Source organism: Hyperolius riggenbachi, chromosome 11, assembly GCF_040937935.1.
Source record: "Hyperolius riggenbachi isolate aHypRig1 chromosome 11, aHypRig1.pri, whole genome shotgun sequence".
NCBI classification, from domain to species: domain Eukaryota; kingdom Metazoa; phylum Chordata; class Amphibia; order Anura; family Hyperoliidae; genus Hyperolius; species Hyperolius riggenbachi.
Genome location: NC_090656.1, coordinates 75,366,263 through 75,654,620, shown reverse-complemented (window position 1 = coordinate 75,654,620; position 288,358 = coordinate 75,366,263). Strand labels below are relative to the sequence as shown.

The 288,358-nt window shown below is 44.4% G+C and overlaps 2 protein-coding genes and 2 long non-coding RNA genes across 10 annotated transcripts in view; all 4 read right to left on the bottom strand.

Annotated features, from left to right (window-relative positions):
* LOC137538327 (uncharacterized) overlaps window positions 1–9,712 on the bottom strand; it is a 78,665-nt gene extending 68,953 nt beyond the window's left edge. The window contains exons 1-2 of one of the 2 annotated variants that reach the window (XR_011024751.1): window positions 9,396–9,712; window positions 6,936–7,068 (exon numbers count right to left, since the gene is read on the bottom strand). This is a non-coding gene — a long non-coding RNA (uncharacterized lncRNA). The remainder of the gene's footprint in view (window positions 1–6,935; window positions 7,069–9,395) is intronic. The other variant, XR_011024752.1, reaches the window with a different exon arrangement.
* A 68,460-nt stretch (window positions 9,713–78,172) lies between these two features.
* On the bottom strand, window positions 78,173–79,268 carry LOC137537823 (oocyte zinc finger protein XlCOF6-like). Its single transcript, XM_068259780.1, has 3 exons — window positions 79,052–79,268; window positions 78,348–78,676; window positions 78,173–78,271 (listed from the first exon to the last, which is right to left on the bottom strand). Exons 1-3 carry the CDS (start codon window positions 79,266–79,268, stop codon window positions 78,173–78,175), a joined length of 645 nt encoding a protein of 214 aa, XP_068115881.1.
* Window positions 79,269–79,872: 604 nt separating this feature from the next.
* On the bottom strand, window positions 79,873–80,640 carry LOC137537822 (gastrula zinc finger protein XlCGF71.1-like). The gene is made up of 3 exons (XM_068259779.1): window positions 80,637–80,640; window positions 80,352–80,553; window positions 79,873–80,152 (listed from the first exon to the last, which is right to left on the bottom strand). Exons 1-3 carry the CDS (start codon window positions 80,638–80,640, stop codon window positions 79,873–79,875), a joined length of 486 nt encoding a protein of 161 aa, XP_068115880.1.
* Window positions 80,641–146,211: 65,571 nt separating this feature from the next.
* Window positions 146,212–264,032, bottom strand: LOC137538251 (uncharacterized). Of its 6 annotated transcripts, none has more exons than XR_011024721.1 (13): window positions 263,980–264,032; window positions 259,577–259,881; window positions 211,264–211,327; window positions 190,685–190,800; window positions 188,948–189,064; window positions 188,701–188,790; window positions 185,521–185,653; window positions 185,117–185,427; window positions 180,282–180,838; window positions 178,991–179,114; window positions 178,770–178,903; window positions 178,426–178,662; window positions 146,212–146,628 (listed from the first exon to the last, which is right to left on the bottom strand). It is a non-coding gene; the product is annotated as an uncharacterized lncRNA (long non-coding RNA). The 6 variants fall into 6 exon arrangements; XR_011024719.1 differs by having other exon boundaries at window positions 259,730–259,881; XR_011024720.1 differs by lacking the exon at window positions 180,282–180,838 and having other exon boundaries at window positions 259,730–259,881.
* Between the last annotated feature and the right edge of the window lie 24,326 nt (window positions 264,033–288,358).

Sequence of the window (288,358 nt, the reverse complement as noted above, 5' to 3'; positions counted from 1 at the left end):
TTGCCATGAGCAGGTGGTTGCATATTTGGATGAGGGCAGTTTCAGTGCTGTGGTGTTTCCTGAAGCCAGACTGGAATTCATAACTGTTGTTTTGTAGGACTTTGGCTTCTAGCTGGAGGTAAACAGCTTTTTCAATTAGCTTGCTCAGAAAGGGGAGGTTAGAGACAGGTCTGTAGCTGGTCATTGCATCTGGGTCCAGGGAGGGTTTTTTGAGGAGGCTTGATGATTGCTTCCTTCAGTAAAGCAGGAAATATCCCTAGATTGTAAAGGAACAGTTAACAATTTTGAGGAATACCGGTACGAACAGGTCGGGGCAGTTCAACATGAACTGTGTTGGGCCAGGATCCAGGTCACAGGTAGTTAGGCGGAGGTGAAGGAGGATGCTTGATGTGACTTCTTCATCAATTTCTTTGAAGTTTGACCAAGGTGTTACGTTGTCTCTGCTAATGGTCTTCGGCGCTATATTAGGCTCAGATGCTGTAAGTTGGATGGCGGACCTTATAGTGGAGACTTTGTTTGAAGAAATGGGCAAATTGGTCACAGAGGTCTTTTGAAGACTCGATATTAAGTTTTTGACATGCCGGATTGCAGAGTTTTTCCACTGTGCGGAACAGTTGGGATGGTTTGTTAACTGCATTTGCAATCTCTTGTGATAGAAAGAATAATTTTTTTCCCGTGATTATCTTTTGGTAGTTCTTCAAGTGCAGGATTAAGGCATGTTTGTCTTCTGAGGACTGAGATTTGCGCCACAGTCTCTCAAGTTTTCAAAGGGGAAAGAAATCCCCTTTGTTTACATCAGTACAGTGCTGTGGTCTCCGGCAGTGCTGTACAAGATCGGTGATCCCCGGCCTCTGATTGGCCGGGGATCGCCATCCTCTGATAGGCTGATTCCTATAAGAGGCGGAGAACAGGACGGATCGCCGTCCTGTTAAAATAGGTGGAGGGGAGGGAGGAAGGAGAGGGAGGGGGACAGAGCGAGAGAAAGCCTCTATGAGGCAGGAAAAATAAAAAAATGACAGCAGCGATCGGACACCTCCGGCAGCATGTCCCCTTAGGGACAAAAATAGGAGGCGAGTCCGATCGCCATGTTTCTTAGCCAAGCTGTGCAGGAGGCTGAAAAGTCTGCACAGCCCAGTGCTGCAAAAATGAGCCTGGTCTTTAAGGGGGTTTAACACTGTGGTCGTCAAGTAGTTAAGAATAAAGAAAACCCTGAGAACCCCCCATGAGAAGATTGGCTAGTCCAAAATCTGTCAGTAATGTAAGATTTGTACTACTAACTAAGTGACAGCAACATAGGAGAAAAGTAATTTATGGCTCATTTTACTCTGGAACAAACGTACTTCTTATTTGCATAGGTTTACATGTATTTAAAATTTTAAGATTTTCGCGACATAGGTCTTTTAAATATCAGTATTGCACGGATATTTAAAACGAAACACCTGCGGTAAATACACTGTCCCGTAGTCACCTGCGGTAAATACACTGTCCCGTAGTCACCTGCGGTAAATACACTGTCCCGTAGTCACCTGCGGTAAATACACTGTCCCGTAGTCACCTGCGGTAAATACACTGTCCCGTAGTCACCTGCGGTAAATACACTGTCCCGTAGTCACCTGCGGTAAATACACTGTCCCGTAGTCACCTGCGGTACATACACTGTCCCGTAGTCACCTGCGGTACATACACTGTCCCGTAGTCACCTGCGGTAAATACACTGTCCCGTAGTCACCTGCGGTAAATACACTGTCCCGTAGTCACCTGCGGTAAATACACTGTCCCGTAGTCACCTGCGGTAAATACACTGTCCCGTAGTCACCTGCGGTAAATACACTGTCCCGTAGTCACCTGCGGTAAATACACTGTCCCGTAGCCACCTGCGGTACATACACTGTCCCGTAGCCACCTGCGGTACATACACTGTCCCGTAGCCACCTGCGGTACATACACTGTCCCGTAGCCACCTGCGGTACATACACTGTCCCGTCGTCACCTGCGGTACATACACTGTCCCGTCGTCACCTGAGGTAAATACACTGTCCCGTAGTCACCTGCGGTAAATACACTGTCCCGTAGTCACCTGCGGTAAATACACTGTCCCGTAGTCACCTGCGTTAAATACACTGTCCCGTAGTCACCTGCTGTACATACACTGTCCCGTAGTCACCTGCTGTACATACACTGTCCCGTAGTCACCTGCGGTACATACACTGTCCCGTAGTCACCTGCGGTACATACCCTGTCCCGTAGTCACCTGCGGTACACTGTCCCGTAGTCACCTGCGGTACATACCCTGTCCCGTAGTCACCTGCGGTACACTGTCCCGTAGTCACCTGCGGTACATACACTGTCCCGTAGTCACCTGCGGTACATACACTGTCCCGTAGTCACCTGCGGTACATACACTGTCCCGTAGTCACCTGCGGTACATACACTGTCCCGTAGTCACCTGCGGTAAATACACTGTCCCGTAGTCACCTGCGGTAAATACACTGTCCCGTAGTCACCTGAGGTAAATACACTGTCCCGTAGTCACCTGAGGTAAATACACTGTCCCGTAGTCACCTGAGGTAAATACACTGTCCCGTAGTCACCTGAGGTAAATACACTGTCCAGTAGTCACCTGCGGTACATACACTGTCCCGTAGTCACCTGCGGTAAATACACTGTCCCGTATTCACTTGCGGTAAATACACTGTCCCGTATTCACTTGCGGTAAATACACTGTCCCGTAGTCACCTGAGGTAAATACACTGTCCAGTAGTCACCTGCGGTACATACACTGTCCCGTAGTCACCTGCGGTAAATACACTGTCCCGTATTCACTTGCGGTAAATACACTGTCCCGTATTCACTTGCGGTAAATACACTGTCCCGTAGTCACTTGCGATAAATACACTGTCCCGCATTCACTTGCGATAAATACACTGTCCTGTATTCACTTGTGGTAAATTGTAACACAACAAATCAGCATGCGCCCGATGTTATCTAGTTATTTACCATTTTATACACTGTGCTCACAATAAAAGACCTTATTTTTCAATGGATATTACCAGTCTATAATTATCTAAATACAATGTTAATTAATAATGCACACAGGTATAAGTCATTGAAAAATAAGTGCTACTAATCAGCGATGTGGAGACGGTACAAAGATCCTTCGACTCCTCAAGTTAGGATTTCATCGGCTTCTCGACTCAGACTCCTCCTGTGTAGATCCTTAAATAGTTTGAAGGCATTTGGTCTTATTGTGGGAGCAAAATTCAACCTTCGTCTCAGGAGTGACAAGTCCCCTTCTGAGAGGTCATAGGTGGAAATGTTAAAGATTTTTATTGTGGTTGTTACTTCCCGGGACTTCTCAATCTTCTTCCTTTTTTGCTGTTGGCCCCTTCTGCCCCCTCTGACTCCTCTCCTCCTTCTCTTTCTAGAGGTTTCCTCACTGCCACTGGATTCGGGCATGCCCCTCCTTCTGGTGGGAATCCCCCATGAGCCTTTCCCTAACGACTGTGACAGTTTGTGCTCGATGTCCAGTCCGCACTCAACATCTCACCCTCCCTTACATTTAAGGGATCAGCGGCTAGATTTCTCACTATCACTGCCCGTTCCTTGGGCACACACACTCCCAATGTCCTGCAGCGCCCAACACGTAACTTTGCAGCATTTAATGTCCATTTGTCAGTAGTGCAATCTAGTATTGGCTTTAAACATGCAATTTATCATTGGCATAACTTTGTATTCCAACGGGTGCACACTTGCCATTAGCATCCCTAAAGCCTAACTGAAATAGCTCACCTGCACTTGTCTACAAGTATAGAGACACACACTATCAATTTTAATAACAGTTTCTTTAATGTAAAATGTATTTGTTGTTATATTGTCTATTAAAATATACATGTATCAAATAGCGAGCCCCGAGAGGCGGCTCCATTTACGCATTGGAAACTCCCTTAGTTTCCTCCTCCTCCTCTCCCATACGAGGGTAGATAAAAGACTGCCGTCCCCGCCACCTGACGAAGGCGTGGTTAACGCTGAAACGCGTCGTGATGTCAGACGGCATCCCCGTGACCTGGCTCCGCCCACCGCTTCCAGCTCCCCACCAGTGACATCGGTCCCCGCCGCTCTGGCCAAGCGCGGGTGAGAGAAGAGTACTGTCGGCAGGCCTGACAGGCGCATGTACCAACTTACACACTGTGAGTGTAACTTTTAAAGCGTGTCATTTTTAGTAAAACGTTTTTATTGCACTAAGGGTGCGCTCCTGTTTCTTTTGTAGCTTCATGATACACTATCGCATCCGCTCCATATTATCTAGTTATATGCCGTTTTAAGTTGTCTCCTAGCTCATAGACTGCGCTCACATTAATAGCCCTTACTTTGATGGATTATTACCAGTCTATCATTATTTAAAGGGAACCTAAACTGAAAAGGATATGGATTTTTCCTTTTTTTAAATAATACCAGTTACCTGACTCTCCTGCTGACCCTGTGTCTCTAATACTTTCAGCCACAGCCCCTCAACAAGCATGCAGATCAGGTGCTCTGACTGAAGTCAAACTGGATTAGCTGCATGCTTGTTTCAGGTGTGTGATCAGCCACTACTGCAGCCACAGAGGTCAGCAGGACTGCCAGGCAACTGGTATTGTTTAACAGGAAACATCCATATCCCTCTCAGTTTAGGTTCCCTTTAATGTTGTATATATACAGTAAATGCAACACTAAATAATGACACAGGTGTTAGTCGTTGGGAAATAAGTGCTACTAATGAGAGCAAAGTCTATCAGCTATGAGACAACATAAAGTGATAAACCAGCAGGAGCATGCTGAATTGTAATTGGTAGGTATATTCAAAAAAGCCATTTGCTCGTAAAATATCAGTCTTTAATACAGATTTTTTTTAAAAATTTACAAATACTCTTATACAGAACCCCGTGCCCAATCATATAAGCTATGCCTGATCCCTGCTATGAGCACACACTACGTTATCAATGTCCTCGATGTGTCGCTCACCATACTTCCTTTCCCATGCCTATCTTAATTCTTAAAAAAATAATAATAATAATAATAATAAATATAATATAAATATAAATAAATATATATATATATATATATATATATATATATATATATATATAGCCGTGCCTGAATTAGCCACTTGACGACTGCAGTGTTAAACCCCCCCCCCCCTAAAGACCAGGCACATTTTTTTACTACTGGGTTGTGCAGGCTTTTCAGCCTCCTGCACAGCCCAGGTAAGGAATGTGGCGATCAGACTCACCTCCTATTTTTGTTCCTAAGGGGACATGCTGCTGGAGGGGTCCGATTGCCACTGTCACTGTTTTTTCTTCAGCCTCAAAGAGGCTATCATGGCCGCTATCCCCCTCCCTCTCTCTCTCCTCCCCTCTTCCTGTACAATTGAGCAGGACGGCAATCTGTCCTGCTCTCCGCCTCTCATAGGCAACAGCCTATGAGAGGACGGCGATCCCCGGTCGGGGATCGCCGATCTTATACAGCGCTGAGGCCACCGGCAGCGCTGTACGAATGTAAACAAAGCCCCCTTTGTTTACATTCGTACAGCGCTGCCGGTGGCCTCCCATTTAGTTTACAAGCAGCCTGCTAGCCGCGATCGGCGGCTAGCAGGGTAATCACTGGCAGGGAACAATCGCGCATGCGCGCGGTCGTACCCTGGGAAACTGCAGCCCCAGGACTTGATGCCAATTGGCGTTAGGTGGCCCTGGGGCTGCCGCCACGGTCACACCCATTGGCGTGAGGCGGTCGTAAAGTAGTTAACTTACGCTGCAATTAGCGTGAGCGCTTCCCGGAGTCGGTGTGCCCTTTATGTCTCCGCTAGCATTGTATATGTGCTATGGAATTATTGTAATATGCGGGTGAAGCTACACAGGAGGGCGCAGCAGGATCTTGCATGACCCAATCGGTGGAGTATCTGCCAGCTTCAAGCCTCAAGTCTCTGTACGTGTGACATGTGGCGTAACATAGGAGGTGTAGTTAACAAAATGCTAGAAGACTAGCGCTGCTTAGTTATGCCCTTTAAAATGTAGTGGTTTCAGAGTTGGATTGCCTCCTTCATATCAAACATGTACCACTAAAAGGATAGCACTACACAAAATACAGAAAGAAGCTAGTGTTCGCAAAAGACATAATGATGTCCACGTGGATCGTGTATCAATACATTTCCAAACATGTTTAAATGATCCTCATGATGCTGGCTGCTTGTACATCATGGATTTTTAATACTTAAAGTGAATGTTTACCTGTTTTAAAAACAAAAAGTCAGATACTCACCTAAGGAGAGGGAAGGCTCGGTCCTAATGAGCCTTCCCTCTCCTCTCCCGGTGCCCGGTCCCGCGCAGGTTCCCCCGTGGCAGTATTCAACCAGTTCGGTCAAATACTGCCACTTCCGCATGCCGAAGGGAGCTTTCGGAATGCTTCGGGAGCACTCGGGCTCCCGATGACGCGGCCGCTCCTTACTACGCATGCGCGAGCGCCCTCTATGACGCGCTCGCGCGTATGGAGCGGCCCGTCTTCGGAAGCCCGAGTGCTCCCGAAGACCTCCGAAGTCCCTGCGGCGGCGGACGCGAACGGGGGAGCCAGCGCAGCACCGAGGGCACCGGGAGAGGAGAGGGAAGGCTCATTAGGACCGAGCCTTCCCTCTCCTTAGGTGAGTATCTAACTTTTTGTTTTTAAAACCGGTACCCATTGGCTTTAATAAATGAGCTTATTTTTTACTGAAGACTGTGCTGACTCATTGGAACTTATATATTGGAACAGACCTGAAGTGCACAGGTGACTGGAGTCGAGAGCACGTCTGGATCATTTTCCTAGTCCTCCACTGATGCTTGCCTCACACTGCTTTGGCTGAATGATCCTCAGGCCACAATATTCATCCATAAACCCACCACCACACCCGATGTGATCAGACTCACCGGATGGGAAGACCCACAAAGCAGGTCTAATCGCACACTGGGAGGATGCTTATGGTCGTCCCCCACCACACTGGCCGAGATGTCGATCAGATCATATGCGATAGTCTCTTCAATTCATTTATCATTAAGAAACCTCGAGAAAGAATGAAAAGAAACCTTGAGAAAGAGTACCTTAGTGTAAAACTATTAAAATAACATAATATTGCACTCACAAGTTTCCCGCAGAATCAGCACAGCACGCTTTTTGTTTTATTTTGCGCATACAGGCTCTCCCCCATTTGCTGGGCACTGGCTGGTTCCAAGTCCACCCTTGATTGGCACGCTTACAAATCACGTGTGCGGGGATATCAACACTGCCTCAAGTGTCTCACACAGCTCTCATTTCCACACTAGAGTGGAGTGTGGATGCGGAATAGAAAGCTGTGTGACACACCGAGGCAGTGTTGGTATTCCCGCAAATGTGAATCGTAGGCGTGCCGATCAAGTGTGGAGCGGTGGAGACTGAGCCAGCCGGTGCGCAACAAGCCGCTTTCAGACCGGCAGCTGACAGACTGTGAATTCACCACCTGTCAGCAGCTCTCCTGCAACAGCCAGGTGCTAGTTAGTGCTCAGTACCAGCGTTAGACGAGTGCCCCCCCCCCCCCCCCCATCTGCTCGATGCCAGGGCCTGCAGTTCAGCGAGCTGGCAAGGGACAAGGATTCTATTGATTTAACTTTAACAGACACCTAAACTGATGAAGAAAAAAAAAACAAGATTGACTTACCTGGGCCTTCTACCGGCCCCCTGCAGTTGTCATGTGCCCGCCCCGATACTTAACGGTCCCCTGTCACGGCTGTGTTTGGATTTTGCCAGTCAATGAGTACTCTTCCTTGTATGCGTTCTTGTTGCCGGGAGCGTCCTGAGCAGGCGCAATAGAGATTTCCTCGTACTGTGCCTGCACAGAATGCTGACGGGAGTGGCGAGGATGTGCATTGGCCAGGGCTGCACAGGTGCAGTGGCCATCGAATGGCTCAGTTGGCAGAGTCAAAATAGAACCACGGAGGAGGACCAGAGAATCCTTGAGTACCGGCGAGGACACAGGGTGACTGCAATGTAGAAGCGCCAGGTAAGTTTAACTTTTTTTTTCCTGCATCAGCAACACTTTAAAGAGAATCTGTATTGTTAAAATCGCACAAAAGTAAACATACCAGTGCGTTAGGGGACATCTCCTATTACCCTCTGTCACAATTTCGCCGCTCCTCGCCGCATTAAAAGTGGTTAAAAACAGTTTTTAAAAGTTTGTTTATAAACAAACAAAATGGCCACCAAAACAGGAAGTAGGTTGATGTACAAGATGTCCACACATAGAAAATACATTCATACACAAGCAGGCTGTATACACCCTTCCTTTTGAATCTCAAGAGATAATTTGTGTGTTTCTTTCCCCCTGCCACTATCTTCCACTGAAGTGTCAGGCTGTTTCTCCCTGCAGAGTACAGACAGCTCTGCCTGTATGTAATTCCTCAGTATGTGAAAGCCCAGCCAGCTCAGAGGAGTATTTATCCAGCTTGTAAAAGATATGAGAGAAGAGAGAAGCTGCCCTAATTTAAATAATACACAGGCAGTGTGCAGAGAGGGGCCAGGAGGGGGGAGATGCATCACAGAACCACAACACTGAAGAACTTGGCAGCCTTCCAGACACAGGCTGACAAGAGAGAGATAAGTTGATTTATTACAGAGATGGTGATAGTAGAATGTGCTGCAGTAAGCCAGAACACATTAGAATAGCTTTTGGAACTTGTAGGATGATAAAAAACAGGATGCAATTTTTGTTACGGAGTCTCTTTAAAGGAATCATCAGCCAAATTTTTAAAAATGAGGTTCACCTGGGCCTTTCTCCAGCCCCTTGCAGCCGACTGTCCCACGCCGACCGCTCCCCGCCGACGCCCTGGGCTCCACACATGGTGCAAGAGCCGACCACGGGGTCGGCCTTACTGCACCTGCGTAAACCGCCGCTTTCAATCAAGCCCACGTGGTCCGCGGTACACTGCGCATAACTACTGCACCTGCCCCGTGCGCTGCGGACCATGTGGCCATGATTGACAGCGACGCTTCGCGCAGAAAGGCAGACCGCGGGCCTCTGCACCGTGCGGGGAGCCCGGGACGGCAGCAAAGAGCAGAACGGTCAAGGTGGGACAGTCGGCTGCAAGGGGCTGGAGAAAGCCCCAGGTAAATAAACCTAATTTTTTACATTTTGGCTGGCAGCTCCTTTGTGTGCTATTTTCACAATTTATGGTGAAATGTTGGAGCACAGACACAGCATACACAGCTCACACATCGCAGCATACACAGCAATGCAACATACACTCCCTCATATTTCCCAGTTGCACGTCACCTCCATCCTCCAGGTAGCAATAATAATTAAGGCAGAGAGTCTAGTGGTGGTGACAGGCTGGGGGACTAGGGCTTCATTTCCCTACCAGCATGGCAGAGCAGTAGCAGAGGTCACGTGGCACTGCAGGTGCCATCCTCAGCGGTACACGAGAGGTCCGCGTGCGTCACAATAGCTGCCATGACGTCATCCTCAGACAGAGCAGCGGCAGCGACGGAGACAGACGTGTGGCCTGTCTCTGCATCTCCGATAGCCAGGAAGGAACTCTCAGGCCCGGCATACATACACCAGCAAGAAGCAGAGTACAGAGAACGGCTGTCCTGATAGTAAAGTCCCGGAGCTCCCCCTAGCGGCCGGTAGTAGAAATGACACCATATAAGGTAAAATGCTCGTCCTTGGCTGATACATAATGTAGTAGACTGTAAAAAAAAAAAAAACAGAATTGCCCAATCAGTGTCTTTTCTAGGGCAGATCTTTGCCCTGAATTGCTGCTTAGGGCACTTTAATGTTACCCTCGAAAAGGGTGCACGGGATACCGCAAAAAGCCCCGCCCCTACGCGCGCTAAGCCCCGCCTCTATTCGTCAAGCTCCGCCCCCAGTCATATGCTTGTGCGCAGCGGGCTGGGAGACTGGCGAGGAGAATGAAGTGAACCCTTTTGCTGTAATGGAGTCTGACGTAGGCAAGACCACCAGAGGCCACAGCCTCAGCATACACAGCACACGCTCCGTCACATTTCCCAGTTGCACCTCATATCCCTCCAGGTAGCTGTGTCTGCAGCAATAATAAAGGCAGTGCAGAGAGTCTAGTGGTGGTGACAGGCTGGGACTAGGGCTTCATTTCCCTACCAGCATGGCACAGCAATAGCAGAGGTCACGTGGCACTGCAGGTGCCATCAGCAGCGGTACGAGTGGCCCGCGTGCGTCACAATAGCTGCCATGACGTCATACTGGCATACATCGTCCTCCCAGACAGAGCAGCGCGGAGACAGACGTGTGACCTCTCCCCGTATCCCCGATAGCCAGGAGCTCTCAGACCCGACATACCCCGGCAAGAAGCTCCAGGAACAAGCAGTACAGACTACAGAGAGCGGCTGTCCTGATAGTAGAGACCCGGAGCTCCCCCTAGCGGCCGGTAGTAGAAGTGACACTGTAAGGGAAAATACATGCGATGTATATAGATTTATGAGAGTCGGAATTCGTAGAGTTCTGAATGATGTTTATCCTTGGCTGATAAATGATGTACTGCCGTGAAGGTCATTTAATAGCAATTATACATTAACCAATCCGCGTCTTTTCTAAGGCAGATCTTTGCCCTGAATTGAGGCTTAGGGCAGTATAATGTTCCCTTCCAAAAGGATGCACGGGATACCGCTAAGCCCCGCCTCAAACATTTGTTAAGCTCCGCCCCACAGTCATAAGATTGTGCCCGCGCAGCGGGCTGGGAGCCTGGAGAGGACAATGAACCCTTTCTCTGTAATGGAGTGTGATATGAGCAATGCCAGAGCCCACAGCTCAGCAGTACACCGCACATCAGCGTACACAGCGCAGCTCACACGGCGCACGCTCCCTCACATTTCCCAGTTGCAGGTCACCTCCATCCTCCAGGTAGCTGTGTCTCCAGCACAGGGGCCTAGCTTGGGGGTCGGGGTAGGACAAGTGCCCCCGGGCGCTGGGTCCCCAAGGGCGCCTAGCTGCAGTGTCTTTTTTTTTTCTTTAAACGGAATTTTCTCACCGCCAGAGGCGCTGGTGTGAATGTAGTATAGATGCCATAGAATTAGATTTCTGAGACCAGTAGCAAAAAAGTTTCTGTACCGTGTTAGCCAAACAAGTTATATAGGTAGAAAAAAACAACGTTTAGTAAAAAATAATACCTTTTAATGGCTAACTAATAAAGTTTTAGTAAGGTTTTACATTCCAAATGGGTGCGGTACAACTTTATTTAATTCTATTAGTTAGCCATTAACCACTTTCCCCACCACTACAGTATATCTACGTCAGCTGTGGCACCCTCCAAGCCACAGTGACGTAAATATACTGACCTGGCTGCAGCCCTGCTGTGCACGGTCGGGTGCTCTTTAGAGCGCACCCTCCGGCACTGTCAGCTGCAATACTAATTGGTGGAAGGGAACATGTTCCCTTTTGGCTAATGAGTCCACCCCCCTCCCATGAATGATCGCTGCAATAGTGAACTGCAGCGATCCTTCATCTGTCCCCCTCGGCGCACAAATACTAAAAAAAATCATCCAGCAAGCGGCCTCACTCACCTACCTCGTTCCTGCGACGATCCTGAAGCCTGATGCTCCGATCACCGCTCTCCATTCAGACGCATATTGCCGGAAACCTGGGTCCCGGCTTGATGACGTCATCAAGCCGGGACCCGGGTTACCGGCAATATGCGGCTGACTGCAGAGCGGAGAACAGAGGATCGGGCTTCAGGACAGTCGCAGGAACGAGGTAGGTGAGTGAGGCTGTTTGCTGTTGGATTTTTTTTAGGATTTCTGCACGGAGGGGGCTGCCTTATGGGGGGGGGGGGGCATCTGGCTATCGATCCTGGGGGGTGGGGGTAGGATAAATAAAGGGGGGGTTACATTTTGTTGGGGGGCATCTAATTGACTAAGGGGAGGGGGGGTTTACTAATTTGGTGCATCTGGGCAACTGCGGGGGCAGTAATCATATACTGGGGGCACATTTGGCTATAATGGGGGGCAGCACTAATCCTGGGAGTACATCTGGCCATAATGGGGTTAATCCTGATCCGGGGACACATATGGCTATAAAGAGGGGCACTATTCCTGGGGGTGCGTCTATCAATCTATTCTGGGGCTGTCAAACGCAGGGGACACATGTGGCTATGCTAGGGGGGCTGATATTGGGGACACATCTGACTATACTGGGGGAGGCGGTGATACTGGGGACACATCTGGATATCTATACTGGGGCGACTTTTTTTTTTTTTTTCCTTATTTATTTTCTTTCCTTTTATTATTATTAATTCTTGTAGTTAAAACAACAATAAGGGAAATGAAGTCAAACCATATATCTACAAATAGTTAATTTATATACTCTACATACAGATTATAAATTGTGCATTCTGCCCCCAACCCAAATTTTTCTCCCCTTGGCCCCTGTGCAATACCCTTCCTTGCCCGAGTTCTCCCCAAACTTCTCAACGAATCCGCTTGTACCTCAACCCAACTCTAGATTTCAATCTTCGCCCCACCTAACAACCCCACCCCCACCTAACAACCTTTCTACAATGGAATACCCAAGTGATGTCCCAAATTGGAGGTCAGGGTTCTTCTCATAAAGAGGGCCTCGGGCGAAAAAGTGAATCAGCGCACGAACCCTTATGTTCTTCTAAAATCATGCAATTAAATGCGCAGATACCCATGTATCTCTCTCATGCGATACCGTCCCATGGGACGCCACCTCCCTCATGCGATACCGTCCCATGGGACGTCACCCCCCCCCCCCCTCTATACTGGGGCGACTTTAACAGGCGGCACAGTTTTTATGTCAATCGCACTTTTTATTTCCAAACAGGAATTGGTCAAAATTGAGAAACGATGCATTTTTTAAAAATTTTCCCAATTTTCCCATTAAAATGCATAGAGAGGAACATTTTACTTCGTACCAAATACCCCCAATGAAAGCTTAGTTTGTCTTGAAAAAAAGCAATATATAGATAATTTAAGTGGCACGAGTACAGATAAAGTTATTCCTGATTAAAAAGGGACACCGCTAAAGTGTCAAAACTGCTCTGGTCAATAAGGGGAAAACAAGGTCTGGATGCGAAGTGGTTAAAAGGTATTATTTTTTACTAAACATTGTTTTTTTCCACCTATATAATTTCTGAGACCAGAAATTAGTTTATGGAATTTTGACGCTCATCCTGGGCTGATATTACTTAAACAAAAATGATGTAAATTCCTTTTGGTAGCAATAATACGTGATCAGAGACTTTTCCAGGGCCAGACATTGGCCAAAATGTTCCCTTCCTGCTGCTGCAAAGCCCCGCCTCCAAATCGATAAAAGCATTCCCGCCCCCCATTTGGCCACAATAAACCCTGCCCTGTCTGTGTTAAGCCCCGCCTTCACAGTCCTTTGCATATGTGCAGCAGGCTGCGTACCTGGAGAAGTGAGTTAAAGGGAACCTTAAAGGGGAACTGAAGTAAGAAGAATATGGATGCTGTCATATTTATTTCCTTTTAAACAATGCACATTGCCTGGCAGCCCTGCTGATCTATTTGGCTGCTGAAGTGTCTGAATCACACCAGAAACAAGCATGCAGCTAATCATGTCAGATCTGACAATACTGTCAGACACACTAGATCTGCTGCATGCTTTTTCAGGGTCTATGGCTAAAAGTATTAGAGGCAGAGGATCAGCGAGAAGCCTGGCAACGTGCATTGTTAAATAGGAAATAAATATGTCAGCCTCCATATCCCTCTTGCATTAGTTGTCCTTTAACTCAAATGAAGGAGAAAAAAAAAGAAGAAGGATTTTCAGTGACCTGGGACTATTACCAGCCCATTGCAGTCACCTGAGCCACTGCGCCTGCACGACCCTAGACACGCATTCTTGCTCACGTCGCCGGCTCTGATTTCTCTTATTGCGCATGCGCAGGACAGCGATGTGAGCGAGAGCGTAGATGCGCGCAGCCAGGGCTGTGTAGGTGCAGTAGCTTGGCGACTTTCCAGTCGCCGAAAACTAAACTTAGCTGCAGCGGGGGACTGGAGCATTGCTCCAGCATGTTGAGGGCACAGGGCCGCTGCAAGGAGCTGGTAGAAGCGCGTACATTTGAAATCGGCGCCGGTAGACTTGGGCGCAGGATACAGCGGTATATGGCTGATCCTGCTTCTGCACAAGTCCGGGCTTTTGCTGGAGGCCGAATTATATTGTTTTTAAGCAACTTCGGCTCTGTCTTCTGACGGAGCCGACGTTACTCACTGAGCGCTTCAATAGGAATGATTCCTATTGAAGTCTATGGAGGAGCCGGCTGCGCCCAAATCTAGCAGCGCTGAAAAGCACTGCTCCGGGTAGAAGCCCCAGGTAAGTGAAACTATTTTGAGATACGGTTCCCTTCAAAGTGGAACTGAAAGCTGAAAAAAAAAAGTTTCACTTTAATAGCTTGGGCGCTTTTGGGATATTTTAAGCGCTGGTGATTTTCAAAATCGCCCTAAAAGCTTTTGTGCAATGATTCCCTATGAGAGTGCTCACATGAGCGGTTCCATTCCAATTAGCTCACCAAAGCGATGCCTGTACCATTTTTGGGGCGATTTGCCTCAATGGAAGGTATAGGAAAATCGCAAAGCGCTTGAAAATATGCTTTGTATAGTAATTTCCCGAGCGCTTTTAAGAATAAATACATTGTATTTATTATTTTCCAGATCAAAGAGGTCATTTCCTGACTTGCGTCAGAAAGTGAAAATACAAATCGGTCTGCAAAAACGCTTAGAAAAGCACTGTGAAAAAAAATAATAAATAACGCGCAGGTAAGAGCTAAAATACAAATCACTCACAAAATCACAAAACGCTGGCGACAGCATTCTGCATGTGCAGTACATAGTTTTTCATATTGCAAAGTACATAGTTTTTCATATTGCCCATATGCAGAGCGCTCTCGTCCAGCTAATGCAGCTGTCAGATCTGACAATTATGTCAGAAACACCTGATCTACTGCATGCTTGTTCAGGGTCTATGGCTAAATGAATTAGAGGCAGAGGATCAGCAGGATAACCAGGCAATTATTATTGCTTATAAGGAAATAAATATGCAGCCTCCATATACCTCTCACCAGGCATGGAGCTCACAAGTCCCTAAGGAGTCTAATTTGTGATTTAAATGAGGCTTAATTGCCTCAGCTGTGCGGCTGGGAGAGAGGGGGCTAGTTACCCATAAGTCCGTCTGCTTTCCTGCGTTCCAAACGTCTTGCACGCGTCCTATTGGACGCAATGCAAGACTCACTACCGCACACTTCCTCCTTCTGGCTTGAAGCCTAGAAACTGCCCTGACCCTTTCTCCCTATCTACCCCCTATTACACTCTCCCTTGAGCCCTGTTCACACTGTGGATAGCAAAACGCTGGCATTTTTTGCGATTATCGTATATTTAATACTGTACTTTTTCTCAATTGTGATTCACGTTTTAAATACATTGCAATCATGATAGCTCTAAAATCGCAAAAAGATGCATGTGTCGCGTTTGCGTTTACCGCAAATCTTCGGCAATTGCCACAGTGAGTTCTCTACCATATAGTTTGCATTACACTAGCGATTTAAAAAGCAAATTGGGCCCTTACAGGCTGTTAATAAGCACCTCTCTCTCACCATCCAACCTCAGTAGCCTTACCCTTTTTTCTTCAGATCACACAGATCACATTGTAGGAATGTCATGTTTAGTCAATGACGGACAAAGTCAACAGTGGCCCCTGTGCAGAATAAATGTAGGGGGCCCCATGTGAGTGGGCGTGGTCATAACAGATCATGGGTCGATTCAAATAGTGTCAATAACATAAAAGTATGTGGAACCTAAGTTACAATCCGTAAGCACTGTATTAAAGGGTCACTTAACCCTCCTGGCGGCCAATTAAAACCACCAGGGGGCATCGCAGCACTATTTTTAAAAAATGTGTTTTTTTTTAATCATGTAGATAGCCTAGCGCTAGCTACAGGACAGCCGCTGAGCTGTGGCTTTCCCCTACCCCCTCCCGATCGCCTCCGGCGATCAGGCCCGTCAGGAAATCGCGTTCTAAATGGGACTTCCATTAGGGCTTCCCCGTCGCCATGGCAGCAGGGCGGGATGATGTCACCGACGTCGTGACGTAAAAGGGAGTCTCGATCCACCCCTCAGCGCAGGCAGCACTGATTGGCCAGGCAGTGCACGAGGTCTGGGGAGGCGGCATTGCGCGGCGGGTAGCGGCGAATCGAAGCGGTGCGGCGACGATTGGGCACTGCACGCAGCTAGCAAAGTGCTAGCTGCGTGTAATAAAAAAAAAATTGTGCAAATCGGCCCAGCAGGGCCTGAAAAATCCTCCTGCGCGGCATTACCGCCAGGAAGGTTCAGTCACACACAAAAAAAAATGAGTTTTACTCACCTGGGGCTTCCTTTAGCCCCCTGCAGCTGTCTGGTGCCCTCGCAGCCTCGCTCCGATCCTCCTGTCCCCGCCGGCGGCTACTTCCGGTTTCAGTGACCGGCACCGACAGGCTGGGAATGCGAGTGATTCTTTGCATTCTGTTAAGCTTGGGGGTGTAATCTCCACAGTCAGCATACAACACATAAGCTGACGTGAAGGAGGTACACACACCAGCACAAGGAATCAGGATATCCCCAGTTTAGTGGAGGAGAGGACTGACTCCAATAGGAGATTGTGGTGCACAGAGCCGGTGCAGATCTGAACAGCCACAAACACTTTCGTAATAACGTCTCAGCGCAAAGTAGCGCTGAGCGCATAAACCAGGACTGAGGAGATCAGGACAGGTAGACAGAATGAACGCTTGCTAGCTAGCGATTACTTAGCGACAGCAAGCGTCCAAAACCAGACAGACTGGAATGAGGCAGCCAATGCGTTGCGGCGATGGCGTGCCTCACAAAGACAGGACAGGAGAGACAGGAAATAGCAGGATCGAGATAGATGAACGTAACACAGATAAATATACAATAAGTATGTTTTCCTAGCGTATTACAATTACAGCTATCAATGAAACTATTCGTAACGTCTGACTAACATATGTATATATTGGCAATGAACCGATATATGACATAAGCAGGAACTCTGACTAAGACTGAAGTAATACAGGGAACAGGACTCAGAAGGATTCGCTATCTCTTCGCAGAGATGAACGCAATCCACAAACAGGACCAGGAACAGGATTCAGAAGGATTCGTTATCTCTTCGCAGAGATGAACGCAATCCACAAACAGGACCAGGAACAGGATAACTAGCTCAGCACGGGTGTTCACGATACGCGCAAACTACCAAAACGTGCTGGAAAACTGACTAACTGAACATAGGAAATAAACAGTTCGTGTACGTATATATCAGCGACACTGATATATTAACGTAACACGAATACAAGGAAAATAACAAAATGCGCAAGTATGCGTATATATTGGCGATGAACCAATATATGACACAAGACAAGCAAGTAGCAATTTCTAGAACAAGAGCAGAACTAGGAGGACTCGCTGACCCCTTCGCAGGAGTCAGCGCAGTCCACACGGACCAGGAACGAGGTGGGGCACGAGCAGAGTAACAGATAGTCTGAAACTATGATAGCCCATGAGGCATTGCAGGAAGCAGTTCTTTATACTGAGGTCATCCAATGGGAGCAGACCTGCAGATTCCCACACAAGTGAATGGTAATTAATCACAGGCTGATAGCAGGAAAAGGCAGACAATGATATGCAGCCTGCAGGAAAGGGACCGCCCCTCCACTGCAGCAGACAATGTTTGTTTACACAAAAGCATATTAAACTGTCATTAACTTCAGAGCGACTGCAGATGGAATCAGCAACTAGTTTAAGTGCAAACCAAACTATGCAAGCAAATGCATGTAATGACATTAGAACTGCTTGGTTTGCAATACCACTGCAGTCAGCAGAAAACGCTGCAGAAGCGATCATAACAGTACCCCCTCCCTTAAACGCGGCCTCTGGACGCCTATGAAAACTGACATATTTCTCCTGAACCACCCAAACCAAAAAATCAGAAGTGGGAAATCCAGCAAACTGATCTGACTGAAAATTCATGAAGGTCGGATCCGTCCGACAAAACCAAATTCCCGAATCAGTCTCACCAAAACTAGACCAATTGGAACCAGAACCTACCGAACCATGCCCGTCAGTACTACAAGCCTCAGTGTGATACCCATCAGAACCACGACTTCCAGAGAAAAGCCCCCAGAAACTCTCTGAGCGATACCCACCGCCTTCTCGGGACTGTCCAAAAACGCCAAAGCCTTTACAATGCCCACCGGAACTGTCCCCACCAACACAAAACCCACCGTTGAACCAGTCCAAGGTACCAGGACAAGTTTCCTCAGAGATCTCCCAGAACACTTGGAAGCTCCAAAGAGATCCCCACAGGTCAGAACGCCCCTTAGGTTCACATGGAGAACCATCAAGAACCCCTATGGAACCCAGGGCAACTCTAGAGTCAGGGTCACAAGGACAAACATCAAGATCAGGGTTTTTAGGGACCAGAACCATCTCCGGGCATGCAGGCCAACCGGCAACATCAGAACATGTCTCCACTAGGGAAGCGTGTGAGCACGCCAACACAGACACACTTGGGCATTCTGGCATACGAAGCACATCTGGGCACACTGGCACAAGAGAGACTTCTGGGCATGTCAAGGAACTGCAAACCTCAAAGTCAGTCAAGGTAGGACCGAAACCAGGACTGGGCAAAAAAAAATCATCATGACTAGACTTCACAGTTACTGGATTGTCACTAAAAAATGCAGGATTAGACTTAGATGTCTCTGATTCCAGCAAAGTTATTAACAAATCATGTTCAGGGGCATTTACAAGACAGGACAAATCTTCTGATGTATGCACCGAACTAGACAGGGTTCCCATAACTTCTTCTGGACTAGACAGAGACTCATCAAATACACTGGATTGGAGCTCATGAAGGGCTGCAAAACAAGTCAGTAGTGCAGCAATCCCCACTGAACTAGGCAAAACTGAGTAACTCACTGGACAGGAAGGGGACTCAGGAACTTCTGCCACACCGGCCAGAGAACCAGAATTTTCCAGGATACAGGGCTGGGTTTCAGAAACACTCATTAACCCGGACTGAAATTCTGAGATTTCTATTATTTTTTCCAGCGAGTCAGAATTATCCATGTTACAGGGCAAGACTTTTGAAACATTCAGAGGACAGGGCTGGAGTTCCTCGGCTGTTACAACACTGGAGAGGGACTCAACAACATTGGTTAAATCAGACTGTGTACAGGGCAAGGTATCTGACACACTTGCTGACGAGGACAATATTTCAATGGCTTCTGCTTCGCTGGGCAGAAATTCATCAAGTTTTATTAGAGCAGACTGTAATTCCAAAACAGCTGCTAGACAAGTGAATATTACTGTAACACCAACTGAGGTAAGCAGTGCCTCAGACTGTTCTGCTAGAGGGTTTGAAGTATCCCAAGTACTGGGTGAAGCATAAGACTCTGTGACCACAGCTTCACTGGACAGGATCACCGAACAGTCCACACTGCAGGGCAAAACCATGGAAGCACCTGCTGGACAGCATAATGATTCTGTGACCTGAGTTTCATTGGAGAGATCTACTGCACAATTCATGGTACAGGGCAAGTTCACTGGAACATTTTCTGAACACGGTAATAATTCTGCGATTTCGGACTCACATAGCAGACGCTGTGAGTTATTCATGAGACTAGAGTGAGGTGTAGAAACAGGAAGATCAAAACACAATGTTTGCGCATCTAAATCACCATTCAATTGTGAAATTGGAAAATTCAGATGTTGGGGTTCTGAGATTTCTGGACAGGATTGCTGGGACTCAGAAACTGATGTAGTGCATCTATTGGCATCTGCTGGATCAGACAGGAGTTGAACTTTATTAACACAGGTAATTTCTGCAGAAGTATTTGCAGAGACAGGCAAGATTTTTCTGGTGTCTGTTTCACTGAACAAAGACTCATGAGTACTGGCTAAGCTGGACTCAGAAGTCAGCAGGACCTCTGGGTCCTCTGCTGAGAAATTTGTGCATGGCAAGATTAAGGAAGTATTAGTAATTTCTGTCTTACTGGGAAGTAACACTGAGTTATCCATGGTACAGGGTGGAATTACAGGAACTTCAATTTCAAACAAAAGGAGCTCTGAATCACTCGCTGAATCAGCCAAAGGTGCTGAAGCAGGCGAGTCCTCAGGAACTGAGGAAGTGGAACAATCTCCACTAGACAGTGTGTCTTCCCTGGTATCAACTGATTGAATCGCATAAAAATCGTCCAGAATCATTCTCCACACATCGATCAATGGAGCCACAAAGTCATACCCACACACACCGGTTTTTATTAGGTTATAGGCAGACTGAATGCATGCATTCAATACTAATTCACTCTTTGCACTGTAAAACTGACAAAATGAACTTGCATCTTTCTTCCATTCATAGACCAGGGCTTCCATCTCTCCTTTCTCAAATGGAGGATCCCATGCATATTTAACAGCTGAGCATTCCGGCTGATCATAGTTTGCAAATGTGTTAGTGGCAGAAACATACATTGGGTTATTTAGCAGGTGATTGGCCGATTTCTTATTCCTAAGGATCTCCAATACCTGTAGCAAGTATTGAACTGTAGTGTATGCAAATTTCCCTTGCTGCACGAATAAATTGATCTGTTCAATACTCTGTAATATATCTTCATAATCATATTCAGATAATTCATTTAAACAAGAACTTTTATTTTCCCTGGCTAGCAATGAAAGTTCATTAGTAGTTTCATAGGTCCATTTGACTCCCCTGAATGGTGACTGAATTTCATTATCTACTACTGGCGGAGTCTCATTACAGATCTGATGCGCAGTCGCCAAGGGCAACGACTCCGCTGATTGTAACGCTTTTCTTTTGGAGCGTTTACGTTTGGCTTTAGACCCTGCTGCCTTAGCAGAAGAAAAGTTATCAGAACAATTATCTGCTTGCTGATTATTTTTGTAGGCAGTAGAAGGAGCAGCTGATTGACAAGCTGCCAGGAGCTTATCAAAAGGGCTAGGCAAATCGGTTTTGCGCAGCCAGTTATGGATCACAAACGCTAGAAATTCCAGTGGTCTTTCTTTTAAATTGGTATGATCCAAGACATCGTAGGCCCACTGAAACAATCTTCCCTTAAATAAAACATAAACTAGCTGGGGGGCCCACGTTGAAACAGGAGTAGCCTGGAGCTCAGGATTGGCCAGGAACCTGGCACATTCAGAAAAAAAATCATTTTCTGTTTCAGAATTGAGCTTCTCAAATTTCTTAAAGGTACAGGAACCATAACAAACAGTGTCATTTTTGCTGGGAACCCCCCCCACAATGGGGATTGGTAATGGGGCTATCATAATGTTAAGCTTGGGGGTGTAATCTCCACAGTCAGCATACAACACATAAGCTGACGTGAAGGAGGTACACACACCAGCACAAGGAATCAGGATATCCCCAGTTTAGTGGAGGAGAGGACTGACTCCAATAGGAGATTGTGGTGCACAGAGCCGGTGCAGATCTGAACAGCCACAAACACTTTCGTAATAACGTCTCAGCGCAAAGTAGCGCTGAGCGCATAAACCAGGACTGAGGAGATCAGGACAGGTAGACAGAATGAACGCTTGCTAGCTAGCGATTACTTAGCGACAGCAAGCGTCCAAAACCAGACAGACTGGAATGAGGCAGCCAATGCGTTGCGGCGATGGCGTGCCTCACAAAGACAGGACAGGAGAGACAGGAAATAGCAGGATCGAGATAGATGAACGTAACACAGATAAATATACAATAAGTATGTTTTCCTAGCGTATTACAATTACAGCTATCAATGAAACTATTCGTAACGTCTGACTAACATATGTATATATTGGCAATGAACCGATATATGACATAAGCAGGAACTCTGACTAAGACTGAAGTAATACAGGGAACAGGACTCAGAAGGATTCGCTATCTCTTCGCAGAGATGAACGCAATCCACAAACAGGACCAGGAACAGGATTCAGAAGGATTCGTTATCTCTTCGCAGAGATGAACGCAATCCACAAACAGGACCAGGAACAGGATAACTAGCTCAGCACGGGTGTTCACGATACGCGCAAACTACCAAAACGTGCTGGAAAACTGACTAACTGAACATAGGAAATAAACAGTTCGTGTACGTATATATCAGCGACACTGATATATTAACGTAACACGAATACAAGGAAAATAACAAAATGCGCAAGTATGCGTATATATTGGCGATGAACCAATATATGACACAAGACAAGCAAGTAGCAATTTCTAGAACAAGAGCAGAACTAGGAGGACTCGCTGACCCCTTCGCAGGAGTCAGCGCAGTCCACACGGACCAGGAACGAGGTGGGGCACGAGCAGAGTAACAGATAGTCTGAAACTATGATAGCCCATGAGGCATTGCAGGAAGCAGTTCTTTATACTGAGGTCATCCAATGGGAGCAGACCTGCAGATTCCCACACAAGTGAATGGTAATTAATCACAGGCTGATAGCAGGAAAAGGCAGACAATGATATGCAGCCTGCAGGAAAGGGACCGCCCCTCCACTGCAGCAGACAATGTTTGTTTACACAAAAGCATATTAAACTGTCATTAACTTCAGAGCGACTGCAGATGGAATCAGCAACTAGTTTAAGTGCAAACCAAACTATGCAAGCAAATGCATGTAATGACATTAGAACTGCTTGGTTTGCAATACCACTGCAGTCAGCAGAAAACGCTGCAGAAGCGATCATAACACATTCCTGGCCACAATAGCACCCTCTATACTTCTATTGCGGCAAGGAAGGCCGCAATAGCAGTATAGAGGGTGCTATTGTGGCCAGGAACGTTTAGAATCACTCGCGTTCCCAGCCTGTCATCGCTTGTCGCCGAAACCGGAAGTACCCGGAAGGACAGAAGGATCGGAGCGAGGCTACGAGGGCACCGGACATCTGCAGGAAGCTGGTGGAAGCCCCAGGTGAGTAAAACTCATTTTTTTTTGCTTGACTTAAGTGTCCCTTTAATGTCGCACATATTTTCCACCTATTCATTATATCTTGTACTTGACTAGGCCACAAGCAATTATCACTGCTCCCCATGCAGCAGTTCCATAGATCAAAACTTGTAAAAATATAAATGGGCAAAAACCTTTTATTGTTATTATTTAGCACTGTTATCTTCCACAGTCCTTTTACAAAGTAGTCTAATGTCCTACCATATTATTATTATTATGTATTTAAATAACACTGACATCTTCTGCAGCACATTACAGAGTGCATAGTCATCATGTCACTGACTGTCTTCAAAGGATCTCAAGCTCTAACTAGAGATGGACCGAACGGTTCACCGGCGAACGGTTCCAGGCAAACTTTGGGTGGTTCGCCTTCACCGGCAAAGGCGAACTTTCCCGGAAGTTCGGTTCACCCCCATAATGGTCAACTTTGACCCTCTACATCACAGTCAGCAGGCACATTGTCACCAATCAGACTACACTCACTCCTGCAGCCCCACCCCCCCTTATAAAAGGCAAGGTTCTCCAGCCGTTTTACTCACTCGTCTGCCTACAGTAATTAGTTAAGGGACAGCTGCTGACAGACTCTGCTAGGGAGAGCTTAGTTAGGCTCTTGTAGGCTTGTTAGCTTGCTCCTGGCTGATTGTTATTCCTTATATTGCACCCCACAACAGTTCCCTCCTTCCTCCTCCTTAGGAGGAGGGTCTTGTCTTCCAGGGAATTGTAGGATTTCAAAAGCCAGCTCACATTAATTGGCTGGAAATCGAACCCAGGTCTAGTGCTTGGTAGGCAGCTCTCCTCACCGCTATACCACCACCAACACTACATGCTGAAGTACGCCTAGCATGTACCATTGTGATATATCCAAGAGAAAAATGAGCTTGCTTAGGGATTTGTAGGATGTCAAAAGTCAACTCATATACATTGGCCAGGAATTGAACCCAGGCCTACCACTTGGTAGGCTGCTATGCTAACCATTATACCACCAACACAACACACTACAATGCTACATGCTGAAGCCAGCCTAGCATTTACCATTGTGATATATCGAAGAGAAAAATTAGCCTGCTTAGGGATTTGTAGGATGTCAAAAGTCAACTCACATACATTGGCCAGGAATCGAACCCAGGCCTACCACTTGGTAGGCTGCTATGCTAACCATTATACCACCAACACAACACACTACAATGCTACATGCTGAAGCCAGCCTAGCATGTACCATTGTGATATATCCAAGAGAAAAATGAGCTTGCTTAGGGATTTGTAGGATGTCAAAAGCCAACTCACATACATTGGCCAGGAATTGAACCCAGGACTACCACTTGGTAGGCTGCTATCCTAACCATTATACCACCAACACAACACACTACAATGCTACATGCTGAAGCCAGCCTAGCATGTACCATTGTGATATATCCAAGAGAAAAATGAGCTTGCTTAGGGATTTGTAGAATGTCAAAAGCCAACTCACATACATTGGCCAGGAATCGAACCCAGGCCTACCACTTGGTAGGCTGCTATGCTAACCATTATACCACCAACAAAACACACTACAATGCTACATGCTAAAGCCAGCCTAGCATGTACCATTGTGATATATCCAAGAGAAAAATAAGCCTGCTTAGGGATTTGTAGGATGTCAAAAGCCAACTCACATACATTGGCCAGGAATCAAACCCAGGTCAACTGCTTGGAGAACAGCTATGCTCACCACTATTCCACCAACACTACAAGCTGAAGTCAGCCTAGCTGGCCTGGGAAGGATTAAAAGCTAGGTGGCCATGCAACCATTCCTGCTAACCTTAAGCTTACTTGTGTCTTTTACAACACATTGGCTTAAGACTTTACCAAATCCAATGCTCCAATATGGGGAAGCTTCTCTGTTTGCTGTTTTTGTTTGTTTTTGTTGTTTTATGGCCACCATAGCCCCTTAAGAGAAAGTGTCATTAGGGCTTTGCTGTAACATAGATTGTAGGGTAACTATTTCAACTAATGTACCCTTCTTAAATTTGAAGATTGTATACAACTGTAAGCAGACTGCAGAGTGGTGCAGCGGAAGTGTGCTGGGCTCATAACCGAAAGGTTGATGGATCAAAACCAACCTCTGCTAGGCATGATTTCATTTTTGCACCTCGCTTTATCGCATGGGCAAAATGGTTTCCATAGCCCTGTAAGAGAAAGTGTAATAAGGGCCCTGCCTTAACATAGATATTACGGTAGCTAAGACTACTCCTGGGCCTTTCTTGTAGTTGAAGAGATGAGTGAACTGTGACACCACACTTAAAAAACAAAACAAAAAAAAAACAGCAAACAGAGAAGCTTCCCCATATTGGAGCATTGGATTTGGTAAAGTCTTAAGCCAATGTGTTGCACAAGACACAAGTAAGCTTTAGGTTAGCAGGAATGGTTGCATGGCCACCTAGCGTTTCATCCTTCCCAGGCCAGCTAGGCTGACTTCAGCCTGTAGTGTTGGTGGAATAGTGGTGAGCATAGCTGCCCTCCAAGCAGTTGACCTAGTTTTGATTCCTGGCCAATGTATGTGAGTTGGCTTTTGACATCCTACAAATCCCTAAGCAAGCTCATTTTTCTCTTGGATATATCATAATGGTACATGCTAGGCTGGCTTCAGCATGTAGTGTTGGTGGTGGTATAGCGGTGAGGAGAGCTGCCTACAAAGTACTAGACCTGGGTTCGATTCCCGGCCAATGTATGTGAGCTGGCTTTTGAAATCCCACAATTCCCTGAAAGACAAGACCCTCCTCCGGAGGAGGAGGAAGAGGGAGGAGGGAGGATTACACTTCCTGATGTAGTAAAGCAGTATAGGCCTGCAATTGAACATTCAACGAGATTTAGTGGTTTGTATTAAATCTAGGTTTTTTTTATAGATACTTTTGACATGTATCCCACTCAACCATATCTCTGTCCAGGTTTTAGAACGTTTGAAATATCTTTTCCATCATTTTTCTGGCCACCATAATTTATTCTAAATTTCCATGTTCGCCTCTCCATTAAACTCTATTGCGGTTCGCGAAAGTTCTCGCGAACCAAACGTTGGCGGTAGGTTTGCGAACTGGGTTCGCGAACCTAAAATCGGAGGTTCGGGCCATCTCTAGCTCTAACCTCTACCATACTCAAGGTCCAATGTCCTTCCATACTATAATTATGTATATATATATAGCACTGACATCTTCTGCAGCACATTACAGAGTGCATAGTTATGTCTTTCACTGTCCTCAGAGAAGCACGCAATCTGCCGACATGCACAAACCTAGAGGATGATCTGGGCCTGACTGATGGAGCTAAATGGGCCCCACATGACATGGAGCCCCTGTGAGGATGCACAGACAGCACAGGCCTACGTCCGCCACTGGATGTAGTATTTTATATCTGTCATTATTTATGTATACATATAAGATGGATTGTCCATTTCTGTGTTGTCTCTTTTCTATTCTCTTTCAGATGGGTTCAACAAGTATTTTTTATGTTAAAGAAGAGTTGGGCATATGAACAGTTAAAACATTTATTTGTTCTTCCTCCTTTCAACTTTCTTTCACTCTTTGGGCTTGATTCAGAAAAGAGTGCTAACTTAGTTAGCACGCCTAAAAGCCCCTTAGCAGGCCTAAAGCCCTTTAGGGCGCACAAAGTTTCCCGCACTAAGTTAGCGCGCAAAGTTTAGTGCTGCCCATAGTGCACAAAACGTGGCACCGGATGCGCCTAAAATGTCGCACTGGGTTCACACGAAACGTTGCAACATTTCAAGCCACCCGGTGCGACGTTTTCGGTGCAGTACAGGTAGCGCTAAACTTTGCACGCAATCAATAAAATCTTTAGGCGTGCTAACTGCTTAACACCCTAGTTAGCATGCCCAGAAGTTTTAGTCTTGCTAACTGAGTTATCACCTTTTTGTGAATCGAGCCCTTTGTCTCCCTTTCATTCTTTTTTTCTAGTATGGTATATATGCTATATGAACCATATTTATTTACAGATAACATTGTATGCATGCACTGTGTAATATTTTATCAGTGTCATTATATGTGTTTATACATGTAAGATGGATTGTTCTCTGCTATGTTGTTTCTCTTCTGTTCTCTTAGGACTCATGGTAAAATTGCAATTGCAGTAAAATTGCATAATTTTACCGCAAACACGATTTTACCGAGATTTTACCGCAATTTTAATGTAAGTCAATATGAACGTTTTTTAAAAAAGCTCTCAGAAAACTATGGAGGCCAAAAAGCGCTCAGAAAAGCGCTCAAGTTCTGACCTCATTCCCGGCAGTCTTGAGCACGCAAGACCGCCGGAGACAAAGTCAGAGCTGGAGGAGGACTCAGAGCTGCGCAGCCGCTTGTGGCTATGAGAACAGTGCAGGTGTGGCAGGACCTAGCGGCCATATTAATTGGGGAAGCTGAGGACGACCCAGGGGATCAGGTCGGGACCCCACGGGAGACTGGGAGTTACACGTAAGACACAGCAGAATGAAAAGGGTGTGTGAGTGGCGTCCCCTAAGGATGATAAATGGCAAGAGATATTTTACCTTTTTTTTTAAGTTTTTCACCTCGTAAATCCTTTAAGCATGTGAGTTGTTAACCTCCTTGGCGGTTATCCCGAGCTAGGGTCGGGGCGGAAAACCGCAGCTAAGAGCGGTAATCCCGACCTCTGCTCGGGGTAGCCGCTAGAGGCTGTATGCTGAGCAATGCGCCGGCAATTTCACTTTAGAGTTGCAGCGCCACTTGGAGGATGGAGGTATAACTGCAGCGCTGGAGCCACGGAGGTGAGTGATTACTGTAACTGCTGCAGATCTCCCTGGCTGCATGATTTTTTCCAGGTTTTAGGGTCTGAAAGGGTGCAAAAAAATTGCACCGCTTTTAGATCCTAAAATCCAGAAAGAATCATAACGGGGGTTAAAACATGTAATTGTTCCTTCTCCATTCAACTGTCTTGCACATTTTGTCTAACTTTTACTCTCTTTTTCAGTGTAATATATATGCAAATAGGAACCATCTTTTTTTTCACAGATAACATTGTACACATGCAATGTGTAATATTTTACGTGTCAATATATATTTTTATACTCTCTGTGGACTCATTTAAATGGCAAGTGCTGTCTTGAAGTGTGCATTTGTTTCCTGTATTTGACATATGGTTTCTGTGGCAGCTGTTCTCTCCTGTCTATGGCAGCCCGGTTCAGCTCTAGCTGGATTTGGTACTGCAGATACAGGGGCACGTATTTGCATCTTTTTAACGGCTGACTAGCTGTCTGTAGACCCATTTTAAAGGCGAGTGCTGTCTTGGACAGTGCATTTGTTTCCTGTGTTTGGCATATGCTTGTCTACATGTAAGAGGGATTATTCATCTCTGTGTTGTCTCTCTACTGTTCTCTTACAGATAGTGTTCAACAAGTATTTTTCATGTTGTAAAAGAGTTGGGCATGTGAATTGTTAAAACATGTATTTTTTCTTTTCCTTTAAACTTTCTCCCATTCTTTGTCCCTCCTTCATTCCCTTTTCCAGTATAATATAAACATGCAATGTGAACCATCTTTTTTTTTTTTACAGGTGACATTGTGTGCATTTCATGAGTAGTATTTTATATCTGTCATTGTTTGTGATAATGCCTATAAGTTGTTTTCTCTTTTTCTATGTCGTCTCTCTCGAGAAGTATTTTTATTTTGAATTAGGTTGCTTTCACAGTGGGATGTTAAAGCCCCACGTTACGGCAGCCTGTAACACAGCCCAACTCACAGCATTGAAAAATCAATGTGCTGTTCACATTGCACACGTTGCATAGGAGTATAACGCTGCACGTTAAATGAAAGTGCAGCATGCTATTTAGCTGCTTTAGAATGCACATACTCAGTAATGTTTCTTTTAAATGTGTCGCATGCGCCGTTTTCGTTCAATCAGTATGCGTCAAAAAGTATGCATCAAGTACGCATCAAGAGACGCATAACGCAGTTCAATGTAACGCCCAACTTCAAACCTAACATGCGTTGCGTTAGGGGCACGTTATGCGACCTTAACGTCGCATCAAGCGCAACATCTTAGTGTGAAAGAGCCCTAAGAGAGGGGAATGGGATTTGTTATAACATGTATTTTTTCTTTCTACTTGAAACTTTCTTACACTTTTATTTTTTTGGTCTTTTATTCTCTTTTCCAGTGTAATACAGTAGTTTGCAAAAGTATTTGGGCCCCTTGAAGTTTTCCACATTTTGTCATATTTCTGCCACAAACATGAATCAATTTTATTGGAATTCCACGTGAAAGACCAATACAAAGTGGTGTACAAGTGAAAAGTGGAACGAAAGTCATACATGATTCCAAAACCTTTTTTTAAAAATAAATAAATGCAAAGTGGTGTGTGTGCATAATTATTCAGCCCCCTTAGTCAATACTTTGTAGAACCACCTTTTGCTGCAATTACAGCTGTGTAACGATTGGTGTAACACAGAGAGGATCTGATTATCGATGATCTGCAGTATCACCGAAAATACAGATATATAGCCGATTATTGATGATCTGCAGTATCACCGATAATCAGATATATTTCTAACCTCTGGACACCTGAGTAATATGAGTGTTTGGTGCAACAGTAATACTTTGAGGAGAGCACCCGTATAGAGGGTGCTAGGCAGTACGAGATACTGCTCAGAGAACAGGTTCCTTCCACTGGTCTGATGCTCCCCAAGGGGCGGAGCCAGGCTGAGAGTGGGAAGGACCAGAGAGTGAGTGACACCAATGGTGAAGTGTCACTGACAGGTCTGTGAACTATCTCCAAACAGGGAAGATAGTTCTCGAGGTCGGACAGGCCAGGTCGGTAACAGACAGACAGATCGGATACAGAGACAAGAGACAGAAACGGAATCTTAAGACAAGCAGGGTTCAGCAACAGAGTATCAGATATAACGAAGTACCAAATCAGAGATCAAAAGAGTGGTCAGGAAAGCAGAAAGTCATAACAGATAATAACAATGCCTAGTCTTAGGTGTGAGCTCCGTGATCATCAACACCCTGGAACTAGTCTGATATATAACAGAATGATAATACAGTTCCCTAGTCTTGGGTGTGAGTTCCTTGATCATCAACACCCTGGAACTAGTCTGAAGTAATAACAGAATGGTAATACAGTTCCCTAGTCTTGGGTGTGAGTTCCTTGATCATCAACACCCTGGAACTAGTCTGAAGTAATAACACAGAAAATATCACAGATACTGACAAGGTCTGAATGCTACTACATAGTGATCGCAACGCCAGACACCAGAGAAATGACCAGCACCCAGTATATATACTCCTGCGCCTCCCCTAAGTGCTGGACCAATGAAACCTGGTAGAATTGTCAGCTGACCGGCTGGATCAGCTGACACCCTTCTGACTGCCATAAAAGCTCTGCCTCTCAGCGCGCACGCGCGTCCTTTTGAACCTGTGTGGACTATCAGTCCCAGCCACACCAGACATGTGTTGTAATGTATCTGCTGGTTTGAACGCGGGGCCAGCCGCACCGCTGTCAGAGCATGAGGCGGTTTCTCCGCGTTCAACCATACTGCTAGTGGTAGGCCCATGCATGCAAACCGCCGCGTTGGACGCGGAATTAGCCGCCTTACTCTGAGTACTCGCGGCGGCTATTCCGCGTTTTCTCACAAGCTGCCAGTCTTTCAGGGTATGTCTCTACCAGCTTTGCACATCTAGAGACTGAAATCCTTGCCCATTCTTCCTTGCAAAACAGCTCCAGCTCAGTCAGATTAGATGGACAGCGTTTGTGAACAGCAGTTTTCAGATCTTGCCACAGATTCTTGATTGGATTTAGATCTGGACTTTGACTGGGCCATTCTAACACACGGATATGTTTTGTTTTAAACCATTCCATTGTTGCCCTGGCTTTATGTTTAGGGTTGTTGTCCTGCTGGAAGGTGAACCTCCGCCCCAGTTTCAAGTATTTTGCAGACTCCAAGAGGTTATCTTCCAAGATTGCCCTGTATTTGGCTCCATCCATCTTCCCATCAACTCTGACCAGCTTCCCTGTTCCTGCTAAAGAGAAGCACCTCCAGAGCATGATGCTGCCACCACCATATTTGACAGTGGGGATGGTGTGTTCTGAGTGATGTGCAGTGTTAGTTTTCCGCCACACATAGCATTTTGCATTTTGACCAAAAAATTCAATTTTGGTCTCATCTGACCAGAGCACCTTCTTCCACATGTTTGCTGTGGGCTCTTACAGATTGAGTTTGACGAGTATTTTTCATGGTAAAGAAGAGTTGGGCATGGGATTTTTTACTACATAACATGTATTTGTTCTGTCTCCTTTCAACTTTCTTACACTTTTTGTCTATTTTTTATTCTCTTTTCCAGTATAATAAGTATGCATATATGAACATATTTTTTTTACAGGTCACTGTGTGCATTTCATCTGTACTATTTAATATCTGTTATTGTATGTGTTAATACATGTAAGTTGGTATCTCTTTTTTGTGTTGTCTCTCTTCTGTTTTCTTACACATGGCGGTTGACAAGTATTTTTCATGTTGAAGAAGAGTTTTGCATTAGATTTCTTATCATATAACATGTATTTGCTCTGTCTCCTTGCAACTTTTTTGCACTTTTTGTCTTTTTATTCTCTTTTCCAGTATAATATATATGAACTTTTTACAGGTCACTGTGCGCAATTCATGTTTAGTATTTATATTTGTCATTGTATGTGTTAATGCATGTAAGTTGGTGTCTCTTTTTCTGTGTTGTCTGTCTTCTGTTTTCTTACAGATGGGGTTCGAAAAGTATTTTTCATAGTCAAGAAGAGTTGGGCATGGGATATGTTATTACATTACATGTATCTGTTCTGTCTCCTTGCAACTTTCTTACACTTTTCATCTGTTTTTAATGCACCTTTCCAGTATAATAAGTATGCATATATTCACTTTTTTTTTACAGGTCACTGTACGCATTTCATGTGTAGTATTATATATCTGTTATTGTATGTGTTAACGCATGTAAGTTGGTATCTCTTTTTTTGTGATGTCTCTTTTCTGTTTTCTTACATATGGCGTTCGACAAGTATTTTTCATGTTGAAGAAGAGTTTGGCATAAGATTTGTTATAACACGTATTTATTTTTTCACCTTGCAACTTTCTTACTCTTTTTGTCTGACTTTTCTCTCTTTTCCATTATAATATGTATGCATATATAAACAATCTTTTTTTACAGGTCACTTAGTGTGCATTTCATGTGTGGTATTTTATATCTGTTATTGTATGTGTTAATGCATGTAAGTTGGTATCTCTTTTTTGTGTTGTGTCACTTCTGTTTTCTTACAGATGGCAATGGACTAGTATTTTACATGGTGAAGAAGAGTTGTACATGTGAATTGTTATGGCAGTGGCAGTTGGGCGTTTTTGTGTCTTTTTGTGTAACCCTGGAGTATCCTGTAGTTTTGCAATGTGTAATATTTTATATCTTCAATTGTATGTGTAAATGCATGTATGTTGTTTTCTTTTTTCTGTGTTGTCTCTCTTCTTTTGTCTTCCAGATGGAGCTCCAGAAGTATTTTTTATGTTGATGAAGAGTTAGGCATGGGATTTGTTATAACATGTATTTGTTCCTTCTTTTTGCAACTTTCTTACACTTTGTGACTGTTTTTATTCTCTTTTCATGTATAATATATAAGCCTATATAATCCTTCTTTTTTGACTGGTCACTTTGTGCGTATTTCATGTGTAGATTTTATTTTTGTCATTGTATGTGTTAATGCATGTTAGATGGTATCTCTTTTTCTGTGTTGTCTGTCTTCTGTTTTTTACAGATGGGGTTTGCCGAGTATTTTTCATGGTGAAGAAGAGGTTGGCATGGGGCTTGTTATCACATAACATGTGTTTGCTCTGTCTCCTTGCAACTTTCTTGCACTTTTTTTTTTTTTATTCTCTTTTCCAGTATAATAAGTTTGCATATATAAACTTTTTTTTTTTTTTTACAGGTCACTGTGTGCATTTCATGGGTAGTATTTTAGATGTTATTGTATGTGTTAATGCATGTAAGTTGGCATCTCTTTTTTTGTATTGTCTCTCTACTATTTTCATACAGATGGCAGTCGACAAGTATTTTTCATGTTGAAGAAAAGTTTGGAATCGGATTTGTTATAACATCTATTTGTTCTTTCTCCTTGCAACTTTCTTACTCTTTTTGTCTGACTCTTTTTCTCTTGTTCAGTATGATATCTGTGCATATATAAACAATCTTTTTTTTACAGGTCACTTTGTGTGCATTTCATGGGTAGTATTCTATATCTGTCATTGTATGTGTTAATGCATGTAAGTTGATATCTCTTTTTTTGTGTTGTCTCTCTTCTGTTTTCTTACAGATGGCGGTGGTGAAGCATTTTTCATGTTAAAGAATAGTGTTGCATGGGATTTGTTATAACATGTATTTGTTCTTTCTCCTTGCATTTTCCTAACTTTTTTCAGTTTTTTTTTCTATTTTCCAGTATATTATGTATGCATATAGTAACAGTCTTTTTTTTACAGGTCACTTTGTGCGCATTTCATGTGCAGATTTTATACTTGTCATTTTATGTGTTAATGCATGTTAGATGGTATCTCTTTTTCTGTGTTGTCTCTCCTCTGTTTTCTTACAGATGGCAGTCGACAAATGTTTTTCATGGTGAAGAAGAGTTGTGCATGTGAAGTGTTATGGCGGTGGCAGTTGGGCGTATTTGTGTCTTCACATTCACTGTGCAGATTTTGCACGCTAACTGTTTAAGAAAATACATCTGGAGAGGAATAGGGTGGCTATTGGGGAGGAGGAGGCCACAGTACAGGGTGGGCCATTTATAAGGATACACCTTAATTTGATTGTTTATATCGGTACATTATTTTATGTGAATGGTGAAATTAACAAACAAAACCACCACTATTGGTCTGACACTGACCCACATTGAATAGATCCATCCAAGACTGTTGGAACAAAAAAAATTGATGGTATGATGTTGTATATGGGGTGTATACATAGATCAGGTGTATCAATATAAATGGCCCACCCTGTAGTATCCTTTAGTTTTGCAATGTGTCATATTTTATATCTTCCATTGTATGTGTAAATGCATGTATGTTGTTTTCTCTTTTTCTGTGTTGTCTCTCTTCTTTTGTCTTCCAGATGGAGCTCCAGAAGTATTTTTTATGTTGATGAAGAGTTAGACATCGGGTTTGTTATAACATGTATTTGTTCCTTCTTTTTGCAACTTTCTTACACTTTGTGACTGTTTTTATTCTCTTTTCCAGTATAATATATAAGCATATATAATCCTTCTTTTTTTGACTGGGCACTTTGTGCGTATTTCATGTGTAGATTTTATATTTGTCATTGTATGTGTTAATGCATGTTAGATGGTATCTCTTTTTCTGTGTTGTCTGTCTTCTGTTTTTTACAGCTGGGGTTTGCCGAGTATTTTTCATGGTGAAGAAGAGTTTGGCATGGGGTTTGTTATCACATAACATGTGTTTGCTCTGTCTCCTTGCAACTTTCTTGCACTTTTTGTTTGTTTTTTATTCTCTTTTCTAGTATAATAAGTATGCATATATAAACAATCTTTTTTACAGGTCACTTTGTGTGCATTTCATGGGTAGTATTCTATATCTGTCATTGTAACGTGTTAATGCTTGTAAGTTGATATCTCTTTTTTTGTATTGTCTCTCTTCTGTTTTCTTACAGATGGCGGTGGAGAAGCATTTTTCATGTTAAAGAAGAGTGTTGCATGGGATTAGCAATAACATGTATTTGTTCTTTCTCCTTGCATTTTCCTTACTTTTTTCTGTTTTTTTTCTCTTTTCCAGTATATTATGTATGCATATAGTAACAGTCTTTTTTTACAGGTCACTTTGTGCGCATTTCATTTGTAGATTTTATATTTGTCATTTTATGTGTTAATGCATGTTAGATGGTATCTCTTTTTCTGTGTTGTCTCTCTTCTGTTTTCTTACAGATGGCGGTCGACAAGTGTTTTTCATGGTGAAGAAGAGTTGTGCATGTGAAGTGCTATGGCGGTGGCAGTTGGGCGTATTTGTGTCTTCACATTCACTGTGCAGATTTTGCACGCTAACTGTTTAAGAAAATAAATCTGGAGAGGAATAGGGTGGCTATTGGGGAGGAGGAGGCCACAGTACAGGGTGGGCCATTTATATGGATACACCTTAATTTGGCTGTTTATATGGGTACATCATTTTATGTGAATGGTGAAATTAACAAACAAAACCACCACTATTGGTCTGACACTAACCCACATTGGATAGATCCCTCCAAGACTGTTGGAACAAAAAAATTGATGGTATGATGTTGCATATGGAGTGTATACATAGATCAGGTGTATCCATATAAATGGCCCACCCTGTAGTATCCTTTAGTTTTGCAATGTGTAATATTTTATATCTTCCATTGTATGTGTAAATGCATGTATGTTGTTTTCTCTTTTTCTGTGTTGTCTCTCTTCTTTTGTCTTCCAGATGGAGCTCCAGAAGTATTTTTTATGTTGATGAAGAGTTAGGCATGAGATTTGTTATAACGTGTATTTGTTCCTTTTTTTTTGCAACTTTCTTACACTTTGTGACTGTTTTTATTCTCTTTTCCAGTATAATATATAAGCATATATAATCCTTCTTTTTTGACTGGTCACTTTGTGCATATTTCATGTGTAGATTTTATATTTGTCATTGTATGTGTTAATGCATGTTAGATGGTATCTCTTTTTCTGTGTTGTCTGTCTTCTGTTTTTTACAGATGGGGTTTGCCGAGTATTTTTCATGGTGAAGAAGAGTTTGGCATGGGGTTTGTTATCACATAACATGTGTTTGCTCTGTCTCCTTGCAACTTTCTTGCACTTTTTGTTTGTTTTTTATTCTCTTTTCTAGTATAATAAGTATGCATATATAAACTTTTTTTTTTACAGGTCACTGTGTGCATTTCATGGGTAGTATTTTAGATATTATTGTATGTGTTAATGCATGTAAGTTGGTATCTCTTTTTTTGTGTTGTCTCTCTTCTGTTTTCTTACAGATGGCAGTCGACAAGTATTTTTCATGTTGAAGAGGAGTTTGGCATCAGATTTGTTATAACATCTATTTGTTCTTTTTCCCTGCAACTTTCTTACTCTTTTTGTCTGACTCTTTTTCTCTTTTTCAGTATGACATCTGTGCATATATAAACAATCTTTTTTTACAGGTCACTTTGTGTGCATTTCATGGGTAGTATTTTATATCTGTCATTGTATGTGTTAATGCATGTAAGTTGATATCTCTTTTTTTGTGTTGTCTCTCTTCCGTTTTCTTACAGATGGTGGTGGAGAAGAATTTTTTATGTTAAAGAAGAGTGTTCCATGGGATTTGTTATAACATGTATTTGTTCTTTCTCCTTGCATTTTCCTTACTTTTTTTCTGTTTTTTTTCTCTTTTCCAGTATATTATGTATGCATATAGTAACAGTCTTTTTTTTACAGGTCACTTTGTGCGCATTTCATGTGCAGATTTTATACTTGTCATTTTATGTGTTAATGCATGTTAGATGGTATCTCTATTTCTGTGTTGTCTCTCTTCTGTTTTCTTACAGATGGCGGTCGACAAGTGTTTTTCATGGTGAAGAAGAGTTGTGCATGTGAAGTGTTATGGCGGTGGCAGTTGGGCGTATTTGTTTCTTCACATTCACTGTGCAGCTTTTGCACGCTAACTGTTTAAGAAAATAAATCTGAAGAGGAATAGGGTGGCTATTGGGGAGGAGGAGGCCACAGTACAGGGTGGGCCATTTATATGGATACACCTTAATTTGGTTGTTTATATGGGTACATCATTTTATGTGAATGGTGAAATTAACAAACAAAACCACCACTATTGGTCTGACACTAACCCACATTCAATAGATCCCTCCAAGACTGTTGGAACAAAAAAAATTGATGGTATGATGTTGCATATGGGGTGTATACATAGATCAGGTGTATCCATATAAATGGCCCACCCTGTAGTATCCTTTAGTTTTGCAATGTGTAATATTTTTTTATCTTCCATTGTATGTGTAAATGCATGCATGTTGTTTTCTCTTTTTCTGTGTTGTCTCTCTTCTTTTGTCTTCCAGATGGAGCTCCAGAAGTATTTTTTATGTTGATGAAGAGTTAGGCATGGGATTTGTTATAACATGTATTTGTTCCTTCTTTTTGCAACTTTCTTACACTTTGTGACTGTTTTTATTCTCTTTTCCTGTATAATATATAAGCATATATAATCCTCCTTTTTTGACTGGTCAATTTGTGCGTATTTCATGTGTAGATTTTATATTTGTCATTGTATGTGTTAATGCATGTTAGATGGTATCTCTTTTTCTGTGTTGTCTGTCTTCTGTTTTTTACAGATGGGGTTTGCCGAGTATTTTTCATGGTGAAGAAGAGTTTGGCATGGGGTTTGTTATCACATAACATGTGTTTGCTCTGTCTCCTTGCAACTTTCTTGCACTTTTTGTTTGTTTTTTATTCTCTTTTCTAGTATAATAAGTATGCATATATAAACTTTTTTTTTTTTAACAGGTCATTGTGCGCGTTTCATGGGTAGTATTTTAGATGTTATTGTATGTGTTAGTGCATGTAAGTTGGTATCTCTTTTTTTGTATTGTCTATCTTCTGTTTTCTTACAGATAGCAGTCGACAAGTATTTTTCATGTTGAAGAGGAGTTTGGCATCGGATTTGTTATAACATCTATTTGTTCTTTCTCCTTGCAACTTTCTTACTCTTTTTGTCTGACTTTTTTTCTCTTTTTCAGTATGATATCTGTGCATATATAAACAATCTTTTTTTACAGGTCATTTTGTGTGCATTTCATGAGTAGTATTTTATATCTGTCATTGTATGTGTTAATGCATGTAAGTTGATATCTCTTTTTTTGTGTTGTCTCTCTTCTGTTTTCTTTTCAGATGGTGGTGGAGAAGAATTTTTCATGTTAAAGAAGAGTGTTCCATGGGATTTGTTATAACATGTATTTGTTCTTTCTCCTTGCATTTTCCTTACTTTTTTTCTGTTTTTTTTTCTCTTTTCCAGTATATTATGTATGCATATAGTAACAGTCTTTTTTTACAGGTCACTTTGTGCGCATTTCATGTGCAGATTTTATACTTGTCATTTTATGTGTTAATGCATGTTAGATGGTATCTCTTTTTCTGTGTTGTCTCTCTTCTGTTTTCTTACAGATGGTGGTCGACAAGTGTTTTTCATGGTGAAGAAGAGTTGTGCATGTGAAGTGTTATGGCGGAGGCAGTTGGGCGTATTTGTGTCTTCACATTTACTGTGCAGCTTTTGCACGCTAACTGTTTAAGAAAATAAATCTGGAGAGGAATAGGGTGGCTATTGGGGAGGAGGAGGCCACAGTACAGGGTGGGCCATTTATATGGATACACCTCAATTTGGCTGTTTATATGGGTACATCATTTTATGTGAATGGTGAAATTAACAAACAAAACCACCACTATTGGTCTGACACTAACCCACATTGAATAGATCCCTCCAAGACTGTTGGAACGAAAAAATTGATGGTATGATGTTGTATATGGGGGTGTATACATAGATCAGGTGTATCCATATAAATGGCCCACCCTGTAGTATCCTTTAGTTTTGCAATGTGTAATATTTTATATCTTCCATTGTATGTGTAAATGCATATATGTTGTTTTCTCTTTTTCTGTGTTGTCTCTCTTCTTTTGTCTTCCAGATGGAGCTCCAGAAGTATTTTTTATGTTGATGAAGAGTTAGGCATGGGATTTGTTATAACATGTATTTGTCCCTTCTTTTTGCAACTTTCTTACACTTTGTGACTGTTTTTATTCTTTTTTTCCAGTATAATATATAAGCATATATAATCCTTCTTTTTTGACTGGTCCCTTTGTGGGTATTTCATGTGTAGATTTTATATTTGTCATTGTATATGTTAATGCATGTTAGATGGTATCTCTTTTTCTGTGTTGTCTGTCTTCTGTCTTTTACAGATGGGGTTTGCCCCAAACTTTTTGTTTGTTTTTTATTCTCTTTTCTAGTATAATAAGTATGCATATATAAACTTTTGTTTTTACAGGTCACTGTGCGCATTTCATGGGTAGTATTTTAGATGTTATTGTATGTGTTAGTGCATGTAAGTTGGTACCTCTTTTTTTGTATTGTCTCTCTTCTGTTTTCTTACAGATAGCAGTCGACAAGTATTTTTCATGTTGAAGAGGAGTTTGGCATCGGATTTGTTATAACATTTATTTGTTCTTTCTCCTTGCAACTTTCTTACTCTTTTTGTCTAACTTTTTTTTCTCTTTTTCAGTTTGATATCTGAGCATATATAAACAATCTTTTTTTACAGGTCACTTGGTGTGCCTTTCATTGGTAGTATTTTATATCTGTCATTGTATGTGTTAATGCATGTAAGTTGATATCTCTTTTTTTGTGTTGTCTCTCTTCTGTTTTCTTACAGATGGCAATGGTGAAGCATTTTTCATGTTAAAGAAGAGTGTTGCATGGGATTTGTTATAACATGTATTCGTTCTTTCTCCTTGCATTTTCCTAACTTTTTTTAAGTTTTTTTTCTATTTTCCAGTATATTATGTATGCATATAGTAACAGTCTTTTTTTTACAGGTCACTTTGTGTGCATTTCATGAGTAGTATTTTATATCTGTCATTGTATGTGTTAATGCATGTAAGTTGATATCTCTTTTTTTGTGTTGTCTCTCTTCTGTTTTCTTACAGATGGCAATGGTGACGCATTTTTCATGTTAAAGAAGAGTGTTGCATGGGATTTGTTATAACATGTATTTGTTCTTTCTCCTTGCATTTTCCTTACTTTTTTCAGTTTTTTTTTCTATTTTCCAGTATATTATGTATGCATATAGTAACAGTCTTTTTTTTACAGGTCACTTTGTGCGCATTTCATGTGTAGATTTTATACTTGTCATTTTATGTGTTAATTTATGTTAGATGGTATCTCTTTTTCTGTGTTGTCTCTCTTATGTTTTCTTACAGATGGCTGTCGACAAATGTTTTTCATGGTGAAGAAGAGTTGTGCATGTGAAGTGCTATGGCGGTGGCAGTTGGGCGTATTTGTGTCTTCGCATTCACTGTGCAGATTTTGCACGCTAACTGTTTAAGAAAATACATCTGGAGAGGAATAGGGTGGCTATTGGGGAGGAGGAGGCCACAGTACAGGGTGGGCCATTTATAAGGATACACCTTAATTTGGCTGTTTATATGGGTACATTATTTTATGTGAATGGTGAAATTAACAAACAAAACCACCACTATTGGTCTGACACTGACCCACATTGAATAGCTCCATCCAAGACTGTTGGAACAAAAAAATTGATGGTATGATGTTGTATATGGGGTGTATACATAGATCAGGTGTATCAATATAAATGGCCCACCCTGTAGCATCCTTTAGTTTTGCAATGTGTCATATTTTATATCTTCCATTGTATGTGTAAATGCATGTATGTTGTTTTCTCTTTTTCTGTGTTGTCTCTCTTCTTTTGTCTTCCAGATGGAGCTCCAGAAGTATTTTTTATGTTGATGAAGAGTTAGGCATGGGATTTGTTATAACATGTATTTGTTCCTTCTTTTTGCAACTTTCTTACACTTTGTGACTGTTTTTATTCTCTTTTCCAGTATAATATATAAGCATATATAATCCTTATTTTTTGACTGGGCACTTTGTGCGTATTTCATGTGTAGATTTTATATTTGTCATTGTATGTGTTAATGCATGTTAAATGGTATCTCTTTTTCTGTGTTGTCTGTCTTCTGTTTTTAACAGATAGGGTTTGCCGAGTATTTTTCATGGTGAAGAAGAGTTTGGCATGGGGTTTGTTATCACATAACATGTGTTTGCTCTGTCTCCTTGCAACTTTCTTGCACTTTTTGTTTGTTTTTTATTCTCTTTTCTAGTATAATAAGTATGCATATATAAACAATCTTTTTTACAGGTCACTTTGTGTGCATTTCATGGGTAGTATTTTATATCTGTCATTGTATGTGTCAATGCTTGTAAGTTGATATCTCTTTTTTTGTATTGTCTCTCTTCTGTTTTCTTACAGATGGCGGTGGAGAAGCATTTTTCATGTTAAAGAAGAGTGTTGCATGGGATTTGTAATAACATGTATTTGTTCTTTCTCCTTGCATTTTCCTTACTTTTTTCTGTTTTTTTTTCTCTTTTCCAGTATATTATGTATGCATATAGTAACAGTCTTTTTTTACAGGTCACTTTGTGCGCATTTCATGTGTAGATTTTATATTTGTCATTTTATGTGTTAATGCATGTTAGATGGTATCTCTTTTTCTGTGTTGTTTCTCTTCTGTTTTCTTATAGATGGCGGTCGACAAGTGTTTTTCATGGTGAAGAAGAGTTGTGCATGTGAAGTGTTATGGCGGTGGCAGTTGGGCGTATTTGTGTCTTCACATTCACTGTGCAGATTTTGCACGCTAACTGTTTAAGAAAATAAATCTGGAGAGGAATAGGGTGGCTATTGGGGAGGAGGAGGCCACAGTACAGGGTGGGCCATTTATATGGATACACCTTAATTTGGCTGTTTATATGGGTACATCATTTTATGTGAATGGTGAAATTAACAAACAAAACCACCACTATTGGTCTGACACTAACCCACATTGGATAGATCCCTCCAAGACTGTTGGAACAAAAAAATTGATGGTATGATGTTGCATATGGGGTGTATACATATATCAGGTGTATCCATATTAATGGCCCACCCTGTAGTATCCTTTAGTTTTGCAATGTGTCATATTTTATATCTTCCATTGTATGTGTAAATGCATGTATGTTGTTTTCTCTTTTTCTGTGTTGTCTCTCTTCTTTTGTCTTCCAGATGGAGCTCCAGAAGTATTTTTTATGTTGATGAAGAGTTAGGCATGGGATTTGTTATAACATGTATTTGTTCCTTCTTTTTGCAACTTTCTTACACTTTGTGACTGTTTTTATTCTCTTTTCCAGTATATTATATAAGCATATATAATCCTTCTTTTTTGACTGGGCACTTTGTGCGTATTTCATGTGTAGATTTTATATTTGTCATTGTATGTGTTAATGCATGTTAGATGGTATCTCTTTTTCTGTGTTGTCTGTCTTCTGTTTTTACAGATGGGGTTTGCCGAGTATTTTTCATGGTGAAGAAGAGTTTGGCATGGGGTTTGTTATCACAAAAACATGTGTTTGCTCTGTCTCCTTGCAACTTTCTTGCACTTTTTGTTTGTTTTTTATTCTCCTTTCTAGTATAATAAGTATAAACAATCTTTTTTAACAGGTCACTTTGTGTGCATGTCATGGGTAGTATTTTATATCTGTCATTGTATGTGTTAATGCATGTAAGTTAATATCTCTTTTTTTTGTATTGTCTCTCTTCTGTTTTCTTACAGATGGCGGTGGAGAAGCATTTTTCATGTTAAAGAAGAGTGTTGCATGGGATTTGTAATAACATGTATTTGTTCTTTCTCCTTGCATTTTCCTTACTTTTTTCAGTTTTTTTTTCTCTTTTCCAATATATTATGCATGCATATAGTAACAGTCTTTTTTTACAGGTCACTTTGTGCGCATTTCATGTGTAGATTTTATATTTGTCATTTTATGTGTTAATGCATGTTAGATGGTATCTCTTTTTCTGTGTTGTCTCTCTTCTGTTTTCTTACAGTCAGCGGTCAACACGTGTTTTTCATGGTGAAGAAGAGTTGTGCATGTGAAGTGTTATGGCCGTGGCAGTTGGGCGTATTTGTGTCTTCACATCCACTGTCCAGATTTTGCATGCTAACTGTTTAAGAAAATAAATCTGGAGAGGAATAGGGTGGCTATTGGGGAGGAGGAGGCCACAGTACAGGGTGGGCCATTTATATGGATACTCCTTAATTTGGCTGTTTATATGGGTACATCATTTTATGTGAATGGTGAAATTAACAAACAAAACCACCACTATTGGTCTGACACTAACCCACATTGGATAGATCCCTCCAAGACTGTTGGAACAAAAAAATTGATGGTATGATGTTGCATATGGAGTGTATACATAGATCAGGTGTATCCATATAAATGGCCCACCCTGTAGTATCCTTTAGTTTTGCAATGTGTAATATTTTATATCTTCCATTGTATGTGTAAATGCATGTATGTTGTTTTCTCTTTTTCTGTGTTGTCTCTCTTCTTTTGTCTTCCAGATGGAGCTCCAGAAGTATTTTTTATGTTGATGAAGAGTTAGGCATGGGATTTGTTATAACATGTATTTGTTCCTTTTTTTTGCAACTTTCTTACACTTTGTGACTGTTTTTATTCTCTTTTCCAGTATAATATATAAGCATATATAATCCTTCTTTTTTGACTGGTCACTTTGTGCATATTTCATGTGTAGATTTTATATTTGTCATTGTATGTGTTAATGCATGTTAGATGGTATCTCTTTTTCTGTGTTGTCTGTCTTCTGTTTTTTACAGATGGGGTTTGCCGAGTATTTTTCATGGGGAAGAAGAGTTTGGCATGGGGTTTGTTATCACATAACATGTGTTTGCTCTGTCTCCTTGCAACTTTCTTGCACTTTTTGTTTGTTTTTTATTCTCTTTTCTAGTATAATAAGTATGCATATATAAACTTTTTTTTTTTTACAGGTCACTGTGTGCATTTCATGGGTAGTATTTTAGATGTTATTGTATGTGTTAATGCATGTAAGTTGGTATCTCTTTTTTTGTGTTGTCTCTCTTCTGTTTTCTTACAGATGGCAGTCGACAAGTATTTTTCATGTTGAAGAGGAGTTTGGCATCGGATTTGTTATAACATCTATTTGTTCTTTCTCCTTGCAACTTTCTTACTCTTTTTGTCTGACTCTTTTTCTCTTTTTCAGTGTGATATCTGTGCATATATAAACAATCTTTTTTTACAGGTCACTTTGTGTGCATTTCATGGGTAGTATTTTATATCTGTCAGTGTATGTGTTAATGCATGTAAGTTGATATCTCTTTTTTTGTGTTGTCTCTCTTCCGTTTTCTTACAGATGGTGGTGGAGAAGAATTTTTCATGTTAAAGAAGAGTGTTCCATGGGATTTGTTATAACATGTATTTGTTCTTTCTCCTTGCATTTTCCTTACTTTTTTTCTGTTTTTTTTTCTCTTTTCCAGTATATTATGTATGCATATAGTAACAGTCTTTTCTTTACAGGTCACTTTGTGCGCATTTCATGTGCAGATTTTATACTTGTCATTTTATGTGTTAATGCATGTTAGATGGTATCTCTATTTCTGTGTTGTCTCTCTTCTGTTTTCTTACAGATGGCGGTCGACAAGTGTTTTTCATGGTGAAGAAGAGTTGTGCATGTGAAGTGTTATGGCGGTGGCAGTTGGGCGTATTTGTTTCTTCACATTCACTGTGCAGCTTTTGCACGCTAACTGTTTAAGAAAATAAATCTGGAGAGGAATAGGGTGGCTATTGGGGAGGAGGAGGCCACAGTACAGGGTGGGCCATTTATATGGATACACCTTAATTTGGCTGTTTATATGGGTACATCATTTTATGTGAATGGTGAAATTAACAAACAAAACCACCACTATTGGTCTGACACTAACCCACATTGGATAGATCCCTCCAAGACTGTTGGAACAAAAAAATTGATGGTATGATGTTGCATATGGAGTGTATACATAGATCAGGTGTATCCATATAAATGGCCCACCCTGTAGTATCCTTTAGTTTTGCAATGTGTAATATTTTATTTCTTCCATTGTATGTGTAAATGCATGTATGTTGTTTTCTCTTTTTCTGTGTTGTCTCTCTTCTTTTGTCTTCCAGATGGAGCTCCAGAAGTATTTGTTATGTTGATGAAGAGTTAGGCATGGGATTTGTTATAACATGTATTTGTTCCTTCTTTTTGCAACTTTCTTACACTTTGTGACTGTTTTTATTCTCTTTTCCAGTATAATATATAAGCATATATAATCCTTCTTTTTTGACTGGTCACTTTGTGCATATTTCATGTGTAGATTTTATATTTGTCATTGTATGTGTTAATGCATGTTAGATGGTATCTCTTTTTCTGTGTTGTCTGTCTTCTGTTTTTTACAGATGGGGTTTGACGAGTATTTTTCATGGTGAAGAAGAGTTTTGCATGGGGTTTGTTATCACATGACATGTGTTTGCTCTGTCTCCTTGCAACTTTCTTGCACTTTTTGTTTGTTTTTGATTCTCTTTTCTAGTATAAGTATGCATATATGAACTTTTTTTTTTTATACAGGTCACTGTGCGCATTTCATGGATAGTATTTCATATCTGTTACTGTATGTGTTAATGCATGTAAGTTGGTATCTCTTTTTTTGTGTTGTCTCTCTTCTGTTTTCTTACAGATGGCAGGCGACAAGTATTTTTCATGTTGAAAAAGAGTTTGGCACCAGGTTTGTTATAACATGTATTTTTTCTTTCTCCTTGCAACTTTCTTACTATTTTTGTCTGACTTTATTTCTCGTTTCCAGTATAATATGTATGCATATATTAACATTATTTTTGTACAGGTCACTTTGTGTGCATTTCATGGGTAGTATTTTATATCTGTTATTGTATGTGGTAATGCATGATAATTGGTATCTCTTTTTTTGTGTTGTCTCTCTTCTGTTTTCTTACAGATGGTGGTCGACAAGTATTTTTCATGTTGAAGAAGAGTTTGGCATAGGATTTGTTATAACACGTTTTTATTTTTTCACCTTGCAACTTTCTTACTCTTTTTGTCTGACTTTTTTCTCTTTTCCAGTATAATATGTATGCATATATAAACAATCTTTTTTTACAGATCACTTAGTGTGCATTTCATGTGTGGTATTTTATATCTGTTATTGTATGTGTTAATGCATGTAAGTTGGTATCTCTTTTTTGTGTTGTGTAACTTCTGTTTTCTTACAGATGGCAATGGACTAGTATTTTACATGGTGAAGAAGAGTTGTACATGTGAATTGTTATAGCAGTGGCAGTTGGACGTTTTTGTGTCTTCACATTCACTGTGCAGATTTTGCACGCTAACTGTTTAAGAAAATAAATCTGGAGAGGAATAGGGTGGCTATTGGGGAGGAGGAGGCCACAGTACAGGGTGGGCCATTTATTTGGATACACCTTAATTTGGCTGTTTATATGAGTACATCATTTTATGTGAATGGTGAAATAAACAAAACCACCACTATTGGTCTGACACTAACGCACATTGAATAGATCCTTCCAAGACTGTTGGAACAAAAAAATTTATGGTATGATGTTGTATATGGGGTGTATACATAGATCAGGTGTATCCATATAAATGGCCCACCCTGTAGTATCCTTTAGTTTTGCAATCTGCAATATTTTATATCTTCCATTGTATGTGTAAATACATGTATGTTGTTTTCTCTTTTTCTGTGTTGTCTCTCTTCTTTTGTCTTCCAGATGGAGCTCCAGAAGTATTTTTTATGTTGATGAAGAGTTAGGCATGGGATTTGTTATAACATGTATTTGTTCCTTCTTTTTGCAACTTTCTTACACTTTGTGACTGTTTTTATTCTCTTTTTCAGTATAATATATAAGCATATATAATCCTTTTTTGACTGGTTATTTCATGTGTAGATTTTATATTTATCATTGTATGTGTTAATGCATGTTAGATGGTATCTCTTTTTCTGTGTTGTCTGTCTTCTGTTTTTACAGATGGGGTTTGCCGAGTATTTTTCATGGTGAAGAAGAGTTTGGCATGGGGTTTGTTATCACATAACATGTGTTTGCTCTGTCTCCTTGCAACTTTCTTGCACTTTTTGTTTGTTTTTTATTCTCTTTTCTAGTATAATAAGTATGCATATATAAACTTTTTTTTTTTTACAGGTCATTGTGCGCGTTTCATGGGTAGTATTTTAGATGTTATTGTATGTGTTAGTGCATGTAAGTTGGTATCTCTTTTTTTGTATTGTCTATCTTCTGTTTTCTTACAGATAGCAGTCGACAAGTATTTTTCATGTTGAAGAGGAGTTTGGCATCGGATTTGTTATAACATCTATTTGTTCTTTCTCCTTGCAACTTTCTTACTCTTTTTGTCTGACTTTTTTCTCTTTTCCAGTATAATATGTATGCATATATAAACAATCTTTTTTTACAGATCACTTAGTGTGCATTTCATGTGTGGTATTTTATATCTGTTATTGTATGTGTTAATGCATGTAAGTTGGTATCTCTTTTTTGTGTTGTGTAACTTCTGTTTTCTTACAGATGGCAATGGACTAGTATTTTACATGGTGAAGGAGAGTTGTACATGTGAATTGTTATAGCAGTGGCAGTTGGGCGTTTTTGTGTCTTCACATTCACTGTGCAGATTTTGCACGCTAACTGTTTAAGAAAATAAATCTGGAGAGGAATAGGGTGGCTATTGGGGAGGAGGAGGCCACAGTACAGGGTGGGCCATTTATTTGGATACACCTTAATTTGGCTGTTTATATGAGTACATCATTTTATGTGAATGGTGAAATAAACAAAACCACCACTATTGGTCTGACACTAACGCACATTGAATAGATCCTTCCAAGACTGTTGGAACAAAAAAATTTATGGTATGATGTTGTATATGGGGTGTATACATAGATCAGGTGTATCCATATAAATGGCCCACCCTGTAGTATCCTTTAGTTTTGCAATGTGTAATATTTTATATCTTCCATTGTATGTGTAAATACATGTATGTTGTTTTCTCTTTTTCTGTGTTGTCTCTCTTCTTTTGTCTTCCAGATGGAGCTCCAGAAGTATTTTTTATGTTGATGAAGAGTTAGGCATGGGATTTGTTATAACATGTATTTGTTCTTTCTCCTTGCATTTTCCTTACTTTTTTCAGTTTTTTTTCTCTTTTCCAGTATATTATGTATGCATATAGTAAAAGCCTTTTTATTACAGGTCACTTTGTGCGCATTTCATGTGTAGATTTTATATTTGTCATTTTATGTGTTAATGCATGTTAGATGGTATATCTTTTTCTGTGTTGTCTCTCTTCTGTTTTCTTACAGATGTCGGTCAACACGTGTTTTTCATGGTGAAGAAGAGTTGTGCATGTGAAGTGTTATGGCCGTGGCAGTTGGGCGTATTTGTGTCTTCACATCCACTGTGCAGCTTTTGCATGCTAACTGTTTAAGAAAATAAATCTGGAGAGGAATAGGGTGGCTATTGGGGAGGAGGAGGCCACAGTACAGGGTGGGCCATTTATATGGATACACCTTAATTTGGCTTTTTATATGGGTACATCATTTTATGTGAATGGTGAAATTAACAAACAAAACCACCACTATTGGTCTGACACTAACCCACATTGGATAGATCCCTCCAAGACTGTTGGAACAAAAAAAATTGATGGTATGATGTTGCATATGGGGTGTATACATAGATCAGGTGTATCCATATAAATGGCCCACCCTGTAGTATCCTTTAGTTTTGCAATGTGTAATATTTTTTATCTTCCATTGTATGTGTAAATGCATGCATGTTGTTTTCTCTTTTTCTGTGTTGTCTCTCTTCTTTTGTCTTCCAGATGGAGCTCCAGAAGTATTTTTTATGTTGATGAAGAGTTAGGCATGGGATTTGTTATAACATGTATTTGTTCCTTCTTTTTGCAACTTTCTTACACTTTGTGACTGTTTTTATTCTCTTTTCCTGTATAATATATAAGCATATATAATCCTCCTTTTTTGACTGGTCAATTTGTGCGTATTTCATGTGTAGATTTTATATTTGTCATTGTATGTGTTAATGCATGTTAGATGGTATCTCTTTTTCTGTGTTATCTGTCTTCTGTTTTTTACAGATGGGGTTTGCCGAGTATTTTTCATGGTGAAGAAGAGTTTGGCATGGGGTTTGTTATCACATAACATGTGTTTGCTCTGTCTCCTTGCAACTTTCTTGCACTTTTTGTTTGTTTTTTATTCTCTTTTCTAGTATAATAAGTATGCATATATAAACTTTTTTTTTTTAACAGGTCATTGTGCGCGTTTCATGGGTAGTATTTTAGATGTTATTGTATGTGTTAGTGCATGTAAGTTGGTATCTCTTTTTTTGTATTGTCTATCTTCTGTTTTCTTACAGATAGCAGTCGACAAGTATTTTTCATGTTGAAGAGGAGTTTGGCATCGGATTTGTTATAACATCTATTTGTTCTTTCTCCTTGCAACTTTCTTACTCTTTTTGTCTGACTTTTTTTCTCTTTTTCAGTATGATATCTGTGCATATATAAACAATCTTTTTTTACAGGTCACTTTGTGTGCATTTCATGGGTAGTATTTTATATCTGTCATTGTATGTGTTAATGCATGTAAGTTGATATCTCTTTTTTTGTGTTGTCTCTCTTCTGTTTTCTTTTCAGATGGTGGTGGAGAAGAATTTTTCATGTTAAAGAAGAGTGTTCCATGGGATTTGTTATAACATGTATTTGTTCTTTCTCCTTGCATTTTCCTTACTTTTTTTCTGTTTTTTTTTCTCTTTTCCAGTATATTATGTATGCATATAGTAACAGTCTTTTTTTACAGGTCACTTTGTGCGCATTTCATGTGCAGATTTTATACTTGTCATTTTATGTGTTAATGCATGTTAGATGGTATCTCTTTTTCTGTGTTGTCTCTCTTCTGTCTTTTACAGATGGGGTTTGCCGAGTATTTTTCATAGTGAAGAAGAGTTTGGCATGGGGTTTGTTATCACATAACATGTGTTTGCTCTGTCTCCTTGCAACTTATTTGCACTTTTTGTTTGTTTTTTATTCTCTTTTCTAGTATAATAAGTATGCATATATAAACAATCTTTTTTTACAGGTCACTTTGTGTGCCTTTCATGGGTAGTATTTTATATCTGTCATTGTATGTGTTAATGCATGTAAGTTAATATCTCTTTTTTTGGGTTGTCTCTCTTCTGTTTTCTTACAGATGGCGGTGGAGAAGTATTTTTCCTGTTAAAGAAGAGTGTTGCATGGGATTTGTTATAACATGTATTTGTTCTTTCTCCTTGCATTTTCCTTACTTTTTTTCTGTTTTTTTTTCTCTTTTCCAGTATATTATGTATTTATATAGTAACAGTCTTTTTTTTACAGGTCACTTTGTGCGCATTTCATGTGTAGATTTTATACTTGTCATTTTATGTGTTAATGCATGTTAGATGGTTTCTCTTTTTCTGTGTTGTCTCTCTTCTGTTTTCTTACAGATGGCGGTCAACACGTGTTTTTCATGGTGAAGAAGAGTTGTGCATGTGAAGTGTTATGGCCGTGGCAGTTGGGCGTATTTGTGTCTTCACATTCACTGTGCAGATTTGGCACGCTAACTGTTTAAGAAAATAAATCTGGAGAGGAATAGGGTGGCTATTGGGGAGGAGGAGGCCACAGTACAGGGTGGGCCGTTTTTATGGATACACCTTAATTTGGCTGTTTATATGAGTACATCATTTTACGTGAATGGTGAAATTAACAAACAAAACCACCACTATTGGTCTGACACTAACCAACATTGAATAGATCCCTCCAAGACTGTTGGAACAAAAAAATTGATGGTATGATGTTGTATATGGGGTGTATACATAGATCACGTGTATCCATATAAATGGCCCACCCTGTAGTATCCTTTAGTTTTGCAATGTGTAATATTTTATATCTTCCATTGTATGTGTAAATGCATGTATGTTGTTTTCTCTTTTTCTGTGTTGTCACTCTTCTTTTGTCTTCCAGATGGAGCTCCAGAAGTATTTTTTATGTTGATGAAGAGTTAGGCATGGGATTTGTTATAACATGTATTTGTTCCTTCTTTTTGCAACTTTCTTACACTTTGTGACTGTTTTTATTCTCTTTTCTAGTATAATATATAAGCATATATAATCCTTCTTTTTTGACTGGTCACTTTGTGCGTATTTCATGTGTAGATTTTATACTTGTCATTTTATGTGTTAATGCATGTTAGATGGTATCTCTTTTTCTGTGTTGTCTGTCTTCTGTTCTTTACAGATGGGGTTTGACGAGTATTTTTCATGGTGAAGAAGAGGTTGGCATGGGGTTTGTTATCACATAACATCTGTTTGCTCTGTCTCCTTGCAACTTTCTTGCACTTTTTGTTTGTTTTTTATTCTCTTTTCTAGTATAATAAGTATGCATATATAAACTTTTTTTTTACAGGTCACTGTGCGCATTTCATGGGTAGTATTTTAGATGTTATTGTATGTGTTAATGCATGTAAGTTGGTATCTCTTTTTTTTGTATTGTCTCTCTTCTGTTTTCTTACAGATGGCAGTCGACAAGTAATTTTCATGTTGAAGAGGAGTTTGGCATCAGATTTGTTATAACATCTATTTGTTCTTTCTCCTTGCAACTTTCTTAAGATGGCCACACACCATACAATTTTTTACATATCTGTTCAATTTAGGAATTGCAAACAATTTTTCTGACTGATTGTAACATTTCAAAAATATGACTAATGCACCACATATGCTAAATTTTTTTCCCCAAATATGATAAAAATGATTGGATACTTTGACAAAATTGCTAGGGTGTGTATAATAATAAATTGGCAATCTAACACACACCATACAATCTTTAGAAAGATTGAAGAAAAATATCTGGCATTCCGGATCGATAAAAATCGAAGAAAACGGGAAATCCGATCAGATTCTTCAGTCGATTGAAAAAAAAGCTTTCGATTTTTTCAGGAGATACGATCATTTTTATCGAATTACCGTGAAATCGGATCATTTTATTGTATCGTGTGTCCACCTTTACTGTTTTTGTCTGACTTTTTTTTTCTCTTTTTTAGTATGATATCTGTGCATATATAAACAATCTTTTTTTACAGGTCACTTTGTGTGCATTTCATGGGTAGTATTTTATATCTGTCATTGTATGTGTTAATGCATGTAAGTTGATATCTCTTTTTTTGTGTTGTCTCTCTTCTGTTTTCTTACAGATGGCGGTGGAGAAGCATTTTTCATGTTAAAGAAGAGCGTTGCATGGGATTTGTTATAACATGTATTTTTTCTTTCTCCTTACATTTTCCTTACTTTTTTCTGTTTTTTTTCTCTTTTCCAGTATATTATGTATGCATATAGTAACAGTCTTTTTTTTACAGGTCACTTTGTGCGCATTTTATGTGCAGATTTTATACTTGTCATTTTATGTGTTAATCCATGTTAGATGGTATCTCTTTTCTATGTTGTCTCTCTTCTGTTTTCTTATAGATGGCGGTCTACAAGTGTTTTTCTTGGTGAAGAAAAGTTGTGCATGTGAATTGTTATAGCAGTGGCAGTTGGGCGTATTTGTGTCTTCACATTCACTGTGCAGATTTTGCACGCTAACTGTTTAAGAAAATAAATCTGGAGAGGAATAGGGTGGCTATTGGGGAGGAGGAGGCCACAGTACAGGGTGGGCCATTTATATGGATACACCTTAATTTGGCTGTTTATATGGGTACATCATTTGATGTGAATGTGTAATGAACAGCGGAGATGCCGCCACGTGGTCTAGTGACAGGGCGGCTATCTTTGCGTTCAGACCGGCGGTTTCCATGCAGCGACATGCGTCTGGCTTGGCTGGACCTTCTAGTGCACACAGATGGAGAGCTATGCGTGCACGCACCAGGCGGCAGGCCATTTATACCAGCAGAAGGGGAATCAGCTGATCCCAGCTGCATTCTGGATTGGCTGAGTGGCTCAGGCGGAGCTGCACAGCACTGCAAGTATATATAGATCTTGCTTGTCTGTTGCTGTTTGTCTGCCGTTGCGAATACTTACGTGTGAGCACTCTGGCCTCAGTCAGATCTTACAGTGTGTTAGAACCAGGTGGACCTGGGAATTCACACATAGCTAGATTACGCTAGTGTCATTACTGTGTTATACTTTAGACCAGTTCCAGGGTGTTGTGACCAAGGGCCTCACACCCCAGACTAGGATTGTGATATATATCTGTTATTACCATTTGCTCGGGTGTTGTCGACCTGGCCTGCCAAACCCTTCTGGCTGTCACTCATCCCTCGAGTGTTCAGTCTGTCTGTACTACCCGCGACACTATTCCACCAAGTGTCAGTTAGCTGCAAGGACCTCTTGCTCAGCAAAGACTCCTTCCTGCAGTGCAGCCAGTGGCCTCTATCCCATTGGAGTCCCCTGGCTGCAGTACAGTCTGATTTCCGGTTTACCAGGGAATCACTGGCTGCTAGATTATCTCTATCTCCTCTGTCAAGGAGATATTCCCTGCACAGCCCAGAGCCACCTGCCCCTCAGGTGGTTCCTGGCCGAGCTGCCCGTATCTCCCGCCTCACGGGAGATAGCCTACGGTTTCACTTAACACTTATACTTCATTAGGTGTCCAGAGGTTAGCCATACTTATAGTATTGGTGATTCTGCAGATCATCCATAATCAAGTATACATTTGTATTATTGATGATTCTGCAGATCATCAATCAGATTCTCTCTGTGTGCTGACACCAATCATTACAGAATGGTGAAATTAACAAACAAAACCACCACTATTGGTCTGACACTAACCCACATTGGATATATCCCTCCAAGACTGTTGGAACAAAAAAATTGATGGTATGATGTTGTATATAGGGGTATACATAGATCAGGTGTATCCATATAAATGGCCCACCCTGTAGTATTCTTTAGTTTTGCAATGTGTAATATTTTATATCTTCCATTGTATGTGTAAATGCATGTATGCTGTTTTCTCTTTTTCTGTGTTGTCTCTCTTCTTTTGTCTTCCAGATGGAGCTCCAGATGTATTTTTATGTTGATGAAGAGTTGGGCATGGGATTTGTTATAACATGTATTTGTTCCTTCTTTTTGCAATTTTCTTACACTTTGTGACTGTTTTTATTCTCATTTCCAGTATAATATATAAGCATATATAATCCTTTTTTGACTGGTCACTTTGTGCGTATTTCATGTGTAGATTTTATATTTGCCATTGTATGTGTTAATGCATGTTAGATGGTATCTTTTTCTGTGTTGTCTGTCTTCTGTTTTTTTTTACAGACAACAGCATAACTGCCAGGTAGACCACGCAACACCGACAGCCAGGCCACAGCATCACCGCCAGGTAGACCACAGCATCACCGCCAGGTAGACCACAGCATCACCGGCAGGCAGGCCACAGCATCACCGGCCGTTAGACCGCACCACCATTTCCAGCCTTGCCTCAGCATCACCCCCAGCCAGGCCACGGCAGCCCCGCCAGCCAGGCCACGGCATCCCCGCCAGGCAGGCCACGGCATCCCCGCCAGGCAGGCCACGGCATCCCCGTCAGGCAGGCCACGGCATCACAGCATTGTCAGATCAGTTCAGCCCCACCCATCACCATGCCTACATGTAATCAGATAAATGGCCACACCCATTTCTTGCATCGGGGCGCTGTTGCGCCGCAAATTCACCATGCCCTAGTGCCCAGGGGTTCCTCAGATCTCCCAGGATCCTAGCAACGCTCCTGCTCAAATGTATTTTATATTTTCAGAAATAAATACTGTGGGTGGGATTTACCTCATATACTTTTGGCAGGGTTGCCACCTCCTCCCTATATATGCCGACACATCTAAGTTATACAGGTTTTTGGGCTACTCACATATAATCAGTGCTTAAACTGTATCTAACTAGCCACAAGGCATGTATAATTCACGTGTGCTGGTATTTAATCGGATGAGGTGGCAACCCTGAATGTGGATTGAAAAGCTGACATTTTTTTGAAGCACACCTGAAGTGAGAGAGTTATGGAGGCTGCCATATTTATTTCCTTTAACACAGTACCAGTTGCCTGGCTGTCCTGCTCATCTCTTTGGTGGCAGTAGTATCTGAATCATTCACCTGAAACAATCATGCGGATAACCAGTCATGCTTCAATCTGAAACATCAGATCTTCATACTTATTCAGGGTCTGTGGCTAAAAGTATTAGGCCACATTCACAGTGGGACATTGCATTGTGTTCCCTGTATGACAGGAACGTAACGGAACATGATGTGCCACATGCAGTGAAACATACAGGCCATGAAAAGTATGCTTCACTGTACCTGTTAAGGCTCGCATTTAGCAGTAATGTACTGCAATTAGTTTCACTGCAACACTACCACCGTACTGTGAATGTTGCATAGGTGGTGCATTGCAGTGCGGTAAGTCACTTTGAGCGACCGTTATGCCACACCACAATGCACCACTGTGAACATGGTCTTAGAGAAAGAAGTTCAAAAGTAGAGCCAGGTAATTTGCATTGTTTTAAAGGAAATATATTTGGCAGTCCACATATCCCTCTCACTTTAGGTGAAGTGGTTAATAATTTAAGGGAACCTGAGCAGTAACCCCCCCCCCCCCGAATTCTAGATTTACCTGGGGCTTCTTCCATTGTGCTGGAGGAAGGACAGAAGGAAGTCAGACTGTACTCACCACCCATGGGCAATTGTGCAGGAGGAAGGGCAGAAGGAAGTCAGTCTGTACTCACCACCCATGGGCGATTGTGTTGGTAGAAGGGCAGAAGGAAGTCAGTCTGTACTCACCACCCATGGGCGATTGTGTTGGTAGAAGGGCAGAAGGAAGTCAGTCTGTACTCACCACTCATGGGCGATTGTGCAGGAGGAAGGGCAGAAGGAAGTCAGTCTGTACTCACCACCCATGGGCGATTGTGCTGGAGGAAGGACAGAAGGAAGTCAGTCTGTACTAACCACCAATAGGCGATTGTGCAGGAGGAAGGGCAGAAGGAAGTCAGTGTGTACTCACCACCCATGGGCGATTGTGTTGGTAGAAGGGCAGAAGGAAGTCAATCTGTACTCACCACCCATGGGCGATTGTGCAGGAGGAAGGGCAGAAGGAAGTCAGTCTGTACTTACCACCCATGGGCGATTGTGTTGGTAGAAGGACAGAAGGAAGTCAGTCTGTACTCACCACCCATGGGCGATTGTGCAGGAGGAAGGGCAGAAGGAAGTCAGTGTGTACGCACCACCCATGGGCGATTGTGTTGGTAGAAGGCCAGAAGGAAGTCAGTGTGTATGCACTATCCATTACCGATTGTGCAGGAGGAAGGACAGAAGGAAGTCAGTGTGTAATCACCACCCATGGGCAATTGTTCCTGGAGGAAGGCCTTCATATCTCTACCAGACATAAGCTCCAGCAAGATGAAGAGTGGAAGGGTCTGCAGACTGACTCCGATACAACATACTATATTCTGGTGACTGTTTTCCCTGTACACAGTAAGTTCAGAGGGAAAATGTAAGTTTTGTTCTAATAATAAAAAAATACTAATTAAGAATATTACATGTGCATGCATTTTATTTACATCAAGAGTATGGCTGTTAATTTATCAACTCTATGAATCAATGTTAAATGGCTCTACAGAGATCATTTAAAGAGCTCAGCAGTGCAGGGGTTTGTGTCATCTGATGTACTATCAAAGTTAACAAGTTTTTCTCTTAAGCCTGGTAAATGTCTTCAATTATAATTGTAAAATGATTGGCCAGTTTTACCACTTCCATGTTCTGTGAGGGCCAACATATTTTTTTTATATTGTGAACAGATTATGTAGGTAAACTCTCATACTACATGGAGGTGGTAAAATTGGTCAATGATTGGCTGATGAATATTGAATGTGTGTAGGCTTTAGGACTCTTTTCCACAGGCAGCTGGAGGCGGTGAATTCCTTGGTGCAGTATCTGGTGTTACTGTAGTCATCTGTCTTGAGTCAAATGGACTAGAAACAGATGCTGCCAGTGGTAAGTGTGGCTTATCCCAGGGTGCAAAGTCTCTTGTTCACACACAACACGCAACTGTGGCCACAAAACCAGGGACAGGTGTGTGTGTGTGTGAGTGCGATAAGACCTGCAGATGCCCAGTAGGACCAGCAGGACAGTAACAAGCACATACACAAATACAGTGTCTACTTCATCCAAACCATAAATGCCTGGTAGTTAGCAAGAAGGCAGACAGCAAGTGTCTGCCCTCTGTTCTCACTAACCCAACAAGGCGGTTTTATGTAAAATGGGTCCCTGGGGAAAAAATGATTTGACCAGAACATCCCCGACTTGGGAGGCCCTAAGAAGTTAGAGACCATGGACAGCCGCCCAGTTTGGCCTTATAAAAGCATTGGCACTGTTCACATGACTACATTTTAAAAACAGAAATTTTAGCTTTGGATTATAAAGATAACATTTAGATGCTCTGTTTGCCACAGTATTAAGGTTCATACACACCTACCAACTATCTGCCAAACTTGTCTGTTAGGCCCCATTCATATGCTCAACAGTGGTCTTTTATGCAGCACAATTATCAAACAGCTTTTGTTGTGAAACAAGTTGAAACAACTAAAAAAAGTATTTTGCTATTGTTCAAAAAGCTGATAAGACTGATAAGAAGTCAATCCAACAGTTGGATTGACTTATCAGTCTTATCAGCTGTTTGAACAATAACAAAATACTTTTTTTAGTTGTTTTAACTTGTTTCACAACGAAAGTTGTATGGGGTTTAACAGACAAGTTTGGTAGATAGTTGGGCAGATAGTTGGTAGGTGTGTATGAACCTTAAGACAGTTTTCCAATAAGGTTCTCACTTCTTCAGGCCATAAAACATACAAAAAAATGAGGGTACTTTTAGCTGCACCTCGTTATTAGTTCTAAAAGATGTTTCATTACAGATGCATATAGAATGCCCGGGAATCTCTTCCATTGCTTAGAACTGAGGACACTGCCCTGCAGGAGTGATGAAGCTTCTAGAACTGAAAACGGTATTCAGTTAGAGAGACTTAAAGGACAACCGAGGTGACATTTGACATGGTGAGATAGACAGGGCAGTTCCTAGGCCAAAATGCACCCAGGGCGAGGGTGTAAAAATTGCAACCCCCCCCCCCCACAGCGGAATTAGGTATACGTACCCGCAGTATAGGTTAGCCAGGTCTAGTTGCACTCAGTATAGGTAGCCAGCTATAGGTCCCCCCAGTATAGGTAGCCAGGCATAGGTGCCCCAGTATAGGTTAGCCAGGTAGGTGCCTCCAGTATAGGTAGCCGGTATAGTTGCCCCCAGCACAGGTTAGCTAGGTGGGTGCCTCTAATATAGGGAGTCAGAATAGTTGCTCCCAGCATAGATTAGATAGGTAGGTGCCCCCAGTATAGGTTAGGTATGTGCCTCCAATATAGGTAGCCAATATAGTTGCCACCAGTATAGGCTAGGTAGGTAGGTGCCCCTAATACAGGTTAGATAAGTAGGTGCCCCAGTATAGGTTAGATAGATAGCTGCCCCCCAGTTTAGGTTACATTAGGTAGGATCCCTATCTAACCTATACTGGGGGCACCTACATAATCTAACCTATACTGGGGGCAGCTGCCTATCTAACCTATGTTAAATAGGTAGCTGCCCCCAGTATAGGTTAGATTAGGTAGGTGGTCCCCAGTATAGGTTAGATTAGGTAGCTGTCCCCCAGTAAAGGTTAGATTAGGTAGGTGCCCCCCAGTATAGGCTAGATTAGGTAGCTGCCCCCCAGTATAGGCTAGATTAGGTAGCTGCCCCCCAGTATAGGTTAAATTAGGTAGGTGACCCCCAGTATAGGTTAGATTAGGTAGCTGTCCCCCAGTATAGGTTAGATTAGGTAGCTGTCCCCCAGTATAGGTTAGATTAAGTAGGTTCCCTCAGTATAGGTTAGATTAGGTAGCTGCCCCCCAGTATAGGTTAGATAGGTAGCTGCCCCCCAGTATAGGTTAGATTAGGCAGCCACCCTCTACCTAATCTAACCTTCCTGCTAAACAGTAAGCAGCGTGTGTATCAGTGGCTGGGCAGAGGAGGAGACCAGCGGCGAGCGAGCGGTGATTGGAACACAGGCAGGTGAGTTGCCCTCAGCAGAGTGAGCGCAGGGAAGCACTGTGTACAGTCAGACTCTGAGGGGGAATGGCGGACATCGGAGAGGAAGGGAGGGAGAGGTCAGGCTGCCCTCCCCGTGGCTGACTCCCCCCCTCCATTACAGTGCCCCTACTCCTTCAGCACTCAGGGCGGCCGCACGGTTCGCACGGCCCTAGAAACGGGCATGGAGACATGTGTATGTACAGTGCCTAGCACACAAATAACTAGGCTGTGTTCCTTTTTTCGTTCTCTGCCAGAAAGAGTTAAAAATCAGGTATGCAAGTGACAGTTTCTGTCCAGGTCGGGACCGAGTCAGACTGGGTCAGATTATAGCATAACCCTCACTGATTAGTAATTACAGCTATAAAATACTTTCCTGTCAGTAAATGGCTTCTGAGAGCAGGAAAGAGATAAAAAGGGTCAATTATTCATAGATTTGAGCTCTAGCATACTTTAATGAAGGTGTTTCATAGCAGAAACAATGAAACAGTAAAAACTTAAAAACTAGATTTAAATATAAAACTGTGGGATATAAAAAAGTCACTGAAGTGAAAGGGATATGGAGGCTGCCATATTTATTTCCTCTTAAACAATACCAGTTGCCTGGCAGCCCTGCTGATCTATTTGGCTGCAGTAGTGTCTGAATAACACCGGAAACAAGCATGCAGCCAATCTTGGCAGATCTGACAGTAATGTCAGAAACACACAAATGCTTGTTCAGGTCCTATGGCTAAAAGTATTAGAGGTAGAGGATCAGCAGGACAGCCAGGCAACTGGTATTGCTTAAAAGGAAATAAATAAGGGAGTCTCCATATCTCTCTCATTACAGTTATCCTATAATATCATTGGGTATATTTAATATAATTGTATCTTAAGGGTTTACAAGGAATCGAGCTGCTTCTCTTCCCCTCCATTCTGTCCTTTTCTCATGTTTTAACGCAAACTTGTCAGAAACCTGGGCAGTAGAAAAGGAGGAAAAATAATATTACGAAGACAAAATACATAGCTGGGACAATCCTCTGCGAAACCTCCATATGAAAGCAGCCTTACAAAGTGTTTCATGGGGGTTCTCCTGCTCTTCCTCAGAATAAATCATGCACTTCCAGCCCAAAGGGTTGTATCTTAGAGGAATCCCATGCTATGTGCCTTAAGTCTCCAGTCACAAGTTGACATCTCCAGCACAAGTTTGAAGTTGAAGGAAAGATTTTATGTAATTTAGCCAGAGTACAGTACCAGGAAGTAAGAAATGTGTCATTCTGTTCTTGCGCGTAAACATTGAGGGATGTCTTATGTGCCCTAAGAAATATTTGGTCCCACTGCGCATCAGAGCTGCCTCCCCAGGGCCCCTGCCCTTAGTTTGAAAGGGTAGAAGCACCTGGCTATCGATTGGATTGAGCAGATTATAAAGCCATGAGGTTGTGTGCCTATCATGGTCTTGGGATCTACATTTCTGATCAAATGGCATGTATGTGTGCCTAAGGTACTAGGCCATCTTCCCAGTAGAGGAGAAATGGGCAATTTGGGGGTATTTCCAATGAGAGATTGGATTAGGAGAAGTCATTGATTTGCAAGTTTCGTATGGGGCTTTGACAAGGTGTGGTTGACTTGCACTGTGGCCATGCGTGGACTGGCCCGGGGGGAAATTGCCCCCCATCCCCCCGGGCCAGTCCACGCATGGCCACAGTCTTGGCCCCTGCATTGTGGGCCGCGGGTACGCGGCTGTCATATCAAGAAAACTGGCCCACTGGCCCGCGCTCCTAGGATTACATGCGTCACAGCCTTCCAAAGTAATTGATAGCAGCGGCTGCTATGGGGTTTACGGACGCAGTATCCACAGACTTCATGTGTCCCAGTCACCATGGTAACCCTACAGCGCGCTCGGATGGTGCAGGCTGGATGCAGGTGGAGTGTGGAGCCTCTGCCTTTTCTGCAGATTGAAAGCTCCACCCACCTGGATTTCAATGTCAGCTGCGCGCGGACCAAATTCATACGCAGGTGGTGGAGGATTTTCAGGCCCAGACCTCCTCTCACTGCTCCAGGCGGTGCTGCAACGGCTTCCTGTACAGCGGACTGGGCAGCAGCAACTCATGGAAGCATGCACACTGCTGATGGCCTCGGTACGCTGGAGGAAGAAGGCACAATCCTGGACTGTTGCTGCTGCTTTGCATCTGCAGCAACCAGCAAGGTAAAATGCAGCTTAAAATTGTAAACTTTTTTTTGCACCTCCCCCCACTTGCTTCACTATATCCACAACCCCCCCCCCCCCCCCCATGCCAGCACCTAGATGCTAACTGCCCGCCCAGCCAGCCCTTATATGTTCCCTTTCAACCCCAGCTACCACCCAGCACCTAGATGTTCCCGGCCCCCCCCCCCCCAGCCAGCCCCTATATGTTCCCTCCCAGCACCTACCTAGATGCTAACTACCCCCCCTCCCCAGCCAGCACCTATGTTGCCTCCCACCCCAGCTACCATCCAGCACCTAGATGCTAACTGCCCCTCCCTTCCCAGCCAGCCCCTATATATTATGTTCCTTCCCAGTACCTAGATTCTAACTGCCCCCCCCCCCTCAGAGCCGGATTAAGACCATGCAGGGCCCCAAGCAGAGCAATAAATTTAGCCCCCCCCCCCCCCACACACACACACTGTTGAAAGGATGTCTCCCCAGCATACAGCATCTCACAGTAGTGAGTGCACCGCTCACTTTTTTGTAAATATTCTTTTTCATCTTTTTATGGAACAGACAGCACTGAAGATATGACGCTGTGATACTCTGTAGAGCAGTCAGTGTACAGCGAGGCAAATTTAAGATCAACAACTTCATGATTGTTTACACCGAAAATGTGATGACCGCTTGTACTTCTTTATTGTTGCCTAAGCCTGCCACATGGCAAATGTGACTGTAGTGTCTTGTACGCACCATGCTATTTCTCAATAGATAGATGAGTTAAATCAATTATCTGAAAAGTCCGAATGGATTTACAATCATTTTTCTGATCATTTTCTAAACACTTCTATACAAAATTGATCAGAAAAACGATCGGAAATCAGAATCGGATCACGATCGGATCTGTCAGAAATAATCTATTTGACCTGTCTATCTGATGGGAAATTGCATGGTGTGTACCGGGCATTCGGGTTGTGAGGATCTCGTAAAGCAAGATTGGAGTTTATTCACTGCAAGACCAAATTTGTCAGTTTTGCTCCCTCATTCTCACTAGTCATACACAGGTCAATAATGCCCCAATATGTCTAGCCAATTGATCATTATTCCATTCAATTGGTTAGTGATCAACCTCTGTAACAGCAAGTTTAATTCTGATAGGCTTCAGCAGAACTCTATCAAGCTTCAAGTGCTGTACTGCTCCATGCAGAGCAAAGTTATGGACCATCGATCCCCAACCACTACTGTCCTGCCCCCATACCACAGAGATTGATAAACAGCACAATATCGCTTGAAAGCCAATCGATTGGATATACAGTATATGAGAAATAGATTACTGGAAGATTCAATCAGTGTTCAAAATCGATGTGTGCATAGCCAGCTTTAGATATTTTTTGGCCAATTAGGGTGATAAAATTAAGGTCAAGTTCAGCAATGGCAGGAACCAACTGTGCACATCACAAGCTGAACTCTTATCTCTGTAGTAGAGCATTGCTGCAGAGATCTAAAGACAAAGAGTTGAACAGAGACAATAAACAGAACAGAGACAGACAATAAATCTTTATGTGCCTCTTATGTGGGAGATAAAATTAGGCTAATAAGTTCAGCAAAGACCGGAACTAAATGTAAACATTACGCACAGAAGTCATAGGCTTTTGAACAAATGATGATGCTACTATGAAAAAAAGTTTAACTACAGATGTTTTTGCCACATCCAATTTCTCTAGCTGTGATCTCTTCATACAGCGGCTCCTGTATGAAGAGATCACATTCCAGCACCCAGCCCGTGTCTGACAGCTCTGATTTAAGGGGAGGGGGTTAACTCTGTGTGTGCCTGCTTGTATAACTTCTTATCTCTGTAGTAGAGAATTACTGCAGAGATCTTGTTTTTAAAGACTGAAAGAGTTACTAAAGGACTACATGAACAGAGGCAATAAATCTTTATGGGGCCCTTTTGACCTACTACGGGCCCATAAGCAGTTGATTAGTCTGCCTGGTTGAAGATCCGGCTCTGCTCCCCCCCCCCCCCCCAGCTCAGCCAGCACCTATATATGTTTCCTCCCACCGCAGCTACCACCCAGCACCTAGATGCTAACTGCCCCTAACTTCCCCTCCCAGCCAGCCCCTATATGTTCCCTCCCAGCACCTAGATGCTAACTGCCCCCCCTCCCCCCAAGCCAGCACCTATATGTTCCCTCCCACCGCAGCTACCATCCAGCACCTAGATGCTAACTGCCCCTAACTTACCCCCCCCCCAGTCAGCCCCTATATGTCCCCTCCCAGTACCTAGATGCTAACTGCCCCCCCTCCCCCCAGCCAGCACCTATATGTTCCCAACCACCCCAGCTACCATCCAGCACCTAGATGCTAACTGACCCTCCCCATCCCCAGCCCAGCCAGCCCCTATAAGTTGCCTCCCAGCACCTAGATGCTAACTGCCCTCCCCCCTCCCCACCAGCCCAGCCAAGCCAGCACCTATATGTTCCCTTCCACACCAGCTACCATCCAGCACCTAGATGGTAACTGCCCCCCCCCAACCCAGCCAGCACCTACTGTATATGTTCCCATCTCAAGATGCTACCTCCCACCCCAGCTAGCATCTGCATGCTCCCTCCCACCCCAGCTAGCACACATCACCTAGATGCTAACTCCCCCCACCCCAGCCAGCACCTAGATGCTCCGCTCACACCCACCCCAGCCAGCACCTAGATGCTCCCTCACACCCACCCCAGCCAGCACCTAGATGCTCCCTCACACCCATCTTACCCATCACCTAGATGCTCCCTCACACCCACCCCAGCCATCACCTAGATGCTCCCGCACACCCACCCCAGCCAGCACCTAGGATGCTCCCTCACACCCACCCCAGCCAGCACCTAGGATGCTCCCTCACACCCACCCCAGCCAGCACCTAGATGCTCCCACACACCCACCCCAGCCAGCACCTAGATGCTCCCACACACCCACCCCAGCCAGCACCTATATGCTGCCTCACACCCACCCCAGCCAGCACCTAGATGCTCCCTCACACCCACCCCAGCCAGCACCTAGGATGCTCCCTCACACCCATCTTAGCCAGAATCTAGATGCTCCCTCACACCCATCCCAGTCAGCAGATGTACTGGGGGAGGACATAAACACTGTCTTGGACCCTGACAAAGTTGAAAAACCAATCTACGCCTCTGCTCATCCCTCTACACCCTACTCACTATATGAAGGGGAGCACATAGGAAGGAGGACCACTACCAGGGGATAAAATTGATAGTGGGGGGCACCATGGAGGCCATAAATGGGGAACACTAGACCTAGTGAGAGCCATATAAGGATGAGGGGCATGCATTTGGGCTGGGGCTGCTGTAGGGCATCAGCTATGCATTTGGGCTGGGGCTGCCGTGAAAGGGCCTCTGGGTTGCGTTTTCCCCCCAGGCCAAAAGGTCCCAGTCCTCCCCTGCTTCCAAAGTAATTGATAGCAGCGGCTGCTATCGGGTTTACGGACGCAGTATCCACAGACTTCATGCGTCCCAGTCACCATGGTAACCCTACAGCGCGATCGGATGGTGCAGGCTGGACGCAGGTGGAGTGTGGAGCCTCTGCCTTTTCTGCAGATTGACAGCTCCACCCACCTGGATTTCAATGTCAGCGGCGCGCGGACCAAATTCATACGCAGGTGGTGGAGGATTTTCAGCCCCATACCTCCTCTCACTGCTCCAGGCGGTGCTGCAACGGCTTCCTGTACAGCGGACTGGGCAGCAGCAACTCATGGAAGCATGCACACTGCTGATGGCCTCGGTACGCTGGAGGAAGAAGGCACAATCCTGGACTGTTGCTGCTGCTTTGCATCTGCAGCAACCAGCAAGGTAAAATGCAGCTTAAAATTGTTAACTTATTTTTTCTCCCCCCCCCCCCCCCACTTGCTTCACTAGATCCTCAACCCCCCCCCCCCTTGCTTCACTAGATCCTCAACCCCTCCCCCCCCACACCAGCACCTAGATGCTAACTGCCCGCCCAGCCAGCCCTTATATGTTCCCTTCCAACCCCAGCTACCACCCAGCACCTAGATGCTACCTTCCCCCCCTCCAGCCAGCCCCTATGTGTTGCCTCCCACCGCAGCTACCACCCAGCACCTAGATGCTAACTGCCCCCCCTCGCCCCCAGCCAACACCTATATGTTCCCAACCACCCCAGCTACCACCCAGCACCTAGATGCTAACTGACCCTCCCCACCCCCAGCCAGCCCCTATATGTTGCCTCCCAGCATCTAGATGCTAACTGTCCCCCCCCCCCCTTCCCCACCAGCCCAGCCAATCCACCACCTATATGTTCCCTTCCACACCAGCTACCATCCAGCACCTAGATGGTAACTGCCCCCCCCCAACCCAGCCAGCACCTATATGTTTCCATCTCAAGATGCTACTTCCCACCCCAGCTAGCGTCTGCATGCTCCCTCCCACCCCAGCTAGCACACAGCACCTAGATGCTAACTCCCCCCACCCCTGCCAGCACCTAGATGCTCCCTGACACCCACCCCAGCCAGCACCTAGATGCTCCTTCACACCCACCCCAGCCAGCACCTAGATGCTCGGTTATCGGTTTCTGTAGAAACATACCATGCACAGAATGCTGAGAGATCCAGGAGTGCACACCAATTACCTTGGTGGTATTGTCACGTGCCTCCCACCAAATCACAAACCCCACTTGGTCTTTATTTACTTTGCCAGCAACTACCTCCTGCAGGTGCATGGCCAATATTCTTGCTAATATTTTCACATCTAGTTTCAGCAAGGATATTAGCTAGTAGCTCTGGCAAAGACTCGGGTCCTTGCCACTTTTAGGTAGCACTGTGATGTGAGCCTCAAGCAACTGTTAAGAGGGAGTGATGCCAGGAGGGATCCCATTAAATGCCTTAAAGGGAACCTTAACTCTGAGATGAAAAAAAAAGTTTCACTTACCTGGGGCTTTCCCAAGGCCCCTGCAGCTGTCCTGTGCCCTCGCAGCTCCTCAATTGTCCTCCGTTCCTCCGCTGTGGCTTAGTTTCGTTTTTGGCCGACTGCCAGTCGGCTCCCAGCAACGAGTCCATTTCTTCGCCTTCCCCGCTGTGAACTGCATCATGCAGGCGTACTTCACATGACGCGCTTCACAGCGGGGAAGGCGAAGAAATGGACGCATTGCTGGGAGCCGACTGGTAGTCGGCCGAAAACGAAACTAAGCCACAGTGGAGGAACGGAGGACAATTGAGGAGCTGCGAGGGCACAGGATGGCTGCACGGGGCTTGGGAAAGCCCCATGTAAGTGAAACTTTTTTTTCATCTCAGAGTTAAGGTTCCCTTTAAGGAAGGCTGGAGCCAGAGCAGTAGCATAGAGCCTATAGTACTGCAAGGTTAGGCCATCTGGGCCTGGACTTTTAGGGTGAAGAAACCAAATTCGGCCAAGAAATTGGATAGGTTAGCCCTTCTACTCTCAGGGCTGAGAGCAGTTAAAATTATAGAACTGAGATCAATACTTTTGGTAGGCGCTGGCTATATCTTTGAAAGTGTGACACAGTTTCCCTTCTGAATTTTTGCAAATGAAAATGTATGGTTTGTAGCATAAATTTTCATTTGCATTCACTTTGTAGGCGGTATAAGAGTTCCTCTCTCAGAGAGTGCAGTTCCTGTAATGTGGCCTGTACTAGAGTAGAGACATCTTATGCTGCTGCTCCTATTTTTGAATCTTAGATATAAGAAACTCATACCTAGCCAGTCTGTCTTTTTTTGCAGAGCTCCCAATTTGAGAAGTACACCCCTAATGACCACCTTATGGGCTTCCCACACCGTTAGAACATTGCAGAAGAGCATAGAAACTCCAGGAGCACACGTCAATAAAACTCCATCTCTTTAATTTCCTTAAAACTAGATGCACCGTTAGACCAGAAGCCTCATCAGTATTGTTTTCTCTAAATAATTGTGCAAAGCCTCAGAGATCTCCCTCCAAGCTGAGTCATCTGTGAGCAACTGAGCGTTCAATCTCCAATGGTTCTGTTTGTGCCAAGTAACCGGGACGGCCAACTGGAGAAAAACAGGAGCATGATCTGAGATATCCCACATTCTGAACATGACGGAGGCCTCTTACCTGTGTGTCTTATCAAGTGCTTTACAAAAGTCTGAACATGAATACGGTCTGTCACCCTTGAGAGTTTTCTGGTCTCTATGAAAGTTTCCTCTATCATAGAAATCTTTCCCGCACTCTGAACTTCAAAAAGGCCGCTCCCCCCAAGTGCTGTCCCCACGACAATGAACAGGGCGGATGGCGGTATATTATTGCTTTCAGCCCTCTTCATTGCAATGAGGTTTTTATCCTCGAATTCCTGTTTTATTCCTTACTTACAATATGACAGGCCATGTTGGCCTAGGTTTCTGTTAAGTTATAAATGTTTATTGCAAGACGGTATGAATATACTTACATGGATTTCCCTTTGGAGGAAGGATACACAGTGTCGCCCAGTGACTGATCAATACACCCAACAGCCCACACCCCTACCCTACTATGACGCAGCTTAATATAATTTCACACAATACTAAAGGCCTCAACTCACCTTTCAAACGCCGAAAAGCCTTTTTAGATTACCAGAAATGTTCCCCCGGACATATGTTTACAGGAGACACATTTCACTAAAACCTCCTACCCTAAATACTTCCACACACAGTACCAGCGACACTTTGCCTCCTCCACTAACTCTAAACATAGGGGTGTTCTCACGCTCCTAAGAAACTCATTTCCTTTTGTTTTAGAAAGAACTATAGCTGATGAAGAAGGTAGATTTATAATTTTAGCTGGCTCAATCCAGTCCCAGAACACTTGCATAGTAAATCTATACGCTCCCCCCGAAGCCCCAATGGCTCCCATTAAGCTAATCCTTAACCACTTCCCGACCGCCGTATATACAATTGGCGGCCGGGAAGTGGACGCCGCAAGGACCGCCGTATTGACAATTGGCGGCGGTCCTTGTATGGGCATGGGCGGAGCGATCGCGTCATCCGTGACACGATCCTCCGCCTCCGCCTGGCGCCGCTCACCCGCCGCAACATCCCGCCGGCCATACGGAAGCGCCGGTGGGATGTTAACCCGACGATCGCCGCATAGAAAGTGTATAATACACTTTGTAATGTTTACAAAGTGTATTATACAGGCTGCCTCCTGCCCTGGTGGTCCCAATGTCCGAGGGACCACCAGGGCAGGCTGCAGCCACCCTAGTCTGCACCAAGCACACTGATTTTTCCCCCCCCCCCTGCCCCAGATCACCCACAGCACCCATCAGACCCCCCCTGCCCACCCCCCAGACCCCTGTTTGCACCCAATCACCCCCCTAATCACCCATCAATCACTCCCTGTCACTATCTGTCAACGCTATTTTTTTTTTATCCCCCCCCTGCCCCCCGCTCCCTCCTGATCACCCCCCCACCCCTCAGATTCTCCCCAGACCCCCCCCCCCCATGTACTGTATGCATCTATCCCCCCTGATCACCTGTCCATCACCCGTCAATCATACCCTGTCACTGCCACCCATCAATCAGCCCCTAACCTGCCCCTTGCGGGCAATCTGATCACCCCCCCACACCAATAGATCGCCCGCAGATCCGACATCAGATCACCTCCAAAATCCATTGTTTACATCTATTCTCTCCTCTAAACACCCACTAATTACCCATCAATCACCCATCAATCACCCCCTATCACCACCTGTCACTTTTACCTATCAGATCAGACCCTAATCTGCCCCTTGCGGGCACCCAATCACCCGCCCACACGCTCAGATTGCCCTCTGACCCCCCCTTATCAATTCACCAGTGCATTAATTACATCTGTTCTTCCCTGTAATAACCCACTGATCACCTGTCAATCACCTGCCAATCACCTATCACCCATCAATCACCCCCTGTCACTGCCACCCATCAATCAGCCCCTAACCTGCCCCTTGCGGGCAATCTGATCACCCACCCACACCATTAGATCGCCCGCAAACTCGCCGTCAGATTACCTCCCAAATGTATTGTTTACATCTGTTATCTTCTCTAAACACCCACTAATTACCCATCAATCACCCCCTATCACCAACCGTCACTGTTACCTATCAGATCAGACCCTAATCTGCCCCTTGCGGGCACCCAATCACCCGCCCACACGCTCAGATTGCCCTCAGACCCCCCCCCCCCCTTATAAATTCGCCAGTGCATTAATTACATCTGGCCTTCCCTGTAATAACCCACTGATCACCTGTCAATCACCTGCCAATCACCTATCACCCATCAATCACCCCCTGTCACTGCCACCCAACAATCAGCCCCTAACCTGCCCCTTGCGGGCAAACTGATCACCCACCCACACCAATAGATCGCCCGCAGATCCGACATCAGATCACCACCCAAGCGCAGTGTTTCCATCTATTCTCTCCTCTAAACACCCACTAATTACCCATCAATCACCCATCAATCACCCCCTATCACCACCTGTCACTGTTACCCATCAGATCAGACCCTAATCTGCCCCTTGCGGGCACCCAATCGCCCGCCTACACGCTCAGATTGCCCTCAGACCCCCCCTTATCAATTCGCCAGTGCAATATTTACATCTGTTCTCCCCTGTAATAACCCACTGATTACCTGTCAATCACCTATCAATCACCCATCAATCACCCCCTGTCACTGCCACCCATCAATCACCCCCTGTCACTGCCGCCCATCAATCACCCGCTGTCACTGCCACCCATCAATAAGCCCCTAACCTGCCCCTTGCGGGCAATCTGATCACCCACCCACACCAATAGATCGCCCGCAGATCCGATGTACGATCACCTCCCAAGTGCAGTGTTTACATCTGTTCTCTACCCTAAACACCCACTAATTACCCATCAATCACCCCCTGTCACTGCTACCTATCAGATTAGACCCCTATCTGCCCCTAGGGCACTCAATCACCCGCCCACACCCTCAGAATGCCCTCAGACCCCAGCCCTGATCACCTCGCCAGTGCATTGCTTGCATCTATTCCCCCCTCTAATCACACCTTGAGACACCCATCAATCACCTCCTGTCACCCCCCTAGCACACCTACCCATCAGATCAGGCCCCAATTTGCCCCGTGTGGGCTCCTGATCACTCGGCCAAACCCTCAGATCCCCCTCAGACCCCCTTCCGATCACCTCCCCAGTGCATTGATTGCATCTATTTTCCCCTCTAACCACCCCCTGAGACACCCATCAATCACCTCCTGTCACCCCCCTAGCACTCCTATCCATCAGATCAGGCCCAATACAACCTGTCATCTAAAAGGCCACCCTGCTTATGACCGGTTCCACAAAATTCGCCCCCTCATAGACCACCTGTCATCAAAATTTGCAGATGCTTATACCCCTGAACAGTCATTTTGAGACATTTGGTTTCCAGACTACTCACGGTTTTGGGCCTGTAAACAAGGGCGTAGGGCCCGTGGTCGCAGCGGTCGCCTTGGCGACCGGGCCCGGCTCCTGAGGAGGCGGGGGAGGGGCCCGGGGGGCCCATCTCCGTTTGGAGGGCCATGTGCCCGTTCGCGCTGGTAGGGGGGAGCCGCAGCCGCGGGGAGGGCAGCCCGACCTCTCCCTCCCTTCCTCTCCCCGGGCCCCCCCCCCCTCAGATGCAGAGTAAGCGGCTAACGGAAGCGCTATAGGCAGAACTCACCTCCCTGCGTTCCACTCGCCGCTGATCTCCTCTCTGGCTGGCTCTGCATAGATGTTGTTACACACGCAGCTTCCGGCTAAACAGGAAGCTGCGTGTGTAAGCATCTATGCAGAGCCAGCCAGAGAGGAGATCAGCGGCGATTGGAACCAGGGACGGAGGTGAGTTCTGCCTACAGCGCTTCCGTGAGCCGCTCACTCTGCATCTGAGGGGGGGGGGCCCGGGGAGAGGAAGGGAGGGAGAGGTCGGGCTGCCCTCCCCGCGGCTGCGGCCCCCCCCCCTCCATTATGGGGACGGGCAGCTACCTAATCTATCCTGGGGGGCAGCTACCTAATCTATCCTGGGGGGCAGCTACCTAATCTAACCTAATCCTGGGGGGCAGCTACCTAATCTATCCTGGGGGGCAGCTACCTAATCTATCCTGGGGGGCACCTACCTAATCTAACCTATACTGGGGGGCAGCTACCTAATCTATCCTGGGGGCAGCTACCTAATCTATCCTGGGGGCAGCTACCTAATCTATCCTGGGGGGCACCTACCTAATCTAACCTATACTGGGGGGCACCTACCTAATCTATCCTGGGGGCAGCTACCTAATCTATCCTGGGGGCACCTACCTAATCTAACCTAATCCTGGGGGGCAGCTACCTAATCTAACCTATACTGGGGGGCACCTACCTAATCTATCCTGGGGGGCAGCTACCTAATCTATTCTGGGGGGCAGCTACCTAATCTAACCTATACTGGGAGGCACCTACCTAATCTATCCTGGGGGCAGCTACCTAATCTATCCTGGGGGGCAGCTACCTAATCTAACCTAATCCTGGGGGGCAGCTACCTAATCTATCCTGGGGGGCAGCTACCTAATCTAACCTAATCCTGGGGGGCAGCTACCTAATCTATCCTGGGGGGCACCTACCTATTCTAACCTAATCCTGGGGGGCAGCTATCTAATCTATCCTGGGGGGCAGCTACCTAATCTATCCTGGGGGGCAGCTACCTAATCTATCCTGGGGGGAAGCTACCTAATCTATCCTGGGGGGCAGCTACCTCATCTAACCTATACTGGGGGGCACCTACCTAATCTATCCTGGGGGCAGCTACCTAATCTATCCTGGGGGCAGCTACCTAATCTATCCTGGGGGGCAGCTACCTAATCTAACCTATACTAGGGGGCACCGACCTAATCTAATTTATACTGGGGGCACCTACCTATCTAACCTATACGGGGGGCACTTACTTATCTAACCTGTATTGGGGGCACCTAGCTAGCCTATACAGGTGGCAACTAAACTGGCTACCTATATTGGAGGCACCTACCTAACTAACCTATACTGGGGGCACCTACCTATCTAACCTACGCTGGGGGCAACTATTCTGGCTACCTATATTAGAGGCACCCACCTAGCTAACCTGTACTGGGGGCACCTATCGATCTAACTTATACCGGCGGCGCCTGCCTATCTCACCTATACCGGGGGCAACTATACTGGCTTACCTATGCCTGACTACCTATACTGGGGGTACCTATAGCTGGCTATAGGGATTTTGATATGTGTGTGCATCCGTCGGGTGTTGTCGGGGGAGTGGGGGCTGTTGTTGCCGGGGGGGGCCACATCCAGATTCCGCATCGGGGCCCAGAGGTTTGTAGCTACGCCACTGCCTGTAAAATGCCAGGGCGGTATAGGAACCCCACAAGTGACCCCATTTTAGAAAATTGATTTTTATTGGTTTTTTTCACAAAGTGTCATTTTTCACTAACTTGTGACAAAAAATAAAATCTATAAACTCGCCATACACCTAACGGAATACCTTGGGGTGTCTTCTTTCTAAAATGGGGTCACTTGTGGGGTTCCTATACTGCCCTTGCATTTTAGGGGCCCTAAACCGCGAGGAGTAGTCTAGAAAACAAATGCCTCAAAATGACCTGTGAATAGAACGTTGGGCCCCTTAGCGCATGGGTCCCCAACCTGGGGGCCGTGGCCCCCTGGTGGTCCTTGGGCAGATTTCTGGGGTGCCGCAGCTTCTCCCTCTCCCCCCGCGGCTGCCGCTCCTATTACCTTATGAGCGGGCGGCCGCTTCCTTCCTTATATTCCTTCAGCCGCGGCTCTCCTCTTCGCAGCATGTCGTATTACAGCAGCGCTTCCTGCACGGCTGCTGTAAGGAGCCAAGGGAGCCGGGACAGCGGTTCCCATAGTAACAGTGATGCGTATCGCCGCTACAGGAAGCCGCTACCCCACCTCCTTCCCTCCTTACAGCACCCGCGCAGGAAGCGCTGCTGTAATACGACATGCTGCGAAGAGGAGAGCTGAGGCTGGAGGAATATAAGGAAGGAAGCGGACGCCCGCTCATAAGGTAACATGAGTGGCGGCCGCGGGGGGGGGGGGGGGGGGGAGAGGGCACCTCTGCTAGCTACACTGGGGCAGCTATACTGGGGTAACTACTGGGCTAACTGTACTGGCTACACTGGGCTAACTGTACTAGGTATACTGGGCTAACTGTACTTGCTATACTGGGCTAACTATACTTGCTATACTGGGCTAACTGTACTTGCTATACTGGGCTAACTGTACTTGCTATACTGGGCTAACTGTACTAGCTATACTGTGCTAACTGTACTAGCTATACTGTGGTAACTGTACTAGCTATACTGGGGTAACTGTACTTGCTATACTGTGGTAACTGTACTAGCTATAGTGTGGTAACTGTACTAGCTATACTGGGGTAACTGTACTAACTATACTGGGGTAACTATACTAACTATATTGGGGTAACTATACTACCTAACTAACTATACTGAGGCAACTATAGTCCTTATACAGGGGCAACTGTTAGCTACCTATACTGGGGGCAACTATACCTAGATACCTACTTACCTAGATACCTACTTACCTATATACTACACTCAAAATCAGGGAAAAGAGGGGGGGGGGCTGCCGCCGCCACTAACCATGCCCCCCCTCCCCCGGGGGGCCCCAGAGAAAAGTTTGGTCGGGATAGTGGGCCCCGGGCTTAAAAAGGTTGGGGACCCCTGCCTTAGCGCACCTAGGCTGCAAAAAAGTGTCACACATGTGGTACCGCCGTACTCAGGAAAAGTAGTATAATGTGTTTTGGGGTGTATTTTTACACATACCCATGCTGGGTGGGAGAAATTTCTATGTAAATGGACAATTGTGTGTAAAAAAAAAAAGCAAACAATTGTCATTTACAGAGATATTTCTCCCACTTAGCATGGGTATGTGTAAAAATACACCCCAAAACGCATTATACTACTTCTCCTGAGTACGGCGGTACCACATGTGTGGCACTTTTTTTTTTACACCCTAAGTACGCTAAGGGGCCCAAAGTCCAATGAGTACCTTTAGGATTTCGCAGGTCATTTTGCGACATTTGGTTTCAAGACTACTCCTCACGGTTTAGGGCCCCTAAAATTCCAGGGCAGTATAGGAACCCCACAAATGACCCCATTCTAGAAAGAAGACACCCAAAGGTATTCCATACGGAGTATGGTGAGTTCATAGAAGATTTTATTTTTTGTCACAAGTTAGCGGAAAATGACACTTTGTGAAAAAAACAATTAAAATCAATTTCCGCTAACTTGTGACTAAAAAATAAAAACTTCTATGAACTCACCATACTCCTAACGGAATACCTTGGGGTGTCTTCTTTCTAAAATGGGGTCATTAGTGGGGTTCCTATACTGCCCTGGCATTTTAGGGGCCTTAAACCGTGAGGAGATGTCTTGAAACAAATATGACCTGTGAAATCCTAAAGGTACTCATTGGACTTTGGGCCCCTTAGTGCAGTTAGGGTGCAAAAAAGTGCCACACATGTGGTATCGCCGTACTCGGGAGAAGTAGTATAATGTGTTTTGGGGTGTATTTTTACACATACCCATGCTGGGTGGGAGAAATACTTCTGTAAATGACAATCTTTTGATTTTTTTACACACAATTGTCCATTTACAGAGGTATTTCTCCCCCCCAGCATGGGTATGTGTAAAAATACACCCCAAAACACATTGTACTACTTCTCCCGAGTATGGCGATACCACATGTGTGGCACTTTTTTGCACCCTAACTGCGCTAAAGGGCCCAAAGTCCAATGAGTACCTTTAGGATTTCACAGGTCATTTTGAGAAATTTCGTTTCAAGACTACTCCTCACGGTTTAGGGCCCCTAAAATGCCAGGGCAGTATAGGAATCCCACAAATGACCCCATTTTAGAAAGAAGACACCCCAAGGTATTCCGTTAGTAGTATGGCGAGTTCATAGAAGATTTTATTTTTTGTCACAAGTTAGCGGAAATTGATTTTAATTGTGTTTTTTCACAAAGTGTCATTTTCTGCTAACTTTTGACAAAAAATAAAATCTATGAACTCACCATACTCCTAACGGAATACCTTGGGGTGTCTTCTTTCTAAAATGGGGTCATTTGTGGGGTTCCTATACTGCCCTGGCATTTTAGGGGCCCTAAACCATGAGGAGTAGTCTTGAAACGAAATTTCTCAAAATGACCTGTGAAATCCTAAAGGTACTCATTGGACTTTAGGCCCTTTAGCGCAGTTAGGGTGCAAAAAAGTGCCACACATGTGGTATTGCCATACTCAGGAGAAGTAGTATAATGTGTTTTGTGGTGTATTTTTACACATACCCATGCTGAGTGGGAGAAAGATCTCTGTAAATGGACAATTGTGTGTAAAAAAAATTAACAAATTGTCATTTACAGAGATATTTCTCCCACCCAGCATGGGTATGTGTAAAAATACACCCCAAAACACATTATACTACTTCTCCTGAGTACGGCAATACCACATGTGTGGCACTTTTTTGCAGCCTAACTGCGCTAAGGGGTCCAAAGTCCAATGAGCACCTTTAGGCTTTACAGGGGTGCTTACAATTTAGCACCCCCCAAAATGTCAGGACAGTAAACACACCCCACAAATGACCCCATTTTGGAAAGTAGACCCTTCAAGGTATTCAGAGAGGGGCATGGTGAGTCCGTGGCAGATTTCATTTTTTTTTGTCGCAAGTTAGAAGAAATGGAAACTTTTTTTTTTTTCTCACAAAGTGTCATTTTCCGCTTACTTGTGACAAAAAATAATATCTTCTATGAACTCACTATGCCTCTCAGTGAATACTTTGGGATGTCTTCTTTCCAAAATGGGGTAATTTGGGGGGTATTTATACTATCCTGGAATTCTAGCCCCTCATGAAACATGACAGGGGGTCAGAAAAGTCATAGATGCTTGAAAATGAGAAAATTCACTTTTTGCACCATAGTTTGTAAACGCTATAACTTTTACCCAAACCAATAAATATACACTGAATGGGTTTTTTTTTTAATCAAAACATGTTTGTCCACATTTTTCGCGCTGCATGTATACAGAAATTTTACTTTATTTGAAAAATGTCAGCACAGAAAGTTAAAAAAATCATTTTTTTGCCAAAATTCATGTCTTTTTTGATGAATATAATAAAAAGTAAAAATCGCAGGAGCAATCAAATAGCACCAAAAGAAAGCTTTATTAGTGACAAGAAAAGGAGCCAAAATTCATTTAGGTGGTAGGTTGTAAGAGCGAGCAATAAACCGTGAAAGCTGCAGTGGTCTGAATGGAAAAAAAAGTGGCCGGTCCTTAAGGGGTAGAAAGCCCTAGGTCCTCAAGTGGTTAAACACCTAGAAAACTTCCCTACCTATGCAATCATATGGGCAGGCGACTTTAATATCGCCCCGAATTCAGCTCTAGACAGATCACAACAACCTCCATCATATAGACAACGCCAACTTTCCAACACCCATATGAAAGCCTTAAATGAAGCCCAATTAGGAGATTCCTGGAGGGAACATAACCCCCTATCCCGTAACTACACCTTCTTCAACTGCTCACCATACATATTCTAGGATTGATGCAAGCTTTTTATCCTCCCCACTTATTCCAAATTTGATCTTCGCTAGGCATATTATCAGTGCATGGTCTGACCATGATATTGTTTGGACAGGTTGCTTCAGTTATAGGTACTGCCCTAGCAATCTCCATTTCCCCTGACCCCTTCCATTTCTGTGGTTTATTACCTAAGAGAAGCTGGTAGTACCCACAGCATAGATTGGCTCAACACATTGCAAAAGCTGCACGCCTACACATTGCTAGGCAATGGCTAAAACCTACCCTTTCACTAGAACTTACCGACCTTATAACAGATATTTTGATCTCTGAAAGATTGGTGGCCATACTTAATGACTCCACTCTGTCATTTACTAGAACATGGCAACCTTGGCTATCTGCCTCGACTTCGCTGGGTCTGCGCTCCTGTGCCCTCTCCTTCTAGAGACAATGATCATTTTATACTAATACTTTACCATATGACTAAAAGATGTCTTGCATATTTTTCTGTGTTAATGTTTGTTACGATTTCAACTGATTGATACGCCCTATGTTATGGGCTTATGTAAATGCTGTTATACTTTTTCAAAAAACTTAATAAACGTTTTGAAACTAAAAAAGGCCGCTCCCCAGTGTGTATTCTCATATGTCCATGAAGCTTTCCTTTCTGAGTAAATCATTTCCCCACACTCAGAAAGAGCCTTCAAAGACCCCCCAAAAAAACCTACAGGTGAGAAGCCTTATTCATGTTCAATCATGAAAAGTTTTCCCACATTCTGAACAACAGAGGCCTCTTACCTGTGTCTCATGTGCTTTTACAAAAGTCTGAACATGAATATTGTCTGTCACCTGTGTGAGTCTCTTGGTGTTTATAAAAGTTTTCTCTGTCATAAAAATATTTCCCGCACTCTGAACATGAAAAATGCCGCTCCGCAGTGTGTATTCTCATGTGTCTATTAAGATTTCCATTTTGAGTAAACCATTTCCCACCCTGTGAACATGAATAAGGCCTCTTACTTGTGTGAGTTTTTAGGTTTCTCTGAAGGCTCTTTCTACCATGAAAAGTTTTCCCACATTCTGAACATGACAAGAGGCCTGTTACCCATGTGTCTTATGTGCTTTTCAAAAGTCTGAACATAAATACGGTCTGTCACTTGTGTGTATTTTTCTTGTCTATGAAAGTTTCCTCTTTCACAGAAAACTTTCCCGCATTCTGAATAGGAAAAAGCTGCTCCCCAGTGTGTATTCTCATGTGTCTATTTAGGTTTCCATTCTGAGTAATACATTTCCCACACTCTGAACATGAATAATGTTTCTCATCTGTGAGTTTTAGGTGTCTCTGAAGGCCCTTTCTACCATGAAAAGTTTTCTCACATTCTGAACATGACGGAGGCCTCTTACCTGTGTGTCTTATGTGCTTTCCAAAAGTCTGAACATAAATACGGTCTGTCACCTGTGTGTGTTTTTTTGGTGTCTACGAAAGTTTCCTTTATCATTGAAATCTTTCCCGCACTCTTCAAACTTCAAAAAGGCCGCTCCCCAGTGTGTATTCTCAAATGTCCATGAAGCTTTCCTTTCTGAGTAAATCATTTCCCACACTCTGAACATGAATAAGGCTTCTCACCTGTGTGAGATTTATAGGCATCTCTGAAGGCTCTTTGTATCATGTAAAGTTTTCCAACATTCTGAACATGACAGAGCCCTCTTACCGGTGTGTCTTATGTGCTTTAAAAAAGTTTGAGCATAAATACGGTCTGTCACCTGTGTGAGTTTTTTCTCGTCTATGAAAGTTTCTTCTGTCATAGAAAACTTTCCCGCATTCTGAACATGAAAAAGGTATTTTTTCATGTGTCTATTAAGGTTTCCACTATGAGCAAACCATTTCCCACACTCTGAACATGAATACGGCTTCTCCCCTGTGCGAGTTTTTTGGTGTCTCTGAAGGCTCTTTCTATCATGAAAAGTTTTCCCACATTCTGAACATGACAGAGGCCTCTTACCTGTGTGTCTCATCATGTGCTTTACAAAAGTCTGAACATGAATACAGTCTGTCACCTGTGTGAGTTTCTTGAAGTCTATGAAAGTTTTATCTGTTGTAAAAATCTTTCCCACATTCTGAACTTAGAATACACACTGGGGAGCAGCCTTTTTTTAAGACACCTAGAAGACAACACCAATAGACACCAAAAAACTCACACAGGTGACAGACCATATTTATGTTCAGACTTTTGTAAAGCACATTATAAGACAAACAGGTAAGAGGCCTCTGTCATTTTCAGAATGTGGAAAACTTTACATGATACAAAGACCCTCCAGAGATACCTAAAATTGCACCCAGGTGAGAAGCCTTATTCATGTTCAGAGCATGAATAAGGCTTCTCACCTGGGTGCATTTTAGGTATCTTTGAAGGCTCTTTGTAGCATGTAAAGTTTTCCACATTCTGAAAATGACAGAGGCCTCTTACCTGTTTTTCTTATAATGTGCTTTACAAAAGTTTGATCATGAATACGGTCTGTCACTTGTGTGTGTTTTTCTTGTCTACGAAAGATTCCTCTTTCACAGAAAACTTTCCTGCATTCTGAACATGAAAAATGCCGCTCCCCAGTGTGCATTCTCATGTGTTTATTAAGGTTTCCATTCTGAGTAAAACATTTCCCACCCTCTGAACATGAATAAGGCATTTCACCTGTGTGAGGTTTTCTCATCTATGAAAGTCTCCTCTGTCATAGAAAACTTTCCCACATTCTGAACATGAAAAATGCCATGCCCCAATGTGTACTATCATGTGTCTATTAAGGTTTTCATTCTGAGTAAAACATTGATAAGACAAACAGGTAAGAGGCCTCAGTCATGTTCAGAATGTGGGAACACTTTACATGATAGAAAGAGCCTTCAGAGATACCTAAACACTCACATAGGTGAGAAACCGTATTCATGTTCAGAGTGTGGGAAATGTTTTACTCAGAATGAAAACCTTAATAGACACATGATAGTACACACTGGGGCATGGCATTTTTCATGTTCAGAATGTGGGAAAGTTTTCTATGACAGAGGAGTAGAAAAGGATAAAATATGCTAAAATGTGTAAAATATTCGGGTGGCGGCGGTGGACCGGCCACTCAGAAATAGACTCGATGCTGTCGCTTAAGATAAAGACAATTTATTCACATACTCCATGAACAGAACCGTAACGCGTTTCACGGGTATATGCCCGCTTCATCAGACAACAGATAGGAGTACACAGTACAGTCTCAAGGTCACGAATAGCGCCTAGAAACCAAAAGACTAACAGACAGATTGTCTTATGTGCTTTATAGAACTTTGATCATGAATACGATCTGTCACCTCTGTTGTCTTTTGGTGTCTGTTAGTCTTTTGGTTTCTATGAAAGTTTCCTCTGTCATAGAAAACTTTCCTGCACTCTGAACATGAACAATGCCATGCCCCAATGTGTACTATCATGTGTCTATTAAGGTTTTCATTCTGAGTAAAACATTTCCCACCCTCTGAACATGAATACGGCTTCTCACCTGTGTGAGTGTTTAGGTATCTCTGAAGGCTCTTTCTATGATGAAAAGTTTTCCCACATTCTGAACACCACAGAGCCCTCTTACCGGTGTGTCTTATGTGCTTTACAAAAGTCTGAACATGAATACGGTCTGTCACCTGTGTGAGTCTCTTGGTGTCTATGAAAGTTTCATCTGTCATAGAAATCTTTCCCACACTCTGAACATGACAAAGGCCGATCCCCAGTGTGTATTTACCTGTGTTTATGAAGGTTTCCATTCTGAGTAAAACATTTCCCACATTTTGAATATGCATACAGTCTGTCACCTGTGTAGAAATCTTTTTCACATTCTGAACATGAAAACGTTTCCTCCCCAGATTGTATTTTCATTTGTCTGATAAGGTTTCCATTCTGTATTAAACATTTCCCACACTCTGAACATGAATACGGCTTCTGCCCTGTGTGAGTTTTTGGTGTCTCTTAAAGCTCTTTCTATCATGAAAGGTTTTCCCACATCCTGAACATGACAGAGGCCTCTTACCCATGGGTCTTATGTGCTTTACAAAAGTCTGAACATGAATATGGTCTGTCACCTGTGTGAGTTTTTTAGTGTTTATGGACGTTTTCTCTGTCATAAAAATCTTTTCTGGTCTCTGAACATGAAAGAGTCTCATCCCCAGAGTGTATTTTCATGTGTCTGATAAGGTTTCCATTCTGAGGAAAACATTTCCCACACACAGAACATGAATACGGTTTCTCACCTGTGTGAGGTTTTTTTAGGTGTCTCTGAAGGCTCTTTCTCTCATGAAAAGTTTTCCCACATTCTGAACACGACAGAGGCCTCTTACCTGTATGTCTCATGTGCCTTACAAAAGTCTGAACATGAATATGGTCTTTCACCTGTGTGCGTTTTTTGGTGTCTATAATGTTTCCTCTGTCATAGAAAACTTATCCACACTCTGAACATGAAAAGGCCACTCCCCAGTGTATATGTGTGAGTTTTTTCTTGTCTATCAAAGTTTCTTCTGTCATAGAAAACTTTCCCGCATTCTGAACACGGAAAAGGCCACTCCCAGTGTATATTTTCATGTGTCTATTAAGGTTTCCATTCTGAGTAAAACATTTCCCACACTCTGAACATGAATACGGCTTTTCCCATGTGTGAGTTTTTGGGTGTCTCTGAAGGCTCTTTCTATCACGAGAAGTTTTCCCACATTCTGAACATGACAGAGGCCTCTTACCTGTGTGTCTATGTGCTTTACAAAAAAGTCTGAACATGAATATTATCTCTCACCTATGTGCGTTTCTTGATGTCTATAAAAGTTTTATCGGTTGTAAAAATCTTTCCCACATTCTGAACTTAAAAAAGGCCGCTCCCCAGTGTGTATTCTAAGTTCAGAATGTGGGAACGTTTTTTTACAACAGATAAAACTTTCATAGACACCAAGAAACTCACACAGGTGACAGACTGTATTCTTGTTCAGACTTTTGGAAAGCACATGATAAGACACACGGGTAAGAGGCCTCTGTCATTTTCAGAATGTGGAAAAATTTACATGATACAAAGAGCCTTTAGAGACACCTAAAATTGCACCCAGGTGAGAAGCCTTATTCATGTTCAGAGTGTGGGAAATGATTTACTCAGAATGGAAACCTTCAAGGACATGTGAAAAAAGGCCGCTACCCAGTGTGTATTCTCACATGTCCTTGAAGGTTTCCATTCTGAGTAAATAATTTCCCACCCTCTGAACATGAATAAGGCTTCTCACCTGGGTGCAGAGGGTGGGAAATTATTTACTCAGAATGGAAACCTTCAAGGACATGTGAGAATACACACTGGGTAGCGGCCTTTTTTCACATGTCCTTGAAGGTTTCCATTCTGAGTAAATCATTTCCCACACTCTGAACATGAATAAGGCTTCTCACCTGGGTGCATAGACAGCTTTTGTAATTCATACTGTGTGTGTGCCACTGCCCGGCCCAGCACATTCATTGACTACCTGTGTGTGTGTGATAGGTAGCTACACATTGTAATACCCATCACTGCATATACCTAGCTGTTGTGTCAAGTGAACCCACCTCATCACTGCATATACTTACCTACCTTTTGTGTTAAGTGAACCCACCTCATCACTGCATATACCTAGCTGTTTTGTTGAGTGAACCCACCTCATCACTGCATATACCTAGCTGTTTTGTTGAGTGAACCCACCTCATCACTGCATATACTTACCTACCTTTTGTGTTAAGTGAACTCACCTCATCACTGCATATACCTAGCTGTTTTGTTGAGTGAACCCACCTCATCACTGCATATACTTACCTACCTTTTGTGTTAAGTGAACTCACCTCATCACTGCATATACCTAGCTGTTTTGTTGAGTGAACCCACCTACCTACGTGAGTGTACGCAATGTGATATACCACTCCGTGCATACCTGTTAACTGCTGCACCTGTGTGACTGCACTTTGTATTAGTCAAATCAGTGCATACCTTTCACTTCATCCCCCCTGAGATGAACAAAATGGACAAAACAGGTAGCGGAAGAGGTAGAGGCAGACCCAGAGGAAGGACACCAGTCACCGGCAGGTCTGTGCGATGTCATGTTGATGTGATTTTGAGTGGCCCTGGCCCAAAGTACAGTGCTCAGAAGAAGGCACGTCCCATCACCTCCGAAGATAGTCAGGACGTGGTTGACTATTTAACACAGAACACCTCATCTTCCGCAGCCACCAGCGCTACTACAAGCACCACATCCGCTGCATTTGAAACTTTGCTGGAGTTATTTGGTGGTGAAATCACAGATTCACAGCCACTACTGCTACAACAAGATGAAGGCACTAAGCAAGTTACACCACCTTATATGTCTGAGTTAGGTGGCAACACTATGGACGTAACGTGTGAGGAGGAGGAGGATGATGAAGTACCTGCTGTTGGTGCAGTTTTGGAGTTGTCTGAGGCAAGCAAGCTAGGCAGGAGGATTATGATGATATGGATCCCACATGGCTTCCTAAGAGACAAGATGACCAAGGGGACAGTTCAGAGGGGGCATCAGAGAGGAGTAGGAGGAGACGAGTTCCTGAAAGAAGCAGGGGAGGCTCGTCCTCAGAAACCGCTGGTGGCAGTGTCCAGCGCCATGTATCGCCACCTATGGACAGCCAGCCAACATGCCCTTCAATGTCAGCTGCTGAGGCCACCATAGTGCCATCACCCCAGGGGGGCTCAGCGGTTTTGAAATTTTTTTAGTGTGTCTGCCTCAGATTGGAGCAATGTCATCTGTTCTCTCTGCCTCAAAAAATTGAGCCGTGGAAAGGCCAACACTCACATAGGGACAAGTGCCTTACGAAGGCACATGGAGAAAAGGCACAAACTGCAATGGGAAGAGCACCTGCGCAAAAGCAGCACACAAAAGAAAAAAGCCACCCTCCTTCTCCTCTTCCTCCTCCAGGTGCAGCATCTTCAGCCGCTTTGTCCCTTGCACCTTCACAACCACACTCCTCCACTCCGCCTCTGCCCTTGAACGGTTCTTGCTCCTCTGCCTACAGCAGCCAGTTGTCTTTGAAGGAAATCTTTGAGCGGAAGAAGCCAATTTCTGCCAGTCACCCCCTTGCACGGCGTCTGACAGCTGGCGTGGTGGAACTGTTCGCTCGCCAGCTGTTACCATACCAGCTGGTGGACTCTGAGGCCTTCCGTAAATTTTTGGCCATTGGGAAACCGCAGTGGAAGATACTAGGCCGCAATTATTTCTCTAAAAAGGCGATACCCAAACTGTACCATGAAGTTGAGAGGCAAGTGGTGTCATCTCTGGCACACAGCGTTGGGTCAAGGGTCCACCTGACCACGTATGCTTGGTCTACCAAGCACGGTCAGGGCCGCTACATTACTTACACAGCCCATTGGGTCAACCTGGTGAACGATGGCAAGCAGGGAGTATGTGGTTGTGCAGTGGACCAACGGGTGTTGTGACACCTCCGCGGCTTGCAGGCAGGCCTCCTGCCACCTCCTCTCCTTCTCCTCCTACTCTTCCTGGCAGGCCTCCTGCCACCTCCTCTCCTTCTCCTCCTACTCTTCCTGCTACATCCTCTTCACTGTTGTCCTCCTCCTTGGCTGAGTGGCAGTTCAGCTCTACTGATGCTGTCATCTCCTCTCCAGCTACACAGCCCCATCTCCCCAGAGCCTATGCTGCATGCCAGGTACGACGGTGTCACGCCATAGTAAACATGTCTTGCCTCAAAGCGGAGTCACACTGGAGCAGCTCTCCTGGCTGCTCTTAACAAACAGGTGGATCAGTGGCTGACCCCGCACCAGCTGGAGATCGGCAATGTGGTGTGTGACAGCAGCAATCTCCTTTGCGCTTTGAATTTGGGAAAGCTGACACATGTACCCTGCATGGCACATGTGCTGAATGTAGTCATTCAAATATTTGTGTCCCAGTACCCAGGCTTAGAGGACATCCTGAAGCAGGCCAGGAAGTTGTGTGGGCATTTCAGGCAGTCTTACACGGCCATGGCACGCTTTGCGGACATTCAGTGGAGAAAGAACTTGCCGGTAAGACACCTGATATGTGATAGCTCGACTCGCTGGAATTCCACCCTGCTCATGTTCTCTCGCCTGCTAGACCAGGAGAAAGCAGTCACCCAGTACCTGTACAATTACAGTAGAAGGACACAATCTGGAGAGATGGGGATGGTGTGGCCCAATAGCTGGACACTGATACGAAATGCATGCAGGATCATGCAGCCCTTTGAGGAGGTGACCAACCTGGTGAGTTGCAGTGAAGGCACCAGGCATGCTCCAATGTACCCAAATTTGATTGGAGTACATTCGAATTCGGGTCTGGGTCAAATTCGGATTCGCCCGATTCAAATGGACTCGAATTCGATACAGGTGCATTCATTCGGATCCAGGTCAGGATTAAATACAGCCGTTAATTCGGGATTCAAAACCCACCGAATTTAAGGGTTGTTTGCAGCCCCCTTAAATGCCAGAATCACCAAATTTGCAGGTTATGTTAAGAAGAAAAGTGGGAGCAAGGGGAAATTTAAACAAAAAAAAACAAAAAACGACCTTATACTTTGAGAAAATCGATTTTAAATGTTCAAAGAAAAGACCGATACATTTAAATGCCGGTCAATAACAGATCGTGGGAAAGATTTCCCAGTAGTTAATAGCAAAGGCCCCTTACATCCTAGCCACACCAAATTTGTAGGTTATGTTAAAAAGATAGTGGGAAACAATAATTTAAAAAAAAAAATGTTTATTTTTGGGGTTGTTCTGAGTGTGGGAAATCTGGAAAAAAAAATGACGTGGGCCCCCCCCCCCTCCCGAGCCCCTGTAACCCCTTGTCCTTCATGCGGCTGACTGGGGCTTTGCACCCTGAGCTATACGAGCCCGCATGGTCCATTGTATGGTGGAGCTCTGGGGGGTAGTGGCGGCCCTCCCCCCCAGAGCCCTTGTCCATTCCGGTGCCCAGGAGGAGGTGGGGGCGACAACTCTCAGTCCCTGGGGGGTGAGGGGGTTTAATTGTGGCATCTGGGTGTCCCCTTTAAGGGGACCCCAGATGCCCACCCCCCTCCCAGGAGAAATGAGTATAGGGGTACAAAGTACCCCTTACCCATTTCCACAAAGGGTTAAATGAAATAAAAACATGACAACAAGACAATTATTTTAACCCTTTCTGGACCAGCACCCTCTGCCCCCTTAAGGACCAGAGGGTGCTGGTCCAGCAAACCGCCGCTTCCCGATGAATCGCCGCAAGTTACCATCGCTCCCGCCGGACACGCCGCTCTGTCCCCACCACAGGCTGCTCTCTCTGCCGCCGCTATGATGGCAAAGCGCTGTGCGGCGGTCAGGAGCCGCTTTCATTGGCTCCTGACCCTGTCATTCCATGTAAGCCAATGGGAACAGCTTACATGAATGACAGGGCCAGGAGCCAATGAAAACGGCTCCTGCCCGGCTCACAGTGCTCTGCCGTCATAGAGGCGGCAGGGCAGCACATTGCGGCGGGGGCAGAGCGGACCGAGCGACGGGGACGGGCGTGGGCACGTGGTCAATGGGACGTAGAGCTTACGTCCGGTCAGGACCGCAGTGCCCCCTGCCCGCCGTAGATTTATACTTGTTCGGTCCGCAGGTAGTTAATAATCTTAATTAAGCAGAAATACTTACCTGTACCTTTAAAAAAATGTTCCCACGGCAATAATATCCTCGGAAATGATCCAACGTATAAAGTATCCTCTATCTTGCGATCTTCAATTGACTGAAGATCTTCCACAGCAATTAGCAATACTATACCTTACAATGTGTCCTTCATGCGGACGCATAGTACCAGCTCCCGCTGTCCTCCCCGCCTCTTCACCTGTCACCCTCACCTAGCCTGGCACCTGGTGCACCGGGTGCCACCCTAGGTGAGGGTGACGGGTGCAGGCAGGTGGGGAGACATCGCGGGAGCCGGTGCTATGCATCCACACACGATACATCCTAAGGTATAGTAACCGTTTTTGTATTGAATCAAAATGAATCGATTCAGAGCCGGTTCATTTGATTCAATACAAAAAGAACTGGCTCATTTATGAGGCCGGTTACTATACCTTAGAATGCGTCCTGTGTGGACGCATAGCGCCGGCTCCCACAATCTCTCCCCACCTGCCTGCACCGGTCAGCCTCACCTAGGCATGGGACACTGGAGTTTAGGGGATAGAGGAGGACACGGTTACAGAGGAGGACACTAAAGGTACAAGAGGGACACGGGCACACAAAAGGGGGATCCAGAAGAGGCAGAGGTGGCACAGTGGGGAAGGCAGGAGGACACACAGCACAGGAACTTGTGTGTTCATAGAAATATAAGACATCCCCTGAAAATAATCCCTAGCACAACATTTGGAGCAAAATGTAATATAAGACAATGGGCCATATGCAATTCACTTTTTCACCTGAGTTTTCTTCCAGGTGATATTTTCACAACTTGCAAATAAAATGCCTTTTACATAACTAGTAAGCAAACAAATACTTAAAATAATTTTGATAGTACTTTTCGCCTACCTTTTGGTACTTTTCCATTGCAAAGTGCTAAAAAGCTATTTTAAATCAAAGATGAAAAATGATCTCCTAGGAGAAAACTCAGGAGGAAAAGTGAATTGCATATGGGCCACTGTCTTATTTTCAGGGAAACACGGGTGTTAAATTCCAAATACTTGTCCTGGATCAAAATAGGACTGACAATTTTTTTTGTTTTTTTATAAAAAAGCGGATTATCTTACAAATGACTCTCCCTTCCTTTTCAGTAACACCAGATTGAGCGAGGAAGCTCTGGTTGTCTTGGCCAACTTGTACTCTTTGCGCGTTGTGGAGATTTCTAACAACCTGCACCTGATCAGCGAGACTATCCCGGCCTTCAGAAAGATGACCTCCAACAGAATCGGCTTAATTCTCGAGAGCCCCGTTGATAGCATGAAGTACTGCTGCTGGTGAATCGGACTCTAAAATAAATGCAGAGGATTTCTCTTCCAAACACATTCCGCACTACTTCACACCGCAACCGGAGGCACGAGACCAGCCTAGGAAACATTATTTAAAATAAAATGCTGATTATTTTCAAAGTTCTTATTTATTATACAAGCTTTTTGAGTGATGGAATTCTGCAGAGAGAAGAAAATTATACCGTTGTAACGATCGGTGTAACACAGAGAGGGTCTGATTACCGGTGAACTGCAGTATCACCGAGAATACAGACTATACCCGATTATTGATGATCAGCAGTATCACCGATAATCAGATATATCTACTAACCTCTGGACACCTGAGATAGCAAGTGAGTGTTAAGTGCAACAGTAATATTTTGAGTATAGCACAGTAGTAGTTCCTTCCGTAGGCCTAGACTCTCCCGGGGGAGGAGCTAGGCTGGGAGTAGGAAGGACAGAGTGTGAGTGACACCTGAGAGAGGGTGTCACTAACAGGTCTGGGAACTGCCTCTAACAGTAAGGCCAGTTCTCGAGGTCGGGCAATCCAGGTCATTAGCACACAGACAGATACGGTACAGATTCAGGAGACAGATACGGAATCCAATGAACAGGCAGGGTTTGGCAACGGAGTATCAGAATAGCGGGGTACAGAATCAGGAGGCAGATACAGAGTCCAGGAACGAGCAGAGTTTGGCAACAGGATATCAGAAATAGCAAGGTACAGAATCAGAGTTCAGGAGGATAAGTCAGGCAGGCAGAAGGTCATAACAGATAATACAGTTCAATATTCCTAACGCTAAGGTGTGAGGTCCGTGATCGTCAACACCTTTGGAAACTATGCTAGAACACAGATACAGATAAGGCCTGAGTGCTACCACGTAGTGATCGCAACGCCAGAAACCAGAGGAATGACCAGCAGCCAGTATATATACACCAGTGCTCTCCAGCACCTCCCTTAAGTGCTGGACCAATGAAAGTTGCTGCAATTGTCAGCTGACCGGCCTGGTCAGCTGACCCTCCTCTGACTGCCATAAAGGTCCTGCCTTTCTGTGCGCGCATGCGTCCTCCTAAACCAGTGTGGACTATCAGTCCCAGCCACACCAGTCATGTGTTGTAATGTTGTTGCTGTATGGGATTGCGAATCCGCCCCCACGCTGTCTGAGTGTGCAGCGTTTCCTCCGCATCCCGGCTCACTGAGAGAAGCAGGCCTATGCGTACAAACCGCCGCGTCAGCCGCGGAAACAGCCGCCTCATCTTGCGTAAATGCGGCGGCTTTTCCGCGTTTCTTCACAACCATCAATATTTTTCTTCTTAGCCTTGAGTCTTTGAAATCTACGAAGAAAATGTAGCTATGAACATATCAGATTCTTTTTCCAAGCAATAATTGTCTGGCAAGACTTAAATCTGTTACAGAATCTCCTGTATTTTTTCACTGACCCTCTTCCTAGTTTCTTCTTAATGAAAATTAAATTGTACTCTTTTACATGATACCTCTAATGAGTAATGAATTCCTACAAACTGTATATGCTGGGATAATTCTTCTGTCAAGGGCCTATTTTTTTTTTTTTTTTTTTAAACTTTTGTACATCTTCGAATTCCACTATATTGCACGTAGTCGAAAAACCTGTTAGTTGATACTATATATTTTGACTATAATGATGTACGTAAATATTCCCATTACCACTTTTACCTACGGTATATAATTGAAGCAACCATGTATTGAATCCAGGGTTAGGGCTATTGTGCATGGAGTCATATGTCACGGTCTTCAACCTTCACTCAGACTTAAAGGACACTTGAAGTGACATATGACATAATGAGATAAACATAAGTAAATAAAGTACTAGTCCTAGTAAGAAATTGTTTGAAATATCTCTGTTTCCCTGTACAGCAAATGTTAAAGTGACACTGAAGCGAAAAAAAAAAGTGATATAATGAATTGTAGGTGTAGTATAGATAATTAGTAGAACGTTAGTAGCAAAGAAAAGTCATTTTTATTTTCAGTTATATAGGTGTTTTTCTATCACATTGCATCATTCTCTAATATTTGCAGTTTACAAATTACACTATATTTTAGATGATGAAACAGAGCAGAGCGAATGACCCTTTGAACTTCCTAGCAGAAAAACCTTCAACAAACAAGAAACAGTGAGAGACAGGTTGAGATAAGTGCTTCATAAAATAGCACTGCTCACTGACTAAATTACCGTAGTCAGGGAGCTCAGAGAAGCTCTTTTGCATAGATAACTGAGGTTTTTTTTTACTTTTCATGCACTGGAAACAATATGAGACTCATCTGTGCTACTAATGTTCTATTTCTTAGCTGTACTACACATACAAATCATTATATCATAAGTTTATTTTCACTTCAGATTCTCTTTGACCTCCCTGGCGGACTATTAAAACCACCAGGGGGCAGCGCAGCACTTTTTTTTTTTTTTTTTTTTTTAAATCATGTAGCTGCGGCATCCCCCTCCCCTTCCGATCGCCTCCGGCAATTAGAGCAAATAGGAAATCCCGTTCAGAACGTGATTTTCTGTTTGGCTTCCCCTGTCGCCATGGCGAAGATCGAGGTTGACGTCATCTACATCATCCACGTCATGGTGCACGGGGGAGTCCCAATCCACTCCTTAGCGCTACCTGGAGCTGATAGGCCAGGCTGCGCAAGGGGCCTGGGGGGCAGAACGGCGGGTAGCGGCGAATCGGCGCGGAGCGGAGGCGATCGTAAAGTACACGCAGCTAGCAGAGTGCTAGCTGCGTGTACTAAAAAAAATAAAAAAAAAAAATGTATAAATCGGCCCACCAGGGCCTAAGAAGTCCTCCACAGCAGCATAGTCCGAACTCAGCTTGGGCTTACCGCCAGGGAGGTTACACTAGAGCTGTTGCATTCATGGAAAAAGGGTGCAGGGGATTGCCGCTAGTAAATTATCGGTAAAATTACAGATATTCTAATACCTAATTCTAATAGTAAAATATCAGTAACCTTTACCCTACTCTCACGCAGAACTTTACCGATACCTAACCCTTAAAGAGAGCCTGAGGTGGGATCAAAAAATGAAGAAAAAAAAAGTAAAAAAAGTGTTAGAACACCTAAAACATCTTTTCCATCACTTTTCTGGCCAGCATTAATGTTTCTAGTTTTCAAAGTTCGCCTCCCCATTAAAGTCTTTTGTGGAAGTTCGCAAACTGAAAATCGGAGGTTCGGGCCATCTCTAGTCCTGACAATCTTAGGAGTTGATGGGACGTACCTTCTTCTAAACACTGTACTTTGGTCCAGGGCCACACAAAATCACATCAGCAAGACCTCGCACACAGCTGCCGGGTGGCCTTCCTCTGGGTTTGCTTCTACTTTTTTTTTGTCCATATCGGGGGGGGGGATGAAGTTAAAGGTATGCACTGACTTGACTAATACAATGTGCAGTCACACAGGTGCAGTTAACAGGTATGCACGGAGTGTTATATCCCACTGCGTGCACTCACGTAGGTAGGTGGGTGCACTCAACAAAACAGGTAGGTATATGCAGTGATGGATATTACAAAAGTGCACCTGTCACACACAGACAGGTACCGGACTGGTGGTATAAAATACACTGTGTGCGCTCACTTAGGTAGGTGGGTGCACTGTGAACAACAGGTAGGTATATGCAGTGATGGATGGGTATTATAATGTGAACCTGTCACACACAGACAGGTATCGAAAGGCACAGTGACACTGCTTGCGCTCATGTAGGTAGGTGGGTTCACTGAAGTGAACAACAGGTAGGTATATGCAGTGATGGGTATTTTAATGTGCACCTGGCTCAGTAGTAATTATACCACCAAGGGGCCAAAGGCCAGCTGCGACTGACTGACAGGGCTGTATATAAGGCAAGCGGGCCACAAAACAAACAAAAAAATAGATCACAAGAACAAGATTAGCTCTCAAAAGAGCTGTTGAGGGGTGCTTTTTTAGCAATAAGAATCAGCAAGGAGCAAGCTAACAAGCCTACAAGAGCCCAAGTAAGCTCTCCCTATAGGTTTGCGCAGCAGCTCTCCCTTTAATTACTGCAGGCACACGAGTGAGTGATAATCCTGATGCTGCCTGCCTTTTATAAGGGGTGGGCCTCCAGGAGGGAGTGTAGCCTGATTGGCTACAATGTGCCTGCTGACTGATGTAGAGGGTCAAATTCGACCTTAATGATGCACTATAGGGGCGAATCAAACTTCCAGAAAAGTTTGCGGTTCTCCGCGATCGCGAACCACGGAAGTTCGCCAGGAACTGTTCGGGCCATCTCTAAATTTTTCAAGTTCCAGTGGCTACAATGCAAAGTATTATTAAAAAGATGTCCCGCGCTGTAGAAAATCTCAGAGGACGTGGTCAAAAGCCAAAAGTGACACCTGTGCTGTCTAGGAGGACAGTGAGAGGTGAACAACAATCCAAGGATCACTACCAAAGCAATCCTGGAGAATCTGGGCACTTCTGGTGGCAATGTCTCAAGGCAGACAATCCAACGGACACTGCACACTGCTGGGTTCCACAGATGCAGACCAAGGAGGACACCACTTCTCCAGATAAGGCAAACAAAAGCTCACTTGGCCTTTGCAAATGCTCATCTGGACAAAGAAGAAGACTTCTGGTCTTCTGTGTTATGGTCAGATGGAACCAAAATTCAAATGTTTGGTCACAATGATGCCTCCTTCATTTGGCGTAACAAAAGAGAATCCTTCAACCCTAAGAACACCATACCCACTGTGATGATATATTGGGGTGCTGATGATAAGGATAATACAGGAACACATTCTTTCATTTTTCTGCCTGTGTCACGTGTATGCCTGATAGAAGGGAGCTGTTGCCTTGAGTTGCTAGCTTGGGGAAAGGAAATGGCTCATTAGGCCTCTAGCCCATCACCTTTAATCTGCTGTCTCAGGTGTGATTGTCTGTGAAACTACATTTGCTTTGTGTTCCTGGGGTAGCAGGGAACTGCTAATTAGCAGCCACTTGAGGAAGAATAGGCTGGTCTGCATGGCTTTTGAACTCTGGAGACAGCCTATTGTCCCAATATACAAAGCAAGACTTCCATAGTCTGGGGACAGTGGAAGCTAACACAGGAATGTTTGAAATTTACATATGACAGCCTACTGGAAGTGGGTGAAGGGTTGAAGTCCTTTTCATACAATTTTTACCAGTGGAATTTGGGTTTATGGAAGGGTTCTGAAATCTCTGAAAAGATCAAACACTAAGGGCCTGATTCACAAAGCGGTGATAACTCAGTTATCACGCCTAAAAGACTTTAGGCATGATAAGCTTTGCACCACTGAGTTAGCACGTTTTGTGCTCTTTATCGCGCGCAAAGTTCCGCGCGCAATCGCGCAACTTCGCGTGCAGCGCCCATAGGGTTTAATGGGCACATCGCGCGAACTGCACCGTGCATCAGGCGATTGCACGCGCAAAACTTTGCGGGCGGGATTTCGCACGAGTTTCATTTTATCACGCCTAAATTAAGTTTAGGCGTGATAAAGGGCTTTTCACAGGTGTGCAAACACTTTGCACCGCTTTGTGAATCAGGCCCTAACACAGGAATGCTTTGAAGTTGCACACGTTAAACAGGAAATTGGATTATGCCTGGACCTGGGACATTGGGGTGGCCCCGGGGCAAACATTTTGCTATAAAACAGCAGCTAGGACAGTCACAGATCATCTTTTCTTGGAGGTAGCGCATAGCTAGGGAGGATCCCGATCGAATCGGAAACGGCGTTCTGCCGCCAACCACGTTCTAACGTACACTGGTAACGTTATCTCCCTTTTGTTTTTGCAACTTGTTTTGTGTGTATCCTTGTAACTTTTATTTTGTAACTTTTTTACAAAATAAAAGATTGTAATTGCATTGTGTGTATGGGGCACTTCTGCGCTCAACAGCAGCGTGGGAAGTCTCGGAGTGGCTAACAGTATCGTTCGGAACGACTGTTAGTGGTTTTGCTTCGCTAAAGTGTAAGACTGCAACTGTGTGTGTGTGTGCATGGCGTTCCCGTATTCGGCCTAAAGCCCAAAGCTGACCCGAATACAAAAACGTGGATTGCGTGCTGAGCACTCGACAGCAGAGTGGACGTGTCTAGCAACAGCTAGTGGTGGCAGTGAGAAGTGTTTGAGGGGTCACAGCCTTGTGGTAGCTCGACTATGGCTGCTTCCCCTTTCGATCTGGTCAAACCCGCAGTCGGGAACCGTATACGCAGGCGTGCCGCGGGGCCGGTTCCTGATACCCACTGTCAAACATGGTGGTGTGAACCTAAAGCTTTGGGGATGTTTTTTCAGCCAATGGACCAGGGAACCTAATCATGTAAATGGCACCATGAAAAAAACCAAAACAATACATGAGAATTCTCGACGACAACATCAGGCATAGAAACTTGGCCTTGGGCACCAGTGGACATTTCAGCATGGCAATGATCCAAAACACACAGCAAAAGTGGTGAAGAGATGGTTAGCAGACAACAACATTAACGTTTTGAAGTGGCCCGGCCACAGTCTTGACTTGAATCAAATTGAGAATCTGTGGAGGGAGCTAAAGATCAGGGTGATGGCAAGAAGACCCTCCAACTTGAAGGATTTGGAGGTTATTGCTAAAGATGAATGGGCAACAATACCTGTGGAGACATGCAAAAAGCTGATCTGCAATTATAGGAAGTGTTTGATTGATATAATAGCCAATGGAGGTTTTTCTACTGATTATTGAGAGGGGTATGAATAATGCTGGACTGGACAATTTTTTCTCAAAATGAAAATAAAAGCGGAGATTCTACCCCCCCCCCCCCCCCACACACACACACACAATAATGCCTCTTGTGCATAGTCTTATCCTTTGGGAGACACATATTTCCTGTCAAAAAAAAATTACTTGCTGGTTAAATAAAAGTGACTAAGTCAAACATTGCCAGGGATATGAATAATTATGGGCAGCACTGTAAATAGCATCATCCTGATTCATATGTTCTTGCTTTTACTGATGGCTGACATGGTACAATACGCTACAGTCTACATGTGTGTTACCGGCCTTCAGAGAGCTTTCCCAGGCCAGGGTTTGTCTGACTTACCTTTGAAATGATAAAGAGGAATTTGAAGGCCAGGTGGAAGATCAGGCGAGGAGTATTTTATCATATATAATTTCCAGCAGTATCTCCAACATCCACCCTGCAAGACAAAGCAGGACTACTATCACTGCACTAAGCCAGGAGAGAGATGAGAGCTCTAGAGACTCCTAGTGGTAAAACATGAGTAATGCACCTATCAGCACACTGCTGTGCAGGGCTTCGGACAAGCAAAACTCCCAACTCAGATTTCTTTATCCACAGCACTTCCAACCTCCTCCAATTACACATACATACAGGAAATAAATAGTAAATATACATTTCTTACCATACAAGGCATGTCATCCCTGCCAGTGTGAATACTCCAGATAATATACAACCCTCACAAATGAAAGGCTATAGATGTGTCAGTGGTTAATAAGATGCAAATAAAACTGAGATTATGCAGAATTATGCAAATATATGCAATTTAAAGGAACTAACCACAATGTTGCATAATTGTACATCTATGAATTATTTGCATCTTATTGGCTATTCAGGAACCTTATAACAAAAGGACAGAGTTTGTATGTTCACCCGTGTCTATATGTGTTTCCTCCGGGCACTCCAGTTTTCTCCCACATCCCAAAAACATACAGACTATGATACATACACTACACAATATAGACATGGGGCTATGGTAGGCATTCAATTGTGAGCCCCTCTGAGGGACAGTTAAATAGGAATTGTAGTGAAAATAATAAAATTGCTTATTGTGAGTTTCTCCAACCTGTCCTTGTGACTCCCCAAAAGTGCATGGTTTGCAGGCAACCTCACTTATGCAAAGGTGGGGTAATTAGTGTCTCAGCTACATGAAATCCACTAAGCTGAAAGATTATTTAGTCAGTGTTTGCCCATTGTAAAATCTTTCCTCTCCCTGGTTAACATTCAGAAATGTATCACTGGTGTTGACGTGTTTAGTTCTGCCAGGTGATCTATGCGGAATGTTCATTACTGAGAGTTCTATGCACAGAGTGAAATACTACTTGCTTGACAGTTGGAAAAAGCCGTTATTTCCTACAATGCAATGAGGTTCTCAGAGAGCGAACGGTCAGGACCATGGTCATGACATTACACTGTGGGAGGGGTTTCACCACAATATCAGCCATACAGACTCCCCTGATGATCTATTAGAAAAAACGTAAAGATTTCTCATGGGAAAGGGGGCATCAGCTACTGACTGGAATGGAGTTTATTCCTTGGTGAACATTCCTCTTTAAGTGACAAGACAATATACTGTGTACAGCTCTGCGTAAGGTGTCGGAGCTATATAAATATTTAATAGTAATAATAAAAAAACTTTATAACTGAATGGGTTCACTTTTGATTACATACAAATAATAGGCATCAGAGTCAGAAATTGGTTTGAAATGTAAACCATTATCCTGATCTGAACCCATGACTCTGATATGAACCCATGGCTGATCTGAACCCATGACTGACCACATGACCTTGATCTGAACCCACGACACTGTAGCCATGACCCTGTTCTGAAGAACCCACGACTCGACGGCATGACTTATCTGAGCCACTGATTGGAGTCCTGGCCCTGATCTGACACCATGAACCTGATCTAAAGCAATGACTCTGTAGCCATGACCCTGATCCGAACCAATCACTTTGAAGCCATGATCCTGATATAGCAGCCCTGATCACAAAGTGATCTGTTTACAAAGTGAAGTGTCAACTGGCTCCACACGGTTATTAACATTAGCAACATTTCTCTGCGGCCTGGAGGTGCCTTGCTGGCCCCGACTCTATGGTTATGAAAATAACTTACCTAGATGTGGATCCAGAAGGTGAGGCTGCTCCTGATAATTGTCCATAATGACTACAATGAAAGAAGAGAGGATGGTGAGACTCAGACAAGGAACATACAGACTTCTCGTCTCCTACCCCTACCTAATCCCCAAGCGCAGAGTTCAATCTATTGCCCCAGCAATCCCTCCCTCCACCTCTACACCCCAGATTCTGGATCAGCAGGACTCACTATGTCCCGCAGTCACACACATATGGATCTAGCGATTCGCTGTCTGGTCCGCTCACCTTTAAACCTCTGTGCACACGCCTCTCTGCTCACCGGCTCCATACAGGACATCTGCAGGTTGACAATCAGGTCTCGTGTCTGTTTGCTCTCCGTAAAATATCCCAAGATGTTACCGCTCAATACAATCTCCGGGCTGCCATCTTCCTCTCGCTCAGCACGGTCTGCCACCATCGTGATGATTCTGAACTAGAGATGCTCACGGCTCCCACCTAAACACACAGAACAAAGGTTTTCCTGAGCCATCATTATGTTGCTAGTTACAGTTGAATGACCTCTGTATGAGCACAGCACCATCGCAGGAATATATTCTCCTCCACATCCCATATTGCAGAAGTCTAACTTGGTCAGGCAGATCTGGCTCCCGATTGGCTGCTACGGATGTCAGAATAATGCCAGCAGCTGCACATACAGAGGTGGTTATTCAGTTTCAAACACATCCAATCGCCAGCAGGAAGTATGCGGCCCCTTTTACACTGCATGCGTTTCCATCTGATTATTGAGCCACATGCAACCGCAAGGACACCAGCACTGATCCCAGATCCCGAGAACAGCTGATCCCATTCTCTGAATGTGGCATTTCTGCCATAATGCCATACAACACCATTCAATACAACTTTTACTACCGGTACAATTGCAAAGTACAAGTGCACAGGAAAACAATTGCCCCTTCCTACACACTTTATAATGTGAGAGGGCCCTTATTGTCTGCTTCAAAAAGAGTGGGGAGAGACAGAGTGACAATACAGTGTAGTAGGTCCTGAGATCCTTTGTCTTAGCCATGACTGTCCACAAACCAACTGCAGAGAGCCGCTGATTTTCATCTGTTGAGTAGATTACAACAGCTGTTCCAAATGAATCAGGGTAATTAGGATGCTTTAGAACAGCTTATAAGATTTGGAATGGTATAGAACTTTGGATTTCCCCTCAGACTGACGGTTTGAAGGGTATGAATAATTTTGGACTGGTCACTTTTTGGGAGACACCTATGTCCTTTCCCATCAAAAAAAAAAAAAAAACACTTATTGGTTGAACAAAAAAGTAACAAAGTCAAAATTTCCCAGGGGTATGAATAATTATGGGCAGCACTGTATATGACTAAGCCTTGTTAGCAGTTGCCTGTGATTAGGAGTGACTGAACATCACAAAACATTGTGACGCCCTATTGACTAATGATAGGCAAATGTCTAAAACCTTCACGGTATCCCTGCAGCCACAATTACTTAAAAAAAAAAAAAAAAAAGTTTACAAAGTGTCCAAAAACCCAGATAGAGTCACTGCAGGGGGGAAAATCAAAAGCAAACATTTTAGCCAGTTGAGGACTACAGGCTTACACCCCCCTCGCAACCAGGCAATTTTTTACAATTCTGCACTCTGCAGCTTTACCAGCTCACTGCAGGGCCATACAACTTAGCAAACAAATGAATCTTACCTTCATTTCTTCACACAAATAGGCCTTTCTTTTAGTGGTCTGTGACAGCTGCTGCGATTTTTTTTAAAATTTCATTTCTACAGTTATTTATCCATCCCCCATGGAGCATGGTTGGAGGAGATTGAGAGGCGAGAACCACTGGTGACGAGGCTGATATCCCATGGCAAGAGGGAGGAGCAGCAGATTAACATTAGTGCAGCTGCAATAGAGACTGGGAAGCAAATGTTTCATTTGAACAGACACACAGCACAAAACAGCCTTTTTATGCACTACCTGTCTACTCAACAGCACTCCAAGAGCTCAAAAAAGGCACTGCAGTTCTCCACATTATTTTAGAATTCTCAAAAAGCAGCTGAAAATGCGCAGGCCTGGGGTGCCGACGCTGCGGACCGCGAGTCGGGGCCGGCGAGGCACCTCCAGGCCATTACTGCTTCTAGTCTTGACTATAAACCCCAAACGTGTTGTGTTGTACAGACAGACAGACAGACAGACAGACAGACAGACAGACAGACAGACAGACAGCTACATAGATAGATAGATAGATACATAGATACATACATACATACATACATACATACATACATACATACACCTACATAGATAGATAGATAGATACATACATACATACATACATACATACATACATACACCTACATAGATAGATAGATAGATAGATAGATAGATAGATACATCTACATAGATACAGACAGACAGACAGACAGACAGACAGATACATACATACACCTACATAGATAGATAGATAGATAGATACATACATACATACACCTACATAGATAGATAGATAGATAGATACATACATACATACACCTACATAGATAGATAGATACATACATACATACATACATACATACATACACCTACATAGATAGATAGATACATACATACATACATACATACATACATACATACATACATAGATACATACATACATACATACATACATACACCTACATAGATAGATAGATACATACATACATACATACATACATACATACATACATACATACATACACCTACATAGATAGATAGATAGATAGATAGATACATACATACATACATACACCTACATAGATAGATAGATAGATAGATAGATAGATAGATAGATACATACATACATACATACATACATACATACATACACCTACATAGATAGATAGATAGATACATACATACATACATACATACATACATACATACATACACCTACATAGATAGATAGATACATACATACACCTACATAGATAGATAGATACATACATACATACATACATACATACACCTACATAGATAGATAGATAGATAGATAGATAGATACATACATACATACATACATACATACACCTACATAGATAGATAGATAGATAGATAGATAGATACATACATACATACATACATACATACACCTACATAGATAGATAGATAGATACATACATACATACATACATACACCTACATAGATAGATAGATAGATACATACATACATACATACATACATACATACATACATACATACACCTACATAGATAGATAGATAGATAGATAGATACATACATACACCTACATAGATAGATAGATAGATAGATAGATACATACATACACCTACATAGATAGATAGATAGATACATACATACATACATACATACATACATACACCTACATAGATAGATACATACATACATACATACATACATACATACATACATACACCTACATAGATAGATAGATAGATAGATACATACATACATACATACATACATACACCTACATAGATAGATAGATAGATAGATAGATAGATAGATACATACATACATACATACACCTACATAGATAGATAGATAGATAGATAGATAGATAGATACATACATACATACATACATACATACACCTACATAGATAGATACATACATACATACATACATACATACATACATACACCTACATAGATAGATAGATAGATACATACATACATACATACATACATACACCTACATAGATAGATAGATAGATACATACATACATACATACATACATACATACACCTACATAGATAGATAGATACATACATACATACATACATACATACATACACCTACATAGATAGATAGATACATACATACATACATACATACATACACCTACATAGATAGATAGATAGATAGATACATACATACACCTACATAGATAGATAGATAGATAGATAGATAGATACATACATACATACATACACCTACATAGATAGATAGATAGATAGATAGATAGATAGATAGATACATACATACATACATACATACATACACCTACATAGATAGATACATACATACATACATACATACATACATACATACACCTACATAGATAGATAGATAGATACATACATACATACATACATACATACACCTACATAGATAGATAGATAGATACATACATACATACATACATACATACATACACCTACATAGATAGATAGATACATACATACATACATACATACATACATACACCTACATAGATAGATAGATAGATACATACATACATACATACATACACCTACATAGATAGATAGATAGATAGATACATACATACATACATACATACATACATACACCTACATAGATAGATAGATAGATAGATAGATAGATACATACATACATACATACATACATACACCTACATAGATAGATAGATAGATAGATAGATAGATACATACATACATACATACATACATACACCTACATAGATAGATAGATAGATACATACATACATACATACATACACCTACATAGATAGATAGATAGATACATACATACATACATACATACATACATACATACATACACCTACATAGATAGATAGATAGATAGATAGATACATACATACACCTACATAGATAGATAGATAGATAGATAGATACATACATACACCTACATAGATAGATAGATAGATAGATAGATACATACATACACCTACATAGATAGATAGATAGATACATACATACATACATACATACATACATACACCTACATAGATAGATACATACATACATACATACATACATACATACATACATACACCTACATAGATAGATAGATAGATAGATACATACATACATACATACATACATACACCTACATAGATAGATAGATAGATAGATAGATAGATAGATACATACATACATACATACATACACCTACATAGATAGATAGATAGATACATACATACATACACCTACATAGATAGATAGATAGATAGATAGATAGATACATACATACATACATACACCTACATAGATAGATAGATAGATAGATAGATAGATAGATACATACATACATACATACATACATACACCTACATAGATAGATACATACATACATACATACATACATACATACACCTACATAGATAGATAGATACATACATACATACATACATACATACATACATACATACATACATACATACATACACCTACATAGATAGATAGATAGATACATACATACATACATACATACATACATACATACATACATACATACATACACCTACATAGATAGATAGATAGATAGATAGATACATACATACATACATACACCTACATAGATAGATAGATAGATAGATAGATAGATAGATACATACATACATACATACATACATACATACATACATACACCTACATAGATAGATAGATAGATAGATAGATAGATAGATACATACATACATACATACATACATACATACATACATACACCTACATAGATAGATAGATAGATACATACATACATACATACATACATACATACATACATACACCTACATAGATAGATAGATACATACATACACCTACATAGATAGATAGATACATACATACATACATACATACATACACCTACATAGATAGATAGATAGATAGATAGATAGATACATACATACATACATACATACATACATACACCTACATAGATAGATAGATAGATAGATAGATAGATACATACATACATACATACATACATACATACACCTACATAGATAGATAGATAGATAGATAGATAGATACATACATACATACATACATACATACATACACCTACATAGATAGATAGATAGATAGATAGATAGATACATACATACATACATACATACATACACCTACATAGATAGATAGATAGATAGATAGATAGATACATACATACATACATACATACATACATACACCTACATAGATAGATAGATAGATAGATAGATAGATACATACATACATACATACATACATACATACACCTACATAGATAGATAGATAGATACATACATACATACATACATACACCTACATAGATAGATAGATAGATACATACATACATACATACATACATACATACACCTACATAGATAGATAGATACATACATACATACATACATACATACATACACCTACATAGATAGATAGATAGATACATACATACATACATACATACACCTACATAGATAGATACAGACAGACAGACAGACAGACAGACAGACAGACAGACAGACAGACAGACAGACAGACAGACAGACAGACAGACAGACAGACAGACAGACAGACAGACAGACAGACAGACAGACAGACAGACAGACAGACAGACAGACAGATAGATAGATAGATAGATAGATAGATAGATAGATAGATAGATAGATAGATAGATACATACATACATACATACATACATACATACATACATACATACATACATACATACATACACCTACATAGATAGATAGATAGATAGATACATACATACATACATACATACACCTACATAGATAGATAGATAGATAGATAGATAGATAGATAGATACATACATACATACATACATACATACATACATACATACATACACCTACATAGATAGATAGATAGATACATACATACATACATACATACATACATACACCTACATAGATAGATACATACATACATACATACATACATACATACACCTACATAGATAGATAGATAGATAGATACATACATACATACATACATACATACACCTACATAGATAGATAGATAGATAGATAGATAGATAGATAGATACATACATACATACATACATACACCTACATAGATAGATAGATAGATACATACATACATACACCTACATAGATAGATAGATAGATACATACATACATACATACACCTACATAGATAGATAGATAGATAGATAGATAGATAGATACATACATACATACATACATACATACACCTACATAGATAGATACATACATACATACATACATACATACATACATACACCTACATAGATAGATAGATAGATACATACATACATACATACATACATACATACACCTACATAGATAGATAGATAGATACATACATACATACATACATACATACATACACCTACATAGATAGATAGATACATACATACATACATACATACATACATACATACACCTACATAGATAGATAGATAGATACATACATACATACATACATACACCTACATAGATAGATAGATAGATAGATACATACATACATACATACATACATACATACACCTACATAGATAGATAGATAGATAGATAGATAGATAGATAGATACATACATACATACATACATACACCTACATAGATAGATAGATACATACATACATACATACATACATACATACATACATACATACATACATAGATACATACATACATACATACATACATACATACATACATACACCTACATAGATAGATAGATACATACATACATACATACATACATACATACATACACCTACATAGATAGATAGATACATACATACATACATACATACATACATACATACATAGATAGATAGATAGATAGATACATACATACATACATACATACATACATACATACACCTACATAGATAGATAGATAGATACATACATACATACATACATACATACATACATACACCTACATAGATAGATAGATAGATAGATAGATAGATAGATAGATAGATAGATAGATAGATAGATAGATAGATAGATACATACATACACCTACATAGATAGATAGATAGATAGATAGATAGATACATACATACATACATACATACATACATACACCTACATAGATAGATAGATAGATAGATAGATAGATACATACATACATACATACATACATACACCTACATAGATAGATAGATAGATAGATAGATACATACATACATACATACATACATACATACACCTACATAGATAGATAGATAGATAGATAGATACATACATACATACATACATACATACATACACCTACATAGATAGATAGATACATACATACATACATACATACATCTACATAGATAGATACATACATACATACATACATACATACACCTACATAGATAGATAGATAGATACATACATACATACATACATACATACATACACCTACATAGATAGATAGATAGATAGATAGATACATACATACACCTACATAGATAGATAGATAGATAGATAGATAGATAGATAGATACATACATACATACATACATACATACATACACCTACATAGATAGATAGATAGATAGATACATACATACATACATACATACATACATACATACATACACCTACATAGATAGATAGATACATACATACACCTACATAGATAGATAGATAGATACATACATACACCTACATAGATAGATAGATAGATACATACATACACCTACATAGATAGATAGATAGATACATACATACACCTACATAGATAGATAGATAGATACATACATACACCTACATAGATAGATAGATACATACATACATACACCTACATAGATAGATAGATACATACATACATACATACATACATACATACATACATACATACATACATACACCTACATAGATAGATAGATAGATACATACATACATACATACATACATACACCTACATAGATAGATAGATAGATAGATACATACACCTACATAGATAGATAGATAGATACATACATACATACATACACCTACATAGATAGATAGATAGATACATACATACATACATACACCTACATAGATAGATAGATAGATACATACATACATACATACACCTACATAGATAGATAGATAGATACATACATACATACATACACCTACATAGATAGATAGATAGATACATACATACATACATACATACATACATACATACACCTACATAGATAGATAGATAGATAGATAGATAGATAGATAGATAGATAGATAGATAGATAGATAGATAGATAGATAGATAGATAGATAGATAGATAGATAGATAGATAGATAGATAGATAGATAGATAGATAGATAGATAGATAGATAGATAGATAGATAGATAGATAGATAGATAGATAGATAGATAGATAGATAGATAGATAGATAGATAGATAGATAGATAGATACATACATACATACATCTACATAGATAGATAGATAGATACATACATACATACATACATACATACATACATACATACATACATACACCTACATAGATAGATACATACATACATACATACATACATACACCTACATAGATAGATAGATAGATACATACATACATACATCTACATAGATAGATAGATACATACATACACCTACATAGATAGATAGATAGATACATACATACATACATACATACATACACCTACATAGATAGATACATACATACATACATACATACATACACCTACATAGATAGATAGATAGATACATACATACACCTACATAGATAGATAGATAGATAGATAGATAGATAGATACATACATACACCTACATAGATAGATAGATAGATACATACATACATACACCTACATAGATAGATAGATAGATACATACATACACCTACATAGATAGATAGATAGATAGATAGATAGATAGATAGATAGATAGATAGATAGATAGATACATACATACATACATACACCTACATAGATAGATAGATAGATAGATACATACATACATACATACATACACCTACATAGATAGATAGATAGATACATACATACATACATACATACATACATACATACATACATACATACATACATACATACATACATACACCTACATAGATAGATAGATACATACATACATACATACATACATACATACACCTACATAGATAGATACATACATACATACATACATACATACACCTACATAGATAGATAGATAGATAGATAGATAGATAGATAGATACATACATACATACATACATACACCTACATAGATAGATAGATAGATAGATACATACATACATACACCTACATAGATAGATAGATAGATAGATAGATAGATAGATACATACATACATACATACATACATACACCTACATAGATAGATACATACATACATACATACATACATACATACACCTACATAGATAGATACATACATACATACATACATACATACATACATACACCTACATAGATAGATAGATAGATACATACATACATACATACATACATACACCTACATAGATAGATAGATAGATACATACATACATACATACATACATACATACACCTACATAGATAGATAGATACATACATACATACATACATACATACATACACCTACATAGATAGATAGATAGATACATACATACATACATACATACACCTACATAGATAGATAGATAGATACATACATACATACATACATACATACATACACCTACATAGATAGATAGATAGATAGATAGATAGATAGATACATACATACATACATACATACACCTACATAGATAGATAGATACATACATACATACATACATACATACATACATACATACATACATACATACATACATAGATACATACATACATACATACATACATACATACATACACCTACATAGATAGATAGATACATACATACATACATACATACACCTACATAGATAGATAGATACATACATACATACATACATACATACATACATACATACATACATAGATAGATAGATAGATAGATAGATACATACATACATACATACATACATACATACATACATACATACACCTACATAGATAGATAGATAGATACATACATACATACATACATACATACATACACCTACATAGATAGATAGATAGATAGATAGATAGATAGATAGATAGATAGATAGATAGATAGATAGATAGATAGATAGATAGATAGATACATACACCTACATAGATAGATAGATAGATAGATAGATAGATACATACATACACCTACATAGATAGATAGATAGATACATACATACATACATACATACATACATACATACATACATACATACATACATCTACATAGATAGATAGATAGATACATACATACATACATACATACATACATACATACACCTACATAGATAGATACATACATACATACATACATACATACACCTACATAGATAGATAGATAGATACATACATACATACATCTACATAGATAGATAGATACATACATACACCTACATAGATAGATAGATAGATACATACATACATACATACATACATACACCTACATAGATAGATACATACATACATACATACATACATACACCTACATAGATAGATAGATAGATACATACATACACCTACATAGATAGATAGATAGATAGATAGATAGATACATACATACACCTACATAGATAGATAGATAGATACATACATACATACACCTACATAGATAGATAGATAGATACATACATACACCTACATAGATAGATAGATAGATAGATAGATAGATAGATAGATACATACATACATACACCTACATAGATAGATAGATAGATAGATACATACATACATACATACATACATACATACATACATACATACACCTACATAGATAGATAGATACATACATACATACATACACCTACATAGATAGATAGATAGATACATACATACATACATACACCTACATAGATAGATAGATAGATACATACATACATACATCTACATAGATAGATAGATACATACATACACCTACATAGATAGATAGATAGATACATACATACATACATACATACATACACCTACATAGATAGATACATACATACATACATACATACATACACCTACATAGATAGATAGATAGATACATACATACATACATACATACATACACCTACATAGATAGATAGATACATACATACATACATACACCTACATAGATAGATAGATACATACATACATACATACACCTACATAGATAGATAGATAGATACATACATACATACATACATACATACATACACCTACATAGATAGATAGATAGATAGATAGATAGATAGATAGATACATACATACATACACCTACATAGATAGATAGATAGATACATACATACATACATACACCTACATAGATAGATAGATAGATACATACATACATACATACATACATACATACATACACCTACATAGATAGATAGATACATACATACATACATACACCTACATAGATAGATAGATAGATAGATAGATAGATAGATACATACATACATACACCTACATAGATAGATAGATAGATAGATACATACATACATACATACACCTACATAGATAGATAGATACATACATACATACACCTACATAGATAGATAGATAGATAGATAGATAGATAGATAGATAGATAGATAGATACATACATACATACATACATACATACACCTACATAGATAGATACATACATACATACATACATACATACATACATACACCTACATAGATAGATAGATAGATACATACATACATACATACATACATACACCTACATAGATAGATAGATAGATAGATAGATAGATAGATAGATAGATAGATACATACATACATACATACACCTACATAGATACATAGATAGATAGATACATACATACATACATACATACACCTACATAGATACATAGATAGATAGATACATACATACATACATACATACACCTACATAGATACATAGATAGATAGATACATACATACATACATACATACACCTACATAGATAGATAGATAGATAGATACATACATACATACATCTACATAGATAGATAGATAGATAGATACATACATACATACACCTACATAGATAGATACATACATACATACATACATACATACATACATACATACATACATACATACATACATACATACATACATACATACATACATACATACATACATACATACATACACCTACATAGATAGATAGATAGATACATACATACATACATACATACATACACCTACATAGATAGATAGATACATACATACATACATACACCTACATAGATAGATAGATACATACATACATACATACACCTACATAGATAGATAGATAGATACATACATACATACATACATACATACACCTACATAGATAGATAGATAGATAGATACATACATACATACATACATACACCTACATAGATAGATAGATAGATACATACATACATACATACATACATCCACCTACATAGATAGATAGATACATACATACATACATACATACATACATACATACACCTACATAGATAGATAGATACATACATACATACATACATACATACATACATACATACACCTACATAGATAGATAGATACATACATACATACATACATACACCTACATAGATAGATAGATACATACATACATACATACATACATATATACACCTACATAGATAGATAGATACATACATACATACATACATACACCTACATAGATAGATAGATACATACATACATACATACATACATACATACATACATACATATATACACCTACATAGATAGATAGATACATACATACATACATACATACATACATACATACACCTACATAGATAGATAGATACATACATACATACATACATACATACATACATACATACACCTACATAGATAGATAGATAGATAGATAGATAGATAGATAGATAGATACATACATACATACACCTACATAGATAGATAGATAGATAGATACATACATACATACATACACCTACATAGATAGATAGATACATACATACATACACCTACATAGATAGATAGATAGATAGATAGATAGATAGATACATACATACATACATACATACATACACCTACATAGATAGATAGATAGATAGATACATACATACATACACCTACATAGATAGATAGATAGATAGAGATACATACATACATACATACATACATACATACATACACCTACATAGATAGATAGATAGATAGATAGATACATACATACATACATACATACATACATACATACACCTACATAGATAGATACATACATACATACATACATACATACACCTACATAGATAGATAGATAGATACATACATACATACATACATACATACACCTACATAGATAGATAGATAGATAGATAGATAGATAGATACATACATACATACACCTACATAGATACATAGATAGATAGATACATACATACATACATACATACACCTACATAGATAGATAGATACATACATACATACATACATACATACATACACCTACATAGATAGATAGATAGATAGATAGATAGATAGATAGATACATACATACACCTACATAGATAGATAGATAGATACATACATACATACACCTACATAGATAGATAGATAGATACATACATACACCTACATAGATAGATAGATAGATACATACATACATACATACATACACCTACATAGATAGATAGATAGATACATACATACATACATACATACATACACCTACATAGATAGATAGATAGATACATACATACATACATACATACATACACCTACATAGATAGATAGATAGATAGATACATACATACATACATACATACATACATACATACATACATACATACACCTACATAGATAGATAGATACATACATACATACACCTACATAGATAGATAGATAGATAGATAGGATAGATACATACATACATACATACATACATACATACATACATACATACATACACCTACATAGATAGATACATACATACATACATACATACATACATACACCTACATAGATAGATAGATAGATACATACATACATACATACATACACCTACATAGATAGATAGATAGATAGATAGATAGATAGATAGATAGATACATACATACATACACCTACATAGATAGATAGATAGATAGATACATACATACATACACCTACATACATACATACATACACCTACATAGATACATAGATAGATAGATACATACATACATACATACACCTAGATAGATAGATAGATACATACATACATACATACATACATACATACATACATACATACATACATACACCTACATAGATAGATAGATACATACATACATACACCTACATAGATAGATAGATAGATAGATAGATAGATAGATACATACATACATACATACATACACCTACATAGATAGATACATACATACATACATACATACATACATACATACACCTACATAGATAGATAGATAGATAGATACATACATACATACATACATACATACATACATACATCCACCTACATAGATAGATAGATACATACATACATACATACATACATACATACACCTACATAGATAGATAGATACATACATACATACATACATACACCTACATAGATAGATAGATAGATACATACATACATACATACATACATACATACACCTACATAGATAGATAGATACATACATACATACATACATACACCTACATAGATAGATAGATAGATACATACATACATACATACATACATACACCTACATAGATAGATAGATACATACATACATACATACATACACCTACATAGATAGATAGATAGATACATACATACATACATACACCTACATAGATAGATAGATACATACATACATACATACATACACCTACATAGATAGATAGATACATACATACATACATACATACATACACCTACATAGATAGATAGATAGATAGATAGATAGATACATACATACATACACCTACATAGATAGATACATACATACATACATACATACATACATACATACACCTACATAGATAGATAGATAGATACATACATACATACATACATACATACATACACCTACATAGATAGATAGATACATACACCTACATAGATAGATAGATACATACATACATACACCTACATAGATAGATACATACATACATACATACATACATACACCTACATAGATAGATAGATACATACACCTACATAGATAGATAGATACATACATACATACACCTACATAGATAGATACATACATACATACATACATACATACATACACCTACATAGATAGATAGATAGATAGATACATACATACATACATACATACATACATACATACACCTACATAGATAGATAGATACATACATACATACACCTACATAGATAGATAGATAGATAGATAGATAGATACATACATACATACATACACCTACATAGATAGATACATACATACATACATACATACATACATACATACATACATACACCTACATAGATAGATAGATACATACACCAACATACATACATACATACATACACACACCGACAGACAGACAGACAGACAGACACATACATACATACATACATACATACATACACCTACATAGATACATACATACATACACCTACATAGATACATACATACATACATACACCTACATAGATACATACATACATACATAGATACATACATACATATGCATAAACATAAAAATAACATACATAAAATAAACATGGAAAGCAGGACGGCCTGAAAGCCAGAGGGAATATACTATCTCCTCCTTCTCCTCCTCCATGCAGTCTTCAAGACGCTGGTTACTTGCTGCCGCTGCATCCTCCTGGGTTGTGTTATCAACCTACCTAGATAGATACCTACATATACCTACATACCTAAATATACCTACATATACTTCTGGCTCTGGCTGTAGACTATTCTCCCCCTCTTCAGTCTGCAGCTCTGCAGACTTGCTCCTTTGTTGTTGCTAGGCTCCTCACAGAAAAGAAGGCACAGCCACCCACCAGTCAATCAGCGCTCTTGGGCACAGTGTGGGCCGCAGATTCGCATCCTCCTCATCTCCTCAGACTTGCTCGATCGTTTCTCTGCTCTTCAGTGCTGTTAAGAGGCTGAACTATGGTGCCCGCAGCCCTCCTGTCATTGAATTCTTGTTGGCTGCATGCTGGTGCTCCCCATCAGCCTCAGCAATACCGCGCACTGAATTCGAAACTTGCTGAGAGGCGGAGCTGCAGCGTGGCCGAGTGACGGAAGTGACAGGTAGAAGTGGCAGATCTGAATTGCGCTATGCTACTGGCCACTGCGGCAAGGGCAGAGAGCAGTGGCTTCATAGCAACAGACAATGCTTCCTTTCGGTGATACGAGTGCCCTGCATCTCTGTCCATAGGTTCGTGGCACTGTGGGCGAGATCCGTAGCATGTGCTTCGGATCTTTAGCCCTAGCGACGCGCCTGGTATACACACACACACACACACACACACACACACACACACACACACACACAATATAGAAACAAAATTGTGTATACATAGTATATACGCACGGAATATAGAAACAAAATTGTGTATACATAGTATATACACACACACGGAATATAGAAACAAAATTGTGTATACATAGTATATACACACACACGGAATATAGAAACAAAATTGTGTATACATAGTATATACATACACACGAAATATAGAAACAAAAAAATGTGTATACATAGTATAATAAATATACATACACACAAAATTGTGTATAAATAGTACACACACGGAATATAGAAACAAAATTGTGTATACATAGTATATACACACACACTATATATATATATAAACATGTATTGCATATACATACTACATACATACAATATATACACAAACATATTGTGTACAGTCCTGGCCAAAAGTTTTGAGACTCAAATATATTGGAAATTAGAAAAGTTGGTGCTTTCGTTTTTATAATAGCAATTTGCATAGACTCCAGAATGTTATGAAGAGTGTTTAGATGAATTGCATAATCCTTTGCCGTGAAAATTAACTGAATCCCAAAAGAACCCTTCCGACTGCATTTCATTGCGGTCATTAAAAGACCTGCTGACAGATCATTTCAGTAATCGTCTGGTTAAGTCAGGTGAGAATGTTGACGAGCACAAGGCTGGAGCTCATTAACCACTTTGAATCCCTTGCTACGCTTATCTACTCCCCACAAAACTTCATCTGAAGCTCAGGGGAGTAGATAGGCGTACTTGTAGTAAACAGTGTGCTGTATGCCCAATAAGCTATCTGATTATGTATATAGGGTATCATTTTAACCGTGACAAGTGAGAGAATAGATTTTGTGTTGTTTGACAACTGAGGGCTAAGTCATGTGATTTTTTTTTTACCGGAAAACTGAATGAAAAGCAATAAAACTGTTATTTTCATGTACTCTATACCCCTAAATAAATACTTGTAAAAAAAACAAAAACAAAAGTGACAGCATTGAAAAGAGAATACATAGTTACCCTAGGGACTTAGCTTTTAAAATATGTATGCCATGAGAGTGTATTACTGTTAATCATGAAGATAAGGGCTTTTAATTACTGATAGAGTACAATGAGAAAACAAAACACACAAACCAGAAACTAATATATTATCGCCATACATTGTACTAGGAACATTATTTAAATGTTGAGATCACTAGGACAAATTAGCAAATACAATGTGTGGGTTTTACCTATGGTAACATTGTTTATTTGAAAACTATAGTGGATGGAAATGGAGAAATAGTGTATTTTTTCTCATTTTTCCCTTTAAAATGCACAGATAATAACATAATTACTAAAAGCAAATATCACCCTCCCAAAGCATAATTTGTGGCAAAAAAACAAGATATAGATCATTTACATCTGATGAGTAGCAATAAAGTTATTGGTGAATGAATGGGAGGAGCACTGAAATGTGAAAATTGCTCTGGTTTTTAAGCAAAAAAAAACCTGTGGTGCTGAAGTGGTTAAGTCAGGCTGATTGGGTTAGAATGGCTGACTTGACATGTAAAAAGGAGGGTGATGCTTGAAATCATTGATCTTTTATTGTTAACCATAGTGACCACCAAAGAAATGCAGCCAACATTGTGTTGCATAAAAATGGCTTCACAGGCAAGGATATTGTGGCTACTAGGATTGCACCTAAATCAGCAATTTATAGGATCATCAAGAACTTCAAGGAAAGAGGTTCAATTCTTGTTAAGAAGGCTTCACGGCATCCAAGAAAGTCCAGAATGCACCAGGATCGTCTCCAAAAGAGGATTCAGCTGTGGGATCGGAGTGCAACTAGTGTTGGGCGAACACCTGGATGTTCGGGTTCGCGAATGTTCGCAGAACATGGCCGTGATGTTCGGGTGTTTGCGCCGAACTCCGAACATAATGGAAGTCAATGGGGACCCGAACTTTCGTGCTTTGTAAAGCCTCCTTACATGCTACATACCCCAAATTTACAGGGTATGTGCACCTTGGGAGTGGGTACAAGAGGAAAAATAATTAGCAAAAAGAGCTTATAGTTTTTGAGAAAACCGCTTTTAAAGTTTCAAAGGGAAAACTGTCTTTTACATGCGGGAAATGTCTGTTTTCTTTGCACAGGTAGCATGCATTTTGCCACCATGCAGTCATAAATGTAAAAAAGATAAGAGGTTCCATAAACAGGGGCCGGCAACGCTAACCCAGCAGCAGCACACGTGATGGAACAGGAAAGGTGGAAGTTTGTTGGGCTGGGAATAGCTCCTGTGAATACCCCATTGTGTCCTGAGGAAATTCTTCGGACTGGTTATTTGGCAGTTGTGTGCGTGGTGTCGCTGCACGTTGTGTCAGCTTTGTGCCCAATGGCTCTTTGTAACTGGCTGGGGACTCGGACCTCGTGCGTGATGTGCTGGTGCTGCTTAACCCACTGCTGGACGCTTGAGAGGTCATCCAATTAATTATCTGGTCCTGTTCTTTTGGATTTGTGAGGGTTGATTTCCTGGACAACATGGGCGGTATTGAGTGGGTTTTCTTCGGTGCTCCACTATACCTGTACGTGAACCATCAGGGGGAACACCTCTTCCCTTGCCCCTCCCTCTTTCACAGGATTTCTTCTTCATTTCACTTATCCTTAAAGTACACGCTGACTGGCAGCAGTACAGTGGCAGTACAGAAATGCTATACAGTGGCGGGTGAGCGGTGTACTACTATTCCCAGCAGCGACACAGAGCACAATGCTATACAGTGGTGGGTGAGCGGTGTACTACTATTCCCAGCAGCGACACAGAGCACTATGCTATACAGTGGTGGGTGAGCGGTGCACTACTGTTCCCAGCAGAGACACAGAGTGGCAGTAAACACAATGCTATATGGTGTGGCTGAGCGGTGTACTACTGTTGCCAGCAGCGACACAGAGCACAATGCTATACAGTGGTGGGTGAGCGGTGTACTACTGTTCCCAGCAGAGACACAGAATGGCAGTAAACACAATGCTATATAGTGTGGCTGAGCGGTGTACTACTGTTCCCAGCAGCGACACAGAGCACAATACTATACAGTGGTGGGTGAGCGGTGTACTACTATTCCCAGCAGCGACACAGAGCACAATGCTATACAGGGTGAGCGGTGTACTACTGTTCCCAGCAGACACACAGAGTGGCAGTAAACATAATGCTCTATAGTGTGGGTGAGTGGTGTACTACTATTCCCAGCAGCGACACAATGACCGGGGGACCCTGGCTAGCCTGGCTGGAGAGAGAACTACCCTGCCTGCCTACCCAAAGCTAAACCCACAGACAAATGGCGGAGAAATGATGTGGATCGGGTATTTATTTACCCGAACCACGTGACCCGTTCGGCCAATCAGAGCTCGTTCGGGTCCGAACCACGTGACCCGTTCGGCCAATCACAGCGCTAGCCGAACGTTCGGGTAACGTTCGGCCATGCGCTCTTAGTTCGGCCATATGGCCGAACAGTTTGGCTGAACACCATCAGGTGTTCGGCCGAACTCGAACATCACCCGAACAGGGTGATGTTCTGCAGAACCCCAACAGTGGCGAACACTGTTCGCCCAACACGAAGTGCAACCAGTGCAGAGGTTGCTCAGGAATGGCAGCAGGCTGGTGTGAGCGCATATGCACGCACAGTGAGGCAAAGTCTTTAGAAGATGGCCTGGTGTTAAGAAGGGCAGCAAAAAAGCCACTTCTCTCCCCCCAAAAAAACACCAGGGACAGATTGATCTTCTACAGAAAGTATGGTGACTGGACGGCTGATGACTGGAATAAAAGTCATTCTCCAATGAAGCCCCTTTCCAATTGTTTGGGGCATCTGGAAAAAGGCTTGTCAGGAGAACAAAAAGGTGAGCACTACTATCAGTCCTGTGTCATGCCAACAGTAAAGCATCCTGACACATTCATGTGTGGGGTTGCTTCTCATCCAAGGGAGTGGGCTCACTCACAATTTTGCCAAAAAACACAGCCACGAATAAAGAATGGTACCAAAACAACCTCCAATATCAACTTCTTCCAACAATAGTTTGGTGATGAACAATGCATTTTCCAGCACGATGGAGCACCGTGTCATAAGGCAAGTGATAACTAAGTGGCTCGGAGACCAAAACATTGAAATTTTGGGTCCATGGCCTGGAAACTCCCCAGATCTTAATCCCATTGAGAACGTGGTCATTCCTCAAGAGGCGGGTGAACAAACAAAAACCAACTAATTCCAAGAAAATCAAAGAAGCGATTATGAAAGAATACGTTGCTATCAGTCAAGATTTGCCCCAGAAGTTGATCGAGAGCATGCCTAGCCGAATTGCAGAGGTCCTGAAACAGAAGGGCCAACACTGCAAATACTGACTCTGCATATATCTCATGTAATGGTCAATAAAAGCCTTTGAAACGTATGAAGTGCTTATAATTATATTTCAGTACATCACAAGCAACTGAAACAAAGAGCTAAAAGCAGTTTAGCAGCAAACTTTGTGAAAACTCATTTTTGACAGTCTCAAAACTTTAGGCTACTTCCGGTTTCGCCGTCAGGACCCGTCATGCTGGGGAACGCGGCTGATGCTACGCGTTTCCAGCCAAAATAACACCCCTATGCGGCCATATGGCCACATAGGGGTGATATTTTGGCTGGGAACGCGTAGAACCGGCCGCCTTCCCAGCCTGACAGCGAAACCGGAAGTGGCCGCCAGCGGGACCCAGAGCATCAGAGCGACTCGTCGTGGGCACCGATCAGCTGCAGGGAGCTGAGGTAAGCCCCAGGTGAGTAAAACCTCAATTTACACTTAAGGTTCACTTTAAAGGAATCATCGGGGGAGAAACAAAAACAAAAAAAAACCTGGGGTTTTCTCTAGCCCCTTGCAGCCGACTGTCCCACGCCGACTGATTCACTTTTTTTTTTTTAACAGTCAAATTTTATTGTTTTTTAAACATAGAAAAAGAGTACAACACTGGTGGAGGCACCAGAACACCCCCCCCCCCCCAACCTCCCTAGCCCTCCCTCCCCCCACCCTATCCCTAGTGCACCATGCCGCCAAGAGGAGAATTTGAGGAAAACAAGGGGGTAACCCCACCATTAAATGACGGTCATATGTTGTTAAACCACAATCTCAGGTGTGTGAGAAGACATGTATTCAGATGATTCACTCTCTGCTGCCGTCCCGGACTCCCCGCACAGTGCAGAGGATGACCTCGATGTCATCCTTACTGCACCTGCGTGAAGCGCCGCTGTCAATCATGGCCACGTTGTCCGCGGTGCACTGGGCAGGCACAGTAGTTATGCACCACGCGGAGAGCCCGGGACAGCGACGGAGAGTGGATCGGTGGGTGTGGGACAGTTGGCTGCAAGGGGCTAGAGAAAGCCCCAGGTGAGTAACGCTGAATTTTTTTATTTTTTTTGCCCGACGATTCTTTTAAGTGAGGATGAGGAAGTCTTTAAAAAGATGGCCACTAATGGTACAATTTAACAAACTATTGTTCACAAACAATATTCACATGAACATTTGGAAATGCTACCTTGGGACCACTCATAGACAAAAATCTCCTAACCAGTTCTATCAGATTGACAGAGATATACAGACAGACAGGATTTTTGTCCATTCGTAGTGGCAATCAATTTCCTATCATTCATATGAGGAATCGTTTGTAAACAAATTGTATCATTAATGGTCTTACCTAGTAGATATCACTTTTTGTGTAGTAATTAAACTTCTTGGATCCACCCAGCGCACACCCCTGAAACCTCTCCTACCCAATGCATCTATCCCCCACCCTTCTGACAGACCAGTCAACATATTTAATATAATGCTAATGGTTCTGAGCTAATACAAAATGTTAATTGGCTAATAACTGACCAATTTTACCACCTCCATGTGGTATGGAGGTAGGAACACACTAGGCAGAATCGCATATGCGTTTTCCATAGCTGTCGACCCTTAGACCGTTTTCATGCCCCTGCCGCCAAAATCAGGCCTTCGGGAGAATACTGCGTTACTACGCAGTATTCCTCATCTGGCCAAGCAGGAAGTGCACGGAAGCATATTATAAAAACACACCTCTGCGCTACTACATCGAGTGAAAGTTTTTAAAAATACTCACGTCGCCATAGACCAGTGATGGCTAACCTTGGCACTCCAGCTGTGACAAAACTACAAATCCCATCAGGCCTCTGCCTCTCCGAGTTACGCTTAGAGTTGTCAAGAGTATTGCAATGCCTCATGGGACTTGTAGTTCTACCACAGCTGGAGTGCCAAAATTAGCCATCACTGCCATAGACTAACAACTAACGGGCTGACTCAGGTCACTGCGCTGTAACGTAGTTCTGGACCAGCGTCAGAGCGAGGACTTCCGGGGGACCCCAACGCTGGTAATGTGATTTACCCCATAGGTTTGTACCGGACTGCTGTAGCAGTGCATCCACTTGATGCACCGCCCCAGAGTGAAAGGGTCCTACTACATGGAGGTGGAAAAATTGGTCAGCGATTGGCCAAACATAATTGAAAGGGTTTACCAGGCTTCACTCGCCAGTATAATAATGAATGCCATCTGTATCACATCTGGCATCCATTTTCCATGGCCCATATGCAATTCACTTTCTCCTAGGTGAGATTTTCACACCTTGCTATAAAATGCATTTTAAACCCCCAGCAAGCAAGAAAACACTCAAAATGATTTTGATAGTGCTTTTTCAACTGTAAAATGCTAAAATGTTATTTGAAAAAAAATATTACAAAAATGTTAACTCCTAGGCGGTAACTCAGGAGAAAAAGTGACTCGCATATGGGCCCATACATTCAAAATATAATAAACTCAAGACAAGCTACTAGGCTTCTCACAGGTTATATTTTCCCCAATATTTTAATGGATTTTTTAGTAGGAAAAATGCAGAATTTTTTTTATCAGTTTTTACATGGCAAATCCCACAGTTTGGCCCCTCCCGATTCAAAGGATACCATATTTCACTACTAGCTGGCCATGCAGCAGACCATTATCCCCAGCCTGCATGTCAGTAATGATCGGATGGGATTGCTGTTTGGGGGACAGGTCAAGTACCTCAGTGCTGTATGTATGCAGTGCTAGGCAATAGCAGAGCAATGCATCTGTTGAGCACTGGGGCCCCAAACTATCCCCTAGCAACAACGCTACAGGCGGAAGTCAAAGGTTTAACAGATATTACAGGGGTAAAAAAACAAAAAAACAAAACTGAAAACTGAAAAGGAAAAAAAATATATTTTTCTTTATTATCAGACACTGCTGATGCCATAATGATTAGCAGTAGGGATGGTCAATGGGATGCAAATAACTTCAAGTTGATGTAGCATCATGCAAATTTTAAATATAAAATTGCAGCTTGAGGCCAGAAACCCACTAGGAGTGATTTTCTGAGCGATTTGCGATTTGAAAACTCTTGCTAATGTAATGCTATGGGTGTGATCCCACTTGAGCGATTTGATTTAAAAAAATAAAAAAAAAAAAAAAAAAAAAAAAAAAGAAATCCCCCATAACAATGCATTAGCAAGAGTTTTTCAAATCACTAGCAATTAGAAGTCGCTCCTAGTGGTTTTCTGGCCTCAGGGTCTGAATACACTAGTACGCTTCCATCCGCTTAAAAAGGGGACATAAACATGCTCAGGCCCTTACATTGCACTGGGTTTTAAATGCATTAAAGAAAAAAAAAAAAAAGAAAAGAAAACACACACACACACAGTTAAACTTGCTACAAAATCAAGTTAGTGAATTTTGCCCATTCATCCCTACATGCAATATGCATGTCTGCAACATCTAAAACCAACAGGGTTGCTCATCCGGATTTCTGGGCAACCCGGATATCCAAACTTTTTTACGCTATCCGGATCGGATTCAAGATTCCGGATAGCTATCTGCGGATATTTGGCCGCATAACGCCGATATCCGTGGATATTACAGATATCTGGATCCAAAATACTGTAACTAAGGTGATTACATCCTGCAGCCAGAGGGATCCCAGCAGAAGCCCTAGCAACCAATCACAGAGGGGAACTCTGGCCGGCCCCCCTGACCTCATTGAGCCAGAGGTCTCCCAGACTAAAGGCTCATACACACATCAGACTATAGTCTTTGGAAAATGAAAGATCACAGATCAATCTTACCACCCTTCATGTAGTATGAGAGCCATACTCTACACAGTCTTTTCTATGGAGCTGAACTCACATCAGAAAAAAATCTTTGCAAGATGCTGCACACACAGATGCTGTACAGACACAAAAGATCAGTATCTGCAAAAGATCTGCTCCTGCCAAAAATCCATTCCTGCAAATTGCAATGATAGTCTATGAGATCGGCAGATCATCATACACACATGATTTAACTGACATTCATCTGCAGATCAAGCAATCATCCGCAGATCTGAAAATCCATCCTGGTGGATCTGATCTGCAGATGAATGTCAGTTAAATCATGTGTGTATGATGATCTGCAGATCTCAGACTATCATTGCAATTTGCAGGAATGGATTTTTGGCAGGAGCAGATCTTTTGCAGAAACTGATCTTTTGTGTCTGTACAGCATCTGTGTGTGCAGCATCTTGCAAAGCCTTTTTTTATGATGTGGAGTTCAGCTCCATAGAAAACACTGTGAAGGTATGACTCTCATACTACATGAAGGGTGGTAAGATTGGTCTGTGATCTTTCATTTTCCAAAGACCATAGTCTGATGTGTGTATGAGCCTTAAGCCCTAGCACCCAATCACAGAAAGGAACCCTGGCCAGCCCCCCTGTATAATAAGGAGGGCTGCCATGATGAGACAGATCATCCTGGCTTGCTGAATGCACACTGAGACATGCTCCAGTGCTGCTGGCCTAGCAAGTGCTAGCCTGTATACAGTGATAAACCTAAAGCTTTTCAGTGCTGAACACCTTCACTACACTATTGTTCTATTGTTTTTTTAGCTAGCTAGCTTGTAATTGTTTGATTTAATTCACTTGGTGACAGTCAGATTCCTGTGCTGCAGCAGCCTGCTAGTTAGGTCCTGTGTCTGTGTGTGCTATGCAGGCCAGCATGACAGTATAGGTTAGGGAATAGGATTACTGTGTTATTGTGTAGTTAGTACTGCAGTTAGTTGTTAGAGTAGTACTGTGTTAGCTTACTACAGATTACTGCAGTGCTGCTGTGCTAAGCAGTGTCAGTGTGACAGACAGATAGTGTGCACTATCCTCTACTCTGCGGTCTGTCACGCTGTGACGATTTGCTTTAAAGTCCAACCCCAGTTTTTTTAAAGTACAAGTACCCCACATCATCTGCTGACATCACGTATAAGTTGTACTATGTCTGCTGGCACCGGCAGCCGGGGGAGGGGCAGCAAGGGCAAGAGGACAGGGAGCAACATTGCAGCCACCCTTAGAAGGTCTGCCGAGTCAGTGTCAACCTCAGCGGGCAGCCAAACCTCAGTCAGCGAGCTTTTCGCTCCAGGCACCACGATTGAACTCAGGGTTGTTAGCTGCAAGGGGTTTGATGAGGATATTCTGGGTTTTGAGGAGGGGGGGGTATGATGATGATGAGATGAAGGACTGTGACTACCATCCACAGAATGGGGATGTCAGCTCTTACTCTGAGGAGGAGGATGTGTCAGTGGGTTTGGCACGGAGGGTCAGCAATTCAGGCAGTGGCAATAGAAAGTGGGACCCACAGCTTTCTGCCGCTACCACCAGCTGCACCACTCAAACCCCAACCGCCACACGGAGAAAAGCAGCAGCATCTCATTCAGGCCGCATGAGTTAGGTAGTGATAAACACCGACCAAAATATCTCCATTTTAAAATTCACAATTTTTTTTACCTCATGAGGTAAAAGTGTGGAAATTACCTCAAAATGTATCTCCAATTTGAAAAGTTGGTGTTAATTAAGGATTTTTTATCACCTACAAATGGTAGGTGATAATTTCCACTTCTCTGCTTTTGGCCTTCAGGATGGAGCCTTTTGAGCTTTCTTTGCTCGAGTTTATGTCAACTTTACATAGAAGGCAGAAAAGACAAATGTGTCTAATCTCAAGGCGCACTTTCAGACCTTGTACAGTCTTTTAGATGAATTAATTGATGCCGAGGAGGAAATTCTCCTCTGCTCTAAAAGATAAGCAACAGCATAATTACCTTTAAAGAAAAACATTTTTTGTTACAGCTGATACAAATCCAGCAAAACATCTCCAGTGTATGTACTTCCTGCTTTCATGGAAGCAGACATAGGTTAACATCCTGTGTTTACACATTAGCTGCTCTGCTGAGGCAGCCAGCTGGCACAGCTGAGAGCTCAAATTACAGTTGTGATTATTCACAGATGAGGGGGAATTAGACAGGCTAAATTATATACATACAGGGTGCATTTCTATAGGTTTTCCTTCTGTCCTGTGCAAGAGTTGAGGTCCCACTTTAAATATGACAGGCTTTCCTGGGTCATCTCTGAGTAATGGGTGGCAAGTATATGGGCTGCCCTACAGTGGTCAAAAAAGCTTTATTTCCGTACATATTACTGACAGTTTTATCACCGGTTTATCACCTGTTTTACTACACTTTTATCACACTTGGTACATTTTTTGTGAATACTCACTATTTTCACTATTTTTAGTGAATTATCACTGGAGGTAATTTTTCACCCAAAAAAAGAGTTACCGCACATGGTTTTGTGAATAGAGCCCATTGTGTGCAAACTACAGATGAGCAGAGGTTGTGAGTGACACCTACAAGTATGGCACCTCCAGCTACATCACCCATCTGGCCAAAAAACATGTTGAGCATGAGGAGTTCAAGAGGCTGAAGCAAGCTGGCGCTCACTCCCACCGCCTCGGTGCTACAGGCCACTGCTGCTGATACCACCACCTATATTTAACCCAAAACACAATTGCGGTGTTATTTTTTGGAGGTGTCTGGGCTGAAAACTGTGATGTCCCAGTTGTGCGGTTGGACTTTGGACACATTGGGCTCTATTCTCAAAGACTTCCCGCATGTGGTAAAGCACTTGCGGGAAGTCTGCGACCAAAATACCGTCAAGTTGACATTCTCAAAATATTCCGCATGTTTTTTCCGCATGCGGTAAAAGTGCGGGATTCATGTGGAAAAATTTCCGCAAAAGTCGGTATTTTTTGCAATAAAAAAATAAATTCTCAAAAATGTTCTGGTGCATCATTTCGTCGTTATTTACCTATTTTTATCACCTACAAGTAGGTTTTAATGATGTCTGGAGGCTTAAGAGATGTGCTTGCTGGACTTTAAATTTTTTTTTTTTTAAATACTTTATGCGACCTTTTTACCGCACGATTTCCGCATGAATAATAGCTGTTTCCGCATCTTTTTTTCCGCATGCGGAAAACATGCGGAAAATATTAGTGAATGTGGAAAAAAAGCGGGGTTTACCGCTGGCGGAAATAGTGGTAAAATTTTGTGGAAATTTTGGCTCTTTGTGAATAGAGCCCAATGGCTATCATTCATAAAGCATTTCCGCATGTGGAAATGCTGAAAACAGCTGAATTTACCGAGCACTTAGCAAAATGTCTATTCATAAAAGCTGTTTCCGTATGAAAAGCTACAATTACCGAGCAGTGCGATAAATTACCGCCTTGTGCGGTGATTATGTTAACACATGTCATTACATGTCAATTCATAAAAATTTGAACAAGCGGTGTCAGCACAGATAATACTGCTTCCTTGGCAGAGCCGATAAGCATGCGGAGAACAGCTAAGCTAATGAGACAGACCTCCCAGGCAGCAGCAGCAAGAGCAGAGCAAAAAAAAAAAAAAAAACCCCCCCCCAAAAAAAAAGGCATGCCAGAATACCAAGGCTGTGTTTTTTAACCCCCTGGGTACCTGTTTTCAGATTTATTTCACATCACAAAACCTGCATGTGTAAATTTTTTTTTGAAGTTCTTCTAAGCTGTGGCAATTAAATAGATTGTTTAGAAAGACTAAGAGACAGATTCAGCGCAGATTCAGGGCAAACAGAGGCAGTTTAAAAAAAAAAAAAAAAAAAAAAATGCACATGTAAAGGGGTGCTGGGGCTGCCTCTTCTATAGTAATGCTGTCTCTGGAGGAAAAAAATGTATCAACTCGGCAGCTTCTAGTGTTTCCGCAAGCCTACCGCCTGCCTAGGGCCAGCCTAGTTTGGGAAAATACTGCCGTGCTATCGCAACTGTAAACATTTTTATGAATGAGCACACAGAAGTCTAAAATACTGAATGCGGTATTTTTTCGCACAGATTTCTTTTTTACCACACTGCTATTATGAATGATAGCCAATGTGGGCTGCACGACCGATGTCTGGAACCTAGTCCTGATGTTGACTTTTTTTTTGGGGGGGGGGGGGGGGGGGGGGGGGGGGTTATTTTAACTCCCCACATAATCAATTAGTGTCTCTCTTTAATAAAGCATGATACATGCATCATTTACCCTAAAAAAACATTTTAAAAGCAATTTAGAGACCACTTCTGGTTTTCTATGCGGATATCCGAATAGGTCGGATATCCGCGGATAATGCGCTCGGATATCCGCATGAACACGGATAGAAGAATGTTCGGATGCGGATATCCGATCCGGATATCTGGATCAATTAGGATTTTGAAAAGGGGTATCAGAACACCCCTGAAAATCAATAGAAAGTGTATTATATTGATCCAGGTCCCATATAATTTATATCCAATTGACCATCTCTATATAAACACACACACACTTAATACAGACCTGTTATCCACCACAGCAGAATATCCACCATGTATACTGCTGTATAACCCACCCACCTTCCCAAATAACACATCACCCCTCCCTCCCCCCCCCCCCCCCCCCCCCCAAAAAAAAAAACCCTTCAGGAATGCACTTCACACCAGACCAATTCCCTTGGTGGTCAGAAAACAGCTTATAGTTGGAGCTAAGACCACCTGTGTGCAGGAGGCGGGAACTCCCACAATGCAGTAGTAGGGAGGGTCAATTAGATGCAAATGCTAACAAGTTGATGCAGGATCATGCAATTTTATATGCAAATCTATACAGCTTGGAAATTGGCCAGATAAATCCTGCCATGGTGATTGTCCATTTTCAAGATGCATACATTTGCATGTAAATTTTGCATAATACTGCACCAGCTTGCTATCATTTGCATTTCATTGCCGATCCCTAGTCAGGGACTCTATAACAAATACTGGCTATATTTTAATGGTCAAATTCTAAGCAGCAAAAAATTGCCTCCAATCATTATAAAATTGACATCAACACAAAATTGTTACCATTTCATTGACCAGGGGCATTGTTAGGGCCCTGGGAGATCTGGGGCACCAGGCCAGAGTCAAGCTGTGACACGTGTTCCCCCATAGAAATACCATAAACAGGCAGCATTTTACAATAATGGCAGAGCTTCTGTGTTGGCCTGGGCATTGTGCTCGGCTGGCCTGCTGGTGGTGATGTGCTGGCTGGACTGGCAGTGATGGGAGCAGTGCTGGCTTAACAAGCTTGTGGAACTGTGCTGCCTGGCTTAATGAGCTGGTGATGCGGACTGTGTTGTGTCAGCTGGCTGAGTGACCAACTGACCTGGTGATGCTATGTTGTGTGAGACCCAGTGCACACCAAAACCGCTAGCAGATCCACAAACCGCTAGCGGTTTGTGGTGCGGATTGCAGAGATTTGGCCCAGTGCACACCGAGCGGATTTGGATGCGATCCGCCGGCCGCATCCGCCTGTAAATCCACTTGGCTATTGTATTTCAATGGGATGGTGCACACCAGCGCTTTGAGGTTTTTAGCAAACCGCAAATGTGCAGCAGGAGGCACATTTGCGGTTTGGAAAAAAACTCAAACCGCCGGTGTGCACCAGCCCATTAAAATACATTAGCCAAGCGGATTTACAGGCGGTTCACATCCAAATCCGCTCGGAGTGCACTGGGCCTGACCTACTGTGCTGCAGGATGGCTGACCCATACCAACTGGCAGCAGTAGACAGGACACTGAACTTCCCAACAAGCACACAGTTCAACCTCCTGTCTGTCCTAAAGGAAACCCAAAACTTCCAGACTGCAAGGATTTAGAGTTACCTGGGTACTTTCTCCAGCCCCCTGTAGGCCGTGGGCTTCCTCACCATCCTCCCAGTCCCATCCATTTATCCGCTGTCCAGCTCAGTAGTCTGGAAGTTCTGCAAATGCATGACTGTGAGCATCCATGGCCGCACTCCTGTGGCTAGGAGTATTCTGCGCAGACAACCGGCCACAGAAGCACCATTGGGGCTGCACAGAGTCAGGTATACACAGGGGAACATGACTGAGCCCAGTCACAGCTTTAAAAGGGAACCTAAACTGAGAAGTATATGGATTTTTCCTTTAAAAATAATACCATTTGCCCGACTCCCCTGCTGATCCTGTGTCTCAGACATGCAGATCAGGTGCTCTGACTGAAGTCAGACTGGATTAGCTGCATGCTTGTTTCAGGTGTGTGATTCAGCCACTACTGCAGCAAAAGAGATCATCAGGAGTGCCAAGCAACTGGTATTGTTTAAAAGGAAACATCCATATCCCTCAGTTAAGGTTCCATTAAACCAGGCCAGCCAGCGGAGGAATGGAGCAGCCCTGGAGGATGGCGAGGGAGCCCACATGGGGCTGGAGGAAGTGCCTAGTATAAATGCTTGTACACTATAAAGTAGGGATGATCAATGAGATGCAAATATTTGAGTTCATGCAGATTTATGCAGAGCTGTGGAGTAGGTACAAAAATCATCCAAACTCTGACTCCTCAGTTTAGGGAAACCAACGATTCCAGGTACCGAGATTGCTTCAACTGACCTCGGCTCCACAGCTCAGGATGTATGTAAATTTATATGCAAATATATTCAGCTTGAAATTTGACCAGTCAAGTCCCACACAGGTTCAATTGATTGGTCCATTTTCAAGCTGCAAATATTTGCATAAACATTTAGACAAGTCCGCATGAACTTGTGTTTCATTGATCATCCCTACTTTATAGTACAATGGGCTCTATTCAGAAAGCACTACTGCATTTGTTAATGCTCAAAACAGCTGATTTTTCTGATCTCCTTCCTAAATTACAATTCACTAAACTTGTTACCACAAACAAAAAAAACACCCAGTTCCCGACTAGTGAGGTAAATTACCGACTTATGCCGTAATTACGCCAGGAAATGTCAATTCACAATGATTTGCACACTTCATTTACCGGACAAAAGCATTTGGTAATTTTCTCCAGCCCACAGCAGCCGACAACCTGTTCTCCTCATGCTGTCTCTGTGCAGTAACTTGACAGACAGACAGACTTTGGGGAGAACCTGGCAGCCAATAGGGAGAGCCACACAGCCTACTTCTCATGCTAATTGGATGCAATAGGTATGCAGGTGGGACTTTCAGTGTATCAATGCAAAGACAAGCTACAACTCTGCCAGCATCCCTTTAGATGTGCATATTGTATTTTAGCACATAGAAGAGCTCCCCCTGGTGGCTCCAACACATTTATAGGGATGACAGGCGGCAGAGTCTGGAAAACCTGAGTCACACACACAGCTCCCTGCCTGCTGCCCTGCTAGAAGGCTGGTAAGTGAAACTTACCGACCAGGGCTTAGTGGATTGAGGCAGTTTGTTCGGTCAATTACCAAACTTCTGCCTCATGGGAGAAAACTGTTGTGAATTTGGAATAAAAAGTGTAAAATACAGCATGAGGTATTTTATCTCCAATTCTTTTTTTTCTTACCGAACTGCTTATTGTGAATAGAGCCCATTGAGCACTAATTCATTAAAAAGTTAAACCTTTATTTTCTTGCAAACAGTATTGCCATAAGTGAGGTTCTGAACTTAGTATGCTTTGGGAGGGGGGGGGGGGGGGGGAGGGAAGGTTAAGGGCACCATGACTTACCTACTGGGGGCTACTTAAAAGAATCCTGCAGTAGAGTACACTCCCAGCCACAATGCATGCCAGCAGATGCATGCCGCAATATATACTGGGAGCTGTAGTATGCAGTGCGGCCAGGAGCACACTCTGCAGTGGGATTCTTTTAGGAGCGGCAAGCTGCAGCTGGCAATCATCACAGGGACAAGGGGCTACACTGGCAGTCCCCAGGTAAGAAATGGTGCTCCCCAACCCCCATTAGCATACCAAGTTCTAAATCTCCCATATAGAAAAGTTCTATTTGGTACAAAAATTCTACAGGTGCACTTAAAGGAAACATGAGGCAGATGAAATCAATGTAGCTTTACTTACCTTGGGCTTCTTGCAGCTCTTAAAAGTCTGTGTCCCTCACGGCAGTTCTGCTGTCACCCATTCTTCTGTTGTCCACCCCATAGTGGTCACTGGCTTCTGCACGTGCATGGGTGCATGCACCGCTCATGCGTCTGTAGCTGGGAGTGTTCTGCGCAGTAGTACTGCACTTGTGCAGAATGCTTCCAGACATGAGAACTCAGGATTGCACGCACACACTCATGCTTGCACAGAAGCCCCTGCTGAGGGGGACAAAGGAAGAATGGGTGGCAGCAGAACTGCAGTGAGGACTACACAAGACTTCTAGTCCTGGAGGAGGCTCCAGGTAAGTAAAGCTAAACAGATTTAAAGGAGGAACTGTAGTGAAAATGACAACATAATTACTTATGGTTTACAATATTCATCTATTGATTATTTAGCAAGTGGTTTCCATTGTAAAATCTTTCCTCACCCTGATTTACATTCTGAAATATATCCCTGGTGGTGAGTGACCTCTTTAGTTCTGCCAGGTGATCTGCGCGGAATGTTCACTACTGAGTTCTATGCACAGAGGAAGATATTGCTTGCTTGTTGGAAAAAGCCACAATCTCCCACAATGCAATGAGGGTCAAAGACAGCAAACTGTCAGGACATCACACTGTGGGAGGGGCTTCACCACAATATCCACCATACAGACCCTCCTGATCTATTTGAGAAAAGGTAAATATTGCTTGTGGGAAAGGGGGCATCAGCTACTTACTAGGATGTAGATAAATCTCTGATGTAAAAGGAACCCAAGGTGTGAGACCTATGGAAGCTGACATGTATTTCCTTTTAAACAATACCAGTTGCCTGTGCCTGGCAGTCCTACTGAGAATTCTGGTCAGTTGGGTCTAAATCACACACAGAACAAGCATGCAGCTAATCCTGTCAGATTTGTCATAGACATCTGATCAGCATATGCTTGTTCAGGGTCTATGGCTGAAAGTATTAGAGGCAGAGGATCAGCAGGACAGCCAGGCGAAGCTGAGTTATTTAAAAGGAAACAAACATGTCAGCCACCATATCCCTCAAGATGGTGTTCCTTTAACGCTCCTTTTTAATTTGCCTCCCATATATCATTTAAAGGATAACTGTAACAAGAGGTATGAAGGCTGTCATATGCATTTCCTTTTAAAAAAAATGCCAGTTGCCTGGCAGTCCTGCTGGTCTATTTGGTTGCAGTAATGCATGAATCACACCAGAAACAAGCATGCAGCTGATCTTGTTAGAACACTCAGAACCACCTGACGTGCTGCAAGCTTGTTCAGGGTCTATAGCTAAAAATATTACAGGCAGGGGATTGGCATTATAGCCAGGAAACTGGTATTGCTTAAAAGGAAATAAATATGGCAGCCTCCATACACCTCAGGTATCCCTTTAAGCTGTGCTGGTGGCTGCTCTTGCTGTGCTAAGCTAGCTGACACAAGCCCAGTCCTAATGCAGTTGGCCACTTACCTACACTTTTAAACTCAGCTTTCCTCTCCGTGCTACACGCTGCCTCTCCCCACATCTCCGTGTGATGGGGTGCTGCTGCTGTGTGATAGGGCAGCTGTGTCTGTGGCATGACTGGAGGAGGCTGCTGTTGCTGCCTGTGTGCTGGGGGCTGCTGTTGCTGCCTGTGTGCTGACTGGGGGCTGGTGGTGCGCATGCACAATCTGTGTCCCTCTCCCTCCCCCTGACAGAGAGTATGTGAGCTCAGCTAGTTAGGCCTCCTTTCCACGGACCACTGATAGGCAGTGAAATGCCTCTTAAACTCTCTCAACTGCTCACTTCTGTCTGGTAACTGCTTGCTGAGGCTAGCTTCTGCTGCTGGAACAGGCATAAGATGGCAGGTACAGGGGAGACAGGCAGCATGCTGTGGGATTCCACGCCAAAAGAATCCATTTCAAACAAGTCAAGTGCAGGAGGCAGAGCTATTCAAACTTTTTCCTATTTCCCGCCTTTTAACATCATATCCACGCCTCCTGCCAGTGATTGGCCAAGGGGGCAGTGGACTTTATTGTGACAGGCTCAGCCTCAGCCCATAGTGATAGCTGTAGGCTGATGCTAGTGCCAAGCCCCGCCCACAACATGTTGCAATATGAGTTCCCTGCTGTAAGAGACAGTCCCGCCCCTGTTTAGCCAGCCAGTTACTGCAACCCAGCCTCAGCCTTTGTCCCGCCCCTTGGCCAATGATCTCTTCAGTTTATTTTTTCCCTTCGATTTGGCCCTGTGAGGAGGTGGTAACGTGAGGATGGTTATGTGAGTGACTGACTGCAGGAGCATTTCCCAGCATTGCAGAGGCTAGATTGGATGGCTAAGGAAGCCTTGTATAGACAATGTTCTCTTTTCTGCAGCTCACATTTCAATGGCAGCCCTGACAATAGAGAGGCTGCAGCTGGGATATCACACACACAGAGCCTGTAACTTATAAAATGTCCCCTGGGGGGGGGGGGTACTTACCTCGGGAGGGGGAAGCCTCTGGCTCCTATCGAGGCTTTCCCTGTCTTCTATCTCACAGTGGCTGCGCTGGGCCCCCAAAACCACAAGGAAAGTCGGCTGTGGCAATATTAACCTTCCCCAGCGAAGGCGCAGTAGCGGCTCTCTGCTCGGGATCAGGTGGAAATAGCCGATCCTGATCGGGACCACTCTACTGTGCAAGCGAATTGGGCCTGTGCAGTAGAGCAGATCCAATTGGGATTGGCTATTTCCGAATGACCCCGAGCATAGAGCCGCTACTGAGCTGGAGCTGGGAAGGTAAATATTTACATGGCTGCTGTTTGGGGACCACTAGCACAGCGAACGTGGGATGGAGGAGGATGGGGAAGCCTCAATAGGATCCAGTGGCTTCCCCCTCCTATGGTAAGTACCCTCAGGAGACATTTTTTAAAGTTACAGGTCCTCTTTAAGGTGTCCATACATCAAGCAGTGATGGGCAGATTTGACCAAGGGATAGATCGCGCTCTAATTCCCAATCAATTTCATGCTAAAATCTTTTGGAAATTGACCCAGTGCGCAGCCCTGCTGCTGTTCCCTAGTGTGCATTTATACATTACCTGTCGTGTGTCCCAGTGCCCAGCCAGCGTCCCAATCCACCGCTCTTCCATCACACATGCTGATGGCATATATGGGGCTGAGGGAAAAGGGGCAGGGCACATTTTTACACTATGGAAACAGCTCCGGGGTTTTATCGCTCGTTATTGCCACGCATCCAATCGAGGAAGTCGGCCCTACACCTTGCAGCTTGTCTGACCAATTCATGCACCAATTTCAGGAAAAAATTGATTGCATCGTCGATTGGGCGTGCACTTGGCAGCACCGATTTCCATCTGAATTGGATGATCGATTGGCCACCAAGTCCCCTAATGTATGGCCACCTTTATGGATTATATGTAAATATATGTTAACATTTGTAACAGTCATGGATCCATTGTTAAAACAGTTGTAGTCATATTGGTTTATTTTGGAGGGAAACCGTTGCTCGATTATGTGTATGTTGGAGGGAATCTGCCAGATTACGTGCATTTTGTGTGAAATGCTGTCAGATTATGTGTATTTTGGGGGGAAGCACTATGGCAGTGCTCAAACTTCCTCCGTAGGAGCACTTACATGGCTGCTAAGGTCATGTATGTTTGGTACCACTCATGACCGTGCCCATGTTCTTTTGCGTTGCCACACCCATTTTGCAGCTGCATGGGGTGTGTGTCAGTAAAAATTATTCTTTGTCAGAATGATTTTCTTGATCGTGAGTGGTGTAAGTTTCTGATCAATTTTGTTTTTAAAATTGTATCGTGCACGGTAGATTGACAATTTTGTAATGTAGAGACACGACAATTTTTTTTTCAGAGTTTTCAATCGTTTTTTTCCATAATTCGGGAAAAATTTAACACAGGTGTGGTACATTGTTCTACTTTTTAGAATGTTACACTCAATCAGAAAAATTTATTGTAAATCTTCAATTAAAAAGAAATATATATGAAAAAAATGGTATGGTGTGTGGCCACCAACGAGTCCATTGATTAACATTGGTTCTCAGTTAAGATGTGTATTCCTATGCAGAAAACGTACATGACAACAGAAAAAACGTGCTCCGCTTCATGCAGTGCTACACTTGTGTCATCAGGACAGGAAATGCAAACCATTTCTCACATGCCATTTTTCAAACAATAAGTATGTTTGCATTATAATTGTGTCCGTTTTTTACACAGTAGCAATCAGAATCAATTGCTGAATCAGAGATGCTTCCTAAAATTGAGGACAGCACATAGAAATGTATTATTGACGTTTTTGCATGTGATTTAAGCCTGGTACATACTTTCAATTACAATTGACCAATCACTGACCAATTTCAGTGACCAATTTTCTTGTATGAGAGTTAACAGATATTGAATACTGTGAGCAAATTGTGTAGGGGAACTTATACTACATGGAGGTGGTAATATTGGTCAGTGATTGGCCAATTATAATTGAAAGCGTGTACAAGGCTTAAGGCCTCGTTCACACTACAAATCGCCAGCGCTATCGCAAGTCCTGTCAGCCAATTTATACTGTGATTTTTTATTACAGTGCTTTTCCCAGCGCTTTTTGCTTAAACGCTTTTCTAAGCACATTTGCTCAGTGATGATTTTTTTCACTTCTTGACATCAGTCAGGAAGTGAACGGTTTAACCCGGAAATGAATAAATACAATCTATTTATTCATAAAAGCACTCAGGAAATCACTATACAAAGCACTTTTTCAAGCACTTTGCAATTTCCCTATACCTTTCATTGAGCTAAAGCGCTCAGAAAATGGTACATGTGGCGTGTTTGTGATTTTAATAAAACACTCTCATAGGAAATCATTGCACAAGCGCTTTTATCCAAAATCACCAGCGCTTAAAAGAAAAACTAAAACACTCAGTGTAAACAAGCCCTTAGGCCTTATTCACACCATACGCGCTGCCGTGCACATTTCAGCAGCAAGTATAGTATGCGATCAGCAAGAACATCAGAAGTGCATAGAGAGCACTTCTGACACTCAGACTGTGCGCTGCGCAGCAGTGTGATGCACTATCGCACTGCTGAATGCATATTTGCCAAAGCACCTTGCTGATTCCATTCACTATAATTAATAGAATCTGCAGCGTAACGCAGATGGCGTGCGATTGGGTGCGCTTGTGTCCCGAACGCACGGCCATATGCCTTGCCTAATGTGAACAAGGCCTAAGGCCTGATACACACTTTCATTTATGATTGGTCAATCACTGACCAAGTTTACCAACTCCATGTAATATGAGGACTTACCTAATGTGCTCATAGTATTGAATATTTGTTACATTAGGTAAGGTAGCCATACATCAGTAGATTACGGGCAGATTCAACAAAAAGACAAATTTATCTGTAAGCGAATCTGATTAGAGAGAGATCTGCATCTTTGTCGAGGTGCCATATACAGCATTAAATCTTCAGGGAATTGGCTGAGTCCGCTGTATCTGCCCTGCCGCTGCCCCTAATGTATAAATTATATAAATGTGCCCCCCAATGTGTGCATTTACACATTACCTTTCCTGTGTCAACCTCCACGTGGTGTCCGTCTGTCCTCTTGGTGGCTCTGCATACACGCTGGTGGCAGCGCACAGTGTCACACGTTATGCACTGCCGCCAGCGTGTATGCGGCAGAGCCACCCGGAGGATGGACGGGCCCCACGCGGAGGCTGACACAGGACCGGTAATGTATAAATGCACACACCGGGGGGGGGGGGGGGCAGCGGCGGGGGTTTTTCGACGTTTCGTCACTCGTTCCGAATTTGGCCGCCATACTAACGCACACCTGACCAACCAACTTCAGACTGACATCTTGCAATAGGTGCGATCGAGTAACACGACCAATTTCGGCCCACAATTGGTCACATAGTTGGTTGGGCCTGCACTAGGTGGCATCGATTTTCAACCAATTCTTTAATAATAATCACATTTTTTTTGGTCAATCAGCTTCCAAAGTCACCTGATATATGGGCACCTTACATGGTCAATGATTGGCAAATCATAATTAAAAGTGTTTGCTAAGCTTTAGTCAAACGTCACTCTCAAGGTGCACACAACACAAATCCAATTTTGATTGACCAATGTTTGCCCAACAGATTTTGAATTCAATGAGCAGATTGCACAGGTAAGGTGTCTGGAAGTGGTAAAATTGGGTAATGATCAGACAATCAAAATTGAATGTGTATGCACCCTAAACGTGGCCAAAAACAAATCATTTGAGCGATCAGATAATTCTGATTGATGTGATCAGATTGGTTGTAAATATTCTCCACTGATGGGCACAATCGATCCACCCATCGTCAAACCAAAAGTTGTATTTTATGGTTGGCTGCGATAAATGCTAAGCAAAAATTGGCTTGTTGATGGTATTCAATATATTACAATATTTGACTTCCGATCAGAATTATCTGATCACTTGAATGATTTTTTGCTAGAAACTGGATCGATAGTGGCAACCTTAAAGGTGGACTGGCCACTAATGGTCCAGTTTTTAGTGAAGAATTGTTCAAGCGATCAGACGATTGTGATCAGACTGGCAAAAATGAACTCACAGCCCACCCATCCAGCTTTTTTTGCTCCGAGGGCAATGACCAGGCAGCCCACCCACCCATCTCTCTATGCACCGAGGACGGTGACCGGGCAGCCCACCCACCCACCCAGCTCTCTATGCTCTGAGGGTGGTGACCGGACAGCCCACCCATCCAGCTCTCTATGCTCTGAGGGTGGTGACTGGACAGCCCACCCATCCAGCTCTCTATGATCCGAGGGTGGTGACCAGACAGTCCACCCATCCAGCTCTCTATGGTCTGAGGGTGGTAACTGGACTGCCCACCCATCCAGCTGTCTATGCTCCGAGGGCAATGAACAGGTAGCCCACCCATCCAGCTGTCTATGATCCGAGGGTGGTGACCGGACAGCCCACCCATCCAGCTCTTTATGATCAGAGGGTGGTGATCGGATAGCCCACCCTTCCAGCTCTCTATGCTTCGAGGATGGTGATGGGGCAGCCCACCTATCCAGCTCTCTATGATCCGAGGGTGGTGATCGGATAGCCCACCTTTCCAGCTCTCTATGCTTCGAGGATGGTGATGGGGCAGCCCACCTATCCAGCTCTCTATGATCCGAGGGTGGTGATCAGACAGCCCACTCATCCAGCTCTCTTTACTCTGAGGGCGGTGACTGGACAGCCCGCCTATCTCATTCTCTGTGCTCTGGGAACAGTGACCACACAGCCCACCCACCCCGTTCTCTATGCTCTGGTGATGGTGGGAGATCATTGGATCATCCGTATCCAAATCAATTCGGATTTTAAAAAGGGGTGTCCGAGCACCCCTGGAGATTTGCAAACACTGGTTTGCAAACTTTGTTTGCCCGACCAAACTGTCATCTATACTTAGCATTTCAATGTCCCCTCCTGTCTTAGTATTCCAGTCAAAAGTTTCCGAGTTGCGGTAATGTGGCATTTCTGCTGAACAGCTGAAATTGCCAAAACAGCCACAATACTGCTGTATTCACATCCTTGGCAAATATGAAGATAGATATATATATAGATATATATATACTGTAATTTCCGACGTGTCCGATCTGATTTACGATCGTTTTTCTGATCAACATCATAGAAGTGAATGGAAATTGATCGAATAATCAATTGGAAAGTTAGGCTTAGTTTACATCTAAATTCGAAATCGCTGATGCCAGCGATTTTTGATTTTTTGCAAGTTTTTTTTCCCCTCCCGGTGCTTACCTGCGCGCTTCATTTTTGTATAAAGCGCCTCTGTAATGAAGAGAATAAAGTAAAACAATTAGCATGTATTTTGCACTTAGCAGTTGAGTAAGGGATTTATATATCCAGTTAATAATGTAATCTGTTTTTCCTGGCAGGTTGATAGTCCAATTCCACATCAGATGTCCAACATAGGAGAAGTAGATGTTATTTATTTTTTTTACTATTTATTTTTTGGGGAAACAGAGTTGGTGTTTATCTGTGTGAAAGAGTCTGAGTTATTGAAAAAGATTCAACCTGGTATTTCTAGAAATTAGGTTACTTTTTTTTTTTAATACTATTTTGTATTTTTTTCAGACTTATGTACCAAGTAATCGATGCATTGAAGTTCATTACAGAGCTAAAGACAGATATCTGGGTACCAGTAACAGGCCATCTAATCTCCTGAAAAGAGTAAGATGCTGAGGTAAGTATATTATTTATATCACTTTCATATTAAATCACTTTCTCCCACTGACACTCACTCTCTTATCCACTCTCGTTCCTTCTCAGCCACCCTCACTCTGTGCCAGCCATTCCCATTCCTTTTCAGCCACTCTCATTCCTTTTCAGGCATTCTCACTCTGTCTCAGCCACTCCCATTCCCTGGTGTTTTACATGTCAGCATACTAATGGGCAAAAGCCCCGCCTCCTTTTGCCCAGTAGGACGTCTTAACATGTTAAATAGTCTAGGTTCACCCCATGCTAGTATTCTTTTTGATGTCCTCGCCTCCAGCAGGATCTTTTATAACCTTACCTCCACCTCTGGCGGGCACCAACAGTGTGGCTCAGCTGTTGTGGTCCATATCTTCTGTAGCTAAATGCTCTAATAAGGTATGGAGTCCCCTCTGGTGTTCTCGGGGACATAGCATAAAATCCTGCGTGCTCATTAAATGTCTAATAATAAAAATGTCTAAAATGTCATTAATAGGCATTGAGCTCCCCTGCAGCATTATCGTTTCATGCCAAAGTTACATGTTACAAGGTACATGTTTGTCTATATTATGATTTACAGCCTGATCGCAGTATGTCTAATTTTCAAGTATCAAGCATGAATGTTGGTAATTTGTTGTCGTTTCTACAGAGAGGTTTAGAGATGAAGTTGTCATACTCTACTTTAAGACGGCATGTTTCCGCAATCTCTTCAATTTCAGGAGTGTCCTGGTCACCAGATCCATTAATCAGACAATTCTTCAAGGCAACGATAAAGCTAAAACTTCCAATAAAACCTAGATTTCCCAAATGGGACCTACCTTTAGTTTTGAACTTCCTCACTGAATCTAATCTTTGGCAAAATGAGTCAGCTTCCTTGCAAAATTTATCAAAAAAGACAGCATTTCTCATCACTATAACTTCAGGAAGAAGAAAATCGGAATTGCAAGCTCTCTCTTACAAGGAACCATTTTTAGTCTTCTTTGAAGACAGATTAGTGTTACACCCAGTTCATTCTTTCCTTCCAAAGGTGACTTCATCCTTCCATCTCAACCAGGAATGGAAGTTACCAAGCTTTAGAATCAAGGACGACCCTTCTAAGCTACATCCTCTAGATCAGGGGTCCCCAACCTTTTTAAGCCCGGGGCCCACTATCCCGACCAAACTTTTCTCTGGGGCCCCCCGGGGGAGGGGGGGGCGTGGTTAGTGGCGGCGGCAGCCCCCCCCCCTCTTTTCCCTGATTTTGAGTGTAGTATATAGGTAAGTAGGTATCTAGGTAAGTAGGTATCTAGGTATAGTTGCCCCCAGTATAGGTAGCTAACAGTTGCCCCTGTATAAGGACTATAGTTGCCTCAGTATAGTTAGTTAGGTAGTATAGTTACCCCAGTATAGTTAGTACAGTTACCCCAGTATAGCAAGTACAGTTACCACAGTATAGCAAGTACAGTTACCCCAGTATAGCTAGTACAGTTACCACAGTAAAGCTAGTACAGTTAGCACAGTATAGCAAGTACAGTTAGCCCAGTATAGCAAGTACAGTTAGCCCAGTATAGCAAGTACAGTTAGCCCAGTATAGCAAGTACAGTTAGCCCAGTATAGCAAGTATAGTTAGCCCAGTATAGCAAGTACAGTTAGCCCAGTATACCTAGTACAGTTAGCCCAGTGTAGCCAGTACAGTTAGCCCAGTAGTTACCCCAGTATAGCTGCCCCAGTGTAGCTAGCAGAGGTGCCCTCTCCCACCCCCCGCGGCCGCCACTCATGTTACCTTATGAGCGGGCGTCCGCTTCCTTCCTTATATTCCTCCAGCCTCAGCTCTCCTCTTCGCAGCATGTCGTATTACAGCAGCGCTTCCTGCGCGGGTGCTGTAAGGAGGGAAGGAGGTGGGGTAGCGGCTTCCTGTAGCGGCGATACGCATCACTGTTACTATGGGAACCGCTGTCCCGGCTCCCTTGGCTCCTTACAGCAGCCGTGCAGGAAGCGCTGCTGTAATACGACATGCTGCGAAGAGGAGAGCCGCGGCTGAAGGAATATAAGGAAGGAAGCGGCCGCCCGCTCATAAGGTAATAGGAGCGGCAGCCGTGGGGGGAGAGGGAGAAGCCGCGGCCCCCCAGAAATCTGGCCACGGCCCCCAGGTTGGGGACCCATGCTCTAGATGTACCTTCTACGGTTAAAACCTACATCGAAGCGATAAAGAATATCAGAGATTCTAAACCGTCTGTTTGTGTTGCCTAAAGGTTATAGAAAAGGCAAAACGGCTTCCACAAGAACTTTGGCCTACTGGATAGTGTCCCTTATCTAAGAGGCTTATAAATAGAGATGTTGCGAACTGTTCGCTCGGCGAACATCTCTGGGGCTTTTACTACTTCTGGGTCGCTCTGACCCGGAGTAGTACGCCTGCGCTGCCCGGCGAAGCGCGTCCTAGATCGCGCTCCTGTTGCCGGGCACTCTCTGCGCATGTGCGTGACGTCGTTCATGACGTCACGCACATGCGCAGAGAGTGCCCGGCAACAGGAGCGCGATCTAGGACGCGCTTCGCCGGGCAGCGCAGGCGTACTACTCCGGGTCAGAGCGACCCGGAAGTAGTAAAAGCCCCATGTATCCAGAGATGTTCGCTACATCTCTACTTATAAATCAAATGATTTGCAGCCTCCGCCGGACATCAATGCCCATTCCACAAGAAGTCTAGCTTCTTCTTGGGCTGCTTTAGGAAATCTCTCTCTCTCTCTCTCTCTCTCTCTCTCTCTCAACTGTATGTAGAGCAGCCAACTGGGCCTCAGGTCATACGTTTTTAAAGAGAACCCGAGGTGTGTTTAAAGAATGTTATCTGCATACAGAGGCTGGATCTGCCTATACAGCCCAGCCTCTGTTGCTATCCCAAACCCCCCTAAGGTCCCCCTGTACTCTGCAATCCCTCATAAATCACAGCCATGCTGTGAGGCTGTGTTTACATCTGTAGTGTCAGTCTCAGCTGCTCCCCCGCCTCCTGCATAGCTCCGGTCCCTGCCCCGTCCCTTCCCTCCAATCAGCAGGGAGGGAAGGGATGCAGGCGGGGACCGGAGTTCTGCAGGAGGCGGGGAGAGCAGCAGACTGACACTATAGAGATAAACACAGCCAGCTCTGACAAGCTGTTTGTCAGCAGCGTGGCTGTGATTTATGAGGGATTGCAGAGTGCAAGGGGACCTTAGCGGGGTTTGGGATAGCAACAGAGGCTGGGCTGTATAGGCAGATCCAGCCTCTGTATGCAGATAATATTCTTCAAACCCACCTCGGGTTCTCTTTAAGGCATTATTGTGTAGATCTAGCTTCATTGTCAGCTGTAGAGTTTGGAAAAAGTTATTTCCTCCACTATTTCTACTGCCTTGTGACTGTATTTTTGTGTTTAATATTTTCTTTCATTAAATTTGTTCGAGCGTACCCATCCCTTGTTGTCTAGTTATTGCCCATTAGTATGCTGACATGGAAAACACCAGGGAATGTAGAAAACTGTATACTTCCGGTAGTTTTCCTTTCCTGGTGTTTCTCCATGTCAGCATTTCCGGCCCACCCTGTGCTGTCAGCTCGTACTAAATTACATCGAATACTAGCATGGGGTGAACCTAGACTATTTAACATCTTAAGACGTCCTACTGGACAAAAGGAGGTGGGGCTTTTGCCCATTAGTATACTGACATGGAGAAACACCAGGAAAGGAAAACTACCGGAAGTATACAGTTTTCCACATTCCTTCTAAGCCAGCCTCATTCTGTCTCAGCCACCCTCATTCCTTTTCAGTGACCCTCACTCTGTCTCAGCCACTCTCATTCCTTCTCTGGCGCTCTCATTCCTTCCACTTTCATTCCTTCTCAGCCACTCTCATTCCTTCTCAGCCACCCTCACTCAACCATAATCATCAAATCTCAGCTATTTTCCCTCATTTACATCATTTTTTGATCACTCTCTCTCACTGTCACTCGCTCTCTTATCCTCACCTACAGCTGGTGCACACAGAGCGATTCTGAGTGCTTTTAAAAATAATAAAACACTTGGCTAATATGTTTGTATGGGATGGATCCCATAGAATTACCACATTTTCTATGAACTGCCTCAACTGAGTGTGATATGTGAGAAGTGTAAAACATCAAATCCTGACCAAAAACAAGGGTGTCCTCCCACCAGCCCAGGAACAAATTTGTGTATGCCCATAGCACTGCCCCTCTGCTGATGGTAAAAGCGCCCTCAAACAGACATTGTGAATGAGTATAAAACGTAAGAAGTCGGTTGTTTGCCTCCAGATGTTTAGCTCTCATACTCAGGAAGTGTGAGACTGCTGCAATGCCTAGTTCATGACGTATATTACTGTAGAGGCACTCTACATCTACTCTCACTAACATAGTGGTCTCAGACCCCTCCATGTTCTGTAGACGTGTGAGGATGTCTATTGTGTCTCACAAATATGCGCAGAAATCGATCAACAGATTGGCTGATCTCATCAGCGAGGTTCCCTCTACCTGATACAATCGGTCTACCTAGGGGCAGAGTCACCATTTTGTGTTTCTTAGGAAGTGCATAAAAAAGTGATAATATGGGATGTGCAATAGATTTTTTGAGTTGTATATAATCATCTAAGCACAGGGAACCCTGTTCCAAACCACCCTTTAAAATTAGTTCCAAACACTTCTAATGATCTTTCAGTGAGTTCTTTTTCAATACTGCATACTGTTGAGTGTCGATAAAGCAGAACTGAAGAGATTATTAAAACAAACATTTTCACTTGCCTGGGGCTTCTGCAAGCCCCTTGCAGCTGGCCTGTCCCACAGCTTTCCTCAACGATCCTCCATTCCCCGCTGCCAGCTAGTTTTGTTCCTTGACTTTTAAGTCAAGGGAACAGTGCGCCTGCACAGCCCTGCAAAGCGTATCCTTTTTCTGCGTTCCCCTCTGCAATAGTGCTATTGCGCACTGGAACACAGAGAAGGATATGTGTGGCCAAAGCCGCGCAGACGCAGTGGCCCATCTGTGAAACCGAAACTACCTGGCAGCGGGAGAACAGGGGGTCGTGGAGGACCGGCGCATGACAGGACAGGGAAGCCCCAGGTAAGTGAAACGGTTAGTTTTACGATTGTTTTCAGTTCTGCTTTAAGGCTATCAAAGCACATTTGTTTATTCATGCATTTGTCCATTAACACCACATTACCCCCCTTTGTCAATGTGTATGGTGACTTTTCTCTCAGGGTCTCTAGTGCTCTCATCTCATCTGATCACTCAGATTATCATGCATATAGAATTTTGGAGTACAGGTGTCACAGTTTCGCGAAAGCGCATGTAAATGCACCCAAACTATGATCTGGAGAGCCCTTTTAATTCATTGGCCTGGCTTTTAGAAACCCAGTGCTTTTCCATCTCACCCCCCCCCCCCCCCCTTGCACTGGAGGATGTGAGTGTTTGTTTGTACTTCCCAAGATCCCCAATAAAACCCTAAAACCAGAGTATGCACATAGCTCACAAATCTACTTCAAATATGATCCTAGCTAGGCCACAACAGACCCCTCAGAGTCATTAAGCACCACATTCCTGCATCTAGCCTGAGGGGAGTTAGAGAGTTAGAGAGAATGACTTTTAATTCACCTTGATATGAAGGAATAAGTCATTCAGACATTTTACTAAATTAATCAGTTTTCTGTCGAGGCTAGCCATTACAAAATTAGCAGACCATTATTAATGATTTGTGTGTTGTGGAACCAATCAGAATGTTCCTACCATTATTCCGAAAACAAGCAACAGTGTGATCTGCCTTGGGATACCCCAAGATGCACATGTTTGGTATCTGTGTGACACAGAGAACGCTAGAAGCTCGCCCGTGTCACTCGCTGCAAGTTTTGGTCGGCTGTTGCCGAGCTATGATCATTCCAGTTATTGCCTATTCTTTCTGCTTGTCATGACAAAGGGCAGGAGGAGGTATACAACACCCATCTCCTTTTACAACTCTGCCCTCTGGCAGAGGAAGAGTTAAAACCAACAATGCTGGACAGAGGAGAGAGTCTTTTTCAACCATCTGATACCATCAAAGGATTGGCATTACAAGACTTCCATCTATTCCTCAGAACTTTCCATAACCGGACTTTAAATCTTCTGTTGGACTTCATATCACAAAGGACACGGTAACTTGATAAACTGCTCAGACTGTAATCAGCTATTTTCATATTGATTCCTTATTATTTCTGTATCCATTTGTTTCTATTGCTATATTTTGTTCTGCATTATTTCTTTAAATAAATGATTAAAAAAATCGTCTGTCTAAGTGCTATTCTGAAACAAATCTCTGCCAAAAGAATTCACATCTTCAAAGAGAGACACGTTACCATAACTGTTTTGATATTAAATATTGTTAGTTTTGCTATCTCTAGAAAGGTTGTCAAATTAACCCTTTTTCCTACAGGATTTAGCTAAAGTTAGAATTAGCGCATTCACACGCTTTTATTGCGGATTGGTGGCAGCGACCTGGCCTCTATATGAGAGCACAGATTGTATCGATTGTAAATACAATCGAAATTGGACTGTGTGTGGACTCACCAACCAATCCAGCAGGTTACTGTGCCTGCAGTTCTGACTGCCTTCAGGATTCCCTCAGGGTCTGAGGCTTTATGGTAAACTGCAGCAAAGGGAACAGGAATTGGTGGGTGACTGCGCATACGTCACAACAGGTAGACAGTGTGCCAGGGCACAGGCTGATGTAGTATGTTGGGGCACAGGTACAGAGTACGCCAGGGCACAGGCTAATATAGTAGACAGTATGCCAGGGCACAGGCTTATGTAGTATGTTGTGGCATAGGTAGACAGTATGCCTGGATACAGGATGATGTGTGTTGGGACAGAGGTAAGCAGTATGACAGGGTTCAGGCATATGTAGTATGTTGGAGCAAAATTAGACAGTATGCCAGGACTCAGGCTATTGTAGTATGTTGGGGCACAGGTAGACAGTATTCCAGGGCACAGGGCGATTTTGCCTTCTACCTGCATACCCAGTTTCAAGAGCCTGTCTGGTTCCTAAAAGAAAAGGCCTCCAACCCTAGCTTCATTTTTTTGGGGTGTGGTATCTTCACTTCTGGGGGTGCTAGTGACCCCAAACTTAGAGTGCCTGTGAGTCAATATTCCTTCTACCTGTGTACTAAGTTTTTAAGAGCTTGGCTGGTTCCTAACAGAACCAGCCTCCAAACCTTTCCCTTCCCCATAATGCAGGGTCACAGCGCTTTGAGTCCCCAGGGAGAAAAGTGCTATAAAAATATTATTGTTATGGTTGTTCCTTATAGACTTACATGAAAAGCATCAAAGCATAGTTTTCTTTTTGGTTTCCCCTATAACCCTAACCCCAACCGGCTTGCTGTGGTGCAAGCTGGCCCAAATCTCTTAAGCCTCCACACACCCGTACCTGGGTTAATGTCTAAGACTCCCTGGCACTCCAGGATCCAGTGGCGCTTTCCCCTGTTCGCTGGGAGGACCCAAGTTGCAAGCTGGCCCTGTTCTTTGGCCAGAAATTTCTGGCCAAAAAACCAGGGCCAGCTTGCAACATGGGTCCTGCCAGCGAACTGGAGAGCGCCACTGGATCCTGGAGTGCCAGGAGATCTTACAAAATTAACCCAGGTGTGGGTGGGGAGGAGGCTTAAGACATTTGAGCCAGCTTGGCCCACAAAAGATAGGACTTGGTGTAATTTCTGGCCAGAAAACAGGGCCAGCTAGCAACGTGGGTCCTGCCAGAGAACAGGGGAGAGCGCAACTGGATCCTGGAGTGCCAGGAGGTCTTAGAAATTAACTCAGGTGTGGGTAGGGGGAGGCTTAATACTAGATTTACCAGGTCTGTGCAAATCTGCGTAAATTCCCTGGACCTCACACCTACTAGCACCCCGCTGAGTTTTTTAACATGCCGTCAGCTCCATTGTTCTCTCTTTTGTTCTGAAAACACACCCATTACCCGTGAGGCCTGGCACATTTGCATTTGTTAGCTTAAACCAAGGAAGGCTGAATCTTTGTGTGGGACATGGAAACCTTCAGAAATGCCTGCCATATTTATACAAAAGACATTCACAATATATGGATACACAAGTCTGTTTTATTTTTAAGTGTTTCAAACTTTACATAGTTTACAGCATTTGCAGACCCAGTATCCATCGTCCCTGCATTTGGCACAGGTGAATTTCTGACATGTTGCACAGGTAAACCTGCTGCGATTCCTGTTGCAGCTCTCTTGCACCTGGCACTGTGTTGTCTGTACAGTCCCTGGCACAGCAGCTGCAACAGCTTCAGCAGCCTGCCTTTGTGCCAATATTTCCTTGTGCTGCATGAATCAGCAATGGAGTTAGTTAGCTAGAAGACTCAGAAACAATCTTCTTTTGCCTGTCCACCCTGTACATGCTTTGTACAAAATGTAGGCATTCACCGCCGCCAGGTCCACCATATTGTAAAAAACTGCTACTGGCCACCTGCGTTTTGCTGCTCTTACGGAATGCGCCATCCATGCCATTTGGTCCAACGCGTCTACACCACACTGTAAAAGCAGAGAGAGAGAGACATGAGTATATGTGCTCAGTGGCGTACCTAGGGAATATGACACCCCGTGCTGGTTATTATAAGAGACAGACAGACAGACAGACAGACAGACAGACAGACAGACAGACAGACAGACAGACAGACAGACAGACAGACGCACGCGCACACACACACACACACACACACACACACACACACACACACACACACACACACACACACACACACACACACACACACACACACACACACACACACACACACACACACACACACACACACACACACACCACCACCACCACCACAAAAAAAAAAAAAAAAGGAGCCAGTGTGGCATACTAAGCACGCCAAGGTGGGTAATGCCAGGTATAGGTGCTTCCTGTATAGTAAAGTGGGCAGCATTTCACCAGAAATCATAAAGTGGGCAGCATTTCACCATAAAACCGTAAAGAGAGCAGCATTTCACCAGAAATAAAGTGGGCAGCATTTCACCAGAAAATATTCGCTATGTGGGGGGAGCATTCACCAGACAGTAATCGCTATGTGGGGGGAGCATTCACCAGAAAAAATTCGCTATGTGGGGGGGAGCATTCACCAGACAATATTCGCTATGTGGGGAGCATTCACCAGAAAATATTCGCTATGTGGGGGGAGCATTCACCAGACAATATTTGCTATGTGGGGGGAAAATTCACCAGACAATCTATATGTGGGGGGAGCATTCACCAGACAATAATCGCTATGTGCCCTCTGATTGCATTTTGCTGCATGAATCAGCAACAGAGTTCCTTGGTTAGAAGCGCAACCAGAGGGCAGCTGGCACACAAAGAACAGAACTCTCTGATTGTGGGGGATGTGAGGTGGGCAAATGAACTAAATCACTTGTCCAACAGGATTGATTCATCTGCCCCTGCCTTTCCACCCATACTGCCCTCACTCATGCAACCCCCAATATCTGCTACAGGCACCCCTACCCCCACCTCTGTTTCACCTCAGACACTTCATCTACACTTCAGAGTCCTCTACACTTCACACTATTTGTGTACAAACATACATTGGAGACTGAAGTGTTAGCAAGTTTTCATTGTATTCATGTCATTGTATCAGCAACTTTTCATTCTGTTTTCACACAATTTTTTATAAAAGACTTGTGTTTTCATATATTGTGAATATGGGTCTTTAATATTTGCAGGTCAGTGAATGTGGGGGATATTTTGTATAGATATGGCAGGCATTTCTGAAGGTTTCCATGTCTCAAACACAGGTTAGGATCTGCCTTGGAACTGAGCTACTCTGAGGGCTCGTTTCCACTATTGCGGTGCGGAATCGCCTGGATTCCACCGCTAATGAAATCGCATGTGGATGCGTTTCTGCATGTGTTTTTTGCCGCGAATTCGCATAGGTGAGGGTATATGTGAATTTACATTGGTACCTATGCGAATTCACGGCAAAAACCGCATGGGGAAAACGCATACGATTTCCCTATTAAATACATTGCATGCGATTCGCATGCATTCCACTTGCAGGCGAATTCTGCGGCTCTTTTGTGCGTTTTTACAGCTGAAAAAAAACGCACCTCAAACGCTACAGTGGAAACAGGCCCATCCACTTGCATTACATGTGCGAATCCGCATGCGTTGGATGCATGCGGATTCGCGAAAGTGGAAACGAGCCCTGAGAAAACAAATGCAAATGTGCCAGGCCTTACAGGTAATGGGTGGTTTGCACAACAATAGATTGAAGAGAATCAACCTGAAGACCTGTGAAAATCTCATCAGGGGTGAATAACACCCTCTCTGGCCTTGCACCAGAAAATAAAAAAGTCGGTAATTCTAGTGTTAAGATATTTGGGCCAGCTTGGCCCGCAAAAGATGGGACTTTGTGTAATTTCTGGCCAGAAAACAGGGCCAGCTTGCAACGTGGGTCCTGCCAGTGAACTGGGGAGAGCGCCACTGGATCCTGGAGTGCCAGGAGAGCTTACAAAATTAACCCAGGTGTGGGTAGGGGGAAGGCTTAAGAGAGATGGGCTAGCTTGCCCTGCTGCCAGCTTTGATGCTTTCCATGTAAGTCTATGAGGAAAAGATAGGGTTGGAGGCTGTTTCTGTTAGGAACCAGCCAGGCTCTTGAAACTTGGTACGCAGGTACAGGGCATATTGCGCCGATCTGAGGTACACACGTTAAAAAATTTCCAAACCGCTGAGCCCCCCTGGAGTGATGGCACTATGGTGGCATCAGCAGCTGACCTTGAAGGGCATGTTAGCTGGCTGTCCATAGCTGGCGATACATGGTGCCAGATACTGCCCCCAGCTGTTTCTGAGGACGAGCTCCCTCTGCTTCTTTCATGGACTCGTCTCCTCCTACTCCTCTCTGGCTCCCCCTCTGAACTGTCCCCCTGGTCATCTCCTCTATTGGGAACATACGTGGCATCCGTATAATAGTCATCATAATCCTCCTGCCCAGCTTCGCTTTCCTCAAACACCTCCACAACTGCACCAACACCAGGTACTTCATCATCCCCCTCCTCACACGCTACGTCCATACTATCGCCACCTAACTCAGACGTATGAGGGGTTGTAACTTGCTTAGCGCCTTCATCTTGTTGTAGCATTATTGGCTGTGAATCAGTGATTTCCACACCAAATAACTCCTGCGAAGTGTCAAATGCAGCGGATGTGGTGCTTGTTATAGCGCTGGTGGCTGCGGGAGATGAGGTTTTCTGTGTTATATACTCAACCACGTCCTCACAATTTTGGGAAGTGATGGCACATGCCTTCTTCTGAACACTGTACTTTGGGCCAGGTCCACACGAAATCACAGCAATACCACATCGCACAGACCTGCCGTTGCCAGGTGGCCTTCCTCTGGGTCTGCCTCTACCTCTTCCTCTACCTGGTTTGTCCATTTTGTCCATCTCGGGGGGGGGGGGGGGGGGGGGATGCTAGGTATATGCAGTGAGGTTGGGTTCACTGAACACAAAGGTAGTTAGATGCAGTGAGGTGGGTTAATTGAACACTAAAGGCAGTTTGATGCAGTGAGGCGGGTTCACTCAACACAACAGCTAGCTATATGCAGTAAGGTGGGTTCACTTAACGCTAAAAGGTAGTTAGATACAGTGAGGTGGGTTCACTCCACACAATAGGTAGTTAGATGCAGTGAGGTGGGTTCACTCAACACAAAGGTAGGTATATGCAGTGATGAGGTGGGTTAACTAAACACAACAGGTAGTAGTAGGTATACTGTATGCAGTAATAGGTAGTACAATGTGCAGCTCCCTGTCACACACACAGGTAATCACTGAATGTGCTGGGCTGCTGGCAGTGGCGCACACACAGTATGAATTAGCAATGTTGTCTATGCAACACAAGTGTCAATTTGACACACAGGAAAAAAAATAAAAATAAATAAATAATGATCACACGAACAGGATTAGCTCTGAAAAGAGCTGTTGAATGAGGGGTGCTATTAAAGCAATAAGATTAAGCCAGTAGCAAGCTAACAAGCCAAGAGCCTGACTAATCTGTCCCTAGGAGAAAAAGTCTGCAGCAGCTTGCCCTAGTCTGTCTATGTGCAGGCACACGAGTGAATGTAATGGCCGCCGGAGACTGCCTTATATAAGGGGGGGGGGCTCCAGGGCCGAGTGTAGCCGGATCGGCTACAATGTGCCTACTGACTGTGATGTAGAGGGTCAAAGTTGACCCTCAGAGCATTATGGGGCGAATCGAATTTCCGGGAAAGTTCGCCGGCGAAGGCAAACCACCCAGAGTTCGCCTGGAACCGTTCGCTGGCGAACCGTTCGGGACATCTCTACTCCTGGCTGCAGGCACTGGCTGGACAGGGGCTGGGGGGGTTGGAAGGCTTCCTCCAATCTGCAAACAAGGGCCATCTGCAACTCCTTTGTTTGATGCTCTAAGTCTCCATGAACTGACCCAGCGTGTCCTTCAGTCGTGGGTCCAGGATTCCCACATCTGGATCACCTTGGGGTCTCTGCGCAGACAGTGCAGCATGTACACAGCCATTAGGAAGAGGTGTGCCACAGCAGACACATCATTGTCCTCACCCCCCTCTGAGACAACACGCCTGTCCTCCTCCTGTTGTGCCCACTGTTTTTGACTCTCGTCCTGCACTCTCCACCCTCGCACCACTGCAGCTGCTCTCTACACTTCCCCTTCAACAGCCAAGCCAGGGACCTCCAACTCCTCCTCCACCAAGTGCAAGTCTTCCTCCTCCTCCTCCTAAGAGGTGGACTACGCAGCTGACTGCTGATCCAGCTGGTTCAGGGCTGCCTCTCCCTCTTCCAGCAGATCGAAAATTGCCCTGTCCAGCAGGCAAACCATGGGCACCCACTCGCAGAGGGATGCCCGTTCCCGGCTCACCATGTTGGTTCCCTGAAGGAAGGGAGATAAAACCAGGAACACCTGATGCATCTGCCTTCAATCTGCGTTTCAGATGACCTGGAGGTGTGTGGTGCCGGAGACATTCTCCTCAATGATGTAGTATCTGACAGCCCTCCTGTGCTGGCACAGCCACTCCAACATTGCCAGGGTGGAGTTCCAGCGAGTTGGTACATCGATGATGAGCCTGTGTGGTGGCAGGCCCTCACGCTGCTGCAGGTCGGCCAGGATCGCTGAAGCAGTGGCAGAGCGGCGGAAATGGCAAACAATTTTCAGCATCTCCATCCCCGGGTAGGTGCGCAGGAACCTCTGCACCACCAGGTTCAGGACGTGGGCCAAACAGGGGACGTGGGTCAGGTTTCCCCTGCTGATGGCAGCCAACAGGTTGGCCCCATTGTCGGACACCACCAATCCAACTTTGAGGCCTCTGGGGTTCAGCCACCTCTGCTCCTGCTCCCTGTGGGTGGCCAGGACATTAGCTGCCATCAGCTTGTCCTTCCGTAAGCTGGTCATCTCCAGCAGCACTTGGCAGTGGTGGGGCTTCACGCTGCTGCGGAGGTGGGGGCATTTGGTCGGTGTGCCAGAGGAGGAAACAGGATCAAAGGAGCCTGCTGCATCTCCCCTGACCCCGCAGGGTGGCACCACCCACTGGGCTGCTGCTGTGCCCAATGCTGCTGCCTCACCCACTTCCACCAAGCTGACCCAGTGAGCCGTGAAGGACAGGTAGCTGACCTCGTTCCACTCACCATCTTGGTTCCCTGCAGGAAGGGAGCCAAGACCAGGCACACTTGCTGCATGTGTTTCCACTGAGCTGCGGAGATCACCTACAGGTTGGTGGTGCCGTCGTAAACGTTTGCCTTACACATGTACCTGCGAAGTGCCATCCTGTGCTGCCACAGCAGCTCCAACATTGCCAGAGTCAAGTTCCAGAGAGTTGGGACATCCATGATCCGTGACATCCGTGTGATGGCAGGCGTACTGCCTGCTGCAGGTCGGCCAGGGTTGCAGAGGCAGTGGCAGAGCAGCGGAAATGGCGCACCAGCTTACATGCATCTTCCAGCAACTGGTCCATCCCCGGGTAGGTGCGCAGGAAGCGCTGCACAACCAAACTCAGGACATGGGCCAAGCAGGGGATGTGCTAAAGCTCTCCCAGGTGCAATGCAGCCACCAAGTTGGCCCCATTATCGGACGCCACATAACAGACTGAAGCCTCTGGGGGTCAGCCACCTCTGCTCCTGCTCGCTGAGGGCAGACAGGATGTGGACAGCCATCAGTTTATCCTTCCCAAGACTGACCAATTTCAGCAGTGCTTGGCAGTGGCGAGGCTTTGCGCTGCTGCTGAGGCGGGCTTGCTTGCTGTGGGCTGTGGAGGAAATGGGATCAGAGGAGCCTGCTGCATCCCCCCCTCTCTGATACCGCATGGTTGCACCACCAGCTGGCCTGCTGCTGCTGTGTTCTTCTCACCCCCTCCCACCACTGTCATCGTAAAGGACAGGTAGCGGTCTGTCCCAAAATCGGCTGCTCCACAAGTCCATGGTGATATGGAACAACTCGCCCCCAGCTTACTCAAGTGAATGGGCCACGTTTGCCACCACAAACTCATGCAGAGCTGGGATGGCGTTCCTTGCAAAGTAGTGGTGGCAGGGGATTTTCTACTCTGGGATGCCAAATTAGAGCAGAACGTGCATATCACTCCCCTCCTGCACCAGGGAGTACGGAAGGAGCTGGGGACACATGGCCCGGGCCAGCAAGCCGTTCAGCTTCTGGATGTGCCTATGACCAGGAGGCAGAGGCTTGGTCAAACCTTGTAAGCTGTAGCTCAGCAGGGTCTGCCGATGTCTTGCAGGGAAAGCTGAGGATGGAGCAGAGGAGGCCAATGAGGACTGGCTGCCCTCACCAGCCTCAATATCTGTGGCATGCATGCCTCCCAACATTTGAATATGTGAAAGAGGGACACTTAAGCCACACCCCCCGTGTGGCCTTAAGCCACACCACTGCTTTTGCAGGAGGGTGACAATGGGAGGAAAGAGTTTGCGGAGGAGGGTGCCAGTTGGTGGGAGAGGGTGACAATGGGTGGAAAGGGGGGTGCCAGTGGGTGGGGGAGGAAGGTGCCAGTGGGTAGGAGGAGGGTGACACTGGGTGGAAAGGAGGGTGCCAGTGGGTGGGGGAGAAAGGTGCCATTGGGTAGGAGGAGGGTGTCAGTGGGTAGGAGGAGGGTGTCAGTGGGTAGGAGGAGGGGGACAGTGGGTGGGGAGGAAGGTACATGTGGGTGAAAAGGAGGGTTCCACTGGGTGGGGGAGAAAGGTGCCAGTGGGTAGGAGGAGGGTGTCAGTGGGTGGGAGGAGGGTGTCAGTGGGTGGGGAAGAGGGTACCTGTGGGTGGAAAGGAGGGTGCCACTGGGTGGGGGAGAAAGGTGGCAGTGGGTAGGAGGAGGGTGGCAGTGGGTAGGAGGAGGGGGACAGTGGGTGGGGAGGAGGGTACCTGTGGGTGGAAAGGAGGGTGCCACTGAGTGGGGGAAAAAGGTGCCAGTGGGTAGGAGGAGGGTGACACTGGGTGGAAAGGAGGGTGCCAGTGGGTGGGGGAGAAAGGTGCCATTGGGTAGGAGGAGGGTGTCAGTGTGTAGGAGGAGGGGGACAGTGGGTGAGGAGGAGGGTACATGTGGATGAAAAGGAGGGTGCCACTGGGTGGGGGAGAAAGGTGCCAGTGGGTAGGAGGAGGATGACACTGGGTGGGGAGGAGGGTACCTGTGGGTGGAAAGGAGGGTGTCAGTGGGTGGGGGAGAAAGGTGCCAGTGGGTAGGAGGAGGGTGTCAGTGGGTAGGAGGAGGGTGACACTGGGTGGGGAAGAGGGTACCTGTAGGTGGAAAGGAGGGTGCCACTGGGTGGGGGAGAAAGGTGGCAGTGGGTAGGAGGAGGGTGGCACTGGGTGGAAAGGAGGGTGCCACTGGGTGGGGGAGAAAGGTGCTAGTTGGTAGGGGGTCGTCAGTGGAGTGGTGGAGAATGCCCGTGGGTGAGGAGGAGGGAGCCACTGGTTGGGGAGGAAGGTGCCCCTGTGTGTGGGGAGATTGCCATGGGCAGAGAAGAGATGACAGAAATGAACGAGGCGCCAGCCGCACCAATAAGGGATGCAGGAGCCAGCTTTATTCCTCCCTCCCTCTGAGTTCCCCCACCTGCTGTGAATGTGTGCCCCCTTCCCCTATGCAGTGTGTGTGCAGCGGAGCGGCCAGTTCTATTACCGCTGATCCAGGCACACCGCAACTGGAGTCTCCTGCTTCCTGTTTACCATGACGTCACAGGAAGCAGAGAGACTAGTTGCCGGTGCGCATGGATCTGCGTAAGAGGACCTACCGCTCCGCTGCGCACACACTGCATAGGGGAAGGGGGCACACATTCACAGCAGGTGGGGGCACTCAAAGGGAGGGAGGGAGGAATAAAGCCGGCTCCCGCATCCCTTATTGGCGCGGCTGGCGCCTCGATCATTTTTTTGTGTTCTCTCCCCAGCCGGCCGGGACTTAAGGGGGGCTTCCCGGGATAGCGGGAGAGCCCCCCAAATCGGGAGAATCCCGATGAAATCGGGATGGTTGGGGGGCATGCGCATGAGCTGCCACATGAGGGCGCACTGGAGGGAGAAGTGCATTTTTGTACTGCTACAAAGGCTTGACAACCATGAGGAAGGGAGGATTCTGCTGCTGCTGCTGCTGCTCCTCCTGAATGCCGCACGGTGAGTGAAAGGTTTTTATTAATGTGCCATTACTATCACCTTGATATACAACACAGCTAAAATGACATAAATTGCTCTTGTGAGAACATCTTACTCAGGATGGCAGGAAACGTGCATTAACACTTCAGAAGAAAAATAAACGAAGGTTTAGCCATTCCTTTTCAACAGCATACAGACCTGGATCTACATAACGAACTGATGTATTAGCATAAAGGCCAATTTACAGGGATGATGAGACTTTTTTTATGCATCGTCTAAAGAACCCTGTTGTATTGACTATCAACACATGTGACTAAAGGTCCATACACACGCCGGACTGGAGGCAACGACGGGTCCGTCGTCACCTCCCGCTGGATGGGCGTTCCAACGACAGTCTGGCGTGTGTACGCACTGCCGGCGGACTGATACGGCTGCTTCTGAGCGATCCGCCCAGCGTATCAGTCCGCCGACAGTGCGTACACACGCCGGCGTGTGTTCGGACCTTTAGCCTGCCTCTCACAGAATGTTTATAGTAAAAAAACAACCATTGTATTTTCTGTCTGTCCTATTGTTAAAAAATAACTCACATGTTCACTCCAGTTCAATCTGGTTTTCCCCATCATAAAAAGGTATACAAGCAGAGGCGTCGCTAGCCCTAGTTTGTGGGGGCCCGTGCCCCCAATCTGTCCTGGGGTGCCACGGATCTCCTAGCCGCCGCTGCCCCCCGGCTGTCCCCACTGCCACACAGCAGCATCAGACCTCGATCAGCGCCGGGCGACCAGATAGAGCGGGCGCTAGGACCTAGCGGACACTGCTGGTATGCGGAAGTGACATCACTTCCGCATATTTGTGCCCGGCGCCCGCTCTATCAGGTCGGGTCGCCCGCTGATCCTGAGGTCTGACGCGGCCGGTGCTCCAACACTTTATATCATGTCCGAACACCCGGCAAGGTAGGTGGGGTGGGGAGCGCGCCTGGCACTCACTACCTAAACGGGGGTCCCTGATGTCACTCACTCACTACCTAACGGGGTCCCTGCTGCCACTCACTAACGGGGGTCCCTGCTGTCACTCACTACCTAACGGGGGTCCCTGCTGTCACTCACTACCTAACTGGGGGGTCCCTGCTGTTACTCACTACCTAACGGGGGTCCCTGCTGTCACTCACTACCTAACTGGGGGGTCCCTGCTGTCACTCACTACCTAACGGGGGTCCCTGCTGTCACTCACTACCTAACGGGGGTCCCTGCTGTCACTCACTACCTAACGAGGGTCCTTGATGTCACTCACTACCTAACTGGGGGGTCCCTGCTGTCACTCAGTAACTAACGGGGGTCCCTGCTGTCACTCACTAACTAATGGGGGTCCCTGCTGTCACACTAACTAATGGGGGTCCCTGCTGTCACTCACTAACTAATGGGGGTCCCTGCTGTCACTCACTAACTAATGGGGGTCCCTGCTGTCACTCACTACCTAACTGGGGGTCCCTGCTGTCACTCACTACCTAACTGGGGGTCCCTGCTGTCACTCACTAACTGGGGGTCCCTGCTGTCACTCACTATCTAACTAGGGGGCGCCTGTCACTAAATGAGCTGGGGGGCTCCTGTCACTAAATGAGCTGGGGGGCTCCTGTCACTAAATGAGCTGGGGGGCTCCTGTCACTACCTAAACTGGGGTACTCCTGGCACTACCTTAACTAGGGGGCACCTGTCACTACCTAAACTATCCAGGCCAGCCAGCCCAGCATCACCACCAGCCAACCAGCCCAAAATCACTGTCAAAAAGGCCACAGCATCACCACCAGTCAGGCCAGCATTTACTTCACCCAGCCAAGCACAGCCCAGCATCACAGCCAGCCAACCCAGCCACAACATCGGCCACAGCATCACCGCCAGCCAGGCCACAGCATCACTGCCAGGCCTTTAAGCTCACACATCATCCAGCCAAAAACAGTATTGCCAGGCACAGCAGCCAGTAGAGGAGAATTCAGAAGCCAGGTGAGAGGTGTCTACCATATTAAGGGGGCATTCTGCCTATTTATGTGAAATGCTGTCTATTTATGTGCCTCATAACTGCTGAATTTGTCTTGTTGGGGGCCTCAAGATTGCTGAATTTGTGTTGTTGGGAGCGTCATGATTGCTGAATTTGTCTTGTTGGGGGCCTCACGCTTGCTGACTTTGTCATGTTGGGGCCTCATGATTGCTGAATTTGTCTCGTTGGGGGCCTCAAAATTTCTGAATTTGTCTTGATAGGAGCCTCATGATTGCTGAATTTGTCTTGTTGGGGGTCACATGATTACTAACTGCGAGACTATGGGAAAAGCTGAATCATCATCATATGAGACAATAGCATTAAACCTACTTTTTTTTAGCTTTTTAAAACCGAAAATAAAACTGGGAGGTTCTAAAAAAAAATGAATATTTTTTCAGCAGTAGGATGGATGGAATTGTTTATCTTCACAGTTTTTCAACTTGTATTTTCCATAATGTTCATGTATGTGTTAAAACGTTTGTATAGTATTTAGTTAAAATTGCTGTTGCCACTTTGCGATAGATAAGTGACTTGTGGGTTGCAGTTTGGGGCTCCAAAAAGTTCGCCACCGCTGTCCTAATCTAATGTACGATTGGCCCCACCCATGACCACGCCCACTCACTGCATGACCACGCCCATTTTTTGCCGCGGCGCGCTACGCCCCCCTGTTCCTCCTTCAGTTCCACTCTGCCTCATGCTGTCCTCATGTGCCTCCTGTCTCCCTTTGTGTCTCATTTTGTCCCCATTGTACCTTCTTCTGTCCCCCATTGTGCTTTCTCCTGTCCCCCTGTGTGCCTCATGAAAGTGGAGCCCTGCCTATGTGTATTTTCTGCTGAAATGCTGCCTGCATTATGTGTATTTTCTGGTGAAACGCTGCCTGCATTACATGTATTTTCTGGTGAAACGCTGCCCCATTATGATTATTTTCTTGTAAAACACTGCTGCATTATGATTATTTCTGGTGAAACGCTGCCGCATTGCAATAATTTTCATGGGGGGCGCCACGGGGGCAGGGGGGTTGGGGGGAGGCATCACAGGTTTTCTCACCTAGAGTGACAACATGGCTAGAAGCACCCCTGCTCCCCCACATCAGGCCCCATCATTTCCTCAACGGCAGCCATGAACACTTTCATGGCTGCTGCTGCTGCTGCTGGGAGTGCTGGTTGTTAGAAGTGAAGTATTATGTAGGTGTAACGATAGGTGTCAGCAACCAGAGAGAGAATCTGATTCTTGGCGATCTGCAGTATCCCCAAGAATACAGATATACCTGATTATTGGGGATCTGCAGAATTGCCAATAATCAAATACGTCTAACCTCTAGACTCCTGAGTGTGTAAGTGTTTTGGTGCAACAGTAACCTTTGGACCACCGGGGTAGCAGGTGGTCCAATAAGTAGAGAAGACTCTACTGCAGTCAAGGACACCTGGAGAGGGAGTCCCTGACTGATAAGGAGCAGTGTCCCCTCTGAAGAGCAGGGGACCCCTGCAGAAAGGCTGGACACCCTGCGGAGGGTGACAGCCAGAAGGTCAGACAGGCCGGGTCGGCAACAGAGTATCAGATATGCAAAGTACCAAATCAGAGATCAGAAGAATAGTCAGGAAAGCTACAGGTCATAACAGATATCAGAACAAGGCCTAGTCGGAGGTATGAGGTCGTGATCTCAACACCCTGGAACTATGCTAGAGAATAACACAGATGGTATACAGTATTCCTAGTCTGGGGTGTGAGGGCCGTGATCTCAACACCCTGGAACTATGCTAGAGAATAACACAGATGGTATACAGTATTCCTAGTCTGGGGTGTGAGGGCCGTGATCTCAACACCCTGGAACTATGCTAGAGAATAACACAGATGGTATACAGTATTCCTAGTTTGGGGTGTGTGGGCCGTGATCTCAACACCCTGGAACTATGCTAGAGAATAACACAGATGATATACAGTAACTGGCTAAGTGTGGATTCCCAGGTCCTCCTGGTTCCACCACACTGGAAGATCTGACTAAGGTCTGAGTGCTAACACAAGCATTCGCAACGCCAGACAACCAGCAACTGAACAGCAAGAGATATATATAGTAAAGCACCCCACAGCGCCACCCAGCTCCCATCAACCAATCAATAGCCGAGCAGGAATCAGCTGACCATCCCGATCAGCTGATCTTCCTCCTATTGGTATAAAGAGCCTGTCTAGCGGCGCGGTGCGCGTAGCTCTCCATCTGTGTGCACTACTAGGTCCAGCTAACCCAGACGCATGTTGTTGCGGGGAACCCGCCGCACTGGACGCGGAATCCGCCGCTTTGCCGTCAGAACATGCGGCGGCCCCCACGCCACTCTGCCCATGGGCACCACCAGCTCCAGACAAACCAGACACCTGCTGACGCGGACAAACTGCCGCATCAGACGCGGAATCTGCCACCTTGCTGCCAGAACATGCGGCGGCTTTTCCGCTGTTTATCACAGTAGGCCTCAGTGGTTTGGACTGAGTTAGTCAAAAAGGCTTGGGGTGCAGACTTGCCCTTTAAAGAGATTTTTTTCTTAGAGAGAAAATCTACAGTTCTGACTGTTAGCAGAACTAGGACATACCAAGAAGATGTTCCTAGTACAAGGTCTTAGGCCTATACTGCCCCAGACAGATAGACTATGAGAACAATCAACATAGGCCATATTTACCAAACATAACATTCTTGTATGTAGGTTATAGACCGAGCTGATTAATTAAGTAGGTGTGCATCATGACATCACAAGGGGTCTGAGCCAATTATAGGTTTGGAGGGAAGGAGGGCTCAGATGATGTCACATTTAACTCTTCAGTGACTGGTATTAAAAGGGGGTCACAAGCTGAGGAGAGACACTTTTGCTTCTCTCTCCTGGCTTTCTCCAACCCTTGACTTCTATCCAATGATGTTGTGTCATATTCTATAACGTATGCTGTATATACTTAGTTTAGATGTAACTTCGTATAGAAAGAAGATAACCTGCTTACCATTCATTAGGAATGTAATCAAGAAGCTGTAACGCAACGGACTTACTACAGAAGAATCTGCTTTGCTAAGATGTACCGAACTGTATCCGTATATCTGTTTACTGAATAAACACTTTGAAACTTGGAAGCCGCCTAAAGAAGTTCTATCTCCTATGCGGTTTTGCTGTGATGAGAGTCGTGTTTGCAGCTCTTACTAATGAGTTGCTGGTGCCGGAATAAAGGTGTGTTGTCGAGAGAAACATATCGTTTCTTACACTGGTCACAGTAGAGGTCTGGGAACAAGTAATAATGGGCTGGTCCTCCATCATCATCTCCACTAATGCCTGTGAGTGACTCTCCTGAATGGCCACACGGCGAGCCAAGTTGCTGAAAAGGTTTACCAACGGCGTCCGCTGTGCTACTGATGGATGCCACTCTGCTGCATCCCCTACAGCTGAGCGCCCTCTCCCTGGCGTTGGGCCAGTCCCAGATGAGGTGATGGCACTCCCTTTCCTGCCACGGCCCCTGGCAACCATTCTCGATTATATAGTCTATGAATGGTCTAGCGCTAAACAGATCCACAAATGAGTCTCTAATACAATTCCATCCAATTCAGCAATAAGTCTTCAAAGCATAATAATCTCTCAATACGCTCACCAGATTCGGTGTGCTAATCACAAAGAAGATATAGTGTAGTATGTCCGCACAGTGTCCACCTCAGGTGTCCACACACATCCAATGTGCTCACTGGATAATATGGCCAATCATCCAAGGATCATCAATATCACTTTTGGCTTGGCCAGCGTATCCCTCTGACCTCAGTGGGTATATCTTCAGTCCCTCATAGGAAACAAAAACATACATATATAGTGTAGCGTGTCCAAACAGTTTACACCTCAGGTGCTCACACACCTGAGAGAGAGAGAGATGAATCTACCTGGCTATCTGGGGTTCTCTTTTGACAACTGTTGAACACAAAAATACAAGGCCATGTCTGGCTACATCTCTGTAAGCAGTGGCTGCATGGTGTAATGGTTAAGGGCTCTGCCTCTGACACAGGAGACCGGAGTTCGAATCTCGTCTCTGTCTGTTCAGTAAGCCAGCACCTATTCAGTAGGAGACCTTAGGCAAGTCTTCCTAGCACTGCTATCTTGTCTAATTTTTCTCTTGGATTGAGCATAAATGGTAAAAGCTAGGCCAGCTTCAGTTAGTACTGCTGAGGTTCAGCGGTTAAGGTACTTGCCCACCACACAGTGAGACCTGGGTTCAATTCTCAGCTATGGTATGTAAACTGGCTTTTGAAATAATATAATTCTCTGGCAGGAGGGAATAGGTAGAAGGGTAGAAGGGAGGAGGGAATAGGTAGAAGGGTAGAAGGGAGGAGGGAGGGAGGGTGGAGGGAGGGAGGGGGGAGGAGGGACCCACAATAGCCTAATTAAAATCTCCCTAGCAGAGTGTGTAGCAGCTGTCCCTTAACTAATTAGTGTAGGCAGACGAGTGAGTCTAATGGTATAAGGACCTTGCTTGGAGGAGGGAGGGCCTCCAGCATTGAGAGCAGTGTGTTTGGCAATAATGTGTCTGCTGACTGATGTAGAGGGTCAAAGTTTTGCTCCATAGAGCATTATGGGGCGAATCGAACTTCCGGGAAAGTTCGCGTTTGGTAGGCGAACGCGAACCACCGAAGTTCGCCTAGAACCGTTCGCTGGCGAACCGTTCTGGACATCTCTACTTGTGGCCCAGCCAGCAATCTTCTCAATGGTTCTTTATCAACTCCAACATATGGGGAAAACAATATATGGTGCAGTATGTTCCAAGCAAGTATATCACCCAAGTGCTGTAAGTGCTGTAATCCCCCATCAAATGTACAGGTGTGATCCCACACCAAGTAAAAATAAAGCCTCTCACCGGATCTCAATGCTGACCAAATACAGTCTAGGGATGCTCGTTGGATTCCACGGAATGGAGATTTCCGCAATTCCGGTCGGAAATTGGCAATTCCGTTCCGTTGAGCCGAAAAGCTATAGCGGTAAACGGAAATAGCAGAATTTCTATGCAGAATTCTGTCAGAATTTAAACAGAAGTGTGTAAAAGCTGCATTAGCCAATCAGAAGGGATAGACCCATCACAGAAGCTTAAACATGATGATTTCTACATTAAAAATGGAATTTCTGTTATTTTATATAGCGTTTCCCCATGTGTGGGGTTATATTGTTTTACCTTATTGTATAATTGAGATTTTATCAATAAAAACCCTTGAAACGAAAAATGGAATTTCTGCACCAATTAGAGTCTTAACAAAAACCAACCAATCCTACGTTAGCAACCAGTAGTGTTGATCGAACACCCAGATATTCGGGCTCGGGTCGGCCGAACATGGTCTGGATGTTCAGGATATTCGGCCAAACAACGAGCCTAATTGAAGTCAATGGGGAATCGAGCATGCCTGGAAATAGTGGGCAGGCATTTACACAAGGATCTTAGGCTCAGAATAAAAGCAGGGACTCATGTTTGCAGAGCAGTGCGCCAATTATACTTGACTGCCAATAAAACAAATAAAACTCCCCAAAAAAAGGCATACGTGTATGGGGAAAAACTGCACGCTTAAGGCCAATTTTTTCCAACAATAAGCAACAGTAAAATTTATTAAACTGTGTTTTTGTATGGGCACAACTGTTCCCAGCTGGCACTGAAAGTACTGTTTTTTTTAAACAATAAGCAACAGTACAATGCAATAAAGTGTGTTTTTTATGGGCACAACTGTTCCCAGCTGGCACTGAAACTGGGACCAAATATGATGGGCACGGTGGCTGCTGGCAGTGCCTGCTGGCAGTGGTGAGGCAGATGCACTGTGGCTGGCCTGGCAACAAAAAATATGGGCACAGTGCCTGCTGGCAGTGGGCTGGCAGTGCCTGCTGGCAGTGGCGAGGCAGGGGCACTGTGGCTGCTGCCAATGCCTGGCAGTGGGTGAGGCAGGGGCTCTGTGGCTGCTGCTGGCAGTGGGTGAGGCTGGGGCTCTGTGGCTGCTGCTGGCAGTGGTGAGGCTGGGGCACTGTGGCTGCTGTTGGCAGTGGTGGTGAGGCTGGGGCACTGTGGCTGGTCTGGCTGGCAGATAACCACTAGCTCTGTCTCCTACCTACCCCAAGCTAAACCCCCATGCGAATGGTGGAGCCAGCGTGCGTTCGGGTATTTATATACCCGAACCACGTGACCTGCTCGGCCAATCACAGCTATGGTCAGAGCCAGCTAGGCTGTGTGACCATAGCTGAGGAAAAAGCATCGTCGCCGCTTATTGGCTGCCTGCAAAGGCACCAATAAGCGAGGGGAGGAGACCGAACAGCGCGGTCGAGCACCATGCGGTGCTCGACTGTGCTCAACCCGAACACCCCAATGTTCGAGGAGTAACGAACAGTGCCAAGCACTGTTCGATCAACACTAGCAACCAGCTCCTCGCTACCCATCATCAGCTATCCCACCCATTTTGTATAGAAGACAGGTTGACAGAAGCCAGAAGTCTTTTTAAAGACTGTGAGAGAATTAGATTGAGTGTGAACTATATTAGTAATAGCTAGCTAGGTGTATTTGTGAGAGAGTGACAGTAGATTGTTAGTTTGAGTGATAGATTGTAGTGTAGTGTACTAGTAGTTTCTGTGTGGAGAGGGTTAAGCTATGTACACACATGCGACAACGATCGTTCGTTGTCAACGACGAACGAACTTTTAAATGATGAAAGAACGACCTAAGTAAAGTTAGTTTTAAAAGGTGTGTAACGATCAGATCGTTAGAACGAACATTACATCACGTAAAAGTAACCATTGCGCCTGCGCATAAAAATGAAAAGTTCCATGGAGAAATAGTGAAATGCGCATGTCAAGCCTAGTACGAACGATCGTTTCCAACGATGTACTACTTTTGCAAACGTTCGTCGTTGGGAAAAATCCACCAAGCTAGATCATTCGTTTTGAACGATCTAGCTCGTCCGTCGTTAGACTTCATGGTCGTTGGCTGCTTTTTTTCAAACGATCGTCGTTTGAAAGGATCGGGGAACGATCGTTTCAAACGACTATAGTCGCATGTGTGTACGCACCTTTAGACAGAGCCAGCCAGGCCACAGGCTTAGTGTTTGACAGGGTGAGAGAGGTGATTGATTAGTTAAGTGTAGTGAAAGTTTTTTTTTTAATGTTTTCTAAGTTCAATTTTTTTTAGTTTTCTTTATTTTGTTTTTGATTTATTTTCTTTCTTTATTTTACTTTGGTTTTGTCGCTCATACCCCTTCCCCAATAACATTTTTGGCACCAAAGCAATGGAGCGAGAGCAGCAGCAATTTCCTGCAACTCCTAAAAGAAAATTAGTGATGGTGGTGTTGGTGGATCACGTCAAGTACATGATCAGGTTGTGGGTGGCAGCAGCAGCAGCAGGAAGCGTTCCCCCCTGGTCAGAGATGTCTTCCCTCTGTTCGCACGCAGGAAAATTTTGACAGCGCAGCAGGCGAACAGAGTTGTTGATTATTTAGATCAGGAACCCTCTACCCAGTCTGAGAAACTTGAAGCTAGTTGCAGCAGCACCAGTAGTGGCCATGTTCCTCATGACCAGAACCTGACCGCAGCTGCTTCTCTTGACGAGGTTGTTTGGAGAGACCATGGGACCAAGGTCCCAAGAAGTGGTGGGTTCTGTGGTGACAGAAATGGCCCCTGTGTTTTCTTCATCCAGTAGTAATCCATCACAACTGGGAGCTTGTGTCACCACCAATCTGCATCACCACCAGTCAACTACAGAGGTGTTTTGTGGCCAGGAGGAGGGTCCAGAAGAGTCACTTATGGGTTCCAGTGATTTGGTTGAACTGGATGACGTTTTGGATGATGAGGCGGCTGATCCACCGTGGTTGCCATCTGATGGGTTAGGCACTAGCAGGCGTGAGCAGCATGGAGAAAGAGCAGACGGTTGCCCAGTAGCCAGCAAGTGCTTTCCCGTCTGTCAGTACCCACCAGTCCAATGCTGAGCATCGACATGCTGGAACAGGTCGCACCACTCGCACCACTGCTCCACGTGCACACATGTCCCCTACATGGAATTATTTTACTGTTCTGGAAGAGGATGAATCCAGGGCAGTCTGTTCTGTGTGCCGTAAATCGGTGAGCAGAGGCAAATTGGGCAGCGGATTCGGCACTTCAGGGCTGATAAGCCATCTGCGCAACCACCACAGACAAAAGTTTGAATATGTAAAGAATTACAATAAGATGGGTGGAGGAAAAGCAGCAGCAACAGGCCCCTCCTCTTCTTTTTCTACTCATCCTGTCCCTATCCAACCTGCTCAGTCCCATTCTAGTTCAAATCCCTCTGCATGCCAGGCTGGAAGAGGACTCCATACCTCGGCAAGCACCTCATCATCACCCTTGTTGGTTTCCTCTGAATCACCAGTGTACCAGCATCAGTCCTCTGTGCCAGAAATGTTGCAGAGGAAGCGGATACTCCCTGCAACTGATCCATTTGTTGTGAAAAATAATGTGCTCCTGGCAAGGCTGTTGGGCCAACAGCTGCTGCCCTACCAGTTTGTGGACTGTACCCCTTCTGAAGACTGATGAACAGTGTTGCTCCACAATGGCGGATCCCCAGCCACCATTATTTTGCCAGGAATGCTATCCCTGCTCTTCACCAGCACATTGTGGAGTGTGTCGGCCGGTCTATGGATCACGCTGTCGGTGGCAAGTTGCACTTCACTATGGATGGCTGGAGCAGCAGGCATGGGCAGGGAAAGTATCTAACTTATCGCACATTGGGTCACCCTCCATGGTGCTGCCGAGTAGGGTGCAAGATCTGGGGCATCTCAGCTGGTGGTGCCGCCACGTGGGTTGAAGGGGAGGTCTGTTCTACTTCCCTCTGCTACCTGTTCTGTCCAAGGCCAGTCCGCCATTGCTGAGCCTCCCAGCAAGTGGTCCCGCTCCTACACTGGTCTGCAGCACCATCGATGAGAAGCAGTTCTGAAACTGGAATCCATGGACGAGAACAAGCAAACCGGATCTGTAATCCTTGCAGCCTTACAGGATCAGATTTGGCAGTGGCTTTCCCCCCGAAAACTGGACACAGGTGTAGTGGTGTCTGATAATGGTGCCAACATGCTGGCCGCCATTTCGGAAGGTGGCTACACTCACTTACCTTGCTTGGCCCACGTCTTCAACCTTGTAGTCCAGAAATTTCTACGAACTTTTGATGGGTTGAAGGATGCTGTAGCCTCAGCACGAAAAGTGTCAGCCCACATCCATCGCTCCGCAACCGCCACCTTGAAACTGCTGCAGCACCGCCATAGCCTGCCGCAGCACAGGCTTTTTTCTGATTGTCCGACGCGGTGGAACTCCACCCTCCACATGCTGGAGAGGTTGTGGGAGCAGCGAATGGCGGTCAGGCTATACCTGTCTCAGACATCTTCCTCCAGAACAGGGTCACTGGACTACATTACTGGGGACCAGTGGCAGCTGATTGGACAGGTCTGTAAAGTGTTGGAGCCGTTTGAGCAGGCAACAAAATTAGTCAGTGAGGAGCACTGCAGCATATCAGAAGTTCTCCCTATTATCTTCATGCTGGACAAGGCTCTTGACAAAGTGCTCGGACAGGGGGAGGAAGCCCTACTGAACAGTGGTCAGTCAAGTGGGGGAGTGAGTGAGCATGCTCAAGTCCTGGAGGAGGAGGCAGAGCTTGTGGAAGCGGAAGAACCCATTCCCCGAGGGTGGGAAGATGATGTGGAGCTGGAGCATGAGGACAGTTCTGACAGCCAGGAAGAGGTGATTAAATGGCAGACATCTCTACCCTATGGCTGCGCATATGATCCAGTGCCTCTGTAAGGACCCCCGGATGAAAACTTTAAAATCAAGGCTCGACATGTGGTTGGCCACCATCTTAGAACCCCGGTGCAAGGGGAAAATGCGGCAGTTCATACACCCCTCCCAAGCAGATGCCAGGATGAGCAAAATCCAGGATGTCCTTCTTCGTTGGCTAGAAGATGCGTTTCCTGAACCTGTATTCCGAGCCCAAGCTAACAAGCCTCATCATACTCAGCAAAGGTCTGGTGGTCCCACTCCCAGCAGCAGCACCAATTTGTGAACCTGCTGAGTATGTTGAAGGAATTTTATCAGCCAATGCAAGATACTCCTTGTAGCAGCATCACCACCAGTGGGCAAAGTAGTCACCACCATCGGGTGGCCCGTATGGTGAATATTTACTTGGGGTTGGCCAGTGCTACAGACAATATGGAGAGTAATGATGACCCCATGGAGTATTGGACAAAACAACTGGATACCTGGCCAGAACTTGCTCAGTATGCACTGGAGGTTCTTGCATGGCCGGCCGCCAGTGTTCTTTCTGAGCAAGTATTTAGTGCTGCAGGTGGGGTGGTCACCGACCAACAATCCCGTCTGTCCACAGACAATGTGAACATACTAACGTTCATAAAAATGAACGAGTCATGGATCAGTGATAATTACAAGGCCCCTCTCATTTATTCACGGTGAAGATTGGACAGACTTAATTAAAATGTTGCTGTAATGACTGCCATGGAACCACCTCTAGGTCCCATGGCCTACGACAACTCCTGCTGCTCCCCCCAAAAAATTATAATGACTGCTGTGAAACCACCTCTAGGTCCCGTGGTCTATGACAACTAATGCTGCTCCCAATCAAAAATTGCAATGACTGCCATGGAACCACCTCTAGGTCCCATGGCCTAGGACAACTCCTGCTGCTCCCCCCAAAAAAATTGTGATGACCGCCATGGAACCACCTCTAGGTCCCATGACCTATGACAACTCCTGCTGCTCCAAAAAAAAAAAAAAAAATTGTAATCAGGATTGTGATTCAGCCACCACTAAAGCCAAAGTTATCAGCAGGACTGCCAGGGAACTGGTATTTGTTTAAAAGGAAACATCCATTACGTTCCCTTTAACATTGTGGAAATGGTTCCGCAGGAATGCCGCAGAATACCGCGGGGATCCGCCGGAATGTAGCGGTAACGGAATCCGTAATTTCCGCGTTATAGGAAATCGCCTGTTCCGATCATCCCTAATCCAGACCAGCCAAAATCTCTTTAGTTCCGTTACTCAGCTTTTACTCCACAGAACATCAGCCTCCAACTCAGAGAAAAGTTTCCATAGCATGATACCGTTTATTAATACAATCATAAAAAAGTAGTGCACTTACAATTCTTGTATCAGCAATGCGCATTTAAAACAGTTGCAACGGGTACATTCTGCGTCTCCGTCCTACCAAGCTCCACCCGACTAGTTTAGTCAGTATGACTCATTAGGGGCGTGGCTATTGGCATCAGGGAGACGCTATTTACAGTACTTCAAAATCACATGACGTGGCTATATCAGTATCGCCCCGTGACCACATCCAGAATAATTCATAAAAATATTATATTGCTTAAATTCCCTTTATTAAAGCAATATACCTTAAGGCTTCTTTATTACATTAATAAAATCCGTCGTCATTCTAAAAATTAACCGCTATGTTGATTAAGGATTGAACTCCATTACCCATAATTCTCAGCGTGGCCGCGTCCGTCGGAAGTGACAGGACCCGGTAGCGGCATTAGAGGAAGCGGAGGATGGCGTGTGGGAGCGATCCAGGCTTATGGGGCTGGAAGAAGCCCCAGGTATGTATAAAAGCGGTTTCTATTTTCAGGCTCCATTCCTCTCTGGTTCCCTTTAAGTGGCCCGGTCAAACAGATCTATGGTCATAAAAGTCTAATCCCCCAGTTAAGGTGCCATAGACACTCCATTGGTCAACATCACCAGGCATTGCTATCAATGGTATGAAAAACAAAAGTTTGCTTTCTTAAAACCGAAAGAATTTGCGATAATTCAGGTTGGAGTGAGCTCGAGATGTCTCCCAGGGCATCACTGCTGAATAAATGCAAATTAACCATTGTACCCTTAGAAGCTAGACACACCTCCAGAACCGCTGGAATGCAATGATGTGTCAGCTTGTTAATTTGTACAGAGCCATAATAATCCAACATGCATACAGATTGTTTCGGACTGTTTGATCCTCATCAGTGCAAGGCATGGATCAATTTGGCTCTATGCAGTAGGGCTTGTAACATCGAGAGGTACAGACTAACCAGCAAGCTCATGGTGACCCAGAACTCATTGGAGTGTGTAAGGGACTACAATGGTCCTAAAAGCCCCCTTACTAAGATGTTAAGAAAAACAAAAGTTTGCTTCAAATGGTATCAATGGTATGGTAGACTCCAGACATTTCAATGCTAATTAGAGCTTATGTTTTTAGTTTTTAGTATATCCGCAACCCCCCACCCAATTTTCTTTTTCCCATCAACCCCAATAGTCATTGTGCCTACCTCCACAGCCACATCAACATAATATCAATAAATCTAATAATCTAAAATAAATGTAATCATCTGAAATGAAACAATGTCCAGATCTACATTTAACCCCTTGGTGCCATAGTTTTTAATTTGTAAATCCACTTGGTTTCCACTTTTGAAATCTCCCAAATTTTATGGCATCCTCTCCACCGTGTGATGAAGTTTGTAGGTATTCAGAAAAATTAACTAAACAGACAGAAAAGAAAAATAAAACAAAAATGTGCACACAGTGCAAATATTCAATACAGTAATAGAGCAGTAAAAGGAGTGAACGCGTGCCTGTCTGCACCACGCACAGTAAAGTAACTGCACATAAAGTAACAGCACATTGGCACGTTACAATGTCACTGACTACACTGAGTGATTACAATGGTTAGCTTCAATTTTTTTGGGGGGGAAAATGACAGAAAAGAAAAAACAAAAAATGTGCAGATGGCGAAAATACTCAATACAGTAGAGCAGTAAGGGCCTATTTCCACTACACGCGGATTCTGGATGCAGAAAACTGACTCCAATGAATGCCTATGGGAAATCTGCATCAGAAAAATCGCGGTTAGTGGAAACAGGCCCATAGGCATTCATTGGAGTCAGTTTTCTGCATCCAGAATCCGCGGTGTAGTGGAAACAGGCCCTAAAAGAAGTGAACGTGTGCCTGCCTGCACTATGCCCAGTAAAGTAAATGAACACTGGCAAGTACAATGTCACTGACTACACTGAGTGACTACAAATAACTGAAGTGGATCACTGGCTGAGCCCGAAAGTATAAAATACAGTAATAGGGAGCAGTAAAATTGAAGTAACTGGCTGCATGCTGGCACAGTACAATGTCACTGACTACAGTGAGCGACTACAACTAACTTAAAGAGACACTGAAGCGAAAAAAAATATATGATATAATGAATTGGTTGTGTACTATGAATAATTACTAGAAGATTAGCAGCAAAGAAAATATTCTCATACTTTTATTTTCAGGTATATAGTGTTTTTTCTAACATTGCATCATTCTATAATATGGCAGATTACACAACATTCTGCATTCAAAATGAGTCTTTCAGAGCAGTCTGTGAAGTAATGATATCTCCTCTAGCAGAGGAAAAGTAAACAGTACAATAACACTTGAGATAATAAAAGTCAGATAACAGCCCTCTCCACGACTTAAGGTCCGTACACACGCCGGACTTTAGGCAACGACGGGTCCGTCGTTGCCTCCCGCTGGGTGGGCGTGCCAGCGACAGTCCGGCGTGTGTACGCTCCGTCGTCAGACTGATACGGCTGTTTCTGAGCGATCCGCCGGGCGGATCGCTCAGAAACAGCCGTATCAGTCTGACGACGGAGCGTACACACGCCGGACTGTCGCTGGCACGCCCACCCAGCGGGAGGCAACGACGGACCCGTCGTTGCCTAAAGTCCGGCGTGTGTACGGACCTTAACTTGGTCGGAGAGCTTAATGGCTTGTTTGCATAGAGATAACAACTGGAGTTTCTCAACTCTTCCTGTACTGGAAACAATTAGACTGATGTATCTGATCTTAATGTTTTATTTCTTAGCTGTACTACACATACAAATCATAATATCATAATTTTTTTTTTTGCTTCAGTGTCTCTTTAAGTTGCTCACTGGCTGGCTAGCTAAATATACAAGTATCAAATACATGACCCGGCAGCGTTCAAAGCTCACCCGCTAACACTGACCTAAAAGCACTCATCCAACCCCCAACATTCCTACACCCCGCCCCCCATTTTTTTTTGTTTTTTTTCTTTTTTTCAGCCATGACCGACTCTATTTCTACAATCATCCCAAATAATGCACAAACTCCTTTCTTTTCGTTGGAGTGATATGTAATGTCGGCCACAGCTTAATCACAACAGAACAGGAAAATAAATAACCATGACAAATTAACAATAACACATTAAATACAACAATGTAAACATAACACTCTAAATTCTTGTAAAGACTTCATCCCCCCTTTAAGAACTGGCGGTGGCGGCTGAGGAGCCCCCCATCCTAAATAACTTCCACTCACCATCCGCATGAAAACCGAACAACGGCCGACCCAAACCATGCCAGAAGTTCCCTGGGCTAACATGTGATTTGGAAGTTACTTCCACCATCCATAAACCTCCCAACCAATGTTGTCCCCCATCAATTTGTACCAATCATGCAGTTTAATCTCCACAGCACCAATTCCGGCTCCTCAGCCCCATTTAACCACCATTACCAGAAGAGGGGACCGCCACCGCAAGCCTGCAGTGACCCCTTACTGCGGGCGCGCCCGCCAAACCTCCACCACCCCCTCAAGCTTATCTTTGATATCCAGATTAAAGATATCCGTCCCAACCTCGTTCAGGTGAACACCATCCGCTGCACTATACATCTCCTGCCCTCGCAGTTCTACATGTTTTACCACCATATCCCCCGTCTGAACCAAAAATTTTTCCATAGCCCTGTTAACCTTAACTCTGGCCCTTTCCACTGCCCTGTGGTTACGAGCACCACGCCAAGCCCGACGTGGAACCATTTCGGACCACAGGATCCTGACCTTTGGGATCAAAGTGCGGATTTCCATCAAATCCCCTTTCATAGCCCGTAACAAGGCCCTAAAAGAAACCTGCGCCATATCATTTCCCCCCAAATGCAACACTAAAATGTGCGGCCATGGAAACAAAACCAACTGTTCCTTAAAATAAGACATGAACCTCGGCCAACACATACCCCCACCCCGAACCAAAATATTCGCGTAGCTCTGACATCCAGTCCCAGTTGTAGGCCGCTCTGCCTAATTGCCGCCCTTTGTTCTGCCCGACGCACGTAAGAGTGGCCCATGATCCAGACAACACACCAGCCGATACCTGCAACAACAAACAAAAACAATAACCCATTGAACAAAATATTTTCATAACGCGGCCCAATCATTTCTCCTACTCCCATCTACCCCTCACACCTGCTCCACCCGCCCCGGACGCACATAGGACCTAAATCTGCCAGACTGCCATCTACCAATCTTCATCAGCGTGTCAGTCGACAAACCCAACCGAGCGGCCTCAGTTGCCGCCCCAATCCTAAAAGAATGTGAAGCATATTCCTTATTCCGCAAACCCAAATTCCCCAAACACTTTCTCATAACTGAAACAAATTGAAAGCGCGACAACGCCGACCCGTCCCTATGAATTAACAAACTCCCTTTGTACTCCCCCGGTCTGACCACCATAAATTCCTTCCAAAGCTTCACAGGGCAAGTGGGGCTGTCCACCAAGGGAAACAGCGCTATTTGTACCCCTTTTCCCGACTGCTCCATCTTAGACCTACGTATCCTCACCTGCAACGCTCCATCCTGCTCCCATGCATCGTCAGTCCCCCACCCCCGCGCCTACTTGCACTGACTATCTCACTAACCCGTAGTGCCCCATAAAAGGCCAAACCAAAGGCCAGCTGAAACAATTGAACCTCAAATGTGGAAAAACAAACCTTTGTTAGCTCTTCACACATCCCCTTCATTATCTCCCATGTCACCGGCCGCCTATTATCACGCCCCTTATGTTCTTTCCTCCACCCCTTTAAAGCTTGTCTCACTACGAAAACCTTTGTAAAGTCCTTCCACCCCTGCAGCTTTGCCAAAAATGCCAAAAGCTGCAACCTGGCGATCCATGCTAGCGGGTGAGACTGCAGATTCCATCCAGAATCCGACCAGCCAAAGAAATAGATCCCTCCTACCTTCTGCATCATTGCCCAGAGGCCACCGCTGTTGCCACTCATACCAATCAGACCATACTTTATTGTAGGCCGTCCACGTGCTTGGCGCTACCGATTTTCGGATCCAATGTTGCAGATCCCCTACAGTATGTCCCACACATATTCCGGACATCGTTCCCCCACTCCTTGTGCTTGCGGTGCCAACTTCCTGAAACGATCCCACTGTAAACGAGACAACGCGTCAGCTATCTCATGTTTGGCTCCCGCAATATGTACCGCCCTAAAATATAAGTTGTATTTCAAGCAAGCCAGTACAAAGCGCCTGAGCAAGCGAATCACCGGAGGAGAGGATGAAGACATGGAGTTCAGTGCCGCAACCACCGCCATATTATCTGACCGAAAGCTAACCGCCTTATTCCGCAATTCCTCCCCCAAAATTTCCACCACCACCCATAATGGGAATAATTCCAGAAAGGCCAAATTCCGCACTGTCAATTTGGAGCCATTCCGAAGGCCAACGCCCCGCGCACCATTTTCCCCTTAAAAAGGCCCAGAAACCCACCGAACCTGAGGCATCCGTGAAAAGCTCAATGCTCTCAATGTCGCGCCACGGGTCCAGCCAGTAAACCAGCCCATTAAACTCATGGGTCAGGAATTCCCTCCAAACCGCCAGATCCTCCCGATGCTCCTTTCTCAAACGTATGAAATGATGTGGTTCCACCACTCCGCACGTAGCCAGTGATAACCACCGCGAAAAGACCCTCCCCATGGGGAGTACCCGACAGGCAAAATTGAGTTTGCCCAGCAACGATTGCAACTGCTTCAGCGTCACCTTTTTTGCCCCCAAAACCTGCCCCACCAAATCCAGTAGATCTTCCACCTTATCCGCAGGTAGCCTGCAGACCTGAGCTACCGAATCAATTTCGATGCATAGAAACCTCATAACGACCGCTGGACCCTCCGTTTTTTCCTCAGCGATTGGAACCCCAAATTCCCCGAACACTCCCATCAAACCGTTTAGAGCCAGTTCACACAACCGTGACCCTTTGGGCCCCACGCAAAAGAAATCATCTAGGTAATGAGTGATGGCCGATATTCCCGTCCTTTGCCTAACCACCCATTCCAAGAAGGAGCTGAAAAGCTCAAAATACGAGCAAGAAATTGAGCATCCCATTGGCAGACACGCGTCCACATAGAAACTCCCGTCAAAGAAGCATCCCAACAAATGCATGCTATCAGGATGCACGGGTAATAACCGAAAGGCCGCTTCCACGTCGGTCTTTGCCACCAACGCACCCGGCCCCGCCCCCCTTACCATGTCCAGGGCCATATCAAAAGTTGCATACTGGACCGAAGACAGTTCCCGATCAATACAGTCATTAACTGAACCCCCTTTTGGGTATGACAAATGATGAATTAGGCGAAGCTCCTTCTTGGGAACCACCCCTAGAGGGGAAACAATTAATCCCTGCACCGGAGGCTCCGGGAAAGGACCTGTCATCCTTCCTAAAGCCACCTCTTTTGCAATCTTTTCCCTGACCACCCCAGCATGAATCCTGGCTGCTTTTAAATTTTTTGTGTGCAACTGGCCGGATTCCGCCGAAGATGGGATACGGAAGCCCACATCAAACCCCTCCCTCAACACTAAATGGTTTAAAGAGGCGCCCTGGTGGTATATAAAAGCGTTTAAAAGCAGTTTAAAACCGAGAAAAGGTTTGCGGTTGCTTACCTCAAGGACGACAAATCTTTGTAGGGACAAAAGATTTTATTGGTAGCACAGGCAACGCGTTTCACGGGTCTGAGCCCGCTTCCTCAGGCCAATAGCAGTGCCAGGCCAATTGAAATAGCAAGCTAAGGGAGCCTTAGCCTTAGCTTGCTATTTCAATTGGCCTGGCACTGCTATTGGCCTGAGGAAGCGGGCTCAGACCCGTGAAACGCGTTGCCTGTGCTACCAATAAAATCTTTTGTCCCTACAAAGATTTGTCGTCCTTCAGGTAAGCAACCTCAAACCTTTTCTCGGTTTTAAACTGCTTTTAAATGCTTTTATATATCACCAGGGCGCCTCTTTAAACCATTTAGTGCATCCCTAACCCCCATACGATACCCGTGTGAGGGGTGGAGGCAGAACATATGTGGTTTACACCACGGTGGACATCTGCCTCCCTTCTTTTTTCCAAGGAGAGCGACCGCATCCAGGTCCTTAGTGACCTCCCCGAGTGGAGTCGGGTTAATTGTCTCCACCTGCTTCCTGTGGTCGGTTGCCCCTCTGCAACCCACTCTTGTGAGTAGATTCTTATCTTCTATATTGACAATTTTGACTAAACATATTACACTATTGGGCTCCCGTGTTTTTTGTTTCCTGTGCCTTTTCCCCAGAAGGTGTCCTTACACCAGTCATCCACTACCCTCCCTCAACAATCCAGCTGCCCGTCTATCCTCTAGCCATGGCTGCATCACCTCTAGCCTCACCGGTGTCCTCCCTTTTGTTAGCGCCATCCCCCGGTCGCTTTGTGAAGTTAGTACCCCTCCCCCGCTTGAAACATTTGAAGGCCGGATGCATTCCCCCACAGACTGAACATTCGTGTTTAAACTTGCATGTTCCGACGAATCAACATTGTGATTCGTTATAGTCCCAACAGACCCCTTTTCTACCTGAACTGGCCCCCCCCCAGCACCCGCTGGGGTGATGCTACCCTGAAAGGGCTGTGAACCACCCTGCCCTCCCGACGTTTGCCACCCCCCTCCTGTCGAGTAGGACCCTCCCTTGCCAGTCATGACCCGGAGCCAAATACCGATATCCTTGTGGCTCCAATCCAGGTCAGGCTGCACGGACATGCGCTGACGAAACTGTTCATCGTAGCGCAGCCAGGACAAACCGCCATAGTTCCTGTAAACCTCCCCAATTGTGTCCTGATAGCATATGTTAAAGGCCTGAGACCAATTTCCAAAAGTCCTAGGAATCAGTCCATAACGCCGACGATCCTCATCCTCCTCCTTGCTGTGCTCTTTGCCTTTGACCCATCTATCGATGTTAAAGTGCTCCAAAGGCAGCAGAGTGAATATGTCCACATATTCCCGTCTCCATATCTTTTCCCAAACCTCTTTCTTAACGTGTGCTCCCAGAGGTCCCTCAAAGCATGTGTAGGCATGCCCTCTTGCAAGATCAGAAAAAGGGTGCGGCTTTTCTGCCTTATCACTCTTTTCTGTCTTGTCCCCCACTACCCCCCCATCCACTGCGGCCACCTCCAAAGCCGAGCTAGCTGATGCCCCAACCTCCACCGATCCCACATTCACCGCCGCTCCAGCGGAGTTTGCGCCATTGACTGCCACCGGTTCCCCATGTGGCTGCCAAACCGCCTCCAAACCCCCACTGGTCCCTGCGACAGCATCACCATTCCCCCCCAAACGCTCCAATAACGATCTCACCCCCCGCAACAACCCGTGAATCGACTCCCCACCGTCCCCGTGACCCCGTGTAAGGTGCGATAGCGAAAGTGGCAATGACTCACCAGCAGAGCGTGCAGGGGTATCAATCCTGCCGCTCGAAGTAGTTTCGTCACGAACCCCCTCTGAAGTCCCTTCATTCCTGGCCGGGATCTGGGCCAGTGCCGGGGAGGGCGTACTGCTCCTCCCGCTGACTGAAACCGCCGCACCATGCTACCATCCTGTGAAGAAGCATAAGAGGAAATACCAGGCCGTATGGCAGCACTGTCCGAACCCACCATCCCTCCTGCCGAATGACCTCCCATGTTCCCCTGCAGCGGGCCGACAGTGCAAGCTCCGCTTCCACCCATCGTTAAGCTATTATTGCCTGCACTAACCTGGCCCACCCCTGTCCCCACCGGCTGTAGGACTAACCCCCCCGGGCCCTGCACTAACATGAATGGACCCCCCATTGGCATCCACCCTGACCCACCTCCCCCTATGCCCTGCAATCCCGCAACCTGAACTTCAGCCTGTCCCCCTAATCCTGCCCCCTGCACTTCTCCACTCCCAACTCCGGCCTCCCTGTCCCCTGTGCCAGACAGCAGTAGCTGGCTGTGCTGACCCCCCTCTCTCCCCACCCCCCCGCCCGCCCCGCTACTCTGATCCTGTCCTGCAGAGTGGGACGCTCCAGCCTGATCCCCTGCCGATACAGCTTGCAGCCTCTCCCCACCACTATTAGCCCCAGTGTGTGGCCCGACCCCTGAAGGCCCAGCACCCCTCCCTCCCGCCGGGCGGCCGCCATCTTGCAGCCTTTGGTCGCCATTGGCTGCTCCGCTGGTCCCACGCTTTCCTCCTTTCCCTTTGCCCTTCTTTTTCCTGCCCGCCCCGCCACACTTACTCTGTCCGCCGACTGCCCACCGCTGCTGCTGCCCGCACCTTCCTGCACCTGCCCCCCACGCGACTCTGGCGGGGACGGCGAGAGCAGATCCACCACCTTCCTGGCTCGCTTCGGGCGTGCGCCCGCTTCCACCGGAGTTGAGTCCCGGGCGGCCACCACCATCAGCCCCTGCAGCCATCCGTCTCCCCGCAGAGCAGCCTCCTCCTGTAGGCGCCGAGCCATCTCCGCCATCTCCTCTTCCGCCATTCCTACCAGGCCTAAGCTACTTTCCGGGCAGCAGAGTAATGTACGATTACTCTGGCTGCCAAGCTAAGGAGGTAATGACCTCCCCCCACTGTACTCCCTATAGCTCCTCCTAGCTCCTCCCCAGCCCGTCCCTGCCTGTCTCACCACTCCTCTCTCCCTCGAGCTTAACCCTTTCCCTTCCGAGGCAAGTTCCCTGGAACTTACCAGGGTCATGATGCTCTTGTGCTAAAGGCACAGAGCATTTCTGTAATAGAGCTAAGAGCACTAAAAAGTGAACCGGCCTCTTCCTGCAGCCCTGCACTAAGCTGCACAGCACAGCCCTCAGTACACTGTCTGTCACGACTACACTGACTAGAACTTAGAGCTATCAGGCTATTTTTATCAAAATAAGCACTGCTTACCGGGGGCTTCCTCCAGTCCCAAGCTTCCAGCATGTCCCTCGCACAGGGCTGCACACAGCCATTCGCTGCAGCTCCGTCCCGGTCCCCGGCGATGACGTCAGGCCGACCTTCAGGTCGCCTGCACAAGCGGTGCTGTCAATCACCACCACGTGGACTGGAGATGACTGTCCAGGCGCAGAACTACTGAAGTAAATCAAAGGCTGCCTAGCTAAATACAAGTATCAAATACAGTAGGAGAGCAATGACATACAATACAAAAACGCTCTTGCTTTGCAACAATATGGCACTCTGAGTGTCACAGTCTAACTGCAAGGATGGAGCTCCGTAACGGCCGCCGCTTTATATACTGGAGGGGAGGGCAGAGCCTCCCCTCCTATGATTGGTTGGCTAGGGCCTATGCTGAGGGCCTCTGATTGGACGGTGATGTCATTTCCCCCAGCCACGGATTTGAGGTCATGATCATGGCCGTGATCATGGCAAAATCCGCTTACCAATGGCCGAATCCGTGATTTAACCCGTGATCGCTAAAAGATCACAGATTCGGATCACGATGTCGAATAGTGAAAAAATGCTTGTGAATCACGGTTATGTTGTGATCACAGATTGTATCCGAGCACCACTGTTATTGACATAAATGACAATTTCTGAAACAGGCAATGCATTTTCAAGCCTGTACCAAATTTACCTACAAGTTGAAGGCTGTGGGTGAGGGCCACTTCTGTTACGCATTATGAATACGCTAGTTTTAACCACCTCATCAATGGTCTTTTCTCGATAGGTCCTTTCTACTGCAGGATTAGAATGAGCCATGTATCTAGCTAAATTGTGTCTTTCTCCATCATTCCTTAATTAAGATGCAACCACAGTTTCTGTTATACATCTTGGACTTGCCTCTTGGCTTGTTATCGGTTTCAATCCAAACCTAAGGGATCATATATAATTGTAAAAGGTCATAAGATACATGATACTAACCCAATTTTAGCATAGCTTATTAATAGCCTTTTCTCTAAGCTAAGATTCAGCACTTACCTATAATGGAAGCAAGTAACATTTGAAATGTTATGTACTTTTTCCCAGAAGTGGAGATGAAAAAAACCTCGGGATCTTCCTTATCCTCCTCAATAGAAAGTAGGCCTAACTTTGTTAAAATATATGTCAAACCACTGAAAAAAAAGTGATAGCAACCAATCATTCTTATAATCACTGAGATATAGACATTGAAAGAAATCAGCTAAACTGGTAAGAATTACCTTTTCTTCCTAGTTGCTGAGAACCAACGAGGAAATCTGATGGGCTGCTGTCTTGTGCTTTTTTACCCCAATGACTACTGAGCGCTCAGTCTTCCCATTGTAATTATGAACATGGCTTGTCCACCTGTAAGAATATTGGATGATGGTTAACACAACAGCAATTGAGAATAGGCACATAACAATAGATTGCTAGATAATTTTTTTAACACCCCTGGTCTCTGTACATACTTAAAAGGACTTACAAGGCCAGTTAAAAAAAAAGTTAGATACCTGCATCCGTTTGTAAGGCACGGAGGACGCCGTCCGCGCCGTTTCGCCGGGTCCCGGGCCGCTCAGTAGCCCCCCCCCGACCGCACTGCCCGGGTCAGGCTCTCCAGCCTGCAGAAAGATGGCCACCGGAGCTGGCCGCGGCTGCGCAGCTCTAAAGGCCAACCCCCCGATCCACGCTACAGGAAACAGCCTGTTACGTGGATCGGGAGGTTGGCCCTAAAGCTGCGCAGCCGCACTCGTGGCTATGCGGACTGCGTAGCCGCGGCCAGCTCTGGCGGCCATCTTTCTACAGGCTGGAGAGCTCGACCCGGGCAGTGCAGTCGGGGGCAGTTCGGGGGGGCTACTGAGCGGCGGGGACCCGACGAAACGGCACGGAGGGAGTGGATGGCGTCCTCCGTGCCTTACAAACGGATGCAGGTATCTAACTTTTTTTTTAAACTGGCCTTTTAAGTCCTTTAAAGAGAAACTCCGACCAAGAATTGAACTTTATCCCAATCAGTAGCGGATACCCCCTTTTACATGAGAAATCTATTCATTTTCACAAACAGACCATCAGGGGGGCGCTGTATGGCTGATATTGTGGTGAAACCCCTCCCACAAAGAAATGTTTAGTACATACTCTTGGCAGTTTCCGGTCTGTGAACCATGTTGCAGTGTGGGAAATAGCTGTTTACAGCTGTTCCCAACTGCCAAAACAGAGTCTACTCAGCTATCTCTCTCTTTCTTCTCTCCCCTCTCCCCCCCCTCCACCTGCTCGACAGTCGCCCCCCCCCCCCCTATCTCTTCCGCGGGGCGCTCTCTGCTAGGCTAAAACACAGCTGGCATCACTCCCAGTCTCTGGACGGGGAGAAAGAAAAACAAAACCACCATAGAAGAAGGAACAAACAAAAAAAAAAAATAAAGCACGCAGCCTCCACGCTGCAATTAACACAGAATGTACATATGACCACATTATCCTCTCCTTGTTATAACACCAAATACAACACAGATAACGCCATATAACAAAGTAAATCAAACTTGCCTGAGAGGACTTCGTATGCCTGCCAATTCGACCAGCTTGTGGCAACTCCACGAAACTGAGTGGATCCCTGGAACTACTGAGCATCATCTCTGTGTACCCACACTGGCTCAGCGGATCGATCTCCAGCGGCAGCTGCCAGCCGGCCTCGGAGCCTTCCAGTCACCTGCGATCCGGTTTAGGCTATGACTGCGTGCACTTACAGTCAAAGTTTAACATCCACGAGTTTCGCCGCTGGTTTCCTCGAATTGCAGCCCGTGTGCTCGCTTGGCTCACGCAATGCACACTCCCCACACCACTTATCAGTCTCAGCTTGATAAGCTTTACAGTCCGCGTCTATTCCGCTTGTTTTGCTGTGGAATATCTTGAAAACTTCTTCTTCGGCCCCCGGCCCCTGTCTGCCTGTTTTGCCAGGCAGGGAAGGGTTTCAGCACCACTGTTATAAACTGTTCTTATATCACCTTGCTTCGACACCAGTAACTTCTTACAGTTACGTCTCACAGACTGGGAGATCACTTGACTCTCCACACAGCAAGCAGGAGATAGACTTTCTCAGGCTTCTTCAATGTTTACGTTATTTATTCAGGAAACAGGAATACAGATAGATACATTCATCATATCCTAGCCATGACAATCTTCATGTTGCGTTACAAGCTCGTGATTAGACTCCCTGCTGAAGTCAATCAGGTACCTTCTTCCTAACTACGTTACACTAAACTACCTATGTACAGCATACATTATATCAGATTACAGAAAGGAAGAACATGCTTAGAGGTCCCAGTCGGCCTTGCGAGCTAGTGCGGAAGGAAGAAGCAGAATGCCCTCTCCATCGCTCACTCCGGGTTTAATACCGACTAGGAAAGAGTTAAATATGACATCATCTTCGCCACCCCCTAGATCAGATTATTGGTGGACCCACTCGTGGTGTCATCATACCCACCTACTTGATTAATAATCAATGAGGCATTTGACCTAAATGCAGGAACGTGGATGTTTAGTAAATATGGCCGATGTTTACTGTTCCTGTGGTGTACGTGGAGGTCAGAGTAGGCCGATGGCCTTCTTTTAGGAACATGTTCTCAGTATCTGCGTGTATCCTCTGCTACACGCAGACCCTGAGATGCCTCTGCCTGCATCACAAAACCTCTATTGATTTTAAAGGCATACACTGCGGACAAGCCTTTTACATAAAACTCAGGTCAAGTAACTGAGGCCTACTTAAATTATAACACCGTCCGCGCCGTTTCGCCGGGTCCCGGGCCGCTCAGTAGCCCCCCCCCCCCCCGACCGCACTGCCCGGGTCAGGCTCTCCAGCCTGCAGAAAGATGGCCACCGGAGCTGGCCGTGGCTGCGCAGTCCGCATAGCCGCGAGTGCGGCTGCGCAGCTCTAAGGCCAACCCCCCGATCCATGCTACAGGAAACAGCCTGTTACATGGATCGGGAGGTTGGCCCTAATGCTGCACAGCCGCACTCGCGGCTATGCGGACTGCGTAGCCGCGGCCAGCTCCGGCGGCCATCTTTCTACAGGCTGGAGAGCCCGACCCGGGCAGTGCAGTCGGGGCAGTTCGGGGGGGCTACTGAGCGACGGGGACCCGACGAAACGGCACGGAGGGAGCGGATGGCGTCCTCCGTGCCTTACAAACGGATGCAGGTATCTAACTTTTTTTTTTAAACTGGCCTTTTAAGTCCTTTAAAGAGAAACTCCGACCAAGAATTGAACTTTATCCCAATCAGTAGCGGATACCCCCTTTTACATGAGAAATCTATTAATTTTCACAAACAGACCATCAGGGGGGCGCTGTATGGCTGATATTGTGGTGAAACCCCTCCCACAAAGAAATGTTTAGTACATACTCTTGGCAGTTTCCGGTCTGTGAACCCTGTTGCAGTGTGGGAAATAGCTGTTTACAGCTGTTCCCAACTGCCAAAACAGCAAGCAGCAGCTACATCACTTGCCAGCAGTAAAAATGTCACGATGTGATAAATGTCAGAATATAAATCAAGGATTTAAAATATTTTACAATGGTCAAACACTGACTAAATTATTTGTACATAATTATTGTAAAAATTAAGCACTTTTTTATTACATTATTTTCACTGGAGTTCCTCTTTAATGATTATAAGGCTCTCAAGGTAGTATAAAATAGTCCCTCCATCACTAGCATTAATGCAGCCCATCTCCTTAACTCTTTTAAATGAACACTATCAATTAAAATTACTTTTTTTAAATACTCTATATTAGGGTACATATTACCACTAGTGCTAGGGACACTTTATTCACCCAGTTCTCTCTCCCTGCTTAAAAAAAAATAAAAAATAAAATAAAAAAATAAAAATCACCCTTCATTCCTTACAAAGCTCACAAATATACTTCACTGTGTCACAAGCAGCATGCAGGAGACATGAGGAGGAGGCAACAAATAACTAGATGAGCTGTAATATTGCTGAAATATAAAAAGCTGGGAGATGTGTATACACTTTGACTGACTTAAGGTGGCCATACACTGGTCAATTTGCCATCAGATCTACCTACAGATAGATCCCTCTCTGATCGAATCTGATGAGAGAGGATCCCTCTCTCATCAGATTCGATCAGAGAGGGATCTATCTGTAGGTAGATCTGATGGCAGTGTATGGCCACCTTAAGTCAGTCAAAGTGTATACACATCTCCCAGCTTTTTATATTTCAGCAATATTACAGCTCATCTAGTTACTTGTGGCTGCCTTTACTGCAAACAGATTGTGAATCGATTTCAGCATTAAATCGATTCACCATCTGTGGAGCTGCTGCCGCCACAGATGGTGAATCGATGGAGGCAGTGTTGGTGGGTTTTCTGGATGTGAGAGGTCCAGAGCCTGGGTGTGAGAGGTCCAGGACCACCTGCACTCCCCTCCAGGTATCGCGCATTGGCCTTGGGGCCCCGGCCAGTGAGAGAGGTCCGGGGCCCCTGGCCATCGTGCGAACCAATCGTGTTTTTAAATGTTTTTTTTCAGCTCTAGGACATGGCGGACAGGTGAGCGGTTAGGGAGGGACCCTGCACGGGGCGGTCCTGCTAGCGACGCAATCTTGCGATTTGCGTCCAACTGAAGCCTCCCACCAGAATGCTAATTGCTGCTAGATGTGGTATGGCAGGTAAAGGGTGTATGACAGTGCATCCTGATTGGCTGACGAGCACCTGCTGACGACTCAAATGAAGCTGCATGCATGTATTGCTGTGTTCTATTGCTTGTGTGTGTCGAGCTGCTGCCGCCAGCTATACATTACCTGCTCTGGCCGGCGCGAGTCCCCTGGTCTCTGCTCTCTCTTCTCCGGTCTGGGCGCCTCCAGCTTCACTTTACTTCCTGCCTGGGGGAGTTTAAACAGTAGAGGGCGCTCTACTGTTTAAACTTCCTGCCAGGACAGGAAGAAGTGAAGCCTGCTGGACTCGGAGCTCAGCGCGGAGACGGAGCAGCGGTGACAGTGGGGATACGTGCCGGCCGAATCAGGTAATGTATTGCCGCTGTACTGCGTCGGTCGTCGGGCATTCGAATGCCGCTATCGACGCACTCCCGAGCCGCCGGCGATCGAGTGAAATCTTCCGCACGGACAGGGACGGGAATGATCAATCAATTGTTCGGTCAGCATTTGCGCGACGATTTCACAGCCGATTCGATCACAGTGATCGAATCGGCTGTGTATTGGTGGGAAAATCGGTAAGTGTATGGGCCCCTTAACATACTTGTGCGTACATTCCAAGCTGCATCTACTTTATAGGCTGCTATAAGAAGGAGAGACACTGTATACAAAGGCATTATCAGGATCTTTGTCAGTCAGAGAACAGAAGACAAGGAACACCTTCAATAATATTCTTTCAGCAAGGTGATAATTAAACTATACACTGAGGAGTTGATAGCAACCCCACTGTGCAGAAACATGGTCTTGCCCTTTAAGAGCCTGACACTTTTGTATCTAATGCTGGGAACACATGATACGTTTTTTGCGGTTGATTCTCCGCGCAATGTATTAATTTTTTGATTCTCTGCTCCATTCTCTTATCTTCCGCTCGTTTTTCTTATCTTTTTTCCATTCACTTCTATGAGAAATCCAGCGGAAAAGAATCGAGTGGTGAATCAAACATGTCGGAATTTATCAATCGAAGCCATCTATCGAAGGACAAAATGAAAACGTGTGTTCCCAGCATATGGCTCTGTACACACATTGAATTTTAATCTGCAGATGACTGGCCAATTTTACCACCACCATGTAGTATGATGGCCAACAGACTAGAGGTGGCCACTAATGAATTGATCCAATCTTTTTCATCCAATCTTACCATTTCTATGTAATACAAGGTAACTGCCTGAAGTATGCATTCAGTATATTCACTCAATTTACCCTTATACTACATAGATTTGGTAAGATTGGATGAAAAATATTGGATCATTAGTGGCCATTAGAATGCTATGAAAGACTGTAGGCATGCTCTCATAGTACATGAAAGTGGCAAAATTGGCCATTCATCTACAGATAAAAATTGGAAGTGTGTACGGACCTTAAAACTGATGGAGGACTTTACAGCAGAGAGGCAAAGCTGTGTGAGGAAGTAAACTGCTCCTAGTAATTGTGGTAATGTGGTAATGTGTGCCCTAACATGCAGCATTAAAAGAAAATTCTTTAATTGATAGTATTCCTTTAAGTGTTTAATGAACTCTGGCTTTGCCACTTCCAGCAACTCACAGCAGTTTCTGGCTTTCTCTTCTGCTAACAGAAACACAAGCCTGTAAACAAAGATACATGCAATTCTCATGAATGTCTAAAATCTTATAGCATATGACAATAAAATGACATTAAGGATTACCGGTAGTTACTTCTTCTGCCTTGTCTCCTTGGCAATACCCATGCCGAGTTTGCTTTGATGTCATGAGCAAAAATATTTCAAATGCCTTGTAAAGCTTTTAATTTTTATGGTACAAATTGGTGGCTTTTTGGTTGAACTTAATAAACATTCTCACAGGCTTTAGATAGTTAAAAACTGCGGAACATGTGTTCCCTGGGGACTGGAGCTTATATTAAAAAAAACAAAGTGTTGGATTTCTTGATTTCATAAACAAAATCCAAAGATGGTTTGGTGGGGTCCATAAAATACAAAAATCGTCCAACATTTCCCATCTAAAATTAGAAGAAAAACAAAAAAAAGACAAATTAGTATTTAGAATTCCAAAAGCAACAGCCACTGACTATGTACACGACTGTGAATCTTACCTCCTGCCTGTAATTACTGTTTGATGACTTTTTTTGAAGGTGTTGTTGAAACGCAGCAGAAGTATCTGCCGAATACTTTTTATACATCCCCTCTTTATCTATTTTGTATCCCAGCAGGACATTCTTGCTGTTTCTAATTAAGATAAAGTGTTATTAAGTTGTGATAAATAACTTAATTGTCAACAGTTAAAACAGCACAAAATGCAAAAAGATTGTCGGCAGATTTCCCCACAAAATTCAACCAGATTGTCGGCAGATTTCCTCAGAAAATGCAATCAGGTTAGCCATATGGGTGCCACTGCACCCCCCCCCCCCCATATAGGTTAGCCATTTGGGTGCCACTGCAGCCCCCCCATATAGGTTAGCCAGATGGGTGCCACTGTAGTCCCCCCCCATATAGATTAGCTAGATGGGTGCCATTGCAGCCCCCCCCCCCATGTAGGTTAGCAAATAGCAATATGGTGTCCTGGGCCTGGCCACTGCCCCTGTATAGGTTAGCATGGTCAGCCAGGTATGAGTGGTGGTTGGTCAGCAACTCTCTCTCGCCCCCAGCCCCCCCCCCCCCCGGGCCCCCTCGCAATTCCGTCCACAGACCAAAGCAGCCAGTACCACCAGGCCCATACTTACACAATCCTGCAGCTTGCCTGGTGTGGGGTCGGGTGGCTCCTCGGGTGATGCACAGGTCCAGTCCAGGCCTCCAGCTCCAGGGCACGCTCTTCCGGCTCCAGGGCATGCTCCTACACTCCGGCTCCAGTTGCAGCACTCTACGAGGCAGCCAGTCCGCGGTCTGCTCCCTCCCCGTGAGGCCGTCGCAACGTCACTCCTCCTTCCTCCCTGGCTGGCCAGAAGCCCGGAACTATAAAGTAATTGTCAGGCTGGCCACCAGGGAGTAGATCAATGCACACCAGCCGGAAGTAGTCCCCCTCCTCACCAGCCACTTTTAGAGATGAGGGGGGCAGGGGGGGCTGCTCTGTTATAACTATCGGGGGGTGCTGCTATTGCTGCTAGTGGGTTCCAGGCCTAATGCAGGCTCCAAATATAGAACGTCTCGATAGATGCACCCCACACAAACTAATAAACCACAGCTAACCCAATGCCTGTTCCCAGCCAAGGCCCCACAGCTAACCTATTGCCTGTTCCCAGCCAAAGTCCCACAGCTAACCTAATGCCTGTTCCCAGCCAAGGCCCCAGAGTTAACCTAATACCTGTTCCCAACCAAGGCCCCACAACTAACCTAATGCCTGTTCCCAGCCAAGGCCCCACAGCTAACCTAATGCCTGTTTCCAGCCAAGGCCCCACAGCTAACCTAATGCCTGTTTCCAGCCAAGGCCCCACAGCTAACCTAATGCCTTTTCCCAGCCAAGACCCCACAGCTAACCTAATGCCTGTTCCCAGCCAAGGCCCCACAATTATCCTAATGCCTGTTCCCAGCCAAGGCCCCACAGCTAACCTAATGCCTGTTCCCAGCCAAGGCCCCACAGCTAACCTAATGCCTGTTCCCAGCCAAGGCCCCACAGCTAACCTAATGCCTGTTCCCAGCCAAGACCCCACATCTAACCTAATGCCTGTTTCCAGCCAAGACCCCACAGCTAACCTAATGCCTTTTCCCAGCCAAGGCCCCACAGCTAACCTAATGTCTGTTCTCAGCAAAGGCCTGTTCCCAACCAAGGCCCCACAACTAACCTAATGCCTGTTCCCAGCCAAGGCCCCACAGCTAACCTAATGCCTGTTTCCAGCCAAGGCCCCACAGCTAACCTAATGCCTTTTCCCAGCCAAGACCCCACAGCTAACCTAATGCCTGTTCCCAGCCAAGGCCCCACAACTATCCTAATGCCTGTTCCCAGCCAAGGCCCCACCGCTAACCTAATGCCTGTTCCCAGCCAAGGCCCCACAGCTAACCTAATGCCTGTTCCCAGCCAAGGCCCCACAGCTAACCTAATGCCTGTTCCCAGCCAAGGCCCCACAGCTAACCTAATGCCTGTTCCCAGCCAAGGCCCCACAGGTAACCTAATGCCTGTTCCCAGCCAAGGCCCCACAGCTAACCTAATGCCTGTTCCCAGCCAAGGCCCCACAGCTAACCTAATGCCGGTTTCAAGCAAAGGCCCCACAGCTAACCTAATGCCTTTTCCCAGCCAAGACCCCACAGCTAACCTAATGCCTGTTCCCAGCCAAGGCCCCACAACTATCCTAATGCCTGTTCCCAGCCAAGGCCCCACAGCTATCCTAATGCCTGTTCCCAGCCAAGGCCCCACAGCTAACCTAATGCCTGTTCCCAGCCAAGGCCCCACGGCTAACCTAATGCATGTTCCCAGCCAAGGCCCCACAGCTAACCTAATGCCTGTTCCCAGCCAAGACCCCACAGCTAACCTAATGCCCGTTCCCAGCCAAGAAGCCACAGCTAACCTAATGCCTTTTCCCAGCCAAGAAGCCACAGCTAACCTAATGCCTGTTCCCAGCCAAGGCCCCACAGCTAACCTAATGCCTGTTCCCAGCCAAGGCCCCACAACTATCCTAATGCCTGTTCCCAGCCAAGGCCCCACAACTATCCTAATGCCTGTTCCCAGCCAAGGCCCCACAGCTAACCTAATCTCTGTTCCCAGCCAAGACCCCACATCTAACCTAATGCCTGTTTCCAGCCAAGACCCCACAGCTAACCTAATGCCTTTTCCCAGCCAAGGCCCCACAGCTAACCTAATGTCTGTTCTCAGCAAAGGCCCTACAGCTAACCTAATGCCTGTTCTCAGCCAAGACCCCCCAGCTAACCTAATGCCTGTTCCCAGCCAAGACCCTTAGTTTCTTATCTGAGAAATCAGCTCTTATCAGAGATGGTGGACAGTCCTAGCCCTAGGGTGGGCTTTTAGAGATGATGCCTTTGGTTGTGTCCTAACTGATGAGGGGTGACAAGAGATCGTGGATGCAGCAACAAATCCAGATTGCATGCAAATGTAATGCAAAATATATGCAGCTTGGAATTAGGCCAATCACAATTTGCATGCTGTGCATGTGTTTATATTGTTTATATGCTAATTTCCCAGCTGCAGACAATTTGCGCTACATTTGTTCATAGTATTCAAAATCTGTTGGCACTCATACTACATGAAGGTGATAAAATTGGTCAGTGATTGACCAATCAAATTTCATGTGTGTATGCACCGTTACATTAAAAATCTATGCACTTACAAGTCTGGGTGTTGAAGACATTTGTGTACCCTTGCAGCACATATTTCATTTTAGTTTTATCCGCCGATGTGGTGTTCATTTCTTCTTCATCTGACGACGGGTTAATGCAGAGAAGACAGAAAAAAATGATAAAAAATTCACATTGCATCGAAGACAACATAATGAACATATTTACTAGTAGTCCTTATTCACTAGTCAAAAAAAAAAAAAAAATTAAATACGTTAGGCACATGTAACCTATACATACAAGCACATATTTGCCTCATGCTGTTATGTCTGGCTATCCATTTCTAACAAATCACTTTTCTCCTGATATTTTCGGTGTTGTTGGTCCTCTTGCTCCAAAGGGGCTGGCACAATATTTCTGGGGAAAAAAATAAAATAAAAAAATAAGCAGTAGTAATAGTGATGACAATCTTTGATGTATAAATATACGAAAAGAGACAGAGATGGATGGACAGGTATATATGTTCTTCCCGTAACTGTGTGGGTTTCCTCCAGGCAATCTGTTTTCTTCCCACATTCCTACAACATATTGATAAGTTAATTGGCTCCCCCTAAAAACTGACCCTAGACTAGCATTAGAAGTGTGCTTAGCACTTCCAAGTGTTGTTGTTTGACCTAAGTGTTACGCCGCTCAGGAGGTTTTGCAGCTTTTGAGTCCCCAGGCTTAATGTAAAGATTGCATGGCTGCAAAACCTTTAGCTAGCACTAGGCTAGCTAGTATAAAGTAGCCAGCACCCTCCGATCGCCCCCGATCACCTGATCCAGCCACTTAATACATTGCCCAGCCTGGCTCCAGCGATCGGCACAGCCTCCCCGCACAGCTCCGCTCTTCACTATAGGAAAGATTGTACATGACGTCACTGACGTCATGCGCAGACCCGATCCCCCCCATAGAGAGACCGGAGCTGTGCGGGGAGGCTGTGCCGATCGCTGGAGCCAGGCGGGGTAATGTATTAAGTGGCTGGATCAGGTGATCGGGGGCGATCGGAGGGTGCTGGCTACTTATACTAGCTAGCCTAGTGCTAGCTAAAGGCTTTGCAGCCATGCAATTTTTTACATTAACCCTGGGGAACTCCTGAGGCAAGTGAGCGGTATGTCCGACACAGTTTCGAGCATACCGCTAAGGAGGTTAAGAGGTTTCTGTGCCCTCATAGTACATTTGTCAGTTTTAGTTTAAACCCCTTATGTGGTGTTTAAAGAGAATCTGTATTGTTAAAATCGCACAAAAGTAAACATACCAGTGTGTTAGGGGACATTTCCTATTACCCTCTGTCACAATTTCGCCGCTCCTCGCCGCATTAAAAGTGGTTAAAAACAGTTTTAAAAAGTTTGTTTATAAACAAACAAAATGGCCACCAAAACAGGAAGTAGGTTGATGTACAGTATGTCCACACATAGAAAATACATCCATACACAAGCAGACTGTATACAGCCTTCCTTTTGAATCTCAAGAGATCATTTGTGTGTTTCTTTCCCCCTGCAGCTATCTTCCACTGAAGTGTCAGGCTGTTTCTTCCTGCAGAGTGCAGACAGCTCTGCCTGTATGTAATTTCTCAGTATGTGAAAGCCCAGTCAGGTCAGAGGAGGATTTATCCAGCTTGTAAAAGATAAGAGAGACGAGAGAAGCTTCCCTAATCTAAATAATACACAGGCAGTGTGCAGAGAGGGGCCTGGAGCAGGGAGATGCATCACAGAACCACAACACTGAAGAACTTGGCAGCCTTCCAGACACAGGCTGACAAGTCTGACAAGAGAGAGATAAGTTGATTTATTACAAAGATGGTGATAGTAGAACGTGCTGCAGTAAGCCAGAACACATTAGAATAGCTTTTGGAACTTGTAGGATGATAAAAAACAGGATGCAATTTTTGTTACGGAGTCTCTTTAACCCCCAATGTGGTGTTCTTGTTCATCTGATGATGAGCTGAGTCTAAGAAAACTGAAAAAAAAGATAAAATTCACACAGTGTCAAGCATACCGCTAAGGAGGTTAAGAGGTTTCTGTGCCCTCATAGCACATTTGTCAGTTTTAGTTTTAACCCCCAATGTGGTGTTCATTTCTTGTTCATCTGATGATGAGCTGAGTCTAAGAAAACTGAAAAAAAAAATTCACATTGCATTAAAGACAGCATAATGCACATGTTCACTAGTAGTCAGTAATCCCTATTCACTAAACTGTGTTAGGCAGATGTAACATATACATAGCAGCAAACATTTCCCTAAAGCCTGGTACATATTTTCAATTATGATTGTACATAGTATGCAATACCTGTTTACCCTCATACTATATGGAGGTGGTAAAATTGGCCAATCAAAATTGACGGTGTGTACTCCTCTAAACACTTGTGATTTAAAATGCTCTTCCTAATGTAATGCTATGTGTGTGATCCCACTTGAGGGATGTGATTTCATAAAAATCCTACATAGCATTACATTAGCAAGAGCTTTTCAAAATCACAAAAACACTTAGGAAAGGCTGCTAGTGGGTCCCAGGCCTTATGGAGTGTAGTCCAAGGTCGCCTCACTCAATACAGTGGGATACGAAAGTTTGGGCAACCTTGTTAATGGTCATGATTTTCCTGTATAAATCGTTGGTTGTTACAATAAAAAATGTCAGTTAAAAACAGTGGCGTACCTAGGGCATTTGACACCCGGTGCTGGGTATTATAAGACCCCCCCCCCCCCCAAAAAAAAGTAAAGGAGCAAAAAAATGGGAGTGGCCATGACCGGATGAGGGCAGAGCTAACTGTAATTTGACGTGAACCCGGGTGAGAGTAATATGGAGGCTGCCATATTTATTTCCTTTTAAACAATACTAGTTGCCCTGCTGATCTATTTGGCTGCAGTAGTGAACTGAATCACACCAGAAACAAGCATGCTTGTTCAGGGTCTGTGGTTGAAAGAATTAGAGGCAGAGGACCAGCACGGCAGCCAGGCAACAGGTATTGCTTAAAAGGAAATAAATATGGCAGCCTCAATATTATTCTCACCTCGGGTTCCCTTTAAAAGTGCAACACAAAGACAGTGGACCCAAGTTTTGGTGACCCTTTTCACCAGAAAATTCACGTAATTGTGCAGGTTTTCTCAAGAAAATACACGTAATGTGTGCAGATTTGCCCAGAGAATACGTTCAATCATGTCGGCAGATTTGCCCAGAAAATACATGCAATCATGTCGACAGATTTGTCCAGAAAATACATGCAATCGTGTGGCAGACCTGGCCAGAACATAAACGCTACCCCTGGCTGCTAATATAAATTTAAAAAAAAAATTTACTCACCTGCAGCAGAGCTCCTGTTCCGGCCTCCGTCCAGTGCGCAGCTCCCACGATCCTCTGCAGCCAGCAACTCCCAAAGTCTCCAGAGCAGGGCTCCGGACATTTTATATAGCCCTGCTCTGCCGCTGCGGTGAACTGATACGGCATCTATTAGATGCCGAAAGTCAGTTCACGCTGGGGGGTGCTTGGAGAATTTGAAGGGGTGCTTCGGCACCCAAAGCACCCCCCCCCCCCCCCCCCCCCGGTGCCGCCACTGCCCCCAGTATAGGTAGCTAGCAGTTGCCCCCACTTTAGGTAGCTAGTTGCCCCCAGTGAAGGTAGTATAGTTGCCCCAATATAGCTAGTATAGTTGCCCCCAGGATAGGCAGCATAGCTGCTGTCCCCAATGTAGGTAGTGTTGCTGCCCCCAGTGTAGCTAGTATAGTGGCCCCCGTACAGCTGCCCTCCAGTATAGCTAGTATAGTGGCCCCCATAGTTGCCCCAGTATAGCTAGTATAGTAAACAACAAGTGTCAGCGCCAAGGCAGAAGGCGACCGCAGCCGAGAAGGACAATGTCCAAAAGTCCACACAAGCAATGAATATATAAAGTCAGCGCAGGTCTATAGTAATACAGCTTTCATCATTTTTTGGTATACAGGATCTTTGAACAAAAGGGTAAAGAAGCAAGGCTTACCAGATTCCAACAACCCACATTATAAGGTTGTAAACGAGTTTGATAGGTGGTCCGCAGAACTTTCAAATGGTGTCGTTTCACCAGCGATGTTGCACACTACAGATTCCTCCGGAATATAGTAGATATCCTGAGATCGCAGAGACTCAACAAAGGGGAGTCCGGTAGGATAGTGACATGAAAGAGATGTACGGCACATCTAAGTGTAAACCGTCTTTATTACATAACAAGTAAAACAATTAAAAACAAGGATAAAGGAAAACTCACATACGGGGCCCGTGCACTGGGAACCCCGAAAAAGTAGCGCGCATAAAATGGTCAATAGAAGACCTCAAATAAAATGGTGCCGCCTGTCGCCTTCCCGACCGGTTTCGCAATCTTGCGTCATCAGGGGAGAAAGGCGACCAGGCGGCCAGCACCAACTTTATAACATTTTTGAATTAAAAAGTGGGAGTGGTTAGGCTCCACCTTATTCAGACTACACTAGTCAAAGGCAGAAAGCATCAAACATGAAATAAAACATTGTGACAAATTGCATTGTGTCAGAGAGACAGTAGCAAAAGATCTCTCAGATAGTGTGAATAAAAAGAGGTGAATGCAATATTACCTGCATATTCAATTCGTAGTTGGCTAGTTAAGGCTAAATTAAAAGCTAGATTGATTACTCTGCGCTAGGGCATATCTTTCCTATGTAAAAACTTCTTTCTAGATAAAAAGCAGGCACTTCCTGTACCAGAAGTAGTCACTGGAACTCAGGAAGTAGCCTTGCACTCCACCAGGGTCAAGTGGAGCACAAGTTCTTCCTGTGAAGGAGAAAAAAAAAAAAAAAATCCAATGCGTATGCAATGACGCATACGATCATAAAAACGTAAACAATGAAGCACATAGCAGTGCAGTGCGGCTATAAATATGCATGAAGTGTACTCAGGTGTGCAATGAAAAGCGCGTCTAATGTACTATACTAAGAAGGTGCATAAATCTGTATGCATAGTAAAAACAATGAAATGATAAAACAGCCTCAATGGGAGCTCCAGGGACCTTAAGTAGTGAAAGTGAAGAACATCCATAGTGATCATGCAAGACAGATCCCATAGGTATCCGATAGATGGAAATTATGCAAAGTTATGCAAATGTATATGTACAGCAGTGTAATGCGGCTATGATTACGCATAAAGATTACTTAAGCGTGCCATAAAGAGCACATCTAAAGTGAAAGCGGTCTCTACTACAATGTAGAACACGCATGCGGCGAAGCATAAAACAAATAGCGCACATAGGGACAAAAATCCACTGCGAGCATCTAAACCGACATATGGAACAATAAACAAAAATAATTGATCTTATGCTGCAATAAGGTCGCATTTAGTAAAAAAAAAAAAAAAAAAAAAAAAAATGCGTATGCTGTGACGCATACGATCATAAAAGCGTAAACAATGAAGCACATAGCAGTGCAGTGCGACTATACATATGCATGAAGTGTGCTTAGGTGTGACATGAAAAGCACGTCTAATATACTGTACTAAGAAGGTGCATAAATCTGTATGTATAGTGGAGACAATGAAATGATAGAACAGCCTCCGTGGGAGCTCTGGGGACCTCAAGTGGTGAAAGTGAGGAGCATCCATAGTGATCATGCAAGACAAATCCCATAGGTATCCGATAAATGGAAATTATGCAAAATTATGCAAATTCATATACTCAGCCGTGTAGTGCGGCTATGATTATGCATAGAAAACTCCATGCACCGATAACAGAGGACAACAGACAGCACTCTGTGGGGTAGGGAGCAACAAAGGGAAAGAGAGGGACCACGACCTCCCAATATATCCTATCCAAATTAAGAGGGTATATAAATTTGTATGCTTGGTGAAAAAACAGTGACAGAATAGAACAGCCTCAAACGGAGCTCCGAGGGCATCTAGTGGTGAAATGAGAAACAGTCACAATAATCGTGCAAGACAGGCCCCAAAGGAAACAGTGACATTTATGCAAAAAATTAAAAATTATTAAAAAATATTAAAAATGCAGTCAAATTGACCAGTATATGCGGGCCTTACAAAAAAGCATGCAAATGTATGGAAAATAAAAAATATGATAAAGCATTAAGAATTATTGATAAAACGGTTTACATCCAGTTCAATATTCAAACCAGCTGGACTGAGGGTATTCAGTCTAAAGATCCATTCAGTTTCTAATCTCGATATATCTCTTTCTAAATTTTGTCCCCTCCAGCATCTTTTAGTACCATCGATAACACAAAACTTCAAGCCTGAAGGGTTCCTGTCGTGATGGAGGGCAAAATGTTTTGAGACCGAATGATCCTTAAACCCTTTACGTATAAGGTAGACGTGTTCTCCCAATCTTTCTTTAAAGGTTCTAGTGGTTCTACCTGCATATCTCAGTCCACAAGGACATTCTAAAAGATAAACTATATGTGTGCTTTCGCATGTGAAAAGACGTCTAATCTGCAGTGTGGGACTTCGGTGATCATTCCCAGCAAAGGAAGTAATTTTTCTGGGCATATTAATGCAAGCCTTACAACCTTTGCATTTCTTGCATCGAAAAAAACCTTTTAGGGGTAATAAATGGGCAGAGGCAGTTTTAGGTGGATCTATATGGCTATGTACAAGACGATCTCTAAGATTAGGCGCTCTCCTGAAGATAACTCCCGGATTGTCCGCAAGCATAGGACCAATCACTGAATCACTCCTCAGGAGATGCCAATTCTTGTACAAAACTTTTTTTATGTCTTTGTGTTGGATATTATATTGAGTGAGAAAGTTAATGCCATTCTGTTTAGTAGTATCCACTGTTCTATTCCTCTTGGTGAAAGACCGGACCTCCTGACCAATCTCATCCCTCACAGACACAAGGTCTGAGGCCGGGTAGCCTTTATCTTTAAATCTAGAGATGAGAAGGTCACTTTGGATAAAATAATCAGTTTGGGAGGAGCAATTCCTACGCACACGGTGGAATTGACTCCTAGGTACCCCCTTAAGCCATGGACGATAGTGACAACTAGTAGTAGGAATAAAGCTATTTCTGTCAGTCTCTTTGAAAAAGGTTTTTGTAGTAAATTGATTGTTGTCAAGAGAAATCACTAAATCCAAAAAATTTATCTCTGAGGAGCTACAGACACAGTTAAAGACCAAATTATCCGTGTTATTATTAATATGTTGAATAAAGGGTTGTAAAGAATTTAAATCCCCCCTCCAGATGACCACCACATCATCTATGTACCTCTTGTATAACAGTAATTGAGGAAAAAGATCAGTTTTAATGAAGATCTCCTCCCAGCAGGCAAGAAAGAGATTTGCGAGGCTGGGCGCATACTTCGCGCCCATCGCAATGCCGACTTTCTGTAGATAGTACTGGCCGTCAAACCAGAAATAATTCCTGGTCATAGAGAAATTAAGGCACTCGATCAAAAAATCGATTTGTGCACGATTGAGCGTCTGGCTATTTTCCAAACAACGGCGAACCGCATGCGCTCCCGCTTCCTGCTGGATAACTGTATACAGAGAGGAGATGTCTGCGGCCATCAAGACACAGGGATCTGTACAAATCAAAGAATCCAATAACTCAATCAGATGTCCAGAATCTCTTAGATAAGACGGAATAAGGGGAACGAGAGGTTGTAGAAATTTATCTACAAATTCCCCTAAACGTGAGGTAATGGAATTAATCCCACTCACTATGGGTCTACCCGGAGGGTGGAGGGGATCTTTGTGCACCTTAGGAAGATAGTATATAACCGGGGTTCTAATAAAAGAGGGAATAAGATAATCTGCCTCCAATTTATTCAAAAATCCTTCCGATTCACCTCTCAAAACTAATTCTCCCAATTCGTCATAAAAACGATTACCGGGATTGCCCCTTAATAATTGGTAAGTGGGCTGGTCACTCAACAATCTAGTCATTTCTTCCTTATAATCTGTTCTATCTAGAAGAACAATCCCCCCCCCCTTATCCGCAGGCTTAATAACCATATCTTTTTCCTCTAGAAGTAATGATAGGGCATTCTGGACTTCAATGTTACCTCTGGGTTTTTTTACCTCCAAAGCTTGAATGTCACTCAACAGTGATTTCTTGAAAGTTTCTATAGCATGATTATTAGAAATTAAAGGGTTAAAAGTGGATGTATTCCTCAGTCCACTATTAAATAGATTTCTTTCTAGACTAAGATCCACAGTATTACTTGTGGGAGCGGTTTTACTAAGAAAAAACTTTTTAACATTAAGCTTGCGTATAAATTTGTGAGCATCAATAAACAAGTCAAATTTATTCAATGGTTTTGGTGGTGCAAACTTAAGACCCTTGTCTAGAAGTTTCATTTCAGATTCCGTAAGAGTGTGTGAGCTCAAATTAAAGATACCTTACCCTACTTTTCCTTCCCTTTCTTTTTTCTTAAGTTGTACCCTTCGTCCTCCTCTAACGCCCCTTCTAGCAGTGGGCTTTCCCCCTTTTTTTCCCTGGTGGCTGTCTTTGGATCTATAAAAGGGGTTGTCGGTTCCTCTTCAGACAACTCCAAGTCTGATTCAGAAAGATCCGAAAAAATCTCAAACCGATTTTGAACAGGAATAGGTTTACGCTCAGGTGGTGGGGGATAGTTTTTAAAGGGTTTAGGAATCCATTGTTTGAGAGGTTTTGGTCTCCTAGGTATAAAATAGGGAGATGGATTATTGGGTACAAAATCCCGTGGGTAATATTCCTCCGGACGGCCACCATCTTCTAATGGATGTATGGGCCTTTGGTAGTCCCTATCCTGATTGGGGCGAACCGGAGGTCTGTAAGGTCTAGGGGGACTTCTATCACGGGGTGGAAGAGGGTTTTCATAGTATCTTGGGGGAGGTGGTTCATACCTCGGTCTGTATGGGGGTACATAAGGTTTAGGGTATGGGTGAGGTATCTGACGCGGTGGTTGACGTGGTGGGTCATATCCATTATTATGAATGTGCCTAGGCGGATGCCTGGGAAGAGGAGGGGGAGGGGGCCTAGGCAGAGACTTAGGAGGGGGGTGGGAAAGAGGGGGCCTCTTTTTTGGATCCGGACAGGGAGTAATGCCGGTATCCGCGGGTTTATCCACTGGATCACCATCTTTTCCATTTTTATTCTGCCATTTGAAAACAATTCCTTTCTTATAATCCATAAAATCCCTTTGATATTTCTTTTGTTTTTTCTTTTTAATATCATTATCCATTTTGCGTAAATATCCATGTAAGTCATCAGAAAGAGCATCATACTCCTCTGAGTCCTTAAAGGGATTTAATTTATTCTGAATCTGGTCAATATCTTTATTGAACATATTCAATCTTTTCTTTTTACCTTCTATTAGTATTTCCAACAATTCTTTACTACATTTTTTAAAAAAGGTCATAAATTTCTCATCAGAGATGGTAATTCGCTCCTGTTCATTAGGAATAAATTCCCATCTCAATCTTCTCGGGGCTAGGCCATCCTTGTTATATCTCTCGAGTGTGACAATCTCCCACCAGAGAGAGAGTTTTTTTCTCACAAAAATGGCTCAGCTCCTTAAATTGACCTTCAACATTATCCTCTGCAATAGGTGAAATCCTTTCTGAAAAGATGTGGTCTAAATCATAGTCTCTGCAGTCCATAAATTCAAATACATCCATTTTACCAGCCATATTGAAGGACTGACGAGTAAACAGCAGATAAACAAGCAATAGTTACAAAGCTAAAAAGGAACTCCAAGGCTGCTAAACAGTAGGACAAAGTCAAAAATAAACAACAAGTGTCAGCGCCAAGGCAGAAGGCGACCGCAGCCGAGAAGGACAATGTCCAAAAGTCCACACAAGCAATGAATATATAAAGTCAGCGCAGGTCTATAGTAATACAGCTTTCATCATTTTTTGGTATACAGGATCTTCGAACAAAAGGGTAAAGAAGCAAGGCTTACCAGATTCCAACAACCCACATTATAAGGTTGTAAACGAGTTTGATAGGTGGTCCGCAGAACTTTCAAATGGTGTCGTTTCACCAGCGATGTTGCACACTACAGATTCCTCCGGAATATAGTAGATATCCTGAGATCGCAGAGACTCACCAAAGGGGAGTCCGGTAGGATAGTGACATGAAAGAGATGTACGGCACATCTAAGTGTAAACCGTCTTTATTACATAACAAGTAAAACAATTAAAAACAAGGATAAAGGAAAACTCACATACGGGGCCCGTGCACTGGGAACCCCGAAAAAAGTAGCGCGCATAAAATGGTCAATAGAAGACCTCAAATAAAATGGTGCCGCCTGTCGCCTTCCCGACCGGTTTCGCAATCTTGCGTCATCAGGGGAGAAAGGCGACCAGGCGGCCAGCACCAACTTTATAACATTTTTGAATTAAAAAGTGGGAGTGGTTAGGCTCCACCTTATTCAGACTACACTAGTCAAAGGCAGAAAGCATCAAACATGAAATAAAACATTGTGACAAATTGCATTGTGTCAGAGAGACAGTAGCAAAAGATCTCTCAGATAGTGTGAATAAAAAGAGGTGAATGCAATATTACCTGCATATTCAATTCGTAGTAGGCTAGTTAAGGCTAAATTAAAAGCTAGATTGATTACTCTGCCCTAGGGCATATCTTTCCTATGTAAAAACTTCTTTCTAGATGAAAAGCAGGCACTTCTTGTACCAGAAGTAGTCACTGGAACTCAGGAAGTAGCCTTGCACTCCACCAGGGTCAAGTGGAGCACCCTCGTCCACCCCGTGATAGAAGTCCCCCTAGACCTTACAGACCTCCGGTTCGCCCCAATCAGGATAGGGACTACCAAAGGCCCATACATCCATTAGAAGATGGTGGCCGTCCGGAGGAATATTACCCACGGGATTTTGTACCCAATAATCCATCTCCCTATTTTATACCTAGGAGACCAAAACCTCTCAAACAATGGATTCCTAAACCCTTTAAAAACTATCCCCCACCACCTGAGCGTAAACCTATTCCTGTTCAAAATCGGTTTGAGATTTTTTCGGATCTTTCTGAATCAGACTTGGAGTTGTCTGAAGAGGAACCGACAACCCCTTTTATAGATCCAAAGACAGCCACCAGGGAAAAAAAGGGGGAAAGCCCACTGCTAGAAGGGGCGTTAGAGGAGGACGAAGGGTACAACTTAAGAAAAAAGAAAGGGAAGGAAAAGTAGGGTAAGGTATCTTTAATTTGAGCTCACACACTCTTACGGAATCTGAAATGAAACTTCTAGACAAGGGTCTTAAGTTTGCATCACCAAAACCATTGAATAAATTTGACTTGTTTATTGATGCTCACAAATTTATACGCAAGCTTAATGTTAAAAAGTTTTTTCTTAGTAAAACCGCTCCCACAAGTAATACTGTGGATCTTAGTCTAGAGAGAAATCTATTTAATAGTGGACTGAGGAATACATCCACTTTTAACCCTTTAATTTCTAATAATCATGCTATAGAAACTTTCAAGAAATCACTGTTGAGTGACATTCAAACTTTGGAGGTAAAAAAAACCCAGAGGTAACATTGAAGTCCAGAATGCCCTATCATTACTTCTAGAGGAAAAAGATATGGTTATTAAGCCTGCGGATAAGGGGGGGGGGGGGGGGGGGAATTGTTCTTCTAGATAGAACAGATTATAAGGAAGAAATGACTAGATTGTTGAGTGACCAGCCCACTTACCAATTATTAAGGGGCAATCCCGGTAATCGTTTTTATGACGAATTGGGAGAATTAGTTTTGAGAGGTGAATCGGAAGGATTTTTGAATAAATTGGAGGCAGATTATCTTATTCCCTCTTTTATTAGAACCCCGGTTATATACTATCTTCCTAAGGTGCACAAAGATCCCCTCCACCCTCCGGGTAGACCCATAGTGAGTGGGATTAATTCCATTACCTCACGTTTAGGGGAATTTGTAGATAAATTTCTACAACCTCTCGTTCCCCTTATTCCGTCTTATCTAAGAGATTCTGGACATCTGATTGAGTTATTGGATTCTTTGATTTGTACAGATCCCTGTGTCTTGATGGCCGCAGACATCTCCTCTCTGTATACAGTTATCCAGCAGGAAGCGGGAACGCATGCGGTTCGCCGTTGTTTGGAAAATAGCCAGACGCTCAATCGTGCACAAATCGATTTTTTGATCGAGTGCCTTAATTTCTCTATGACCAGGAATTATTTCTGGTTTGACGGCCAGTACTATCTACAGAAAGTCGGCGTTGCGATGGGCGCGAAGTATGCACCCAGCCTCGCAAATCTCTTTCTTGCCTGCTGGGAGGAGATCTTCATTAAAACTGATCTTTTTCCTCAATTACTGTTATACAAGAGGTACATAGATGATGTGGTGGTCATCTGGAGGGGGGATTTAAATTCTTTACAACCCTTTATTCAACATATTAATAATAACACGGATAATTTGGTCTTTAACTGTGTCTGTAGCTCCTCAGAGATAAATTTTTTGGATTTAGTGATTTCTCTTGACAACAATCAATTTACTACAAAAACCTTTTTCAAAGAGACTGACAGAAATAGCTTTATTCCTACTACTAGTTGTCACTATCGTCCATGGCTTAAGGGGGTACCTAGGAGTCAATTCCACCGTGTGCGTAGGAATTGCTCCTCCCAAACTGATTATTTTATCCAAAGTGACCTTCTCATCTCTAGATTTAAAGATAAAGGCTACCCGGCCTCAGACCTTGTATCTGTGAGGGATGAGATTGGTCAGGAGGTCCGGTCTTTCACCAAGAGGAATAGAACAGTGGATACTACTAAACAGAATGGCATTAACTTTCTCACTCAATATAATATCCAACACAAAGACATAAAAAAAGTTTTGTACAAGAATTGGCATCTCCTGAGGAGTGATCCAGTGATTGGTCCTATGCTTGCGGACAATCCGGGAGTTATCTTCAGGAGAGCGCCTAATCTTAGAGATCGTCTTGTACATAGCCATATAGATCCACCTAAAACTGCCTCTGCCCATTTATTACCCCTAAAAGGTTTTTTTCGATGCAAGAAATGCAAAGGTTGTAAGGCTTGCATTAATATGCCCAGAAAAATTACTTCCTTTGCTGGGAATGATCACCGAAGTCCCACACTGCAGATTAGACGTCTTTTCACATGCGAAAGCACACATATAGTTTATCTTTTAGAATGTCCTTGTGGACTGAGATATGTAGGTAGAACCACTAGAACCTTTAAAGAAAGATTGGGAGAACACGTCTACCTTATACGTAAAGGGTTTAAGGATCATTCGGTCTCAAAACATTTTGCCCTCCATCACGACAGGAACCCTTCAGGCTTGAAGTTTTGTGTTATCGATGGTACTAAAAGATGCTGGAGGGGACAAAATTTAGAAAGAGATATATCGAGATTAGAAACTGAATGGATCTTTAGACTGAATACCCTCAGTCCAGCTGGTTTGAATATTGAACTGGATGTAAACTGTTTTATCAATAATTCTTAATGCTTTATCATATTTTTTATTTTCCATACATTTGCATGCTTTTTTGTAAGGCCCGCATATACTGGTCAATTTGACTGCATTTTTAATATTTTTTAATAATTTTTAATTTTTTGCATAAATTTCACTGTTTCCTTTGGGGCCTGTCTTGCACGATTATTGTGACTGTTTCTCATTTCACCACTAGATGCCCTCGGAGCTCCGTTTGAGGCTGTTCTATTCTGTCACTGTTTTTTCACCAAGCATACAAATTTATATACCCTCTTAATTTGGATAGGATATATTGGGAGGTCGTGGTCCCTCTCTTTCCCTTTGTTGCTCCCTACCCCACAGAGTGCTGTCTGTTGTCCTCTGTTATCGGTGCATGGAGTTTTCTATGCATAATCATAGCCGCACTACACGGCTGAGTATATGAATTTGCATAATTTTGCATAATTTCCATTTATCGGATACCTATGGGATTTGTCTTGCATGATCACTATGGATGCTCCTCACTTTCACCACTTGAGGTCCCCAGAGCTCCCACGGAGGCTGTTCTATCATTTCATTGTCTCCACTATACATACAGATTTATGCACCTTCTTAGTACAGTATATTAGACGTGCTTTTCATGTCACACCTAAGCACACTTCATGCATATGTATAGTCGCACTGCACTGCTATGTGCTTCATTGTTTACGCTTTTATGATCGTATGCGTCACAGCATACGCATTGCATTTTTATTTTTTTTTACTAAATGCGACCTTATTGCAGCATAAGATCAATTATTTTTGTTTATTGTTCCATATGTCGGTTTAGATGCTCGCAGTGGATTTTTGTCCCTATGTGCGCTATTTGTTTTATGCTTCGCCGCATGCGTGTTCTACATTGTAGAAGAGACCGCTTTCACTTTAGATGTGCTCTTTATGGCACGCTTAAGTAATCTTTATGCGTAATCATAGCCGCATTACACTGCTGTGTATATACATTTGCATAACTTTGCATAATTTCCATCTATCGGATACCTATGGGATCTGTCTTGCATGATCACTATGGATGTTCTTCACTTTCACTACTTAAGGTCCCTGGAGCTCCCATGGAGGCTGTTTTATCATTTCATTGTTTTTACTATGCATACAGATTTATGCACCTTCTTAGTATAGTACATTAGACGCGCTTTTCATTGCACACCTGAGTACACTTCATGCATATTTATAGCCGCACTGCACTGCTATGTGCTTCATTGTTTACGTTTTTATGATCGTATGCGTCATTGCATACGCATTGGATTTTTTTTTTTTTTTCTCCTTCACAGGAAGAACTTGTGCTCCACTTGACCCTGGTGGAGTGCAAGGCTACTTCCTGAGTTCCAGTGACTACTTCTGGTACAGGAAGTGCCTGCTTTTCATCTAAAAAGAAGTTTTTACATAGGAAAGATATGCCCTAGGGCAGAGTAATCAATCTAGCTTTTAATTTAGCCTTAACTAGCCTACTACGAATTGAATATGCAGGTAATATTGCATTCACCTCTTTTTATTCACACTATCTGAGAGATCTTTTGCTACTGTCTCTCTGACACAATGCAATTTGTCACAATGTTTTATTTCATGTTTGATGCTTTCTGCCTTTGACTAGTGTAGTCTGAATAAGGTGGAGCCTAACCACTCCCACTTTTTAATTCAAAAATGTTATAAAGTTGGTGCTGGCCGCCTGGTCGCCTTTCTCCCCTGATGACGCAAGATTGCGAAACCGGTCGGGAAGGCGACAGGTGGCACCATTTTATTTGAGGTCTTCTATTGACCATTTTATGCGCGCTACTTTTTCGGGGTTCCCAGTGCACGGGCCCCGTATGTGAGTTTTCCTTTATCCTTGTTTTTAATTGTTTTACTTGTTATGTAATAAAAGACGGTTTACACTTAGATGTGCCATACATCTCTTTCATGTCACTATCCTACCGGACTCCCCTTTGGTGAGTCTCTGCGATCTCAGGATATCTACTATATTCCGGAGGAATCTGTAGTGTGCAACATCGCTGGTGAAACGACACCATTTGAAAGTTCTGCGGACCACCTATCAAACTCGTTTACAACCTTATAATGTGGGTTGTTGGAATCTGGTAAGCCTTGCTTCTTTACCCTTTTGTTCGAAGATCCTGTATACCAAAAAATGATGAAAGCTGTATTACTATAGACCTGCGCTGACTTTATATATTCATAGCTAGTATAGTGGCCCACAGTTTAGATAGTATAGTTGCCTCCATTGTAGCTGGTATGGAGCCCCCCCCAGTATAGGTAATATAGTGGCCCCCATAGATGCCCCCAGTGTAGCTAGTATAGTGGCCCCCCGTTTAGCTGCCCCCTGTATAGTGGCCCCCAGTTTAGGTAGAATAGTGGCCCCCAGTTTAGGTAGTATAGTGGCCCTCAGTTTAGGTAGAAATATCCCCCCCTCCCTCACCTGGGTCCCCCTCCTTCTGCCTCTCTTCTCCCCCCAAAAATGCGGGCAGCAGGCCGGGGGCAGTGGGCAGCGAGCAGGCTGGCGCGGAGAATACTCACGTTACTTCCGCGTATCAGCCTGGAACGCTGCGTCGCCGTCACGTGCCTCTAATGCGCCTCCAATGATTGAAGGCGCAGAAGAGGCACGTGATGGCGACACAGCGTTCCAGGCTGATACGCGGAAGTAACGTGAGTATTCTCCGCAGTGTTCTCCCCAGAATTTTTTTCCAGCCGGGTGGCATGAAAAAGTAGCCGGGTGGGTTGCAACCAGGGGAAAGCAGGGCCGGCAACTCTGCTTACAGCATAGGACATCCCTGTACCCCCTATCACGTCCTCTGCAACCCCTATCACGGCCCATGCATTCCTGCACCCCCTATCACATCACATTCATCCCTGCACCCCTATCACGGCCCATGCATTACTGCACTCCCTATCACCATGCGTCCCTTCGTCCCCATTACTCTCACCTAATACTTTACTGCAGCTCCACCTATCTCCCAATAGACAACTCAAACAATACTATTTCCTTATAACATAGGTTATTGCACTCTGACACATTTCATACAATACTGTACCACTATCACATTCCACATATCACTGCACTTCAGTATGCTCCCTTACATCACCCGCCACACTCCACATGATTGCACCGACCTACAGCTTATTAGTGATCACATCCCATCACCCTACATTACAGCACATACATTGCAGCATTACTACAACCATTCTATTTATAAATACACAACCATTCTATGATTATTACACCCTGCAGTATAGGGCACCCTCTGCCCTGATCCAGTATGCTTGCACTTTAACACCGCTTCCTCCCCTTAACCATACCTCCCAACTTTTTGAGATGAGGAAGAGGGACACTTAAGCCACGCCCCTGCCACAACCCCATCACAACCCTATTCATGCATACTATAAAGATTTCATAAGAAAAATACGTTGTTTTATAATTCAAACCACCCTGGTCCTTTTTATCCTGGTTCATTTTCCTTCATGTTCCTCATGTTTCATAGTAACATTTTACCATTCGTGATATATCAATTTAAAGTATGGGAATAAAATTTACAGTCAAACACATTTTTAGTCGAGAGGTATATAGGCCTGAAAGAGGGACAAATGAGGAGGAAAGAGGGACAGGACTCCCAAAGAGGGACAGGTGGGAGCAATTTAACATTTCCCAATGTCACCCCCTCCCCCTGCTCACCCCTTTGGCAGCCGCGATTAGGATGACTTGAATGGCCTCCTTGATGTAGTAGCGCTTGTCCACAGCACCCTGTCCTGCCGCTCTGCTGGAACACTGTGACTCACTTCCTCAGCCCGCTGGTGCCCGGCTTCTGATTGCAGTACGGCTTCACGCTGAGTGTCTTCACAGCCATGATCGGCTGCGAGGAGAATACACGTGCTGCAGGCAGCCCAGGTGAGCCACTGGCCAGGCCACTGTACGGACGGGGGATGGGTGTACTAGAGGTGACCGGAGGATGTGCTCCCTAGTTCCGGCTGCGCTGCATCATATAGCGCATTGCTGCACATTGCTTCTCTCCCATATCCCTGCGGCAGCGATCTGACGATCGGACAGAAGAGAACTCTACAGGCGGGGAGCGCAGCCGGAACTAGGGAGCACATCCTCCGGTCCCCTCTAGTACATCCATCCCCCGTCCGTACAGTGGCCTGGCCAGTGGCTCCCCTGGGCTGCCTGCAGCACGTGTATTCTCCTCGCAGCCGATCATGGCTGTGAAGACACTCAGCGTGAAGCCGTACTGCAATCAGAAGCCGGGCACAAGCGGGCGGTAGAGGTGGGTCAGTGTTCCAGCAGAGCGGCAGGACAGGGTGCTGTGGACAAGCGCTACTATATCAAGGAGGTTGCCGCTGATCTGAAGATATAACAGGCGCCAGAAGGGCAGCGCAGCCTGGAACTAGGGATTGCTATATTTAGAGGGAGATGCGCTCTATGCGGGGAGACGGCAGCGCACATGAGCGTGTGATGCGGGCGGGCCTTGGAGCACCCGGGCGGGGTTTCAAAACAGCCGGGCGGCCCGCCCACTTAATAGGTCCTGGGGAGAACACTGCTCCGCGTCAGCCTGCTCGCTGCCCACTGCCCCCGGCCCGCTGCCCGCATTTTTGGGGGGAGAAGAGAGGCAGAAGGAGGGGGACCCAGGTGAGGGAGGGGGGGATATTTCCCCCCTCTCCGCCGCTATCCCTGCTGTCACCCCTCCTCCTAGCGCTGCTCTTCCCCTACTTATACAGGTGTAGGGGGGTCGTGGCGACACCCGCCTGGCTGTCTGGCACCCGGTGCGCCACGCCTCCCTGCGCCCTTAGGTAGGAACACTACTGGTTAAAAATATAATATAGGAGACACACACAGTGATACTTGAGAAGTGAAATTAAGTTTATTGGATTTACAGAAAGTGCGCAATAATTGATTAAATAAAATTAGGCAGGTGGATACATTTGGGCACTGTTGTCATTTTATTGATTCCAAAACCTTTAGAACTAATTATTGGAACTGAAATTGGCTTGGTAAGCTCAGTGACCCCTGACCTACATACTCAGGTGAATTCACACATGAGAAAGTATTTAAGGGGGTCAATTGTAAGTTTCCCTCCTTTTTTAATTTTATTTGAAAAGTAGCAACATGGGGGGCTCAAAACAACTCTTAAATGACCCGAAGACAAAGATTGTTCACCATCATGGTTTAGGGGGAAGAATACAGAAAGCTGTCACAGAGATTTCAGCTGTCTGTTTCCACAGTTAGGAACATATTGAGGAAATGGAAGACCACAGGCTCAGTTCAAGTTAAGGCTTGAAGTGGCAGACCAAGAAAAATCTCAGGTAAACAGAAGCAACGAATGGTGAGAACAGTCAGAGTCAACCCACAAACCAGCACCAAAGAACTACAACATCATCTTGCTGCAGATGGAGTCACTGTGCATCGTTCAACCATTCAGCATACTTTACACAAGGAGATGCTGTATAAATGAGTGATGCAGAGGAAGCCTTTTCTCCGCCCAAAGCACAAACAGAGCCGTTTGAGGTAAGCTAAAGCACATTTGGACAAGCTAGCTTCATTATGGAATAAGGTGCTGTGGACTGATGAAACTAAAATGGAGTGATTTGGGCATAAGAAGGGGAATTATGCATGGAGGAACAACACAGCATTCCAAGAAAAACAACTGCTACCTACAGTAAAATATGGTGCTGGTTCCATCATGCTGTGTGGCTGTGTAGCCAGTGCAGGGAATGGGAATCTTGTCAAAGTTGAGGGACGCATGGATTCCCATCAGTAGCAGCAGAATCTGGAGACCAATGTCCAGGAATCAGTGACAAAGCTAAAGCTGTACCGGGGCTGGATCTTTCAACAAGACAACGACTCTAAACACTGCTCAAAATCCACTAAGACATTCATGCAGAGGAACAAGTACAACGTTCTGGAATGGCCATCTCAGTCCCCAGCCCTGATTATAATTTAAAATCTGTGGTGTGAGTTAAAGAGAGCTGTCCATGCTTGAAAGCCATCAAAGCTGAATGAACTAGAGATGTTTTGTAAAGAGGAATGGTCCAAAATACCTTCAACCAGAATACAGACTCTCATTGGAACCTACAGGAAGCGTTTAGAGCAGGCATGGGCAAACTTGGCCCTCCAGCTGTTAAGGAACTACAAATCCCACAATGCATTTGCCTTTATGAGTCATAACTGTGGCTGTCAGACCCTTGCAATGCATTGTAGGACTTGTAGTTCCTCAACAGCTGGAGGGCCAAGTTTGCCCATGCCTGGTTTAGAGGCTGTAATTTATGCAAAAGGAGGATCTACTAAATATTGATTTCATTTCTTTGTTGTGGTGCCTAAATTTTTGCACCTGCCTAATTTTGTTTAAACCATTATTGCACACTTTCTGTACATCAAATAAACTTCATTTCACTACTCAAATATCACTCTGTGTGTCTCCTATATGATATACAGTATTTTACTGACATGTTTTATCGTAACAACCATCAATTTATATAGGAAAATCATGACAATTAACAAGGTTGCCCAAACTTTGGCATCCCACTGTAGCCGGCACGGCTTATTGAGTTCCGAAACCAGGTCTCATGTGTCAGAGGCAGAGCCTTTAACCAGTACACTATCCAGCCACTATAATATCACTTACAAGTTTTGTTGTTGAAGATTTCCTGCGCCCATACTGCCCTCTCGTCATCAGTGGCGTATCTAGGAAAAATGGCGCCTACGGCAAGCACTGTAACAGCACCCCCTCGAGGAATCCCACAGCTGCTGGGGAGGGGGGGGAAGAATGGGGTGTTGAGTGAGGGCTAAAGGAGGAAAGAGAAGGATAGGGGGAGAGTATGAGGGGTAATGCTGGATCCACACCATACAATTTTTTGGCAGATTTACAAGCCAGATCGATTATTTCCAGCATGTCTGATCTGAGAATCGATCAATTTTTTGAGCTATTGAGATTTCCGTAGAAAAAAAACAAGCGATTCTCAGACCGGACATGCTGGAAATAATCGATCTGACAGGTAAATCTGCCCAAAAATGTATGATGTGGATCCAGCATTAGGAGTAAAGATGGGTCTGGGGGATGAGCAGAAAATGGGCTGTGGGGGAGGAAATGAGAGGTTGAGGAGAGGGAATGAGAAATATGGAGTGGAGTGGGAAGAGGCGGGATGAGGGATTAGGATGAGAGAGAGAGGCTTCCTATACCGGAAAGAGGGGGGGGGGGGGGGAGAAGAGACAGCTACCTATACTTCAGGGAGGGGGTGAGGTCCATTCATACCTACCTCGGAGGTCCTGCTGAATCAAAACACAGAAGATCAGTGGCATGCTGCTAAGGCTCCTCCAGCTCCATGTTGCCTATTCTACCTCCCTCATCAGGAGCTGTGACCAGATTATTCAGCACTCATTTCCCCACCACGTGTAACACAGAAGTTCTGTGACATGAAAATCTGCATCTCTCACCCTAACCCTCCTGGTATACGTTTGATAGTGAATGTAGGCTGATTCGACGTGTAGGTTGTTACGTCGGAAAACCTGCAGCCACTCTGTAATCGTCCGGCTAGGTCTGTTTAGAGAAGCAGGAAGACCAGCCAGGGGATTGTAGAGTAGCTGCAGAAGGGGAAAGATGAAGATCTGCCTGTTGCTGAACGTTTCTGTGTGACCCGTTGAGGGGAAATTGCTGCTGGAACTGTCAACAGCAGTTGAGGAGAAGGGAGGGAAATCAGGCAAAATGGAGCTACAGGATTCCACAGCAGAGAAGCCCTGAGCAGCAGGTCACTGATCATCTGTGCTAGGAAATAGTGATGGGTCGTTAGCGAACGAGCCAGCTCTAAGAGCCGGCTCTTTGCTGCGAACGACAAGAGCCGGTTCTCGGTTTTGAAAGAGCCGATGCCTCAGCGCCCCCCACAGATCTGATTTGCTGTGTAATAAAGGGCGCTGAGGCATGCTGGGAGATGTAGCCCTCCTCTTGCAGCTTGTAGGAGTGTATGGCGTGGAGCAGAGCAGTAGCAGGAGGGATTGCCCCAGTCAGAGAAGCAGTCTGGAGTTGTCATGGAGAGGGGGGCGGGGCTTTTACTCCGATTCTGAGTGGTGTCTAGTGATATTTAATGAAGAGCCGATCCAGAGCCCTAAGGGAAGCTGCTCCGTCCCCTCACATAACGCCATACCTCCCAAATTTGAGATAAGGAAAAGGGACACTTAAGCCACACCCCTGATCACGCCCCATCACACCCCTAGTCACGTATACTATAAAGATTTCATAAGAAAAATATGTTGTTTTATAATTCAAACCACACTGGTCCTTTCTATCCTTATTAATTTTCCTTCATTTTAACATTTTAAAATGAGTAATATATCAATTTCAAGGATGGGAATAAAGTTTAGAGTCAATCAAACACATTTTTAGTAGAGAAATATATATATTTACATAAAAAGAGGGACAAAGTCCTGAAAGAGGGACAAATGAGAAGGACAGAGGGACAGGGCTCCCAAAGAGGGACTGTCCCTCCAAAAGAGGGACAGTTGGGAGACATGTAACGCTGCAACTCTTCCTGTGTTCTCTGCACTGCACAGGACGGAGGCGAGACCAGCCTCCCTCTAAGTGCCTGGAAGGAGGCGGCGCCCAGGGCATTATCCACGCCTGCACGTCTGTAGATACGCGTCTGCTCGTCATTATCAATGTGCGCCTGGAACGTATCAGCCAGGTGCACATTAATTATGATGAGAGGGGAGCGCGGGCACAGAGGGACCTCACGTTTATAGTCAGTGTGAGGGAGAAAAGGGGCCATACAGCTTCAATTCTATCCCGGTCACAGCAGAAGTTACAAGGAATGGAGGGGGACGCAGCCACAAGGGAGGTGTGGTAAAAGACCAAGCAACCCTATACACTAAAAACATCTACCCCTCTCCTTAAAGTAAGCGCCCCCCCCCCCCCCCCGCAAATAAGCCCTAGCACATATTGTCTCCCCCCAAAAAATATAAGCCCTTTTCTTATATTCGGGGAAAGACAGTACTGTTTTTTCAGCTAGGCCTGTTTTCAACATTGACTTTTAAGCAGCCAGAAACTACACTTATCCAGCATCAGCCAATCCCCTTTGGTGTTGGATAATGGGGGTTTTACTGTAATATGAATGATACATAATTATATAGATAAATAGCCTTGTGGTAAAAGCAATGACACTATACAATACCTGTTTGCCATGGACTGTGCCCGTGCATGTTTTAGGCTCTTTAACAACAGCTTCCAGTTTTGACCTAGAAAACAAAACATTTAAAAAAAAAAAAAATGAGTAACAGGAATAATGAATGTTACAAATAAATGCATGATGCAGAGAGGAATAGTTACATACCTTCAGAGGCGTCGCTAGGGCCTTTGATCCGGGGCACCGGCCTGGAACATGTTGCCATGGTGCCCTGGATCGATTGATTGGCAGGAGGGGGCACTGGGTGAAGCAGCAGGGGGGAGTGGGCAGTTAAAAACTCACCTCCGATCGCAGCCTCCAGTTTCCTCCCCGACCTCCATCGCCTTGCTTACAGCACCCCCTGTGATGTCAACACAGGGGGCGCTGTTACCAATGCGAAGTACGCCCGGGAGGAAGTCGGAAGAAGCTGGAGGCTGCGATCAGAGGAGAGCTGTTAACTGCCCGCCCCCCCCCCCCCCCACCTCCTTACTCCCGCCTCCTATGTTGGAGGCAGCTACCACTGGCATAGGAATAATGATAGCAGCCAGAGCATCTGCTATGGGCCCGTAGCCAAGGAAGGGGGGGGGGGGGGGGGGGGGGGTCTGGTCCTGGCTTTATTTATTTTTACCCTTCCTTCACTAACAAACGATGCGCTGGACTGGAGCCTGAATTTAAGCCCCACACACTATCCCTTCGCTGTTTAAAAGCAGTTTCGGGTACTGATGAGCATCACCGTTACCATGGCAACAATGCGGAAGCCGGGCCACTGCTCTACATGCAGCCTTGCATGTAGAACAGTGGCCCAATTTCTGCGTTTAGTTGCCTCGGCAGTTCCTGAAACTGCTTTTAAACAGTGGAGGGATAGTGTGCGAGTTTGGGGGGCTTAAATTCAGGCTCCAGTCCAGCGCATCGTTTGTTGAAGGGAGGGGGGCCGACATCAATCCTCCCTCCCTCTCTCTTCTGAGTCCCCCTCAGTTCTTGTGCAGCAGTGCATGTATCTGTCACCTGCAGCCGTCTGCGCCCCTCTTTTTCCCAAAAGGAAGTAGAAAGAAGCAGAGAGGAGCTGGATGCTGGGACGCATGCAGCAGGTGAGAGATACACTCACTGCTGCACAAGAACTGAGGGGGACTCAGGAGGGAGAAGGAGGATTGATGTCAGACCCCTCTCCCTGCAGACCCCTCTCCCTGCATCCCAAGATTACTCAAGGCCTGCAAGGGGCACAGGAAGGAGGCAATACAGTGCCCACCCAGTGGCACCCTCCTCTCCCCTCCTCCCCACCCAGTGGCATCCTCCTCTCCCTCACTCCCCACCCTAGTGGCACCCTCCTCTCCCCTCCTCCCCACCCAGTGGCATCCTCCTCTCCCTCACTCCCCACCCCAGTGGCATCCTCCTCTCCCCTCCTCCCCACCTAGTGGCACCCTCCTCTCCCTCCCTACCCCAGTGGCATCCTCCTCTCCCTCCCTCCTCACCCCAGTGGCACCCTCATTTCCCCTCCTCCCCCCCTAGTGGCACCCTCCTCTCTCTTCCTCCCCACCCCAGTGGCACCCTCCTCACCTAGTAGCAACCTCCTCCTCACCCCATGGGCACTCTCCTTTACCCTCCCTCCCCACCTAGTGGCACCCTCCTCTCCCCTCCTCCTCACCTAGTAGCAACCTCCTCCTCACCCCTCCTCCTCACCTAGTAACAACCTCCTCCTCACCCCATGGGCACCCTCCTTTACCCTCCCCGCCTAGTGGCACCGTCCTCTCCCTTCTTCCCCACCCCAGTGGCACCATCATCTCCCCTACTTCCCACCTCCCCACCATGTAGCACCCTCCCACTGAGTTGTATGCTCCTTTGCCATCCTCCCCACCCAGTGGCACCCTCAACCCAGCTAGTAGCATCATCCTCCCCACCCAGTGGCACCCTCATCCTGAGTGGCACCCTCCTCTTCCCCGCCCCTCCGTTAGGCCCCCCAAGCTACACCCCCCTTACCCGGGAGGAGCTGCAGGTAGGGTGGGGGGGGGGGGGGGGCCAAGAGAAAAATTTGCTATGGGACCCAGCCATTTCTAGCTACGCCCCTGGCAGCTACCCATCTAATTTACCCTAGGGGAAGCTTCCTACCTCACCTACGCTGGGGGCAGCTACCCATCTCACCTACGCTGGGGGCAGCTACCCATCTCACCTACGCTGGGGGCAGCTACCCATCTCACCTACGCTGGGGGCAGCTACCCATCTCACCTACGCTGGGGGCAGCTACCCATCTCACCTACGCTGGGGGCAGCTACCCATCTCACCTACGCTGGGGGCAGCTACCCATCTCACCTACGCTGGGGGCAGCTACCCATCTCACCTACGCTGGGGGCAGCTACCCATCTCACCTACGCTGGGGGCAGCTACCCATCTCACCTACGCTGGGGGCAGCTACCCATCTCACCTACGCTGGGGGCAGCTACCCATCTCACCTACGCTGGGGGCAGCTACCTATCTCACCTACGCTGGGGGCAGCTACCTATCTAACCTATACTGGAGGCACCTACCTATCTACAGCCAAGCAAATCCCCAGGGCCCCAGCCCAGCAAAGCAGAGCACTCAGCAAAGCAACCCCCCCAGCCTAGCAAAGCATACAGCCAAGCAAAGCATAGTAAAGCCCCACAAAATGCCCCCAGCAAATTTCCCAGCAAGTCACCTAGCAAAGCCAGACCAGCTCAACCTCACTGCCAGCCAAGCTGGCACAGCATCACAGTCAGCCAGGCCAGCACAGCATCACCACCAGCTAGGCCCGCACCGCATAGCATCACCACCAGCCAGGCAGCCCAGCATAACCACCAGCCAGGCGGCCCAGCATAACCACCAGCAAAGCAGCCCAGCATAACCACCAGCAAGGCAGCCCAGCATAACCACCAGCAAGGCAGCCCAGCATAACCACCAGCAAGGGAGCCCAGCATAACCACCAGCAGAGTACAGTGCACAGGCCAGCCAGTCGAAGACAAGACAGAAGCCAGGTGAGGGGCATATATATATATATATATATATAGGGCATTGATGAAGGTCGGGGACGACCGAAACTGTCTGCTGATGTGAATTTATTTGCTCTAAATAAAAGAGCTGTGTGCTGCAACTCCACGTGCTTTTATATATATATATATATATATATATATATATATATATATATATATATATATATATATATATATATATATATATATATATATATATATATATATATATATATATATATATATATGAAATACTGCCTATTGAATATATTTAAGTTACGCCACTGCTATGTTCACGTACATTTGGCCCCACCTATGACCACGCCCACTTCATGCGGCATGACCACTCCCAAGCGCGCCGCACAATCATTCCCTCTTAGTGCCCAGGGGTGCCCCGATCTCCCAGGAACCTAGAAACATCCCTGCATACCTTATGGGTCTCCCTTTTACGTAACATCCACGATTTTCAAGAAAGCTGATGAAAAAGGATACAGCATCTGAATCTTTATAATGCAAGTCTTTATAATCAGGGCTGACTTTTTTTGGGTCCCATACTGGGCAAACCAACTGGGCCCCCATCCCAAAACAACCCACAGAAAAAAAAAAAAAACACTTTGAGGGCCTTGTGTCTGCTTTTCATCGTCTGTAACTACTGCGCGTGAGCTGACCTGTGGCGTGCCTCCTTGATCACACTCCCGTCGCCAGGAGAACTCTGCACATATGCATTACATTGAGACTCAATGCTCCTGAAAAACAAGAGCGTGATAAAGGAGGTGCCCCACCAGTCCAGTGCATGTGCAGTAGTGCGCGACTTAGCTAAGTTACACATTGTACTGGGCCAAAAAGTGAATCGAGGAAGGGGACCGAGAGGACAACTAGAGACCAAGAAGCATATGGGGACTAGAATAAGCCCCAGACAAGTAAAACAAAAAGAACACTGTTTGACTGTCACTTGGGTATCGTTTAAAAGGAATTCCAAGGCGACACACCTTAAAGGATATCCGAGATGAAATAAAAAAAAAAAAGTTAAGCTTTGCTTTCATGGGGCCTCTTCCAGGCCCTAGAAGTTGATTAGTTCCAGCACTGCAGTTTGGCCGCCCTCCTGTCCGTAACATCGCTGACCTGAGCTGGGTTGCTGGCTTCTGCGCCTCTTGCATTCCCCCTTCTGTGGCTGGGAGCGTTCTATGCTTGGGTCAGCAATGTTATGGACAGGACAGCGGTACCTCAGAGGGTGGCCAAACTGCAGCGCAGGAACTGATAGACTTCTAGGGGCTGGAAGAATCCCCAAGTAAAACTGAACTTCTTATTTTACCTCAGATATACTTTAAATATAACAGTGTCAATACTGGTGTTCCTAATGCTGGACATGGACTGCATCCTCAGTTCCCCTAGCCATGGCTCAGTTCATCTACAATTTGGACCGGATTAGCCCACAACCAAAGTTTTTGCCCCGCATATTGCAGTTCAGCCTCTCATGCACTGCTGACAACTGCTGTGAGTGTGCGCATAATGCTCAGGAGGCTGCAAGGAGCACAGCCACAGCATTCTGTATAAACTGGTTATGTGCTTTATGCAAATGGCCCGAACTGTGCATGTGCAACAGACTTTTTTTTCCAGTTCGAATGCTTTGACCCTCTAGCCCGGTCCAAATTGCAGCTAAAAGGAGCGCTAGGGTGGGGACATGACAGAAGATACTGTCTGCGCCCTGAGGGCATTTTGGACAAAAGTTTGGCTTAGTTACAATTACCAAGGATTTACTTTAAAGATATCAACTAGTAGGGGTGAATATTATAACAACATAAGAGCCATGTAATAGAGATTCTTGAATGGAGGCCCTGCTAGTACTGTTCTAGCAATCAAAGAACAGGTTCTTGAAGAGGGGCTCTGGCAGCAGAAGAGGTCTGTGCAGAATCCTGAAGGGGGTCTGTACTAGAGGTAGCTATCACAGTACAGGCTCTTGAAGGATATGGTGGCTGGGCATAAGAATCATCATTCTATAGCACAGGCTCTTGAAGAGTGACAGTTAAGTGGTAAAAGAAGTACTGACCAGCAGACTGTCTGCAGTCTTTGGAAAGTATTCCAAATGTGACAAACAGAATCCCACAAGTAGTAAAACACAGGGGGAAAGCAGAGCCAGCCAGTCACTGTGCTGTCTGTTCTCCAGGTGTTGTGCTATGTAGAGCCTCAGCTTCTGATTGGAGCTGGAGGTAGGGCTCTGTAGTGTACACAACAGAAGACCCTAATGCACACTTTGGGACTGTCTACAAACCTTGTCGTCAATCTTGAGAGGAATGGAGGAGAAGTATTGCCTGCTTAAAAGCCCACTGGGGGTGTTCCTGCAGGCCTTTCCCAGCTGCCATTGGACAGCTCTGCCTCTCCACAGCCGCTCCCCCGCCTCCCTGCACGCTGCTCTGTGTATGACACACAGAGCATCTCTTCCAGTGTCATGACCACGAAAGTGAGCCCTAGCGGGCTACGGAAGCGGCAGGGATTGCGGCTACCTGATCCGATCAGCCCCCTAGATCAGGTAGCATTGCTTTTTTAAAAAAAAATATAATCCCAACTTCTGGTTTACTTTAAGAACCCCTTATGCACCTTAAAGAGTTTTTCCCTCGCTAAAAAAAGATCATGCTTTTGTACCGTTATTCAAACCTTGCATGTCCTTTGCATACAAATTATCTTCAAATAGTGTATCAGGCCTCGTCCTAATAATGACGCGCAGATGGCTGTGCGATCGGAAAGCAGTACGCTCACATGCCATCTGCACCACTACGCGCTGCTGATCCCGCGCTGCACAGGAAGTGTATATTATGTGGTAGAAGTTTGTAACCCTCTTTTTTCCTCTTGAACCTGATTGGGTATTTGAACTAAAAAAAAGGCAGAATGAAGATGCATTAGTAATTAGTGTTACTGGTTTATGTGCAATAAAGCTTCTGCAACTAATAAAGATTATGACTTTCAGTCTGTGTAGGTGGAGCTGCTTCTTCTGCTCCAATTGTATCATCCTGTTGTTCAGATTGCAAGGTGAGAAAGCACAGACTGAATTTCTCTGTGACAGCTGCAGGCTATAATGCTGGGCATACACGGCTCGACGCTACCTTATCAATCGAGCCGCTGATGGCTCGATTGATAATATCCGACGTGTCCGATCACCGCGGGGATCAATTCCGCACTCGATACCCGCGGGCGGACGATAGGGGCGAATCGAGCGGAAGAGAAGAAGAGCCGGCGGGGACGAGCGGGAATCGATTCGGGTGCACGCGCGGACGACTGGTGACGCAGCGGGAGTCGATCTGGTGGCTATTCGGCCGCCGGATCGACCCGTGTATGCCCAGCATAACACTGTCACTCTGTGGTATGCCTAGTACACATCATACAATTTTCTGCAAGATTTTCTGTAATTAGATTATTTTCTGTAAAGTACTAGTAGAGACTGGTCATTATCTCTGGTGCATTGTCTTCTGGTTATCTCCTGCTGAGTAGAACAATGCTTAAAGAGACACTGAAGCGAAAAAAAATATATGATATAATGAATTGGTTGTGTACTATGAATAATTTCTAGAAGATTAGCAGCAAAGAAAATATTCTCATACTTTTATTTTCAGGTATATAGTGTTTTTTCTAACATTGCATTATTCTATATCTATAATATGTGCAGATTACACAACACTCAGCATTCAAAATGATTCTTTCAGAGCAGTCTGTGAAGTAATGACCTCTCCTCTAGCAGAGAAAAAGTAAACAGTTCACTTACAGTTGAGATAATAAAAGTCAGATAACAGCCCTCTCCACGACTAACTTAGTCGGAGAGCTTAATGGCTTATTTGCATAGAGATAACAACTGGAGTTTCTTAACTCTTCCTGTACTGGAAACAATTAGACTGATGTATCTGATCTTAATGTTTTATTTCTTAGCTGTACTACACATACAAATCATAATATCATAATTTTTTTTTCGCTTCAGTGTCTCTTTAAATGCTAGGCAGATAGATGGTTAGATAGATAATTTCCATCATGTTGTAAATTATCTATCTGGCAGGTAAATCTTACAGAAAATCTTACAGCAAATTGTATGGTGTATACAAGGCAGTACAGGAAGTTGTCAGTGCCCTTGCTCCTGATTAAGTTCTTTAACCACTTCCACACCATGAAATTTTATGCTGATCTGTGCAGCGTGGGCTCTCCAGCCCACAGCACAGATCAGCTAGCAGCCAGGGCGATCAGACTTCCCCCCCTTTTTTCCCCACTAGGGGGATGTCCTGATGGGGGGGTCTGATCGCCGCTTGCGGGGGGGGGGGGCTCTTCAAAGCCCCCCTCCGCAGCGCTTCCTGGCCTCCTTCCCCTTCCCTCCCCCTGTGAGCGGCGCAGGACGGAATCCGTCCTGCGCCTGATGGGATAGGCTTTAGCCTATCAGATGCCGGTGATCCCCGGCCAATCAGAGGCCGGGGATCGCCGATCTCCTCTACGGCGCTGCTGCGCAGCAGCGCCGTATACATGTAAACACCGGGGAAGATCTTCCCCGTGTGTTTACATTTACCCTGCGAGCCGCCGATCGGCTCGCAGGGTGTTCACGGAGACACCCTCCGTGAACTGACATGGAACGGCCGCTCATACGAGCGGCCGTTTCCATGGTATACACTTCAGAATTCAGGGGCGTGTATATACGCTCTGAGAATCCGGAAGTGGTTAAAACACCTCAAAATAGAGTAAACACTAACACGGTGTAATCTCATTAGACCAGCTACCACCTCCATGCACAAGAGCACAAGAAGACACACAAGGAACTCCTGCTCCATCCCTACTCACCAGCTGCACGTGGTGGGTCTGGGCATATAATCAAACAGCTTCTAGAGTCTAGGATATATTAGACGGGTGCCTCCCATAGCGTAGTAAAGTTTATTTACATAGCACAGCGTTATCAAATTCAAATACAAAGTGGGCTGAAATTGAACACTGTGATAAAATCACAGGCCAACCTCAATGTTTAATGGCCACCTCCCTCCCGTATACAGTTTTCTGTTGTCTAGTGGCTCCCCTCCTTCCCCTATACTGCTTCCTGGTGTCTAATGCCTCTTCCCCTATACGGTTCCCTGGAGTCTAGTGATCCCCCCCCAGTACAGTTCCCTTGTGTTTAGTAGTCCTCCCCCCTCTAGTAGTCCTCCCCCCCTCACCTATACAGTTCCCTGGTGTAAAGTGGCCCCATTCCCTCCCTTTTACAGTTCCCTGGTGTCTAGAGGCCCCATCCCTCCCTTATACAGTTCTTTGGCGTCTAGTGCTTTCCCCTTTCTTTCCCCATATGGGTACTCTAATGATCTAGGGTTTTACCTCCAATATAGCTTCCCTAATGGTCCCTAGAGTGGTACAAACATAATGCAAAGTGGGGAAATCACTTGTGGGCCAAATGTGATGGCTCTGTAGGCCAAATTTGGCCCGTGGGCTGGAGTTTGACAGGTATGACATAGAATAATTTAAAAGTATTCCACGTACATGAAACAAGTTAAGAACAAGAGTATGTCACACTGCCTCTATCCACCTTCCTGAAGGTCTTGTGCGTTTTCCAAAGTTGCTTGAGCTGTCCAAACCCGTGCATCTCCATGCTTCCAAACGTCTCAAAACCAATTACACATAAAATAGCATGTTTACTCCAGTTATAGTCTACAGGGTTATTCTTACTATACATGCTACAATCTACACCAGGCTCCCTGGCATTTTCCCTTCCGTGACAGTGGAGGGCTGAGAAATTTTCTTAAGTACCTGTTTGGCTCTTCTGTGTCTTCATTTGTTGTATGCTCGCCCCGATTGGTGGTAGGGAGGGTGGGGTGAGAGTATAATAGATAATACTATATTAGGGAGTATTTTAGGTCAGAATAGTGAGCACACTAATACACTACAGTATACACTACAGACAGTATAATGAGGGACACTATAATAGTTGATAGTATAATAGTACTGCTATAGGGGAGCAATATATTTTGTGAGAGCTAGTGCACTAACATGCACTACTAAGATAGGGAGCAATGTAAGGAAGAAACCTGGAATGGGGGCCATTCTTAACCCCCTTGCCGTTCCAATTATTGCGGCAAGGCGGCATCCCCCCACCCACTCCGATCGCCTCCGGCGATCTGCGCAAGCAGGAAATCCCGTTCAGATCGGGATTTCCTGCATGGCTTCCCCCGTAGCCATGGCGACGATCGCGATGATGTCACCGACGTCATTGAGGTCAGGACGTCAGAGGGAGTCCCGATCCACCCCTCAGCGCTGCCTGGCACTGATTGGCCAGGCTGCGCAAGGGGTCGGGGGGGGGGGGGGCACGACGGGTAGCGGCGAATCGGCGGCGGTGATCGAGTTATGCACGCAGCTAGCAAAGTGCTAGCTGCGTGCAATAAAAAAATTGTGAAAATCGGCCCAGCGGGGCCTGAGCAATCCTCCTGCGCGGGTTAACCCGAGCTCAGCTCGGGATAACCAGCAAGGAGGTTAAAGACTATCCCTCCTACAAAATAAATCCCCATTCTCCGCTAATGTTGAGGAGCCTTGAGATCCACAAATTTTAAGGGTTCCTCCAGGGTTGAGAACCACCAGAGAAAACCAAAAACTCTAGTGAAATTAATGAATAAAATTGCTTATTATTTTTACAATATTCATTTATAAATGATTATAGTCCATGTTTGCCCATTGTAAAATCTTTCCTGTCCCTGATTTACATTCTGAAATTTATCACAGGTGGCGACATCTTTAGTTCTGCCAAGTGATCTGTGCGGAATGTTCGTTACTGAGTCCTATGCACAGAGGGAGATATTGCTCGATTGGCAGTTGGAAAAAGGTGCCATTTCCCACAATGCAAGGAGGTTCACAGACAGCAAACTGTCAGGACATCACACTGTGGGAGGGGTTTCACCTCAGCATCAGCTGCACAAAGCCCCCTGATGATCTATTCGAGAAGAGGTAAAGATTTCTCTTGGGAAAGGGGGCATCACCTACTGATTTGGATGAAGTTCAATATTTGGTTTAAGTTCCTCTTTAAATTGGTAAAGGTTATGTGAAGTTATAGGTACTCGGCATTAGCCACACCTGTGTTTTACACGCATGAATCAATCCCAAAAACGTACAAAGTGTGACATACGTCACAAACCAGTAGGGTTATAGATTCTTAAAGCCATTTTTGCCATAAACCCCATATATGCCCCCCTCCCCCATGGGACCCACACATGCAACATGCTTACACAATTAGTAGCAGTGTGCTATAATGTGCATACTAATTGTTTCCTATGTGAGTCATAAGTTATACAAACTCTCACCCGAATGTGCATCCCATACATGTGGCATGTCTACATCCAAATTATGGATATGCCAAGTTGAACAAACATTTTTACTTCTCATTTATAACGTAGCTGGCCATTTATAGACAATTATTGGTGAGAAAGCAGTTGATGTCAGTTGATGTCAATGTCTATATTTAGCCCTCAGGGACCTGTGTGTTGAGTCTGAAGATCCAGAGAATTTCTGTGGGTGACAGCTTTTTAACCCTTTCGGGACCGACTGCCTAACCCCACTTAAAGAGAACCAGAGACGAAGCACCCTCATGGATTTTACCATATATATCAATGGGAACATGACAGTAAACACCTACTCTGCTCTCTGTTTCATTTTTCTCTGCTACATCTGCCTGTTATCAGCCCTGATAAGAATCCCCGACTGAGCGTTCAGTCTAGCTTTTCCCCGAAATGATTATAGCTGAGTCAGTCTTCTGTGATGTCTTTTCAAGCCCAAGTGTGCCCCCTTGTGGCTCTGCTTTGCTGCTATTTATCCTCGAACCAGCAAAGCAGAGCCACAAGGGGGCAGGCTTGGGCTTGTAAAGACATCACAGAAGATTGCTATAATCATTCTGGGGAAAAGCTAGACTGAATGGTCTCTGGTTCCCTTTTAACCACCATGCTATAGCAGACACACAGTCAGTCAGGATGTTTTACTGGTTACTATTGGTTACTCAGCTGACATGTATTGCCACCCATGTCAGCTGATCTCTCTCTCAGCTGATACTTAAACAAGATTAATGCTTCAAGGATAAATAGCAGCAAAGCAGAGCCACAACGGGGCAGACTTGGGCTTGAAAAGACATCACAGAAGACTGACTCCGATATAATCATTCCAGGTAGGGGCGTAGCAATAGGGGGTGCAGAGGTAGCGACCGCATCGGGGCCCTTGGGTCAGAGGGGCCCCGTAGGGCCCTCCCTGAACTTCAGTATTAGCTCTCTATTGGTCCTGTGCTCATAATAATCACTTCTGTAGATACTTTGAATAGTAGTAATCATTAACACACTGTTCCCCATCCCCTTCTTGCACCTCTGACATTGTAGTTGCCATTGGCAGGTTTTGGTGCGCCGTATCAATTATTATGTATAGAGTGCTTGGGGGGCCCCATTGTAAAACTTGCATCGGGGCCCACAGCTCCTTAGCTACGCCATCATTTCCAGGGAAAAGCTAGACTGAATGCTCAGTCGGGCATTCTTATCAGGGCTGATAACAGGCAGATTTAGCAGAGAAGAATGAAACAAAGAGCAGGGTAGGTGTTTACTGTCATGTTCCCATTGATATATTGTAAAATACATGAGGGTGCTTCGTCTCTGGTTCTCTTTAAGGACCAGGCGATTTTGCATGAAGGGGGGGGGGCATTTGGGGGGAGTCAGGCAGCCAGATCGCTGGTAGGACTAAGCTTGATATGGTATGCCAAGTTGTCCCCCATATTGCAGGCAGCCTTTACTCACCTCCCAGGCTCCAGCGATGAGCAGCAGAGGACCCCTCCGCTCTGGCCGGCATCCCCACTCGTCCTGCTGCTAAGTCCTGGGTCGTGGCTGGATGACATCATCAAGCCGGCACCCGACACTTACGTCAGAGCGAGCGGGGATGCCGGCCAGAGCAGAGGGAAGCGCCAATCGCTGTGAGGGGACATCAGGAAAGTGAGTGGATCCTCTTCTTCCCCCCATACCGCTGCAGCTCTAACAGTGATCACTACGATCAGGTGGCGATCATAGTTACATAGTTACATAGTTATTTTGGCTGAAAAAAGACATACGTCCATCGAGTTCAACCAGTACAAAGTACAACTCCAGCCCGTCCCCCACATACCCCTGTTGATCCAGAGGAAGGCGAAAAAAACCCTACCAGGCATGGTCCAATTAGCCCCAAATGGGAAAAATTCCTTCCTGACTCCAGATGGCAATCAGATAAAATCCCTGGATCAACATCATTAGGCATAACCTAGTAATTGTAGCCATGGATGTCTTTCAACGCAAGGAAAGCATCTAAGCCCCCTTTAAATGCAGGTATAGAGTTTGCCATAACGACTTCCTGTGGCAATGCATTCCACATCTTAACCACTCTTACTGTAAAGAACCCTATCCTAAATAAATGGCTAAAACGTTTTTCCTCCATGCGCAGCTCATGTCCTCTAGTCCTTTGAGAAGGCCTAGGGACAAAAAGCTCATCCGCCAAGCTATTATATTGCCCTCTAATGTATTTATACATGTTAATTAGATCTCCTCTAAGGCGTCTTTTCTCTAGACTAAATAAACCCAGTTTATCTAACCTTTCTTGGTAAGCGAGACCTTCCATCCCACGTATCAATTTTGTAGCTCGTCTCTGCACCTGCTCTAAAACTGCAATATCTTTTTTGTAATGTGGTGCCCAGAACTGAATTCCATATTCCAAATGTGGCCTTACTAGAGAGTTAAACAGGGGCAATATTATGCTAGCATCTCGAGTTTTTATTTCCCTTTTAATGCATCCCAAAATTTTGTTCGCTTTAGCTGCAGCGGCTTGGCATTGAGTATGATTATTTAACTTGTTGTCGATGAGTACTCCTAAGTCCTTCTCCAAGTTTGATGTTCCCAACTGTATCCCATTTATTTTATATGGTGCTAGACCATTGGTACGACCAAAATGCATGACTTTACATTTGTCAACATTGAATTTCATCTGCCATGTATGTGCCCATATAGCCATCCTATCCAGATCCTGTTGCAATATGACACTATCTTCCTGAGAGTTGATGATTCTGCACAATTTTGTATCATCTGCAAAAATAGCAACATTGCTCACTACTGCATCTACTAGGTCATTAATAAATAAATTGAAGAGCACTGGACCCAGTACAGACCCCTGTGGGACCCCACTGCTAACAGTCTCCCATTTTGAGTACGATCCATTGACCACAACTCTTTGTTTTCTTTCCATTAGCCAGTTCCCTATCCATGCACACAAACTCTTCCCCAGTCCTTGCATCCTCAACTTTTGCACCAGACTTCTGTGGGGAACAGTGTCGAAGGCCTTTGCAAAGTCCAAGTATATCACATCTACAGCATTCCCAATATCCATATTAGCATTCACTACCTCATAAAAGCTGAGCATGTTAGTCAAACAGGACCTGTCTTTAGTAAACCCATGTTGATGCTGAGAAATAAGATTATTTTCTACTATGAAGTCATGTATAGTATCTCTTAGTAACCCCTCAAATAGTTTGCATACAACTGATGTTAAGCTTACAGGTCTATAATTTCCTGGATCAGATTTTTTGCCCTTCTTAAATAATGGGAAAATGTGGGCTGTACGCCAATCCACTGGGACTCTGCCAGTTGCAAGAGAGTCACAAAAAATAAGATAAAGGGGCTTAGCTATAACTGAACTTAATTCTCTTAGGACCCAAGGATGCATGCCATCCGGGCCAGGTGCCTTGTCTATTTTTAATTTATTTAGTCTTGCCTTTACTTCTTCCTGCGTTAAGTATTTAATATTACAGTTAGAAGATTGAGACTCTTCTGCCTCTGTAATTTGCAACAGTGCTGTTTCCTTTGTGAAGACAGAAGCAAAGAAAGCATTTAATAACTCTGCCTTACCTTGGTCGTCCACCATTGAGTTCCCACCCTCATCCTTTAGGATTCCTATACAGTCAACCTTTCTTTTTTTAGAGTTGATGTACTTGTAAAACTTTTTTGGGTTAGATTTGATATCCCTAGCGATTTGATTTTCAGCTTCGATCTTTGCCAGCCTAATTTCTTTTTTACAATTTTTATTGCACTCCTTATAATTGCTTAGTGCAGCCTCAGTCCCCTCCTGTTTTAGGACCTTATAGGCATTCTTTTTCCTCTTCATTTTATCCCTAACCTTTCTATTCATCCATAGAGGCCTTTTTTTATTCCTAGACATTTTGTTTCCATATGGGATATACATACTACAATATTGATTGAGAATACGTTTAAAAGCTTGCCATTTCCCTTCAGTGTCGTCCCCTTGTAGTACATTATCCCAGTTCACCAAACTTAGTGCCTGCCTAATTTGATTGAACTTTGCTTTTCTAAAATTCATAGTTTTAGTGATCACATGATCAGGAGCCAACCGCGATGGCACCTGATCACTGAGGGGAGATGTCAGCCGTCATATGACAGCTTAATCTCCCCTCTCTCTGGTGCGCATGATCGCGTCGTCAGCGGAAACAGCGGACGGTGCTTCGCCGCATCAGGCCAAGACAGTAACAAGTGTGGCGTAGGATTTACTATGGGCGGTCCTGAAATGGTTAAAGTATACCTGAGACGATGGGTAGTAAAAGTTTTATACATACCTGGGGCTTCCTCCAGCCCCCTCCGTGCAGATCGCTCCCTTCCTGGCGCCAAAGCCTCCTGGATTCTCCTGTAGGAGCCGTGTTATCTTCAGCCAGTCGGGGCCAGCGCAGTGCGGCCAAAAGCTTCCCTCTCTTGCTCCTGACGAGGGGAACATGGCGGGTGCACGGAGCCAGGGCTCGCATGCGCAGTACAACCGACTGGCAGCGGAGTACAGGGCTGCTATGGGAGAATCCAGGAGGCTGTGGATGCTAGCGAGAGAGCGATCTATGTGGAGGGGGTTGGAGAAAGCCCCAGGTATGTATAAAACTTGTAATTTACGTCGTCTCTGGTTCCCTTTAAAATGACAACTGGAGCGAGCGAAATATGAGGCTGCCATATTTATTTCCTCTTAAAAATAAACATACATATATCCAGGCACATCGCCTCTAGTTAGGACATTAAATAAATTATTAGGGAAAGGGAGGTGCTGAAGGGGGTGTGGCTAGAAAACAGCAAAAATCTATTAACCCTTCGCACACTCACATGCAAATGTTCAAACAATTGCATTCACAGATTCACTCATCCAGGCACAACTGTTATCCCTACAGCTAAATTAAAAGCCAGGGTTTTAGTTCACAGAAGAATGCATTCTTATGCTTAATCACCTATACTGCGCAGAAGTACCCAGGTAAACATAGGTGTCCTAACTCTGGCCCTGTAACATGCATAGTGCAGACATGCAAACACATTCATTGCATCAAACCTATCAATGGATTAGGAGCACACATCCTAACTTCCTCTCCTGGGAAAGACAGTGCATCTTACCAATCGCACAAGGGAGCTAATGTTATGTGTCCATGTGCACCATGCGCATACACCAGCATAAGCTGTCTGCATGCTGACAAACATACAGGGGAAGGGGGGAGTGCACCGAATTGGACCCTAGCCACAGGGGTCAATGATAAGAATAAACATACATATATCCAGGCACATCGCATCTAGTTAGGACATTAAATAAATTATTAGGGAAAGGGAGGTGCTGAAGGGGGTGTGGCTAGAAAACAGCAAAAATCTATTAACCCTTCGCACACTCACATGCAAATGTTCAAACAATTGCATTCACAGATTCACTCCTCCAGGCATCCAGGTACTGGGTACTTCTGCGCAGTATAGGTGATTAAGCATAAGAATGCATTCTTCTGTGAACTAAAACACTGGCTTTTAATTTAGCTGTAGGGATAACAGTTGTGCCTGGATGAGTGAATCTGTGAATGCAATTGTTTGAACATTTGCATGTGAGTGTGCGAAGGGTTAATAGATTTTTGCTATTTCCTCTTAAAGAGACACAGAAGCGAACTTATTTTGCACAGGTTACCTTATAAGTCGCTTCAGTGCTCTCCTAACAAGTAATCCTCCATATCCCCGCCGCTAAACGAGGGCTGCGGAGCCCCCGAATCCCCAGAAGGCAATCCAGCCGGCATTTCCTGGAAGGGGCAGAGCTTTCAGCTTCAGCTCTGCCCCTACTGATGTCAATCACGGCGCATCCCCGCCCCGCTCACTCTTCCTTTACAGAGAAGGGCGGGAAGAGGCGGCGATTGACGTCAGGAGGGGCAGAGCGACAGCTGGAAGCTCTGCCTCTCAGCGCAGCAAAATCCACGATCACGTTGGTCGTGGATATTTGCAGAGGGATTTGGGGGCTCTGCAGCCCTCGTTTAGCGGCGGGGACCTGGCGGTTTACTTGTTATGAGAGCACTGAAGCGGCTTATAAGGTAATATGTGCAAAATAAGTTCGCTTCAGTGTCTCTTTAAGCTATATCAGTTGCCTGGCTGTCCTGCTGATTCTCTGCCTACAATACTTTTAGCCTTAAACCATGAACAAGCATGCAGCAGATCAGGTGTTTCAGACAATGGGCTCTATTCACAATCATTTTCCGCATGCGGAAATGCACTTGCGATAAATTCCCGACTGAAATGAGACCATCTTGACATTCACAAAATTGCACGCATGAACATTTACCGCATGCGTAAAATTTTACGCATTAATTATCCGCATGTGTAAAAAATACAGTAAAAGTCTGCAAAAGTCAGTAGTTCCCCCCCCCCCCCCCCCCCCCCAAAAAAAAAAAATTGACAAAAAAAGCGCGGCGCCTTATTTCTGACTTAACTACTGATTTTTTTTTATCACTTACTAGTACTTGGTGATATATTTTGCATCCCATTGACTTAAATGGTGTCTGGAGCCTTGAGTGCCGTGTTTGCTGGACTTTAATTTTTTTTTGGGGGGGGGGGGGCAATTTTTTTTTATGCCATTTTTTTTCTGCATGTTTACAATGTAATTACGCATGTTTCCCAAATTTTTTTACACATTGTTCCCGTATGCGGGAAACATGTGGAACATTTTTAGTGAATGTGGAAAAAATGCGGAAATTATCACTGGCGGTAATATAGCGGTAAAAAAAGAATCTCTTACCGCATGTGTGATTGTGAATAGAGCCCATTATTGTCAGATCTGACAAGATTAGCTGCAGCATGGTGGCATAGTGGTTAGCGCTCTTGCCTTGCAGTCCCCTGTTCAAATCTTAGCCAGTTCAACACCTGCAAGGAGTTTGTATGTTCTCCGTGTGTCTGCGTGGGTTTCCTCCAGCCACGCCGGTTTCCTCCCACATTCCTAAAACATACAGATAAGTTAATTGGCTTCCCAAACACACAAAGGGAAATACTCCCAAACAGTCCTCTGCTGCTTTATAAAGCCTGCAGGCTGCTTATAAGCCAATAAGAAGTGCACACACACGTTACACCTAGTCTGCAGTGATTAATCAAGCTTCCCCCTAAATTGGCCCTAGACTATGATACATGCACTACACAATACATACATAGACACATGCCTATGGTAGGGACTAGATTGTGAGCCCCTCTGAGGGACAATAAGTGACAAGACTATATACTCTGTACAGCGCTGCGTAATATGTCTGCGCTATATAAATAAATAATGCTTGTTTCTGGTGTTATTCAGACACTACTGCAGCCAAATGGATAAGCAAAGGTGTCAGGCAACTGGTATTGTTTAAAAGGAAATAAATATTGTAGCTTCCATATTCTTGTCACTTCAATTGTCCATTAAGTTTATTTGACCCTTTCCATTACCTAATTTATTTCAAGCCCACAAAATCTCATGCACCTAGGATCCGATCCATGCGCAAGTATAAAGTGGGCTGATACACCATATATTTTTTACTGCTCTTGTGGCCCTGCCCATATTGCAGATCACTTTCACACCACATAAGATATACAGTGTGGGTATGATAACAGGTAAACTGTCTAATGGGGAATTCAGGTTTTTGAAATGTGTTTTTCTGTTGCATCGCAATACATGCTTTATTTAGCAAAGCCAAAGCCTCTACATTTCCTTGGATTTATGTATAGTATGACTCAAGTGTTCAAGCTGGAAAGCCTCCTTTGGGGTTCCCACAGCACATGAACAAGCGGCGGGCAAGTGTTGTATATGTGATATGCTGGATAGACTAGCAGGTGCCCTAAAATGAATTTGGTGTCCCGTGCTCTGCACTGTACTGCGAGACATGCTAATTGACCTGAGGAAGCAGCTTATACTGTGAAACACGTTGTCCTGTGTGCTGAAAAGTCTATACCTTTTTGTCATAAAGTTTTTCAAGCCCCCTGATTAAGGTAGGATCAGTTCTTTTTACTTCACAGTTCCACACTGAGCTTTCTATTTTTTGGGCACCTGCTGCTAGTCTATCCAGTTTCCCTCAGTTACCCTACTTCGGTAGGAGACTCAGCCCACAACCTGGCTGTGGCATGAACCTCTTTTTTGGAGCAGCGATTGGTATATCCTTCCTAAAGGCCAAGTGGGGATGGTACTTCACAAAGTGGGCTACCAGGCATGCGTTTAATAAAGCCGCAAGTTAAAATAGGCACAGCTTTTAGCAAACTTAAATATCAGTATTGCCCGCGGCTTCATTAAACCGATACACTGTCCCGTATTCACTTGCGGTAAATTGTAACACTACAAATCAGCATGCGCCCGATGTAATCTAGTTATTTATAGGACTGCACTCACAGTAAAAGCCCTTATTTTTCAACTGATGTTACGGTAAATTGTAACACTCTACAATTCAGCATTTGCCTGATGTAATCTCGTGTTTTTACCATTTGATAGACTGAGCTCACATCAATATCCCTTATTTTTTTAAGGGATATTACCAGTCTATCATTATCTAAATACAACGTTAATAATGCACACAGTTATTAGTCATTGAAAAATAAGTGCTATGAATATGAGCAGTATTGCATGCAGCTTCATTATACACTGTCGCGTATTAGCTTACTGTAGATTGTAACACTTCAATTCTACATGCGCTCCATGTTATCTAGTCATTTACAGTTTTAAGTTGTCTCCTAGCTCATAGACTGCGCTCACATTAATAACCCTTACTTTTCAACGGATATTACCAATCTATCATTATTTAACGTTGTATATGTTACGGCCAGAACCCGAAGTTTGCCCACTTCGGGTTCTGGCCGGCCAATGTGTGAACTGGCCGCGGCGGTGCGGCCAATGTTAGAAATGAAATGATTGCAGTAAAGATTAATGTATGTTCTGGCCGTCTCGCTGCGGCCAAATGTATCAAAAGTGCGTATATTTAATGAAATAAAGCCGGCGGCAATGCAACAAATGAAGCCGCCGGCTTCAGCTTTCTCTCCTCCCCCCCCCCTGCCTCTCTCTCTCTCTCCTGGCATCAGGCGGGGACATGCGTGTCCCCCCCAGAGTCATTCGTCGCAACAGGGAATCCTGCTGTTTGTTCCTGCAGAGCGGGTGCTGGCAGAAGAAATGTCTGCAGCCTCCCCACTCTGCTGCCCTGGCGCGACGATCGACTCTCGGGGACACGCATGTCCCCGCGGGCTGCCCGGTGTTCTATAGGGGGGGGGGGGAGAGAGAGAGAGAGAGAGAGAGAGAGAGAGAGAGGGGGGCGGGGGTGGGGGTAGGAGGAGAGAGAGCTGAAGCCAGCGGCTTCATCTGCTACATTGCCGCCGGCTTTATTTCATTAAATGAACGCACTTTTGACACATTTGGCCGCAGCGAGATGGCCAGAACATACATTAATCTTTATTGCAATCATTTTATTTCTAACATTGGCCGCACCGCCGTGGCCAGCTCGCACATTGACCGGCCAGAACCCGAAGTGGCCGGCCAGAGCGTGAAGTGGCCAAACTACGGGTTCTGGCTGTAACACACACACACACACACACACACACACACACACACACACACACACACACACACACACACACACACACACACACACACACACACACACACACATATATACACAACATTAAATCATAACACACAGGTGTTAGTCATTGAAAAATACGTGCTATTAATGTGAGTGCAGTCTATCAGCTACGAGACAACACAAAGCAATAAACAAGAGAACATTGGGAGCATGCTGAATTGTAATTGGTAGGTATATTCAAAAAAGCCGTTTGTTAAAAAAAAAATGCGCCCATTATTCCTGATCGTAAAATATCGGTCTTTAAGACAGATTTTTTTTAAAGGGAAGGTCCAAGGAAAATAAAAAAAAATCAAGATCTACTTCCCAGGGCTTCCTACAGCTCTTGGCAGCCAATATGTCCATCACCGCAGCTCTGGTGTAATGGGGTCCCTCATTTGCAGATGCCGACCTCGCCAGGTCAGCATCTTCTGCGCCTGTGGGAGCACGCTCATGTTCAAACTCACGTGGCCTGGAGCGTTCTGTGCAGGACTACTGTGCCTGTGCAGAACGCTCCCAGCCACTGGATCCTGACCGCAGGCGTAGCGACCGCACACTTGTACAGGTGTAGAAGATTCTGGCCTTGTGAGGTCGGCATCTGCAACGGAGGGGACCCCATGACACCAGGGCTGCGGTGAGGGACATACTGTATTGGCTGCCAGGGGCTGGAGGAAGCCCCGGGTAAATATATCTTGATTTTTTATTTTCCTCGGATGTGTCCTTTAAAATTTAACAATTCTCTCATACAGAACCCCGTGCCCAATCATATAAGCTATTCCTGATCCCTGCTATGGGCGCACACTACATTATCAATGTCCTCGATGTGTCGCTCACCATACTTCCTATCTACATCAGTTGTAGAATAGCAGCAACATTAAAAGGAGGTAAATAGCGGTTTAAAATAGCGGTTTAAAATAGCCAGGCTATAACAAATAGCCGCAGATGACATGGCGATTACAGGCATAGCCGTGACCTGCGCCCATATTATGCAGTCTGCGCCATGAAAAGAAGGCGCAGTAAGTAATTGCATTATCGGAATAGCCGCGCCTGAATTAACTTGCGCTGCTATTAGCGTGACCACTTCCCAGAGTTAGTGTGCCCTCTATGTCTTCGCTAGCACTGTATATGTGCATTATTGTAATATGCAGGTGGAGCTACAAAGGAGGGCACAGCAGGATCTTGTGTGACCCTATCGGTGGTGTATCCGCCAGCTTCAAGCCTCATGTCTCCGTAACATAGGAGGTGTAGTTAACAAAATGCTAGAAGACTAGCGCTGCTCAGTTACATCCTGTATCCACTTAAGTACCAGCAGTCTCTGCCCCCTTAAGGACCAGATACCGCTGGTACAATAACGACGGAATTCCTACGAATTGCTGCAGATACCTGCCACAATTGCCGTGATTGCCGCACGCTGGGATCCTTTTAACAACCACTCTGCCGTCTCTATGATGGCAGAGTTATGTGAGCCTGTCAGGAGCCGCTTTCACTGGCTCCTGACCGTGTCTATCAATGTAAGCCAATGGGAGCGGCTTACATTGATAGACACGGCCAGGAGCCAATGAAATCTGCTCCTGACTAACTCACATGGCTCTGCCATCATAGAGACAGGCAGAGCCAGTGAACTGCGACGAGAGACATCGGGTTTGAGCGACGGATGCATGCTGAGGGTGGTGATTGAAATCTACACGCTGCCAGCCAGGAGCCCACCAAAACAGGGCGTAGATTTCAATCACCGCGGTCCTTAAGTAGGTAAAATGTAGTGGTTTCAGTTGGATTGCTTCCTTCATATCAAACATGTACCACTAGAAGGATAGTGCCACACAGCATACAGAAATAAGCCAGTGTTAGCACTAGACATAATGAAGTCCACGTGGTTAAATGATCCTAAGGCCACAGTATTCAGCCATAAACCCACAACCACACCCGATGTGATCAGACTCACTGGACTATTCACACACCGGGAGGATGCTTATGACCATCCCCCACCACACTGGCCGAGATGTCGATCAGATCATATGCGATATCCTCTTCAATATATCATAGCACTTCTACTCCATTAATCATTATGAAACCTCGAGAAAGAGTGAAAAGAAACCTTGAGAAAGAGTACCATAGTGTAAAACTATTTAAATTTAAACCAATAACATAACATTGCAATCACAAGTTTCCCACAGAATCAGCACATCCAGTTTTTTTATACAGGCTCTCCCTCGTGTGCTGGGCACTGGCTGGTTCCATCTCCACCCTTGATTGGCGCGCTTACGATTGACGTGTGCGGGGATACCAACACTGCCTCGAGTGTGTCACTCAGCTCTCATTTCTCCACTAGAGTGGAGTGTGGATGCGGAATTGTGTGACACTCGAGGCAGTGTTGGTATCCCTGCAAACATGGATCGTAAGTGCGCCGATCAAGTGTGGAGTGGTGGAGACCGAACCAGCCAGTGCGCAACAAGCCTCTTTCAGACCGACAGCTGACAGGCGGTGAATTCGCCGCTTGTCAGCTACTCTTCTGCAACGTCCGGGTGCTAGTTGGAGCTCAATACCAGCGTTAGACAAGTGCCCCCCGCCCCCCCACCCCCGTCCGATCTGAGCGATGCCAGAGCTTGCAGCCCAGCGAGCTGGCAAGGGGACAAGGATTCCATTGATTTCACTTTAACAGAAATAAACTGATGAAGAAAAAAAAAACGAGTTGGGCACTTTTCATGTGAAAAGCGCCTGTGATCGCGGGCAAACCTTCGCTTATCACGCGAAGTAACGCTGTTCACACATGGCAGCTCGCGTGATAACTGCTGTGATAGCCGTTATCACGCTTTAGTGAATGGAGCCCATAGTGTGAAAAAGGCCCGGGTCTCCTTAAGCTACATTCACAGTCGGGTGTTGCACTGCAATGATAAATCTGTGCGTGATATTCACTGCGCGACCAGACCGGTATAACCATGTGTGTCATCCTAACATACTGCATGCAGAGCGTTACTGCAAAAAGTATGCACTAACAGTGAGCGTGAGGCCTCTTGCACACTGCATGCGATTCCGATTTATGATTTTGATGCGATTTTACATGGGATTCCGATTTGTTAATTTGAATTGGTCCTGCATGCTGCGTTTTTTTTCTGCGTTTTTCTTCTTGTGTCGATAGCATCCAGGGAAAATCTGAATCGGATTTGTGATTTGCAGTGTGCAAGAGGCCTGATAGGGAACCTTAACTGTAAAAAATAAAAAGTTTCAGTTACCTGGGGCTTCTTCCATCCCCCTGCAGCCTTCCTGTGCCCACGCGGTCCTCCACGATCCCCCGTTCTCCCGCCGACAGCTAGTTTCATTTTCACAGACTCAGAGTCGGTGGACCACTGTGCCTGCGCATCCCTGGCATTGTGCATCCCTGCTCGCATTGCTGTCCGTGATAGCGTCCTACCATTTTTTAACAATTTTAGTACCTTCAGCAAAACACCCCTAACCTACTTTCCCGTTAAAGTCTCTGGTGGCTTGACACCCACCACTTCCTAGTTACCTCCTCCTCACAATGTACATGTACTTCCACTGTGCCTGGCCCCAGTGACAAGTGCCACCATAATGTCATGTCCCCTCTGTACAAAATAACAAGCAGCTCTAAAATGTCCCACCTATGACAAGTACATCCAAAATGTTACCAACAGAACAAGTGCAACTAACATTTGAACTATAACAAACACCACCATAGTATCATCCTTTCAACAAGCAAGCACAGCTATAGTTTCCCCTCTACAACAAGAACTGCCATTATGCCCCTAAAGCCCAAGTGCCCATATGCCTCCAATATCAAGTCCACAATGCCCAGCCTGTAACAAGTGACCTCCTTTACATTACTCTTACAACTACTTCCTGCATTATGTTGCTTCATATATGTGTAACCATTTAATTTCCCTGTGAGTGACCTTTTTTTCTTCCCTAAACAAAGTGCACCCATTTTGTGTCAGACATAAGCACGGGCATACAGGGAGGGTGGACTGGATAGAGCATGTGCCCCATCTTTGTCTTCTGTTCCACTAGATCCTGTTAGAGCCATGAATGGGAAGAGTAGCCCAGCTGAGGGAAGCCCATCTAACAGCAGGAACTGTAGGAATTAGAACCCCTTACAACACACATTAGCATGTGTAGTTTGAGAACCATGGGGTCAGTTTAGGTGTCCTTTAACCACTTGATGACCGCAGTGTTAAACCCCCCTAAAGACCAGGCTCATTTTTGCAGCACTGGGCTATGCAGGCTTTCCAGCCACCTGCACAGCCCAGCTAAGAATTATGGCGATCGGACTCACCACCTATTTTTGTCCCTAAGGGGACATGCTGCTGGAGGGGTCCGATCGCTGCTGTCACTTTTTTTTCCCTTAGCCTCATAGAGGCTCTCATTGCCGTGCCCTCCCTCCCTCTCCTTCCTCCCCTCCACCTGAAGAATTGAACAGGACGGCGATCCGTCCTGTTCTCCGCCTCTCATAGGCATCAGCCTATGAGAGGACGGCGATCCCCGGCCAATCAGAGGCCGGGGATCGCCGATCTCGTACAGCGCTGCTGGAGACCTCAGAGCTGTACGCATGTAAACAAAGGGGATTTCTTTCCCCTTTCGTTTACAATCAGCCTGCTAGCCGCGATCGGCTGCGTTCCGTGAAGTGGCAGGGAACGCTCGCACATGCGCGTGGCTGTTCCCTGGGAAACTGCAGCCCCAGGACTTGACGCCAATTGGCGTTAGGCGGTCCTGGGGCTGCTGCCGCGGTCACGCCCATTTGCATGAGGCGGTCTTAAAGTAGTTAAGCATCCAGGTGTCCTTTTAATAGCCAGGTGCCCAGGGGCATTCGTGCGCCAGTGTTTGGGAGAGTTCTGTGCATGCCCAGTTCGTAAAGACATGTAACTGCACATGTGCAGAAGGCTCCCTGCCATGGACGCAGAATCGAAGGGGGTGGTATACAAGTCACCTCTCCAGGATCCGACCACACACAACCCTTCTGCATCCTTTCTTCCTAAGTGCTCTGCCTCTATGGTGTGAGCGACATCTGTCACAAATGGCAGTCACACTATAAACAGAGCGTCTAGGAAGGAAAGAGGAGGATGGGTAGCTTGTGCCTTCTGTATCCTGGAGAGGAGAGTTGTAAACCCCTCCTCTGCAAATTTTGCATGATGATGGGGTACCTGTACTGTGTGTGTTGTGGTGGTGGGGGTGTCACTGGGGGGTGGGCTGTCTGGCTATATATACTGGGAGGTTCTCTCTGGACACCTTTACTAGGAGGGAGCTCTCTGACCACCTATATTGGGGGGGGGGGGCACTCTCCGACTACCTATACTGGAGGGACACTTATTACCTATAGTGGGAGACACTTTCTGTCTACCTATACTGGGAGGGTGGGGGGACGCTCTCTGGTTATCTATACTAGGAAGGTACTATAATCATATGATTGGTTTTACAGTATGCTTTTAGAAGTTATTTATGTGGTGTGATATAACTAAGGAGGGGTTGCAAATATTTACAACATGATAGACCACTTTTAAACAATCCAGGTCAAATTTACTAGTTTACTTCATTTGCATTTTTTTCTTTGCCTTGAAGAACAGAGGTAAAGGCTACTTTTACACTGCCTTGTTGCATTGGACAATATCATTGCAAATGTGATAATGATATTGTAGTGGGGCACTCATATAGGTTATTCACTATATAAAAATGTAAGCTTCCTTTGCCTGTAAACAAAAAGAATATTAAAGTTTCCTAACCAAAAACGTTGCTCCACGCTGACCTTCACCCGCGGCTAGACCCCGGCAACTAATTGAGACCCCGCCTTCTGCTGAATAATAGACAGCAACTACCCACAGCTCTGACAGTACTTGTGCTGAGCGGGGAAGTCACCCAGAGAGCCTCTGCACATACATCCAGGTACCCCAGAAAATGGGCATCAAATGGTGAGTACAACAAATCATGGTTTGCCGTTTTCTTTCCTTTTCCAACACCATGTTAACTGTTACTAGAAGAAAGATTTATATGCATGTGTTTCACCCGCACAATTTATCTTGATATGATGTGTGGCCTTTGGGTAAAAAAGGTTAGGCACCACTGTTTTATCCTATCTGGCGCCTCTGTATCCTTCATAAATATCTACCATGTTTCCTCCAAAATAAGGCAGTGTCTTATATAAATGTTTGCCCCAAAGATGTGCCAAGCTTGTTTTCAGGGGTTGTCTTAACCTATACAATAAAACCTAACTGTCCGAGTTATCCTCTTTTCCTGTCTGTGTGCCCGTGGTTTTTTGTACTGCGCATGTGCGCAGTACAGACACCTGTCGACACAGGAGGATGGGCCATGGAGCCAGGAAGACGCGCGATAGCGACGGGCTGGTGCGGCGACTGAAAAGACCTAGAGCCCGTTTTTAAATGGGCTTAGGTCAACTAGTATTTCTATAAACACACACGTTTCTGTGCTGCATGTCCGCCTGCCTTCCCCACTGTTCCATCTATTCCTCTGCTGGATTCACCTCTTGTGTGCTCCTGTGTCCCACTTGTACCTTTAGTTTCCTCCTGGTGTACCCCTTTGTATCCATGTCCCCTTCTGTTCCCCCATGTCCTCCTAATGCCTCCCAATATCCCCCTGCATCCTTTCCCACAACTCCATGCTGCCTTGTCCACAAGCTTCAGCCTATGGGGAACAAGTACGGCAACTTGTGTTTCTGAGCTCCAGTTACAACACAAGTTGCCAATGCCATACTTTTTCCCCTCACTGCAGGGCTTATTTTTGGGGTAGGGCTTATATTTCGAGCATGCTCAAAATTCTTGCTAGGGCTTACTTTCGGGGGACGTCTTCATTTCAAGGAAAGAGTATTATCTACCTGGTGGATCGGTGTAACCACCCTTTTTTCCTATCTACGTAGAGCAACTTTTTAGCCTGTGTGGGGACAGGTATAATTCCCCCCCCCCCCATGTGCAAATAGTGGTTGCTTGCCTTCGGCAACCCACACTTGTGAGTATAATGCTTGTTTTTGAAAATCTCCAATTGTCATCACCAATAATACACTATTGGGGCAGTGAATGGTTTTTCTTTTTGTTTTACAAAAGTTAAAATAGAACTGTAATGAAAATAATTCATAAAACTGCTTATTATTTTTACAATATTCATTTATAAATGATTATAGTCCATGTTTGCCCATTGTAAAATCTTCCTCTCCCTGATTTACATTATGAAATGTATCACAGGTGGCGACTTCTTTAGTTCTGCCAGGTGATCTGTGCGGAATGTTCGTTACTGAGAGTCCTATGCACAGAGGGAGATATTGCTTGTTTGGCAGTTGTAAAAAGCTGTTATTTGCCACAATGCAACAAGGTTCACAGACAGCAAATTGTCAGGACTGTGGTCATGACATCACACTGTGGGAGGGGTTTCACCACAACATCCTCTACACAAAGCCCCCCGATGATCTATTAGAGAAAAGGTAAAGATTTATCTTGGGAAAGTGGGTATCAGCTACTGATTGGGATGAAGTTCAATCTTTGGTTTAAGTTCCTCTTTAACCACTTGAGGACCAGTCTTTTCGCCCTTTAACCTCCTTGCCGGTTATCCCGAACACAGTTCGGGGTAACCTGCGCAGGAGGATTTCTCAGGCCCCGCTGGGCCGATTTGCATAATTTTTTTTTTGTTACAAGCAGCTAGCACTTTGCTAGCTGCTTGTAACTTGCGATCGCCGCCGCTCGCCGCCGATTCGCCGCTACCCGCCGCGCCGAGCCGCCCCCCCCGCCCCAGACCCCTGCGCAGCCTGGCCAATCAGTGCCAGGCAGCGCTAAGGGGCGGATCGGGGTTCCCTCTGACGTCACGACGTCCATGACGTCGGTGACGTCATCCCGCCCGGTCGCCATGGCGACCGGGGAAGCCCTGCAAGAAATCCCGTTCTCAACGGGATTTCTTGCATACTCTGATCGCCGAAGGCGATCGGAGTAGGTAGGGGGATGCCGCCGCTCAGCGGCTATCATGTAGCGAGCCCTCGGCTCGCTACATGATTTAAAAAAAAAAAAAAAAAAAAAAAGTGTGGCGCTGCCTCCTTGCCGGATTTTTTAGACCGGCAAGGAGGTTAAGGACCAGAGCCTTTTTTTCCATTCAGACCACTGCAGCTTTCACGGTTTATTGCTCGGTCATACAACCTACCACCTAAATGAATGTTACCTCCTTTTATTGTCACTAATACAGCTTTCTTTTGGTGCTATTTGATTGCTGCTGCGAGTTTTAGTTTTTATTATATTCATCAAAAAAGACATGAATTTTGTAAAAAAAAAAAAAAAAAAGACTTAACTTTCTGTGCTGACATTTTTCAAATAAAGTAAAATGTCCTATACATTTGAGAGCTAAAGTTATTCTGCTACATGTCTTTAATTAAAAAAAAAAAACATTCAGTGTATATTTATTGGATTGGGTAAAAGTTATAGCGTTTACAAACTATGGTGCCAAAAGTGAATTTTCCCATTTGGAAGCATCTCTGACTTTTCCCTGTCCACCCTGGATAGTATAAATAGACCACATTTTGGAAAGAAGACATCCCAAAGTATTCACTAAGATTCATGGTGAGTTCATAGAAGATTTTATTTTTTGTCACAAGTTAGCGGAAAATGACACTTTGTGACAAAAAAAAAAAAAGTTTCCATTTCTTCTAACTTGCGACAAAGAAAAAAAATAAATCTGCCACGGACTCCCTATGCTCCTCTCTGTATACCTTGAAGTGTCTACTTTCCAAAATGGGGTCATTTGTGGGGTGTGTTCATTGTCCTGGCATTTTGGGGGGTGCCTAATTGTAAGCACCCTTGTATAGCCTAAAGGTGCTCATTGGACTTTGGGCCCCTTAGCGCAGTTAGGCTGCAAAAAAGTGCCACACATGTGGTATTGCCGTACTCAGGAGAAGTAGTATAATGTGTTTTGGGGTGTATTTTTACACTTATATATATAAGATTTTATTTTTTGTCACAAGTAAGCGGAAATTGATTTTAATTGTTTTTTTTTTTTTTTTACAAAGTGTCATTTTCCGCTAACTTGTGACAAAAAAATAAATCTTCTATGAACTTACCATACTCCTAACGGAATACCTTGGGGTGTCTTTTTTCTAAAATGGGGTCATTTGTGGGGTTCCTATACTGCCTTGGCATTTTAGGGGCCCTAAACCGTGAGTAGTGTTGAAACCAAATGTCACAAAATGACCTGTGAAATCCTAAAGGTACTCATTGGACTTTGGGCCCGTTAGCGCAGTTAGGGTGCAAAAAAGTGCCACACATGTGGTATCGCCGTACTCAGGAGAAGAAGTATAATGTGTTTTGGGGTGTATTTTTACACATACCCATGCTGAGTGGGAGAAATCTCTCTGTAAATGGACAATTGCGTGTAAAAAAAAAAAATCAAAACATTGTCATTTACGGAGATATTTCTCCCACCCAGCATGGGTATTTGTAAAAATACACCCCAAAACACATTATACTACTTCTTCTGAGTACGGCGATACCACAAGTGACACTTTTTTGCAACCTAGGTGCGCTAAGGGGCCTAACGTCCTATTCACAGGTCATTTTGAGGCATTTGGATTCTAGACTACTCATCACGGTTTAGGGCCCCTAAAATGCCAGGGCAGTATAGGAACCCCACAAGTGACCCCATTTTAGAAAGAAGACACCCCAAGGTATTCCGTTAGGAGTATGGTGAGTTCATAGAAGATTTATTTTTTTGTCACAAGTTAGTGAAAAATGACACTTTGTGAAAAAAAAACAATAAAAATCAAAATTTCCGCTAACTTTTGACAAAAAAAAAAAAAAAATTCTATGAACTCGTCATACACCTAACAGAATACCTTGGGGTGTCTTTTTTTCTAAAATGGGGTCACTTGTGGGGTTCCTATACTGCCCTGGCATTTTATGGGTCCAAAACCGTGAGTAGTCTGGAAACCAAATTTCTCAAAATGACTGTTCAGGGGTATAAGCATCTGCAAATTTTGATGACAGGTGGTCTATGAGGGGACACATTTTGTGGAACCGGTCAGAAGCAGGGTGGCCTCTTAAATGACAGGTTGTATTGGGCCTGATCTGATGGATAGGAGTGCTAGGGGGGTGACAGGAGGTGATTGATGGGTGTCTCAGGGGGTGGTTAGAGGGGAAAATAGATGAAATCAATGCACTGGGGAGGTGATCGGAAGGGGGTCTGAGGGAGATCTGAGGGTTTGACCGAGTGATCAGGAGCCCACACGGGGCAAATTAGGGCCTGATCTGATGGGTAGGTGTGCTAGGGGGTGACAGGTGGTGACAGGAGGTGATTGATGGGTGTCTCAAGGTGTGATTAGAGGGGTGAAATAGATGCAAGCAATGCACTGGCGAGGTGATGAGGGCTGGGGTCTGAGGGCGTTCTGAGGGTGTGGGCGGGTGATTGGGTGCCCTAGGGTCATATTGGGGTCTAATCTGATGGGTAACAGTGACAGGTGGTGATAGGGGGTGATTAGTGGGTGTTTAGGGTAGAGAACAGATGTAAACACTGCACTTGGGAGGTGATCTGATGTCGGATCTGCGGGCGATCTATTGGTGTGGGTGGGTGATCAGATTGCCCGCAAGGGGCGGGTTAGGGGCTGATTGATGGGTGGCAGTGACAGGGGGTGATTGACAGGTGATCAGTGGGTTATTACAGGGGGGATAGAGGCATACAGTACACAGGGGGAGGGGGGGTCTAGGGAGAATCTGACGGGTGGAGGGGCGGTGATCAGGAGGGAGCAGGGGGCAGTTTAGGGTTAAAAAAAAATAGCGTTGACAGATAGTGACAGGGAGTGATTGATGGGTGATTAGGGGGGGTGACTGGGTGCAAACAGTGGTCTGGGGGGTGGGCAGGGGGGTCTGAGGGGTGCTGTGGGCGATCAGGGGGAACGGGGGGGGGGAAATCAGTGTGCTTGGGTGCAGACTAGGGTGGCTGCAGCCTGCCCTGGTGGTCCCTCGGACACTGGGACCACCAGGGCAGGAGGCAGCCTGTATAATAGGCTTTGTATACATTACAAAGCCTATTATACACTTTACATGCGGCGATCCGGGTGCTAGTAACCCGCCGGCGCTTCTGAACGGCCGGCGGGTTACAGCGCGAGGGGGGCGGATAACCACGCCCGCCGCCGCCGATGGCCGTATTGCGGTCGTTTAGGCCCAGTCTTTGCCGCCGCCCATCGGCTGGGGGCGGTCGGCAAGTGGTTAAATTGGTAAATGTTATGTGAAGTTATAGGTACTCTGCATTAGCCACACCCGTGTTTTACACCCATGAATCAATCCCAAAAATGTACTAAGTGTGACATACATCACAAACCAGTAGGGTTATTGATTCTTAAAGCCATTTTTTGCCATTAAACCCCTTCCCCCAACCCCCATGGGAACATGCTTACACAAATAGTGTTAGTGTGCTATAAAGTGCATACTAATTGTTTCCTATGTGAGTCATAAGTTATACATCCCAGAGGCGGGACAAGGTCCTCCAGCACCCAAGGCAGAGACACCAAAGTGCGCCCCTCCATCCCTGCCACCCCAGCCGTCACACACTGACTGCTACTAGACTAAGAGGCGCCACAGGGCCCACAACCTCCCCAACACCTTAATATCTAGTTATCTGGCTTGCAGTCACTGCTATGTATCCCCTTTTCTTATTTCTTTCTGCTTCATACACAATTAGGAATTACAGCTGAATGAATTCTGCGCCCCCTCCTACACTGCGCCCTGAGGCTGGAGCCTCTCCAGCCTATGCCTCGGCCCGGCCCTGATACATCCTCTCACCCGACTGTGTACCAATACATGTGGCATGTCTACATCCAAATTATGGATATGCCAAGTTGAACATACATTTTGACTTCCAGTATATGATAAACCCTGCATGTAGCTGCCCATGTACTGTATACACAATTATTGGTGAGAAAGCAGTTGATGTTAATGTCTATATGTAGCCACAGGGGCCTGTGTGTTGAGTCTGAAGATCCGAGTTTGGGCCAGTTTCCACAGGGATAGTGATGCGAATGCGGCTACCTAGCCGTATCGCATCACTTCCGCTGGCGCCCGCGTGACTACCGCACTTCCAGGAGATGTGGAAGTGAATTGAGGAGATGGGAAGCGGCTGCGGGCAGATGTGCAAGAATCTGCAGCATGCAGCTGATTCTCTGATCGCTTCACCCGGCTCCGCACAAGCAACACGCAGTGGAAACTATTAAATTGCCGTGCATGTGTTTCAACACACCCGCGGTGCGATGCGGCTATGTAGTCGCATCGCACGGCTTCTAGTGGAAAAGGTCCCACTTTCTGACAGCTCTTTAAAGACGACGGGTAGTAAAGTTTTATACATACCTGGGGCTTCCTCCAGCCCCCTCCATGCAGATCACTCCCTCGCTGCCATTCAAAGCCTCCTGGATTCTACTGTAGCAGCACCGTTATCTTCGGCCAGCCGGCGCAGTGTGACCAATCACACGCCCCCCATCTCGCTCCTGTGGTTGGGAGCGTTCTGATCCTGCACAGTAGTAGTGCGCAGGCGCAAAACACTTACGGCGACGGCAGCGCGGAGGCATGCGCAATACACCCGACTGGCCGTGGAGAACGAGGCCACTACAGGAAAGGAGGCATTGGACACTAGGGAGGGAGCTAGAGGAAGCCCCAGGTTTGTATAAAACTTAATTTCCGCTGTCTCAGGTACCCTTTAAAGGACAACTGAAGCAAGAGGAATACGGAGGCTGCCATATTTATTTCCTCTTAAGCAATACCAGTTGCCTGGCTGTCCTGCTGCTTCTGCCTCCAATACTTTTAGTCATTGACCCTGAACAAGCATGCAGCAGATCAGGTGTTTCTGACATTGGCGTCAATTCACCAGAGAGGATTTACTAAGAGAAAAAAGGTAGGTAGTTTATCTCATGAGGTATTTTAAAGTGACTCCGAGCTCACCCAAAAAAAGAAAGTTGTACTCACCAGGGGCTTTCTCCAGCCCAGTGCTGGTTGGGAGGTCCCACGCCGGCGTCCTGGCTCCTCTCCTTCTCCCCGCTCCGGAATGGCTGACAGGCCGCAGCCCGGGCGACACTCGGCAGAGTGTCGGGCTGCTCCTTCCGCGTATGACGCGGATTACGTCACACGCCGGCCGCCTCGCGTCATCACGGCGGCCGGCGTGAAAGTACTGCGCATGCGCGCTTTAATACGCGGAAGGAGCAGCCCGACACTCTGGCGAGTGTCGCCCGGGCTGCGGCCTGTCAGCCATTCCGGAGCGGGGAGAAGGAGAGGAGCCAGGACGCCGGCGTGGGACCTCCCGACCAGCACTGGGCTGGAGAAAGCCCCTGGTGAGTACAACTTTCTTTTTTTAAGTGAGCTCGGAGTCCCTTTAACACTCTGGAGTCAATTCACCAGTGTGAGAGGACAGAGAGAAAAGTGTTCGATAGCAGGGGATAATGGAGAGATATGCATGAGGAAAGTGTGAGAAAGCAGAGAGTTAGGTAATCGGTATTAATGATTTACATGGGATACTTTTCCTCTCTGTAAGCTTGAAAGTGAAGCATTGTAGGTAGGAGGCGGAGTTTTACCACTACCTGACCAGAGTATTCCCGCCTTTTACTGCTGGATCATATCATAAATCATATCACAAGTGAGTCTGAACTTCTTCACCACCTCTGTCTCAGTAAAATTATCAAGAACTGTTCTCTCACGAAAAATATGAGGGGCGATTAAACAGACCCTCCTCCTGCGCCTTCGTCTCCTCATAATAGAAGCAAGCTCTAAGGCCTAGTGCACACCAGAGCGGTTCGGCTGCATTTTGCGATCCGCTTGCGGCTGCGGATACGCTTGGGTAATGTATTTCAATGGGCTGGTGCACACCAGAGCGGGAGGCGTTTTGCAGAAACGCATACTCCCGGGCTGCTGCAGATTTTGGATTGTGGAGGCGTTTCTGCCTCAATGTTAAGTATAGGAAAAACGCAAACCGCTCTGAAAAACGGCACTTCAGGTGGTTTTTGTTACAGTAGCTGTTTAGTAACAGCTTTACTGTGACAATACATGAAATCTACTACACCAAAAACGCTTCACAAAACCGCAAAATGCTAGCTGAAACGCTACAGAAAAATAATAAAAAGCGTTTCAAAATCTGCTAGCATTTTGCGGATCTGCTAGCGGTTTTTGGTGTGCACCAGGCCTAACAGAGTAAGCTCAAAAGGCTCCATCTTCCACAGCAGCAGTTGCTGTGTGAAAACCACGATATCTCCAGGTTCATTCAGGGGATAAAGAGATGAAAAAATAATGAATGGCCACACCCCCTTTCTTCCCTGGTGAATTGTGATTTGGAGAAAAACTAACTACTAACTATCACTTATTTATCTCATACTTATCTCACATCTCTTGCATTTCTCTCTGTCGATATTTTCCCCTATACTTCTGGAGAATTGCTATTCGGAGATATCACAGGAGGTAAATTACCTCCCAAGAGATAAATAGGTTGGTAACCTCTGGTGAATTGACGCCATTGTCATATCTGACAAGATTAGCTGCAGCACGGTGGCATAGTGGTTAGCGCTCTCGTCTTGCAGTGCTGGGTCCCCGGTTCAAATCCCAGCCAGTTCAACATCTGCAAGGAGTTTGTATGTTCTCCGTGTGTCTGTGTGGGTTTGCTCAGGGCACTCAGATTTCCTCCCACATCCCAAAAACATACAAGTTAATTGGCTTCCCCCTAAATTGGCCCTAGACTATGATTCATGCACTACACGATACATACATAGACATATGCCTATGGTAGGGACTAGACTGTGAGCCCCTCTGAGGGACAGTAAGCGACAAGACTATATGCTCTGTACAGCGCTGCATAATATGTCGCCGCTATATAAATAATGCTTGTTTCTGGTGTTTTTCGGACACTACTGCAGCCAAATAGATAAGCAAAGCTGCCAGGCAACTGGTATTGTCCTTTAAGTTTACTTGACCCTCTTCATGATCTCCTAATTTTTTCAAGCCCACAAAATCTCATGCACCTAGGATCCGATCCAGGCGCAAGTATAAAGCAGGTTAATGAATGGATGCACTCAATTGGCGATAATTCAACTTGCGTTTAATGGATAAAGCTGCTCAACACGACATGTTTCAGAGGTTCCCCCATCTGAGGAAGGGGGGAACCCCATCTAAGAAAGGGGGGGGGAACCCCGAAACAGTGTTGAGTAGCTTTATCCATTAAACGCAAGATTAATTCTCGCCAATTGAGTGCCTACTTCATTCGTTGTCTGGTTTCCTGTATGTGGAGGTGGTGACCCACAGAAGGATTGTGCACCGGCGAACCAGGCTGTAGCCCTGGGTGAGTGACAGTGCTGGGGTACATTTGTTTCTGATGCACAATGTTGCATGCACCCTCTTTCAATATTGGAAATATGTTTTTTTACTGCTCTGGTAGTCCCGCCCATATTGCAGATCACTTTCACACCACATAAGATATACAGTAACAGGTAATAAACTGTCAAATACGGAATTCAAATTTTTGAAATGTGTTTGTTCTGTTGCATCGCAATACACGCTTTATTTAGCAAAGCCAGTGGTTTGCCGCCTCGACATTTCCTTGGATTTATGTATAGTATGACTCAAGTGTTCAAGCTGGAAAGCCTCCAATGGGGTTCCCACAGCACATGAACAAGCAGCGGGCAGGAGTTGTATATGTGCTATACTGGATAGACTAGCAGGTGCCCAAAAATGAATTTGTGTTCTCAGTGCTCTGCAGTGTACTGCAAGGCACGCTAATTGACCTGAGGAAGCGGCTTACGCTTTGAAACGCCTATGTGCTGAATAAAAGTCTATACCTTTTTCTCATAGAGTTCTTCAAGCCTCCTTATTAACCCTCTGGGTGATACAATTATATCGCCCAGGAGAGGGCGCAGCACTTTTTAAAAAAAAAAATTTCTTTTTTAAATCATGTAGCGAGTCCTGGGCTCGCTACATGATAGCCGCTGCGCAGCGGCATCCCCCCACCCACTCCGATCACCTTCGGCGATCAGAGTAAGCAGGAACTCCCATTCAGAACGGGATTTCCTGCTGGGCTTCCCCGGGCACCATGGCGACGTGGCAGGATGACGTATGCCGTGACGTCAGAGGGAGTCACGATTCACCCCTCAGCGCTGCCTGGCACTGATTGGCCAGGCTGCGCAAGGGGTCTGGGGGGGGGGGGGGGGGCTGCGCGGCACAGCGGGTAGCGGCGATCGGAAGTTACACGCAGCTAGCAAAGTGCTAGCTGCTTGTAACAAAAAAAAAATTATGCAAATCGGCCAACCAGGGCCTGAGAACTCCTCCTGCGCGACATACCCCGAGCTCAGCTCGGGATTATCGCTCAGGAGGTTAAGGTAGGATCAGTCCTTTTTATGTACTTTTATGATTTATTACTTCACAGTTCCACACTGAGCTCTGCAGTACTTTCCATTTTTTGGGTGCTTCCTGCTAGTCTATCCAGTTTCCCTCTGTTACCCTACTTCGGTAGGGGACTCAACCCACAACCTGGCTGTGGCATGAACTTCTTTTATTGAAGCAGTGGTTGGTACATCCTTCCTAAAGGCCAAGTGGGGATGGTACTTCACCTAAGTGGGCTCCCAGGCATACGTTTCATAAAGCCGCAAGGTAAAATAGGCACAGCTTCCAGCAAACTTAAAGAGGAATTGTCACAAAATCTTAAAATTTAAAAACACATACAAATAAGAAGTACATTTCTTTTAGAGTAAAATGAGCCATACATTACTTTTTTCCTATGTTGCTGTCACTTACTGTAGGTAGTAAAAATCTGACATTACGGACGGGTTTTGGAGTAGCCCATCTCTTCGTGGGGGTTTCTCAGCATGGCATTTACCTCTATTATAAAACCCTACTGTCTCTGCATCTCATGTCCCTGTGTGTGTCTCACATGCGCTCTGCGCAAGTGCAGGGACGCAGAGACATTGAGGGATAGTGACGCGCAGCGAGCAATGACAGGCGAAGGGGCAAATGGGCGGGCGCGAGGCGGAAATGTACGCACGCAGCGGGCGCATGCGCAGTGACAGACCTAGCCCATTTTTGAACGGACTTAGGTCCACTAGTTCTTTATAAAGACATTCCCTGAAAAAGATTATACAAAGATGCTGGAAAGCCTCCCTGCACACTTTTTGGGCAGTTGGACGGAGCAACTGCCATTCACTAAGTGTTTTTAAAAATAAAAGTACGGTACATAAACTTTTGCTACTTTAACTACCTAACAACCGTGTCACGCCAATGGGCGTGAACACGGCGGCAGCCCCAGGACCGCCTAACGCCGATTGGAGTCAAGTCCTGGAGCTGTAGTTTCCCAGGGAACGGCCGTGCACATGCGTGATCGTTCCCTGCCCGTTCACAGTACCGAGCTCTGCGATTAGCCTGCTAGCCGCCGATCACGGCTAGCAGACTATTTGTAAACAATATACAATACAATACAATAACATTTCTATAGCGCTTTTCTCTCATAGGACTCAAAGCGCTTAAGCTCTCTCAGATTCAGTAATTGGTAGTAGGGTGAAGTATTCACACAACAAAAATTATAATTCTGCAAATGCCAAACTGAACAGGTGGGTTTTCAGTCTGGATTTAAACACGGCCAGGGATGGAGCTGTCCTGATCTGTTGAGGTAGGGAGTTCCAAAACGTAGGGGCAGCATGACAGAAGGCTCTGGGACCAAAAGTTTCCAAGTGGACTCTGGGTATGACTAGATTATTAGAACCTGTGGATCTGATAATGCGGGGATTGCTACGCAGCTGACACATATCTTTTATGTATCCAGGGCCCAGATTATTCAGGGATTTAAATGTCTGTAGGCCGATCTTGAATAGGACCCTCCATTCTATAGGTAGCCAGTGAAGGAAGTGCAGGACTGGCGTTATGTGGCAGTGACGGGGTTGGTTGGTTGGTTAGCAGTCTGGCAGCAGTATTCTGTATCAGCTGTAGGCGGTACAAGAACTTTTTTGGAAGGCCAGTGTAGAGAGCATTACAGTAGTCCAGTCGGGATGTGATGAAGGCATGGACTAAGGTTGGCAGATCTTCTGGGGGGATGAGGTGCTTGATTTATGCAATGTTCTTCAGGTGAAAATAAGATGATTTGAGTTCTGAAATTTAAATTCCCATCAATTAGAACTCCCAGGCTACGCACATGATCAGAGCTGCGTAGATCCGTGCCTCCTATTCCCAGTGATGAAGACTGCAAGTTAAGTTGTTTTGTTATCATGCTCTGCCCTCCAATCAGTAGGACTTCAGTTTTGTCTGCACTTAGTTTCAGCCAGTTGTCATTTATCCATTGCTGTAGTTCACGTAAGCAGGCGTTTATAGTTAGAGTTGGGTCTGTCACACCAGGCTTGAAGGAAAGATATAGTTGGGTGTCGTCTGCATAGCAGTGGTATGTCAGGCCATGTTTTTGGATTAGTTTTCCAAGCGGTAACATGTAAATCGTGAAAAGCAAGGGAAAAGAGGATTGAGCCCTGTGGCACCCCATACTTAAGTGATACAGGGGTGGACAGGAAGGGCCCCATAGACACTTTGTGGGTTCTGCCCCTCAAGAAGGATTGGAACCACTGAAGAACTATGCCATCAATGCCGCAGTATTCCTGTAGCCTGTTTATCAAAATGGTATGGTCAACTGTATCAAAGGCTGCAGAAAGATCTAGCAGTATGAGGATCGAGCACTCTCCTCTGTCTCTTGCCATGAGCAGGTGGTTGCATATTTGGATGAGGGCAGTTTCAGTGCTGTGGTGTTTCCTGAAGCCAGACTGGAATTCATAACTGTTGTTTTGTAGGACTTTGGCTTCTAGCTGGAGGTAAACAGCTTTTTCAATTAGCTTGCTCAGAAAGGGGAGGTTAGAGACAGGTCTGTAGCTGGTCATTGCATCTGGGTCCAGGGAGGGTTTTTTGAGGAGGCTTGATGATTGCTTCCTTCAGTAAAGCAGGAAATATCCCTAGATTGTAAAGGAACAGTTAACAATTTTGAGGAATACCGGTACGAACAGGTCGGGGCAGTTCAACATGAACTGTGTTGGGCCAGGATCCAGGTCACAGGTAGTTAGGCGGAGGTGAAGGAGGATGCTTGATGTGACTTCTTCATCAATTTCTTTGAAGTTTGACCAAGGTGTTACGTTGTCTCTGCTAATGGTCTTCGGCGCTATATTAGGCTCAGATGCTGTAAGTTGGATGGCGGACCTTATAGTGGAGACTTTGTTTGAAGAAATGGGCAAATTGGTCACAGAGGTCTTTTGAAGACTCGATATTAAGTTTTTGACATGCCGGATTGCAGAGTTTTTCCACTGTGCGGAACAGTTGGGATGGTTTGTTAACTGCATTTGCAATCTCTTGTGATAGAAAGAATAATTATTTTCCCGTGATTATCTTTTGGTAGTTCTTCAAGTGGAGGATTAAGGCATGTTTGTCTTCTGAGGACTGAGATTTGCGCCACAGTCTCTCAAGTTTTCAAAGGGGAAAGAAATCCCCTTTGTTTACATCAGTACAGTGCTGTGGTCTCCGGCAGTGCTGTACAAGATCGGTGATCCCCGGCCTCTGATTGGCCGGGGATCACCATCCTCTCATAGGCTAATTCCTATAAGAGGCGGAGAACAGGACGGATCGCCGTCCTGTTAAAATAGGTGGAGGGGAGGGAGGAAGGAGAGGGAGGGGGACAGAGCGAGAGAAAGCCTCTATGAGGCAGGAAAAATAAAAAAATGACAGCAGCGATCGGACACCTCCGGCAGCATGTCCCCTTAGGGACAAAAATAGGAGGCGAGTCCGATCGCCATGTTTCTTAGCCAAGCTGTGCAGGAGGCTGAAAAGTCTGCACAGCCCAGTGCTGCAAAAATGAGCCTGGTCTTTAAGGGGGTTTAACACTGCGGTCGTCAAGTAGTTAAGAATAAAGAAAACCCTGAGAACCCCCCATGAGAAGATTGGCTAGTCCAAAATCTGTCAGTAATGTAAGATTTGTACTACTAACTAAGTGACAGCAACATAGGAGAAAAGTAATTTATGGCTCATTTTACTCTGGAACAAACGTACTTCTTATTTGCATAGGTTTACATGTATTTAAAATTTTAAGATTTTCGCGACATAGGTCTTTTAAATATCAGTATTGCACGGATATTTAAAACGAAACACCTGCGGTAAATACACTGTCCCGTAGTCACCTGCGGTAAATACACTGTCCCGTAGTCACCTGCGGTAAATACACTGTCCCGTAGTCACCTGCGGTAAATACACTGTCCCGTAGTCACCTGCGGTAAACACACTGTCCCGTAGTCACCTGCGGTAAACACACTGTCCCGTAGTCACCTGCGGTAAATACACTGTCCCGTAGTCACCTGCGGTAAATACACTGTCCCGTAGTCACCTACGGTAAATACACTGTCCCGTAGTCACCTGCGGTAAATACACTGTCCCGTAGTCACCTGCGGTAAATACACTGTCCCGTAGTCACCTGCGGTAAATACACTGTCCCGTAGTCACCTGCGGTAAATACACTGTCCCGTAGTCACCTGCGGTAAATACACTGTCCCGTAGTCACCTGCGGTAAATACACTGTCCCGTAGTCACCTGCGGTAAATACACTGTCCCGTAGCCACCTGCGGTACATACACTGTCCCGTCGTCACCTGCGGTACATACACTGTCCCGTCGTCACCTGCGGTACATACACTGTCCCGTCGTCACCTGAGGTAAATACACTGTCCCGTAGTCACCTGCGGTAAATACACTGTCCCGTAGTCACCTGCGGTAAATACACTGTCCCGTAGTCACCTGCGGTAAATACACTGTCCCGTAGTCACCTGCTGTACATACACTGTCCCGTAGTCACCTGCTGTACATACACTGTCCCGTAGTCACCTGCGGTACATACACTGTCCCGTAGTCACCTGCGGTACATACCCTGTCCCGTAGTCACCTGCGGTACACTGTCCCGTAGTCACCTGCGGTACATACACTGTCCCGTCGTCACCTGCGGTACATACACTGTCCCGTAGTCACCTGCGGTAAATACACTGTCCCGTAGTCACCTGCGGTAAATACACTGTCCCGTAGTCACCTGCGGTAAATACACTGTCCCGTAGTCACCTGCGGTAAATACACTGTCCCGTAGTCACCTGCGGTAAATACACTGTCCCGTAGTCACCTGCGGTAAATACACTGTCCCGTAGTCACCTGCGGTAAATACACTGTCCCGTAGTCACCTGCGGTAAATACACTGTCCCGTAGTCACCTGCGGTAAATACACTGTCCCGTAGTCACCTGCGGTAAATACACTGTCCCGTAGTCACCTGCGGTAAATACACTGTCCCGTAGTCACCTGCGGTAAATACACTGTCCCGTAGTCACCTGCGGTAAATACACTGTCCCGTAGTCACCTGCGGTAAATACACTGTCCCGTAGTCACCTGCGGTAAATACACTGTCCCGTAGTCACCTGCGGTAAATACACTGTCCCGTAGTCACCTGCGGTACATACACTGTCCCGTAGTCACCTGCTGTACATACACTGTCCCGTAGTCACCTGCTGTACATACACTGTCCCGTAGTCACCTGCGGTACATACACTGTCCCGTAGTCACCTGCGGTAAATACACTGTCCCGTAGTCACCTGCGGTAAATACACTGTCCCGTAGTCACCTGCGGTAAATACACTGTCCCGTAGTCACCTGCGGTAAATACACTGTCCCATAGTCACCTGCGGTACATACACTGTCCCGTAGTCACCTGCGGTACATACACTGTCCCGTAGTCACCTGCTGTACATACACTGTCCCGTAGTCACCTGCGGTACATACACTGTCCCGTAGTCACCTGCGGTACATACACTGTCCCGTAGTCACCTGCGGTACATACACTTTCCCGTAGTCACCTGCGGTACATACACTGTCCCGTAGTCACCTGCGGTAAATACACTGTCCCGTAGTCACCTGCGGTAAATACACTGTCCCGTAGTCACCTGCGGTAAATACACTGTCCCGTAGTCACCTGCGGTAAATACACTGTCCCGTAGTCACCTGCGGTAAATACACTGTCCCGTAGTCACCTGCGGTAAATACACTGTCCCGTAGTCACCTGCGGTAAATACACTGTCCCGTAGTCACCTGCGGTACATACACTGTCCCGTAGTCACCTGCGGTACATACACTGTCCCGTAGTCACCTGCGGTACATACACTGTCCCGTAGTCACCTGCGGTACATACACTGTCCCGTAGTCACCTGCGGTACATACACTGTCCCGTAGTCACCTGCGGTACATACACTGTCCCGTAGTCACCTGCGGTACATACACTGTCCCGTAGTCACCTGCGGTACATACACTGTCCCGTAGTCACCTGCGGTACATACACTGTCCCGTAGTCACCTGCGGTACATACACTGTCCCGTAGTCACCTGCGGTACATACACTGTCCCGTAGTCACCTGCGGTACATACACTGTCCCGTAGTCACCTGCGGTACATACACTGTCCCGTAGTCACCTGCGGTACATACACTGTCCCGTAGTCACCTGCGGTACATACACTGTCCCGTAGTCACCTGCGGTACATACACTGTCCCGTAGTCACCTGCGGTACATACACTGTCCCGTAGTCACCTGCGGTACATACACTGTCCCGTAGTCACCTGCGGTACATACACTGTCCCGTAGTCACCTGCGGTACATACACTGTACCGTAGTCACCTGCGGTACATACACTGTCCCGTAGTCACCTGAGGTAAATACACTGTCCCGTAGTCACCTGAGGTAAATACACTGTCCCGTAGTCACCTGAGGTAAATACACTGTCCCGTAGTCACCTGAGGTAAATACACTGTCCCGTAGTCACCTGAGGTAAATACACTGTCCCGTAGTCACCTGAGGTAAATACACTGTCCCGTAGTCACCTGAGGTAAATACACTGTCCCGTAGTCACCTGAGGTAAATACACTGTCCCGTAGTCACCTGAGGTAAATACACTGTCCCGTAGTCACCTGAGGTAAATACACTGTCCCGTAGTCACCTGAGGTAAATACACTGTCCCGTAGTCACCTGAGGTAAATACACTGTCCCGTAGTCACCTGAGGTAAATACACTGTCCCGTAGTCACCTGAGGTAAATACACTGTCTCGTAGTCACCTGAGGTAAATACACTGTCCCGTAGTCACCTGAGGTAATACACTGTCCCGTAGTCACCTGAGGTAATACACTGTCCCGTAGTCACCTGAGGTAAATACACTGTCCCGTAGTCACCTGCGGTAAATACACTGTCCCGTAGTCACCTGCGGTAAATACACTGTCCCGTAGTCACCTGCGGTAAATACACTGTCCCGTAGTCACCTGCGGTAAATACACTGTCCCGTAGTCACCTGCGGTAAATACACTGGCCCGTAGTCACCTGCGGTAAATACACTGGCCCGTAGTCACCTGCGGTAATACACTGTTCCGTAGTCACCTGCGGTAATACACTGTCCCGTAGTCACCTGCGGTAATACACTGTCCCGTAGTCACCTGCGGTAATACACTGTCCCGTAGTCACCTGCGGTAATACACTGTCCCGTAGTCACCTGCGGTAATACACTGTCCCGTAGTCACCTGCGGTAATACACTGTCCCGTAGTCACCTGCGGTAATACACTGTCCCGTAGTCACCTGCGGTAAATACACTGTCCCGTAGTCGCCTGCGGTAAATACACTGTCCCGTAGTCACCTGCGGTAAATACACTGTCCCGTAGTCGCCTGCGGTAAATACACTGTCCCATAGTCACTTGCGGTAAATACACTGTCCCGTAGACACCTGCGGTAAATACACTGTCCCGTAGTCACCTGCGGTAAATACACTGTCCCGTAGACACCTGCGGTAAATAAACTGTCCCGTAGTCACTTGCGATAAATACACTGTCCCGTATTCACTTGCGGTAAATACACTGTCCCGTAGTCACTTGCGATAAATACACTGTCCCGCATTCACTTGCGATAAATACACTGTCCTGTATTCACTTGTGGTAAATTGTAACACAACATATCAGCATGCGCCCGATGTTATCTAGTTATTTACCATTTTATACACTGTGCTCACAATAAAAGACCTTATTTTTCAATGGATATTACCAGTCTATAATTATCTAAATACAATGTTAATTAATAATGCACACAGGTATAAGTCATTGAAAAATAAGTGCTACTAATCAGCGATGTGGAGACGGTACAAAGATCCTTCGACTCTTCAAGTTAGGATTTCATCGGCTTCTCGACTCAGACTCCTCCTGTGTAGATCCTTAAATAGTTTGAAGGCATTTGGTCTTATTGTGGGAGCAAAATTCAACCTTCGTCTCAGGAGTGACAAGTCCCCTTCTGAGAGGTCATAGGTGGAAATGTTAAAGATTTTTATTGTGGTTGTTCCTTCCCGGGACTTCTCAATCTTCTTCCTTTTTTGCTGTTGGCCCCTTCTGCCCCCTCTGACTCCTCTCCTCCTTCTCTTTCTAGAGGTTTCCTCACTGCCACTGGATTCGGGCATGCCCCTCCTTCTGGTGGGAATCCCCCATGAGCCTTTCCCTAACGACTGTGACAGTTTGTGCTCGATGTCCAGTCCGCACTCAACATCTCACCCTCCCTTACATTTAAAGGGATCAGCGGCTAGATTTCTCACTATCACTGCCCGTTCCTTGGGCACACACACTCCCAATGTCCTGCAGCGCCCAACACGTAACTTTGCAGCATTTAATGTCCATTTGTCAGTAGTGCAATCTAGTATTGGCTTTAAACATGCAATTTATCATTGGCATAACTTTGTATTCCAACGGGTGCACACTTGCCATTAGCATCCCTAAAGCCTAACTGAAATAGCTCACCTGCACTTGTCTACAAGTATAGAGACACACACTATCAATTTTAATAACAGTTTCTTTAATGTAAAATGTATTTGTTGTTATATTGTCTATTAAAATATACATGTATCAAATAGCGAGCCCCGAGAGGCGGCTCCATTTACGCATTGGAAACTCCCTTAGTTTCCTCCTCCTCCTCTCCCATACGAGGGTAGATAAAAGACTGCCGTCCCCGCCACCTGACGAAGGCGTGGCTAACGCTGAAACGCGTCGTGATGTCAGACGGCATCCCCGTGACCTGGCTCCGCCCACCGCTTCCAGCTCCCCACCAGTGACATCGGTCCCCGCCGCTCTGGCCAAGCGCGGGTGAGAGAAGAGTACTGTCGGCAGGCCTGACAGGCGCATGTACCAACTTACACACTGTGAGTGTAACTTTTAAAGCGTGTCATTTTTAGTAAAACGTTTTTATTGCACTAAGGGTGCGCTCCTGTTTCTTTTGTAGCTTCATGATACACTATCGCATCCGCTCCATATTATCTAGTTATATGCCGTTTTAAGTTGTCTCCTAGCTCATAGACTGCGCTCACATTAATAGCCCTTACTTTGATGGATTATTACCAGTCTATCATTATTTAAAGGGAACCTAAACTGAAAAGGATATGGATTTTTCCTTTTTTTAAATAATACCAGTTACCTGACTCTCCTGCTGACCCTGTGTCTCTAATACTTTCAGCCACAGCCCCTCAACAAGCATGCAGATCAGGTGCTCTGACTGAAGTCAAACTGGATTAGCTGCATGCTTGTTTCAGGTGTGTGATCAGCCACTACTGCAGCCACAGAGGTCAGCAGGACTGCCAGGCAACTGGTATTGTTTAACAGGAAACATCCATATCCCTCTCAGTTTAGGTTCCCTTTAATGTTGTATATATACAGTAAATGCAACACTAAATAATGACACAGGTGTTAGTCGTTGGGAAATAAGTGCTACTAATGAGAGCAAAGTCTATCAGCTATGAGACAACATAAAGTGATAAACCAGCAGGAGCATGCTGAATTGTAATTGGTAGGTATATTCAAAAAAGCCATTTGCTCGTAAAATATCAGTCTTTAATACAGATTTTTTTAAAAAATTTACAAATACTCTTATACAGAACCCCGTGCCCAATCATATAAGCTATGCCTGATCCCTGCTATGAGCGCACACTACGTTATCAATGTCCTCGATGTGTCGCTCACCATACTTCCTTTCCCATGCCTATCTTAATTCTTAAAAAAAAAATAATAATAATAATAATAAATATAATATAATATAATATAATATAAATATAATATAAATATAATATAAATATATATATATATATATATATATATATATATATATATATATATATATATATATATATATATATATATATATATATATATATATATATATATATATATATATATATATATATATATATATATATATATATATATATATATATATAGCCGTGCCTGAATTAGCCACTTGACGACTGCAGTGTTAAACCCCCCCCCCCCCCCCCCCCCTAAAGACCAGGCACATTTTTTTTACTACTGGGCTGTGCAGGCTTTTCAGCCTCCTGCACAGCCCAGGTAAGGAATGTGGCGATCAGACTCACCTCCTATTTTTGTTCCTAAGGGGACATGCTGCTGGAGGGGTCCGATTGCCACTGTCACTGTTTTTTCTTCAGCCTCAAAGAGGCTATCATGGCCGCTATCCCCCTCCCTCTCTCTCTCCTCCCCTCTTCCTGTACAATTGAGCAGGACGGCAATCTGTCCTGCTCTCCGCCTCTCATAGGCAACAGCCTATGAGAGGACGGCGATCCCCGGTCGGGGATCGCCGATCTTATACAGCGCTGAGGCCACCGGCAGCGCTGTACGAATGTAAACAAAGCCCCCTTTGTTTACATTCGTACAGCGCTGCCGGTGGCCTCCCATTTAGTTTACAAGCAGCCTGCTAGCCGCGATCGGCGGCTAGCAGGGTAATCACTGGCAGGGAACAATCGCGCATGCGCGCGGTCGTTCCCTGGGAAACTGCAGCCCCAGGACTTGATGCCAATTGGCGTTAGGTGGCCCTGGGGCTGCCGCCACGGTCACACCCATTGGCGTGAGGCGGTCGTAAAGTAGTTAACTTACGCTGCAATTAGCGTGAGCGCTTCCCGGAGTCGGTGTGCCCTTTATGTCTCCGCTAGCATTGTATATGTGCTATGGAATTATTGTAATATGCGGGTGAAGCTACACAGGAGGGCGCAGCAGGATCTTGCATGACCCAATCGGTGGAGTATCTGCCAGCTTCAAGCCTCATGTCTCTGTACGTGTGACATGTGGCGTAACATAGGAGGTGTAGTTAACCTTCCTGGCGGTAAGCCCGAGCTGAGCTCGGGGTAAGCCGCCGGAAGGCACTGCTCAGGCCCCGCTGGGCCGATTTGCATAATTTTTTTTTTGCTGCACGCAGCTAGCACTTTGCTAGCTGCGTGCAGTGCCCGATCGCCGCCGCTACCCGCCGATTCGCCGCTATCCGTCGCGCCGCAGCCGCCCCCCCCCCCCAGACCCCGTGCGCTGCCTGGCCAATCAGTGCCAGGCAGCTCTATGGGGTGGATCGGAATCCCCTTTGACGTCACGACGTCGATGACGTCATCCCGCCCCGTCGCCATGGCGACGGGGGAAGCCCTCCGGGAGATCCCGTTCTTTGAACGGGATCTCCGGATCTCCGATCGCCGGCGGCGATCGGAGGGGCTGGGGGGATGCCGCTGAGCAGCGGCTATCATGTAGCGAGACTTTGTCTCGCTACATGAAAAAAAAAAAAAAAAAAAAAAAAATTTAAAAAAAAAGATTTGCTGCCCCCTGGCGATTTTTTTGCAAACCGCCAGGAGGGTTAACAAAATGCTAGAAGACTAGCGCTGCTTAGTTATGCCCTTTAAAATGTAGTGGTTTCAGAGTTGGATTGCTTCCTTCATATCAAACATGTACCACTAAAAGGATAGCACTACACAAAATACAGAAAGAAGCTAGTGTTCGCAAAAGACATAATGATGTCCACGTGGATCGTGTATCAATACATTTCCAAACATGTTTAAATGATCCTCATGATGCTGGCTGCTTGTACATCATGGATTTTTAATACTTAAAGTGAATGTTTACCTGTTTTAAAAACAAAAAGTCAGATACTCACCTAAGGAGAGGGAAGGCTCGGTCCTAATGAGCCTTCCCTCTCCTCTCCCGGTGCCCGGTCCCGCGCAGGATCCCCCGTGGCAGTATTCAACCAGTTCGGTCAAATACTGCCACTTCCGCATGCCGAAGGGAGCTTTCGGAATGCTTCGGGAGCACTCGGGCTCCCGATGACGCGGCCGCTCCTTACTACGCATGCGCGAGCGCCCTCTATGACGCGCTCACGCGTATGGAGCGGCCCGTCTTCGGAAGCCCGAGTGCTCCCGAAGACCTCCGAAGTCCCTGCGGCGGCAGACGCGAACGGGGGAGCCAGCGCAGCACCGAGGGCACCGGGAGAGGAGAGGGAAGGCTCATTAGGACCGAGCCTTCCCTCTCCTTAGGTGAGTATCTAACTTTTTGTTTTTAAAACCGGTACCCATTGGCTTTAATAAATGAGCTTATTTTTTACTGAAGACTGTGCTGACTCATTGGAACTTATATATTGGAACAGACCTGAAGTGCACAGGTGACTGGAGTCGAGAGCACGTCTGGATCATTTTCCTAGTCCTCCACTGATGCTTGCCTCACACTGCTTTGGCTGAATGATCCTCAGGCCACAATATTCATCCATAAACCCACCACCACACCCGATGTGATCAGACTCACCGGATGGGAAGACCCACAAAGCAGGTCTAATCGCACACTGGGAGGATGCTTATGGTCGTCCCCCACCACACTGGCCGAGATGTCGATCAGATCATATGCGATAGTCTCTTCAATATATCAGAGCACTTCTACTCCATTTATCATTAAGAAACCTCGAGAAAGAATGAAAAGAAACCTTGAGAAAGAGTACCTTAGTGTAAAACTATTAAAATAACATAATATTGCACTCACAAGTTTCCCGCAGAATCAGCACAGCACGCTTTTTGTTTTATTTTGCGCATACAGGCTCTCCCCCATTTGCTGGGCACTGGCTGGTTCCAAGTCCACCCTTGATTGGCACGCTTACAAATCACGTGTGCGGGGATATCAACACTGCCTCAAGTGTCTCACACAGCTCTCATTTCCACACTAGAGTGGAGTGTGGATGCGGAATAGAAAGCTGTGTGACACACCGAGGCAGTGTTGGTATTCCCGCAAATGTGAATCGTAGGCGTGCCGATCAAGTGTGGAGCGGTGGAGACTGAGCCAGCCGGTGCGCAACAAGCCGCTTTCAGACCGGCAGCTGACAGACTGTGAATTCACCACCTGTCAGCAGCTCTCCTGCAACAGCCAGGTGCTAGTTAGTGCTCAGTACCAGCGTTAGACGAGTGACCCCCCCCCCATCTGCTCGATGCCAGGGCCTGCAGTTCAGCGAGCTGGCAAGGGACAAGGATTCTATTGATTTAACTTTAACAGACACCTAAACTGATGAAGAAAAAAAAAAACAAGATTGACTTACCTGGGCCTTCTACCGGCCCCCTGCAGTTGTCATGTGCCCGCCCCGATACTTAACGGTCCCCTGTCACGGCTGTGTTTGGATTTTGCCATTCAATGAGTACTCTTCCTTGTATGCGTTCTTGTTGCCGGGAGCGTCCTGAGCAGGCGCAATAGAGATTTCCTCGTACTGTGCCTGCACAGAATGCTGACGGGAGTGGCGAGGATGTGCATTGGCCAGGGCTGCACAGGTGCAGTGGCCATCGAATGGCTCAGTTGGCAGAGTCAAAATAGAACCACAGAGGAGGACCAGAGAATCCTTGAGTACCGGCGAGGACACAGGGTGACTGCAATGTAGAAGCGCCAGGTAAGTTTAACTTTTTTTTTCCTGCATCAGCAACACTTTAAAGAGAATCTGTATTGTTAAAATCGCACAAAAGTAAACATACCAGTGCGTTAGGGGACATCTCCTATTACCCTCTGTCACAATTTCGCCGCTCCTCGCCGCATTAAAAGTGGTTAAAAACAGTTTTAAAAAGTTTGTTTATAAACAAACAAAATGGCCACCAAAACAGGAAGTAGGTTGATGTACAAGATGTCCACACATAGAAAATACATTCATACACAAGCAGGCTGTATACACCCTTCCTTTTGAATCTCAAGAGATAATTTGTGTGTTTCTTTCCCCCTGCAGCTATCTTCCACTGAAGTGTCAGGCTGTTTCTCCCTGCAGAGTGCAGACAGCTCTGCCTGTATGTAATTCCTCAGTATGTGAAAGCCCAGCCAGCTCAGAGGAGTATTTATCCAGCTTGTAAAAGATATGAGAGAAGAGAGAAGCTGCCCTAATTTAAATAATACACAGGCAGTGTGCAGAGAGGGGCCAGGAGGGGGGAGATGCATCACAGAACCACAACACTGAAGAACTTGGCAGCCTTCCAGACACAGGCTGACAAGAGAGAGATAAGTTGATTTATTACAGAGATGGTGATAGTAGAATGTGCTGCAGTAAGTCAGAACACATTAGAATAGCTTTTGGAACTTGTAGGATGATAAAAAACAGGATGCAATTTTTGTTACGGAGTCTCTTTAAAGGAATCATCAGCCAAATTTTTAAAAATGAGGTTTACTCACCTGGGCCTTTCTCCAGCCCCTTGCAGCCGACTGTCCCACGCCGACCGCTCCCCGCCGACGCCCTGGGCTCCACACATGGTGCAAGAGCCGACCACGGGGTCGGCCTTACTGCACCTGCGTAAACCGCCGCTTTCAATCAAGCCCACGTGGTCCGCGGTACACTGCGCATAACTACTGCACCTGCCCCGTGCGCTGCGGACCATGTGGCCATGATTGACAGCGACGCTTCGCGCAGAAAGGCAGACCGCGGGCCTCTGCACCGTGCGGGGAGCCCAGGACGGCAGCAAAGAGCAGAACGGTCAAGGTGGGACAGTCGGCTGCAAGGGGCTGGAGAAAGCCCCAGGTAAATAAACCTAATTTTTTACATTTTGGCTGGCAGCTCCTTTGTGTGCTATTTTCACAATTTATGGTGAAATGTTGGAGCACAGACAGCATACACATCTCACACATCGCAGCATACACAGTAATGCAACATACACTCCCTCATATTTCCCAGTTGCACGTCACCTCCATCCTCCAGGTAGCAATAATAATTAAGGCAGAGAGTCTAGTGGTGGTGACAGGCTGGGGGACTAGGGCTTCATTTCCCTACCAGCATGGCAGAGAGAGCAGTAGCAGAGGTCACGTGGCACTGCAGGTGCCATCCTCAGCGGTACACGAGAGGTCCGCGTGCGTCACAATAGCTGCCATGACGTCATCCTCAGACAGAGCAGCGGCAGCGACGGAGACAGACGTGTGGCCTGTCTCTGCATCTCCGATAGCCAGGAAGGAACTCTCAGGCCCGGCATACATACACCAGCAAGAAGCAGAGTACAGAGAACGGCTGTCCTGATAGTAAAGTCCCGGAGCTCCCCCTAGCGGCCGGTAGTAGAAATGACACCATATAAGGTAAAATGCTCGTCCTTGGCTGATACATAATGTAGTAGACTGTAAAAAAAAAAACAGAATTGCCCAATCAGTGTCTTTTCTAGGGCAGATCTTTGCCCTGAATTGCTGCTTAGGGCACTTTAATGTTACCCTCGAAAAGGGTGCACGGGATACCGCAAAAAGCCCCGCCCCTACGCGCGCTAAGCCCCGCCTCTATTCGTCAAGCTCCGCCCCCAGTCATATGCTTGTGCGCAGCGGGCTGGGAGACTGGCGAGTAGAGATGGGAAGTTCGGATCTTTTCAATGATCCGGATGATTCGAATCGGATCATTGAAAAGATCCGGATCTTTGATCCGAATCTCGGATCATTTTACTACCGAAGCATTCGGGGTGAGATGACTAGCAGGACAGGTCTTTCCCTGCTGTGGACAGGAGAAGGGGAGGGGGGTGGACACACAGAGAGAAGGGGAGAAGATGGACAGAGGGCAGGGAGTGGACAGAGAAGGGAGGAGGGACGAGCAGAGAGCAGAAATGTTTGTGCACACAATACCCACATGCTGCAATCATATGCTTTACATGTATTTATTTCACCTATATGTTCATCTGTGTACTTTCCATGCAAACGTCACACAGTGAAGGAAAGCATTCCCAGAAGATAAGTGCAGCTGTTTAGTGCCGAGTGCAGGAGGATCATTTTGCCCTGCAATCACAGTGCCTGCAAAGTTACTGAGCTGTGCTGAGCCAAAAGCTTCAAATGTGATCACTGTGCACAATTACGGAACAGACAGCCTGTAATGAGAAGCACATTGCAGCCAGTATGTGTGCTCTACACATATCTGGCAGTGGCACCCATGTCCCCTCTCTCTTATTATCTACCTGCTGTCCCTACAAGGCAGCCTCCCATCCAACAGAGCGATCCATCTCAGCTCTGCTTCCAGGACCCCGCTGCCCGCTGAGAGGGGGCGTGTCGCTCCTGGCCCCGCCCCTTTTGCGATCCGAATCGTTCATTTTGATGATTCGGATGATCGACTCATTAAATAGATTCGGATCAAAGATCCGAATCGTTCATGATCCGGACAACACTACTGGCGAGGAGAATGAAGTGAACCCTTTTGCTGTAATGGAGTCTGACGTAGGCAAGACCACCAGAGGCCACAGCCTCAGCATACACAGCACACGCTCCGTCACATTTCCCAGTTGCACCTCATATCCCTCCAGGTAGCTGTGTCTGCAGCAATAATAAAGGCAGTGCAGAGAGTCTAGTGGTGGTGACAGGCTGGGACTAGGGCTTCATTTCCCTACCAGCATGGCACAGCAATAGCAGAGGTCACGTGGCACTGCAGGTGCCATCAGCAGCGGTACGAGTGGCCCGCGTGCGTCACAATAGCTGCCATGACGTCATACTGGCATACATCGTCCTCCCAGACAGAGCAGCGCGGAGACAGACGTGTGACTTCTCCCCGTATCCCCGATAGCCAGGAGCTCTCAGACCCGACATACCCCGGCAAGAAGCTCCAGGAACAAGCAGTACAGACTACAGAGAGCGGCTGTCCTGATAGTAGAGACCCGGAGCTCCCCCTAGCGGACGGTAATAGAAGTGACACTGTAAGGGAAAATACATGCGATGTATATAGATTTATGAGAGTCGGAATTCGTAGAGTTCTGAATGATGTTTATCCTTGGCTGATAAATGATGTACTGCCGTGAAGGTCATTTAATAGCAATTATACATTAACCAATCCGCGTCTTTTCTAAGGCAGATCTTTGCCCTGAATTGAGGCTTAGGGCAGTATAATGTTCCCTTCCAAAAGGATGCACGGGATACCGCTAAGCCCCGCCTCAAACATTTGTTAAGCTCCGCCTCACAGTCATAAGATTGTGCCCGCGCAGCGGGCTGGGAGCCTGGAGAGGACAATGAACCCTTTCTCTGTAATGGAGTGTGATATGAGCAATGCCAGCGCCCACAGCTCAGCAGTACACCGCACATCAGCGTACACAGCGCAGCTCACACGGCGCACGCTCCCTCACATTTCCCAGTTGCAGGTCACCTCCATCCTCCAGGTAGCTGTGTCTCCAGCACAGGGGCCTAGCTTGGGGGTCGGGGTAGGACAAGTGCCCCCGGGCGCTGGGTCCCCAAGGGCGCCCAGCTGCAGTGTCTTTTTTTTTTCTTTAAACGGAATTTTCTCACCGCCAGAGGCGCTGGTGTGAATGTAGTATAGATGCCATAGAATTAGATTTCTGAGACCAGTAGCAAAAAAGTTTCTGTACCGTGTTAGCCAAACAAGTTATATAGGTAGAAAAAAACAACGTTTAGTAAAAAATAATACCTTTTAATGGCTAACTAATAAAGTTTTAGTAAGGTTTTACATTCCAAATGGGTGCGGTACAACTCTATTTAATTCTATTAGTTAGCCATTAACCACTTTCCCCACCACTACAGTATATCTACGTCAGCTGTGGCACCCTCCAAGCCACAGTGACGTAAATATACTGACCTGGCTGCAGCCCTGCTGTGCACGGTCGGGTGCTCTTTAGAGCGCACCCTCCGGCACTGTCAGCTGCAATACTAATTGGTGGAAGGGAACATGTTCCCTTTTGGCTAATGAGTCCACCCCCCTCCCATGAATGATCGCTGCAATAGTGAACTGCAGCGATCCTTCATCTGTCCCCCTCGGCGCACAAATACTAAAAAAAATCATCCAGCAAGCGGCCTCACTCACCTACCTCGTTCCTGCGACGATCCTGAAGCCTGATGCTCCGATCACCGCTCTCCATTCAGACGCATATTGCCGGAAACCTGGGTCCCGGCTTGATGACGTCATCAAGCCGGGACCCGGGTTACCGGCAATATGCGGCTGACTGCAGAGCGGAGAACAGAGGATCGGGCTTCAGGACAGTCGCAGGAACGAGGTAGGTGAGTGAGGCTGTTTGCTGTTGGATTTTTTTTAGGATTTCTGCACGGAGGGGGCTGCCTTATGGGGGGGGGGGGCATCTGGCTATCGATCCTGGGGGGTGGGGGTAGGATAAATAAAGGGGGGGTTACATTTTGTTGGGGGGCATCTAATTGACTAAGGGGAGGGGGGGTTTACTAATTTGGTGCATCTGGGCAACTGCGGGGGCAGTAATCATATACTGGGGGCACATTTGGCTATAATGGGGGGCAGCACTAATCCTGGGAGTACATCTGGCCATAATGGGGTTAATCCTGATCCGGGGACACATATGGCTATAAAGAGGGGCACTATTCCTGGGGGTGCGTCTATCAATCTATTCTGGGGCTGTCAAACGCAGGGGACACATGTGGCTATGCTAGGGGGGCTGATATTGGGGACACATCTGACTATACTGGGGGAGGCGGTGATACTGGGGACACATCTGGATATCTATACTGGGGCGACTTTTTTTTTTTTTTCCTTATTTATTTTCTTTCCTTTTATTATTATTAATTCTTGTAGTTAAAACAACAATAAGGGAAATGAAGTCAAACCATATATCTACAAATAGTTAATTTATATACTCTACATACAGATTATAAATTGTGCATTCTGCCCCCAACCCAAATTTTTCTCCCCTTGGCCCCTGTGCAATACCCTTCCTCGCCCGAGTTCTCCCCAAACTTCTCAACGAATCCGCTTGTACCTCAACCCAACTCTAGATTTCAATCTTCGCCCCACCTAACAACCCCACCCCCACCTAACAACCTTTCTACAATGGAATACCCAAGTGATGTCCCAAATTGGAGGTCAGGGTTCTTCTCATAAAGAGGGCCTCGGGCGAAAAAGTGAATCAGCGCACGAACCCTTATGTTCTTCTAAAATCATGCAATTAAATGCGCAGATACCCATGTATCTCTCTCATGCGATACCGTCCCATGGGACGCCACCTCCCTCATGCGATACCGTCCCATGGGACGTCACCCCCCCCCCCCCTCTATACTGGGGCGACTTTAACAGGCGGCACAGTTTTTATGTCAATCGCACTTTTTATTTCCAAACAGGAATTGGTCAAAATTGAGAAACGATGCATTTTTTAAAAATTTTCCCAATTTTCCCATTAAAATGCATAGAGAGGAACATTTTACTTCGTACCAAATACCCCCAATGAAAGCTTAGTTTGTCTTGAAAAAAAGCAATATATAGATAATTTAAGTGGCACGAGTACAGATAAAGTTATTCCTGATTAAAAAGGGACACTGCTAAAGTGTCAAAACTGCTCTGGTCAATAAGGGGAAAACAAGGTCTGGATGCGAAGTGGTTAAAAGGTATTATTTTTTACTAAACATTGTTTTTTTCCACCTATATAATTTCTGAGACCAGAAATTAGTTTATGGAATTTTGACGTTCATCCTGGGCTGATATTACTTAAACAAAAATGATGTAAATTCCTTTTGGTAGCAATAATACGTGATCAGAGACTTTTCCAGGGCCAGACATTGGCCAAAATGTTCCCTTCCTGCTGCTGCAAAGCCCCGCCTCCAAATCGATAAAAGCATTCCCGCCCCCCATTTGGCCACAATAAACCCTGCCCTGTCTGTGTTAAGCCCCGCCTTCACAGTCCTTTGCATATGTGCAGCAGGCTGCGTACCTGGAGAAGTGAGTTAAAGGGAACCTTAAAGGGGAACTGAAGTAAGAAGAATATGGATGCTGTCATATTTATTTCCTTTTAAACAATGCACATTGCCTGGCAGCCCTGCTGATCTATTTGGCTGCTGAAGTGTCTGAATCACACCAGAAACAAGCATGCAGCTAATCATGTCAGATCTGACAATACTGTCAGAAACACTAGATCTGCTGCATGCTTTTTCAGGGTCTATGGCTAAAAGTATTAGAGGCAGAGGATCAGCGAGAAGCCTGGCAACGTGCATTGTTAAATAGGAAATAAATATGTCAGCCTCCATATCCCTCTTGCATTAGTTGTCCTTTAACTCAAATGAAGGAGAAAAAAAAAGAAGAAGGATTTTCAGTGACCTGGGACTATTACCAGCCCATTGCAGTCACCTGAGCCACTGCGCCTGCACGACCCTAGACACGCATTCTTGCTCACGTCGCCGGCTCTGATTTCTCTTATTGCGCATGCGCAGGACAGCGATGTGAGCGAGAGCGTAGATGCGCACAGCCAGGGCTGTGTAGGTGCAGTAGCTTGGCGACTGTCCAGTCGCCGAAAACTAAACTTAGCTGCAGCGGGGGACTGGAGCATTGCTCCAGCATGTTGAGGGCACAGGGCCGCTGCAAGGAGCTGGTAGAAGCGCGTACATTTGAAATCGGCGCCGGTAGACTTGGGCGCAGGATACAGCGGTATATGGCTGATCCTGCTTCTGCACAAGTCCGGGCTTTTGCTGGAGGCCGAATTATATTGTTTTTAAGCAACTTCGGCTCTGTCTTCTGACGGAGCCGACGTTACTCACTGAGCGCTTCAATAGGAATGATTCCTATTGAAGTCTATGGAGGAGCTGGCTGCGCCCAAATCTAGCAGCGCTGAAAAGCACTGCTCCGGGTAGAAGCCCCAGGTAAGTGAAACTATTTTGAGATACGGTTCCCTTCAAAGTGGAACTGAAAGCTGAAAAAAAAAAGTTTCACTTTAATAGCTTGGGCGCTTTTGGGATATTTTAAGCGCTGGTGATTTTCAAAATCGCCCTAAAAGCTTTTGTGCAATGATTCCCTATGAGAGTGCTCACATGAGCGGTTCCATTCCAATTAGCTCACCAAAGCGATGCCTGTACCATTTTTGGGGCGATTTGCCTCAATGGAAGGTATAGGAAAATCGCAAAGCGCTTGAAAATATGCTTTGTATAGTAATTTCCCGAGCGCTTTTAAGAATAAATACATTGTATTTATTATTTTCCAGATCAAAGAGGTCATTTCCTGACTTGCGTCAGAAAGTGAAAATACAAATCGGTCTGCAAAAGCGCTTAGAAAAGCACTGTGAAAAAAAATAATAAATAACGCGCAGGTAAGAGCTAAAATACAAATCACTCACAAAATCACAAAACGCTGGCGACAGCATTCTGCATGTGCAGTACATAGTTTTTCATATTGCAAAGTACATAGTTTTTCATATTGCACATATGCAGAGCGCTCTCGTCCAGCTAATGCAGCTGTCAGATCTGACAATTATGTCAGAAACACCTGATCTACTGCATGCTTGTTCAGGGTCTATGGCTAAATGAATTAGAGGCAGAGGATCAGCAGGATAACCAGGCAATTATTATTGCTTATAAGGAAATAAATATGCAGCCTCCATATACCTCTCACCAGGCATGGAGCTCACAAGTCCCTAATTTGTGATTTAAATGAGGCTTAATTGCCTCAGCTGTGCGGCTGGGAGAGAGGGGGCTAGTTACCCATAAGTCCGTCTGCTTTCCTGCGTTCCAAACGTCTTGCACGCGTCCTATTGGACGCAATGCAAGACTCACTACCGCACACTTCCTCCTTCTGGCTTGAAGCCTAGAAACTGCCCTGACCCTTTCTCCCTATCTACCCCCTATTACACTCTCCCTTGAGCCCTGTTCACACTGGGGATAGCAAAACGCTGGCATTTTTTGCGATTATCGTATATTTAATACTGTACATTTTCTCAATTGTGATTCACGTTTTAAATACATTGCAATCATGATAGCTCTAAAATCGCAAAAAGATGCATGTGTCGCGTTTGCGTTTACCGCAAATCTTCGGCAATTGCCACAGTGAGTTCTCTACCATATAGTTTGCATTACACTAGCGATTTAAAAAGCAAATTGGGCCCTTACAGGCTGTTAATAAGCACCTCTCTCTCACCATCCAACCTCAGTAGCCTTACCCTTTTTTCTTCAGATCACACAGATCACATTGTAGGAATGTCATGTTTAGTCAATGACGGACAAAGTCAACAGTGGCCCCTGTGCAGAATAAATGTAGGGGGCCCCATGTGAGTGGGCGTGGTCATAACAGATCATGGGTCGATTCAAATAGTGTCAATAACATAAAAGTATGTGGAACCTAAGTTACAATCCGTAAGCACTGTATTAAAGGGTCACTTAACCCTCCTGGCGGCCAATTAAAACCACCAGGGGGCATCGCAGCACTATTTTTAAAAAATGTGTTTTTTTTTAATCATGTAGATAGCCTAGCGCTAGCTACAGGACAGCCGCTGAGCTGTGGCTTCCCCCTACCCCCTCCCGATCGCCTCCGGCGATCAGGCCTGTCAGGAAATCGCGTTCTAAATTGGACTTCCATTAGGGCTTCCCCGTTGCCATGGCAGCAGGGCGGGATGATGTCACCGACGTCGTGACGTAAAAGGGAGTCTCGATCCACCCCTCAGCGCAGGCAGCACTGATTGGCCAGGCAGCGCACGAGGTCTGGGGAGGCGGCATTGCGCGGCGGGTAGCGGCGAATCGAAGCGGTGCGGCGACGATTGGGCACTGCACGCAGCTAGCAAAGTGCTAGCTGCGTGTAATAAAAAAAAAATTGTGCAAATCGGCCCAGCAGGGCCTGAAAAATCCTCCTGCGCGGCATTACCGCCAGGAAGGTTCAGTCACACACAAAAAAAAATGAGTTTTACTCACCTGGGGCTTCCTTTAGCCCCCTGCAGCTGTCTGGTGCCCTCGCAGCCTCGCTCCGATCCTCCTGTCCCCGCCGGCGGCTACTTCCGGTTTCAGTGACCGGCACCGACAGGCTGGGAATGCGAGTGATTCTTTGCATTCCTGGCCACAATAGCACCCTCTATACTTCTATTGCGGCAAGGAAGGCCGCAATAGCAGTATAGAGGGTGCTATTGTGGCCAGGAACGTTTAGAATCACTCGCGTTCCCAGCCTGTCATCGCTTGTCGCCGAAACCGGAAGTACCCGGAAGGACAGAAGGATCGGAGCGAGGCTACGAGGGCACCGGACATCTGCAGGAAGCTGGTGGAAGCCCCAGGTGAGTAAAACTCATTTTTTTTTGCTTGACTTAAGTGTCCCTTTAATGTCGCACATATTTTCCACCTATTCATTATATCTTGTACTTGACTAGGCCACAAGCAATTATCACTGCTCCCCATGCAGCAGTGTCATAGATCAAAACTTGTAAAAATATAAATGGGCAAAAACCTTTTATTGTTATTATTTAGCACTGTTATCTTCCACAGTCCTTTTACAAAGTAGTCTAATGTCCTACCATATTATTATTATTATGTATTTAAATAACACTGACATCTTCTGCAGCACATTACAGAGTGCATAGTCATCATGTCACTGACTGTCTTCAAAGGATCTCATGCTCTAACTAGAGATGGACCGAACGGTTCACCGGCGAACGGTTCCAGGCGAACTTTGGGTGGTTCGCCTTCACCGGCAAAGGCGAACTTTCCCGGAAGTTCGGTTCACCCCCATAATGGTCAACTTTGACCCTCTACATCACAGTCAGCAGGCACATTGTCACCAATCAGACTACACTCACTCCTGCAGCCCCACCCCCCCTTATAAAAGGCAAGGTTCTCCAGCCGTTTTACTCACTCGTCTGCCTACAGTAATTAGTTAAGGGACAGCTGCTGACAGACTCTGCTAGGGAGAGCTTAGTTAGGCTCTTGTAGGCTTGTTAGCTTGCTCCTGGCTGATTGTTATTCCTTATATTGCACCCCACAACAGTTCCCTCCTTCCTCCTCCTTAGGAGGAGGGTCTTGTCTTCCAGGGAATTGTAGGATTTCAAAAGCCAGCTCACATTAATTGGCTGGAAATCGAACCCAGGTCTAGTGCTTGGTAGGCAGCTCTCCTCACCGCTATACCACCACCAACACTACATGCTGAAGTACGCCTAGCATGTACCATTGTGATATATCCAAGAGAAAAATGAGCTTGCTTAGGGATTTGTAGGATGTCAAAAGTCAACTCACATACATTGGCCAGGAAATGAACCCAGGCCTACCACTTGGTAGGCTGCTATGCTAACCATTATACCACCAACACAACACACTACAATGCTACATGCTGAAGCCAGCCTAGCATTTACCATTGTGATATATCGAAGAGAAAAATTAGCCTGCTTAGGGATTTGTAGGATGTCAAAAGTCAACTCACATACATTGGCCAGGAATCGAACCCAGGCCTACCACTTGGTAGGCTGCTATGCTAACCATTATACCACCAACACAACACACTACAATGCTACATGCTGAAGCCAGCCTAGCATGTACCATTGTGATATATCCAAGAGAAAAATGAGCTTGCTTAGGGATTTGTAGGATGTCAAAAGCCAACTCACATACATTGGCCAGGAATTGAACCCAGGCCTACCACTTGGTAGGCTGCTATCCTAACCATTATACCACCAACACAACACACTACAATGCTACATGCTGAAGCCAGCCTAGCATGTACCATTGTGATATATCCAAGAGAAAAATGAGCTTGCTTAGGGATTTGTAGAATGTCAAAAGCCAACTCACATACATTGGCCAGGAATCGAACCCAGGCCTACCACTTGGTAGGCTGCTATGCTAACCATTATACCACCAACACAACACACTACAATGCTACATGCTAAAGCCAGCCTAGCATGTACCATTGTGATATATCCAAGAGAAAAATAAGCCTGCTTAGGGATTTGTAGGATGTCAAAAGCCATCTCACATACATTGGCCAGGAATCAAACCCAGGTCAACTGCTTGGAGAACAGCTATGCTCACCACTATTCCACCAACACTACAAGCTGAAGTCAGCCTAGCTGGCCTGGGAAGGATTAAAAGCTAGGTGGCCATGCAACCATTCCTGCTAACCTTAAGCTTACTTGTGTCTTTTACAACACATTGGCTTAAGACTTTACCAAATCCAATGCTCCAATATGGGGAAGCTTCTCTGTTTGCTGTTTTTGTTTGTTTTTGTTGTTTTATGGCCGCCATAGCCCCTTAAGAGAAAGTGTCATTAGGGCTTTGCTGTAACATAGATTGTAGGGTAACTATTTCAACTAATGTACCCTTCTTAAATTTGAAGATTGTATACAACTGTAAGCAGACTGCAGAGTGGTGCAGCGGAAGTGTGCTGGGCTCATAACTGAAAGGTTGATGGATCAAAACCAACCTCTGCTAGGCATGATTTCATTTTTGCACCTCGCTTTATCGCATGGGCAAAATGGTTTCCATAGCCCTGTAAGAGAAAGTGTAATAAGGGCCCTGCCTTAACATAGATATTACGGTAGCTAAGACTACTCCTGGGCCTTTCTTGTAGTTGAAGAGATGAGTGAACTGTGACACCACACTTAAAAAAAAAAAAAAAAAAAAACAGCAAACAGAGAAGCTTCCCCATATTGGAGCATTGGATTTGGTAAAGTCTTAAGCCAATGTGTTGCACAAGACACAAGTAAGCTTTAGGTTAGCAGGAATGGTTGCATGGCCACCTAGCGTTTCATCCTTCCCAGGCCAGCTAGGCTGACTTCAGCCTGTAGTGTTGGTGGAATAGTGGTGAGCATAGCTGCCCTCCAAACAGTTGACCTAGTTTTGATTCCTGGCCAATGTATGTGAGTTGGCTTTTGACATCCTACAAATCCCTAAGCAAGCTCATTTTTCTCTTGGATATATCATAATGGTACATGCTAGGCTGGCTTCAGCATGTAGTGTTGGTGGTGGTATAGCGGTGAGGAGAGCTGCCTACAAAGTACTAGACCTGGGTTCGATTCCCGGCCAATGTATGTGAGCTGGCTTTTGAAATCCCACAATTCCCTGAAAGACAAGACCCTCCGGAGGAGGAGGAGGAAGAGGGAGGAGGGAGGATTACACTTCCTGATGTAGTAAAGCAGTATAGGCCTGCAATTGAACATTCAACGAGATTTCTGACCTTAAAACAGTGGTTTGTATTAAATCTAGGTTTTTTTATAGATACTTTTGACATGTATCCCACTCAACCATATCTCTGTCCAGGTTTTAGAACGTTTGAAATATCTTTTCCATCATTTTTCTGGCCACCATAATTTATTCTAAATTTCCATGTTCGCCTCTCCATTAAACTCTATTGCGGTTCGCGAAAGTTCTCGCGAACCAAACGTTGGCGGTAGGTTTGCGAACTGGGTTCGCGAACCTAAAATCGGAGGTTCGGGCCATCTCTAGCTCTAACCTCTACCATACTCAAGGTCCAATGTCCTTCCATACTATAATTATGTATATATATATATATAGCACTGACATCTTCTGCAGCACATTACAGAGTGCATAGTTATGTCTTTCACTGTCCTCAGAGAAGCACGCAATCTGCCGACATGCACAAACCTAGAGGATGATCTGGGCCTGACTGATGGAGCTAAATGGGCCCCACATGACATGGAGCCCCTGTGAGGATGCACAGACAGCACAGGCCTACGTCCGCCACTGGATGTAGTATTTTATATCTGTCATTATTTATGTATACATATAAGATGGATTGTCCATTTCTGTGTTGTCTCTTTTCTATTCTCTTTCAGATGGGTTCAACAAGTATTTTTTATGTTAAAGAAGAGTTGGGCATATGAACAGTTAAAACATTTATTTGTTCTTCCTCCTTTCAACTTTCTTTCACTCTTTGGGCTTGATTCAGAAAAGAGTGCTAACTTAGTTAGCACGCCTAAAAGCCCCTTAGCAGGCCTAAAGCCCTTTAGGGCGCACAAAGTTTCCCGCACTAAGTTAGCGCGCAAAGTTTAGTGCTGCCCATAGTGCACAAAACGTGGCACCGGATGCGCCTAAAATGTCGCACTGGGTTCACACGAAACGTTGCAACATTTCAAGCCACCCGGTGCGACGTTTTCGGTGCAGTACAGGTAGCGCTAAACTTTGCACGCAATCAATAAAATCTTTAGGCGTGCTAACTGCTTAACACCCTAGTTAGCATGCCCAGAAGTTTTAGTCTTGCTAACTGAGTTATCACCTTTTTGTGAATCGAGCCCTTTGTCTCCCTTTCATTCTTTTTTTCTAGTATGGTATATATGCTATATGAACCATATTTATTTACAGATAACATTGTATGCATGCACTGTGTAATATTTTATCAGTGTCATTATATGTGTTTATACATGTAAGATGGATTGTTCTCTGCTATGTTGTTTCTCTTCTGTTCTCTTAGGACTCATGGTAAAATCGCAATTGCAGTAAAATTGCATAATTTTACCGCAAACACGATTTTACCGAGATTTTACCGCAATTTTAATGTAAGTCAATATTAACGTTTTTTAAAAAAGCTCTCAGAAAACTATGGAGGCCAAAAAGCGCTCAGAAAAGCGCTCAAGTTCTGACCTCATTCCCGGCAGTCTTGAGCACGCAAGACCGCCGGAGACAAAGTCAGAGCTGGAGGAGGACTCAGAGCTGCGCAGCCGCTTGTGGCTATGAGAACAGTGCAGGTGTGGCAGGACCTAGCGGCCATATTAATTGGGGAAGCTGAGGACGACCCAGGGGATCAGGTCGGGACCCCACGGGAGACTGGGAGTTACACGTAAGACACAGCAGAATGAAAAGGGTGTGTGAGTGGCGTCCCCTAAGGATGATAAATGGCAAGAGATATTTAACTTTTTTTTTAAGTTTTTCACCTCGTAAATCCTTTAAGCATGTGAGTTGTTAACCTCCTTGGCGGTTATCCCGAGCTAGGGTCGGGGCGGAAAACCGCAGCTAAGAGCGGTAATCCCGACCTCTGCTCGGGGTAGCCGCTAGAGGCTGTATGCTGAGCAATGCGCCGGCAATTTCACTTTAGAGTTGCAGCGCCACTTGGAGGATGGAGGTATAACTGCAGCGCTGGAGCCACGGAGGTGAGTGATTACTGTAACTGCTGCAGATCTCCCTGGCTGCATGATTTTTTCCAGGTTTTAGGGTCTGAAAGGGTGCAAAAAAATTGCACCGCTTTTAGATCCTAAAATCCAGAAAGAATCATAACGGGGGTTAAAACATGTAATTGTTCCTTCTCCATTCAACTGTCTTGCACATTTTGTCTATCTTTTACTCTCTTTTTCAGTGTAATATATATGCAAATAGGAACCATCTTTTTTTTCACAGATAACATTGTACACATGCAATGTGTAATATTTTACGTGTCAATATATATTTTTATACTCTCTGTGGACTCATTTAAATGGCAAGTGCTGTCTTGAAGTGTGCATTTGTTTCCTGTATTTGACATATGGTTTCTGTGGCAGCTGTTCTCTCCTGTCTATGGCAGCCCGGTTCAGCTCTAGCTGGATTTGGTACTGCAGATACAGGGGCACGTATTTGCATCTTTTTAACGGCTGACTAGCTGTCTGTAGACCCATTTTAAAGGCGAGTGCTGTCTTGGACAGTGCATTTGTTTCCTGTGTTTGGCATATGCTTGTCTACATGTAAGAGGGATTATTCATCTCTGTGTTGTCTCTCTACTGTTCTCTTACAGATAGTGTTCAACAAGTATTTTTCATGTTGTAAAAGAGTTGGGCATGTGAATTGTTAAAACATGTATTTTTTCTTTTCCTTTAAACTTTCTCCCATTCTTTGTCCCTCCTTCATTCCCTTTTCCAGTATAATATAAACATGCAATGTGAACCATCTTTTTTTTTTTTACAGGTGACATTGTGTGCATTTCATGAGTAGTATTTTATATCTGTCATTGTTTGTGATAATGCCTATAAGTTGTTTTCTCTTTTTCTATGTCGTCTCTCTCGAGAAGTATTTTTATTTTGAATTAGGTTGCTTTCACAGTGGGATGTTAAAGCCCCACGTTACGGCAGCCTGTAACGCAGCCCAACTCACAGCATTGAAAAATCAATGTGCTGTTCACATTGCACACGTTGCATAGGAGTATAACGCTGCACGTTAAATGAAAGTGCAGCATGCTATTTAGCTGCTTTAGAATGCACATACTCAGTAATGTTTCTTTTAAATGTGTCGCATGCGCCGTTTTCGTTCAATCAGTATGCGTCAAAAAGTATGCATCAAGTACGCATCAAGAGACGCATAACGCAGTTCAATGTAACGCCCAACTTCAAACCTAACATGCGTTGCGTTAGGGGCACGTTATGCGACCTTAACGTCGCATCAAGCGCAACATCTTAGTGTGAAAGAGCCCTAAGAGAGGGGAATGGGATTTGTTATAACATGTATTTTTTCTTTCTACTTGATACTTTCTTACACTTTTATTTTTTTGGTCTTTTATTCTCTTTTCCAGTGTAATACAGTAGTTTGCAAAAGTATTTGGGCCCCTTGAAGTTTTCCACATTTTGTCATATTTCTGCCACAAACATGAATCAATTTTATTGGAATTCCACGTGAAAGACCAATACAAAGTGGTGTACAAGTGAAAAGTGGAACGAAAGTCATACATGATTCCAAAACCTTTTTTTAAAAAAAAATAAATGCAAAGTGGTGTGTGTGCATAATTATTCAGCCCCCTTAGTCAATACTTTGTAGAACCACCTTTTGCTGCAATTACAGCTGTGTAACGATTGGTGTAACACAGAGAGGATCTGATTATCGATGATCTGCAGTATCACCGAAAATACAGATATATAGCCGATTATTGATGATCTGCAGTATCACCGATAATCAGATATATTTCTAACCTCTGGACACCTGAGTAATATGAGTGTTTGGTGCAACAGTAATACTTTGAGGAGAGCACCCGTATAGAGGGTGCTAGGCAGTACGAGATACTGCTCAGAGAACAGGTTCCTTCCACTGGTCTGATGCTCCCCAAGGGGCGGAGCCAGGCTGAGAGTGGGAAGGACCAGAGAGTGAGTGACACCAATGGTGAAGTGTCACTGACAGGTCTGTGAACTATCTCCAAACAGGGAAGATAGTTCTCGAGGTCGGACAGGCCAGGTCGGTAACAGACAGACAGATCGGATACAGAGACAAGAGACAGAAACGGAATCTTAAGACAAGCAGGGTTCAGCAACAGAGTATCAGATATAACGAAGTACCAAATCAGAGATCAAAAGAGTGGTCAGGAAAGCAGAAAGTCATAACAGATAATAACCATGCCTAGTCTTAGGTGTGAGCTCCGTGATCATCAACACCCTGGAACTAGTCTGATATATAACAGAATGATAATACAGTTCCCTAGTCTTGGGTGTGAGTTCCTTGATCATCAACACCCTGGAACTAGTCTGAAGTAATAACAGAATGGTAATACAGTTCCCTAGTCTTGGGTGTGAGTTCCTTGATCATCAACACCCTGGAACTAATCTGAAGTAATAACAGAATGGTAATACAGTTCCCTAGTCTTGGGTGTGAGTTCCTTGATCATCAACACCCTGGAACTAGTCTGAAGTAATAACACAGAAAATATCACAGATACTGACAAGGTCTGAATGCTACTACATAGTGATCGCAACGCCAGACACCAGTGAAATGACCAGCACCCAGTATATATACTCCTGCGCCTCCCCTAAGTGCTGGACCAATGAAACCTGGTAGAATTGTCAGCTGACCGGCTGGATCAGCTGACACCCTTCTGACTGTCATAAAAGCTCTGCCTCTCAGCGCGCACGCGCGTCCTTTTGAACCTGTGTGGACTATCAGTCCCAGCCACACCAGACATGTGTTGTAATGTATCTGCTGGTTTGAACGCGGGGCCAGCCGCACCGCTGTCAGAGCATGAGGCGGTTTCTCCGCGTTCAACCATACTGCTAGTGGTAGGCCCATGCGTGCAAACCGCCGCGTTGGACGCGGAATTAGCCGCCTTACTCTGAGTACTCGCGGCGGCTTTTCCGCGTTTTCTCACAAGCTGCCAGTCTTTCAGGGTATGTCTCTACCAGCTTTGCACATCTAGAGACTGAAATCCTTGCCCATTCTTCCTTGCAAAACAGCTCCAGCTCAGTCAGATTAGATGGACAGCGTTTGTGAACAGCAGTTTTCAGATCTTGCCACAGATTCTTGATTGGATTTAGATCTGGACTTTGACTGGGCCATTCTAACACACGGATATGTTTGGTTTTAAACCATTCCATTGTTGCCCTGGCTTTATGTTTAGGGTTGTTGTCCTGCTGGAAGGTGAACCTCCGCCCCAGTTTCAAGTATTTTGCAGACTCCAAGAGGTTATCTTCCAAGATTGCCCTGTATTTGGCTCCATCCATCTTCCCATCAACTCTGACCAGCTTCCCTGTTCCTGCTAAAGAGAAGCACCTCCAGAGCATGATGCTGCCACCACCATATTTGACAGTGGGGATGGTGTGTTCTGAGTGATGTGCAGTGTTAGTTTTCCGCCACACATAGCATTTTGCATTTTGACCAAAAAATTCAATTTTGGTCTCATCTGACCAGAGCACCTTCTTCCACATGTTTGCTGTGGGCTCTTACAGATTGAGTTTGACGAGTATTTTTCATGGTAAAGAAGAGTTGGGCATGGGATTTTTTACTACATAACATGTATTTGTTCTGTCTCCTTTCAACTTTCTTACACTTTTTGTCTATTTTTTATTCTCTTTTCCAGTATAATAAGTATGCATATATGAACATATTTTTTTTACAGGTCACTGTGTGCATTTCATCTGTACTATTTAATATCTGTTATTGTATGTGTTAATACATGTAAGTTGGTATCTCTTTTTTGTGTTGTCTCTCTTCTGTTTTCTTACACATGGCGGTTGACAAGTATTTTTCATGTTGAAGAAGAGTTTTGCATTAGATTTCTTATCATATAACATGTATTTGCTCTGTCTCCTTGCAACTTTTTTGCACTTTTTGTCTTTTTATTCTCTTTTCCAGTATAATATATATGAACTTTTTACAGGTCACTGTGCGCAATTCATGTTTAGAATTTATATTTGTCATTGTATGTGTTAATGCATGTAAGCTGGTGTCTCTTTTTCTGTGTTGTCTGTCTTCTGTTTTCTTACAGATGGGGTTCGAAAAGTATTTTTCATAGTCAAGAAGAGTTGGGCATGGGATATGTTATTACATTACATGTATCTGTTCTGTCTCCTTGCAACTTTCTTACACTTTTCATCTGTTTTTAATGCACCTTTCCAGTATAATAAGTATGCATATATTCACTTTTTTTTTACAGGTCACTGTACGCATTTCATGTGTAGTATTATATATCTGTTATTGTATGTGTTAACGCATGTAAGTTGGTATCTCTTTTTTTGTGATGTCTCTTTTCTGTTTTCTTACATATGGCGTTCGACAAGTATTTTTCATGTTGAAGAAGAGTTTGGCATAAGATTTGTTATAACACGTATTTATTTTTTCACCTTGCAACTTTCTTACTCTTTTTGTCTGACTTTTCTCTCTTTTCCATTATAATATGTATGCATATATAAACAATCTTTTTTTACAGGTCACTTAGTGTGCATTTCATGTGTGGTATTTTATATCTGTTATTGTATGTGTTAATGCATGTAAGTTGGTATCTCTTTTTTGTGTTGTGTCACTTCTGTTTTCTTACAGATGGCAATGGACTAGTATTTTACATGGTGAAGAAGAGTTGTACATGTGAATTGTTATGGCAGTGGCAGTTGGGCGTTTTTGTGTCTTTTTGTGTAACCCTGGAGTATCCTGTAGTTTTGCAATGTGTAATATTTTATATCTTCAATTGTATGTGTAAATGCATGTATGTTGTTTTCTTTTTTCTGTGTTGTCTCTCTTCTTTTGTCTTCCAGATGGAGCTCCAGAAGTATTTTTTATGTTGATGAAGAGTTAGGCATGGGATTTGTTATAACATGTATTTGTTCCTTCTTTTTGCAACTTTCTTACACTTTGTGACTGTTTTTATTCTCTTTTCATGTATAATATATAAGCCTATATAATCCTTCTTTTTTGACTGGTCACTTTGTGCGTATTTCATGTGTAGATTTTATTTTTGTCATTGTATGTGTTAATGCATGTTAGATGGTATCTCTTTTTCTGTGTTGTCTGTCTTCTGTTTTTTACAGATGGGGTTTGCCGAGTATTTTTCATGGTGAAGAAGAGGTTGGCATGGGGCTTGTTATCACATAACATGTGTTTGCTCTGTCTCCTTGCAACTTTCTTGCACTTTTTTTTTTTTTTTATTCTCTTTTCCAGTATAATAAGTTTGCATATATAAACTTTTTTTTTTTTTTTTTACAGGTCACTGTGTGCATTTCATGGGTAGTATTTTAGATGTTATTGTATGTGTTAATGCATGTAAGTTGGCATCTCTTTTTTTGTATTGTCTCTCTACTATTTTCATACAGATGGCAGTCGACAAGTATTTTTCATGTTGAAGAAAAGTTTGGAATCGGATTTGTTATAACATCTATTTGTTCTTTCTCCTTGCAACTTTCTTACTCTTTTTGTCTGACTCTTTTTCTCTTGTTCAGTATGATATCTGTGCATATATAAACAATCTTTTTTTTACAGGTCACTTTGTGTGCATTTCATGGGTAGTATTCTATATCTGTCATTGTATGTGTTAATGCATGTAAGTTGATATCTCTTTTTTTGTGTTGTCTCTCTTCTGTTTTCTTACAGATGGCGGTGGTGAAGCATTTTTCATGTTAAAGAAGAGTGTTGCATGGGATTAGCAATAACATGTATTTGTTCTTTCTCCTTGCATTTTCCTTACTTTTTTCTGTTTTTTTTCTCTTTTCCAGTATATTATGTATGCATATAGTAACAGTCTTTTTTTACAGGTCACTTTGTGCACATTTCATTTGTAGATTTTATATTTGTCATTTTATGTGTTAATGCATGTTAGATGGTATCTCTTTTTCTGTGTTGTCTCTCTTCTGTTTTCTTACAGATGGCGGTCGACAAGTGTTTTTCATGGTGAAGAAGAGTTGTGCATGTGAAGTGTTATGGCGGTGGCAGTTGGGCGTATTTGTGTCTTCACATTCACTGTGCAGATTTTGCACGCTAACTGTTTAAGAAAATAAATCTGGAGAGGAATAGGGTGGCTATTGGGGAGGAGGAGGCCACAGTACAGGGTGGGCCATTTATATGGATACACCTTAATTTGGCTGTTTATATGGGTACATCATTTTATGTGAATGGTGAAATTAACAAACAAAACCACCACTATTGGTCTGACACTAACCCACATTGGATAGATCCCTCCAAGACTGTTGGAACAAAAAAATTGATGGTATGATGTTGCATATGGAGTGTATACATAGATCAGGTGTATCCATATAAATGGCCCACCCTGTAGTATCCTTTAGTTTTGCAATGTGTAATATTTTATATCTTCCATTGTATGTGTAAATGCATGTATGTTGTTTTCTCTTTTTCTGTGTTGTCTCTCTTCTTTTGTCTTCCAGATGGAGCTCCAGAAGTATTTTTTATGTTGATGAAGAGTTAGGCATGAGATTTGTTATAACATGTATTTGTTCCTTTTTTTTTGCAACTTTCTTACACTTTGTGACTGTTTTTATTCTCTTTTCCAGTATAATATATAAGCATATATAATCCTTCTTTTTTGACTGGTCACTTTGTGCATATTTCATGTGTAGATTTTATATTTGTCATTGTATGTGTTAATGCATGTTAGATGGTATCTCTTTTTCTGTGTTGTCTGTCTTCTGTTTTTTACAGATGGGGTTTGCCGAGTATTTTTCATGGTGAAGAAGAGTTTGGCATGGGGTTTGTTATCACATAACATGTGTTTGCTCTGTCTCCTTGCAACTTTCTTGCACTTTTTGTTTGTTTTTTATTCTCTTTTCTAGTATAATAAGTATGCATATATAAACTTTTTTTTTTTACAGGTCACTGTGTGCATTTCATGGGTAGTATTTTAGATATTATTGTATGTGTTAATGCATGTAAGTTGGTATCTCTTTTTTTGTGTTGTCTCTCTTCTGTTTTCTTACAGATGGCAGTCGACAAGTATTTTTCATGTTGAAGAGGAGTTTGGCATCGGATTTGTTATAACATCTATTTGTTCTTTCTCCCTGCAACTTTCTTACTCTTTTTGTCTGACTCTTTTTCTCTTTTTCAGTATGATATCTGTGCATATATAAACAATCTTTTTTTACAGGTCACTTTGTGTGCATTTCATGGGTAGTATTTTATATCTGTCATTGTATGTGTTAATGCATGTAAGTTGATATCTCTTTTTTTGTGTTGTCTCTCTTCCGTTTTCTTACAGATGGTGGTGGAGAAGAATTTTTTATGTTAAAGAAGAGTGTTCCATGGGATTTGTTATAACATGTATTTGTTCTTTCTCCTTGCATTTTCCTTACTTTTTTTTCTGTTTTTTTTCTCTTTTCCAGTATATTATGTATGCATATAGTAACAGTCTTTTTTTTCCAGGTCACTTTGTGCGCATTTCATGTGCAGATTTTATACTTGTCATTTTATGTGTTAATGCATGTTAGATGGTATCTCTATTTCTGTGTTGTCTCTCTTCTGTTTTCTTACAGATGGCGGTCGACAAGTGTTTTTCATGGTGAAGAAGAGTTGTGCATGTGAAGTGTTATGGCGGTGGCAGTTGGGCGTATTTGTTTCTTCACATTCACTGTGCAGCTTTTGCACGCTAACTGTTTAAGAAAATAAATCTGAAGAGGAATAGGGTGGCTATTGGGGAGGAGGAGGCCACAGTACAGGGTGGGCCATTTATATGGATACACCTTAATTTGGTTGTTTATATGGGTACATCATTTTATGTGAATGGTGAAATTAACAAACAAAACCACCACTATTGGTCTGACACTAACCCACATTCAATAGATCCCTCCAAGACTGTTGGAACAAAAAAAATTGATGGTATGATGTTGCATATGGGGTGTATACATAGATCAGGTGTATCCATATAAATGGCCCACCCTGTAGTATCCTTTAGTTTTGCAATGTGTAATATTTTTTATCTTCCATTGTATGTGTAAATGCATGCATGTTGTTTTCTCTTTTTCTGTGTTGTCTCTCTTCTTTTGTCTTCCAGATGGAGCTCCAGAAGTATTTTTTATGTTGATGAAGAGTTAGGCATGGGATTTGTTATAACATGTATTTGTTCCTTCTTTTTGCAACTTTCTTACACTTTGTGACTGTTTTTATTCTCTTTTCCTGTATAATATATAAGCATATATAATCCTCCTTTTTTGACTGGTCAATTTGTGCGTATTTCATGTGTAGATTTTATATTTGTCATTGTATGTGTTAATGCATGTTAGATGGTATCTCTTTTTCTGTGTTGTCTGTCTTCTGTTTTTTACAGATGGGGTTTGCCGAGTATTTTTCATCGTGAAGAAGAGTTTGGCATGGGGTTTGTTATCACATAACATGTGTTTGCTCTGTCTCCTTGCAACTTTCTTGCACTTTTTGTTTGTTTTTTATTCTCTTTTCTAGTATAATAAGTATGCATATATAAACTTTTTTTTTTTTAACAGGTCATTGTGCGCGTTTCATGGGTAGTATTTTAGATGTTATTGTATGTGTTAGTGCATGTAAGTTGGTATCTCTTTTTTTGTATTGTCTATCTTCTGTTTTCTTACAGATAGCAGTCGACAAGTATTTTTCATGTTGAAGAGGAGTTTGGCATCGGATTTGTTATAACATCTATTTGTTCTTTCTCCTTGCAACTTTCTTACTCTTTTTGTCTGACTTTTTTTCTCTTTTTCAGTATGATATCTGTGCATATATAAACAATCTTTTTTACAGGTCACTTTGTGTGCATTTCATGGGTAGTATTTTATATCTGTCATTGTATGTGTCAATGCTTGTAAGTTGATATCTCTTTTTTTGTATTATCTCTCTTCTGTTTTCTTACAGATGGCGGTCGACAAGTGTTTTTCATGGTGAAGAAGAGTTGTGCATGTGAAGTGTTATGGCGGTGGCAGTTGGGCGGATTTGTGTCTTCACATTCACTGTGCAGATTTTGCACGCTAACTGTTTAAGAAAATAAATCTGGAGAGGAATAGGGTGGCTATTGGGGAGGAGGAGGCCACAGTACAGGGTGGGCCATTTATATGGATACACCTTAATTTGGCTGTTTATATGGGTACATCATTTTATGTGAATGGTGAAATTAACAAACAAAACCACCACTATTGGTCTGACACTAACCCACATTGGATAGATCCCTCCAAGACTGTTGGAACAAAAAAATTGATGGTATGATGTTGCATAGGGGGTGTATACATATATCAGGTGTATCCATATTAATGGCCCACCCTGTAGTATCCTTTAGTTTTGCAATGTGTCATATTTTATATCTTCCATTGTATGTGTAAATGCATGTATGTTGTTTTCTCTTTTTCTGTGTTGTCTCTCTTCTTTTGTCTTCCAGATGGAGCTCCAGAAGTATTTTTTATGTTGATGAAGAGTTAGGCATGGGATTTGTTATAACATGTATTTGTTCCTTCTTTTTGCAACTTTCTTACACTTTGTGACTGTTTTTATTCTCTTTTCCAGTATATTATATAAGCATATATAATCCTTCTTTTTTGACTGGGCACTTTGTGCGTATTTCATGTGTAGATTTTATATTTGTCATTGTATGTGTTAATGCATGTTAGATGGTATCTCTTTTTCTGTGTTGTCTGTCTTCTGTTTTTACAGATGGGGTTTGCCGAGTATTTTTCATGGTGAAGAAGAGTTTGGCATGGGGTTTGTTATCACAAAAACATGTGTTTGCTCTGTCTCCTTGCAACTTTCTTGCACTTTTTGTTTGTTTTTTATTCTCCTTTCTAGTATAATAAGTATAAACAATCTTTTTTAACAGGTCACTTTGTGTGCATGTCATGGGTAGTATTTTATATCTGTCATTGTATGTGTTAATGCATGTAAGTTAATATCTCTTTTTTTTGTATTGTCTCTCTTCTGTTTTCTTACAGATGGCGGTGGAGAAGCATTTTTCATGTTAAAGAAGAGTGTTGCATGGGATTTGTAATAACATGTATTTGTTCTTTCTCCTTGCATTTTCCTTACTTTTTTCAGTTTTTTTTTCTCTTTTCCAATATATTATGTATGCATATAGTAACAGTCTTTTTTTACAGGTCACTTTGTGCGCATTTCATGTGTAGATTTTATATTTGTCATTTTATGTGTTAATGCATGTTAGATGGTATCTCTTTTTCTGTGTTGTCTCTCTTCTGTTTTCTTACAGTCAGCGGTCAACACGTGTTTTTCATGGTGAAGAAGAGTTGTGCATGTGAAGTGTTATGGCCGTGGCAGTTGGGCGTATTTGTGTCTTCACATCCACTGTCCAGATTTTGCATGCTAACTGTTTAAGAAAATAAATCTGGAGAGGAATAGGGTGGCTATTGGGGAGGAGGAGGCCACAGTACAGGGTGGGCCATTTATATGGATACACCTTAATTTGGCTGTTTATATGGGTACATCATTTTATGTGAATGGTGAAATTAACAAACAAAACCACCACTATTGGTCTGACACTAACCCACATTGGATAGATCCCTCCAAGACTGTTGGAACAAAAAAATTGATGGTATGATGTTGCATATGGAGTGTATACATAGATCAGGTGTATCCATATAAATGGCCCACCCTGTAGTATCCTTCAGTTTTGCAATGTGTAATATTTTATATCTTCCATTGTATGTGTAAATGCATGTATGTTGTTTTCTCTTTTTCTGTGTTGTCTCTCTTCTTTTGTCTTCCAGATGGAGCTCCAGAAGTATTTTTTATGTTGATGAAGAGTTAGGCATGGGATTTGTTATAACATGTATTTGTTCCTTTTTTTTGCAACTTTCTTACACTTTGTGACTGTTTTTATTCTCTTTTCCAGTATAATATATAAGCATATATAATCCTTCTTTTTTGACTGGTCACTTTGTGCATATTTCATGTGTAGATTTTATATTTGTCATTGTATGTGTTAATGCATGTTAGATGGTATCTCTTTTTCTGTGTTGTCTGTCTTCTGTTTTTTACAGATGGGGTTTGCCGAGTATTTTTCATGGTGAAGAAGAGTTTGGCATGGGGTTTGTTATCACATAACATGTGTTTGCTCTGTCTCCTTGCAACTTTCTTGCACTTTTTGTTTGTTTTTTATTCTCTTTTCTAGTATAATAAGTATGCATATATAAACTTTTTTTTTTTTTACAGGTCACTGTGTGCATTTCATGGGTAGTATTTTAGATGTTATTGTATGTGTTAATGCATGTAAGTTGGTATCTCTTTTTTTGTGTTGTCTCTCTTCTGTTTTCTTACAGATGGCAGTCGACAAGTATTTTTCATGTTGAAGAGGAGTTTGGCATCGGATTTGTTATAACATCTATTTGTTCTTTCTCCTTGCAACTTTCTTACTCTTTTTGTCTGACTCTTTTTCTCTTTTTCAGTGTGATATCTGTGCATATATAAACAATCTTTTTTTACAGGTCACTTTGTGTGCATTTCATGGGTAGTATTTTATATCTGTCATTGTATGTGTCAATGCATGTAAGTTGATATCTCTTTTTTTGTGTTGTCTCTCTTCCGTTTTCTTACAGATGGTGGTGGAGAAGAATTTTTCATGTTAAAGAAGAGTGTTCCATGGGATTTGTTATAACATGTATTTGTTCTTTCTCCTTGCATTTTCCTTACTTTTTTTTCTGTTTTTTTTTCTCTTTTCCAGTATATTATGTATGCATATAGTAACAGTCTTTTCTTTACAGGTCACTTTGTGCGCATTTCATGTGCAGATTTTATACTTGTCATTTTATGTGTTAATGCATGTTAGATGGTATCTCTATTTCTGTGTTGTCTCTCTTCTGTTTTCTTACAGATGGCGGTCGACAAGTGTTTTTCATGGTGAAGAAGAGTTGTGCATGTGAAGTGTTATGGTGGTGGCAGTTGGGCGTATTTGTTTCTTCACATTCACTGTGCAGCTCTTGCACGCTAACTGTTTAAGAAAATAAATCTGGAGAGGAATAGGGTGGCTATTGGGGAGGAGGAGGCCACAGTACAGGGTGGGCCATTTATATGGATACACCTTAATTTGGCTGTTTATATGGGTACATCATTTTATGTGAATGGTGAAATTAACAAACAAAACCACCACTATTGGTCTGACACTAACCCACATTGGATAGATCCCTCCAAGACTGTTGGAACAAAAAAAATGATGGTATGATGTTGCATATGGAGTGTATACATAGATCAGGTGTATCCATATAAATGGCCCACCCTGTAGTATCCTTTAGTTTTGCAATGTGTAATATTTTATTTCTTCCATTGTATGTGTAAATGCATGTATGTTGTTTTCTCTTTTTCTGTGTTGTCTCTCTTCTTTTGTCTTCCAGATGGAGCTCCAGAAGTATTTGTTATGTTGATGAAGAGTTAGGCATGGGATTTGTTATAACATGTATTTGTTCCTTCTTTTTGCAACTTTCTTACACTTTCTGACTGTTTTTATTCTCTTTTCCAGTATAATATATAAGCATATATAATCCTTCTTTTTTGACTGGTCACTTTGTGCATATTTCATGTGTAGATTTTATATTTGTCATTGTATGTGTTAATGCATGTTAGATGGTATCTCTTTTTCTGTGTTGTTTGTCTTCTGTTTTTTACAGATGGGGTTTGACGAGTATTTTTCATGGTGAAAAAGAGTTTTGCATGGGGTTTGTTATCACATAACATGTGTTTGCTCTGTCTCCTTGCAACTTTCTTGCACTTTTTGTTTGTTTTTGATTCTCTTTTCCAGTATAAGTATGCATATATGAACTTTTTTTTTTATACAGGTCACTGTGCGCATTTCATGGGTAGTATTTCATATCTGTTACTGTATGTGTTAATGCATGTAAGTTGGTATCTCTTTTTTTGTGTTGTCTCTCTTCTGTTTTCTTACAGATGGCAGGCGACAAGTATTTTTCATGTTGAAGAAGAGTTTGGCACCAGGTTTGTTATAACATGTATTTTTTCTTTCTCCTTGCAACTTTCTTACTATTTTTGTCTGACTTTATTTCTCGTTTCCAGTATAATATGTATGCATATATTAACATTATTTTTGTACAGGTCACTTTGTGTGCATTTCATGGGTAGTATTTTATATCTGTTATTGTATGTGGTAATGCATGATAATTGGTATCTCTTTTTTTGTGTTGTCTC

Bases quoted from the DNA above. Each gene is read 5' to 3' on its own strand.
- LOC137537823 (XM_068259780.1), bottom strand. From the start codon at position 79,268: ATGCCTTATTCATGTTCAGAGGGTGGGAAATGTTTTACTCAGAATGGA. The intron at 78,677-79,051 runs GTAAGAGGCCTC...TTTTTACAACAG, and splicing joins GCACATTATAAGAAAAACAG to ATAAAACTTTCATAGACTTC. The intron at 78,272-78,347 runs GTGACAGACCGT...TGTCATGTTCAG, and splicing joins ACGAGAAAAAACTCACACAG to AATGTTGGAAAACTTTACAT.
- LOC137537822 (XM_068259779.1), bottom strand. The intron at 80,153-80,351 runs GTAAATACACAC...TTTTCATCATAG, and splicing joins GGAAACCTTCATAAACACAG to AAAGAGCCTTCAGAGATACC.